A 248,214-nucleotide genomic window follows, 5' to 3' on the forward strand; every position below is an offset into this window, starting at 1 on the left:
AAAAGAAAACCAAAGCAGAAGGCATCACAATCCTGGGCTTCAAGATGTATTAAAAAGCTGTAATCATCAAGACAGTATGTAAACATCAAGACTGGCACAAAAACAGACACTTAGATCAATGGAACAGAATAGAAAACCCAGAAATGGACCAATAAACATATGACCAACTAATCTTTGACAAAGCAGGAAAGAATATCCAGTGGAATAAAGACAGTCTCTTCAGCAAATGATGTTGGGAAAACTGGACAGCAACATGCGGAAAAATGAACCTGGACCACTTTCTTACACCATACACAAAAATAAGCTCAAAATGGATGAAAGCCCTAAACGTTAAGACAGGAAGCCATCAAAATCCTAGAGGAGAAAGTAGGCAAAAACCTCTTTGACCTCGGCCACAGCAACTTCTTACTTGACATGTCTCTGGAGGCAAGGGAAACAAAAGCAAAAATGAACTATTGGGACCTCATCAACATAAAAATCTTCTGCACAGTGAAGGAAACAATCAGCAAAACTAAAAGGCAACCGGCAGAAGGGGAGAAGATATTTGCAAATGACTTATCAAATAAAGGGTTAGTATCCAAAATCTATAAAGAACTTATCAAACTGAACACCCAAAAAACAAATAACCCAGTGAAGAAATGGGCAAAAGACATGAATAGACACTTTTCCAAAGAAGACATCCAAATGGCTAAACAGACACGTGAAAAAATGTTCAACATCACTCATCATCAGGGAAATACAAATCAAAACCACAATGAGATACCACCTCACACCAGTCAGAATAGCTAAAATTAACTCAAGCAACAACAGATATTGGTGAGGATGCAGAGAAAGAGGATCTTTTTTTGCACTGCTGGTGCAAACTGGTGAATCCACTCTGGAAAACAGTATGGAGATTCCTCAAAAAATTAAAAATAGAACTACCCTACAACCCAGCAATTGCACTACTAGGTATTTATCCAAGGGATACAGATGTGCTGTTTCAAAGGGGCACATGCACCCCAATGTTTATAGCAGCGCTACCGACAGTAGCCAAAGTATGGGGAGAGCCCAAATGTCCATGGACAGATGAAGGGATAAAGAAGATGTGGTATACATATACAATGGAGTATTACTCGGCAATCAAAAAGGATGAAATCTTGCCATTTGCAACAACGTGGATGGAACTTGAGGGTATAATGCTAAGCGAAATTAGTCAGAGAAAGACAAATATATGACTTCACTCATATGAGGACTTTAAGATACAAAACAGATGAACATAAGGGAAGGGAAGCAAAAATAATATAAAAACAGGGAGGGGGACAAAACATAAGAGACTTAAAAAATTTTTTTTAATGTTTTTATTTATTTTTGAGAGACAGCAAGACAGAGTGCAAGCAGTGGAGGGACAGAGATAGAGGGAGACACAGAATCCAAAGCAGGTTCCAAGCTCTGGGCTGTCAGCACAGAGCCTGACACGGGGCTTGAACTCACAAACCATGAGATCATGACCTAAGCCAAAGTCAGATGCTTAACTGACTGAGCCACCCAGGCACCCCAAACATAAGAGACTCTTAAATATAGAGAACAAACTGAGGGTTGCTGGAGGAGTTGTGGGTGAGGTGATGGGCTAAACGGGTAAGGGGCATTAAAGAAGACCCTTGTTGGGATGAGCACTGGGTGTTATACATAAGGGATGAATCACTGGAATCTACTCCTGAAACCATTATTGTACAATATGCTAACTAACTTGGATGTAAATTTAAAAAAAGAAAAAGAAAAAAGAAAAATGCAGAATGTAGGGCCCAACCCAGACTTCCTAAATCCAAACCTGAGATTTAAGTCTCCCCAAATGATATGTATGCACATCAAAGTTTGAAAAGGACTAAGATTTCTTCAGGAAGAAGACTTGAAAGGCAGTGATGAGTATGAGGGAACAGGTAAGAAGCTTCAGGTGATCCCAGGGAATCCCTATCCCAGGACATAGGGGCAAATGAGGAAAAAGAGGCCTGGGGGTTTCTCTTGCAGCACCCTGGACTGAATGGGTTAAGGAGTAGGTTGGATGGCTCTGGCTGGGATCCCTGAACATAGGGCACGGGTGGGCCTGGGGTCTTCACCTAAAAAGATTGCTACCGCCATCAGTCACCGCTAGCTCCGTCATTCCCCCGCTCTCCCTCCTGAGCCCCAGTCTCCCATTTCAGGACTTCTCCAGACTTTTAGTCTCAATGACCTGACCAGTCGGACCTCGCTAGCTCGGTTTGATTCGGCCAGGTTCGGTTGCTAAGGCCTACAGCTTCCCGGTTGCGGCGGGGAGGGGGGGGGGGGGGCGGGGGGAATGATGTCACGTCCAAAAGGCGGGCTAACCTGGTCTCTCCCTCCGCCGGATTGGTTGACAGGAATTTGATTAGATTCGCAGCCTCGCGGGCTCAGGGTTAGCTGTTATTGTCCCCAGATGCCCCTGGCCCACGGCTGTCTTCTCCCCGTGGAGCAAGACTCTGAGGACAGTACTCAGGAAGCACTTAGCTTCGGAAGGAGAGGTGATCCGAATGGTCCGGATATTGCCACCAGGCTAGGCGTTTCGGCTGCCCAGGTACTTTTTGACTCGATCGGGTGTCCGTAGTTGGGGCGGCTACCCGAACCGCAGGGATTTGTGGAATTTATAGTTCTGCATTAGTTCTGGATTAGTTTTGGGTGGGCCGGAGGCTCTAGTCCGACAGGGATTTTTGGAGGAAGAAAAAAAAAAAAGACTGAGGACTGGGGGCCTGGGTCCCAGGACAGGGGAGGACAAAAAGGACGTCTAAGTAAGAATTCTGCCATTAGCATTGTTTTGGTGTTCTTTTTAGGTGCTGACCTGAAACTGATCCACCCCTTTCTGACCAAAACTGTTCACCCACGGTGGATTCACCCACGGTGGAAGGGACCAGGCAGCCAAATGGAGATGCCACCAGTCAATCCAGTGGGAGAGAAGGACACCTCTCAACCGCAACAACAATGGGAAAAGAACCCCCAGGAGAACCTTGATTCAACTACCCAGATCAAGCAGCAGTCCCCAGACCCTCCTACTGAAATCCTTGAGCTGAGAGTGAGCCCAAATCATACCAGCCAAATTCTAGAGAATTCTCAAGGAACTGAAAAACTGGCCGCTGGACTTCAAGGAAACTCTGCTAAGTCTCGTGGATCAACCAGTGAGATGCCAGAGCCCCTTCAAGCTTCTGATCTCTGGTACTGTCCGGATGGGAGCTTTGTTAAAAAGATCATAATCCGTGGCCATGGCTTGGACAAACCCAAGCTGGGCTCTTGCTGCCGGGTACTGGCGTTTGGGTTTCCTTTTGGGTCAGGCCTGCCAGAGGGATGGACCGAGCTAACTATGGGGTTAGGCCCATGGAGGGAGGGGACTTGGGGGGAACTCATAGAGAAATGCTTGGAGTCCATGTGTCAAGGTGAGGAGGCAGAGCTTCAGCTCTCTGAACACTCTGGACCTCCTTTCAGGCTCACACTGGCCTCCTTCACTCAGGGCAGGGACTCCTGGGAGCTGGAGGCCAGTGAGAAGGAGGCCTTGGCCAGGGAAGAACGTGCAAGGGGCACAGAATTATTTCGAGCTGGGAACCCTGAAGCGGCTGCCAGATGCTATGGACGGGCTCTTCGGCTGCTGCTGACTTTACCCCCACCCGGCCCTCCAGAACGAACTGTTCTTCATGCCAATCTGGCTGCCTGTCAGTTGCTGCTAGGGCAGCCTCAGTTGGCAGCCCAGAGCTGTGACCGAGTGCTGGAGCGGGAACCTGGCCATTTAAAGGCCTTGTACCGAAGGGGGGTTGCCCAGGCTGCTCTTGGGAACCTTGAAAAAGCAACTGCTGACCTCAGGAAGGTGCTGGCGGTAGACCCCAAAAACCGGGCAGCCCAGGAAGAGCTGGGAAAGGTGATCATTCAGGGGAAGAAACAAGATGCAGGGCTGGCTCAGGGTCTGCGCAAGATGTTTGGCTAATTAAAAGTTAAATCTTAAAAGAGACAGGAACCTGTGAATTGTGGTTTATGCCGTGAGATTTTGAGGGGACCAAGAGGGAGGGTTTCAGCCATGTCCCATTCATTCCTAGCTTTTGCTTTCTTAGGGGAGATAACAGTGGACTCAGTGCGCCTCCTTCCCTCTTTTACCATTAAAATCCATATGATCACCTGTGCTACATTTTGGGAGGGCTTATTCATATCCGAGGATAAATGGACGATACATAAACTTCTGAATTTAGGATTGGGGGAGATGGCGGGCCTTTAAATCCCGGGAACTACATCTCCCAGGCATTCTCGTTGGGTCCCGCCCGGCGCATGCGCAAACTATACAGCCCGGTTCAGCTGGAGTGCTGTCCTTCTGCCGTGCTCCCATTGGCCCGCCCTATCCAGCCATCTCAAGTATTCAGCACCCAGGTCTCTTACTGGTCGGTAGAGCTTCCGGGACACCGCCCCCTTTTTTTAAGAGTCAACTGATTAGTTGATGATGGAGAGAGGCGGGTCTTGGGGACCGTCTCATGGCTGGGGGGCGGGAGGGAAAGATGGCGGAACTGATGCTGCTCAGCGAGATTGCGGACCCGACACGTTTTTTCACCGATAACTTGCTGAGCCCGGAGGACTGGGGTCTGCGGAGTGAGGCCTGGGGGAGGGAGGAGGGCTGTGGCATACTATGCTTTTGAGGCACGCAGGGAGGAAGCGGAGGTCCATAGAGGAAGGCTGGGCAAATACGGAATCCATCACCCGAAAGAGGGAGGAGCAGGGGGGCTCGTTGTGCATTCGGGGGGATGCGGGAGTTGGGAAAGACCTCTGCTCCCTGCAGAAACATCGAGTTGTTCCGGGGTGGGGGAAGGAGGAGCTGAAGTTCTTTGGCTGTATCACGTTTCAAGTGGGCGGGCGGTAGGTCTGGCCGAGCCGAGCCAATGAGGGATGGGCCCAGGGCTGTGTGTAGATCTGTAGGCTGGGCCACCGGACGACCCCCTGATGCTCTTCGTCTCTTGCAGACAGCACCTTGTATACTGGCTTAGATGATGTCGCGGAGGAGCAGACGCAGCTCTTCCGTTGCCCAGAGCAGGATGTCCCGGTACTGCTTCTCTAGCCTTGTCTCTAACCTTTGGGGGTCGGGAGTTGCCCCGGAACAAGGACTCAGCCCCAAGCCAGAGCTCATGAAGCCGTTGCCTTCACATTCTTGCCGTCTAATGTCCTTCTTTATTCAGTTTGGCAGTAGTTCCTTGGACGTGGGGATGGATGTCAGCCCTCCTGAGCCACCCTGGGACCCATTGCCTATCTTTCCAGGTAAGATATCCCTTGTGATTCCTGCATCCTTACAAAACCCTCTCTTTCCACTGTTTTCCAGGAACTACACACTCCCCTATATCCTCACACCTCCTCTTCATAAGTGCCTGTGCACTCCTCTTTCCTTCAGCCCCTTATGTGTTCGTTCCCCTTTGCCCCAGGTGAGGGGATCCTCACCTCCAAGGCTTTGGGCACGTTTTGGACTCTTCAGGCTCTGCTTCCTGGTTATTCCCCAACCCCTTTCTTCCAGATCTTCAGGTGAAGTCTGAGCCGTCCTCCCCCTGCTCCTCTTCCTCCCTCAGCTCTGAATCATCGCGTCTTTCCACAGAGCCCTCTAGCCAGGTGAGAGAACCATCTCCTTCCTTCTGCTGTTTGTGGCAGGGATGGTGTTCCAGTCCCTTCATGCATAGGTGCTGAGAAAATGTTTTGTGTGCTATGGGTCATGGAGTAGTGGTGGTGCCTTTGGATTTCTTTAATATCCTCATTTTCCATGTCTCCTCTGTGGTTGTCTGTAAGTGAAGATGGAGTCATTTTAATAAATAGAGATATGTGGCAGCCATGGTGGGGCCAGGAAGAAGAGAGTTGTTAACTGCTGAGAATTCTGAAATTGCTCTTGCCCCAGTTGTCCATTCTAAGGCAATATTCGAAATCATGAGACTTCATCAACCCTCCCAGGAATGATATAGAGAAAACGAGGGGCCAGAGACAACTTAAGGAGATATTCAGTAAAACCAGAGTGTCAAATAATTAGTAATTAGTAAAAGCTAGTCAAAAATTAGTAAAAACTTTTGTTTTTACTCTTGCTCTCAACACCTTCCTTGTTTTATTTTTTCTGACCCCCCACCATTTCACCCAACTCTCACCCAGGTCCCTGCTGTGGGGGAGGTGCTGGTTGTGAAGACAGAGTCCTTGGCACCCCCACTCTGCCTCCTAGGAGATGATCCAACATCCCCATTTGAAATGGTCCAGATCAATGTGGGTCCCACCTCTGATGACCCCTCAGGTAATAACAGCCTGCTAGCACCCCCAGGCTTTACCAAGGCAGGGTAGATGGGAGAGGGGCTTTACCAAGGCAGCAGGAAAGAGAGAGAGAGAAAGCAAGCAGGGGAGGGGCAGAGAAAGTGGGGACAGAGGATCTGAATCAGACTCTGTGCTGATAGAGGAGAGCCAGAAGAGCCTGATGCCATGTGGGGCTCAAACTCAGGTACCCTGAGATCATGACCTGGCTGATGTCAGACGTTTAACTGACTAAGTCACCCAGGCACCTGTCCCCCCTGCCCCGGCCCCGTTGCTTTGCATTTTTAAAAAACTTATGGACAGTACTTTAGGGCATATTTATTTATTTCCCAGCCCTGAAGTTTTATTATAAAAATTTTTCAAACATACAGAAAAGTTGAAATTCCATATACTCAACTCCTAGATCCTACAGTTAACATTACTTGCACTATTTCACTAAGTGTTACTAAGTTTATTTACTCTTAGGTGTTTACACAGTAAACATTTATAGAGCACCTACTCCATGCCACATACTGGACGGGGTGCTGGGAATGCAAGATGAAGAAGATGTGAGCATCATGCTGACCCAAGAATCCTGTAGTGTGGAGGGAGGGGAAAGACAGATACCAGTTGCTGCAGGTGTGGGAACTCCAGGATAGACATCGCAAGGTGCCATGAAAACTCATAAGAGGGGCAGCTCACCCTATTGGGGCTGGATCAGTGATGTGCTCCTGGAGGAAGCATTTCCTGAACTGAGTTTGAAGGACACACAGAAATTAGGCACAAGATGAATGTGGGGACTGTGGCATGTGCGCACACGTGTGTGTGTGTGTGTGTGTGTGTGTGTGTGTGTGTGTGTGTATCTAGGGAGCTTGTATCTCCTCAGAGTGGATGTGAGGGGGGAGTGGGAAATGGCAAGAAAGTTGCAGAGGCTGCAGGCCAAGTGAGAACCGTGCTAAGGGACTCTTAGCTTTTATCCTATGGGCAGTTGGGAGACTGAAGAATCGAGCAGGAGAACAGTGTGATTAGGAAGCTGACTCTGGTGACAGAGTAGAGAGAATGGATCATGGAGAGGCAGGACTGGATACAGTTCCTCAAGAAAGATATTTGGATTCTGAAAAGAGGCAGAAAGAATGACATAGAATGGAAGAATTGCAGTGACTTCCTGTGTAGGATTTGATGCCAGAGTTTCATGCTAGGGCAGATAGGTATTGCAAGAGCACGAGCCCCCAGGCCAGGGAATGTGCTGAATTCATTGTGGATTACAAAGCGCCTTCAGGGTTTCCTGGCACTGCCTGTCTTTGGCAAGGGAGCCCAGTGATGCAGTCCATTCTGTTTTCCTCCCCAGCCTCAGGGCGGGGCAGATTAGTATAGAAAATGGATTTGGAGAGAGAAACAGATCACATTCGCCAACAAGATAAGGATATAAACCTTGACTGTTGAGGACTTTGCAAAGGAGTCGATTCTCCCCTTGTATTTAGGTTATCTTCTGAGGGCCTGTGCTTTACCCATCAGTTTGATAGACAGGAAGCATAAAACATAATCTTTGCTTTTGGAGAGTCTCATGAGTGTCATAACACGTGGTTAATAATCAAATAGTGATCATCTCTGAGGAGGGATCCAGGTGGCTGGTAGACAAGAAAGGGAAGGAGATCCACTTCACTGAATTACCTTTTGGTCCTTTGGAGTTTTGTGAGTATATTACCTATTCATAAACATAAGTTGAAATTTTTAAATAGCAATATTGGCAGTTCTATAATTAAGTACCCAAAAGAGTTGTATGGACCAAAGGTAGCGGCAGACTGTTGACCTTGGGGTTGAATCTGGCCCTCAGATGACTTTTATTTCACCCACATGGGGTGACCAGCAAGTCTTACAGATGGATTTAACAGAGGCCAGGAAGGCTCAGAGGTGACTGAGGCTTTGTGATTTGGTGCCTGGGAGCCTGACGGAGTAAAAAGGGAATTTGTGTGAAGGGACAAGCTGTGAGCCCCATTTAAGGCCAGCTTGAATTTGGGTGGGTGGTGGGGCACAAGAAAGGAATGACCAGCAGGCACCTTGGGAGTCAGGATTGGGACACAGGGGAGCAGTCAAGGGTAGAAATTCAGACTTGGCTGCTGTCAGCATAGAGACAGCTTCAGGAGCCAGTGAGGGAGAAAGGAAAGTTCTGGGCAAAGAGGTAGGAAGAGAGCCAGCAGGTCAGCAACCCCATAGTTCTCTGCCTTCTGGATTGCATGCCTAGGGCCAGAATAGTCTTAGTTTTTGGTACAAGGGGGAAGGACCATGTCTTCCATCCCCTATCTTAATTCTCTTCTCCTTCAGTGTTTATCTGATACCCAGCATTTTATATTATCCTGACACCCCACAGATGTCCAGACCAAGCTAGAGCCTGTCTCTCCATCTTCCTCCATCAACTCTGAGGCTTCCCTGCTCTCAGCAGAGTCCCCCAACCAGGTGAGCCTCAACCTTTCTTACTCTCTCCAGACATTCCAGTGAGCTCCTTCTGCCTCTCAGAGGTATGAAAGCATTCTCTTCTTCAGCTCCTTCTCCTTGATATCCCTCCTGACTCACATATCTTTTGGAATGCCCAACACAGGGTTTTATAGGAGAGGAGGTACTGGAAGTGAAGACAGAGTCACCATCCCCTCAAGGGTGTCTCCTGCGGGATGTCCTAGGCCCCCCACTTGGAGGTGTCCAGATCAGCATGGGCCCATCCTCTGATGGCTCCTTAGGTAATGGGGCAAGCTGATATGTTGGGATCCCCGGCAAGAGGCCTCTAGTCCTGACATTCCTTCCTTTCTTCCTTTTCCCTTCCTTCAGGCAAAGCCCTGCCCACCCGGAAGCCACCGCTGCAGCCCAAACCTGTGGTGATAACCACTGTCCCAATGCCACCCAGAGCTGTGCCTCCTAGCACCACCATCCTTTTGCAGCCTCTTGTCCAACCACCCCCAGGTACTAAAATAGGAGAGAAGGAGCCGGACTGGATTGACTTTCTCGGGGAGCTCACAGCCATTGAGGCTCCCAGCCCTTGGGTGCTCAGGTACGGGTATGGACACAAGAACAGCTCTCACCTCCTTCTCCTGCTCACTTGCCCCAGTGTCACCAGTTGTCCTCATCCAAGGTGCTATTCGGGTCCAGCCTGAGGGGCCGGCCCCCCCTGCTCCAAGGCCTGAGAGGAAGAGCATTGTTCCAGCTCCTATGCCTGGGAACTCCTGCCCACCTGAAGTGGATGTAAGTACTGGAGAGGAGAGGAGTAAGACTAGTAATGGGGAGGAAGTCTGCCATGGAAGAGAGAATTGTGGAATGAGGAGGGATCGAAAAGTGAGGAAGCAAAGCCATAGATGATCCTGAAGGTCAGAGTGGATCCCTGTTTATATATGAGTATCAACTCTGTAATTTTAGGATTCTTAGTTTTGCTAACACTGAAGATGAAGAAATGGCATTGGTGTCAGTAAATCTAAGGCAGGGGACCCATACTGTGTTATGGTTGTGGCAGTAGTTGGAAGAGGGAGGCTGTTTCCTAGGGGAAAACCAGGTAAAGTGTTCTTTAATTATGGCAAAGTTAAAGTGTGGGCCCTAAAAAGAATTGAGAGGAAGGAAGACCCCACCCACCAAGGAAAGGAACTGAGTTTGCACCAGGAACCAGGATGGAGGAAGTCCTTCCTACAGTCTGACTTCTCTCAGCTCTGAGGGACAGGAGCAGGGAGTGGTTGAGAGAAGGGCTCCTTCTGTGGAACGTTTTAGCAGAGAGGAATAACCCATCTCTGGCTGTGTCGGTAGAGGTCAGGAAGGGGATAGAGTGGCCAGTGTGAGCATTGGGTAATCAGTTCCTGAAGTTGGGAGGCATAGTTCCCCTCTCCCACCCCTCTGTCATTCCTTTTCTGATCCTCCCGGTACCCTAGGCAAAGCTGCTGAAGCGGCAGCAGCGAATGATCAAGAACCGGGAGTCGGCCTGCCAGTCCAGGAGGAAGAAGAAGGAGTATCTGCAGGGGCTGGAGGCTCGGCTGCAGGCGGTGCTGGCGGACAACCAGCAGCTCCGCAGGGAGAATGCTGCCCTCCGGCGGCGGCTGGAGGCCCTGCTGGCCGAAGTAAGACAGTCCGTCCCAGGAGGCTCCTGGGAATAACAGGCAGACTCCTTGGGGATGACTCACCCCCTCTCTCATCTCTCTCTCTCACCTTAGAACAGCGAGCTCAAGTTAGGGTCTGGAAACAGGAAGGTGGTCTGCATCATGGTGTTCCTTCTTTTCATTGCCTTCAACTTTGGACCTGTCAGGTGAGACCTTCCCTGCCTCCCCCAAAGCTTCTGGGTAGAGCCCACCCTCACAGCTGCCTGCCTGCCTGCCTGCCTTGGCACAGGCCCTTTCATTCCACTTACACGCAGGCAGCACAGCTGTCCTCAGCACCCATGGGGCATCCAGCCAGTCCCTTCTCCTTCCATCATTTCTCTCAAATGGTGTGTCCTGGAGCAGATGGTGGTAATAACAATGGTAAAGATAGTGACTTTTAAGTGCTTGCTGAGCTCCTCGTGCTTCCTGGCTTTATTAGGTAGCGATGGTTCTCATTCCCGTTGTACACATGAAGGGATTCGCTCTGCAGGATAGATTGGAAGCCAGGCAGGCTTTCTGCAGAGCCCATGATCTTAACCAGCCCCTGGACCAAGCTGGAATTCCTTACTCGATCCTTCCTCATCCTCAGCATCAGTGACCCTCCTCCAGCTCCCATCTCTCCTCGGATGAGTGGAGAGGAGCCTCGACCCCGGAGACACTTGCTGGAGTTCTCAGCGCAAGAGCCGGTTCATGGAGTTGAACCCCTCCAGGGTTCCTCCCTGGGCCCTGAGGAGCCCCAGCCCAGCCCCCCAGGCCGGCCAAGTTTCAGGTAAGGAGAGGGCCCTCTCTCTTTTGGGGATGCTGAGTGTATCTCCTCTCCAAAACTTACTTTTTCTTCCTAGGGGAACCAGAGTTCTCCTGCCATCCTTGCCTGTTCTGTTGGGGGAGGGGCGTAGGGTAGCCTCTAATCATTGCCTCCTCCCTGCCTCACTCCAGGAACCTGACAGCCTTCCCGGGGGGCAGTGCCAAGGAGCTGCTGCTGAGAGACCTGGACCAGCTCTTCCTCTCCTCTGATTGCCGGCACTTCAACCGAACCGAGTCCCTGAGGTGTGGGGGATCCCCAGCTGGGGCATCTTCCCTGTCCTCTGAGGCCCCCTCCACAGGCGGCCTGGCTATCCCTGTGTACTGAAGTACCAGCTCTCCCTGCCCTCTCTTCCCTCTCCTGTGCGCAGGCAAGGAAAATGGGAGCTCTGGCTCCTTACAGAGGTGTTACCCCTCTGTTTCCCTAGGCTTGCGGACGAGCTGAGCGGCTGGGTCCAGCGTCACCAGAGAGGCCGGCGGAAGATCCCCCAGAGGGCCCAGGAGAAACAGGTAGGAGGGGCTAGGGCTGGTTCAAGGAAGGCCACTGGAAGACTAAATGTCCTGGGGATTTTGAGGGAGCATCTCATTGTGGAGGTTTGAGGGATCATTTGGGGGAAGTGGAGGGGTGGGTGTGAGGTGGCATCAGCTTCCAGGGGCCGTCTGTCTCTTTCCCGTTTCCCTTCACCCTCTTCAAATCCTTAGATACTTCTCCTTCCAGAAGTCTCAGCTCTGGAAGAAGTCGCTTCCAGTTAAGGCAGTTCCCACCCAACCCCCTGGGCCCCCAGAAAGGTGAGTCTATGAGGGTGTGTCTGTTACTAAGGGAGGTTTCACTCTAAAGAGCTACACCCCCAGGAGCTATCCTGTATCTGTCATCATTGCCACCAATGGCGTTATGCCTCCCTCATCCACTGGGGTCTCGTGTCTTTTTCTCTTACCCTCTCCCATCTTCCCCGGTGGGGACTGGGCATGGGGCTTAGTTTCTCCCAAATCCTGTTTCCCCTCCTGGCTAGGGATTCTGCGGGCCAACTGCAGCTATATCGCCACCCAGACCGTTCGCAGCCAGAGTTCCTGGATGCAATTGACCGACGAGAAGACACATTTTACGTTGTGTCCTTCCGAAGGGTGAGTCCTTCCCTGCCCCATCCCTGTCACCCTGCGCTCTCCAGCAATCTGTCTTCAGGCTGAGGCTATAGAGTAGAGGTGGGGAGAGCCTGTCCACATCTTTTCCTCCAGCCCTCTGGCCCGGCCCCTTTGTTTCCCAGGACCACTTGCTGCTCCCTGCCATCAGCCACAACAAGACCTCTCGGCCCAAGATGTCCCTGGTGATGCCTGCCATGGCCCCCAATGGTAATTCTCTCCCTGCCAGATCTGGAGAGGGGTCCTGAAATCGAGGAATGGGGAGGTTCTGATAGGGAGATCCAGCATGAGGAGCTGAGGGGGAAGTGGAGAGAGGAGTGGGCCATTCCAGAGAGAGACTAGACTCCTGGATGAGAAGATGCAGGAAATGGATGGAGAGAAAAACCGAATGCAGGAGACATGGGAGGAAGACGAGGGTGCAGGCCATCCCTTGGTGACGGTGCTCAAGGAGGTATGGGCAGAGGGGGTGGGCTGGGAATGGCCAGATTCTCACCTTCTGTGTTCTCTTGCTGTCCTTTCCTCTGTGACCTCAATCATATGTGTCCTCTGTGACTCATCGATGTCATTTGCTTTTCCTGCCCCTTTCCTCTCCCTGCACCAACCCCATCCCTACCCTCTCATTCAACTCCTGCTATGGACCGTCTCCTCACCATTGCCCCTCCCTCCCTGCCCACCTCTACTTTTTTCCTCTCTGTTTGCCTGCGCTTCTCCTCTTTCTTAACTCTCTCCTTCTCACAGAGACCCTGTCAGGCCGGGGGGCTCCAGGAGACTATGAGGAGATGATGCAGATCGAGTGTGAGGTCATGGACACCCGGGTGATTCACATCAAGACCTCCACGGTGCCTCCCTCGCTCCGAAAACAGCCATCCTCGACCCCAGGCAATGCCACAGGTGGCCCCTTGCCAGCTTCTGCAGCCGGCCAGGCACGCCAGGCCTCCCACCAGCCCCTCTACCTCAATCACCCCTGACCTGTGCAACTCACACTGACTTAGAGCTGGTGGTGGGGGACGGGAGGTGGGGGGTGGCCAAGTGGGTTTTTTCTAAGTTCTCTGATCCCTGGGCTTGGGGCAATTGGTAAAGGAAAGACAGGGTGTGGGGTTAAGCCCTTATTTGGGGGTGAGGGGGTTTACCTCTCTTCTCACCCTTTTTGGAATATAGGGCTCCTCTCATTTCTCTGAACCCCTAATTCCTGCTTCTTTCGAGATTAAGTTTTGGGGTAGGTGGACTCCTGCACACTCTTTATTCTTTTGTTTCTCTGTTTAGGGGGTGGAGGTGGGAATTTGGTCCCCGGGAGGGACAAGGGACATTTTTACATTTTGGAGCTAGTTACTGGGAGTAAAGGAGGGATGGTGGTGGGAGATCAGGTTTATGTATATGTATATCTTCTTTTTTATTATTAAATAAACAACTTGGAGGGAGTTGAAGGAATGGTGACTGCCTTCCTGGCTCAGGACGGGGAATTGGGGGAAAGTGGCTTCTGTACTGACAGTATATCAGACAACCAAGCACTGAAGACATAGCTGGCTCTGGGGTGGGATGGGTGTGGGATCCCAGACCTCATGTCATTCCCTTGTCCCCGCCCCTACAACACTGGGGCATGTCTGTGTCTAGCGGTGGGGGCGGCGGGGGGCGGGGGGGATGAGGGTGGGATGTCTCCTGGCATGACAGCCCTGAGGATACAGATCCCTGGAATGTGTCTGAGTAAACAGGAAGGACAGGGGGCCCCACGCCCTTTGGGGTAAGCAGCGTCCCTGGGTCTCCTGCATTCTAGCAGGTTCTCCCTCCCCTCCCTTGATTTCCAGGACGAGCAACTTGAACAAACAGCAGAGCTGGGGCCAGAAGGCTGTGAGCCAGAAAGGAGGGGCCACAGTGGAGAAGGGGGCAGTGTTTGGAGGGAAGGGGAGATGTTCAAGAGCATCTTCTTAGCCCTAAACTTGGGGAGACTGAGACTTGTGAGTCCAGGTGAAAGAAAAGGATGAGAACTGACCTGGCAGGAAAGGCTGTGCTTCTAATTAGGAGGAAGGGGAAGAGGACAGGGTGAGGGGCCAAATCTCACTCAAGCTGGGGGGATCCCATCGGCGGCTCCTGTCCAGCAGCGCCTCAGGCCTGGCCCTGCAGGAGTGTCCTGGGTCAGCTAGAGGGTGTGGGCTGGGCCTGGGCTCAACGCCCAGATGACTGGACAGGGGCCGCCCGGGCCACAAGCCCAGGCCTGAAGGAGGAGGGGTGAACCTCACGTGTCTAGCCAGGCTCCCCCACTCCCCATTACTGTGTTTGGGGTGAAAACAGACTGAGTAACTATGGCAACCTGGAACCAGGGCTCCCAGGAACTAGGCCTCTCCTCCCTCTGGAGCACAGCCCTAGCTTCTCGGCTTCCCTGTCCCCACATCCCTCGAGGCTTATCCAGGCCCAGTGCAAGAGCAAGGATTTGGGAGACAGATCACCTGAGTTGGATTCCCTGCTTTACCTTTCATTTAGTGGATGCCCTTGATATGTAACTTAAACACTTGGGGCCTTAGTTTCCTCATCTGTAAAGCAGAATACTCCTACCTACTTCTCAGGGTTGGTGTAAGGGTAAAAGATATTCACAGTGCCTGGTCCCTGGAAGGTGCACCTGTCCCTTGTTCCTTACACCTTTCTCTTTCCATTTACACTGTCCTTTTCTCCTCTATTCCACTCTTAATCCCAACTGGGTTCATCACTGTTTCATTGTCCCATCTCTCTCTGTACTGACCCCAGCTCAGGAAAGTGCTTGAGTGTTGGCATCTCAGACTTGGGGCCCTGAGGTGGGGCCTGCAACGCATCTGGCTGAGTGGCAGGGGACAGCTGGCACCTTGATGTGAACTGGCAGTCGACACTATTGGCCCAGTGAGTGGAGTGGTGGAAAGGATCAGGAGAGGCATGGAGCAGGGGTGTGCAAGGCAGGAAGGTGAAGGCAGGTCAGTCTCTGGCTGCCGCCCACCAGGCCCATGTGGCTCTGCAGCCACAGCCTTATCCCAGGCCACCTCAGTGTATGGCCACTGTCACTCCTGCACCTCCTGTTGGCCCCTCCTGTCCCAGGCCCACTTTGTCTTTCTGTTGGGCTGCTTTCCTTCCTCAGGATCTGGCCTTTTGTTCCTCTTCTCCTCCCTGACCCATTGCCTCTGCCTCTTTGCACCAAATTCCTTTCCTTTCCCACCTCTCTTTGCCCTCTGTCCCACTGGGAGCCCTCACCTTCTCTTTTGGACTCTTCAGTCTATGTTCATCTTGTTGTTTCTTGTCCCTTTTGTGTTTTGCCCTTCCTCTCTCCTGTTCCACTCTCTCTTCCCTTTCTTTTCACTTGTTCTTCTCACCTCCTCCTGCTGCTGACCCTGTGCTCAACTCCTCCCTTTTCATGCCACCCCCTCCCCGTTCCTATTCCTCTGTCCACATTCCTTGTCCTGTGGGGCGACTTCCTCTCCTCTCCCCCGCTTCAGCCCTCTCCCCCTTCCTCCCCCTTCACCACTGCAATCCCCCGTCCTCTTCCCAGCTGTGGGGGCCAGGACTAGAGAGCCTAATGTTTGCCTCATCGTTCTGCTATGGCTTCTGGATACAGCACATCTGGATTCGGGGGCCCAGATGTGTGGTTGCCACAGCGACCTCGGTCCCTCTGGTAAATACAGGCGCCCACCCGCCCCAGAGCAGAGAACAAAACAATTGTGTGACTTTCTTTTGTCACGAGATAGAAATGTCCTCCCCCCTCCCTTCTCCCCACACCCGCGTCTCCAGGCAAAGGAAGTTTTATGGGTCCAAATCCTTCCTTCTGTGGCTCTGTGGCCCCCTTTTCAGCCCCAGCCTCGTGGTTCTCTTCCATCTCATGTCAGGCTGTCTCCTCTCTCTGAGCTCCCCTTCCTCACCATCTCCCAGTCCCACCCCTCAGTAGTGGAATGTTGAGTCCCCTATCTTAAACTTGGTGGTTTCTTACCAAATCTGCATAGCAACTGAATGCAGAAAAAAAGTTCTAGAAATCCAGATCTTCTACCCTTCCTTCTCAAACAAGTTCTTCCAGAAGCCCCTTCATTTGTTTCTGCCCTAAGCCTTGCATCTTTCCAAGGCTGTTCCTGGGGAAGGGGAGAGAATACATGCTTTGGAATCAGAAAACCTGGGTTGAGGCTCACCTTTATCACCACTAGCAAAGTCCCTTGGACAAGTCACCTAATGTCTGTGACCCTCCATTTCCTCAGCCACAAAGTGGGATTGATCAAATGCCTGCACTGTGTTGGAAAGTGTTTTGTCAACGGAAGCCCAGTACAACTGTTTTTCTCTCTTCCCCCTCTCTGGGACTGCTCCCTTGGATCACAGCCCCTGGCCTCTCTTCATTCCTTCTCTTCTCCTTCAGGTCCTTGCCCTTAATTGCCCTCATTCTTTTTCTTCCCTCCCTTCTCCTGGTCTTTCCTTTCCTTCCTGTCTGTATCTTTTCTCCCATATCCTCCTGAGGTCAGGACAGGGACATGGAGGTTCTTTCAAGGATGGGCGCCCAGAGCTGAAGACACCTGGACCTAGGATTCTGAGACCACAAGCCAGAGCATGTGGACAGTTGTCAGCAACACCGATCTTTCTACCGTCACCTGAAACACCTCAGTGAAGGCAACCGGCTCTGACCATTAGGTCTGGGGCTCCTGCCAGACTCCCTTTCCCCATCCTTCTCACCCAGTCTTTTCATAACTCAACAGTGCCAAGAATTCATTAGGCACCTGCGCGATGCAATGTCTGTGCTTTACTGATGAAATGCAAACATGTAAGACGGGAGCTCCTCCAAGAGCTGGAATCCAGGGGGTGAATCAAATTTTAGACAATGATGATCTCAGAAACTGGAATTATGTCTGTTAAGCCTACAGTGGCTTCTCCAAATGCCTTGTAACCTTGTAAATGTTTGCAATCCCATTCTGTTCTCTGAGATTCGTATCCCATCTGTTCCTAGTTGTGGACTTCCAGAACACCCCACAGCCATCCTTCGAGTTCTCCCATCTCCAGGGGCTCCTGGCCACTCTGTGGGACAAGTATACTTATGGTGGCCATACTTAGTAAATCATAAAACCAAGAATAAGACATAGGAAGAACAATGGCTATAACCATGAGACGGAATTACCAAAATCTGGGGATGTGAGAGAAAATTCGTCCTCTGTGCAGTCTGTTCTCCCCAAATAATGCTGTTTCAGACTCTCCCTCCTCACCCTTTCATGTGCTTCCCCCCAGCCCTCCCAATCAGAAGGAAGCTATTACCCACTCCAGGCTCTGGGGGCTTTGGGCCAAGGCAGAGGAAGGAAGCTGAGCCCAGTTCCGTCCAAGATGCTGACTTCATCCTCCCCATCAAAGCCAGGAAAAAAACAGCCACACACACACCCAGACACACACGGGGACACCCACGCGAGGGTCCATGCAAGCCTTTGCCCTCGGCCACAGGGAGCTAACTGGGCATGTGGCAGCCATACACTGTGCCAGTGTGCCCTGATGCAGGAACAACACACACCTGTAACCAGGGGGATCCAGTCTGGGGTGCTGACACCTGTGCCCCAACCTAAGTGGCAGATGGGCACATACAGGCTCCTCCAGGTCCCTTTCACTCATCACCTGTGACTAGGCCAAGCTACTCCCTGATGATGAGGTTGGTAGCGGGGTAGCAAGAACTCAATCCCTGTGAAACCTGGTGGGGTTGCCTCACCCTGGATACTTCTGTGACAAAAGTCTTCTTTTCAGCCCATCATAAGGGCAGGGAGCACAAAGGGATATGGAGCCAGAGAAAGAGCCATCCTTATGTGGGAGTGTCTGCTGCCCTGTCCTCTGGCATCAGTCTTCCTGTCTCTGCCTGAGGTCAAAGTGCTTTCTTTCCTGAGCCCCCAACTCTTCCTACCTCTGCTCCTGCTCCCCTGTAGCACCCAAACAACATCGGCTCCTTTCGGCTTTCTGCTGACTACACCCTCCCATTCATTACCCACCCCCCCCCAATATCTGCCTCCCGCCTCTAGCTAAGGGAGCTAAGTCTCCCTAAGCCTCTCTCCTAAATTTCCAGCTTCTCTTCCCTGTCTCTCCTGAACCCCAACTTCCTTCCCAAGTCATATATCTTGGTGCTCAGCCAAGCACTCAAGCCTCATCTGCCATTTCTCTAGAATTTGCTGAGGTAGGCGAATGAAAAGGGGGCAATGATCCCAAGCTGAGAACAGGTGGACTGACCAGAACGGATGGGAGAGGCAGTGTAAGGACAGGGCCAGCAGAAAAGATAGGAGAGGAAGAGACAGGTGCAGGTGGAAGCAAAGGGACCAGGCAGGAAAGGGTCGAGGGGGGTTTCCTTCACCCCTGCCCCTGCCCCACACTCCCAGGAAAGAATGGCAGTGGCTGGGGTGGGGAAGGGGGGGTGGGGGAGCAGAGAAAGAACCGGTGCTGGGCAACAGGCAGGAGGGACAGGATCCAAGCTGGAGCAAAGTGGGAGCAGGGCAGAGGTGGGAGAGGAGGTGCCAGGGAGGGAGGAGGAAGAGGGGCTGGCCAAGAGGAAGGGTGCTGGTAGAGAGGAGAACCCAGTGAGAGAGCAGGAGCAACAGGTGGGGAAATGGTGGGGGGGAAGGAGAAATGGCATAAAGGATTGGGGATGTCAGGTTGGGCAAAAACTAGGGTGGGGAGGAAGAGTAAAAATGGGACAAGGAAAGGGTGTGGGAGGTAGGACCAGGGATGCAGGAGGCAAGACGGTATTGTGAGACTCGGTGATCCCAGACAGGGAGGGGAGGAGGGGTGGCATTCGATGACGTTGGGAAGGCCTGGCAGGGACTGGAGGGGTGGGAGGACCTGCCCTATCTCCGCTCCCCTCCCTGACCTCATGCTGGTCCTCCCCTTCTCCTCCCCCTGCTCACTGCAGGCTCCCTCCTTCTTGCTGTCGCTGCCGAGATCGACGGTCGGGTCGCAGCTCCGTGAGCCCCTGCTGCAGGGAACAAGCAAGGGGACCTCCAGGGAGCTCAGGGCTGCCAAGACACGGTAGCTCTGCCCTGTCTTGAGAACTCCCCTCCCAGGGTCAGGGACAGAGCAGGTGCAGAGGCACTGCAGCCGCTTGTTGCCCAGGTAAGCAGCAGAGCTCTGGGGAGAACAAGGGAAGAGCTGGGAGCGGTGGGGACTCTGTCCTACCCCTACACCCCAGGCGAAGGTGTGACGGGAGAGCTCTCAGGAGACCCTCGCAGAACAGAGACTTTCTGTTGGGACAGAGGAAAAGGGACGTTGCACTGGGGACTAGACTCCCTGTGGAGGGTGTGTGTGTGTGTGTGTGTGTGTGTGTGCGCGCGCGCGCGCGCAGGGTTTGGATGGGATCAGGTGGTGGCACCAGGGTGAAGGTGGTTATCGATGAGGTAGGTAGGACTCGGAGGTGCCCTCACTAGGGGAAACAAGGGGCTGGAGGCTGAACCAGTGGCCAGCTGGATCTCAGGAGTAAAGTGCTCTGGTTGGGACCCCAAGTGCTCTGGTTGGAGCAGCGGAGGCTAGACCTCCGGGAAGGTGCCAGAGGGAGCCTCTCAGCATGTGGGTTACAGGATCTGGGAGGGAGGTCCGGGGGTCTTGAGCCTTTAAGAAACTCTGAAATGAAGCAAAGTCAGGATTCCCAGGTCTGGGAAGGGCACAGAGCTTGCGGAAAGGATCCTAAAACTTGTTCTTGGCTGAGAGCTCCGCACCCGTGACTCACGGTTCAGCGGGGCGGGCTGACTAAGAGATGCCTCCAGGGGCACAGGAGCTCCGTCTTCCTTCCGTCCCCCTTCCAGGCTCTCCTTGCTTCTGTCCGTCTAAACCTCCCCCTGCCCCCTACACGTGACACGCCCTGGGTGGGGCGGGCGGGCCCCTTATCTCGCCTGGAAAGAATTTAATGGCTTGGAAACAACTGGAAATGGAACCCGGAGGAACTACTGGGAAGCAAGTCGGAAACACCGCAGCTGCCGGCTGTCCGCTTCCAGTCCCCACCCGCTTCCCGCATCCCCGCTCCCTCCCCTCTTTCTCTCCCCTGTCTCCACTCCCTTGGAGACACGGCACCTTAGTTCTTCACACTTCCTTCCCCCTGAGTCCTGGTCACTCAGTGCAGGACCTGAACCGCCTTCCTGTCTCTCATTGCCCCCTGACTCTTTCCCACTGGGGGCCCAGAAATCCTCTTACTTTTTCCATTCCTCTGGCCCATTAGCTCCCCAGAATAAAGGGCATCTGGATTCCCCCAAATTCCCCCTCCCTGGCACCTCCTTACCTTCTGGTTTCAACCCAATATCTGGAACCATCCACCCCCCATCTCCCTCCTTCCTCTCACACTCCTGGAATCCTTCTACTTTCATCACTCAGGTGGCATGAGGGGCAGAGGGAGGCAGGGGGGTGGGGCCCAAATCGCCCAACTCTGGAACATCCCTCATGGAAGCCGGCCCTTCTTCACACCTCTTGGGACCAACAGTCCCTGATGAGCAAAGTGTCAAAGTTGGCCACAACATGAATACCAGGCAAGCTGAGTCACAGCTTGGGAGGATGCCCCCATCTCTGCCAGCCCTCCAACTGTGAGGAGGATGCCAAAAGGGGGAAGCCATGTCCCCCGTCCCCACTGCAGAAAGGCGCCCCAGACACAGCAGTAGGGGGGGATGATGAGGGGGGAAACACAAGAAACACCCAAGTTCTTTGCTTTCCTAGTGCTGAGAGAAGAGCAGAATTCTTCCCAGAGTTGGAGGTGGGGAGTGGAGAGGTGGTGACAGGGCAGGAGTGGGGGTGGGGAAGGAGGCTCCAGGCTGTGAACTGGGGAGGCTACCCCTATCCTTTCAGGCCTGCCTTGCTACCTTCCAGCTTCTCTCCTTCCTGCAGCAGGGAACCTGTCCTCCTCCCCCACCCACCACTGAGTAGGGAAAGATGCAGGATCCAGTGGTGGGGAGGGGGACCGGACAACTGACAAAGGCCCCCAGGGGTGTGGGGCACCAGGTATCTGCTGCTTCCCTTTAGAGCAGGGCCTCCCATCTGGTTCCAACTATGTTCTTTGCCTCACACAGCTGCCCCCTGAGCCAGTGAGAAATCAGCTTTCTTAGGCATCACCCAATGAATACGTGTGGAGGAGACGTGAAGAGGAGATTGTGCGCACACACACCTGTGCACACACTCACACATGCGTGCCTGCAAAGATGCAGGTTTATTTGTGTATAAGTGTGTTCATACTTGTATTTGTGGATGAGTGCACACTCCGGTATATTTGGATGTGTACATGTGTTTGTGTGTGCATGCACCCCTTGGTTTGCATGGCCTTAGACACAGAGTGACAGGATTTGAGGGTAGGTCAGAGCCCACCTTGTACCCAAGGCTACACTCCAAGCTGGCAGAAGGGCCAAGGGGCCCAGGGAAGGGCAGCTGTCTGCATACCAGGCCTCTCTGCCTGGACCTTCTCCGGCACGGTGCCTCTTAGTGTGGAAATGCTCTTTCACTGTTGTCCAGCTTTCCCTCCTTCTTTTCTGGGCTGGTGGCGGGGAGCCCTGAAAACTCCCTTTTCTCAGACTCAAGAAGTTTATGGGTAGGAAGCCAGGAAATGTGTGTGTGTTGGTCACCGTCCCTTCCCTCCTCGCCGGTCAGCGTTTCCACACTCACCCTGCCCTCCTCTCTCCAGTCTCTGGTCCAGAAGAGCTGAGCGCCTGCCTACACCTCTCCTTAACCCTTCACCTGGACTGAACCCTCCATGTCCCTTTGCCGCAGCCCCCTGCCCTGGCTCACCCTGAACACCTTTTGTCTTTCTGTGCGGCCCAATCCTTGCTTCAGTGGATTCCACAAACAGCTGGATACCAGCACCTAGATCAAGACACAGGATATTCTTGGCACCTCAGAATTTCCCCACTATGCCCTTCTGGTCGCTATTCCCCCAAGAGCACCACACCTCTGACCTGTAACACTACTGATTAACATTGTCCCTCCTCAGACTTCATATAAATACAATTTTACAGCATGTTCTCTCTTGTGTCTGGCTTCTTTTGCGCAACCCCATATTGGTGAGATCCATCCATGTTACTACATATAGTTGCAGTATGAATAAACCATGCTTTATTTAATCCATTCTACTGAGGTGAGATATTTGGGTAGTTCCTGGTTTGGGCTATTATGAGTAGTACTGCTCTGATGGGTATCTTCCTGGGGGTGGAATTGGTGGATCATAGGGTTCTCGTAGAGCTCTGGTAGATTTCATAGATTCTGCAAAATGGTTTTCTAAAGTGCTTGCACTATCCGGCCCTGCCAGAATCCACACCTGGCCTGTCTAGCCAGTTTCTGCCTGTGCTGTGGTTTCTATCCAACTTCCTGTCCCAGACACTGTCCGTGGTCCTAGCCCTGACCTTGGTCCTGTTCTTGGTTCTAGCCCTGATGCTAGTCCTCAGCTTAAACTGAACTTTTCACTCACTCATATGGTCAATATTTATCGAGCACCTAATACGTCTAGATGCAAGGATACAACAGCCAAGAAAAAAATCAGGGCCATGCCTGCCCTCATGGACCTTATAATCTAGTAGGTAAGATTGAGTGTAGACAAAAAAGTATTAAAATAATCCCACCAATAAATATATGATTATAAATTGTTATACATGGTACAAATGGGAGTTACATGGTGCTTTGATGTAAGGGGGAACCTGACCTGGGCAGGAAAGGTTCCCTGAGGAAGCAACATGAAGTTGAGACATAAGGGATAAGGAGGCCACGAGGGAAGGGAAGAGGGTTTCACATATACAAAAGTCTGGGAAGAGGGTGAGGGATGTAAGGTCAGTGGGACTGGAATGGAGAGAGGGAGGGAAGTGTTATGAGTGATGAGGTGGGAGAGGTCAACAGGGGCCAGATGAGGCAGTGCTGTTTGTCAGCCTTTGAAAGGAATTCAGAAGAGAGACACTGGAGAATTTTTAGGGGGAGTGGGACATCCTAGTTGTCTTTGTGAGATTGTATGGGGTGACAGAGGAGCAGAGGGACCAGCTAGGAGGCGAATACAGTTGTCAAGCAAAGGACAGGTGATGGCTTGAATTCTAACAATGTCAAGAGGGAGAGAAGTGAGCAAATTAAAAAGATGTTAATGAGAGGGACACCTGGGTGGCACAGTCAGTTGAGTATCTGACTCTTGATTTTGGCTGAGGTCATGATCTCACCATTCGTTTATGAGTTTGAGCCCTGCATCGGGCTCTGAACTGACAGTGTGGAATCTGCTTTAGGTTCTCTCTCTTTCTCGCTCTCTCCCTCCCCAGCTCTCTCTCTCTGTCTCTCTCTCTCTCAAAATAAACAAATAAGCATTAAAAAAAAAACAAAGGGCAAATACGTCAAAATATGGTGGTGTTGATGGGGGTTAGGTTTCTAGTTGTAAAGCTGGATGGAAGGTGGCACCGTGAGCTGTGGTGGAGAACACAGTGGAGAAGGGATGGGGCACAGGAAGGGTGACCATAGTTCAGTTTTGGACATGTTGAATATGAGGTGCTCAAGAAGCGATGCCAAGCAAGTAGGCAATTAGATATATTACTTGGAGTTAAGAGGAGAGGACTGGGCTAATTTATAAATTGGGGTATAATTTGGAAATTAAAATCATGGGTCTGGGTGAAAGTACTGGGTGAGTGACTAGAGAAGTAGATCTCCACTCTGGTTGCACATTACAATCATCTGGGGAGATTTTAAAAAATACTGAATAGGGGCACCTGGGTGGCTCAGTCGGTTGAGTGTCTGACTTTGGCTCAGGTCATGATCCCGTGGTTTGTGGGTTTGAGTCCCGCATTGGGCTCTGTGCTGACAGCTCGGAGACTGGACTCTACTTTGGGTTCTCTCTCTCTCTCTCTCTCTCTCTCTCTCTCTGCCCCATCCCCTGTTTGCACTATGTCTCTCTTTTTCAAAACTAAACATTTAAACAAATTTTAAATACTGAGTAAAATCAGTGTTTCAGTTACTCTAGGCACATTTCAAGTATTCAAGAGCCATATAGCTCTCCTGGCTACCATATTAACAGCACAGAAACAGAATGTTTTAAAATGGAAGATGTGGTGAATTATGTCCAGTGATTTTTAAGACAGGTCAAGTAAGATGAAGACAAATGTTTCTTAGATTCTGTGACATTGAGATCTTTGGGAGATCTTAGGGAGGGCTGTTTGATAGGTTGAAAGGAGGTGGGGAAGCCAGAGGGGAGTGCAGAGGGGCATTCATGGGATTTGGAGAAATGGAAACAGCAAGTACAGGTAAATCTTTTTTCTTTAATTTTAATTTAATTTTTTATTTTTTTAAAATCTACATCCAAATTAGTTAGCATATAGTGCAACAATGATTTCAGGAGTAGATTCCTTAGTGCCCCTTACCCATTTAGCCCATCCCCCTTCCCACAACCCCTCCAGTAACCCTCAGTTTGTTCTCCATATTTATGAGTCTCTTCTGTTTTGTCCCCCTTCCTGTTTTTATATTATTTTTGTTTCCCTTCCTTCCATTCATCTGTTTTGTCTCTTAAAGTCCTCATATGAGTGAAGTCATAATGATTTTTGTCTTTCTCTGACTTATTTCACTTAGCATAATACCCTCCAGTTCCATCCACGTAGTTGCAAATGGCAAGATTTCATTCTTTTTGATTGCTGAGTAATACTCCATTGTATATATATATACCACATCTTCTTTATCCGTTCATCCATCGATGGACATTTGGGCTCTTTCCATACTTTGGCTACTGTTGATACTGCTGCTATAAACATGGGGGTGCATGTGTCCCTTTGAAACAGCACACCTGTATCCCTTGGATAAATGCCTAGTAGTGCAATTGCTGGGCCATAGGGTAGTTCTATTTTTTGCTTTTTGAGGAACCTCCAAACTGTTTTCCAGAGTGGCTGCACCAGCTTGCATTTCCAGTACAGGTAAATCTTTTGACAACTGAGGCCATGAAGTTGGGGAGCGAAATATGTGCTGCCTGGAAGAAGTATGAGATTGAGGGAGATGAGATTGTTGTTGTTGTTGTTGTTGTTGCTTTAAGACATAACTTTCAGGGTCTCTTGGGTGGCTCAGTCAGTTGAATGTCTGACTCTTAATTTCTGCTCATGTCATTATCTCATGGCCATAAGTTCAAGCCCCGTGTCAGTTCCACTCTGGGTGTGGAGCCAGTTTAGGATTCTCTCTCCCTCTGCCCTTCTCCCACTCATTCTCTTTCTCTCTCTCTCTCTCTCTCTCTCTCTCTCTCTCTCTCTCAAAAAAAAAAAAAAAGATGTACCTTTCATATTGTGAAATGCACAAATCTAAAGTGTATAGCTCAATTAATCTTTGAATATGTATACATCCGTTTAACCACCACCCAGATCAAAGTACAAAATATTTTCAGTAATCCTATCCTGTCTTCTAGTAAAGATTAACTCTGTCTGTTTTGGAACCTCATGTAAACAACATCATTTACAATGTTCTCTTTTTATGTCTGGTTTCTTCTGCTAGCATTATGTGTGTGAAATTGTTTATGTTGTTACATGTAGCAGGAGGGTGTTTTCATCACTGTATAATAGTCCATTGTATGATTGTGCCACAATTTGTTTATCCATTGTACTATTAATGGACACTTAAGTTGTTTCACTTGGCTAATATGAAAAAACTTCATGAACATTCTTGTACATGTCTTTTGGAGGATACGTGCAGTCATTTCTGTTGGATATTTACCGAAGTGGAATTGCTGGGTTATAGGCTATATGTCTTAGCAAATATTGCCTAACAGTTTTCCAAAGTGGTTGCACTAATTTTGCTCCTGCTGGCAATAGATGAGAGTTCCATTTGCTTTACATTCTTGCCAATATCAAGCAACAACAAGCCCTTTAATTTAGCCATTCTGACGGCAAAATAATGGCAGCTCATTGTGGTTTTAATTTGCATTTCCCTGTTTGCTAGTTTTGTTATGTACATATATATGTTTATTTTCCATATGTTTATCGGCCCTTTGGATATATTCCTTTCTAGAGTATCTATTTAAGGCTTTTGTCAATTTGAAAGACTGGGTTGCCTGTCTTTTTGTTTGTTATTTTTTGTTTTGCAGATTTTTTTTGTATCTCAGATTTTAATCATCTCTCTCACTCTCGATCAATATCCATCTCTACCCCTCTCCCTCCCTCGCTACCTCTCTGCATTTCTCGTGTATTTTATTTCAGTCTATGGCTTGTGTTCTTATTCTCTAAATGGTGTCCCTGGATGGCCAGAAGTGATCAACTTCATGAGTCCTAATGTATCTGTCTCTTTTTTATGGTTAGGTTTTGTGGGAAATCTTTTATGGTTATATCTTGTGTGGTCAGGTTTTAAAAAATCTTTGCTTACTCTAAGCTTGTCAAAAATTTTCTCCTATTTTTCTTCTATATGATACTGTTCTGAAAGGTATTGCTTTACCTTGCATAATTAGGTCCCTGAGATTCACTTCAAATTAATTTCTGTTGGTGGACATAAGGTAGAGACAGATTTTTTTCCAGTTGGATCTTTTCTCATTTATCAGAAAGAGCATCTGTTTTTAATCACAGTGTCACCTTTGTCAGGTGACCGACCACATGCATGTGGGTCTGTATCTGGACACTATTCTGTTCTATCCTTCCTTGCACATTTCTAATTGCAAGGTTTTTGGTAATGTATGAACTGAAGAAGAAGGATTCTTTTATTTTTATTTTTTTACATGAAATTTATTGTCAGATTGGTTTCCATACAACACCCGGTGCTCATCCCAACAGGTGCCCTCCTCAATGCCCATCACCCACTTTCCCCTCCCTCCCACCCCCCATCAACCCTCAGTTTATTCTCAGTTTTTAAGAGTCTCTTATGGTTTGCCTCCCTCCCTCTCTAACTTTTTTTTTCTTCCCCTCCCCCATGGTCTTCTGTTAAGTTTCTCAGGATCCACAGAAGAGTGAAAACCTATGGTATCTGTCTTTCTCTGTATGACTTATTTCACTTAGCATAACACTCTCCAGTTCCATCCATGTTGCTACAAAAGGCCATATTTCATTCTTTCTCATTGCCAAGTAGTATTCTATTGTGTATATAAACCACAACTTATTTATCCATTCATCAATTGATGGACATTTAGGCTCTTTCCATAATTTGGCTATTGTTGAAAGTGCTGCTATAAACATTGGGGTACAAGTGCCCCTATGCATCAGCACTCCTGTATCCCTTGGGTAAATTCCTAGCAGTGCTATTCCTGGGTCATAGGGTAGGTCTATTTTTAATTTTTTGAGGAACCTCCACACTGTTTTCCAGAGTGGCTGCACCTGTTTGCATTCCCACCAACAGTGCAAGAGGGTTCCCGTTTCTCCACATCCTCGCCAGCATCTCCTGATTTGTTCATTTTAGCCACTCTGACTGGTGTGAGGTGGTATCTGAGTGTGGTTTTGATTTGTATTTCCCTGATGAGGAGCGACGTTGAGCATCTTTTCATGTGCCTGTTGGCGCTCTGGATGTCTTCTTTAGAGAAGTGTCTACTCATGTTCTCTGCCCATTTCTTCACTGGATTACTTGTTTTTCGGGTGTGGAGTTTGGTGAGTTCTTTATAGATTTTGGATACTAGCCCTTTGTTCGATATGTCATTTGCAAATATCTTTTCCCATTCCGTCGGTTGCCTTTTAGTTTTGTTGATTGTTTCCTTTGCAGTGCAGAAGCTTTTTATCTTCATGAGGTCCCAATCGTTCATTTTTGCTATTAATTCCCTTGCCTTTGGAGATGTGTCAAGTAAGAAATTGCTGCGGCTGAGGTCAGAGAGGTTTTTCCTGCTTTCTCCACTAGGATTTTGATGGTTTCCTGTCTCACATTCAGGTAGAAGGATTCTTTTAAACAATGGGAGATATTTGAGCTCCTGTGAAAGTTAAATTTTTTAAAAATATTCATTTATTTTTGAGACAGAGAGAGAGGGAAAGAGAGAGACTGGGCGTGAGGGGGGGTGGAGGGAGAGAGAGGGAGCCACAGAATCCGAAGCAGGCTCCAGACTCCGAGCTGTCAGAACAAAGGCCAATGCAGGGCTTGAACCCACAAACCGTGAGATCATGACCCGATCTGAAGTCACCCAACCAACTAAGCCACCCAGGCGCCCCAAGCTCCTATGAAAATTGATGGGAAGGATTTAGTGGAGAGTGAGGGATTGAATAAAAGGGAGAGAGAGGGTAATCTTCACCTAAGAAGACAGTGGATGCTGAGAGCCAGATGCTTGTGGAAGGATTGGCCTCACACACTTATCTGCTGATCTGTTCAACATAAATGTGTTGGGTAGCCCCTGGGTGTCAGGCACAGGTATACAGCAGTGCCAGGACAGACGAGGTCCCTGTTCCGATGGAGTTCCCACTTCAGTGGTGGGAGAAAGATAACAGGCAAGTACCTAAACGAACAGGTGATTCAGGCAGCAGTAAATGCCATGAAGAACATAGGCAGGATACTGTGATAGAGAGTAATGGAAAACATTCCTACTGGGCTGCAGGGAAGGTCTCTGGGATCAAAGACATGTGAGTTAAGATTTGAGCAAGAAGGAGCCAGTCTTGAAGAGCATCCCAGACTCAGAGAACGTACAGCTAAAAGGTCCTTGGGCTAATGTAAGCTTGTAGTATCTGTGGCACAAACAAAAGACCAGTGTGGATGGAACTATAAAAAAAAAAAAAAAAAAAAAAAGATGCCCTCTGCCCAAGGAGGGTATCCCTTAGGTTGGGTTGAATGTGGAGTTTTACATGCATGTGAGTTGGGTAGATTGGTTGTGGGTGGTGGGACTGTGGATGTGTATATTGAGGGAGGTGGGGAGCCATCTTTTCTCCTTCTCTGAGAACTGCTCACATGTGTCCTCCCTCCTCACAGCCTCCTGAGTGATGCCAGCCCAATGGTTCCTAATCTCCAGACTGGCCTTCCTGGTACTGCTGGGCACAGTCAGAGCAGGCCCTTTCTCTCCACGGTCCAATGTGACACTCCCAGCCCCACGCCCCCCTCCCCAGCCAGGAGGCCGCACAGTGGAGCCAATAGGGGGAAGCCCCTCTTCTCGGCTTTATGAGCACAATGTGGAAGGAGGGGAGAAGCAGGTGGTGTTTACCCACCGCATCAACCTGCCCCCTTCATCTGGCTGTGGTTGTCCCCCGGGCACGGAGCCCCCAGTCCCTGCTTCAGAGGTGCAGGCCCTGAAGGTCCGGTTAGAGATCCTGGAGGAGCTGGTGAAAGGCCTCAAGGAACAGTGCACTGGGACATGTTGTCCTGCCGCTGCCCAGGCTGGCACAGGTGAGCAGATGATCATGCGAGGGGGCACAAAAAAAGAGGAAGGTGGGCAAGTGGGGCATCACTAGTCCCTAAAGGACCTTGGTATGAATTAGAAAAAGGCATCCCATCTTCCCCCTTGGGGGTGATGAGTGCAGCTCAGGGCACAAGTCGGAGAGAGCAGCGACCAGGCTTGATGTCAGCACCTCCCTCTCCTGTCCCCAAGCATATGCTGGGGCCTCCAGAAGCCACATATATTGACTAGGAGTACCTGGACACAAAGATGACCTTATGAAACGAGCCTGGCCCTCCTGGCCAGGGGAGCACTGCATGGGCTCCATCTCTCTCCCCAGAGAGACTGAGGCCTGCCTCTCCCTCTTCCTCCAGGCCAGACAGACGTTCGTAGCCTCTGCAGTCTCCATGGCGTGTTTGACCTGAGCCGCTGTGCCTGCTCCTGTGAACCAGGCTGGGGTGGGCCCACCTGCTCAGACCCTACAGGCGCTGGGGTGCCCCCATCCTCCCCACCCTCAGGCTCCGGGTCCTGCCCAGATGACTGCAACGATCAGGGTCGCTGTGTCCGCGGGCGCTGCGTGTGTTTCCCTGGCTACAGCGGCCCCAGCTGCGGCTGGCCCTCCTGTCCCGGGGACTGCAACGGCCGCGGGCGCTGCGTGCAGGGCGTGTGCGTGTGCCGGGCTGGCTTCTCTGGCGACGACTGCAGCCTGCGCTCGTGCCCCCGGGGCTGCAGCCAGAGGGGGCGCTGCGAGGACGGGCGCTGCGTGTGCGACCCAGGCTACACTGGCGACGACTGTGGGAAGAGGAGCTGCCCTAGAGGTTGCAGCCAGAGGGGGCGCTGCGAGAACGGACGCTGCGTGTGCGACCACGGCTACACCGGCGAGGACTGTGCGGTGAGGAGCTGCCCCCGGGGCTGCAGCCAGAGGGGCCGCTGCGAGGACGGGCGCTGCGTGTGCGACCCCGGCTACACCGGCGACGACTGCGGCTCGCGGAGCTGCCCGTGGGACTGTGGCGAGGGCGGGCGCTGCGTGGACGGCCGCTGTGTGTGCTGGCCTGGGTACGCGGGCGAGGACTGCGGCACCCGGACGTGCCCGCGAGACTGCCGGGGCCGCGGGCGCTGCGAGGACGGCGAATGCATCTGCGACGTAGGCTACAGCGGGGACGATTGCGGAGTGCGCAGCTGCCCGAGCGACTGCAACCAAAGGGGCCGCTGCGAGGACGGCCGCTGCGTGTGCTGGCCGGGGTACACGGGGCCTGACTGTGGCTCACGCGCCTGCCCCCGCGACTGTCGGGGCCGCGGGCGCTGCGAGAACGGCGTGTGCGTGTGCAACGCAGGCTACAGCGGCGAGGACTGCGGGGTGCGCAGCTGTCCCGGGGACTGTCGCGGCCGGGGCCGTTGCGAGAGTGGCCGCTGCGTGTGTTGGCCCGGGTATACAGGTCGAGACTGCGGCACGCGCGCCTGCCCCGGCGACTGTCGTGGGCGCGGCCGCTGCGTGGACGGCCGCTGCGTGTGCAACCCGGGCTTCGCGGGCGAGGACTGCGGGAGCCGTCGGTGCCCTGGGGACTGCCGCGGTCGCGGCCGCTGTGAGGACGGCGTGTGTGTGTGCAACGCGGGCTACGAGGGAGAGGACTGTGGCGTGCGCAGCTGCCCAGGAGGTTGCCACGGTCGCGGCCAGTGCCTGGACGGGCGCTGCGTGTGCGACGATGGCTACTCAGGCGAGGACTGCAGCGTAAGGCGGTGCCCGCGCGACTGCAGCCAGCACGGCCTGTGCCAGGACGGTGTGTGCACCTGTTGGGAGGGCTACGCAGGCGAGGACTGTGGCCTTCGTACCTGCCCCTCCAACTGCCACCAGCGCGGCCGCTGTGAGGACGGGCGCTGCGTGTGCGACTCGGGCTACACTGGGCCCTCCTGTGCCACCCGCACCTGCCCGGCAGACTGCCGGGGCCGTGGGCGCTGTGTGCAGGGAGCGTGCGTGTGCCACGTGGGCTATAGCGGCGAGGACTGTGGGCAGGAGGAGCCTCCCGCCAGCGCCTGCCCTGGGGGCTGTGGGCCCCGGGAACTGTGCCGTGCGGGCCAGTGTGTATGCGTCGAGGGCTTCCGAGGACCGGACTGCGCCATTCAGACGTGCCCCGGGGACTGCCGCGGCAGGGGAGAGTGTCGTGAGGGCAGCTGCGTCTGTCAAGATGGCTATGCAGGGGAGGACTGCGGGGAAGGTGAGCAGGAAGCCTTCCCCAATAGGATGGGTCAGGAACTGGGATCCAGAGCCCGTGGGAAGACCTGAGCCTGAGGCCTAGGAACCCAGGGACTGGAGAAAGTGTGAAGGAAGTCAGTTATTGGGGTTTGGGGTGGGGGGCAGTCATAGAAGACAGAGAGCCAGTGTCCACCAGGAGCAGCAGAACCATGGGGGCAGGGGGGTCCTGCAGGCAGGACCTGCTTTCAAATCTCTAATGGGCAGGTTGGAGCTCCTTTAGTTGCTTTTAGAGAGATTCTGTGTTCCCGGAGATTGGGGGGGGGGCGGGGAGGTGAAGGAGACCCCAGGGCCTGTTGAGGCCTCTGCCAGCTTTGCCCCACCTCCAGAGAGGAGCAGGAACTGGTATCCATCTTTTGGTGTGACCCTGAGTAGGGGGGGGGTGTGATAGGGGTAGGGGGTGAGGGGCTGCCTTAGGCTAACCACCTTCCCGTATCTCATTCTCCTGGGCAGAGGTGCCAGCCATCGAGGGCATGAGGATGCACCTCTTGGAGGAGACGACGGTTCGGACAGAGTGGACCCGGGCTCCTGGCACTGTGGATGCCTATGAAATTCAGTTCATTCCCACGGTGAGAGCCCAGCTGCTGGAGGAGGTTGAGTGGGCAGGCCTCGGGGGAGGGAGTTCTCACCTCAAGCAGGAAGTTCTAGGTAGTCAGGTGGCTAGGTTCCTGAAGCCCCTATGGAAGGCCTTCTCGTCCTACCCCACACTGGGTCCAGAAGGCCTCTGCAGCATCAGTTCACTGCTGCTGGAATACCTCTGGTGACAGTGAGCTCACTACTTCCAGAGGCTGTCCAGTCCGTTGTTGGTCATCACTGGTAGTTCTTTCTGTTGTTGCTGAATCTAAATCTGCCCCATTCTGACATCCATCCATTGGCCCTGGTTGGGCCTCCACCAGCATCAGAATGTTGCCATTGCTTTCCCCACGTCCTCTACCACAGGCTTTCAGGTATTTGGAAACATCAGTGATCACCACACTCTTCATTCTCTCCAGGCCAGACCCACTGGTCTCTTCACCCCTTTTCCCTAAGGCTTTGTTTCCCGAATCCCACAATTCCTGGGTTCCCTCCTCTAGTGCCTCGTACTTTTTGCATTTGCCTCCAAAATGTGGGGGCAAGGAGGAGTCCAGTAGTTCTCCTGGCTAACTCTGGAGACACGGGCACTTTTTTTCAGAGTCGGTGTGTATTAACTTGTGGTCACAAAAACTGTCAGCTGTTTTCAATCAAAACTGTTTTTAAGTAACTTTTATTATAAAGGTCATGTAGGCTCAGTGTAGAAACTTTAGAAAATGTAGATGGAAAAAAGGAAAGAAGAAAAGAAAAAAAAGGATAAAAAGATGACATTCAACTATATACACTTTCTCAGCCTAAATATAGGCCTCTGCATGTGGCTCTGTTCAGTGTTATCTTTTCTGGTTTGGGCCAAGCTGTCTAGGCTGTTGCAATAATTTGAGTCTGTGAACTGCTTCTCCCGCCTCCGTGTCATCAGTGCACTGCAAAGCATTCTTTCTCTGTCTCCTTCCAACTCGCTCTTAAAATATTTGGGGGCACCCTAAGGTCAAAGCCTCATGGCCTCTCATTAGAGACCTCCTTTTATGCAGATTGGGCTTTTATGATATGTTTGGCCTCCCAGCTCCAAATCATTTGACATCTCTACTGTCTAGCTCATGTTTTCCTGCATCTTCCCACAAATGCCATGGGTGAGTAGGCCATTTATCCTAATCTCTGCCTGGCCAGAACTCTGGAAGAATGAAAAACTCCCAGGGCCTAAACCCTAGGAAGGGTCAAGGACAGAAGGGACAGTTCAGAGGTGCTGGCTGTCAACCCCACCCTAATTGACTTGATCATTCTTTTTTTTTTTTTTTTTTTTTGGCAAGGGAGGGGGAGAGGCTGTTCATTCTAAGTCCTTTTGTTATAGCCACAAGACCAGACCCCTGCCATGCTCTGTCTCTCCTTACTGTCTGGTAGAAACAGAGGCAGAAATCCCAGCTTTGCAGTGCAACGAGTACAGCTTAGATTTTTTCTTCTGTGAAGTGTTTTTGTTGTTGTTTTTTGTTATAAAAATAATATAATCACAAGACAAGAATTTGGCAACTAGAGGAAAAAGCAAATAATTCTTGGCTGCTTCACACTAAAACAAGCACTGTTAACATTTTTAAGTGTTGCTCCCACTCTCTTCTGTGTGCATATTATTTACATAGCTCTGATCTTGAGAGGATAGGACTTTTAAAAGGAACAACTTTCTTAAGCAACTGCAGGGAAAGAAGAATTAAACACTTGAGATAGAAGGGACTTGCAGGAAAGCTTTGTCCTCTGCTCTTAGTAAATACAAACCCATCCTCGGGTGTTTTCAAGAAGTGTTTCCAAGAAGTTTCCCAGCCAAAGCTCTAGGCTTTCTCCCTCACCATGGGGCCAGGTGAGGTCGAGCTGGCCTGGGTCCAGCTCAACTCATCTCTGGGTATGAACCTCTGTCACATTCTGGGTTCCCTTTGAGCCCGGGTGTGGAAAATGCTCCTGTAAAGTTGGTCCCCGACACCTCTCTTGGACTCCACGTTAGCCTGTGCTACTGGCCTTCAGACTGCTTTCTAAGCTTTCTGTGGCTGGCCTCTGGAATCCTGCCTCTTGCCTTGGCCAGCGCTCTCTGCCCATTTCTGTTGGCACAGAGTATTGGTAGCTGGCTGTCCTCGGGCACTGCTATCTTCTTAGAAGCCTATCTCTACCTTATCCACTCCCTTTTCCAGAAGCACTCCATCGCAAAGCCCAGCCTCTGCTGTTGCTGGCAAAGGGACACACCTAGTCACTGGAATGGTTTTCAGAACGTGGAAGAAGAAACATTTCTCCTTCTCCATGCATACGTGGCATTGCTACTCTGACTCAGTGGTTCTCAAGGCATATTCCCGGGACCTGAAGTATTAGCATCACCCAGGAGGGAGCTTGTTACACATGCCAACGGGCAGACTCCAGCTCCAGAGCTACTGAATTAGGAGCTCTGGGCCTGGAGCCCAGTAACCTGCACTGTAACAAGCCCTCCGGGGGATTCTGATACACCCCAAGCCTGAGGGAGGACCACTAACTCAAGGAATGTTGCTATTTTGCAAAAGGCTGGTTCCTCTCTGAATGTGAGAGGAAGCATGAGGAAACTCAGGAAGGTGATCCCTTGAAGAGGAGGGCCCAGCATTCTTGATTTGGCTGTATTCTGCAGCCTAGAAACTGGACTATACCACGCTTTCATTGGGACACAAGACCTCATGGCCTTAGAAAAGTTTGTGTTTGAGGTCTGGTCTGAAAGGTGGAAGATGGTGGGGGAAACTCCAGTGCCCAAGCAGGGTGGCACCCCCACCTGGAACCATGAAGTTGGTATCAGAAATAAGGTTAGAAACTCGCCAAGGACAGTGAAGCAGTAAGGGACGCCAGCATCTGGTAGAGCCTGTCTCAGACCAGGCAAATGAGAGAGGTCGATTAGACTGACAGTGGCACTTTCAGGGGACGATTCCCAAATTGATCTTAGCAGGGACTAAGAGGTGTCTAAAAGGTTCACGTAGGCAGTCTGAAGGGAGAAGGTGGTCTGAAGAACAAGATGGCTTGTCTTGCTGGAAGGACCAGACATCATCAGGGAGCACCCAAGGGCCGTGTGTGTGTGTGTGTTGTTGGGTTGGGGGAATAAGGGGAGAAAGAAAGAGAAAGAGAAAGTTCTAGGAAGGATGAGGACTTCACGGGTCTTCAGGTGAAGCCCATCCAAAGGCCTCCTAGACTGGGGTATCCTAGGGCAGGGTGAGTAGGAGAGGAGCAGGGGTCCTGTGTGCCCGGAAAAATTTTCAACCAACAAAACTCTGACAAAGCTTTCTTTCATTCTCAACCCAGAAATCTCTACGTGGCCTCTCATCTGGTTTTGTACTTTGCTATTTACTGTGTTGGTTTCCCCACAATTTTCTTGGTTTAGGAGAGTACCTTTTGAAATTTCCAATCCTACTTGGCTGGATGGAGGTGTCCTCATCATGGCCAACATAGCTAAACAGAACAGAGCGTCCTTATTAGCTGTCCTAGCTAGACAGCCCAGTGAAATTCGGGGCAGTTAGACTGCTCACAGATGTCCATTCCTCCTGTTTCCCCAGTGGCTGGCACTCCAGGAGACCCTTCTGGAGCTGGTATATTTCCTGTGGGGTCACCACAGATAATCATAATACCTTATGTGTGCACTTGGAGCAGTGGTTCACTCACAGGCATGTATGCCACAGAGATTTGGGTAGAGATCTAATCAGCTTTAACATGAGCTGAGGACAGGGGACATGTCTTTCCTCATGCCCAGCACAATGCCAGGTACAAAATTGGGAAACGTTTATAAAGAATTTAGAGCAGGTGGACTTTGTTTTTGAGTGGTTGGAGGCCAGAGAGGTGCCTAATGCGTCCTGACAAGGGTCACACCCACATTACCCAGCCAGGAGCGGGTGTCTGTGGGGAGGCTGAGGCTGGGGCAAATGTTGGGCAAGATACTTAATCCTTTTGTACCTTGGTTCTTCATCTGTCCAATGGGAGTAACATGATCTACCTCATACGGTTCTTATGAGCATTAAGTGAGTTGATATACGCAAGTTGCCTTGAATAGCACCTGGTACGGGCTAAGCATTTTATATATTATTTTATTTTATTTTATTTTATTTTATTTTATTTTATTTCATTTCATTTCATTTCATTTCATTTCATTTCATTTCATTTCATTTCATTTTTTGAGAGAGAGAGAGAGAGAAAGGGTGCAAGTGAGCGAAGATTAGACAGAAAAAGAGAGAGAGAAGCAGGGCTTGAGCTCACCCGACGCGGGGCTCCATCCCATGAACCTGAGATCATGACCTGAGCTGAAGTCAGATACTTAATGACTGAGCCACCAGGTGCCCTGGGACTAAGCATTTTAGATGTGTTTGCTGCTACCACCACGCTCCCCAGCTGCACAGGACCAAGTTCTACACAATTCCGTGTTGACAGCAACTGGAGTTTGGAGAAAGAAGAGATAAGGAAGATTGGGCAGCAGGGGTGAGACTATCAGCCTTAAACCACCTGGTGCTCTCTTTCTTGCAGACAGAGGGGGTGAGCCCCCCATTCACAGCACGAGTACCCAGCTCTGCCTCAGCCTATGACCAGAGAGGACTGGCTCCTGGCCAGGAGTACCAGGTCACTGTCCGTGCCCTTCGAGGGACTAACTGGGGCCCTCCTGCTTCCAAGACCATCACCACCAGTGAGAGCTGGGGCTGAGGGAAGGGTCCTGGTTGGAGATTTGGATTTGAGAGGGGTGGCTGGGAATCTGTCCCCCAGGAAAGCAGAAGGGAGGAACTGGATGGTGACAGAGCTCTTAGAGTGAAAGCTGGTGACTGAAGAACTACACTCCCACCTGATCCCTCTTCTCTCTAACCTGGCTAGTGATCGACGGCCCCCAGGACCTCCGAGTGGTGGCTGTGACACCAACCACACTGGAGCTCAGCTGGCTGCGACCCCAGGCTGAGGTGGACCGATTCGTGGTGTCCTATGTCAGTGCTGGCAACCAGAGGGTGCGGCTGGAGGTACCCCCTGAGGCAGATGGAACACTGCTGACCGACCTGATGCCAGGCGTGGAATATGTAGTGACTGTCACTGCAGAGCGGGGCCGGGCAGTAAGCTACCCGGCTTCTGTCAGGGCCAACACAGGTATGCCTGGCCAGGGGTTAGGGAAGGACCCAGTTTCTTTGTGGAGCAGCCCCTTCCTTGGGAGCCCATATCTAGGGTTCACAGGCTCCTCTGAATGCACCTGGGCAGGGCAGGGGTAGTCACAAATCACCTGCTGGGGACTTGCTCTGTAACTGGGGCACGGGAAGACAAAGCCCTAGGGTGCTTGGAGGCCTGTTGTAGGAAGGCTGCAGGTTGGAGTAAGGGGGGAGGAACCTGCCCCATGGAGAGAAGCAGTAAATAGAAGATGATGTCTGACTCACGCAGATGGGGTAGATTTTGCTTGAAATTTAGACGCAGGCCTGTGCTTACAGTCGGTGGTCAGACCTTGTAGGGACTGGAATTGGGCAGATCAGAGATCCGCATTCCTGTTGACTTTAGGATTGGGGCTGGGGGGAAATTTGGTCTCAGAGCAGTAATTTTCCACTAATCCTCAAGGTCTCTTAACAGATGGATATTTAATTTCTTTTCCTGTGACAGAGGGACGCCCACCTCGCTGTAGCTCACATTCTCTCCTCCCACTCCCCTTTCTCTCCTTCAGACACAGGGCCCCACCTGCTGGCTTCTCTCTTCTTTCTAGGGCAGCAACAATGGCGGGCTTGGAGGGCGAGCGGGGAGGGGCTCCTGGGACACTGACTCCTTTCTCTGGTTCTCTTTCCAGGTGGGGCTGGGGCACGAGCAAGAGGCCTCTGGCTCCGGTTGGGGGCGGGGCGGGGGGGGGGAGTGCGGGGCTGCCGTGGGGAGGAGCGCAGGGGCGGTGGGGAGGGGGGCTGCCACTGACCTGCTCTCCCCTTCCCCCTTTTTTGCCCCCGGCAGCACCCGGCCACTACAGTTACCCGGAGGTTCGCCCCCCAGCCCCGCCCCCCAAGCCCCGCCCCCGGCCTGCTCCGGCCCCGCGGGCCCCTCGGCCCTCACGTCCCGCTAGGCCCTCGCGGCCGGCGGAGGATGGGGAGGAGGAGCCTCGGCCTGGGCCTAGCCTGCCGCAGCCCCCCCGGCGGGCGTGGGGCAACCTGACCGCCGAGCTGGGCCGCTTCCGCGGCACCGTGCAAGACCTGGAGCGCCACCTGCGGGCTCATGGCTACCCACTGCGGGCCAACCAGACCTACGCGTCGGTGGCGCGCCACATCCACGAATACTTGCAGCGGCGTCGGGCGGCTGCCGCCCCCGTCGGCTCCCCGGCCCCCCCGCCCCGTCGCCCCCGCCCCACCGCCAGCCCCGACCCCGGCACCTGGAAGCGGGACTCCAACCAGGGCATCTACGGCCTCTCGCCCGAAGGCGTCGATCGGGTGGCTGCGCCCCGCCACCCCAAGCCTGAGGTCCTGGGCAGTTCCGCGGACGGCGCACTACTCGTATCCCTTGATGGGCTTCGCGGCCACTTCGAGCGCGTGGTGCTGCGCTGGCGGCCCCAGCCGCCGGCAGAGGGCCCCGGCGGGGAGCTGACCGTGCCGGGCACCACGCGCACCGTCAGCCTACCGGACCTCAGGCCCGGCACCACCTACCACGTGGAGGTCCACGGGGTGCGGGCAGGGCAGACCTCCAAGTCCTACGCCTTCATCACCACCACAGGTAGCATGGGCTGGGGCCGCGGGACCACCCATTCCCTGCCCAGCCTCACCTGCCTTTGGAGTCTGCATCCAAGAGTTCCTCCCACTGCCTCACTGCTCAGACTGCCACCCCACCCCCACCCACCACACTCCTCGGCCTTCAAGCCCTTCCCGGTTCAGGCTCCAGGGGACGCCACAACAAAGCATGCCCCTCTGTGTTCCTAGAAGCCATCTCCACCCCAGGCCCTCGGGCATACCGGGGGCCAGGGAGACCTGGTCTTTAAGGTTCCCCAGACACTTTGTCAGGATTGCCATCCTGGGCAAGGGAAGGGGCATTTAGGGGGATGGGAGGGTCTGCAAAAACTCACTGGAGCAGTTGGGGTGGGCACCGGAGTGAAACCAGCACTCCCCAACTCTGACTCACTGTAGTGAGGGTGGCAGAAGGCTGTGGTCAGCGGTTACTATTTTCCACAATTTGGCCTTGACCTCAAAGGGACACATGGGGACTGCGGCGTGGGGATGGCCTTGAAACCATCAGGCAGCTTGTGTCTGTGAGAGGTGAAACCACTGCTTCTTGAGCTGTCTTTCCAGGCCTCCTGGCTCACTTCATGCTTGTCTCTTCCACAGGAACGATGCCGGGCTCAGGGGAGGGGTGCTCTCTGGCTGCCCTGGGGAGGGTTGTGGACCCGTTCTTCCCCCCTAGGGCCCAGATGCCACCTGAGCTGGATGTACCCCCCATACACACCCTCTTTTCCCTCTCTCCTCACTACCCACTCTCTACTTGCATCCGCCTTCCCTAACACCACATCTCCTCCTTTCTTCCAGGCTTCTCACTGCAGCACTAATGGAAGCCACGACCACCACCCAGTAGGGAAGGGGATGTACTTAGGGAAGGACATGGAAATCTGTGGGGCTGGGGGTCATAGGAGCCTTGTGAGGGGAGGGATGGCCAGATTTAGTTCTTTTATTTATTGCCTGCAGGTTTGTCTGTTTAAGAATGGGGTGGACAGGGGTGTTGGGAGGATGGGGCCCACCCTTGGAAGGATGAGGTGGTCCAGCGAGTGGACTCAGAAGCAGAAGAGGGAGGGTCTATAGGCTCTGAGAGGCTAGAAGGCAGAACCTGGGGGCTGGGATTTCCCTTCTTGCTCTCATTCTTGACTCTCTTGTTTTCTCTCCCTGCCCCTTCCCAGGGTCCTCTCCCTCAGGCCTTTTGGTGGCCACGGATGAGCCTCCTCCCTCAGGCCCTTCAACCACTCAAGGGGCCCGGGCCCCTGAACTACAGCAGCGCCCCCAGGAACTAGGAGAGTTGAGGGTGCTGGGCAAAGACAAGACAGGGCACCTCCGCGTCGCTTGGACTGCTCAGCCTGACACGTTTGCCCACTTCCAGCTGCGCCTCCGGGTGCCCGAGGGGCCAGGGGCACATGAGGAACTACTGCCAGGGGACGTCCGCCAGGCTCTGGTGCCCTCACCACCTCCCGGCGTCCCCTATGAGCTGTCGCTTCGTGGGGTCCCCCCGGAGGGCGAGTCCTCTGCCCCTCTTATCTACCAAGGCATTATGGGTATATCCTAAACTCTGTTCAGATTAGTGTCCTGAGGGCGGGGGAGGGGCTGGGCCATCAGGGCTTCTGAGGTGGGAGAGGATTGAAGGGCAGCGCTGGTGTTTGGGTTGGAGTGGTAAAAGCAAACAAGAAGAGAAAAGGTTGGAGTTGAGGGTTCAGAGGAAAGAGGAATGGAGGGGGTCTTAGAACAATGACAAGGTGGGTAGGGAAGGGGAATAGCAGATGGGAGGAAGGTCAGAGGGTACGACAGGGAGTCAAGGAGAGAGGCTGTAGGCTTCTGGCTCTCCACCTGCAGCTTTCTTTGCCTGTGTCCTCCCCAATTCCTGGTCACCCCTCTGTCCCTCCCACCCCATAGATCTCTGTGGGTAGGTGTGGGAAGGCCTCTAGCCCTGAGGATACTGACCCTTAGCTCCCTCTTCCCCTTCTCTTCCCCACAGCCCCCGCCATCCCTTCACTGGGATGGTAGCCCACCACCCTGGGAGCCTGGCCTGCAGTGGACAGTGCTCCATGGTCCCATCAGCCAGTTTCTCCCGGGGACAGAAGTTCTTTAGCGTGGGGGACTCCACAGCCAGCAGGGCATCAGAGATGGGTGAGGTTTGTGAAAACAGTGAGGGATAGGGCCTGGGCTTCCCGACTCTCGTGTTCCCTCCTGGTCCCTCTTTATGGGACTAGGGTAAGTCGCTCTCCCTGCCACTCCAGATCAAGCTCAGCACTAGGAGAGAGGGTGGTGAGGGAGAGAAAAGTCCAAGTGGGTGGAGGAGTCTTCAGCTGCTCCAAAACAGCAATGAGGAGGTTCTGACTCAGGAAGACCAGGGGGGACCTGAAACTCCCTCAAAGGTCTTGGTATGGAGAGGGAGGGGCGGGGAGGCTAGCACAAGGGAAGGGCTAAAGTTCTCATTCCAGAACAGAGATGGCTGGCTACTCACAGAGGGCTGAGGGTAGGAAAATGGAAGCTTTGAGGGAGGGAGCTGTCCAGGAAGGAGGGACCTAATGGGCTGAGGAAAGGGAAGGAGACCAGGGACAAGGCAGGGGTTGAATCCACCTGCTTTACTTTTGTTCCCCACATTCCAGACAGGGATGGGGCAAAGCCTGGGAAGCCCTTGGCCCCGCCACATCTGGGCGAGCTGACAGTGACTGGCATGGCCTCCAACTCCCTGCTCCTGCAATGGACGGTCCCTGAGGGCGAGTTCGACTCCTTCGTGATCCAGTACAAGGACAGGGACGGGCCCCAGGTTGTCCCTGTGGAGGGGTCCCAGCGCTCGGCCCTCATCACCAACCTGGACCTTGGCCGCAAGTACAAATTTGTGCTATATGGGCTCCTGGGCAAGAAGAGGCATGGCCCCCTGGTGGCTGAAGCCAAGATCTGTGAGTGAGAGCCTTCACACACACTCCTATCTCTGCCCCTGTGCAAAGTCTTGAAGGAGGTCTTCCCAGTGCTTTGGGAACTCCAGGAAGGCTTCCTGGAGGCAGTGGTGCCTGAGGTGAATCCCGAAGGGAAAATAGTGGCAGGTCAGGCAGAGAGGTTGAGGAGGGCAGTGCAGACAGAGGGAGCCATGGAGAATGAGGTGGCAGTGAGTGTGGCCCTGTACAATCTGTTTCCTCTGGATGGAGAGCAGGGTACCTGGAGAGCTGAAGGGACTGGTCTTGTGTGTCTGACTGAGGAGCTTGGCACTCATTTGAGGGCCCCAGGGGGCCTCTGAAGGGTTTTAAGTGGGAGTGACATGATTTCATGCTTATCTTACAAATGACACTGAGGCCGCTGCAGAGAATAGCTGGAGAAGTGAGTTAAGAGCCAGCAGGAAATGATGCTGGCCTGGCTGGAAGGGTGGCAGTGAGGCTGGGTGTGGGAGGTGAAGGATGATGAGGAGGCCCAAGAACTGCCATGTTCTAGATCAGACAGTTCCATTCCCTGAGGCAAGGGACAGCAGAGGTGAGGAACAGCACAGCGTGAGCATTTAACTGTCAAATGTGTTTAAGATGTTCTAAGTGCGTCATCACACTTACTGCCTACAGCAGCCCCAGGAGACATGCCCATTTATGGATGAGGAGAGTCAAGGCACTGAGAGGGAGAGGGCACTCAAGCAGAAAGTGGTGGGCTGAGGGGTTATCTCTGCTGCCCTCACAGGTCTGGAGGGCAGAGAGAAGGCCTGGAGAGGGTGCTTGGGTGTCCTCAGTGCCAATGGGCAGGAGCCAGAGTGAGGTTGTAGGGGGAGAAGAGATGGGGCGGCTGGAACCCTGGAGATGGACAGCACTCAGGGCCTGAGCAGAGAAAGAGGAGTGTGCAAGGTAGCCCAAGGAGGTGATCTGGGGAGAGGGGCATGGCCAGAGAGAGTGGTGTCCTGGATGCCAAAATTAAGGGTGTGGCCAGACATGTCAGATTCCATAAGAGTGATTCAGGGCTACAGAGCGTCCGCAGGACTTAGCAATGGCGAGGCCACCACTGACCCCGGGGAGAGCTGCCAGTGGAAGGTGGAGCCGGATTGAAAGGGTGATGGAGGTGCGGACATGGCTACAACCAGTATAGATGTCTCTTTCTGGAATCTGGGCAAGGAAGAGAGAGCAAGCAGGGAGGGTGGAAGCTGGAGAGAGCTAGCAACTGAGAGGAGGAGCTCCTGTCAATGCTGAGGGCACAGTGGCAGGGAGTGAGGGGTTGGTGGTGCGGCATGAGAAAGGAGGAAGTGGGGCCCAGAGCACAGGTGTGGAAGCCTCTCCCACAGTAAAACGCTCCAAAGATCGCACTTCCCTCTCTTGGAGGAGAGAGCAGCTAGTAGTTAAGCCTGGAAGCAGTAGAGATTGTCCTGGAAGGCTTCCCTGGCTACGGAGACACAGAAAGGGATGGCTGGGCTCCCTTCTCTCTGAAGTCCGTCACTAGGCTGCGGATAGATTCAGGGCCGCACTAGTCCATAAGGTGCTTCTGTGCCATTTAGAAGAAGGCACCCCTTCTCTAGGTGAGCGTAGCCCCATGCCAGGGCACACAGCTTGGCAAGGAGAGGCTGGCTGAATTTTAGTCTCTTGGTCCTCCCTCAGCCATGCGCCTTTGTGCAGGGAACAGCCTGCACAACCTCACCCAGCATCCCAATGTGGGAGATGGATCTCCCTTCTCCTTTGACCTGTGTTCCTCCTTTTTCTCTACCCCTCCTCCCAGTGCCTCAGAGTGATCCCAGCCCAGTGACTCCACCCCGCCTGGGAAAGCTGTGGGTGACAGATCCCACCCCAGATTCACTGCACCTCTCTTGGACTGTCCCTGAGGGCCAGTTTGACTCCTTCGTAGTCCAATACAGGGACAGGAACGGACAGCCCCAGCTGGTGCCCGTGGAAGGGCCTGAGCGCTCGGTCATTGTCTCCTCCCTGGACCCTGACCACAAGTACAGGTTCACTCTGTTTGGGATTGCCAACAAGAAGCGGCACGGCCCCCTCACAGCTGATGGCACCACAGGTGAGGGGCAACTACCTAAGCTCCCCCGTGACCCCTCCCAGCCTTCCACACCCTTGCCCTCAGCCAGGAACCAGCTGGGGCCTCCCAGTGAGATGGTGGACTCTGAATCCTGGCCCCACTCCCAGGCTGAGGGATAGCCAGCCTCCCCTGTACTGCTGGGTCCCTTCCATCCCATTCAGCTGTTCCCCGAGGCCCAGAAGATGTATCATACCCTGGCTCTGCCAGACTTCCCAGGAGTTCAGCACTCATGCTGATTGATTAGTGACCCACCCGCCAGGTATGACAACCCCTCCAAACCCCAAACACCAATCTGGGGCTGCCAGTATAGCCCTCAGTGGATCCTCTTATTTACAGCCTCAGAGAAGAGAGAGGAGCTCCTCCACCCAGAGTCCCCAGAGCGGCCCCTGCTGGGGGAACTGATGGTGACTCATGCGACCCCAGACTCCCTGCGCCTGTCCTGGACAGTGACCCAGGGCTCCTTCGACTCCTTCATGGTCCAGTACAAGGACGCGCAGGGGCAGTCCCAGGCAGTGCCCGTCAGGGGTGATGAGAATGAGGTCACCATTCCTGGCCTGGAGTCGCACCGGAAGTATAAGATGAACCTCTATGGGCTTCATGGCAGGCAGCGTGTGGGGCCTGTGTCTGTGGTGGCCGTCACAGGTGAGTCAGGGCCACACAGGCCTCCCTCCACTGCCAGCCCCCGGTCCTCTGGGCAGGACCTGGCCCCGGGACTCCTTCGTACTTCTCTCCACCTTCTCTTTCTGGGCTCCAGTTCTGCCAAGCCTCTACCCTGGACCTCCCCACATCCCAGGACTTCTCACCCAGCCAGCAGCCCCTGACCTTCTACTCAGCCCTGCTTCTCCATCTCCAAGAACCGGCCTCATTTTTCCCATTCCGAATGCCTGGAATCATCCCTCCGCCCCAGGCTGTCCTCCCCACAGATATCCTCAGCCACTGTGTTCCTTCCCCTATCATGGCCTGGCTTGGGGTGCTGTCATTTCTGAGCTTCTGTTGTGGGCTCCCTGCACCTTCCCGCCATTGCTTGCCCTGTTCAGAGCTGGTGGATCCAAGGGACAAGAGTCCCATGTTTCCCATGTTTCTGGCATGAAAAGGCCTCTTCCCAGGCCCCCACATCCCTGGTTCCCAGCCACCTTGGAGCAGGGCAAAGGGCTCCCTCTCAGTCCCCCTACCTGCCCTCATTCTCCCACCTGTCCAGCCCCCCCGCCCGCCGCCCTGGGTCAGCACCATTTCTGTGGTTTTGTAGCATCATGGGTGGGAGCATGGGCTCTGGATCCAACTGCCTGGATTTTAATCCTAGCTCTACAGTTTATTCCCTATGGGACCTTGCACAAATTACTAAATCTCTCTGTACCTCAGCTTTCTCATCTGTCAAATGAGGATAATAACGGTCACTGCTGCTTCACACAGTCATTAGAATTAAATCAGTTAACGTACAAACATACATACTTAGAACAGTGCCTGGCACATCGAAACCTATAAGAATGAGCTGCTAGGGGCATGCCTGGGTGGCTCAGTCAGTTAAACATCCGACTTTGGCTTGGGTCATCATCTCATGGTGTGTGGGTTCGAGCCCTGCGTCAGGCTCTGTGCTGACAGCTCAGAGCTTGCAGCCTGCTTCAGATTCTGTCTTCCCCTCTCTCTCTGCTCCTCCCCTGCTCTCTCTCTCTCTCTCTCTCTCTCAAAATAAATAAACATTTAAAAATTAAAAAAAAAAAAGAATGAGCTGCTATTTCTCCCTGATTCTCTCCCTTCCCAGTATCCTTTTTTGTCTCCTTTATCTCCCTAACTTCCCCATTGTTGCCTCCTCCCTCTTCAATCTTCTGTCCCCTGAGTAATACCCTGTGGACCAGGGAGTGGGTTACAAAAGCCAGTCTCCCGTCTCCATGGAGCCTCAGCAGAGACCTAGTTGCCAGACAGTAGATAGGTACCCTCAGGGCTGTGATTCTAGACCCCGCCAGGGAAGAGCATGGCCTTCCCTAGCCTTCTACCCCGAATCTTTCTCCCACTCTTGTCTGAAGTAGAAGGAGGGACAGGACTGTCCAGGGAGGCCCTAGCCAAGGTATATTCTGTCTGGTGTCTTGGTAAGTGGGGTGGGGCAGCTGGAAAGCCCTAGGGGGGTGCTGGAGCTGAAAGGGAAGAAGGCAAATGTGAAGACGCCTTACTGGCCCCTCGATTTCAGCACTGTCAGAGGACATGGGAGAAAGTTCCCCAGAATTTCCTTTCTTCCCATCTCAGCTCTTTTCTCAGACTGTGGTCGGTGGGGGTGGGGGTGGGGGTGGGGGTGGGGAACACCCACCCCCACCCCCACAGAATCCACCAGTACAATTCCTGCCAGCAGTACCTATAGGGTTCAGGGGCCTGTCTCAACTATCTCCAGTGAGTTACTGAATGGCTGATACAAATGCTACCCGAACCCCAAAGCCTATGGCTTGAGGTCTTTATTTGCTGGATATACTTGATTGTCATAATTCGCCAACAAAGCAAGTTAGGCTGTAAGTCTGTATCCTCATCTCTTCTCTCAGCCCCCCAGGAGGTTGTGGAGGAGACACCCAGCCCCACCGAGGTGGAGGAGACCCCCAGCCCCACAGAGCCCAGCACAGAGGCCCCAGAGTCCCCCGAGGAGCCCCTGCTGGGGGAGCTGACAGTGACAGGATCTTCCCCAGACTCGCTGAGCCTCTCGTGGACCGTCCTCCAGGGCCACTTCGACTCCTTCACTGTCCAGTACAAGGACAGGGACGGGCGGCCCCAGGTGGTGCGTGTCGGGGGTGAGGAGAGTGAGGTCACCGTCGGGGGCCTGGAGCCGGGGCGCAAGTACAAGATGCACCTGTATGGCCTGCACGGGGGGCAGCGCTGGGGCCCCGTGTCCACCGTGGGCGTGACTGGTGAGTGAGAGCTGGGGCCTGCTTCCTTTTCCTCCCACCAGTGGCCCCCAGCCTTCCTGTGGCCATTGCTCTCCCTTGCTGCAGTGGTAGTATGACCCCTTGCCCCCACCACCTCCTCCTACCCTGCCCCTTACTGAGGGAGGACCTAAAAAGAGCAGTTCGCCAGGGATTGGGCTATAACCAGCCTTGTGACCTTTAACAATTTTAAATTTTCTGTGCCTGTTTCCTCATGTGTAAAATGAGGACAGTAACAGCCGCCCACAGAATTGTAGTGAGGATTAAATGAGTTAACAGACATGAAGCACTAAGGAAGGGCAGGCACAGAGTACACATGCTGCCAGTGTTGCCACAAAGATGATTATAATTATCCTGAGTCTGGGGTTTGCTCTGTCCTCTTTGGCTGGTTTAGCTGCTTAGGTGGTCAGATGTGCATGAGGCATTGGGCCTCTCCATCAGTAGCTGGAAACTTTCTTTACCACTCATCCAGTGAGTGACTTTGAAGCAAAGAGGGACATCCGTTCCACTCCCTGCCTCGGGCCCAGGTTGGGACCACCTGGGCACCACAGAGGAAGCAGCCTGGGGAATCCCTCCAGGGCCTCAGCAGCTGGGGACCAGAACCAAGGCAGACCTCTGGGACTTGGCTATTCTCCTGCTGACTTGCCCACCTCGGTCACAGGAAGGGGCCTCCCTTTTCCCTTTGCTCACTGAAACAGACACACCTTTTTCAAAACAACTTTTAGTATAAAGAGAAAGATTAAACACTTAAAAGCAGAAAAACAAGTTTTCAGAGCATGGTGTCTGTACTCCCACGAAGCCCAACCTTACAGTGACTTGGCTGGCTTAGTTTACAGAACCTTCTACTCCTAATTTCTTTTTGTTCTTCAGTTAGCTCCATTGTCAGAGTAGGAAAAGTGATGGGTAGCTGGAGCCTGCTGAGCTGACCAAGGGGCTGTGCCTGGCATAAAGCACATGCTGTACCACTGCCAGGAGAAAATATGTACACAGCCTATTAGAAACATTTCTAGGGGCCTCTGGGTGGCTCAGTCAGTTAAGTGTGTGACTCTTGATCTCAGCTCAGGTCTTGATCTCAGGGTCATGAATTTGAGCCTGCATTGAGCTCTGTGCTGGGCATGAGGCCTACTGAAAGGAAGGAAGGAAGGAAGGAAGGAAGGAAGGAAGGAAGGAAGGAAAGAACAAAAGAAAAAAAGAAAGAAAGAAAAAAGAAAAGAGGGAGGGAGGAAGAAAAAGAAAGGAAAGAAAGGAAGGGAGGGAGGAAGGAAGGAAGGAAGGAAGGAAAGAAGGAAGTAAGGACAGAAAGGAGAGACAGGGAGAGAGGGAAGGAGGAAGGAAGGAAGAAAAGAGAAAGAAGGAAGGAAGAAAGGAAGGAAGAAAAGAAACATTTCTAAATTAGAAAAAGATTACATCAAATGCAGCATGGTACTGCCATGCCCATGGGTAGTTGTAGTTCTACCTTTTCCAGGTAAGCCAAGCCACAACAGTAAGGCTTATTTGACAGTGAGGGATAGTTTCTCTTCCTTACAGAAAGAAGTACAGACAGGGCACAAATGAGCAGGCAACGGATGCTACAGGACCTATCAGAGCTAGAAGGAACATGAAATACAATACCAGCTCTCATACCTGGTACTGAGTAGATGCAGCCACTCCCACCCACCTTAAGCTGCCTTCAGCCCTGCCCTCCCTGCTCAGAATCATTTCTGTCTTTCTGAGGCCTCACCAACGGCCCATTTTTAAAGCAGGTTTTATCTTTCTGGAGCTTAGTCTTATCTTCCTGCAGACGCCAGAGAAAACAGCTCTTGGGAACCACACCCAGCAGCCTCCTCCACTGTTTTACTTCTTGGGACCACCTTCTAGGTTTGGTCACTATTGAGGAATGCCGCCCACACTCAGCTGATTCTGGGGCAGTGGGGACCAACAGGTTCTGAGCTCGGCCTTTCCCAGCAGAGTCGTGCAGTAATTTAGCAAGCATTTGTGGAGCACCCACAGTGTGCCAGGGCCTGGGGACACAGCCGTGAGCAAGGCTAAGCCTCTGCCCATGGAGCTCACATTCTAGCAGAGGGAAACAGACACCAAACTGCGCAAATCTGTCAGCGCTACTGAACGTGACAGTGATTAGCCCTGGAGAGAAAAGCCAAGTCCAGCAGGCGATGGTGAATGGGTAGAAAGGGGGTAGGAAATGGCCTCTCTAATGGAAGACCTGAAGGAGGGAGAGGACAAGGCACGCGGGCCTTTGGGAAGAAGATCCAGGGCAGAGGGAAAGTGCCCTGACCATTTGTGGGCAAGCCAGGAATGTTTGGAATGGGGGGAGGGGGATATGTGAGAGATGATCAATCACTTGGGACCTCAGAGGCTTTTGCCCTGAGTGAGATGGAAGTCATTTTGGGAACAGGCTCTGACTAACATTGATCGGAGGCAGGATGAGGGTGGAGGAGGGAGATGATTTAGGAGACCCTGATAGTCCAGTAAGAGCCGGTGGCACTTGGTGCTTGGGGATGGAGGCAGCAGGGCGGAGTTAGTGAGGGGGCATCAGCTGCTGAAGGGGACAATAGAACTTCCTCACAGGCTAGATGTGGGGTGTGAGAGGACTCGGACAATGCCCAGAATGAAGTTGTGGCTTTGCCAAGGTGGGGAGGCTGTGGACTGAGCAGTTGTGTGTGGGGGGGAGTCTCTGAGCCCGGTTTTGGACTTAATGAGTTTGAGACACAGACCAGGCACCCAACAAAGATGCCAGGCAAACACTGAGTCTGCGGGTCCCGGGAGAGGGGACTTGGAGCACTGACGCACAAGGGAAGTTCAGCCACTTTACCAGGGTCTCAGTGATGGTGCACACCCCTCCCCAGCCCCAGCACAGCCCTAGATCCTGGCAGGGACTGAGTGAGGGGTTGTGGCCGGACAGATGTTGCCAAATTAGTGTAGTTTTAATCAGAACCACCTCGTGGACACCACAAAAACAACAGACATAACTACTAACAAGGAAAAGAGGGGCTTTTCCTAACGGTCTCCCACCATCTCTGTCAGCTCCACAACCGGAAGAGACTCCAGCCACGGAGCCCCCCCTGGAGCCACACCTGGGAGAGCTGAGAGTGACAGATGTGACCCCCAACTCCATGGGCCTCGCATGGACAGTCCCAGAGGGCCAGTTTGACTCCTTCATGGTCCAGTACAAGGACAGGGACGGGCAGCCCCAGGTGGTGCCTGTGACCTCAGACCAGCGTGAGGTCACCATCCCCGGCCTGGAGCCTGCACGCAAATACAAGATGAACTTCTATGGGCTACATGGTGGCCAGCGTGTGGGCCCCCTCTCTGTGGTAGCTGTGACTGGTGAGTGAGCAGGGATGAGGCAGTCCCCATCCCTGGTTACCCAGAATCCTCCCCACCCCACAACCCTCTCTGAGATCCTGCCTCAGAGGCTTCCACAGGTCCTTCCTGAGGTCACAGGCACCTTACTCTGTTCCCTGGCCCCTTGGCGTCTTCCCCAGCTAGAACCTTCCCTGCCCTCCCAGTCCCCATCTCCATTCTGCCCTTTCCCCCAGGCAGGAATGTCTTGCTTCCATTTGATCTAAATCCAGTTGCAGACTGTTTGTCTCCCCTGATTGCCCACAGCTGTTCCCTTCCTTTCTCTTTACAACCCTGCTGTGACCTGGACACAGCTGCCACCTTCCCCTGATGTCCTTTTTTTCTAGTTGAGCTTAAATGGCACGCATTCCTTGAATCTCCTCTCAGAGGCCCTTAGCACCCTGGGTGCTATAGCCTGCCTTCCTCCCAGAAGTGGCCCTTGCTCTTAGCTTCCTGGGCACAGGTTGCCGCCGTTTCTTCTGCCAGTGTCTGGTGAAACCCATGGACTCCTCTCAGAGCAGTGTTCTATTATCTTTTTTAAATTAAGTTTATTTTTTTAAGTTTATTTGAGAGAGACAGAGAGAGTGAGTGGGGGGTGGGGCAGAGAGAGAGGGGGGACAGACGATCCAAAGCAGGCTCCATGTAGACAGCGGAGAGCCTGACATGAGGCTCGAACCCGTGATCTCAAGGTCATGACCTGAGCTGAAGTCAGACTCTCAACTGACTGACCCACCCAGGCACCCCTCAGAGCAGTGTTTTAAAATACATAAAATAAAGGCATAGGATTACAGAGGAAGCCAATTATATTGATATTCAATTATCAAAATATTTTAAATTCAAATTTATGATTTAGTAATACAGGAACGTCTTTATTCATTAAATAATAAGAGTTAGAGGATTGTATAATAACATACCCACGTTTAGAAGTAGTTGGTCATGAGAGTAAACGGTATTTTGAAGTTTCTGTAGTAATTCTAAGGTGATGGAAAAACATCTGTTGATTCCTAATAGAATCACAATCCAGTAGAATCACAAGTACTGCTGGTACCTCAGTGGTTTGTCACCTATATTCATCATTGAAGGAAATGCTACATTTCAGTTACACGTCAGGGAAAATATGGATGTAACTGTTTCTTATCTTAGTTTAAGGATCCCTTGAGGCCCTGGGAGGCCAGGAGTTCAAGGGGGAAGTTCTCCTGCCCAAGACCTCAGCCATGTTCTTTGTTTTCCTGGATCCTAGCTCCCCTCCCTCCAGCCCCAACCACAGAGTCCCCCCAGGAGCCACGTCTCGGGGAGCTGACAGTGACAGACCTGACCCAGGATTCTGTGAGCCTCTCGTGGACGGTCCCTGAGGGTGAATTCGACTCCTTTGTGGTCCAGTACAAGGACAGGGATGGGCAGCCCCAGGTGGTGCCTGTGGCCGCAGACCAGCGCGAGGTCACCATCCCTGGCCTGGAGCCCAGTAGGAAATACAAGTTCCTGCTCTTTGGGATTCAGGATGGGAAAAGACGCAGCCCAGTTTCCGTGGAGGCAAAGACAGGTGAGAGCCCCCCAGCCCCCCAGCGGCCTTCACACCATTTTTCACACTGCCTTATCTCTTTCCTTCTGCTGGTCTGCCCTCTGTCCATCTCTTTTGATTCATTTGAAAAGCCACAGTGGGACCCCTGGATGGTTCAGTCGGTTGAGAGTCTAACTTTGGCTCAGGTCATGATCTCAAAGTCTGTGAGTTCGAGCCCCATATCGGGCTCTGTGCTGACTGACAGCTCAGAGCCTGCAGCCTGCTTCAGATTCTGTGTCTCCCTCTCTCTCTGCTTCTCCCCTCCTCACGCTCTATCTGTCTCTCTCCAAATAATAAATAAACACTTAAAAAAGAAAAGAAAAGAAAAGAAAAGCCACACTGCCTGCCCCAGTTCAAGGAAAACGAGCCCAGTTCCTGGGTCTGCTCCGCTGGTTGATTTTTTCTCTCTTTTCATAATTTCCACTTCTGTTGAATGGGGGAAGCCCCTTCAGAACACTTCCTGGAAGGTGGGACAGACTGGGGGTGCTGGGGGAGGGGTGAAGGGAGCCAGGAGCCCTTTCTGCCTGCCTGGGTCTTGCCGCCATCAACCTTGTGCAGCCGTCACCTCCTGAGAGTTTTGCCATCACCCAGTTTTCTTATGCTACTGGCTTATGCTCATTGCATCCCCTATCTGCAGCCCCCAGAGGACCCTTTCCCTCCTGTGGCCTCTTCCTGGAGCCTCAGAAACTGGGAACCAGAGGAGCCCAGGGCTGGCTGCCCAGCCAGTCTCAGTCAATTCCAGCCCAGCTGTGCCCCTTTCCTGGGTTTCAGGCCAGGCCCTCCCCTGCCCCTGGGGGCTCCCTGATGCCAGAAAACTCTAGCAATAACAATGCTGTCAGCGTCCTCTCTGGCCAAGAAGGCAGTGGGCCAGCTCCTTCTCAGGCCTCAGGATGGCTTTGGGACAGACACCAGATCCTTTCTCCATGTGAGCTCCCCTTCTCCTCCCCCCACCCCAAGTTGGCAGCCCCCACTACTTTCCCAGGTCCTGTGAGGGCCACCTCCATCATAACATCCTGCTTTCCCACCTGCTGTCTGCACTCATTGGGGATCCTGTGCCCCCTCTGATGTCCCCAGGACCCTCAGAATTTCCCCAGGGGCCAGTCAAATCACAAAGGGTAGGCTTCTTGGTAAAAGAAAATAAGTAAACCAAGATGCACCCTACTAGGAAAATAGTCTTTAGTAGGCGGGAAGAGTCTGGAAAGTCGGAGGAATAAGATAAGCAGGAAGCTAGGGATTCTTTTTTCCCGGAGATGTCACACTGGCTAAGTGGAGGGAGGCATGAGCCAGTTGGGGACAGTAGCAGAGATGGGAGGGTGATGGAAATATTTGGGGGAAGCACTGATCATTTGGGCAGTCCTGGGTTTTTCCAGCTCTAGCGGGAAGTAGTCAAAGAGTCATCCTGGAAAAAAATAAACATAAGAATCTTTCCTCTCTTTTAGCTGCCCAAGGTGACGCCAGCTTTGGGGCCCCGCCCCGCCTTGGGGAGCTATGGGTGACAGATCCCACCCTGGACTCGCTGCGCCTCTCCTGGACAGTCCCCGAGGGCCACTTTGACTCCTTTGTCGTCCAGTTCAAGGACAGGGACGGGCCCCAAGTGGTGCCTGTGGAGGGCCATGAGCGCTCAGTCACCATCACCCCTCTGGACACTGGCCGCAAGTACAGATTCCTCCTTTATGGGCTCCTGGGCAAGAGGCGCCATGGCCCCCTCACTGCCGAAGGCACCACAGGTGAGAACATGCCCTGCGGGGCCAGGCTCTACTCCTGGGACTCCCCCAGGGAAGGCATCAGCAACCTGCCAGGCCAGGGAAGCAGGTGGCCACTTGTGGTGGCTGCCATCACAGTTGTTATTCTCCTTGCACAATCCCATAGCACTGGCCCTATAGGACTCAGCTGTGGCAAAGCCCTGTCTGCAGACCTCTCAGTCCTGCCCTTTGAGGTCACCCAGGCCACCAGAAACACGCAGCTCTTTCCTTTCTGTCTCCATCTCAGAGATCCGGAGTGCGGTGGATGATGCTAAAGCAAAGCATCCCCTAAAGCCCCGTCTTGGGGAGGAGCTACAGGTGACCAGCGTGACCCCAGACTCTGTGAGCCTCTCGTGGACAGTCCCTGAGGGCCAGTTTGACTCCTTTGTGATCCAGTACAAGGACAGAGACGGGCAGCCGCAGGTGGTGCCTGTGGAGGGCAGCCTCAGGGAGGTCCGCATCCCAGGCCTGGACCCAAACCGCAGGTATAAGCTCCTGCTGTACGGACTGCACCAGGGCAAACGTGTGGGTCCCATCTCTGCCATCGCCATGACTGGTGAGTGAGGCTGTGGCCAGAGTATGCCGTCCCTCCTTCTGGCTTCAGCTCGCCTGACCTGACCCAGTCAGGGGATTTCTGAGCTTCCCATTTCCCTTCTTTTAGGGGAAGGGATGAGGTTTATCGAGGCATAATTTACATACAATTTTGTGTGAACAATGAGTGTTGGTAAATGTCTAAGTCATGAAACCATTGCAACAACTGAGATATAAAACATTTCCATTGACCCAAGAAACCCATTTCCCCATGCCCCTTTGCAATCAGTTTTCCCAAACCCAGCCTCTGGCAGCCACTAACTGTTTTCTCTCCTTACGGTTTTGCCTTTGTAAGCATCTCTTTTAACAGAACGTACAATACATATTCTGTGCTTGGTTTCCAATCCCTTGGAAATTCATCCCCTGTATCATAGTTGGTCCTTTTTATTGCTGAATTCTTGCCGTCACGTCCTTCACTCTTTCCCTCGTTCTCTCTTCTTGGAGAGTCTTGCAATGACAGACCGGTCACCCATCTCTCCCTGTCTCTCTGAACCAGCCTCCAGAGAAGATATCGAAACCGAGGCCCTAGGTCCTCCAGGGCCTGAGCCCCGCCTAGGGGAGGTGACTGTGGAGGAAGCCACGCCAGACACCTTGCATCTCTCCTGGACAGTGATGGAGGGAGATTTTGACTCCTTTGAGGTCCAGTACACAGACAAAGATGGGCAACTCCAAGTAGTCAAAGTAGGTGGTGACCGGAATGACATCATCCTTACTGGCCTGGAATCTGACCACAGATACCCAGTGACCCTGTATGGTTTCCATGGCCAGCAGCGTGTGGGTCCTGCCCACATTGAGGCCCTCACAGGTGAGCAAGGAGAGCTGTGCTACCTTCCAAATGGCTGTGAGAGCGCAGAGGAGAGCAGTGTCCCCATGGTCATCCTGCCCCCCCCCCCCCCCGTCTCTCTCTCTCCTGTCTCTGTTCAGTCCCAAGGGAAGAGGAGGATGAACCTTCAGAACCTCCCATCAAGCCACAGCTGGGGCAGCTGGCAGTGACAGACGCCACCCCTGACTCCCTGCACCTCTCCTGGACTGTCCCCGAGGGCCAGTTTGACCACTTCCTGGTCCAGTACAAGAACGGGGATGGGCAGCCCAAGGCGGTGAGGGTGCCAGGGAATGAGGACCAGGTCACCATCTCAGGCCTGGAGCCAGACCACAAGTACAAGATGAACCTGTATGGCTTCCACGGTGGCCAGCGCATGGGCCCCGTCTCTGCCTTTGGGGTGACGGGTGAGTGGACGGTGGAAGCCCCAGGGTGGGGTCAGCCAGGGAGGGGGGTCACCTCTCTCAGGTGATGGGTGAGTGGGGTGCAGGAGGTCCCTTAGCTGGAGGCTGAACCATGGTGCCCTTTGTGCCTCCCCTTGGGGACCAAGGGGTCCTCCTGGGCAGAGAAGGGCCTCCATAAGCTGTGCTGGTGGCTCTCTAGGGTTCCCCACAGCCGATCCTGGAGACTCTCCTGCATGTTTGTGAGATGTCAGCTGAGCAAGCCCAGCCAGCCCCAAGCATGGGCTTCTCTGAACTGAATTTGGGGCCCCCAGACATGGTCACAGCTCTCCATTCTCCTAAGATCCAAGGACATCTCTTGGGGATCTTGCCTCATCCTTTCTGTGTGTCTCCTTTTCAGCTGCAGAGGAAGAGACCCCAACCTCTACTGAGGTGGAAGAGACCCCCAGCCCCACAGAGCCCAGCACGGAGGCCCCAGAGTCCCCCGAGGAGCCCCTGCTGGGGGAGCTGACAGTGACAGGATCATCCCCAGACTCGCTGAGCCTCTCGTGGACCGTCCCCCAGGGCCACTTCGACTCCTTCACTGTCCAGTACAAGGACAGGGACGGGCGGCCCCAGGTGGTGCGTGTCGGGGGTGAGGAGAGTGAGGTCACCGTCGGGGGCCTGGAGCCGGGGCGCAAGTACAAGATGCACCTGTATGGCCTGCACAGGGGGCAGCGCTGGGGCCCCGTGTCCACTGTGGGCGTGACTGGTGAGTGAGGGTGAGAGCTGGGCTGGTGGGGAAGAAGGCCCTACAACACTTTCCCATTATTACCACCTGCATGAAAACAAATACTCGACACAACACATCTTCTGCTGCACATCAGATGGCCCCAGGATCTTGGTAAAGGGCACGCTCAGATGGCGCAGGTTTGGGCTGGGGCCAGAGATTCTCATTCTAATGTGATGAGGATGCTGCTGGTCGCAGGAGCACACTTTGAGTAGCAGAACTCCTCACTCACAACAAAGCAATTGGATGCTTTCCTAGAATTTTTTGACAGAATTGTACTTGCATCCCTGATTTCTCCCAGAGGCTCGGCCTCTCTGTAGTTCACTGGAGGCTGAGGGGGAGGGGGAGACAGAGGTTGTTCAGGACACAGCATGCTGATGGAAGCACCTCCGGGCCCCATGGTTGGGGTATTACCAGACTTAGGATTCCCAAGGGCCAACAAGACTGGGTGTCCTGAGCCAAGCACTGTGGGAGTTCCCTGGGGTAAGCCTGATCATGGCAGAGAGACAAGTTCTTATGGTGATGGGGCTCCCAAGCACAGGGAGACAGGCTGTGAACCAGCAGTCAGGTAACAGGGCATATTTGTATGACAGGAAGCCCCAGGGCCAGGCCAGACTGGAGAGCATGCCTAAGCCAGCCTGCCTGCAGGTGTCCACGGGACAGCTGAGAACCGAAGTTGGGCAGAAGTTAGCTTGTTGACAGTGTTGGAGTCAGATCCACATCATAGCTGGTGCCAAGGACTGGAAACCAGTGGCCCGTGAGAGGGACCAAGAGGATTTTGTGTGAGATCTTCTGAGTTGGAAAGAGAGTCTTGAGATGGGGGTGGGCGGTAGGAGCAGCTCAGAAGCCAGGGATTTCTCCCGGGGATAGAGAGGGTTGTTGCATAGTTAAGCTAAGGCTGACACCATCAAATGTTCGCTGAAAGGCTCATCCTGGCCCCCTGTGAGGAACGGGTGGGACAGGGAGGCAGGGAGCCCAGTAGGGACGTGGAGATTCAGGTGAGAGGCAACGGTGTTGGGGGAGTGCAGGTGAGGCAAGCCAGACTGGTGGGGCTGCAGGTGTGGGGAGTGAGGAGACCCAGGAGGAACTTGAGAGTGAGTTGCACACTGTTGAGTCTGATGGCAGCTGGGAACAGGAACAGATCCAGGAAGATTCCAGGCTTCCAGTTGGGGAAGGGGGTTCTGAGCTGTTTGGGAGCACTCAACATGAGCTAAATGGAGTGAGGTGCCAAGGAGACCCCAGTGGAGGGAGGCCCAGGGCACAGTGTGCAGGGGAGGTGGGTGCAGGAAAAACTGGGAGAGGTGGCGGGGTGTGGGTAGGGGTGGGTGAGGGCAGGGCGAGATGAGGGTAAGGGGCAGAGAAGGCCAACATTGAGGGACTGGGAAGAGTAGATGAGTTAGAGCCACTGTGGCCAGCGATGCTGTGTTCCTCATTATCTTATGTTTGTAATACACCTGCTTATACTCTGACTTGCCTGCCTGTCCTCACCTGTCCCTGTGTGTCTCTGTGCAGCTCCAGAATATGAAGCCATGACCACCCAAGCCCCGTCCACCATGGCCCTTGAGCCTCCCATGAAGCCACGGCTGGGGCAGCTGGCAGTGACAGACGCCACCCCCGACTCCCTGCACCTCTCCTGGACTGTCCCCGAGGGCCAGTTTGACCACTTCCTGGTCCAGTACAAGAACGGGGATGGGCAGCCCAAGGCGGTGAGGGTGCCAGGGAATGAGGACCAGGTCACCATCTCAGGCCTGGAGCCAGACCACAAGTACAAGATGAACCTGTATGGCTTCCACGGTGGCCAGCGCATGGGCCCCGTCTCTGCCTTTGGGGTGACGGGTGAGTGGACGGTGGAAGCCCCAGGGTGGGGTCAGCCAGGGAGGGGGGTCACCTCTCTCAGGTGATGGGTGAGTGGGGTGCAGGAGGTCCCTTAGCTGGAGGCTGAGCCATGGTGCCCTTTGTGCCTCCCCTTGGGGACCAAGGGGTCCTCCTGGGCAGAGAAGGGCCTCCATGAGCTATGCTGGTGTCTGTTCAGAGTTCCCCACTGCTGACCCTGGAAGCCCCCAAGCATGTTTTTGAGATTTCAGCTGAGCAAGCCCAGCCAGCCCCAAGGATGGGCTTCTCTGAACTGAATTTGGGGCCCCCAGACATGGTCACAGCTCTCCATTCTCCTAAGATCCAAGGACATCTCTTGGGGATCCTGCCTCATCCTTTCTGTGTGTCTCCTTTTCAGCTGCAGAGGAAGAGACCCCAACCTCTACTGAGGTGGAAGAGACCCCCAGCCCCACAGAGCCCAGCACGGAGGCCCCAGAGTCCCCCGAGGAGCCCCTGCTGGGGGAGCTGACAGTGACAGGATCATCCCCAGACTCGCTGAGCCTCTCGTGGACCGTCCCCCAGGGCCACTTCGACTCCTTCACTGTCCAGTACAAGGACAGGGACGGGCGGCCCCAGGTGGTGCGTGTCAGGGGTGAGGAGAGTGAGGTCACCGTCGGGGGCCTGGAGCCGGGGCGCAAGTACAAGATGCACCTGTATGGCCTGCACAGGGGGCAGCGCTGGGGCCCCGTGTCCACTGTGGGCGTGACTGGTGAGTGAGGGTGAGAGCTGGGCTGGTGGGGAAGAAGGCCCTACAACACTTTCCCATTATTACCACCTGCATGAAAACAAATACTCGACACAACACATCTTCTGCTGCACATCAGATGGCCCCAGGATCTTGGTAAAGGGCACGCTCAGATGGCGCAGGTTTGGGCTGGGGCCAGAGATTCTTATTCTAATGTGATGAGGATGCTGCTGGTCGCAGGAGCACACTTTGAGTAGCAGAACTCCTCACTCACAACAAAGCAATTGGATGCTTTCCTAGAATTTTTTGACAGAATTGTACTTGCATCCCTGATTTCTCCCAGAGGCTCGGCCTCTCTGTAGTTCACTGGAGGCTGAGGGGGAGGGGGAGACAGAGGTTGTTCAGGACACAGCATGCTGATGGAAGCACCTCCGGGCCCCATGGTTGGGGTATTACCAGACTTAGGATTCCCAAGGGCCAACAAGACTGGGTGTCCTGAGCCAAGCACTGTGGGAGTTCCCTGGGGTAAGCCTGATCATGGCAGAGAGACAAGTTCTTATGGTGATGGGGCTCCCAAGCACAGGGAGACAGGCTGTGAACCAGCAGTCAGGTAACAGGGCATATTTGTATGACAGGAAGCCCCAGGGCCAGGCCAGACTGGAGAGCATGCCTAAGCCAGCCTGCCTGCAGGTGTCCACGGGACAGCTGAGAACCGAAGTTGGGCAGAAGTTAGCTTGTTGACAGTGTTGGAGTCAGATCCACATCATAGCTGGTGCCAAGGACTGGAAACCAGTGGCCCGTGAGAGGGACCAAGAGGATTTTGTGTGAGATCTTCTGAGTTGGAAAGAGAGTCTTGAGATGGGGGTGGGCGGTAGGAGCAGCTCAGAAGCCAGGGATTTCTCCCGGGGATAGAGAGGGTTGTTGCATAGTTAAGCTAAGGCTGACACCATCAAATGTTCGCTGAAAGGCTCATCCTGGCCCCCTGTGAGGAACGGGTGGGACAGGGAGGCAGGGAGCCCAGTAGGGACGTGGAGATTCAGGTGAGAGGCAACGGTGTTGGGGGAGTGCAGGTGAGGCAAGCCAGGCTGGTGGGGCTGCAGGTGTGGGGAGTGAGGAGACCCAGGAGGAACTTGAGAGTGAGTTGCACACTGTTGAGTCTGATGGCAGCTGGGAACAGGAACAGATCCAGGAAGATTCCAGGCTTCCAGTTGGGGAAGGGGGTTCTGAGCTGTTTGGGAGCACTCAACATGAGCTAAATGGAGTGAGGTGCCAAGGAGACCCCAGTGGAGGGAGGCCCAGGGCACAGTGTGCAGGGGAGGTGGGTGCAGGAAAAACTGGGAGAGGTGGCGGGGTGTGGGTAGGGGTGGGTGAGGGCAGGGCGAGATGAGGGTAAGGGGCAGAGAAGGCCAACATTGAGGGACTGGGAAGAGTAGATGAGTTAGAGCCACTGTGGCCAGCGATGCTGTGTTCCTCATTATCTTATGTTTGTAATACACCTGCTTATACTCTGACTTGCCTGCCTGTCCTCACCTGTCCCTGTGTGTCTCTGTGCAGCTCCAGAATATGAAGCCATGACCACCCAAGCCCCGTCCACCATGGCCCTTGAGCCTCCCATGAAGCCACGGCTGGGGCAGCTGGCAGTGACAGACGCCACCCCTGACTCCCTGCACCTCTCCTGGACTGTCCCCGAGGGCCAGTTTGACCACTTCCTGGTCCAGTACAAGAACGGGGATGGGCAGCCCAAGGCGGTGAGGGTGCCAGGGAATGAGGACCAGGTCACCATCTCAGGCCTGGAGCCAGACCACAAGTACAAGATGAACCTGTATGGCTTCCACGGTGGCCAGCGCATGGGCCCCGTCTCTGCCTTTGGGGTGACGGGTGAGTGGACGGTGGAAGCCCCAGGGTGGGGTCAGCCAGGGAGGGGGGTCACCTCTCTCAGGTGATGGGTGAGTGGGGTGCAGGAGGTCCCTTAGCTGGAGGCTGAACCATGGTGCCCTTTGTGCCTCCCCTTGGGGACCAAGGGGTCCTCCTGGGCAGAGAAGGGCCTCCATAAGCTGTGCTGGTGGCTCTCTAGGGTTCCCCACAGCCGATCCTGGAGACTCTCCTGCATGTTTGTGAGATGTCAGCTGAGCAAGCCCAGCCAGCCCCAAGCATGGGCTTCTCTGAACTGAATTTGGGGCCCCCAGACATGGTCACAGCTCTCCATTCTCCTAAGATCCAAGGACATCTCTTGGGGATCTTGCCTCATCCTTTCTGTGTGTCTCCTTTTCAGCTGCAGAGGAAGAGACCCCAACCTCTACTGAGGTGGAAGAGACCCCCAGCCCCACAGAGCCCAGCACGGAGGCCCCAGAGTCCCCCGAGGAGCCCCTGCTGGGGGAGCTGACAGTGACAGGATCATCCCCAGACTCGCTGAGCCTCTCGTGGACCGTCCCCCAGGGCCACTTCGACTCCTTCACTGTCCAGTACAAGGACAGGGACGGGCGGCCCCAGGTGGTGCGTGTCGGGGGTGAGGAGAGTGAGGTCACCGTCGGGGGCCTGGAGCCGGGGCGCAAGTACAAGATGCACCTGTATGGCCTGCACAGGGGGCAGCGCTGGGGCCCCGTGTCCACTGTGGGCGTGACTGGTGAGTGAGGGTGAGAGCTGGGCTGGTGGGGAAGAAGGCCCTACAACACTTTCCCATTATTACCACCTGCATGAAAACAAATACTCGACACAACACATCTTCTGCTGCACATCAGATGGCCCCAGGATCTTGGTAAAGGGCACGCTCAGATGGCGCAGGTTTGGGCTGGGGCCAGAGATTCTCATTCTAATGTGATGAGGATGCTGCTGGTCGCAGGAGCACACTTTGAGTAGCAGAACTCCTCACTCACAACAAAGCAATTGGATGCTTTCCTAGAATTTTTTGACAGAATTGTACTTGCATCCCTGATTTCTCCCAGAGGCTCGGCCTCTCTGTAGTTCACTGGAGGCTGAGGGGGAGGGGGAGACAGAGGTTGTTCAGGACACAGCATGCTGATGGAAGCACCTCCGGGCCCCATGGTTGGGGTATTACCAGACTTAGGATTCCCAAGGGCCAACAAGACTGGGTGTCCTGAGCCAAGCACTGTGGGAGTTCCCTGGGGTAAGCCTGATCATGGCAGAGAGACAAGTTCTTATGGTGATGGGGCTCCCAAGCACAGGGAGACAGGCTGTGAACCAGCAGTCAGGTAACAGGGCATATTTGTATGACAGGAAGCCCCAGGGCCAGGCCAGACTGGAGAGCATGCCTAAGCCAGCCTGCCTGCAGGTGTCCACGGGACAGCTGAGAACCGAAGTTGGGCAGAAGTTAGCTTGTTGACAGTGTTGGAGTCAGATCCACATCATAGCTGGTGCCAAGGACTGGAAACCAGTGGCCCGTGAGAGGGACCAAGAGGATTTTGTGTGAGATCTTCTGAGTTGGAAAGAGAGTCTTGAGATGGGGGTGGGCGGTAGGAGCAGCTCAGAAGCCAGGGATTTCTCCCGGGGATAGAGAGGGTTGTTGCATAGTTAAGCTAAGGCTGACACCATCAAATGTTCGCTGAAAGGCTCATCCTGGCCCCCTGTGAGGAACGGGTGGGACAGGGAGGCAGGGAGCCCAGTAGGGACGTGGAGATTCAGGTGAGAGGCAACGGTGTTGGGGGAGTGCAGGTGAGGCAAGCCAGGCTGGTGGGGCTGCAGGTGTGGGGAGTGAGGAGACCCAGGAGGAACTTGAGAGTGAGTTGCACACTGTTGAGTCTGATGGCAGCTGGGAACAGGAACAGATCCAGGAAGATTCCAGGCTTCCAGTTGGGGAAGGGGGTTCTGAGCTGTTTGGGAGCACTCAACATGAGCTAAATGGAGTGAGGTGCCAAGGAGACCCCAGTGGAGGGAGGCCCAGGGCACAGTGTGCAGGGGAGGTGGGTGCAGGAAAAACTGGGAGAGGTGGCGGGGTGTGGGTAGGGGTGGGTGAGGGCAGGGCGAGATGAGGGTAAGGGGCAGAGAAGGCCAACATTGAGGGACTGGGAAGAGTAGATGAGTTAGAGCCACTGTGGCCAGCGATGCTGTGTTCCTCATTATCTTATGTTTGTAATACACCTGCTTATACTCTGACTTGCCTGCCTGTCCTCACCTGTCCCTGTGTGTCTCTGTGCAGCTCCAGAATATGAAGCCATGACCACCCAAGCCCCGTCCACCATGGCCCTTGAGCCTCCCATGAAGCCACGGCTGGGGCAGCTGGCAGTGACAGACGCCACCCCCGACTCCCTGCACCTCTCCTGGACTGTCCCCGAGGGCCAGTTTGACCACTTCCTGGTCCAGTACAAGAACGGGGATGGGCAGCCCAAGGCGGTGAGGGTGCCAGGGAATGAGGACCAGGTCACCATCTCAGGCCTGGAGCCAGACCACAAGTACAAGATGAACCTGTATGGCTTCCACGGTGGCCAGCGCATGGGCCCCGTCTCTGCCTTTGGGGTGACGGGTGAGTGGACGGTGGAAGCCCCAGGGTGGGGTCAGCCAGGGAGGGGGGTCACCTCTCTCAGGTGATGGGTGAGTGGGGTGCAGGAGGTCCCTTAGCTGGAGGCTGAGCCATGGTGCCCTTTGTGCCTCCCCTTGGGGACCAAGGGGTCCTCCTGGGCAGAGAAGGGCCTCCATGAGCTATGCTGGTGTCTGTTCAGAGTTCCCCACTGCTGACCCTGGAAGCCCCCAAGCATGTTTTTGAGATTTCAGCTGAGCAAGCCCAGCCAGCCCCAAGGATGGGCTTCTCTGAACTGAATTTGGGGCCCCCAGACATGGTCACAGCTCTCCATTCTCCTAAGATCCAAGGACATCTCTTGGGGATCCTGCCTCATCCTTTCTGTGTGTCTCCTTTTCAGCTGCAGAGGAAGAGACCCCAACCTCTACTGAGGTGGAAGAGACCCCCAGCCCCACAGAGCCCAGCACGGAGGCCCCAGAGTCCCCCGAGGAGCCCCTGCTGGGGGAGCTGACAGTGACAGGATCATCCCCAGACTCGCTGAGCCTCTCGTGGACCGTCCCCCAGGGCCACTTCGACTCCTTCACTGTCCAGTACAAGGACAGGGACGGGCGGCCCCAGGTGGTGCGTGTCAGGGGTGAGGAGAGTGAGGTCACCGTCGGGGGCCTGGAGCCGGGGCGCAAGTACAAGATGCACCTGTATGGCCTGCACAGGGGGCAGCGCTGGGGCCCCGTGTCCACTGTGGGCGTGACTGGTGAGTGAGGGTTAAAGAGCCTCCTGGGTTTCGTCAGGTAAGGTTCCATTGGTAGAGCTCTGGGGTGTCCTACACTGGAGAGCCAGGATCCTCAAACCCCACCTAACCCACCCTTTGTCCAGTAACATCTCAGGAAAGTGTGATGTGGTGTCTGGAGTGGAAGCCTTTGAGGCAGTGATACCTTGACCCATTTGTGGCTTTCTGCTTTGCCTGGGTACTCTGGAAAGATCTTTTTTGTGTGTGGGGGTGAAACAAATGCCATGAAATACTAATTCATTCAGCAAATATTTACTATACACGACCCGAATTTACACACAAAAGAGAAAAAAATAGCAAATGAAATCCTATGTGTCCATTGCCATCCTAATGTTACCTCCTGGCCAGCCTGGCTCATCCCACTCTCTTTCTGCCCTCCTCCCACCAGAATATGTTCTTTATTAACAGCTTAATTGAGATATAATTTACATGCCATAAAATTCGCCTGTTTTAAGTATACAGTTTCATGATTTCTAGTATATTTACAGAGTTGTGCAACCATCAGCCCTATCTAATTTTAGAACTTTCCTTCGGCCCAAGAAGAAAACTGGTGTGCAGATGTGCAGATCCAGGCCACCACTAATTTACTTTCTATATCTGTAGATTTGCCTTTTCTGAACATAGAAACGTGGTATCACCCAATATGTGTTCTTCTGTGTCCGGCCTCTTTCACCGAACGTGTTTTTGAGGTTCCATGTTGTAACCTGTAGGTGTACATCATTCCTTTTGTCCAAATAGTATTCCAGTGTATGGATATACTGTTGTAAGCTCATCCCAGACACTCTATACTTCATTGCTTCATATTTAAGTGTATTACTCTTTTCAAAAAGACTAAAAATAGAGGCACCTGGGTGGTTCAGTTGGTTGAGCCTCCAACCTCGGCTGAGGTCATGATCTCGCAGTCTGTGGGTTTGAGCCCCGTGTCAGGCTCTATGCTGACATCTCAGAGCCTGGAGCCTGCTTTGGATTCTGTGTTTCCCTCTCTCTCTGCCCCTCCCCTGCTCATGCTCTATCTCTCTCTCTCAAAAATAAATAAACATTAAAATTTTTTTTAAAGACTAAAATTTAAAAAAATGTTTAAAGACTAAATATAGCCACACTATTATTTTTTCTTTAAAAATGAACATTCGTTAATATCATTACGTATGTAGGTAGTGTTAGTTTCCTGATTGTCTCATAAGTGTTGTTTTGCAATTTGTTGCTGGGATGAGGTCCAAAAACGGGAGGATACATTGCAATTGGGAGAATTGGAATTTTATATAGGGTGATCAGGATTGTCCCTGAAGAGGTGACATTTGAACAAAGAGTTAAAGGAAGTGTGGACATGAACCACGCAGGCATCTGGGGTCAGAACATTCATGCAAAGGGGATAGTCACTACAAAGGCCCTGAACTAAGAGGCTGCCTACCAAGTTTGACAGACCATAAGGAGACCACAAGAAGTTTGATGATAAGCAGAAATGGGTCTCAAGTTAGGCTTACAGAGCTGGCCCACCTTCTGGTCTGAATCCAGGAGAGCCGGGGCCTCAACTACTTCTTCTAACAATAGGAAAGCTTCTGTTTGCATCTATTCCCAGATCCTGAAGGGGAGCCCCCTGCCAGTACCCTTCTGAAGCCACACTTGGGAGAGCTAGCAGTGACGGACGCCACCCCCGACTCCCTGCACCTCTCCTGGACTGTCCCCGAGGGCCAGTTTGACCACTTCCTGGTCCAGTACAAGAACGGGGATGGGCAGCCCAAGGCGGTGAGGGTGCCAGGGAATGAGGACCAGGTCACCATCTCAGGCCTGGAGCCAGACCACAAGTACAAGATGAACCTGTATGGCTTCCACGGTGGCCAGCGTGTGGGCCCCGTCTCCACTGTTGGCTTAACTGGTGAGTGTGCAACAGGACACTGGGCCCTGCCCTAGCTGGACTCAGTTTCTCTTTCACTGTTAGTATTCAGGTATTTTTGTCCCACTGTCCCTGAGACTGAGCCTCCCAAGCTCCTGAGAGTGGTTCTGCTAGTGTCTCTACTCCAAGTCTTTGGTGTTACCCAGACACCTCAGCCTTTACACACAGGCTTTTTTTTTTTTTTTTTTTTTTAAGTGAACTCTATACTCAACATGTGACTCAAACTCACAACCCCACAATCACAAGCTGCTCACTCTACTGACTGAGCCAGCCAGGTGCCCCTACGTACAGGCTTTTTGGTCCTTGAAGAGGCAGGACATCAGGGAAATAACATAGACTCAGGCAGACCTGGGTTTGAAGCCTCAGCCTATTTGAGCTGTGTGACCCCAGGAGAGTCACTGAATGTCTCAGTGCCTCCTTTTCTTCATCTGTAATGAAAGAAGAGGAAGAAAATTAGTCTCTGAAAATTCTTAGAATGAACTCTCATAATTATGAGAATCCTGCCAGCATGGATGCTATTACTTCAATGGTGAGTATTAGTCAAATGTGCAACTTCACAAGGCACTTCGCCTCCTTCATTACTCACTAACAGGGCTGTTCGTTGCTTTTGTTAAGGTCCTTTGGAGCTATTACCCTTCAATGCTTAAGACCCAGTTTCCAAACAGAACAGATAGGAAACAAGATGCTTTTGTAATTCAACGATTAAGGAAGAATGAAGGGGCGCCTGGGTGGCTCAGTCGGTTGAGCATCCAGCTTTGGCTCAGGTCATGATCTCACAGTTTTTGAGTTCAAGCTCTGTGTCGGGCTCTGTGCTGATAGCTCAGAGCCTGGAGCCTGTTTCAGATTCTGTGTCGCCCTCTCTGCTCCTCCCCTGCTCGTGCTCTGTCTCTGTCTCTGTCTCTCTCTCTCTCAAAAATAAATAAACATTAAAAAAAATTTTTTTTAAAAAGAGGAAGAATGAAACCCTATGCAGAACAGAAAAGATGAAAAATCTAAAGGCGTGATGGGTCATCTGTACCATAAATTACTGAGAGAGCCAATACAAGGTCCAAAACAACCCAATTGCAAAGATGATCACATGTGGTCTCATCTCTTTGGCCTCAACTGTGAAATCTAAATTCATCTCTAAAAATGCTCAGTAGGGGCACCTGGGTGGCTCAGTCAATTAAGCATCCGGCTTCAGTTCAGGTCATGATCTCTCGGTCCATGGGTTCAAGCCCCGTGTCAGGCTCTGTGCTGACAGCTCAGAGCCTGGAGCCTGCTTCGGATTCTGTGTCTCCCTCTCTCTCTCTGCCCCTCCCCCACTCATGCTCTGTCCCTCTCTCTCTCTCAAAAATGAATAATTGTTAAAAAAAATTAAAATGCTCAGAAGCCTTCTAAATCAAAGGAGGTATTAAAGGAAAATACTCACAAAGTAGAATTTCCAAACCTGAGTAGATGTACCTTCTGATGTGACTTATCTGCTATGCTTGGTGGTATTATAAAGCCTTAGTTCTGTCCCTATGCACAGATTTGCTCTGCAGCTCCCAAGGGTTCAATGCATGCATGTGTTGAGTATCATGGCAGTCCCAGCCTACCACCATGGTGTCACCACAAGAGTATGCTCTGCTCTGTCTGTTGGTTACTGAACATTCAAACCAGGGAAATGATGTCTTAACCCTGGGGAGATGCCTTGGTGTGCCTGGGAGAAATCCAATACCTTTTATGAGAAGGGAACCCACAAGGTATTTCCACACAGTCTCTTTATCTCCTGATCCAGCCCCAGGAAAGGACCAAGAAATGCCAGCGCCAACAGACTCACCCACCATGACTCCCAAGCCTCCCATCAAGCCACGGCTGGGGCAGTTGGCAGTGACAGACGCCACCCCCGACTCCCTGCACCTCTCCTGGACTGTCCCCGAGGGCCAGTTTGACCACTTCCTGGTCCAGTACAAGAACGGGGATGGGCAGCCCAAGGCGGTGAGGGTGCCAGGGAATGAGGACCAGGTCACCATCTCAGGCCTGGAGCCAGACCACAAGTACAAGATGAACCTGTATGGCTTCCACGGTGGCCAGCGCATGGGCCCCGTCTCTGCCTTTGGGGTGACGGGTGAGTGGACGGTGGAAGCCCCAGGGTGGGGTCAGCCAGGGAAGGGGGTCACCTCTCTCAGGTGATGGGTGAGTGGGGTGCAGGAGGTCCCTTAGCTGGAGGCTGAGCCATGGTGCCCTTTGTGCCTCCCCTTGGGGACCAAGGGGTCTTCCTGGGCAGAGAAGGGCCTCCATGAGCTGTGCTGGTGGCTCTCCAGGGTTCCCCACAGCTGATCCTGGAGACTCTCCTGCATGTTTGTGAGATGTCAGCTGAGCAAGCCCAGCCAGCCCCAAGGATGGGCTTCTCTGAACTGAATTTGGGGCCCCCAGACATGGTCACAGCTCTCCATTCTCCTAAGATCCAAGGACATCTCTTGGGGATCCTGCCTCATCCTTTCTGTGTGTCTCCTTTTCAGCTGCAGAGGAAGAGACCCCAACCTCTACTGAGGTGGAGGAGACCCCCAGCCCCACAGAGCCCAGCACGGAGGCCCCAGAGTCCCCCGAGGAGCCCCTGCTGGGGGAGCTGACAGTGACAGGATCGTCCCCAGACACGCTGAGCCTCTCGTGGACCGTCCCCCAGGGCCACTTCGACTCCTTCACTGTCCAGTACAAGGACAGGGACGGGCGGCCCCAGGTGGTGCGTGTCGGGGGTGAGGAGAGTGAGGTCACCGTCGGGGGCCTGGAGCCGGGGCGCAAGTACAAGATGCACCTGTATGGCCTGCACAGGGGGCAGCGCTGGGGCCCTGTGTCCACTGTGGGCCTGACTGGTGAGTGATGGGGCAGGGATCAGAGGTTTTCAGGGAGAGCTACCTTTTGTCATCAGTAACCTGGATGAGCCTTCTGCTCTTTTGCTAGTCCTTGAGGATCCAGACCTTGGCCCCCATTCATGCCTTTCCTCTATGGTCTGTGGCCTGTGGTTAGTAGTGTGGCATTTGCTGACATGAAGCTTCATCGTACACACCAGCATGACCTCCTTCTGATGGTCAGCCCCTGGGCTGCTAAGAAGTGTGTCAGGCACAGGCCAAGCACGCGTACACACATGCGTGTACAGGTGCATTTGCACATGCACACACGCAAGCATGCACACACACACAAGAAAGAAAGAAACACGACAACATCCAATCACATTGGGACGATTAAGTAATTAGGCATCATCTAGAAGATGAGCTTTTATGCCATCACTGAAATGTTTTGACATAAGACAGTTACTTGATAATATTACATTGAAAAAGGAGCCCCCAGGTTTTGTAAGGATGCTAATCACAGCCACTGGAAAATAACATGGCATGGCAAGAAAACTGGAAAGAAACACGTCTCACAAGATGCATGTTTTGTGGGGCAGGATAGAATGTTCCAGCCCTTTTCTTGCTTTATTCTATTCTGTGTTGCCCAAATTTTGTTAAATAATGAGTACTTCTTTTATAGTCAGGGAATATTTCCTTTAAACATAGTATCTTCTCCTTCCTTGTGCTCTTTTCGTCTCTTCCCCATCACTCTCACACTTCTTTCATTCCTAATTTTGAAAAAGTTATTTCTAATGTAAGAAATTAGGGGGGCAAATCACAAGGTGAATTAAATTCTAAAAGGACAGTCAGGGTGGCTTTTCTAAATCAGTGTGAGCCCAATGCTGATGCCTGGTGAGAGCCCTTCACAGAGATCATCTGCCTGCTCCAAAGGCCGTCGTGTGAAGGCCTCTCCGTGGGCGTGGGGCTCACCACCTTTATGACACCCAGTGAGCGGCTCTGGGAGGTTCACTATCCTCTCCTGAACATACTCCAGACAAAGGAGCGATTTCACACAGCCTCTCTGACTCCTGGGGGATGGGCCTCTTTCTCTATGTGCCTTCTTAGGAGTGTAGCAGGATGGGGAGAACGGGAATGATCAGAAAGTGGACATGATAACAGCTCCCGCCCTGAAGGAACGTGTTACTTTTGATCCACTGGTCAATTTTGTTGCCCTCTGTCACAGCAAATCACAAGCATACACAAAGTAAGGAGGACAGTGTAAGGGACCCACGGCCTACCCCCCACACCCACTATCCAATGATGAATTTTTATAGTCCAGGGTTTCTTTCTAAGTCTACATTATTCTGGTGAAATAATATCAACATTATAGAATATGTTGGTATGGAATAGGGAAAAATAGGGGAAAAAGTCTCTCATGAGAACACCTTTTGACCCAATAATTGCCATTAATAACAATATCAATAACACATCCTCTCTCTGCATTTCCCATACAGCACATGTTTTCACATTACAGAGTGGTCATATGATTCTTGGCTCATCCTTTGTTTTTGTACGTCGGTTATATTGTGAGCATTTATTTTGCGGCTGCACAACCTGAATTAATCATCATTTTAATGGTTATTTGATGCTTCATGGTAAAAGCGCCACAACAAAGCTAATCATCTTCTGTGGGCCATTTGGGTCCCTGACACATCTTGTTGTTATGAGTAATCCCGTAATGGACCCCCATGACACAACTTTTTCCTGCTTTTTCATAATTTTCTTAGGATTGCTGCCCAGAAATGGGATTATTGGGTCAAAGTAAATGAGAATTATTTTGGCTCCTGGCACATGTCTGAATGACCTTCTGAATGTTTATGTTGCCTGCCAGTCCGTGCATGACGGGAATTGGGAGCCCTTCTCAGCACTCTCCATCAACGAGTTACTAGCTGGCTAATCCAAAGGCTCTCCAGCCTCTACTCCACGGCTGGAGGAGTTATCACTGCATGCATTTTGTTGTCCTAATTGGCATCAGCAGCAGAGAAGCTGACAACTAAGCCCCCATTCCCCTGTCTTCTCTCAGCCCCCCAGGAGGTTGTGGAGGAGACCCCCAGCCCCACAGAGCCCAGCACGGAGGCCCCAGAGTCCCCCGAGGAGCCCCTGCTGGGGGAGCTGACAGTGACAGGATCATCCCCAGACTCGCTGAGCCTCTCGTGGACCGTCCCCCAGGGCCACTTCGACTCCTTCACTGTCCAGTACAAGGACAGGGACGGGCGGCCCCAGGTGGTGCGTGTCGGGGGTGAGGAGAGTGAGGTCACCGTCGGGGGCCTGGAGCCGGGGCGCAAGTACAAGATGCACCTGTATGGCCTGCACAGGGGGCAGCGCTGGGGCCCCGTGTCCACTGTGGGCGTGACTGGTGAGTGAGGGTGAGAGCTGGGCTGGTGGGGAAGAAGGCCCTACAACACTTTCCCATTATTACCACCTGCATGAAAACAAATACTCGACACAACACATCTTCTGCTGCACATCAGATGGCCCCAGGATCTTGGTAAAGGGCACGCTCAGATGGCGCAGGTTTGGGCTGGGGCCAGAGATTCTCATTCTAATGTGATGAGGATGCTGCTGGTCGCAGGAGCACACTTTGAGTAGCAGAACTCCTCACTCACAACAAAGCAATTGGATGCTTTCCTAGAATTTTTTGACAGAATTGTACTTGCATCCCTGATTTCTCCCAGAGGCTCGGCCTCTCTGTAGTTCACTGGAGGCTGAGGGGGAGGGGGAGACAGAGGGTGTTCAGGACACAGCATGCTGATGGAAGCACCTCCGGGCCCCATGGTTGGGGTATTACCAGACTTAGGATTCCCAAGGGCCAACAAGACTGGGTGTCCTGAGCCAAGCACTGTGGGAGTTCCCTGGGGTAAGCCTGATCATGGCAGAGAGACAAGTTCTTATGGTGATGGGGCTCCCAAGCACAGGGAGACAGGCTGTGAACCAGCAGTCAGGTAACAGGGCATATTTGTATGACAGGAAGCCCCAGGGCCAGGCCAGACTGGAGAGCATGCCTAAGCCAGCCTGCCTGCAGGTGTCCACGGGACAGCTGAGAACCGAAGTTGGGCAGAAGTTAGCTTGTTGACAGTGTTGGAGTCAGATCCACATCATAGCTGGTGCCAAGGACTGGAAACCAGTGGCCCGTGAGAGGGACCAAGAGGATTTTGTGTGAGATCTTCTGAGTTGGAAAGAGAGTCTTGAGATGGGGGTGGGCGGTAGGAGCAGCTCAGAAGCCAGGGATTTCTCCCGGGGATAGAGAGGGTTGTTGCATAGTTAAGCTAAGGCTGACACCATCAAATGTTCGCTGAAAGGCTCATCCTGGCCCCCTGTGAGGAACGGGTGGGACAGGGAGGCAGGGAGCCCAGTAGGGACGTGGAGATTCAGGTGAGAGGCAACGGTGTTGGGGGAGTGCAGGTGAGGCAAGCCAGGCTGGTGGGGCTGCAGGTGTGGGGAGTGAGGAGACCCAGGAGGAACTTGAGAGTGAGTTGCACACTGTTGAGTCTGATGGCAGCTGGGAACAGGAACAGATCCAGGAAGATTCCAGGCTTCCAGTTGGGGAAGGGGGTTCTGAGCTGTTTGGGAGCACTCAACATGAGCTAAATGGAGTGAGGTGCCAAGGAGACCCCAGTGGAGGGAGGCCCAGGGCACAGTGTGCAGGGGAGGTGGGTGCAGGAAAAACTGGGAGAGGTGGCGGGGTGTGGGTAGGGGTGGGTGAGGGCAGGGCGAGATGAGGGTAAGGGGCAGAGAAGGCCAACATTGAGGGACTGGGAAGAGTAGATGAGTTAGAGCCACTGTGGCCAGCGATGCTGTGTTCCTCATTATCTTATGTTTGTAATACACCTGCTTATACTCTGACTTGCCTGCCTGTCCTCACCTGTCCCTGTGTGTCTCTGTGCAGCTCCAGAATATGAAGCCATGACCACCCAAGCCCCGTCCACCATGGCCCTTGAGCCTCCCATGAAGCCACGGCTGGGGCAGCTGGCAGTGACAGACGCCACCCCCGACTCCCTGCACCTCTCCTGGACTGTCCCCGAGGGCCAGTTTGACCACTTCCTGGTCCAGTACAAGAACGGGGATGGGCAGCCCAAGGCGGTGAGGGTGCCAGGGAATGAGGACCAGGTCACCATCTCAGGCCTGGAGCCAGACCACAAGTACAAGATGAACCTGTATGGCTTCCACGGTGGCCAGCGCATGGGCCCCGTCTCTGCCTTTGGGGTGACGGGTGAGTGGACGGTGGAAGCCCCAGGGTGGGGTCAGCCAGGGAAGGGGGTCACCTCTCTCAGGTGATGGGTGAGTGGGGTGCAGGAGGTCCCTTAGCTGGAGGCTGAGCCATGGTGCCCTTTGTGCCTCCCCTTGGGGACCAAGGGGTCTTCCTGGGCAGAGAAGGGCCTCCATGAGCTGTGCTGGTGGCTCTCCAGGGTTCCCCACAGCTGATCCTGGAGACTCTCCTGCATGTTTGTGAGATGTCAGCTGAGCAAGCCCAGCCAGCCCCAAGGATGGGCTTCTCTGAACTGAATTTGGGGCCCCCAGACATGGTCACAGCTCTCCATTCTCCTTGGATCCAAGAACATCTCTTGGGGATCCTGCCTCATCCTTTCTGTGTGTCTCCTTTTCAGCTGCAGAGGAAGAGACCCCAACCTCTACTGAGGTGGAGGAGACCCCCAGCCCCACAGAGCCCAGCACGGAGGCCCCAGAGTCCCCCGAGGAGCCCCTGCTGGGGGAGCTGACAGTGACAGGATCGTCCCCAGACACGCTGAGCCTCTCGTGGACCGTCCCCCAGGGCCACTTCGACTCCTTCACTGTCCAGTACAAGGACAGGGACGGGCGGCCCCAGGTGGTGCGTGTCGGGGGTGAGGAGAGTGAGGTCACCGTCGGGGGCCTGGAGCCGGGGCGCAAGTACAAGATGCACCTGTATGGCCTGCACAGGGGGCAGCGCTGGGGCCCCGTGTCCACCGTGGGTGTGACTGGTGAGTGAGAGCTGGGGCCTTTCTTTGCTCTCTTGATTTCTCCCTTTAGAGATCAGCACTCCTCACAAATGGTCCTTTAGGCCCCTCTCTTTCCTCATATGGTGCTGGTGATCCTGCCTCATGCTTTCATTGAATGAGGATGATAGAGACTGTGTTTAGGGTCAGTAAGCATGTACCCTGTGCTTATAAGTTTTACCTCATAAGTTCCCTGATATGGAACCTCAGACTTGCTTAGCTTTTCCTATATGGCTTCCTCAAGCTCCCTGGCTGGGTGTTTTAGTGACTCAGAATGTGGCTGCACAACCAGGGTCTCTGGGTTTGAATCCTGCTCTGAACGTATTAATTGTGTGAATTCACAAACATTTCTTAACTTCTCTGTGCTGCAGAGCCACACAAAATTGGCATGATAATGATAATGGCACCCACGTTGTTGTGTGAGGCTACTCTGTGAGCTGCTAATAGCAATGCCTGGGACACATTAAGCACTCTAGAAGTACCCGCTAGAAAACATTCATTTCATAGCCTGAGCAAGGCAGTCCCTCTCTCTCTTTTGAAGGGTCCTGCCAGTGACCCCTCGGCCTCCTCTGCTCTGTTCCAGCCTCCCAGCCCACAGAGCCCCCTGTGGCACCCCGCCTAGGGGAGCTGGCTGTGGTAGCCGTGACCTCTGACACAGTGCACCTCTCATGGACCGTGGCCCAGGGCGTCTTCGACTCCTTCCTGGTCCAGTACAAGGATGTGCAGGGGCGGCCCCAGGCAGTGCCTGTGGGTGGACACCTGCGTGAGATCACCATTCCGGGTCTGGCCCCCGGCCGGAAGTACAAGTTCCTACTCTTTGGACTCCAGGATGAGAAGCGGCATGGCCCTATAGCTGCAGATGCAAAGACCCGTAAGTGAAGGCTGGAGGCCACCTTCAGCACTGGAGCCTTCCCAGTGTCCTTCGCCCCCTTGTGGTGACCGTTAGAGTTCCTTGTTTCCGTGCTCCACGCTCCAGACCTATTTATTTACTGAGTCCAGTGAAATCCAGGTCTAGGGCTCTCCGCTTAGCCTTCATTCTCATCCTTCTCCCTACTTTTCCTACATCCCGAGGGACACTGCTTTCTTCCTCGGCTCATCTTTTATCCCTACTCCTCTGCCGCCCCACTTCCTAACATGTGGCCTAGCCATTCCCTCTAGCTCCCGGAACCAGCTCCCACAGCCCTAGCACCCTGAGGAAGCTCTGTCTGCCTCTGTCACCATTTCTGTCACTCTCCCATACACCTCTCTCTCTTTTCCAGCCCCAGACACAAAACCTCCCCGCCTGGGGGAGCTGACAGTGACAGACCTGACCCCGGACTCTGTGAGCCTCTCATGGACAGTCCCTGAGGGTGAATTTGACTCCTTCGTGGTCCAGTACAAGGACAGAGATGGGCAGCCCCAGGTGGTGCCTGTGGCCTCAGACCAGCGCGAGGTCACCATCTCGGGCCTGGAGCCCAGTAGGAAATACAAGTTCCTGCTCTATGGGCTGGCCGGTAGGAAGCGGCTGGGCCCCATCTCTGCTGATGGCACCACAGGTGAGTCCCAGCCCTGTACCCCCCCTTTTCTAGAGTTGCCTCCTATCCAAGCCCCCAGAGCTGCCCCGAACCCCTGCCTATCCATGCAGTTTAATTCTCCTGCCTTCAGCCTTTATAACACCAAAAGCAAACATTTACTGAGTCCCTGTCACATGCTAGACACTATTCTGAGTATTTTACATGCATTATTTCCTTCATTCACCGACCGCTGATGTAATAAAGAAAATCCAGTCTTTGGAGCCAAGCAGACCTGTGTTCAAATTCCAACTGCCAGTTTTGTGGCCATTGGCAAGCCACTTCTTTCCCTTGAACCTGAGTTTCTGCACCTGCATAATACTTATGAATAATAATACCTATTGGCACTTAATAAATGATCACATCCTCCTCCCTGTGTCCCAACGGAGGCAAGAAGTGGAAAATATGGAAGGATTTGGCTGCAAAAAGACTATGGAAAAAATCTGCTGTCATTGTGCCCATTACTCAGCCCCCTGAGGAAGGGTGGAGGTGGGTCACTGACCCTTACTCCACTCCCAGGACCATGAGTCACCCTGGCCAGACAGGGATGGGGCACATGGTCACTTGGGGCCTGGGACAATCAGACTGCATAATTCTCTGCCCCAAACCCTCACTATGGGGAGTGACTACAGTCTTCTCTTCTGACCCCGTCATCCAATACCCATCCCCACCTGGGCAGGTCTCTTCTGTGTTCTGCTCTGCCCTTTGTTCTCCCAGTGTTGCCCCACCCGGCTGCCCTGGTCCAGTGGTGTTAGTGCAGGGCTGGGGAAGTGGGTAGAAGGACGGCCCAGGCTGCTTGCAAGAGAGGGGGATGTCCTGGCCAAGTGCTGGCTGCCCAGCCCAGCCCTTAGTATTTAGGGGTGTCTCCCTGACAACCCAGATACCCTCTGGGAGCCTTTTTCAGCTCCAGCCACATCCCTGCTGAAGGGGTTAGGAGCCAGGGGGAAACTGAGGCCCTTCTCTACACCCCCAGGCACCCTACCTCACAAGGTGATCTTTTATGCATTTACAGCACCCTGATCACGCCGAGGAGGGAGTGGGAGCAGGAAGGAGTTTGTTCAGTGGCCTCCAGAGGAGAGATCAAGCTGCTCGCTCTCCTTCCTTTGGGCAGACTGCAGCCACACTGCAGGGACCCTTTCCTAGACCCTCATGCCTCCCCGAAGTTGCCAGGGCTGGGGTAAAGGCAGCTCTTGACCAAGAGTTTCTCCTCCCACTCTCCACAGCTCCCCTGCAGAAGGAGCAGCAGCGCCCGCCCCGCCTGGGGGAGCTGACAGTGACAGATGAGACCCCAGACTCCCTGCGCCTCTCATGGACAGTGGCCCAGGGCCTCTTTGATTCCTTTGTGGTCCAGTACAGGGACACAGCTGGGCAGCCCCGGGCAGTGCCTGTGGCCGAAGACCAGCGGGAAGTCACCATAGAGGGCCTGGAGCCTGGCAGGAAATACAAGTTTCTGCTCTATGGGATCCACGGAGGACAGCGCCTGGGCCCCATCTCCGTCCTGGGAGTGACAGGTGAGCAGGAGGACCTGAGGCGTAAGGAGGCCTGCCGAGGGCTCTGGAGGAACGGAAATGCAGTGGGGCCAGCTCTGATGGTAACCAAGGAGCCCATCAAAAGCTGGAACCAGGGCAGGCGTGAGGAAAGGCCCTGGCAGCGGTCCCCAGCGTCCCGGCCCCCACCCTGCTCAGCGCCGCCAGCTGTGCCCCATCACTCTATTGAGGCAGCTCTTTCCTCCCCGCAGGGTGGCCTTGCCAGATAGGGGCAGACCCCTCCTGTGGGTGAGTCAGGAGCACTTTTTGTCAAATGGAAAATAACTGGAACAGAAAGTAGGCAAGGGGCATAGCAACCCGTAGAAGTGGCTGCCATGATGGAGCAGGCTCCTCCTCGGGAGTTACTAACACCCAGCTCAGGTCAGCGGGACGGGGCACTTGGGCCCAACATGGCGGGCATGATTTGCCTTTCTGGCTCACCAGCCAGTTCCTTCCTCAGCTTTTCTCAGGAGGACCACGTGCCCCGAGCTCGGGGAGTGAGCAGCTATTCCCACCGCAGACCATCAGCCTAGGCACCCAGGGAGGGTGGGGAGGGAGCAGGCTGTGCAGACATCTTGAGGCGTAAGAAGACACACAGGTAGAAAAGGGGAAGCAAGCCCCTGATTCAGACACAGAAAGGGAGCCAACAGAGGGTAATGGGACCACAGTGCTGACTCAGAGAGGCCCAGGGGTGGCAGGGAAATGACAGAGTCAAGAGAAGGAAGATGCCAGAAGAGCCTCAGTCACCCCTGCTCAGCATCTCCCCTGGGCTTCTTCCATACAGCCCCAGAAGAGGACACGCCAGCCCCCTGGCGCCCAGCCACAGAGGCCCCCGAGCACCCTGAAGGGCCCCAGCTAAGGACACTGGCAGTGAGCAACATAACCCCAGACTCCCTGCACCTCTCGTGGAGTGTGGCTCAGGGCCCCTTTGACTCCTTCGTGGTCCAGTATCAGGACACGGATGGGCAGCCTCAGGCCTTGCTCGTGGATGGCAACCAGAACAAGGTCCTAGTGTCGGGCCTGGAGCCCAGCACCTCCTACAGGTTCTTCCTCTATGGCCTCCATGAAGGGAAGCGCCTGGGGCCCATCTCAGCTGAGGGCACCACAGGTACTGCCGGTTGAGGGCCCTGTATCTAGGCCTCCCCACCTCTAGTCTGGGACTGAAAGGGCTAAAGGGGGTGCCCAGAGGTGGTGACACATAAGCAGGGTACTATAGAGGGAGGAAGGCGTGCACTAGCAGTCCTTGGCTCTACACACGCGTGCTCACTGTGGGTCCCACCTGTCAGTGCCAGCCCCACATTAGCTCCATTTCGCAGATGGGAAATGGGAGGCCGTGGTGGGGTGGTAGAAGAGACTGCCCCAGGCCACAGAGGTGGTGTGCTTCTGTCTCCCACCCACTCTGTGCAGGGCCTGCTCCTGCCGGTCAGACCCCAGGGGAGCCAGGGCCCCGCCTGTCCCAGCTGTCGGTGACTGATGTGACCACCAGTTCGCTGCGGCTCAACTGGGAGGCCCCATCTGGGGCCTTTGACTCCTTCCTGCTCCGCTTTGGGGTCCCATCACCAAGCACTCTGGAGCCCCACCTGCGTCCCCTGCTGCAGAGGGAGCTGATGGTACCAGGGACACGGCGCTCAGCGGTGCTACGGGACCTGCGTCCGGGAACCCTATACACCCTTACGTTGTATGGGCTGCGTGGGCCCCACAAGGCCGACAGCATGCAGGGCACGGCCCGCACCCTTAGCCCAGGTAAGGCCCCCACATTGGGCATGTTCGCGTGCTGCCCCAAAGTGTGGGGTGGGGGGTCTTTGTACTTTGTAGGGTGGGACCTAGTGCCTCAGCCAGAGGGAAGGTCAGTGAGTGGTGGAAGGCTTGGAGGAATCTACAGGGACTTCCTCTTCTAGATCTAGAGGAAAGGGGTGGTGGTGAGCAAGTCTGGAGCCACTGGGGCCTTGGAAGAAGGGGTGCGGATCCTGGGGCCAGAGGCCCCCTGCCCCGTGCCCTCACTGCCACTCCTTGGCACCCACCCCCCTCAGTTCTGGAAAGCCCCCGTGACCTTCAATTCAGCGAAATCAGGGAAACTTCGGCCCTGGTCAGCTGGACGCCTCCACCATCCAGAGTGGACAGTTTCAAAGTTTCCTACCAGCTGGCAGACGGAGGTGACACCCTTTTGCCATGTCCTCACCTGCCCTCATTTCTCCTGCTCCCTGCACTCTAACAACCCTGCAGCCCTTCCTTGATTCCCTGGGCAAACTCCCAAGCCTGACATGTTTGCAGGGGAGCCACAGAGCGTGCAGGTGGATGGCCGAGCCCGGACCCAGAAACTCAAGGGGCTGATCCCAGGCTCTCACTACGAGGTGACGGTGGTCTCCGTCCGTGGCTTTGAGGAGAGCGAGCCACTCACAGGCTTCCTCACCACAGGTAGAATGGACTGAGACCCGGGTGGGAGGTAGGGGGAGAATGAAGGGGGGGGGGGGAAAAGGGGGTGAGGCCAGCAGGGCTTGGGAAGGTGAGGGGTGGGGAGAGGAGCAGGGGACAGCTCTGAGCCCCCTCCCTTCTCCCAGTTCCTGACGGCCCCACCCAGCTTCGTGCGCTGAACTTGACGGAGGGATCCGCTCTGCTGCACTGGCAGCCCCCCCAGACCCCTGTGGACACATATGACGTCCGTGTCACAGCCCCAGGGGGTGAGCGAGGCTGAGTCCTCTGGAGAAGACTCGCTGAGGGTGGGGAGAGGGGCTCTGGCAGGGCACGAAGGGGACAGATGCTGATGCTCACCCCCACTCCCAGCCCCCCCACTGCAGGGCTCAACCCCTGGCAGTGCTGTGGACTACCCTCTGGGTGGCCTTGTGCTCCACACCAACTACACGGCGACGGTACGGGGTCTTCGGGGCCCCAACTTCACCTCCCCGGCCAGCATCACCTTCACCACAGGTACGGCCTGTGAGGTGTGCGTGACAGGGGGAGGGAAGGTCCAGGGGAGCTAGGATGGGCCTCGTCTCCATCTTCTGTTCCCACCTTCCCCTCCCAGGGTTGGAGGCCCCCCAAGACTTGGAGGCCAAGGAAGTGACCCCCCGCACGGCCCTGCTCACTTGGACTGAGCCCCAAGTCCCGCCGACTAGCTACCTGCTCAGTTTCAACACCCCTGGTGGACAGACCCAGGTGCCCCCACCCCTCCCTCACTGGCCGACTCCCCTCCCAGGCCCCCCTCCAGGAGGTACTGCCCCCTCCTCTGCTTCTCCCAGTGGGGCTCCACCTCCCTCTCCCCTGACCTGCTCCCTGTGTGTCCCACAGGAGATCCTGCTCCCAGGAGGGGTCACCTCTCACCAGCTCCTGGGCCTCTTTCCCTCCACCCCGTACAGCGTGTGGCTCCGAGCTATGTGGGGCGAGAGCCTCACACCGCCCGTGTCCACCTCCTTCACCACCGGTATTTGGGCACTGGGACCTAAGGTCAGGGGCTGAGCAGGCAGCAGGGGTCTAGGGTTTGGGAAGAGGACTCGGCCCCTCATTCTCCTCTTCTCAGGTGGACTCCGGATTCCCTTCCCTCGGGACTGTGGGGAAGAGATGCAGAACGGAGCCAGCACCTCAAGGGCCACCACCATCTTCCTCAATGGCAACCGCGAGCGGCCCCTGAATGTGTTTTGTGACATGGAGACCGACGGGGGCGGCTGGCTGGTGGGTGGCAGACGGGCCCCCAAGGCTCTGCACGGGGCGGGGGCTGCTGAGTCAGGAGCCGTAGGCTGACGGTGCCTCCACCTGCTTCCCTGCTTCCCAGGTGTTCCAGCGCCGCATGGACGGACAGACTGACTTCTGGAGGGACTGGGAGGACTATGCCCATGGCTTTGGGAACATCTCTGGGGAGTTCTGGCTGGGTCAGTGCCTCACAGGGATTGGGGACCGGGGAAGGGGTGGAGGCCCTGTGGGCACCAGAACCCTGATGAGAGCACTCTCCCTTACCCCAGGCAACGAGGCCCTGCACAGCTTGACAAAAGCTGGCGACTACTCCATGCGCGTGGACCTGCGGGCTGGGGACGAGGCCGTGTTTGCGCAGTACGACTCTTTCCGAGTAGACTCTGCTCCCGAGTACTACCGCCTCCATCTGGAGGGCTACCATGGCACAGCAGGTGAGGGGTGGGCCTGGGGGCCTCGGAAGGTGGGGCAGGGGGAGGGGAGGCCCTCACGGCTCCTTCTACACCTGTGCAGGGGACTCCATGAGCTACCACAGCGGCAGTGTCTTTTCTGCCCGTGATCGAGACCCCAACAACTTGCTCATCTCCTGCGCCGTCTCGTACCGTGGCGCCTGGTGGTACAGGAACTGCCACTATGCCAACCTCAACGGGCTCTATGGGAGCACAGTGGACCACCAGGTGAGGGGCCTGGGAGGCAGCCCAGAGCGGGGAGTGGGTTGGGGCCCAACCTGCTGGGGTGTGGCAGGACAAGTTACCGAGCCGCTTGGCGCCTCAGGGCCCTCATCTGTGAAATGGAAGAATGATGCCAATCTCACCAAGTTATCTGAAGGGGGAAATGAGCACGCTTTATTGGGTGTGAAGGGCCAGCCCAGATTAAGCCTCAGTCTTTGCGGTTGAGGATCATTGAAGCGGGTGGGGGAGAGGAAGGGCGATTGACTTCTGGGAACCATCTCCCCGGAGGGGCGGGGGGGGGGGGGGGGGGCGGAGAAGGGGGTGGTGGCAGCCAATGGGATGTCTGCCTTTGACTCTGTCTCAACAACTCCTTGCCCAGGGGGTGAGCTGGTACTACTGGAAAGGCTTCGAGTTCTCTGTACCCTTCACGGAAATGAAGCTGAGACCAAGAAGCTACCGGCCCCCAGCGGCCCGGGAAGGCTGACCACTGCTCACCTCTCCGGCGCCCCAGTATGACTGCCGAGCACTGAGGGGTCGCGCTGAGAGAAGAGCCAGGGGCCACCTTCACTCTCCAGCCACCGGAGGGAGCCTTCTCCGTCAGCGATCTCACAGCACCATGTTTACAGGGGGGGAGGGAAGGGGTTTGTACGGGAGTAATAAAAGGAGAAACTGAGGCATGTGTCCGGCGTGCATCCTGCCCTGTCACTGGTGCTGGCTTGGCCCCGGGGCCACTGCTCCCCGGGGCTGCAGCCGCACCTGGAAAGGCTGCATTGTGAGGTTGATGCCACGGTGGGACCTGGGTCGCAGAGAGGGCAGCGGGCCCGTGGGGGGCAGCAGCGTGAAGGCGTGGAGCAGCCGCGCCAGCACCACAAAGAGCTCAAGGCGTGCCAGCGGCTCACCCAGGCACACTCGCGCTCCGCAGCCAAAGGCCAGCACTCTCGGGCTGGCGCCTGGGACCAGGAAACGATCTGTGGGCAAAAGGACAGACCCAGGGTTCGGTAGCCGCCGGGACTAGCCTCTGCCACCCCCACGCCACGGGCGACCTCCCCGCCACACACCCGGCCGGAACTCATGTGGCTGCTCCCAGACTGTGTCGTCCAAGTGGGCGCCTTGCAGGTTGGGGATGACAACCGTGCCCTCGGGGATGTCGTAGCCTAAGATGCTGAGGAGAGGGTGGAGTTAGAGACCCGCCACGATTCCCCCTTTCCATCCCATGCATCCTCAGCTCTCGGAAGTCACCTGCTATGCCGCGTGGTGCGGTGAGGCAGGGCCAGGGGCACAACAGGCCGCAGGCGCAGCACTTCAGCGATGGTGGCGGTGAGCAAGGGCAGCCGTGAAGGGTCTTTGAGTGGGACTCGGGAGCCTGAATCCCCAGGGCCCAGTTCACAGTCCAGCTCCTCCTGCAGTCGCTGCTGAATCTGGGAAATGGGAGCAAGCCTGGTGTCTGGGGTCAGAACCTTGTGCTAGCTGACCCACAGCCGCCCGGCCTCCCAGGCTCCGGCCGCTCCCTGAAGCAACCCAGCGGAACCTTCCTGCCAGCTAGGAGAAACCGCCCCCTGGGTGAACAGAGTCTGCGTGGGCGCCCCGGGGGCTGAGTTCCTGTGGCCCCGGCCAGGCTGCCCCCAGGGTGCACCTCAGGGTGGTGAAGCAAGAACGCCACAGCCCAGGAGAGGGTGGTCGCTGTGGTCTCAGTGCCACCAATGAAAAGGTCCACCACAGACATATGCACGTGTCCTTCAAGGAGCCGTCCATGGCCCTTTTCCGCTCTTGGCTTCCCCATCCCTTGGAGCATGTAGTCGGTCATGTCCCTCCACTGGCCTGCCACCATGCTGTCCTGTGGGGGGGAAGGCAAACCAGCCTGAGTGCCTGGCTTGGGGAGAGGAGTCTCAGGGGGGCAACGGGTCCAGGACTGGTGGGACGCCTCGCTCTGGGGCAGTGGTATCCCTGGCTGCGGGCTAGGGGGCAGCCAGGTCCACACAGCGTTCCCACCTTGTGCTGCTTCAGCTGCTTCTCTACAATGCGGTCCCTGTTCTCCAAGGCCTGCTTCAGCCTCCGGAGGCCTGGGTTGGGGAAGAACTGGGGCAGGGAGCAAGAGAGTGGAGCTGCTGGCAAGGAAGCCTGCTCTCCCAGCCCTTCCTCCCAGGACCCAGGGAGTCTGGGCTCCACCTCCTCACCCTGAGAAAGGGAACTATGTCCAAAACTTGGATGGACCAGTGCTCCCAGCTTTTCATCAAATCTTGGACACAGTCATGAAAGGCATGTACTAAGGTGTCCTCCTGCCAAAAAAAAAAAGGGGGGCGGGGGCAATCCTTTCAGTTCAGGACCAGAGAGGACCAGGGAGGGGCTAAGGAAGGGCCCAGGCACATAGGTGAGAGCAAGAGAGCCTTTACCTTGTCTCCAAAGGTGAGGCAACAGATGACACTGCAGGTGAGGAAAGAGAACTCCTTCTGGATGGCCACAGGGGTGCCGGCCTGGGCTCTCATGCGCTGTGGAGAAGGAGCGGGAACTAAACGGGCCACGGAGCTCCAGGGAGAAGTGAAGCCGACCCGGGGTGCCTGTGGGAGTCCAGCCTCACCTCACAGAACTCCTGGGTCAGCTTCTCCACCAGTGGCTCCATGGAGTTGCGGATGCCCAGCAGCAGGGCTGAGCGGGTGAGTTTCTTGTGAGCCTTCCAGAGCAGGGAATAGTCCCCTAGTGAGAGGTCCTGGTAGGGCTGAGATACCAGCTTATCTGCGAGTAGGGGAGGGGTCGAACTGACCAAGGAAGCCACAGGCCTGACCTTTCCTGCCTCCCCCAGCCTGGTACTTCCCTCAAGAAATGCCCCGATGCTTACAGGAGGGCATCTGGGGTCTGCCAGCAAAGTCCACCCATCTCCTGATCATGGCCTCCTCAATGGTCCTCTTAGAGTTCAGCACCACCACATCTGGGGGACAGCCAAAGCAAGATGTCAGCAGGGAGAGGCCCCTACCTCCCCACCGTGGTGGGGCCAGGGAGGAAGCAGACTCACCTTGCAGCCCGAGGCGGAGCCTATAGACAGGGCCCAGTTTCTGAGTCAGACCAAGCAGATAGATGGGAAGGTTGGGCTGCAGCAGGTGTAGGAAGCCTGGGGCAAGAGGTGGGAGGTGGAGGCTTCTGTACTTCCACTTGTTCCACAGCAGGCGGGCGCCGGCCAGCGCGGTCAGCAGCAGCAGCCCAAGGAGTAGCATGGCCAGAGACCCAGGCACAGGCCCTGGCGCGGCCACTTATAGCTTTTGAGGCCCTTCATCCACCTCGCTGCTCGGGCTCTTCTGGGGCCTCCTTGGTCTCCTTCCCCCGGGTCCCTGCCCACTGTCCCACCCACACAGTCTTGGCAAGACACCAGTCGACCTGGCCTTGGAGAGTCCACATTTTAAAGAGCAAGCTTCTCATCCATCAAGGATGGGAAGAAAGGAAGGGAAATGCAACCCTGACCTTTTCTCCCACAGCTGGAATCAGTTTTCTGGCTGCAGGTCAACCAGGCAGAAACATGTAGTCACTCTCTGGCCTGAGCCCTCTCGTCTGGCCTGAGCCCACCACCACCCCACCCTGGACCACGTTACTGCCACGGACTTTGTCTCGGGGAGACAATGGCCGTCCCTCCCTATATGCTGTCCAGGATCGCCTGAGGAACAAAATGAGTTGAAAGTGGTCTGCGTGTTTTTAACTTACAGATGGGGTGGCCACGCGGCCTGCTTTGCCTGGGTCGTCCCAGTGTAATTATTCACTGTGCCGTGTTTCAGCCTCAAAAGTTGAAGAAGATGAAGAATTATGTGGTCCCCCAATTTGGAGCTCTTGCTATGTACTTGATATACTCTTTGGTCGCAAGGAAAAGAGACCAACTAGAGCTGGCTTGAGCCAAAAATAAGAATTATTCTCCAAACACAGTGGTATCTCAGAGAACTGAATGAAGAGCAGGAGAGGGGACCTCACTGGCCTTGGAAGGACAGGGACAGGGGAAGGAAAAGCTGAAGAGAGGGGCCAGCTCCTCACTTGTCGCTCCTCCCTCCTCCTTGTCTGCCGCCCACCCTCTGGTCTCTCTCTGTGGTCCAGCTGTGTGTGACCCCAGGTACAGGCAGAATGGGGCTGCCTTCAGGGTCAGAGGCCACAGGTTATAGGTCCAGCCCCAGGGCGAGGGAGGGTTCCTGGTATGACTGAACGTGCCCCCCATAGATGCCAAAGTCCCCAGGAAGGAACCAGATAGCCACAGCTGGGATCATGGGTCCAGCCCTCTCCTGGAAGCTGTTGCCATAGGGGGTGGGGACCTGGCAGAGCAATCAGGAACACCTTCTTTGAGTGAGGAGGCAGTTGAGGAGCTCAAAGGAGGGGCTTGGGGGAGAGAGCATATCGAAGGGGTGACAGTGCTGAGACGTCAGGGCTGCCTGGGGGGGGGGGGGTGGGAGGTGACCTAAGGCCCAGACCATCCCCCAACTCCCCATCCCTGGCTCTGTAAACTGATCCCAGCACCCAGGACTCATTAGACCTTCTCCCCTCGAGCTTTACTCAGAGCACAGGCTATGTGGCTGGAGACCCTGAGTCGAGACACTGGCTGTGCCACCCGCCAGCTTAAAGAGGTAACTGCAGGAAGTCCTGGTGGAAGAGGCTCAGGCTCAGCCTGGACCCATGCCCAGGACTGGGAGGCAGAAGGCAGGGGTGGGATTCCTAGGGTTGGGCAGGCAGTAATAGCTGCTCCCTTCCTCCTAGTCGACCTCCTGGACCCAGGCTGCATTTTGCCACAACTGCAGCTGAATCCCTGGCTCCCATAAGTGGGTTTATGCCACCCATGCTGACTAGTTTGGGAAGAGAGATCTGATGGGCAACTACAGGGCCATGGGGACAAGAGCCCTAGGAAGCCTCTGAAATCCCAAAGAAGGCCAGAACGTCTCAAAGTTGCATGGAATAGGAGGGGACTCCATTCAAAAGAACAGTGACCTGGAAAGCTGGCATGATTGTGAACAAACCTTCACAAACTGACTTGAGATCTGGTATCTTGAAAGCCTGTTGATGCTTGATCTTGTTCAATGGCATTGTTGCCAGCCCCATCCCTCCACCAGCCCCCACCTCCAAATCCAAGCTTCAGACATAACGGATTACATGCAGTGCCCCCAGTTGTGCCTAGTCCTGCCCCTGGCCTCTGGGCCTTTTATATTCTCTTCCGTCTGCCTCAAATGCCCCTCGTGCAACCCCAGTCTCTTTGCCTGACTCCTCAGCCTTCGGAACCCAACTTACATGTCACTTCCTCCGGGAAGCCTGTCCCTCTTCACTTCTCCCAGATCGGGTCAGATGCCCCAACTGTGTGCCACTTGGGACCATTCAGCTCCCGGGCATCACACACTTCACAGGGGATGGGGACCTGGCACAAGGAAGGTGTGGCAGGGAGTGAGAGGCCCACAAATTGTTGTTGGACGATTGAATGGCAGGCTGCTGAACAGACTCAGCTTCCATCAAAACTGATCTCGGCAGATTTCTCTAGAAGGATTTCTAGGTCGGCCCTGAAGACCCAAGGGGTGCCCCCACACAGGGGGCAGCTAGGCAGGCAGGTGAGAAGGGTTCATCCAGTAAAAGAGCAGTCTCATTAGTGTACTGACATGCATAACACTGGGAAAGTTACCTAATGCCACTGGTAACAAGACCAAACATCAACAGGCTTTCAAGAGACCAGATGTCAGCCAAAAGCGGGAAACCCCAGAACTCCCAACTGCACAAGGGCAGAGTGGGAAACATGTGGCCAGACAGCCATTCATAAGGCAGAAGAGCTGAGGTGTTAAGCTGAGCACAAGCCCTGCGTGAGGCCACAGTGACTGGCTACAGCGGGACAGTGGAGCGCCCCACAGGCACAGCAGAAGAGAGGCCTCGGTGTGGTGCTGGATCCTGTGCAGGCTGATGGGTCACAAGTCTACTCGGGGTGGTCCTATGATGGATTGAGCTCTCAGGGTGTCATCTGGGAGTGTTCAGGGAGAGCTGGATACCCCAAGGGTCATCCAGGCTCTGACAGCCTAAGACCATGCAAATCCTGGCCTGGGCCCCCCTGGAGGGGGGCACTGCAGTCAGTCCTGGAGACACACATTGACACTTTGCCGCCAAAGACCTTTATTGAGTCCCTGGTCCTTCCCAGGGACCACGTCCAGGGGTCCGGGCACAGCAACAATCCAGGCATCACCTTTCCCTGGCTCAGGCTCCTCCTGGGGGAGATGGGAGGGCAGCCCTTACACCTGGCACCCCTGAGAGCCATACACCTCAAGGAAGTCATTGAGCTGGGCGCAGGCTTCCCGATGGCGGGTGCTCCGGCACAGGCGTTCAGAGGGCATCTCCTCAACCCAGCTATTCGAGTCCAGCAGGTACTGGGGGCTGTAGGGGCAAAGGGACGGTCAGCAGGGGTGGGGAGGATAAGCTGGTGGGAGAGGAGAGCATGAAGCGCCTGGCTTCTGTGGGGGCAGGGTCTGGGTGCTGGGGATCTGTTCCCTCATGAGGTGTGAGGAGAGCAAGAGACAGAGGGGCCCGGAGAACTCACTCTCCCTTGAGGTCATAGGTAGCCCCGTCCAGACCCAGGATCAAATATTCTTTCCCAGGTTCCAAGCGAAGGCGGCAGGAGGCTCGAACCAGGAAGTTTCGGGTCTGACCAGCAGTGGCCTTGGTGTCCTTGGCTGAGAGGATAATGTGCATGAGGCTTGTCAGAGGAGAAGAGAAGGTACAGGACAAGCAGGGACCAGGGGCTATGCACGGACCCGTTCATTTTGCCCTCACTGTGCCTAATGGGGAGATACAACTGCTTTCCTATTTATGGACAAGCCCAGAGCTTCTAAGATGCTGAGGGGCTTTGAGCTCAGACTCTGAACTTGAGCTATTCCAAGCAGCCAGGCCGCAAACCCTGACCTCAGCTCCCTAGATCCCCCCAGCCCCACCCGCCCAACTATTCCCTTCATACTGAAGTGCAGGACTTGGCTGATTCTGGTCTCGAAGAGGCGAAAGGCAGCTCTGCCATCTTCTCGGAGGACCTTAACCTGGAAGCCTACAAGGGAGTTCAAGAGACAGGAGCACAGGTTTGTCCCACCTGAGGCCAAGAGGAACAGGCCCAGGCAGAGAGGCCTTGGGTGCGAGGGAAGACTGACCGTACTGCACTCGGGGGTAGTAGCAGGCAAACTTCATTCTGTACCCGGCCTCTTCCTGCAGGCCCCGCTCCAGGGCACGACGCTGTCGAGGACACTTCCCTGGTGTCAAGGGGCCCAGATGAGACAGTGTAGGCCCCAGCCTCGCTGTCTTCCCACCCCCTGCCCCAGGCCCTGGCTCTCACCCTCAGCACACTGGCAGACGTCAGCAGAGCACAATGTGGACAAGAGTTTGCTCTTAGTGGGTGCCCCATAGAAGATAGAACATTTGTGCTCTGGAGAAGAGAGAGGGCAGTTAGAATGTAGGTCCCCCTCACTGCTTCCCCAGTCCCAAGGAGCCACAGGACACCCCTGCCACCCTGCATTGCCCCAGGTCCCAATGTCCCATATGGGGACACCTACTGCAAACCTCCCAAGTGTCTCCCAAGTCCTCACCGGGGTTGTAGTAATCATACAGGGTTGCACTGGCCGGCTGTACTAGCCCCACGGCCACCTCCTGCACAGCTCCAAAGCCCACGCACTCCCGGGAGGTGGGGACCTGGCACAGTGGGGAGGAGCGGTCAGGGGCGCACACGCTGGACCCTGAAGGCCACTGTGCTGCATATCCTTGACCTGTCTCTGGTACTCGTTGGTCTTATCTCCAGTGTCCATCACATTCTATTACCTTCCGGCTGCCAGAACTCTAAGAACTGCTCCCCAAGGTCTCTGCTGACCTCACTGCCAAACAGTGACCTCATTCCAGTCTCCAGTGCCCCTGGCCCCTTGGCAGAGTCCCACATAATGGACATATTCTGCACGAAACTCTCCAAGCTTAAGGTTAGTTTTTAAGGTTTTTAAGGTCATCCCTGGTTCTGACCTCGCCATTCCTGACCATCCCCCTTCTTCCTTCCCAGAGGTGCATTCCCTGGCCCTGGCTCCCCCTGTCCCCTGCACTTCCCTGAGGAGGTCTCAGCCACTCCCTGGCTTTCACCAAACCCTTCCGGGCTGATGATTCCCACACTAAACATTCAGCCTCATTCTTGCATTAGGATTTTTGTGGGACGTATAAGTTCTTCAAATTCACTCTGCCTGCCCCCGAAGCCTACCCACCCTCCTGACAGCCTTGCTTCCTCACCGATGCAACTGGGCCCTCCTTTATCTGTCACCCTAACGGCAGCTGCTGTCACTCTCCCATGCTCCATGACGCTGCAGCTCACAGCTTAGACCCAGACTCCTCTCCTCACGCACACACTGGTCCAGTTCAGCCCCTACCCTGCCCCTTTCCCTCTTGCGCTGGGCTGCCTAGGTCAACTCCTTGCCTAGAAATCTTCCTGGCTCCTCATCTTCGATGGTGTTCAACCAAACTCCTCTGCCTGGCTTCCCAGGCTAACAAGGTCTGTCTTCCCTGACCCACACACACCTGGCTAATGGTGTTACAGTATTGACACAGCTTTTTCACATTTTCCCCAAGAGATTACAGTTGATGTTCAAAAAACACTTGAGGGCACTCAAAGGGTTAATAATTCTTTGTTTTAGCCAAATAATGGCACGAAAAGACAAAAACTCATCCAAGACCAGTATCACTTTACAAAAGAAAATACATTTTAATATCAAAAACAAACCCCAGGGGCGCTGGGGTAGCTCAGTCGGTTGCTTAACCGATTTTGGCTCAGGTCATGGTCTCACTAGGGCTTGGAGATGACAGTGCGGAGCCTGCTTGGGATCCTCTCCTTTCTCTCTGCCCCTCCCTGGCTCTCGTGTGCACATGTGCATTCTCTCTCTCTCTCTCTCTCTCCCTCTCTCTCTCTGTCTCCCTCAAAAATAAATAAACTTTAGGGGCGCCAGGGTGGCTCAGTCAGTTAAGCATCCAACTTTGGTTCAGGTCATGATCTCGCAGTTCATGAGTTTGAGCCCCGCATCGGGCTCTGTGATGACAGCTTGGAGCCTGGAGCCTGCTTTGGATTCTGTGTCTCCCTCTCTCTCTCTCTCTGTTCCTCCCCTGCTTGCACTCTGTCTCTCTCTCAAAAATAAATAAAGGTTTAAAAAAATTAAAATAAATAAACAAACTTTAAAAAACAAAAACAAAACCAGAAAAAACTAGGAAGGTCAACAACAAAAAACAAAGGCAGCCCTCAAGTTGAACCAATTCAGCTTTATGAGCAGCTGACTCTCAAGTCCTTTCCTGCTGACTGGCACTGGCCCCCACGCCGCATTAGGGGCTCAGCCCCATCGCCTACAGGCAACGCAGACTCCCAGGCCTGCCCCTGACTCTGCTCTGGCACACTTTTGTCCTGTCTCCCTGCTCACATCCCAAGTTCTCTCTAAGAGCACTGGCTGCTCATACAGCTGTCTCCTGGGAAACTTCGTAACACATGCTCAGTAAATCTAGTGTGGTCTATTCCCTGTGTCACCTCTCCCTGCTCACCGAGTCAAAGTACAGCAGGACGTGGGGCCCCTCAGTCTCGAAATGACTCACGTATTGGTCAGAGAGGGAGGTCAGCTGTGGGGAAGGAGAGATGGTCACAGGGAGGTGGCCCCGGGCCCTGTACAAGACAGGGCTCAGCAGCTGGAATGGCTTCAGGGATGGAGCAGGGCTCCAGAGGGCACAAGGGGTCCCTCTGGGCAGGTGACCGCACCTTCTCCAGGTCAGCACGCAGGGCACTGAATCCACTCAGCAGGGTGATATCAGCAATGGCCATGCCCGAGAGCCCCACCTTGTCTTTCCGCCTGCAGAGACATGTCCAGGTCCCACTTGCACTGGGTTGCAGATGCCCAGCCCCAGCCTCAGTCCTGCTTCCATCTCTCAGCCCAGCAGTTCCCCCATGTCGGGTGCAGCCCCCAGCACCCACCAGATGCACACGGTGTACTGTACTCTGGACTCCTGTTCATCAGCCACCTTGGGTGCCTCCCGCCGCCGGCGGCTCCGCCGTCTCTCAAACAGCTGCAGGGGTGTCACGGTCTGGGAACCGGTGTATGGCTCATCCTTAGCTGGGAGCTCCTCATACACATAGTCCTCATAGTCCTCATTTGCTTCCACTGCACAGGGATGGCATTGTGGCTTGACCCCTGTCACCAGCCCCCTGAGGGCCCCACAGCCTCCAACCCCAACACTCACTTGTGTATTCGACATGGCCCATGACTGTAACTTCAATCTGAAGATCCTCACAGGTTGTGTTCTTCATGTCCAGGACATTGTAGGTACGAAGGATCTGGCTCGACAAGGAGTGAGAACAGAGGACATTTGGGGCCCAGGCCTTTCTCCAGAGCCACAGCTGGGGCATCTCCTGGGCTGAAGGATTCCAGGCCTTCAGCCCCTCTCACCCCTCCTGACCAGTCCATAAACATGGGAGGCCCGGGAATTGGGTTAGCTGGTGGGTCATGGGGAGCAGGGACCAGTACTCAGGGGCAAGCACTCTACACGGTGCACAGAGGAGGCTGGGATGGAAAGCTCAGGAAAGTCTTCTGGCCAAAGCTTGAAGGAGAAGAATGAATGTGTCACTTGGGGAAAAAGCAGTGTAAGGACACCGAAAGCGAGGAGAACTATGTAGATGAGTGGTTTTGTCTGACCGGGGAGGTGGGCAGGGGTTCGATCGTGTATGTGGAAGAGTCTGACTTTTCTCCAGGGCTAATCTGACTAGTGTTGTCAGGAGGTTGATCTCATGGCAGTGTGGACAATGGATCAGAGGGGTAAGATATGGGGGTAGGGAGAAGTTCCCAAATCATCTTAGCAGAGTCCAGGAAACAAGTGACAAGAGCCCAGGGTGGCAGGGGAGCAGAGGAGGAATTACTGGGACCATAAGGAAGTGCTGGGGCGGGGACACTTAAGATGGCCTCCAGAGTGGCGGCTGGGCTCTTGTGGGGAAGGGGCTCTGTCAGCCAGATGAGGGGCACAGAAGGAAGAAGGGGTTTGGGACGTGCCATGTCTGAGGTGCTGTGGGACACATGGGCCTGTGACTCAGGGGAGCAGCCTGGGTTGAGGTGCTGCGTGTGTGCACCGTCAACACTAAAGGGTAAAAGGAAATAGCAGGTGCCCAGAGAAGGTAGAGACCAGAGTGAGGGAAAATGCCCAGGAAAGAGCAGGGGGGCCACCAACCCTGTGGTGTCTCCCTCTTTCCCCAACCATGATCTCTGCCCTCAGGCCTCCCACTCAAGACCACAGCCCCTCCCTGTTGGGCCCTAGGCATCCAGTGCTGCTGGCTCTCACCTTCAAGGTCCCTTTGCTGTTTCCTCCTATCTTCACGTTAATCTTGCTGCCCAAGGAAAACTTGCAGGAACAGAAAAGGGAAAGGATGTCAGAAAGGCACAAGAGGGCACAACGTTGCTCCAATTTACTTCCTCCCTGAAAACCACCTCTTCTCTTCCACCTCACACTCTCACACATCTTCATGTACAGTCTCACCTCAGCCTCCTAAAAACACTGTTTGGTACCCTCTGCATTTATTAATTTTGAGGTGGGAAAAATGAAGCTCGGAGGTTATGTGACTTTCTCCAGGTCACACTGCAAGTCTTACCACGAGGATATCAGCAAGAGAGGCCATGGGGATTCCACAAGGGGGGAGGTGGGCTGGGGATGGCTTCTGGCCTGGCCGCAGTAGGCCCAGGTGTCATGGCAAGCCAGGTGAGGGAGTGGCTCACCTCCAGCTCCTCCTCTAGGCCCTGAACTTGGTGGTTGTTCAGCTGCAGCTCATGGGACTTGAACCCATTGCGGCCTATGGAGCTGAGAGTCACATTGAGCCCCCTCTCTTCCATGGTGTGGGAAGCAATCCAGTATGCAGACAGAGCATCCAAGGCCATCACCGTGTCCTGGGGAGGTGAACCAGGACTCAGGTACTTGGTCTCAGGGCCACCTACCCCAGAGCCCCAGGGCAGCCCCTACCTGGGTGCTGCGGAATCCCCCTTGGAAGCTGCCCTGGTGAGTAAGCCAGGCTGCAGCATGGTCGGCCGTCTCTGACTTGCCCTCCTGTAGCAGCAGGTGGAGCAGGCTGTAGGCTGTGGTTTCAATCCACAGGGCTGGGGCCTGGGGCAGGGGGTCTGCCGGGCTGTGAGGAGCCAGGGTGGGTGGGACGACATTGCTCTGAGAACCAGTGACTGAGCCCCAGTACACATTATCTGGAAGTGAAGGGAGATCCACAGGTGAATGGGGGCCAGGTCCTTGTTGCCTGGCCCTGTGACGCTCTCTGTGTCGGGCTCTCCGGACTCTACCCCAATTATCTTGCTTATGCTTTCATTCCCTCTTGAGGTGTTCATTCAATTTCTCCCTTTGGGCACACTCAGGGGTCCCTGGCTCATTGCCAAAACTTGACTCACCTCCAGTCTTCTGGGCCATGGCCATGAGATTGTTGTGGGCAACACGCCGCAAGTCCTCGGGAGCCTTGGTGAGAGTCAGGGCGTAGGCAGTGATGGCAGCTGCATGGGCCCCCAGGATCCCAGCACTTGCTCTCTCTCCCAAGAAAGTATTTGCTTTTGAGATGGAGGTTTGCTAGGAGAAAGTGGGAAGGCAGGTCACAGAGCTGGACACCTGGGTTCCTGAAGAGAAAGGGAGAGAGCTGGGGAACAGGAAAGGGCAGACCCCTAGGTGCTCTTACCACTTTCTGCTTCAGCTGCTCTGCGTTGTCGTCCTGGAAGACGGCCAGCCCATGCTGAAGGGCGATGACCACAAAGGCCGTGAGTGCTACAGTCTCATCATCTCCCACCAAGCCCCCCTAGTTGAAAGGGGTAGAAAAGGAGATGTCAACTAGGAGCAGGGAGGGGCAAGGAGAGTCCTCCCACCTAGGCTCCTCTGTCCAAACTCCCAGCCCCGAACCTGCATGGCCCTGTGTATGACCGGGTGGGGGTCCTGGAATGAACCGTCAGCCTGCTGCTGGGACAGCAGCCACCTGGCCGTCTCCTGCAGCTTTTCAGGTGAGCCACCCACCTGCTCCTGAGCCAAACTCAGTACCTTCAGCACAAAAGCCGTGAGCCTAGAGGGGAGGAAGGGATAGTGGGGAATAGTGACTGGTCCCTGTAGGGGACACATCCCCATTCCCTCAGACACCTGGTTATTCACCCTCCCAGGGTACCTGGCTCTGCCCCCACCAGCCCCAGCCCCTCTCTGAGACCCAGAAACACTCTCCCAACCTCACCAGGTGCTGCTGTCCCGTTGTATCCAAGCCCCATAGGAGCCATCTGTCTTCCGAAACTGTTGGATCCGCATGTAGCCTTGGAGAGGAGAGGCAGCTGCTGAGGCGACACTCACTCTCCCACTGTATGTGCCTGAGGCCACACTCCCCATTCCCACCAGGTGCCTCCCTTCTTCTCCCCTCTAGCCACTTGGGTTGCCCCTCTTCCTTTAACTGCCTTCTCTCAGCCCCATGCCTGCTTGCCCCTGTGCCCAGAACCTTTCTGGATCAGATCCACAGCATGGTCCTTGGTCTCGGGGGGCAGTGTGCTCCACTGCTCTGTCTTGTCCAGGTAGCGGGAAGCGGCCAGTGTTGGAGCCAAGAGGATCATGGTTTGTTCCCCACAGCCGGTGGGAACTCTCAGGAGGGAGGCAAGGCCTCCTGGCGACAAGGCCCCTTTAGAGCCCAAAGTGTCCAATGGATCTGAGGCTATAGGGGAGGTGGAGGGTTAAGGATCAGAGAGCAGGTCTGGGAACCCATTGGGATCATGGGATCAAACAGGGGTCTGTGGGTTTCACATGAATCTGAGGGTGCTCCCGGGAAGAGACTGGAGGACAGCTCCCACCTGTAACCCTGACAAAGCTGCTGAAATCTCCATCAGGAATGATATTGGGATCAGAGTTGCCAGGAATCTCCAAGGTCCGGCCTCGGTGGTCTGTGGAGATGGGGGAAGTTGGCAGTCTGTTTTGCTGCCCATACCGCCCCCCACCCCGCCCCCACCACCTACAACCCCATTAAGACACTAATGGCTGGAGGCAGGGGGCTGCTCACCCAGGGGATTGAGTTCATAGACCATCTCCTCCGTGTGGATGGCCCCTTCCTTCTGTCTCAGGGAAAACATAGCTGTGAGAGGTCACATAGTACCACAGCCTGCCCTTCCCAGGGCATACTCCCCAGGACTTAGAGTTTGAACTTCAGGGACAGAGTTGAATCAGAATCGTAGAAGATGTAAACAGACCAAGGCATTGGGTTTGGGTGTTGGGTCTCTGGCCTAGCCAGCAGAGAGGGCGCAGGGGTGTGGGGGTATAAATCTGGGAGCCTGGGGACCTGGATTCAGGTGCTCCACTCACCTGAATTTGTAGAACCTTAGACACTGCATCCCCCACAGGGAACTCCAAGGACCCTCGAGCCACCACCTTCAGGGACACAGCAGCAGCTGCCATGGGCACCACAGAGAAGCCAACAGGCCGGGCAGAGCTCGCAGGTACCAGTACACTCTGGGCCAGCCCTCCCCCTCCAGCCAGGCACAGCCCCTCCACTGGGGTCACATGGACGCTCACCTGGGTGCAGGAAGACAGGGATGGCCAGAGCCTCAGCCCAGTTAGGCTCCTCACCCTTCACCTACCCCAGCTCCCACCCACTCCCCTGTGTGCTCAGGCTCCTGCAAGGCCTCACGGTCAGATTTTTATCCAGGTAGTTGTAGAGGACAGGTCGCAGCTCAAGCTGCTCAAAGCGGCGGACAGAGAGGGGCAGGCGGAGGTGCAGGTGGAATTCACGGAACACTCGGAGCTGGGCCGGTGTAGCCACACACAGGCCTGAAGGACAAGGCAGGGAGGGATGGAAGAGGGGGCAGAGACCAGAGGCAGGGGGCACCATGGCTGCAGGGCCCCAGGCAGGAGGGGCAGGGGATGACCCAGATCTGCCCCCCACCTGCCGCCACACTCTAGCCTCCCAGCCCCAGTGCACGCCAACACAGACTTCTCCAGCATTCTGCCCCGAGTCCTATACTAAGAGCAAAGGGCTGAGTGGGGAGCCTAGGCTGGAGGGAGACAGAAGCAGGAGGCCTGAGGTCCAGGCAGGGCAATCTCACCTGTGCTTGCAGACAAGCTCACACCATGGATCTCCCATGTGGTCAGAGAGTCAGGAAGCACCTGTGACAATCTGTGGTGGGAAAGGAGAGAAGCCCTGTCACACCCTAGGCTGGCTGCAAACACAGCGCAGAGATAAGGCCAGGCCCACCGCACCCCCTCACTGGTAGAAGCGGTCCACTGTTTCCACTCTCCAGAGCCAGTTCTCTGGGAAGAAGCTACGCACAGCAATGTCATCTTCATCGATCAGGTCCTCCTCCTGCAGGGCCTCTAGGGCTAGGGAACCACAGTGGAGGGGAATGAGGAGGGGACCATTCTGCCCTTCCAGGTGCTCCTTGCTGTCCCCCAGCCCCACCCAGAGCCTCACCTCGGGCAAGGCCCCCCTGGCTCCTGGACTGGGACTTCTTGCGCAGGCTCTCCGCAAACTGGCAGCAGGACAGGAAGGGCTCCTGGCAGCCTGGCTGCCGCACACGAGCCGCCCGCTGCTCACAGGAGCGTATCATGGGCAACCGTGTCAGCCCATCCTGGCAGCAGCGCCTGGCTTCCTGGGAAGCATACTCGCCCACTGCAGGGCCAGGTGAGGGTAAACATGGGGGAACCGGAAGGAGATACATCCCATTCCCCACCCTGACCTCCAGATACACAAGGACTCACCCTGAGAGATCAGGAACTCAAACGAGGCCAGTGGAGAGGGCCTCCATCCACATTCAACCCCAGAACTCAGGTCTCTGGACCCAAATACCATATACAGGCTCACTCAGTAGCAGAGCAGCCAAGAGGCAGTACCCCCTCACCCTGACCCTTGGGCCCAAGTGGAGAGCTACATAGGCACCCACAACTCACGCTTCTCATGAATCGCCTTTTGGAAGTTCACGTTTCTCTTTTTCCGGGTTTTCTTCTCCTTGGGACAGCTCATACCTGGTAGAAAGCAGAAGTGCAGCCAAGAGTAGGGTGTATGGCCTCTCACCTCCCCTCCCTGCCCCCTTTCACTGGCCCAGCCCATCCTGCCAATCCTCTTCCCATTTTACACCCTCAGACCCCTCCTCCTTCCTGATTTCCCTACCACCCAACTCCCCCTTCCTCCTCTGTTCTCACTCTTTCTGACTGAGGTCAATACGTCTCCATCAGAAAAGGCCAGACCAGCTGCCTCAAACACCTGACGGGCATTGTCCCCACCTCCAGGACCACAGCCAAGGTCATAGCTGTTCATAACTTCGAAGACCTGGCAAGAAAAGGCCAGGATGTTGCAGACAAGTTGAGGGGCCAGATTGGCGCTCGGCTTCAGGTGAGAAGGCAGGGTATGAGCAACCGTGAAAGACATACAGAGAGTAGGGAAATAGAGACCACAAGGGGCTGGGCTTGAGGGAAGACTGGGGGTAGTCCGTGGGGAGCTTGAGTGAGATCTAGGGGCTGGGACCAGGGCTCAGGGCTCAGGACAGCAGGAGAATGAGCCACAGAGAGGAGGGAAGGCTGGGGAGAACAGAGGGTCTTGACAAACCTTGCCCATGTTGAGGGGTTTGTGGGACCTCCCACCCACAGCATACAAAGCCATGTCCACAGCTCCCAGTGCCACCAGGGCTGGAGAATCTGTTTGCAACTGGAGCTTTACAGGCTCCCCAGGATGATATGTCTTGCTGCTGTCCACATTCAGCTCCAGCTGGCAGAGGCAGGAGGTAGGGGGCAGTCAGAGTGGGGAGAGCTTCTTCATTCCCTCTTCTTTCTCTCTTAACCCCCTAACACACAGACACACCACCTCTCCCAATGCCAGTTACCTTGCCCTCACAGGCCCCGGCCTGGACGTCCACTCGAAGGGAGTTGGCCACTGGGATGCCCCCATGATAGTAGAAGGCCACAAGGTAGAAGGAGGGTACCAAGTGACGGTCCACAAACACAGAGACTGAGGTCAGTTCCCCTCTGGGCTCTCGATTCACAGACACGATCCGGCCCCGGGATAGGATCTGGGTCAAGAATTGTTTCCTCTTCACTGCACATCCCCAACCCTGAAACCATTCCCTCCAACCCCAAGGGTTCTTTCTTGCCTAAGATCCTCCCTGCACCACCCCCCCTCTCGACAACCCAGCTTATGCACACCATGTAGTAGTAATGAGAGAAGCTGTCCCCACTGATGCCCACAGCTTGCAGATTCAGGTTGACAGTGTCCCCGACACGAGGGGGTCGAGGATCTGGCCGCACAATGGACAGGAATGGGGAGCCTGAGTGTGGGGCTCTCACAGCAAACCTGCCTATGGCTGGATGAGGGGAGCCTGCAGACACCTGGAAAGAAGAGCAGGGCAGGCATAGGGTCAGTGGCAAGGACCCGGTACCCAGCTCCTTCCCCCAGCCTGGGACATGGATTCTTAGAAAGCCAGCCAGCCAGCCAGCCTTTATTTCCTTCTGCTACCCTGTCTCACGAGTGGGAGTCCTACCAAGAGCTGCACTCCTGAGATGGTCGGAGAGGTAGCAATGGGAATAATGACTTGGCCGCTCCCATCTGTGTTTCGTTCAAAGTCCTGGAGTCTAGAAGCAGATCCAGAAGACAACGTGGCAGAAACTTTGACAGGAACACCAGAAGCTGGGGAGCCAGACATGTCTCGGACCAGGGCCTAGGTGAGTGAGGGTGGGACAGGCAAAGGAGAGTGGCCAGTGAGGCCGTGTGCCCTCCTGGCAACATCCCCTCCCCCGACTCATCCTCCCCTTCCAGATGAAACCTGCAGCAGAAAGGGGGCCCCAGGCACGAGGTGTCGCTTAGTCTTGCTAAGATCCAAGGAGAAGGGAGATGACACAAAACGCCAAGATGTGAGCTCTGCTTCCTCCATCTCTCCCCCTGCAAGACAGAGGTGGAAGACAGAAAGCCATAGCCAAGGAGAGAGAAACAGGAGAGCAAGGGGGAACACAGCTCAAGTGTTTCCTGCCCACCAGACGGTGAACCCCTTAGGGCACAGGTCATCTTATATTCATCTCTGTTTGCAGAAGCCAACACAGGACCCAGCACACAGATAGTGTTACTATATGTCTGCTGGCTGGCTGGAGGGATGGATGGAGGGAGGGAGGGAAGGAAGGAAGTATGGAAGGATGAGTGAAAAAAGGGGGGGGGAAGACATCTTCTCCCAAAACCACCCAGAAACACAGCTGGGGAAAGACAGTCTCCTGGATCTTCCCTGGCTTTGGGTATAAGACAAGGGTAAGAGGAACAGAGGATGGTGTCGATGCTGGAGAACAGAGGGTCAGCTCAGAGGTCAGAGGCAAGGGTCTGGGATCATAATCAGGGAAACCTCTCACCTGGAGACTCAATGATGGCAGCTGCAACATAGAGGCGCAGCCCCGGGAGGTCAGCAACATTAACCTTAAGCTTCTCAAGGGCACCCTGAACCTCAGCCTTTGAGAGGGAAATATGGCACTGGCCATCTACCAGCTGAGGCAAAGAAGAAAACAGGGTATGGGTGCGATTTGTCTCCCACTTCACCTCCCCCACACCCTCCTCACCTTCCCCACACCCCCACCCTCCTTCCTACCTTGGTCTGACTCTCCAGCCCCCGAAGGAAAGTCTTATCACCATCCTCACCCAGGAGCCCGAAGCGCACATATGCCACCCCTTGCACTGGCTTCCCATAGATGTACCTGCCACCACAGAGAGATCAAGAAGTTAGGTCTAAGAAATAAGGGCAATGTCTGCGGTGGGGAGGGGGGCACGCTGAGGCAAGGGGGAGGCAGGGCTTCACAGTTCCTTCATATTGAGTGGCGAGCCGTGGGTGCCCCACGTGGGGGATGGGAGAGTTACCTGGCCTGGACGTCTAATTGGATTTCATCAAGAAAGCCAGGCGTTGTCAGGATGTAGGGCTTTCCGGGAACAATCTTCACCTCAAAGTTGGGAAGGACTGACCCGGGGTGAAGGGGTGGCAGGTCAGACTCTAGCAAAAGGACCCTTCAAAGACGTCCCTCCCCTCAGGGCTGTGGTACCCATACCTCCCTGCTCCTGCCCTGCCCCCACCACCTCTCCTTCTATCCATATCTCCTTTAGGAAAAGAGCTGCCCGTCCCTCGTGTCTCCAGCTCTTACCATACTTCTTCACCTCAAACTGGGTGCTGCTGTTAGATTCTCGGCTGTCTGAGAACCGGGCTGAGATCTTCCATGTCCCTGGCCTACAAGTGGGAGAGGGACTCAGCCCACTTGTGCAAGAGGCACACAGACAGCCAGAGGCCTGGCTCCCGGGAGGAGGACTGACTGGCAGGGGGTGGGGGGGAACCCGAACTGGGGGATGTGGGGGAGAACTCGAGGTCTGACTGGGCACTGGAGGGGGACAGCCAAGGGAAATAGGAATGGGAGGGGCCATCTCCAGGTCGGGGGAGCTCACTCTGAGATATCGGGAATCACAAAGTCATCCTGGAAGAGGGAGGAGGGAGTGTACACTTCCTTCTTCCGCACAAGGAGGCCATGAGAGTTCTGCAATGGGAGAAGTGGTTATGAGAGGGAGGTCAGATTAGCAGCCCTGCTGAACAGAAGGTCAGAGGTCAGGGTCTCACCTCTACTGTAACCGTAAGAGTGTCAGTGGATGGGCGCATGTTCTGATCCAGAGCAAAGACTCGGTACCGAACTAGGAGATGAAGGCAAGAGGTGAGCAGGAATCCATTTGCAAAGGGTGGGTCCGGCCCCCATTGCTTCCAGGGATTGAGGGGAAGGACAACAAATATTTGCTAAGCAGCCTTCCTGTGCGGCATGATCAGGCTATCTCACTTACAGGGTGTCAAACGTGTCTTGAGCAGACTGGGTGACAAAGGTAGAGGCCCTGGAGCTCAGACTCACCCCGCTGGCCAGGGTTATAAACGGGCTGGTCAGTCTGCAGAAAGAGATGCCCTCGGCGAGAGGAGAAACGCAGGTTGACACCCTGAATGTCTGTATTTCTGGACAGATAATTCTTCAGCCACGGTGACTTGGCCACTAGCTGGACCTCAGGGCCACCAAGGAGGAGGTGGAGGCCACAGCTTTCTGCATCTTTCAGGGAGACCTGTCAGGAGACAGAGAGGGAGCAGATCACAGAGCAGAAGGAAAAAGCCAGAGTCCGAGATAGAAACAGGAAAGGCAACAGTGTGGAGATGGGGGGAGAAGAGGAGGGGAGGGAGGCTAGTGAGAAGGCAAAAGCACTTATAAGACAGAGGCGGGGACATCTGGGTGGCTCAGTGGGTTAAGCCTCAGACTTCGGCTCAGGTCATGATCTTGAGGTTCGTGGGCTTGAGCCCCAAGTCAGGCTCTGTGCTTACAGCTCAGAACCAGGAGCCTGCTTTGGATTCTGTGTCTCCCTCTCTCTCTCTGCTCCTCCCCCACTTGTGCGCGCGCTCTCTCTCTCTCTCTTCTCTCTCCCCCTCTCTCTCTCTCTCTCTCAAAAATAAATAAGTAAATGTTAAAAAAAGAAGAAGAAGAAGACAGAAGGGAACAGGGTGACAGGGTGGGAAGTGCTAAGAAGCAGTAGAAGGGAGTGGAGTCCAGTTACCTGGAGGCTAAGGAGCACAAAGTCTTTTTCTGAGCTGAGGGTGAAGTCCACCTGTGGGGAGCAGAGTGCTTTCAAGCCGGATGGGTTTCTCAGGAACACTGATCCTGTCACTACCTGTCCCCGGGGAGCATCCTGGAGCTGTAGCCCCACTGATAGAGGAACCCCCAGGTGAACCACAGAAGGAGAAAACAGGAGCAACCTAGGGAGAACAGGAAGGGGTCAGCATTCAGTGACACTCGGGCCCCTCCACCCCTCACTCCACAATTAGGTCCCCCACGCCTGCTCTCCCATCACCAGCCCTGTCCCACTCAAGCACTACAGTGTTCTTCCTCCAGGACCTGGGCTTCTGCAGAGACAAGGCGAAGAAGTTGGACATCCAGATCAGCCCCCAGAGGAGCCTCATGGCTGGAAGATCCAAGAGAGATGAGACCCGTCTGTCTGCCTGCTCCTTTCTAGTCAGCCCAGAGCTTGGAGCAGATTTGACTCTGGACCTTGCTGCTCCCCTGGCCAAACTAAGCTGGGAAACCATGTGACAGGCAAGAAATGCAACTGGCCCTAGGCCCAGTATTTGGAGCGGGTAGGGCACACACCCCGGGCACCTGGGTCTCTGAGAGAATCTGAGGAAATCCTGGCTTGGAGTTACATATTGTCCTTCCCTGTTAACCCCTCTCACCCCAGAGCCCTGGGCAGCCCCCCTACTGCATGTATCTGTGTACATGTATATATAGAGATGGTCCAGTAGGCATGGGTAGAGTAGAGACCAATGCGGCTCAGCACGAGGGGGCACAAGACACTTCTCTCATACCACAACCCCCACAAAACCTGAATGACACCAGGCCTTTGCTTTGTGTAGGCCTTAACAGAAATTCTGTGGTTTAGGAGATCGGGCATACCTTCACCATCCTACAGGGAGAACCGACCTTAATGTACTTATTTCTCTGAACAATGAGGCAAAGCTCAGGCCCAAATTTGGCTTGAACTCTACCCCCAAACAAGGCGCCCAAATATACATCACATTAAACAAAAGACATCCAAGAAATAGCACAGGCAGAGTAGTACTTTATTTGCAGTGTTAACCCAACATGTAAGAAAAGAGAACTCTGCCCTCCCTTATCAGGCTCCCCAGAAATTCCATTTTCCTATCCCAAGAGAGTAACAGCAATACTTTGCTGCATAAAAGGCAACAGCCATGGCCTTGGCATGGTTTCTGGCTCCACTTCCACAGAAGGGCAGAGAACCATTGCCCAAACCCCACCACTGGGTCAGAGCCCAGGTAAATAGCAGCAGTCACATCTGACCCTTTGTGCAGATGCAAACTCAACACCCATCCTGGCTCCCAAGGTGACCCTGTCTCAGGCACCACTGGACAGTACTCCTGGATCCCTCTCATCCCACTCCAGGGAGGTATGCAATGATGAGCAGAATCCTCACGTCTCTGGCAGGCGGAGGAGAGTTCCAGAAGTGGTGGAGACACTGTAAAAGAAAAGACAGGGCTGGAACCAGATACTCAGGCCAACAGTCTGGGGAAAACTCAGAACTTGGTCTGGGCTGGTCCCAGAAGGGAATCCGACCTTGGGCCATTGCTCTGTCATCTACCGGAAGCTGGGGGTAGACTCACCAGTCCACCAGCTGGGCCCCAATGAGATCATGCACGTGGTAGGTGAGGCCAAGTCGCACCGCTGCAGGCGCCCGCCGGCCCAAGAGCTCTGATAGGAGTAGCTCTTTGTACTTGGCCTTCCGGACCATGCCGAGGACAGCCTGGCGCCCTGGAGAAGTGGCAGAGGAGAGGGGAAAGGTGAGTAAGGCTTGGGCCCTGAGGAGCCACTGAAAGCTGTTCTTGAGGGACTGAGGGCTTGAGCTGCGAATGGAATACCTTTAACAAAATATTTGATGAATCTCCCAGCTCCAGGCACAGCTAGCCACCAACTCCCAGCATCTCGGACAGTGAGGACTCCAGCATTCACCAGCTGCCTAAGAAGGGTGGGAAGCCAGGAGGAGGCCTCAGCTATGAAAACCATCTCCCTGCCCACTGATGTTTGGACACTAAGTCTCCACAAAAACGTGGGCAACCCTGCAAGGGGACTAGATAACAGAAGCCCACTCTGGAGTGCTCCTCTGCCCACACCCTGCCGTTCAGTGCCCTGTGCCCTTGCCTCCACTCCCCTTACCTGGATTGCCACCCCCCCCCGCCCCGACTTTCTTCTTCTGTATTACTTGTTCACTAACGCAGCTTCTCCTCGCAGAAGCCCTCCTTGACCACATGCCCTGACACACTCTCAGTCCAACCCCCAGGGAGAAATGAGGGCCTTTCTTCTGTGCTCCTGCCCCTGCCTACACATGCCTCAACATGGCTCCATCTTACTAAAATGTTTATAAAATGCTTTCACATGTATCATGGGTTACAAAATAGGGAGCCTGAGCCAGATAAGGCCCCCTGAAATGGTATTTTTACTTCACCCTTGCCCGGTCATTGTTTTTTAATGTGAAAGCTTTAGGGGCATCTAAGCTCCTACCATTTCTTCATTCTCTTAGTTTCAGCAAGATCCACAATAGGCATTTATGGTGCCTGCCAGGCCTCTAAATTCATTGGATTAGCCACCCAGATCGCCTGAATTTTAGTTCAAGGCCCCAAGTAGGATAGGCCTCCTCTCTTGGGGGAGTACAAATTTAGGGCATTATACTAAAAATAAGAGTCCTTTTTTTGGTAGGTGCACCAGAAGGAAAAGGATGGGATCAGAGGGAGGCAGAGAAATGTCAGATGCCTGATTCTGTTGATGCCCCAAGTCTCACGTGATCTCTGGGTCCCTGAAGCCGAAGGTCTGTGTCATTTGGTCCTGCTGGAAGCTAAGATCCCCACAGGCTGGAAGCACTGAAGCCAGAAACTTCTGCACTGCCCCAGCATATGGTCGGCCATCACAGGCCTTGAGGACCTGGAACCAGAGATGGGAGATGTGGTGTGGCTCCACCCTCGGCCACGGACCTCCACCTCCAGGACGTTACTCTTCCTGTTTTCTCTTTCGCTCATCTTTCTACTTCTCATACTTTTCCTCCTTTTCCTCTCCTTCATATTACCAGAACTCTGTGCCCTCTCTGTGAGATGTGGAGTAGAATTGTCTCTTTTTCTTTTTATTTCCACTCTCCAATTACCCTGCCTACCCCCCACACCCATCTCTCTCTCTCTCTCTCTCTCTCTCTCTCTCTCACACACACACACACACACACACACACACACACACACAAAACAGTTACACGCACTCTGGTCCTGTAGTCCTCAGTGAAGATAATTCCATGAGCGTCCAAGTCAAAGCCTAGCTGGATGATCCTGATCTCCCCCTGCTCTTGAAGCTCCTTCTGTCTCCAGAGAGATAGGAGTAAAAAGAAGGGTATCAGGGTAAGATACTCTGCTATACTCTGGGCACTTTTGGGTGGGGAGATTTTATTGCCAATACTGGGGAGTTTTTCTCTAAGCAAAGGACAAAGTGTGGGGAGAGAATCAGGTAGATTATTAAATAGTCTTTTCAAATCAGTTACCCACCTTCCCATCTACCCACCTCATCCGTTGCCTATCAAACAATCAATACATATTTTCTAAGACCAATCATATCCCAGACACTAAAATAAAATAGTGATTAAGACATAGGCCCTGTCTTCAAGGAATTAACAGTCTAGATGTAGGGTGAGGGAAGGTGGGAAAGTAGGGAAAATATTTGAAGAGATAATAGCAAACCCATAATCGCATAAGTATATTAATCTACCTTTCATAAACTCATAAACAGACAAAATAATCAGTACAGAAATAACTTTCATTACTACCTTCAGTTACTAAGAAATTGATAATTAAAGAAAACATATTCTCTTCAAATATACATAGAATATTTAGCAAAACTGACCACATAGCACAAGGCAAGTCTCAATAAAATTCAAATGACTGAAATCATATTGTGTATGTTCTCTGGCCACAATACCATTTGTGTCAGAAATCAGTAACAACGAGGTAATATGAAAATGCTTCAAATTAAGACATACATTTATAATTAACTCTTGGTCAAAGAAAAAAATCACAAAAGAAGTTAAAACATATTTTAAGCTGAATAATAACTAAAATATGTGCCCAAACTATGTACATCTGCATGTACTTAAGACAAACTACAACCTGACAAGCATATACTAGAAAGGAGGAGATGATGAAACTAATGGGGGAAAAAAAGTAAAATAAACCAACAGTAGAGGGGACACATTCATAAAATAGAATGCATATGAGAGAGCAACAAAGCTAAACATTAATTCATTGAAAGATTATTAAAACTGGTAAGCCACGGGTGAGACTGATCAAGAAAATGGGGGAAGGAACTAGAAAAAGCACAGATAGTCAATAAAAAGAATGAGAAAACGGTAATCACTACACATCCAATAGTCAATAAAATGAACTTTACACCAATAAATCTGAAAATTCAGATCATAAATTAAATTCCTATAAACATAAAACTTTTTTTCCCTAGAACAGAAAAAAACAGGACATATTTATAAAATAGAAATCTATGAAATTAACTGTAGCTATGTGAAACTGAGAAGAATCTCAAAAGTATTCATCTAATAAGATATAAATACATACATACAATAGGATTTTGTTTAGATCAAGATCCAAAATGAATAAAACTGAGCTATGTTGTTTACAGGTAAACACATAGGTGGTATATAGAAAATCCAAGGAACAATTATCACATCAGTCAGGATCACAGTTACCTCCCAGGGACAAAAGTCATGTTGACTGGAGAGTGATGTATGTGGATATTGGCTGTAGTCTATATTGTAGAATATGTAGACTATATTCTGTAGTCTGCCCTGGGTGGTGGTTAAATGGGTATCTGCTTTATAAACATTCTGTAAAGCGTGTGTGTGTGTTTATATTTTCCTTTGTGCAACTTTTAAAGCTTTTCTAAAATTTAGGCTAACGTCAGTAAATTAAAAAGAACAAATACTCTATAAGGAGTGGTTCCATCTAACTCACTTCCTCATGAAACTGGAGCTAGTCTCCATCTTCCTTTTCTTTCCTCTTTTCCTCCTGACAGGTTGCCATTAATCTTCCGCCTGCTAAATCCAATGGACAGACTTTGGATATTATTTTACTTGATCTCTTTACCAACCATTGCCTTAAACCACAGGTTCTAACACTGCCAACTACTCCACCTCCTTGAAAAATCTATTTGTTTTCTCAATAGGCCTATTCCGGGGTTCCTCCTACCTCTAGCAATTCCTTCTCAGCCTCTTCCACCGACTCCTCTTCCTCTGCTTTCCCCTTACATCTCTAAGAATCACATGGGACAGTAATTCAAAAATGTAGGTTCCCAGGTCCTACCTCAAGAGATTTTAATCGGTTAGCCTTAGGTGAGTCCCAATAACTTGTATTTTTGAATAAGCAGCCCAGTTAAATTTTTTTTTTTTTTTTAATAGTAGGTGATTCTGATACAGGTAAAACTCAGGACGTACTTTGAGAAACACTGCCTTAAATGTGGGTATCTCTCAGCTTTATAGATTTGGCCCTTTCACTCTACACTTGAGGTCCTTAACCTTGGACTCCAGAGGATCTGTGAAACAACCCCCCTGCCCCGACAAAAACCGCACATACACCTTGTATGTATGGGGCATATATGCATTTTTCTAGACAGAAAGAGCCATAGCTTTCACTATCTTTTAAAGTTTATAAAAAGGTTAAAAGTTACCCCTCTACTCACTCTTCCTACCCAATCTCACCCACATCCACAGACTGAACCACTGTTCACATCTCAATGACTTCAATTCTACAGCACTGGCCCAGAATTCCCTCCAGTCCCTCATATCCAACACACTTGCCTTTGGATGTACCCCATGCACCTCCAACTCCTACAAAATCACACATGTCATCTGCCCCAACAACTCAGCGTCCTCCTACTCTGTTCACTCACCACTCATGTCTGTCATCGAGAAAACCTGAGTTCTCCCTGACTCCTCTTCCCACTGTCCACATCCCTCACCTCCACCCATCCTCGCCCTCCCTACTACACTTCCCTAATATAGAACTTCACCAGTTCTCTGTCGCATTGTCTTCCGAGCCCATCTCCCTGCCTCATCTCACTTCCCCCAATCCACACAACACCCGTTCCTTCTGCTGGTTAACATTCTCTCCTAGCTCCTCGCCTTCGGTGTAAGGCAGAAACAACACTGATGCAAAAGGTCTGCCGCAATCTGACGTCTGCCTGCATTCCCAGCGCTGTAAAGCTCCAACTATGCCCGGTGACTCAGTTTCCCCAAGAGATTAGTTCTTCCACTTCCACGATGTGGCATGCTCTCTACTGCCGGCGGGTCTTTTAACAGGGTCTGTGACATTTTCCTAGGCCCCGTAGTGCCCGGCCTGGAGAGACCTGACGCCTGCAGAACCGCAGAGCGGCTGGCTGAAGGCCCAGGTGTCTGAGTGTTGGGGGCCCTCGGGAGCGCGCTCGAGGCAGGGAAGCGACTTCCGTCCGTCGCTCCGACGCCCCTCACCAGCTGCCGGTCGGCCGCCGTCCGGTCGGGCACGAGGCTGTACACCTGGCTCCTCAGCGCGATGGGCGGCAGCGCGTCCTCGAACAGGCCGCGCGGGAACAGCTGCACCAGCTCGGCGACGGCCGCGCGCGCGGACCCTAGGCGGAGAGAGCCGGTCACCGAGACGGGAAGGGGGGCGGGGGGCGCGGCGCTCCCGTCAAGCGAGCCGGCGGGCGAGGCGGCTCCCAGCGGGGCCCTTCCGCCTCGGCAACAGGGTTGCCACGCCTACCTGACTCGCCCCTGAGGGGGTCCGCCTCAGCCTGCCCCTGTTCCCGCCGCCTCTTCAGCCCAAAGGAGTCCGGGACCAGGCGATGTCTCTTCCGGCTCATATCCCTGGGTCTCAGGTTGCCAGGGAAGAGATCGGTGTTGAGGGAAGAGGACGCGAAGACGGCGTCTTCCGGCGCAGAGCAGTGACGTCGGACTCCCTGGAGACCGGCCGGCCGGGTGGAAGGACTACGTGGGACGAGGAAGGTGTCAACTCGCCGTCTCGGCCCAGCCAGGAGGAGGGCCGCCGCACGCCTGCTCGGATTGGCTTCCTCCGCTGGCACTCCGGGACGGGAACGCGTGGGCGGCGCGGCTGGCTGCGGGCGGCCGGGTCGTGGTCCGCCTCCCCGGGTAAAGCGCACCCCCTGCCCGCCCCGGAGGGGTCTGCCCGTCCCTGTCGCCGAATGATTGCGTCTAGGAGTGCAGAAACCACCCTTGCATACCTCCCCGACTTCTGGACACACCTGCTGTGACGTCTTAGCTCCACAGAGGTAGAGGTCCAGGTTGGCGGGCTCTGAGGTAACCAGATCCTCGATCTGAAGCCCAGGCAGCCTTCCTCAGCTGAGTTTGGAGCATCTGGAGGTGGGGGTGTAAGTCAAGGGAAAAGGTGGGATGTGCACCTAGCCTTGGTTCTGTTTCAGGACCAGAGCCTGGCCATCCGGAGGCCAGCTTAGTCCTGAACCAGAGTCCCCCTTTTCCGGGCCTCCTTTGTAAAAGGGTAACTTCCCAACCCCCCAGTTCTCAGGACCTCATGGATCGCAGAGGGACCAAGAGAAGAGGGGAAAACATAGAGGTAGCTGAGCCTCGGAACAAACTCCCCGGTCCAGCACCCTCAATGCCCACAGACCCCGCCCTGTACTCTGGGCCCTTCCCTTTCTACCGGCGCCCTTCTGAACTGGGCTGCTTCTCCCTGGATGCACAACGCCAGTACCATGGAGATGCCCAAGCCTTGCGCTACTACAGCCCACCCCCTACCAATGGTCAAGGCCCCAACTTTGACCTCAGAGACGGATACCCTGATCGATACCAGCCCAGGGACGAGGAGATCCGAGAGGGGCTGGATCACCTGCTACGTTGGCTCCTGGATCACCGAGGCCAGCTGGAGGGGTGAGCAAAGCACAGCACACAAGTAGATCTAGAGACCTGCACCTACCCTCTAAAATTAGGAGAGTGAAAACTGGAGTTCAGTCTTTGGAAAGAATTTAGGATATTCTTTGGGGAAGTCATCTGAGTTAATCCTTGTGTCAGACCTTCGGCTTCTAACTCCTCCCTCTCAGGGGTCCAGGCTGGCTGGCAGGGGCCATAGTGACATGGCGAGGGCACCTGACAAAATTGCTGACGACACCGTATGAGCGGCAGGAGGGCTGGCAGCTGGCGGCCTCCCGCTTCCAGGGGACACTATACCTGAGTGAGGTAGAGACGCCGGCAGCTCGGGCCCAGAGGCTTGCCCGGCCACCCCTCCTCCGAGAGCTTATGTACATGGGGTACAAGTTTGAGCAATACATGTGCGCAGGTGAGAGTTGCCCCTGCTCTGTAGCCCCCTCCCCCTTCCCCAGAGACTGAAAGCCCCACCCCTGTTGCTGCTTTTCTCCTTGTGCAGACAAACCTGGAAGCTCCCCGGACCCCTCTGGGGAGGTTAACACCAATGTGGCCTTCTGCTCTGTGCTACGCAGCCGCCTGGGAAACCACCCTCTGCTCTTCTCAGGGGAGGTAGACTGTATAGACCCTCAGGCCCCATCCACACAGCCCCCCACCTGCTATGTGGAGCTCAAGACCTCCAAAGAGATGCACAGCCCTGGCCAATGGAGGAGCTTCTACAGGTTCAGGATGGGGGTGGGCAGGGTGAGAACCTAGAACAGACAGCTGGAAATTGGACTTGGGGGAAGAGGCTGGACGGTGGAGGAAGGGTCCTACTGACCCCTTGCCTTTCCTGACAGACACAAGCTTCTGAAATGGTGGGCTCAGTCATTCCTTCTGGGCATCCCAAATGTTGTTGCTGGCTTCCGTAACCCAGAGGGTTTCATCTGTTCCCTCAAGACCTTTCCTACTATGGAGATGTTCGAGTATGTCAGGGTAAGGCAGTGGTGTTACAGCTCCCACCTATACCCCCACACCAAGACCACAGGTCCAGTGTCCCGGGTGACAGTCCACCTTGCCCCTTCTCTGGCCTCACCTTCACTGCCTGTGTTCTGCCTCCTCCTCGGCCCTCTGCAGAATGACCGTGATGGCTGGAATCCCTCCGTGTGCATGAACTTCTGTGCCGCCTTCCTTAGCTTTGCCCAGAACACAGTTGTCCAGGACGACCCCAGGTGAGGCATTCATCTGTCCCTGCCCTCCGGGTCCTAGAAGTTTGCCTCCAGTCCTCAACTTGTGACTCCATGTGCCCCCTAGGCTCGTCTATCTCTTCTCCTGGGAGCCTGGCAGCCCAGTCACAGTGTCGAAACATCAAGATGCACCCTATGCCTTCCTGCCCACGTGGTATGTGGAAGCCGTGACACAAGACCTCCCATCACCCCCCAAGACGCCTTCCCCCAAGAACTGAGACTTCAAAGGGGCTGGTCCTGTCTTCCATGTGCACAGATAAAAGCCTATTTCTAGGTGGTTCTTCCTGCTGTGTTTTTTGCGCCGAGTTGTCCCTGCCCAACAGTTGAAGTACACACAGGTGGTTTGCTGTTTTATTACTACATTTTTACACAGGCCACTCACTGAGTGTATAGGCTGGCCGCAAAGACGATGTCCCTCCGCAGCAAAGTAGCTGCCGTCTCCATCTTGGCACCTAGCACAGGTTCTCCTACCAGGCGGGCCGCCCCTCTCAGCGAGCGACACATCTCGGCCAAGCGCTGGATGCAACGGACCACCAGGCCCTCAGGAGTCCCCGACAGCCCTGCCAACTCAGAGAAGGGCTGTGGGGGAAGCAGGGTGAGGACTGAGTGTGTTAGACCTGGGTAGCCTCTCCCCTAGCCAGCCATCCACAAAGCCCCAGTTACTCACCATGCCCCGGGCCCACTCGTACACCACCTCTACCAGCCCAAAATTCAGCTCCCCGACAAATTCCTCCACAGTCTGGTTCAGGCCACAGGCCACCTGGACCTCACCAATCCGCTTGGCCACAGCCCGGACACGTTCCACTCCCTGCAGATGGCCAAGGAGAAGCTCAGACCCTGCCTTCCTTCTTTAGGAGTGCAGAGCCCCAGATCAAGGAAGAAGCCATTCCAGCTCTTTGAGGCACTTAACAGGGCTGGAGGGTTCACCTGGGGAATACTTGGGGGTGGGGATTGGGAATGCCACAGCCAAGGGAGAGAAAGTGGGGTGGGTGTCCCATACCTGTTTGAGGGTGCTTGGGAGCTGCTCCCCAGGGTCCCCAGGGCTCTGGCAGACCAGGCCAGAGAGCAGGGCTGCAATCTCTTCTGGCCGCAGGGCACTCAGAGCATTGTCAAACATGAGCTCAGTGAGAAGCAGCTCGTGACTGCTCATGGCACAAGCCACCCGCCCCGCCAGCTTCACGGTGCCTGCCTCGTCTACATAACCTAGGGTTCGGAGCACCTGAAGAAAGATGGTAGGTGTTGGGAGCCTGTTCTCTGTCACTAGCCCCCTACCCCCACCCCTGCCCCTCCCACCTCTACTCGCTGGTGATACTCTGGGAGCAGCAACAGTGACTGATCTGACAGCAGGAAACGTAGTCGCTCCATCTCCTTCTGTATCTGCATTCGCTCCTGCAGCTTCAGGTACTGCAGAAAGCCAGCAGCAGAAGCATGTTAGCCTTCCCCTTGCCCCAAGGCAGGAAGGCTCTGAGGACAAGGGCAGAGATGGGGTGGCTGGTCTAGAGGAGAACAGAAGGGAAAATTCCCCCTCTGAGCTTGGGAGCTGGCATGCAGGACCCTACCTGGGCAGAGAAACGGGGACTGTGCACACACTGAGCCCCCCAGATCAGCTCCTCCAGCTTCCGGGCCCGGAGCCCTCCCTCAACCACTGACACATCCTTGAGCTGCAGGTCATTGACAGGGTCAAGGGTAGGGGGTCCCGCTGGGTAGGCCTGAGCCAAACGCAGCAGTTCCTGGACAGCAGTGGTCACAGCCGCAATGGGAGGATCCTTCCTGAGGAAGGAGCAAGGTCTTAAGACCTAGGGCAAAGTGTTCCTTTCCAGAGAAGCCTTCTCTGGCTGGGGAGACACCCCAACCACCCCTCCCTACACTCCATTACACGGTCCCCTCCCCAGGAAAAGGATCTCCCCAGCCATCTCTGACTTGAATTTTGGTTGCTGCCTCTTGCTGAAGTCCTCCAAGATCTTCTCCCCATTCACCCGGAGCACCTTGGTGGTGATGGCAGCTATGTCTCCTGGCTGGAGCTTGGCCACTGTGTGGTCACAGGGCCCTGTGAAAAGGGAAGAGCAGGGTCAACCCTTGCCGTGGACCCAAACATCCTGCCTACACTGCTGTCAGGAACCCGGACATCTGCCCCATGCTCACCTTCAGGCAGGAACAGCTTGAATCCCACAAGGTCATCTGGGTAGGGCACATCTGGGGTGGCTGGTGCCCTCTCCTGTGGGTTCTCAGACACAGGCTTATCACACAAGATCAGGGTTGTAAACACCCTGCTGGTGGAATTTGAGGAGACCTAGGGTAGGTGGGGAGGCCAGGCCAGGGCAATGTGAGGAGTGGACATCAAAGATAGAGACCAGGTCCCCACCCTCAGGCAGGGACCACAGAGCAACTGCAGAGCCCATCTCTGGGTTGGACTGGTAGCCAAGTCAATCTGAACAGTCTTCAGGGGTGGGAGGGAGGAGGGTAGTGGGGGCAGGGAGGACAAGGAGGTAGGCATGAAGTGGGGGCAATGGAGAGAAAGGAGGGCAGGAGGGGAAAATGAGTGCACTGCTGTGACTACAATTGCCCCCACCAAGTAAGGAAGATGGGAGATGTGGCTCCCTCCCTCTGGGGTCTAAATTTCCATTGCCCTCACCTGCAGGATAACACCCAATGTGTTATGATACTCCTGATTCTTCACAACCACCACCCTTCCTGCTGAGAGAGATTTCAGCCCATTCACAGACTCCATGATGCGTCGCTGAAGAGTGGGGACATGCACAAAAGGGATAATGAAGGAAGCATCACAGGGACACTGAGAATAGGTTGGGACTAGGTTCAGGAGCACCCAGTGTGTGGCATTCTCTTCCTCCCTTCCTCCATCACTCCCACAACACTCATTCACCTGGATCAGGCTCCGGGTCTCTGTCAGTTCCTCCCCCCAGCTGTAATACTCAGGCAGGTCAACCAGTTGGCCAGTTGTATCAGGTTCCTCTAAGGTCCCTAGTCTCTTGGTCAGTTCAGCTAGAGCCTGTTCATGGGCCTGGGTGGAAGTGTGGCAAGGTATGAAAGGAGAGTCTCCAGGCCCAGGACGCCACGCTCCCCACCTTCATCCCACCTTCTAGGTGGTCTCTAGATATCCACCTCTCAGCCTGGCTTCCCTTGTCCCAACATGCTGCCGGGTATACTGGTCATCCCAACCTCCTCACCTTGCTGTCCTTGCGGGATGGAAACTCGGAGAAGCTCCTCTTCATCATGTCTTCCACCCTGAGGGCGTCCACCCGCAGCAGGTTCAGGATCATGGTGTATGTGAGGCGGAACTGAGATTGCAGCTGCGATGGCTTTCCCTGAGCCACATCAGAGAAGCAGTGAGATTGGCGTGGGACCTGCTGCCCCCCAGCCAGCCCTCTGGGGATCGGCTCTGCTCGTAGCAGATCTAGTCCCCATGCTGTGACCATGGGACCCTAGACAAACTGCTTACTCACCTCCTCTGCGAAATAAGGGAACAAAACTAAATAAATAGACCCTCAAAGGTTTTACCTAGTTCTGTCTTCACAATGACAAAAGACCACAAGGGGTGAGATTCAGTCTAATCCTTGGATTTGCTTGCTCTGACCTTGGTTTCTCCCAGGCAAAAGAAAAAAGTACAGTTGACCCTTGAACAATAGGGGTCTACCTACACGTGTATTTTTTTCAATAAATACTGTCCAGTTCTGTTAAGTATTTTCTCTCTCCTATAATTTTCTTCACAACGTTTTCTTATCGCTAGCTTTATTATAAGAATGCAGCAAATAACACATATACGAATAGGTGTTCATCATCTGTCTGTTATTGGTAAGGCTTCCAGCCAACAGTATAGGCTATTAGCAGTAAAGTTTTTTGGGAGCCAAAAGTTGTATGTGGATATCTGACTGTGCAGGAGGTCAGTACCCTAACCCTACACTGTTCAAGGATCAACCGTAGAAAGAAGAGAGAGGGGAAGAGGGTTGGAAGAGAGAATCCAGCAGGTCCCCAGAGCTGGGGCCCTCCCAGCTCAGCCTCATACTGCCCTGACTCACCATCATCATGCGGTGCAGGTCTGCCATCTCAGGCACACGGCCCTTGCAGAGCAGGATGACAGTGCCGGTGGGGTCCAGGCCCCTCCGGCCTGCCCGACCTGCCATCTGCACATACTCTCCAGGTAGCAGATCCCGGAAGGTGGAGCCATCGTGTTTCCGCATAGAGTCAAACACCACTGTTCGAGCAGGCATATTAACACCCATGGCAAAGGTCTCCGTGGCAAACAAGACCTGGGATGGGAGAAGATCAGTAAAGGGGCTACACCCAGACACCCAGCCCTGGCCAAGTGTACCATACTCTGTAGCCAAGGCTGAGTAGGCACCAGGCATGGTCCCAGTTAACTCACAGGATCTCATTTAATAACTCTCAGAGCAAAACTATAGAGCAAGTACTATCATTTTCACTTTGTCTATCTGACTACCTACTTCTTTGCTTATAACCCCCATATCCAATTCCCATCTCCCCACCATCAATCATCCCAGTGTATTTAGAGTATCTTTTTGTGTGAATGTATTCTTCCAGATTGTATCTTGTTTTGGGTGCATATAATTCATGACTTGTGTTAAAGGCCATTATACCCTAATTCAAAAAGATATACATACCCCTATGTTTATTTCAGCATTATTTACAATAGCTAAGATATGAAAGCAACCCAAGTATTCATCAATACGTGAATGGATAAGGAAGATGCAGTGTGTATTTTAGAGTATTATGTAACCATAAAAAAGGATGAGATCTTGCCATGTGTGACAACATGGACAGACAAATAGGGCAGAATGTATGCTAAGTGAAATAAGTCAGAGTGAAGAAGACAAATACCATATGATCTCACTCATGTGGAATCTAAAAAACAAAACAAATGAATAAAGAAACAAACAGCAGAATCAGACCTATAAATACAGAGAACAAATTGATGATTGCCAGAAGAAATGGACAAAATGGGTGAAGGAAAGTGGGAGATACAGGCTTCTAGTCAAGGAATGAGTAAGTCACAGGCATAAAACGCACAGCATAAGGAATACAGTCAATGATATCCTGGTAGCGGTGTATGGTGACAGACGGCAGCTACAACTGTGGTGAATACAGCATAAAACATAAACTTATGTTTATTTTATAAACAGACAATGAATTACCATGTTGTACACCTGAAACTAATGAAACATTGTGTGTCAACTACACTCTAAACAAAAATAATTAATTAATTAATTAATTAGCTAATTTCTCCACATAGTGTTTTCAATGCCCATCCCCATTCCTGTGGTTATACCTAATCCATTGTTTCCAGCTCCTGCAGAGCACCGTGGCATGCATCCCATACAGTGACCTCCCTGCTCTCCCAGTGAAGGGTACCTTGGTACCGCCAGCACCCTACCACAAGATTACAGCCAACAAAGGAGAGAGGACATGTTCCCTCAGAGACTAGGGTGAGAACTTCTTCGCAGTATATATCCAGACATGGCATTTAGGATCAAAGAGTACATCGTACATATTTTTGCCTCATGAATGCCAGGGTGCACTCCAGACAGGCTACACCTATATAAGAGTTCCCATAATCCTCTAGTCTCCTACATCTTTGGCAACACTTGGCCTTAGCCAGTTTCCTAAATTTTACCAGTCTAGTAGCTATAACGTCATCTCTCGTGACTATTTTAATTTGCATTTTTCTGATGACTAGTAACTTTTTGTATGCTTGCTAACTTTTTGGGTTTCCCTTCTGAATACCACCTGTGCCTATTCTGTGCATCTCCATTTTAAGATAGCAAAGCTAAAGTTCGGGACGGTTAAGTAATCTGCCTGGGGTCACACGGTAAGTAGAGAAGCCGGGATGCACACCCAGGCAATCTGGACCTAGAGCCCAAGCTCTTAACCACCGCACGGTCCTATCTGAGCCCTGCCCCTCCACCCTCTGGGCAACCCGTAAGGGAGCAACGAGTGCTCTGAAGAGTCCCTCTTCTACCAGTGTGTGTACCTTGACCAGGCCTCGACTGAAAAGCATCTCCACGATCTCCTTAAGAATGGGCAGGATGCCACTGTGGTGCACACCCAGGCCACGGTGCAGGAGCTCAGACATGTGCAGGACCTGCAGGGAGCCAAGGTCCATGATCAGGGATAGGGTGGTGGAGAATCCTATCCCCATCAGTCTTCAAGACCCCCATCCACACCTGGGGCAGCTGGCGGTCAGAGCCACGGAGGCGAGCAAGGCAGCGCTGCAGGAAGAGGTGAATTTCACTCTTCTCTGAACTTGTGGTGAGGTCCAGGGAGGTGAGGCCCGAGGCTTGCTCATCACAGCGACCCCGCGAGAAGGTGAACACGACCACAGGCAGCTGCGCACGGGTGCGGAGGGAGGCCAGGAGGGATAGGTACACACCGCGGTCCTGGGGAAGGGGGCAGAAAGCGGCAAAGGTTGAGTCCCTGAACCAGTCGGGGCCAAAGTGAGGGGAGGGGAGGTAAAGCAGTATCAAGTTAGATGGTACTCAAAGCTCAAATCCAAACCTCTGGGGAACGAGGGAAGAATGGAGAAACAGGGGGCAGCAGGCACAAAGCCTACCGGTTCTCACCTGTGCAGGCCCCCCCTGATGCGTGGGCTGTTTGGCCCCAAAGGTCTGGGCATGTTTGCTCATCCGCTCCTTCTTGGCCTCCACAGCTGCATAGTACCTGGCGCACAGGGAGGGTCACTGATCACAGTCACACCCGGCGGACTCAGCCCTGACTCTGCCCCATCACCAGCTTACCCCTTTGTGTGGAAGGCACCTCGGGAGTCTAGCAACAGAAAGAGCTCCCCCTGGGTCTTGGGGCTGTTCCCCGTGAAGAGATAATGCTCCAGGGGTACGGGACGGGCAACAGTGCTGATCACATAGATCTGGCGCCGTTTCAGTCGCCTGAATGGGTAGAAATGAGCAGATCAGTGGCAAGAGTGCGAGAAGTAACCCACATCCCCACCACCTTCCCCCTCCAGCTTCACCCAGTCTTTTTTTTTTTTTTAGTTTTTTTTTAATGTTTGTTTATTTTTGAAAGAGAGAGTGAGACAGAGCATGAGCAAGGGAGGGCCAGAGACAGAGGGAGACACAGAATCTGAAGCAGGCTCCAGGCTCTGAGCTATCAGCACAGAGCCCGACATGGGGATCAATCCACAAACCATGAGATTATGACCTGAGCCAAAGTCAGACGCTTAACCGACTGAACCACCCAGGCACCCCAAGCTTCACCCAGTTTTTTCTGAGAGCCAGACTGGAAGGTGGCCCCATCATCCCATCTCCCAAGACACAAAATGATCTGGGTCCAAGTGGGGTCCTGAAGTTGCCTGAGTCAGACACGTGCCCCAGCCTCAACCCTCCCTCCTCTCCACCCCCAAGACACTCTCCTTGCTGTGGCAGTCTTCACCCCCACCCCTAACCAAGGAATGCTGCAGCCCCCTTCATCCAAGCATCCCAGGGCACGCATCTCACCCGATCCAGTCAGCGAACTCAAGGGCATTGGGGACGGTAGCACTCAGAAGGATGATGGAGACATGGTCAGGGAGCATGATAAGCACTTCCTCCCACACAACCCCACGCTGGGCAGAGAGAGAAGACCGGTCACTGTCAGCTCAGAGGGGACTGCCCTTCTGCCCCTGGGGAAGCTCCCAGGGTTACATTTGAGGGCAAAGAAGGCAGTTAAGGTCCACAAAGGTGTATGCACCAGGATGTGCGATCTAGACCCACAGGAGAGGACTACTGGGGTGTGGGGCCCCCAGGCCTCTTACCTCAGCATCGTTGATGTAGTGAACCTCATCAAAGATGACCCACTCTAGGTCCCGGATGACATCTGAACCGCTGTACAGCATGGAGCTGGGGAGAAGAGGCCAAAGGCTGATTCCCCAGTGACTCCTGTCTCCACCCTGTTCTCAGTCAACGTGCTGTCCAGAGCAGCCTAACCTTCCTGACCAAAAATCCACCTGTGTTAAGTGCCTATCTCTCACCGAAGGATCTCTGTCGTCATAATGAGGCAGGAGGCCTCCGGGTGCAGCTGTACGTCCCCAGTGAGCAGCCCCACATCTCCGAAAGTGTTTCGAAAGTCTCGGAACTTCTGGTTGCTCAGGGCCTTGATGGGCGAAGTGTAGATGGTGCTGGGAAGAGGGCATGAAGTCAGCACCACCTCCTGGTCAGCAGTGCCCTTCCACCCCAAGCCCCCACAGAAGCATGCCAGAACCCAGGTGCCCCCCTTCCCCCCCTGAACTGGCCTCACATTCTCCTTCATGACACGACCCCACAAAAACTCTTCCTAAGCTGACCCAGGTCTCCTTTTTTTTTTTTTATTTTAAACATTTATTTATTTATCTTTGAGAGAGACAGAGTGCAAACAGGGGAGGGACAGAGAGAGAGAGGGAGACAGAGAATCCCAAACAGGCTCTGCACTGTCAGCCCGATGTGGGGCTCAAACCCACGAACCATGAGATCATGACCTGAGCCCAAGTTGGATGCTTACCCAACTGAGCTATCCAGGCACCCCACGCAGGTCTTCTAACTGCTCTCCCCGCCACACCTTCCCACTCCACTCCTGGCCCTATCTCAGTCTTTCCCCAAACCTCCCATCTGAAGGATGAGGTAGCGGTGGGGAAGAGATGACACTTAGAAAGGGTGCAGGAGAACACAGGGCCAGCTGGTGAAGGAAGAGGCTGGGGAGGGGACCTATACCGTGTCATGTGTTTCTGGGCAAGGGCAATGGCATATTCAGCCACAACCGTCTTCCCCGCAGATGTGTGAGCTGCTACAAAGACAGAGTCATGCCGCTCCAAGTGCAAGATGGCCTGTTTCTGAAACACATCCGGCTCAAATGCCCACTGTGGGAGAGAGAAATAGATGGGGGCCAGGCCGGAAAAAGGAAAGGGGCCCTCCTGCCTCCAGTTCTAGGGGCATGCAAAGTGGCTCTGGCATGCCAGAGCGAAGCAAGGCTGGGAGTGAGGCCCAAGACTAAGCTAGAAGGCATCTGGCCTCTGCGGGGAGAGGAGATGAAGGGAGCAGCGGGGAGGAGGTAGGGGAGCATGTGAGGACTGGGCCACACTACCTGGAAAGCAGGCTGGGGAATGAGGCGGTAGAAATCACCAACAGGGGAGGTGACATCCACGGGAATAGCCCACTGCTCCTGAGGCAGGGGTTTGGGGGGCTCTGGGGGGGATTCAGCTGTGGATGCTTCCTGGAAAAGCCAGGGGTAGAGGTGATAAAGATACAGTCAGAGAGCCCTCTGTTACCACTCCTCCCCAAAGATGCTCCGGTTTTCCTCTTAGACCCAACCAAGCCAGCCGCCCCACCCCCACCCCCAGCCCCCCAGTAAGGCCTCTTCTTTCCTGCCTCAACTGCCCAAAAACACCAACCTTCAACACTAGGTCCTCCAAGCTGCTTGCTCGGGCCAGGGAAGCACTGCAGGGGGGTGCTGAAACAGTGTCTCCTCTGGGAATTCCTGGCTGGCCCACTGTCTCACTCTCATCCTCATCGCCCCCCCCCAGATCCAGAGGTTCCAGCAAACGGCTGAGGCTGAGCAAGCCGGGAGCTGGAGCCGGGTGATCTGAGGAGCAAAGGCAAAAAGTGAAACCTGGTCATGTCCATCTCTGTTCCACTGGAGAAGGCCACCACTCCTACACTCCACCTCAAAACTAAAACTCACCCTTTGGTGCAAAGTCCACACCTTTCTTGAAGCCAGGTGGGACAGTAAGAAGATCTGAAAAACAAGGACAAAGAGAATCAGCATTAGTGCACAGAGTCATATAAGTCATATGATACCTAATGCTACAGGATGCCATTCACAGCAGAGACATTGAAAATGGGGTTCTTTGCCATCTTTCCAACAGATGACAGTAAAGACTGTTATGACAAGGGTGCCTTTCCCTAATTTTCTCAAAGGCACAGAGGACTAACAGTGGCCCACTGATAGGCTTGGGCCCCTCTTCCTCAGGGCTGACTCACAGCCCTACTCCCAAGGGTCCATCCTGGCACCGCCTCACCTTTCTCAAAGTCTATCTCTTCCTCAGCCTCCTCCCGAGTGCTCAGATCTGTTATGGTAGGCTCATCCATTCCACCTGGGGAGAGGGTAGACAAACAGGGATTCATGGGGTGGGGGTGATACGAGATGGGTGGGGAACCCTTTCCTGGAGACTGAGGGCACCCTCTCCTACCATCCCATTTTCCACAAGTCACCTGGCCAGAAAGGGTATTGTGTTGGATTCCCCCACAGGGACTGGGAGACGGGCCCTGGGGGCCGGCGAAGAGACAAGGAGGTGGTGGCCGATAGGTTTGTATTCTCCAGCAGGACCTGAGGCAAGAGACCACAGCCCCAGTGAGGCTGAGCTTGCCTCGGACCCTTTCCCAACTCTGCTTCTTACGGCCCCTGACCTCTTACCTCTTTGTAGCCCAGTATCTGGCCTGTGGTTGGGTGTCTTTGGGCCTGAAGGTCTGAGGGGACAGGGGCCCCCAGTGTGGCCAGGAGGGACCAGGGATCCATCTTCCTCTGCCATTTTCTGCAATGAAAACACTTTTCAGGTCTTCTTTCTCTCCTCTCCCAGTTTCCTTCAGGGGCCTATCTCCCTAGTCCAGGCCCCTCCAGACCCCTCACCGGGCTGAGTGCTCCACACCATGCAGAGGCAACCAGGCTGGAGATGATAAAAACAACTGCTCTGTTTCCTGCTGCAGATCGGGGGCACAGGGAGGGAGGCCGTGGGGAAGCTGGTAAAGGACAAGACGAAAGGCATTAGGTAAGGAGAGAACAGAAGACATAACAAAAAAGATAGTGATGTGATTTGTGTTGAAACCAGAAATGGTAGACATTCTAGACCAACTAGGACTGTCAAGCTGAAGCAATGTTTTCCAAAGATTATCTTGCTTTACAGGGCAAACTACCTGCTACTGATTTAACTGGAGCAGTGGTTACTAAAACAGTACGATACAACATGAAATACAATCATTCCACAATCTCTGGGGCTGCGCTTAAGAATTTGTATTTTTAAAAATCCCCCATCCCCACTAATTATGATGTACACTTAAATTTGAGAACCACTAGTTTTAGGAAAAGGCGGCCCAGGACTAAGGATGAGAGTCAGGGCCTCAAAGCCTAGCCACCAACAAAGTGCCCTGGTGCTTGGAGACAGGTGACTCCAAAAAGAAAAAACACATTTGGAAGCACAATCCACTGGGCTGGGGTCTGTCCAGCACAAGGCAGGCCCAGATGACAGGAATCCAGAGACAGGAGAATGAGGTTATGCTAGGGTCCAACAGTAAGGATGGTGGAGGAGGTTTTAAGCTCAAAGTGGGTCAAAGGTTAGGGTCAAAAGTCACTCACTGTGCTCTCTGGAGCCCCAGGCACATTCAGCAGCTCCCAATGCCCTGTGCATCCCAGCTCCACAGGCCGAAGGGGCAGATCCAAGGGATCTGGAGGAGGCAGCACTACAGAGGGAAGGTCAGAGGTCAAATGTCAAGGGCCACCCCCCCTTAACACTCGTTCTTTCCACCCCCTCCCCCTCACCAAGTCGCTCCGTCTCCATCATCTTGGAGCCCAAGCAGCTGCAGGGCAGACCGGAAGTGCAACGAGAATCCTAGGGGTAAGCCCCGCCCCAAAGCGGGCGGAAGTGGAGGCGACTTCCGTCACACACCCCCGCCGGGGTGGGGATGAGCGCTACCGAGAGGCTGACCTGAGCCGGGGAAGTGCCGGGCGGAAGTGTGTAGCCTTGAGCCGTCTTGGTTACCGCGTTCTCCACCCCTCGTGACGTCATCGCTCTGAGCCAGCTCTCCGTTGCCCGCGCGGGCGCCGCCCGAGACCGTGGGACCCCGGTTACCGCCCCCTCAGGTAAGGTGTTCTCCTTCTCACCCTTCGCCCCTTTTTAACGAGCTCCTTCTCTCTTCTTCCCCTTTTCGTTGCTCTGAGAGCGCTGCGGGGGTTCCACTGCCTCCTGTACCGTTTGGAACCCGCGGTTGCCATACTAACCCCAGCGGGGGTAGGGGGTGTCTGATGCCATCGTCTTGGCGACGGAAGGGGTGCTTCTCCCTTCCCGGGCCACTTGGTCCCTCAAGGCGCTGGTGGCCGTGATTCCTGGAGAGAAGAGGGAATGCTGGTTGAATCCGACGAGCGGGGGCTTGGATGGCAGCCTGGTTTAAGCAAGGGGTAGGGAGAGGCAAAAGACAGGAGTAGGTAGGCCTGGAAGGGTGTGGTTGGGTGCAGTGTGGACGGCGTGTGAACCCTGGGCGGTGACAGTGGAGAAAGATGTCTTGGGCCCTGCCCCTGAACCAGGAGCCACCATGTTGGTGATACCCCCCGGACTGAGCGAGGAGGAGGAGGCTCTGCAGAAGAAATTCAACAAACTCAAGAAAAAGGTGAGGGAGTGTGTGGGGGCGTGGCCCAACCTTTCACAGACTCTACACTCTTGAGAACACCTGGGGTGAGTGTGAGGGATGGGGGGTTCTTCCAGCTCATACCTGGAGACATACCTCCTCTCCGCGAAGCCTCACAAGGGGGCTCTTCCCAAGTCTTGATGTATGCCTTCTCTCTTTTCTGTGTATTCTGCCATCGAGTTGTCTAACTTTTCCATGGCTTTTAGTACCACCACAGGGGTGGTAATCTCCAGGTTTGTTTTTTCAATTCTATCCGAGCTCTTGCTGATAGCCTGCAGATTCCCAGTGTTGCAGCTAGCTATCATCTTTCTATCTATTCTAACTTAGTTCCTTTTCTTGATCTTCCATATAGGACTGACTATATTCAGTTTTCCCATGTGTTTGGAATCAAAATCTCCTCTCTGACATCTCACTATTTGCATGGCCAAACGTTTGCCAAGTCTTCTTGATTCTTACTCTGAAGTAATGTCTTTTGTTTATTTTTTCCCGCGTATTCCGTAGATCAGGTTTTTGCTGACGCTCACGTAGTCTGTTGTAATGGTTTCTCAAGAAGCTGCTCAGTATGTTTTTGGACAGACTTCCTTCACTCTTATTAAAGTGAACCACGGAAATCAAAAAAACTCTGTCTCTCTTTTTCTCAAAACCTGTCAGTGGTTTCCCATTGTCTATACAATACAGCCTTACCTTGGCATCTCTTTCTAGTCAGGTAGAACTATTCACTAGTCCCAAAACATACATTCCCAAAGCCTTCTTATTTCCACATCTTTTCCAGTCTGTGTTCTTTGTCTAAAATGCCCTTTTCTTTCAATCTGTTTTGCATAGTTTCTACCCAGGGTCCAGTTTAATAGTCATTTGGCATCAGATAATCTTATTTGCTCTCAGCTACAAGCAATTTGCGCCTCTTACGATCGCTCTTGATAATTGTGTCTAATGGTCTTATTTCTCAGACTGTAAACTTCTTAAGGGGAGGAACAATGTCTCGTACTCTTGCATACCCCTGTTACAAAGTAATGGCGTGTCCTTGTTAAATATGCAGGGAATGAATGGATGAAGCCCCCTGAGAAAGGCATGTAGGCTTATGCTTACTTATAGCTCATATCTTAGGGTTCTGGTCCATGGTCAAATTCCTTTTCTTCCACTTCAAAAACTGAGGCTTGGGAAAGCCTCTGGATACAATGGTTTGGCTAGATTACGTATCGCTGGTATTGTAGATGATCCAGTGAATCATGTGTGAGTGGTAGGGCTGCCTCAGTGCACCACTCCAGGGACACCATTTGCATTGTTTTCTGAGAAAGGCATCCCCTGGAGTGAAGTGTCCAGGGACCTTGGGAGAGGACCTAGCCAGGGACTGGTCCTCACCAACCCCTCTCTTCTCGCTCTCGTTCCCAGAAAAAGGCATTGTTGGCTCTGAAGAAGCAAAGTAGTAGCAGCACAGCCAGCCAAGGCGGTGTGAAACGCTGTGAGTGACGGGGGGAACTGGGGATAGACTGGAAATGGGCAACATGGCGCTGACCTCTCTCAGAGCGTGGCCAAAATAATGCCTCCTTCCCTCACCACTCCAGCACTGTCAGAGCAGCCTGTGGTGGACACAGCCACGGCAACAGAGCAGGCAAAGCAGCTGGTGAAGTCAGGAGCCATCAGTGCCATCAAGGCCGAGACCAAGAACTCGGGCTTCAAACGTTCTCGAACCCTAGAGGGGAAGTTAAAGGTGAGCACATGCAGGATTGTTCAGGGGACCCTTGACTTCAGAGGGGTCCTTCCAAGTTGGAGTGGAGGTAACATTTAGGGGGAAAGTAATGCCTATTCAGTTCTGGGAAAATTGTCGTACCAGTCCGAGTTTCAGGTTTCTTATCTGTAAAATGTGAAGACACTGACTGACTTCCAAATTCCGTATCTCATACATTCTGTGGCACATATTCGAGCTCCTGGGTCTTGTTGTTCTGAGAAGTTGAACAGGTTGAAGATGTCAGCAGGTCCAAGAAATGTACAGATAAGCTAAATACTCTCTATATATATATATATTAGGTCGCTTATGAAAAACACCACATAATCAAATAATAAATGCGCAAAGGAATTAAAAGGGAGGATAAAAGGCCAGAGGAAAGCCAAGAAGAGGGTGAGGGAAGAGGAATCCCTTCTGTCCCATGGTTAGGCAGCCTTCTGCTCTCACATTGAAGTAGACCTCTACGACCTTCCCAGGACCCTGAGAAGGGGCCAGTCCCCACTTTCCAGCCGTTCCAGAGAAGCATATCTGCTGACGACGATCTGCAGGAGGTATGGTTCTCAACTCTCTGTCCCTGAGAGGTTGGGGAATGAGGAAAATGAGAGACCCACATATTTGGGGTCACATGCCATCAACTAGGACTCATCTTAACTGTCCTTGGTTTCTTTTGCAGTCATCCAGACGGCCCCAGAGGAAATCTCTGTATGAGAGGTTAGAGAGCTAGAGAGAGGACTGAGTCCCAATTGGGGGAGTAGGGGAGGTCAATTGCCTGGATCCTTGGGAGGTTTAGGGCTGGAGTGGAAGGATCTGGGGCTGCAGAGGGAGTGTTGAGTCTCCACAGGGTCTGGGAAGATGAAGTAAAGGGCCCCTTTGATCCTCACTGTCTGCCTCTCCCCAGTTTTGTGTCTTCCAGTGATCGGCTTCGGGAACTAGGGCCAGATGGGGAAGAGGCAGAGGGCCCAGGGGCTGGTGACGGTCCTCCTCGAAGTTTTGACTGGGGCTATGAAGAACGTGGTGGTGCCCGCTCCTCAGCCTCCCCTCCCCGAAGCCGCAGCCGGGACCACAGTCGTGAGCGGAACCGAGACAGAGACCGAGACCGAGATCGGGAACGGGATCGAGACCGAGACAGAGACCGAGATCGGGAACGGGATCGAGACCGAGATCGGGAACGGGACCGCGATCGGGACAGGGACCGCGATCGGGACAGGGACCGCGATCGAGAACGAGAGGGCCCTTTCCGCAGTGAGTGATCTGGGCTGGTAGGAAAAGTGAAAGGATTTAGGCAGGTCCCACTAAAGTGGCCTCTTAAAGTGGAGCCTGAGATGGGTTGCACGTTGTGACTGTGACTCCTGACCCCACAGGGTCGGACTCGTTCCCTGAACGCAGGGCCCCTCGGAAGGGGAATACTCTCTATGTGTATGGAGAGGACATGACACCCACCCTCCTCCGTGGGGCCTTCTCTCCCTTTGGAAACATCATTGACCTCTCCATGGACCCACCCAGAAAGTAAGGATGGTAGTGGGACAAGATGATAAGTCCTGGGAGGACCTGGGTTTGAGGGAGAACACCAGCCTATCTCCGGTGGCCTATGAGCACTGGGTTTGGTTGGGTCCACAAGAGCCCATAGGCCCTCTACTGATCCTGTTTTCTCTCATCCTAGCTGTGCCTTCGTCACCTATGAAAAGATGGAATCAGCAGATCAGGCCGTTGCTGAGGTTGGGACTTCCCAGACCTATTCTTCCCATCCCTACTGCCATCCTCATGTTTTCTCTTTAAAACACTGGGAGCCAGGAGGAAATCATTTCCTCTTGATAGAGGAAGTCTTTTTCTATCCACACAAGAAATGTATTCTTAGATCCTTAGTCTGTTCCTAGGATGGCAACTCTTGAAAATTCTCCTTTTCTTTGTCTGTAATGTTCCCCCCTCCCCCCCATCCTTTACCTCCACCCCTCTTCTTCCCCAGCTCAATGGGACCCAGGTGGAGTCCGTACAGCTCAAAGTCAGCATTGCCCGCAAACAGCCCATGCTGGACGCTGCCACTGGCAAGTCTGTCTGGGGCTCCCTTGGTAAGAATGGATTCTTCCTCTTTCATCCTGTTTCCCACAGCTCGCCTCCTCTCTTTGCTCCCCTGCATGTCCCAGGATTCCCTAGAGTTGATAGATGTCTGGATCTGTGTGGAGGCCATGGGAATGAGAATTGTCAGACTCTCTGTCAGTTAGAGATGGAGGAAGATTTCTTAGTGTGAAGGAGAGAGAAGGATTGAGAACAACTCCCGAAGCAGTAATAACTGGAACAGGGAAGAAAGTGGAAGTGAGTGAGGTTAGTGAGTGAGGTTAGTGAACATGACCGTGTTTATTTTGAGATGGAGTATAGTTGGCTTTATAAAATAAGCATCTGAAATTAGAGATCTGGAACTTGTGTGTGAAGTGAGGACTGAAAACATGGATCACAGTCCTCTGTATCACAGAGTGGCTGCGAAATGGTAGTAATCTCAGGGAAGATTGAATTTGAAGAAAAAAATTACGCAGGCCTGGGCCTGGGGGATATTCAGGGAGCAGCATCAGAGGCCATTAAAACCAAAGAACACAAACTATGGAACCTGGGTAGTGATAGAAGTGTCAAGGTACAAAGATCCAAGAGAATGGAAGCTGGTGTGGGGTGAGTGACTGTAGTCCCAGAATGGCAGGGATAGAATCCTCCGAGATGAGATGCAAGAGGGACATGTCGATGTAGGGAGGAAAAAAAGGGGAAGGAACAACCTGAGGCTCGAAGAATGTTTTAGGCCAAAGCCACACCCAGAATGAGCTCCCCTATTGAGGCTAGTAGCATTTCTTAGTGTGAATAGCCCACTATACCTGTTGGCTTTCCTGGCAAAGGAGTTAGGCAGAAAGGGGCGTTCAGAGCAAGAGTGGCCCTCCAAACTAAAAGAAGGAACAAGAAATGACTAACATGTCAACAAAGGGCTACAGAGATCTTCTAATTTTTAATATTTTGATGTAGTGGGTTAACATCATTCAGTTATCACAACGATTACCTTTGGGAGCTGTTCTAAGAACAAAACATTCCTTGGAGTATCTGCACGTGCCACAATAACAGCATGTGCTCCTTGCCATGGGGATGGGTTGGCCTAAGGGAGCCAAAGGGGACAGGCCAGCCTGGCCACCAGAGGGCAGCATTGAAATTGGGCTTCCAAGGGCCAAAGGCAAGGAGTGAGCTGGTCAGACTCTGAGCCTCTGGCCTCACCAGTGCTCAGATGCAATGCTTCAGACCTTAACCAATCCTTTCCTCCCTCCCTAGCTGTCCAGAACAGCCCTAAGGGTTGCCACCGGGACAAGAGGACCCAGATTGTCTACAGTGATGATGTCTACAAGGAGAACCTTGTGGATGGCTTCTAGGGAATGGAGCTGGATTCCGTGTGCCTCATCTGCGCCAACACTGGTCTCAGTAAAACACTGAGGTGGAAGCTCACACATCTCCCTCAGCCTCTGGTTTTTCAGCACTTGGGATTGGGGTTGAGCCTTTAAAAACGGCTGTTAGATTTTATCTCAGTTGTAACACATGGCCAGTGCACGTTCCCCTCCCCCTTACCCCAAAAGGATCTTGAACACAGGTATTGTCGCAGCTGTTTTAATTTGATCTCATCCCCCTTTCCAGCAGGAAATCCCTTATAGAAAATCCAAATCCTCTTCTTTGAGTTTCTCCCTGAGCCAGGGCAGCACTTGGAAGAGGTTGATGTGAAAGTCTCGGGCATGAGCAGGTACCTGCCGCCACCGCCTCTGGTCTTTGCAGACATCCACTACACCCCAGCTGATCACACCAACCTGGAGAGGGCAAGGGGACGCCACCAATCATCTGGTAGAATTCCTTCCTAATCCCAGGAAGCTCAACTACTCCCAAGTGCATCTGAGTTGACCTAGAATTAGACTGGGGACCCAGCTCAGTCCTGCGCTCTAGCACACAGGCCAGACATTGCCCCAACCCAGCCATTTCAAGAAGTAGATGTAAGGAGGCAGGCTCTGTCCTTCCCTTTCCAGCCACATGTGTTGAACTTTCCTGCTTTAGGGCCCATGCTGACCACTTGGCATCTCCCCACAGACAGGAGAGGGGAAACTCACTTGAATGAAGCGACTCCTCTTATGAATAATCAGGGGACCACCAGAATCACCTACAGGAGAGGAGAGGCTGTAGGGAAAACGATTCTTGGGCTTTAGGAACATGTAGCACAACCAAAGAGCCTTCTCTTACCTTTGCAAGTGTTGGGGTCAGTATAGGGATCCACCCCTCCAGTGCAAAGGAACCTGGGGGTGACCACTTTAGAGATGTCCTTGACTTTGTCATAGCCTGGGGCATATTGAGCATCTCTCTCACAGCTGGATTTCTGTAGGTGAGGTATAAAGCACGGAGGAGAAAGGGGTGATAAACAGAGCATGCTTAGGAAGAATTGGGGCCTAGAGGACCTGCTTAGGATCCCATATTCCTCACCTTTTCCCCGTTCTTGATGTAGACCTCCTTCCGAATCATTGACTTCTTCCTATCTTTGGACAACTCTGACACAAACAGAGCTTTGACATCCTTTGCAGGGAGCAGCTCTTCCACTGGACAAATGGACAGTAGGGGTCATTTTAGCACTCTCTCTGCCCCCCCACCATCTCTCTATTGCCTTTGTCACTCAGCAAATGTCCTTCAACCCTTTTCTGTGGGCTGGAGACCAGGCTGGCTCCTGCAGCACCCTGTCATGCCCCACTTGTCTCTTGGCATCATTCCCTTGTGCTACTTTCCCTGAATGTCTTACTCTGTTGCTGGCAGGTGGTTGACAGTGGAAGCCTCAAAGCTTGATTTGTTCCCTGGGTGCAGGGGAGACAAATAGGCCTGTTAAGGGAGATGGGGAAACTCAGGGACAGCAGACTTGACCTGCCCCAGGCCTGTAGCCCCAATTTGCCCAGACTTTTCTCCTCAGGGATTCAGAGGGCTCACCTGAGAGTCTGGCCATACTTGAGCTTCTCCTTGAGTCTGATAAGGGCCACATCGTAGTCATAAAATTCAGGAATGCCTTCTGCTTTTTTCCCATTGATGTCGTAGTTAGGGTGAAATAGGACTTTATCTATTTCCAAGTCCTGCTTCATCCCTCCTAAGGTAGGAGAGCGGGTATGTCAGGACATCCTACTTCTCTGGGCAGCCTCCTGCTTCTGGCTCCACATTCTTCCTAACTCCCAAGTCTTCTGCCCTGCCCTCAAGCAGCCCAGTGTGCAAGGGAGGGGGCTGCTTTGAGGACCAGGGGAGGGGGGGGGGTCGGAAGAGTGGGCTCCTGAGGAAGTAGAAGGTGTTGCCCAGGGAGCACAGCTGAAGCTCAGGATTGATTCACTGCATCCTTACCCACGCTGACCTTGATTGAATGATTCCGATCATCCACCGTGAAACAGTGTGCTGCTGTCAGCACGTAGTACTCAGACACCACGGCCCCCATACAGGTCTCATGTCCTTTCAAAGGGCGCTGGGAACAGAATGGCAGGGGGGAAAGCTTAACTTCTACAAACACCACATTTTGCCCTTCCCCTACCCCCATTCCACCTGACCTCACCTCCCACAGGTCCCCACCACCAGGAAGCTGTGCTTACAGTGACTGAGATCTTGGCCTGCCACGGTTGCTTGTGGTAATCACTACCTTTCTTGTGCTCCCAAACCATTCCACAGAGTCCCAGAGTCCGGGTTTCATCTAACAAGAAAGGAGAATGTGCTGAAACCTGGGATGCTCGGCCTTTCGGGGAGGCCCACCTACACAGCTATGAGGAGCAGAAGCCCATAAGGAAAAGAAAGGGGCATTTGTTTTCTTACATTGGGGGCAAGGAACTGTGGCAGTATAGTGAAAAAAAGTTGGAACTAAGAGTTGGGAGACCTGGCTGTTTTCAGGCCCAACGCTTGCTTGCTGTGCCTGGGCTGCTCTTGGCCTCACTTTGCACATCTGTGAAATGAGAGACTTGACAAGATCTCCAAAGTTGTTCAGAACTCGGTGATTCTAAGATCAGGAAGTGGATAGTGCCAGGAGACCAGAGTGTGACTGAGGTAGAGAAGGAGCAATGAGAAAGCCATCCCAGACTGCCAAGGCTTCAGGAGGAGAGGAAGTATGAGTGACCTTGGGATACCTGGGGGACTTCCTGACCTCTTTATACCCTCCTGGTATCTTCCTACCAAGCATTTGTTTGAAAACATCTTCCAGGTCTTCCATGTCCTTGACTTTGAACACATGTTGTTCTTTATCCTTCTTGGAAGCCAAAGCATTGATGTTCTCTTGGTTCACCAGAGGCCCAACCCCAAACACATAGACATCTGAGGGAGAAAAAGGGAGGGTGAGTGTCCAAGCCCTGGGGGCAGGAGCTGAGAAAGCAAGGTGCTGGGTCCAAGGCCAAAAACTCACCCAGATAATCCTCCCTTAGGTTTTTGCGATCCCTCCCAATGTCCAGCAAGCTCCGGATCTCATGAATGACAGAGACTGGGTCCCCACCCATGTTGTGCAAGCCTGCAGAAGAGACAGGGACCGTGAAGGTGAGAGGCAAGTAAAGAAGAGGGTCAAGGAAGATAAATTGGCTAGTAGTGACACATGGCTGGGTAAGCAGGTTGTTTTTTGTTTTTAATGGCTGAAGGTAAAATTTCAGCTTTTTAATTTAAAATTTTTTTTAATGTTTATTCATTTTTGAGAGAGAGTGGGGGAGGGGCAGAGAGAGGGAGACACAGAATCTGAAGCAGGCTATAGGCTCTGAGATATCAGCACCAAGCCTGACAACCAGGCTCCAACTCACGAACTGCATGACCTGAGCAGGATCATGACCTGAGCCGAATTCAGCCCAACCAACCACACCACCCAGGTACCCCTGGGTAAGCAGGTTAAGGGGATGGAAGTGACAGAGAGACTTAAGAAGGGTGTCTCCTTGTAAAGGGTCACAGGAAAGATCAACATGGTTGGGGCCCTCAGTGCTGCTCAGAGCCCCAACCATGAGTCTAGTGTTACATGTGGACCAAACAGCCATACACTGGTATGAAAGGGTGGGAAGCCTGGGGCAGGAAAAGGTCCCTTCTGACCATCAGTCATGAGAATGATGACGTGGCGGGTGCGGTTCCAGCCTTCAGGGGGTTGGTTCCCCGGCCAGCTCATCATGTTGTAAATTGCCTGGAGGGCCTTCTTGGTGTTAGTGCCTGCCTTCAACTTGTGATCTGTGAAAAAGGAAGATCTCACCTTGCCTGGTCTTCCAAGTCATCTATGAACATTCAAGGCCTATCACAACTGAGATACCACATTTTTCAGTTTTTTGAGTTGTCACCCCGCTGACTTCCCTTTGACCACAAAGTGACCTTCTCAGCCCCCAAGTTCCCAGTAATCCATATTCCTCAATGAGCCTGCTGTCCAACCATAGACTGCAAAGTGGTCCACCCTGCTTCCCACTTGGTCTCACTACCTCCTCCTCACAACAACCCTGAACCTTTTGACTTCTCTGACCCCAAAGTGAACTCCCCACCAGTCCCTTCCCTAACCTCTGACCTTCATAGTTGATATTGTCGATTGCCCTTGTAACCCAGTCTGCATCGCTGCTGTTTTCATCGGACACTCTGATCAAAATTTTGGGGACTGTAGCATAGGTCACTAGACCATATTTTGGCTTCACCCCATAACTTGCCACCTGTGGGTTAGGGGAGCAACGGGTCATGGCATTGAAAGAATACTATGGTTGGGAGAGGTCAGCAGCTTTTCTGGGACAGGGAAAGTTACAGTCAGAGACTCAAGGGCTGACTGATCACCCTGAGGCTGATGGATGATTGGGTTAAAAGTCAAGAAACTGCTTCCAGTAAAAGGAAGGGAAGGAGGACAGAATAGGACCAGAGGTTTTCTGGGACCTTGTGTCTCAGAGGGTCTGGAAACATCAGGGAACTAGTCCTGGCTGGGCAGTGAGTTCACATTCAGGGGGGAAGGGGGCCCACCTTCTCAATGAAGTCTTTGAGACAGTTCTTGGCCCTTGTGAAGTTGCCGATCCCAATGCTGTCTGATGCATCCAACACCAGATAGATGTTCATGGAGCCCGAGGGGTCCAGGATAATCTTCCTCTTCTGTTGTTCCCCTGGGTGCCACCAGAGAAATTCAGGCTCCAGCATGCATGGTTCTCCTGGCCCTTCATCCTCCCCCAATTTCCTGCCTCCCTCCCCTCTCTGCCTCCAAACCTGGGCTATGCCCATCCTCAGCATCTACTCCTTCAATGGTCTCCGTCAGGGAAGACAGGAAGGCTTCGGCTACCTCTTCGGGGATGTCATACATAAAGGAGTCTGGGAGAGGTCAGAAATCAGGTAAAATGTCTGGGGGTGTTGGCAAGGGTGTGAGGGTCAGAGACACAGTGGCCAGTGAGGTGGGATGGTGGGTTTCCAGGATGGGAAGGGCTCAGTAGTGGAGGAAGTTCTACAGGCAGGTTTAGAAGTGAGGAAGGAGTTGGGTTGCATTAGGGGGAACTGGTGTAGGGATATGAAGATAAAAGAGCAGGATTTGACCCCGGGCATGGGTCAAGAGTCACCTTGGCAGGAAGGTTCTGTTCCACTCCAAGAGCCACCTTCCTGGCATGTTCGCTGCTGGGATCCACGAAGGGTGAGACCCCGGTTGCAGTAGTAGGTGACTCTGTCTTCAAGGCGATAGTGGTTGCCCACCTTCCTTGTGCCAAGGGGGATGCCTGGGTTAGGGCAGTACCCCGCTGCAGAAGCATGAAACATGGAGGTGAGGGCCAAATCCTGAGGCCCAGATGGCACGGTAGAGCACAAGAGTTGTGGTGCTTGTTCCTCAGGCTGGAACATGGTCAGGGAGAAGACACCATCACCAGGGGAGGGGACGCTTCTCACCTCCATCATCGCAGATGGCTGTTTGTCCATCCCACCGACCAGTTGCTTGGCAGGTGCGATTGGCAGAGCCCCGGAGAGTGTAGCCATCATAGCAGCGGAAAGAGATCTCATCGCTCAAATTGTAGTAGGGGGTCCGGGGCCAGTATTCCCCATTCTCAAATCCCTGTGGTCTTGGGCAGCGAATTGCTTTGGGGGAGGGAGACAAGTAGAAGTTACTGAGAAGGAAGGGCTTCACTTGAGAGTTTCCCTCCTGGTCTCAGAGACCCTGTCACAGAGAAACAGTGCCTTCTTGGTCCCACAGACAGCATCAACGCTCAACCTATGATGGCTCCTGCTTCTCCTCGCTTCCAATTTCTGAGTGTTCTTTTTACTGCCAGGGTTGCCTGACACAGGGTAGATGCTCAGTGAAGATTCACTCCCTTCCTCCTCCCTCTCTCCCTCCTTCAGCCCTAGACAGCTCCTGTGTTTGCTCAGCTCCCCCTGCTAACCTGCCTGGCCTCAATGCAACTCTAATAGTATGCTAGTCTGGCCCCTGGTCACCACCTGTTCCACCCCTCCATTGACCCGTACCCACCCTCACTGCCCTCCAACCTCTGCATTCTGCCGTCTTGACAATCTTTTGGTCTTGGGTCCGCAGGGTGCTCCAGGACCCTGTGGATCTGCAGGTACGAATCTGCACAGGGTATGGGTAGAAGCCAGAGGGACACACATACTCCAGTGCCTGGCCCTCCTTGAGAAGCCTGAAGGAGCCACCTTTGATCTCTACTCCTTCCAGAGAGCAGGAGCCTTGGGGCCCAACCACAGTCAATGGTGGTATGCTCCCACCTAAAGAAAAAGGCTGATGAAGCCCAGCCTCCCAAGGCCAAGGAGGAATACTGGGGGCAGCAGGAAGTGGGGGGGGGGGGAGTGGTGACCCTCTCTCTTACCTCCAGACAAGAGGCCCAGCACCAAGAATACCAGGCAGAGTTGGGGGCTGAGACTGCTCCCCATAGCGATGGAAGGCAGGAGAGAAACCAGGTATGGGGACAAGATGGTCTATCCCGGCTTGTGCTGCCTGTCTGCTGGCTTGATGTCCAAACAAACTTCAGACCTGGGCCTGGTCGCACACCCTTCCCCTGCCCCCCACAACCTCCAGCCTTTTATGCAATCTGTGTTCTGGCACCTGTGGCTAACCCCACCTACCCACATCACTTTCCGGAATGTCCAGGTGGGAGGGCCCCCACCGAGGTGCCAGTCAAGGAAATAGGAACTGCATAAGCCCTACCCTTTCAATACCTCTCAGCTCCAGTTCCTCCCCAGTAATCCCAGACCACCCCCTTAGGGACCAGAAATAAGGCTGGCTCACTCCCTGTTGACTCTGTTATGGAGCAGAGTCCACCCACTGTTTGTCCAGCAGGGTCTCTGACCTGCCTCCCTGTTGTTCCTGGAATCATTCTGGAATCCTCTGCCCCCTGGCCAGCCCCCAGGCAGAGACACAGACAGATGAGGAAATCATCAATTTTTATTAATTTCAAAACTGGGAAATTCCACATGAAAATGAAAGGAGAGTGAGCCAAGCACAGCAGAGGGTGGGGCCCTGGGGTTTCCGCAGCTTGGATGTGCTGCACGGAGTCCTAGAACTGGGAGCATAGATAGGTCATGGGGTCTGATAGAAGTTCAAGAGTGGGAGACTGACAGATGCTGGCAAGACAACAGAGGAGTCAGTAACCACAATTAGAGGGGCAAAAAGTTCAAGATACCCTCCAGGTGCTGCCTCAGCCAGGGCTGTAGGCGAAAGAGATTGATGTGAAAATCTCGTGGTGGTGGGATCTTGCCCCTGGGGGCCTTTTGGCGGTAGTTTTTATTGCTGTTGCCACAGGGGTTGTAGAGACCCCAACTCACCAGGCCCACCTGGAAGAAGGAGAGAATGGGGTGGGAGGCTGTCACAGCCCCAGCTCCAAGCTTCAACCTCCCTGGCTCATCCAAAGGCCTCCCTCAGCCTCCTTCAAGGTCAAGATTCTGTAGCCCGAGTCCCATGAGCTTCCTTCCCCCTTCTCTCCTCACCTGAAAAAATCTGTATCTCCGCTCAAGGAAAACTGCTCCCCCAGATTCTCCTGTCAGAAAGGAGGGGCAAGAAACTGTCATCCTGACTCACCCTGCTCCCTTGTTATCAGGGCAGTGCACCAGTGCCCTGGCATGCATGCTGGTCACAGGGACATTGGTGGACTTTCCCTCAGGAATCCAGGCTCGTGGGTGGGGGTAGGAGGGGCTCACCCCTGCAGGGATTGTCATCATTCTCGGTTCCACTGCATAGGAACTGGTCTGTCACCACCTCTCTGACATCCGTCAAGTCAGGGAACGTGGTTCTGTCTTGGGAGACGACCTGGATGCAGCTTGTCCACTGTGGCAGGGGTGGAACAGAGAGGAGAGAATGAGCAGTCCCAGGGGACACCGAGAAGTTCAACTAGGCCTGGAGGAGGGGTAACACAGGGTCAGATGGAGAAAGCGGCCAGAGCTGGAGGAGGAAGGGACAAAGAGAGACTTTTGAGGAGCTGCCACAGAGGAGTCCCATTCCCCCGCAGCATCCCAGACTTGAGATCCTCACCTCTGTCCCCGTCTTGAGGTTAATGTTCAGTTTGCTCCCATTCAAGGCCACAAAATGAGCAGGAACACTCAGTTTGTTCAGAAGTTCACTTTCTGTGGTCAAGGAGAAAGGGGTGTGGTGCTGGTCCCTTTACCCAGCATCCAGGCTCCAGATTGGGGGCTGTTGCACAGCCCATGTCATCACTCCTAAGCCCTGGTCCTAGCTCCTCATGCACCCTAAGCCCCAGCACTCACCATGGTCTCGGCAGGTGCTGCCTGGAGGTCTCCGCAGAGCCAGATTTGCCTCCACTGTGCAGGGAAGGCAAATGGGCCTGGGGAGAAGGACAAGGGTCACACAGGCGCATTCTCTATGTCCCCTCCTCTGGGTATCCCCAGAGCACTCTCCCCCAGAGGATGCCCTCTCATCCCAGACTCCAGCACCTGGCATGGGTGGACATCTTCACTTTCTGGGCCAGCTTCAACAGGGCAATGTCATCACCATAGAACTCCAAGATTCCCTGATTCTTTTTGGCAAAGACATCAAACCCCGAGGAGATCACGGCCTTCTCAATACTGAACTCTTTGCCCCACTGGGAGTTAGGATCCCCTGTGAATAATATGGCAGATTAGGCTGGCCCAGGGCCCCTGAAGGGGCCAGGGACTAGGAACAAAGGGTGACAGCCCTGGCCATGGGCTCAGGAACCTGGTGTGGGCCTTGCCTTACCCACATTGACCCTCCACAGAGAGCTGTTCTCAGCATGGCGGAAGCAGTGAGCAGCTGTCAGGACCCATTGGTCTGAGATGAGGGCCCCCCGGCAGGTCTCCTGGCTCTTAGGCTGCAGGGAAACAGGTGATCTTCAGGAACTGCTATGTCTCTGGCCCATGGCTTCTTCCACCTCTGGGACCCAAGCCCCATCCCTCCTTCCTGGTACCTTAATAGTGACATGCCAGGGTGTCCTCTCCTGGGCAGAGGCATTGGCTGACATGTTCCCCACCCCACAGATGGTGTCTGTGAGCTTGGAGACATCTGTGGGTATTGGGAGCAAAGGGGGAAAGAGGTATGTGAGGGGCACTGTGAGCACGTTCCCCACCTGGAGCTCTTGCTGGCTCCTCACCACCCACCCCACTCTGAAGAGGGCAAAGCGCACTCACCCAGCATGTGCTCAAAGACCTGGTACAGAGCATTTGTGTCCTGTAGAATGAAGGCATGGCGCTCACCATCCTTCTTGGACCCCAGTTCATTCAGCTCTTTCCAGTCCACATCCAGCTTGCCCACCCCAATGGCATAGATGTCTGATGAGAAGAAGGAAATCACCAGAATCTAGTGGCTGAAGGGCTACCCTGTGAGACAGGAAACTATCATTTGGAATTTACTGGGTCCTACAAAGCCCTAAATGAGCTGGACCCTCACCCCCTACTACCTATCTGAACTCACTTCCTACCACTCCTCACCCTTCACTCCCTTCCATAGAGCCTCCTCAAAGTTCCACAAATTTGCAAGCACACTCCCACCCCAGGCCTTTTGTATAAGCTATGCGTCTGCCTGGTTCACTCCTTCTCAGGCTGTCCCCATGGCTCACTTTCTTACCTTTTCAAGTCTTGACTCAAATGTCACCATCTCAGCAAGGCCTTCCCTGGGATCCTTGTCTAAAACTGCAATGCCTCAGACAATTCCATTCCCTCTCTGCTCCATTTTATACCTTGACATGTGTCACTATCTACCATGCCATATAGTTTCCTTATTTGTCTTGTTTAATGCCTACAGTGGGTAGAATTGTGTCCTTCAAAGAGATATATTCAAGTCCTAACCCCTAGTACCTGTCAATGTGACCTTATTTGGAAATAGTCTTTGCCTAAAGCCTCCAGAGGGAGCAGGGCCCTTCTGATAACCTTGATTTTGGACTTCTAGGATTCTGAATGTGAGAGAATAAGTTTCTGTTATTTTAAGCCACGCCAAGCTTGTGGTTGCAGCGGGCCTAGAAGACTAATACATGGCCCCTCCAGGATGACAACCCCAGCAAGATATTTTTGTCTGTTTTGTTCACAGCTGCATCCTTAGAATGGTGTCCAGGAGAGACTTTCAGTAAGCACATTTATATGACTGAATAAGGAGCTCATGAGCATGCATGGAGGCAAAACTTCAGATCTGGTTCCTCTGTAAAGTGTAGGCTCTGAGAGAGGGGCCTGGAGCCATCTCTTCCCACTGGAGAATTTGGACCCACACAATCATCCGTGCCCTCCCTCCCAGCCAGCATGGGTGCCAGTCAGAGCTGCCTTGGGGTGGTGGCCCACAGACTCCAGTCTTCCCCCATGCTTTGCTGTGGGACATAAGCTTAGGAATCCCCTGGGCTTACACCAATGGGTTGACAAGGCATAAAGAAATACAAAGTCATAAAGTGCTCACACCCGAGTTTGGGTAAACCAGATTGACACCCCAAGAATAGGGGGGTGCAAAGGCACCTTGAGAATAAGGAGGTGCAAAGGTGCCAGAAATAGGGTGGTGCGAAGGTACCACAAAATAGGGGTGCAAAGCCCCCAAAATAGAGGCAAAGGCCTGAAATAGAAACGGCACAAAGGTGCCCAATACATAGGAATACGAAATGAACAAGATTAGATATTCAGGGTGAAAGCACCCCAAATTTAGTACTATAGCAGAAAGCTGCTTTCACAGAAGGATAGGGCCGGGTTAGGTAAACTGGTGAATTGGACTATGGACCACTGCACTGCAGGCAAAGCAGCCCAGAGCAGAGATGGCTAACAAAAGAAAAGGTGCCTTGTCAACCCTGAGGTTATTTGTCCTACCTGTCTCATTCCCTAGGCTAGCTAAGATAAACAGAGGTGCTGCCTCACATCGGCTGTAAACAACCCTCCTCCCGACTGTCTGGCACCCGGATTTTGTTTTGTATTAACCCAAACCCCCAACCACTAATATCCTCAAGACCCCCTTTCCCTCACGTCCACAAGTTAATGTTCACAGATTCATTGTCTCTTTGTGCACATCCATTGCCATGTTTGTAAGCCTTCTGATCCTAATAAAAATGGGGCAAGGACCTTATTCAGGGCTCTGGTCTTTTCCCGGACATTAACCATCTCTCACTTTCAATCCTGCGTCCCATTCTTTTGCTAGACAAGAGAGAACTTTAGACCCAGAGTCTACGACACTTTGCACCCCTTTTGGCCATTTTTGACTCCCAGAGGATCCTGGATGGCATGCAAAGAGTGAGATGCTCAGATAGACTGGGGGATAAGGCTTTTCTCAGGAAGCAATCTATCCTCAGGCAGGCCAGAAGTGGTCACTGTGAGGGTTGGACAATTATGTCCATGTGTTTTCTGTGACTACGTCCCTTCAATTCCTGCTTCTTTTCAATAAGGTGTTTTGAGCATTTAGCTCTAGCCCAGTGACGCTAAGGAGTTTGGGAGGAGAGTTTGGGCTTTGCCTTCCCGAAGCTAGAGTTTTAAAAAGGAATCCGCTTGCCCCTACTGGGCAGGCAGGGTTGGTGGCATGAACAAGAAAGAGAGGACCCAAGGGGAAAGTGAAACTTGGAGGCTCAAAAGATAATCCTCACTTATCCAGAGCACTTCTGTCTGAAATTCTTTTCTGGTCAAATATCAGTGCAATTTGTGTTTAGTCTGAACCTGAGGAATTATTCCTTTCAAACCTACAACTGCCAAAGCATGAGTTATCTGTACCCCTGAAAGAGGAAATGCCAGGGACAGTCCCTACAAGGAATCCAGGCCTTTTTCCTCTCTGGAGAGGTTCATGGCCACAATGGTGGCAGTGGCCACTCACATACACTGTTCCCCTGTACCAGGTAAGAGCTGAGCATTCGCCCCTATTTGCCTCTGAGGTAGGTGCTAGTAGGTCCTAGCACCCTCCCCCTCTAGTTTCTGCAAATGCAGAAACTGCCCACAGCCACGGCCAACCCAAGATGAAACCAAGGCTCAAAGGCTAAAACTTCGGGGCCATTTGACTCCAGATTGTCCGGTATGACTCTAAGCTGCCTTCACACAGAACGACACAGCCTGGGGTCTCACTGGAAACAAAGCCAAGGTGTGGATCAGACTGCTGGCTGCCCAACTTGTGCCCTGCAGGGGCAGCACAGCTAGGGGCAGGGTAGAGGCTCACCCAGGTAGTCGTTCCTCTGCTGGTTGATGTTCAAGATCTCTTTGATATTGTCAACAGCCAGCTTGGGGGAGCCACCCATGTTAGACTTTCCTAGAACGGAGGGAAAAGAATTGTCCATCTGGGGTGTATGTCCGGACTCCCCATAGTCTCGGAGGAGTGGGCATTCAGCCTGGGAATCTCAACCTTTACCACTTCCCGCGTGTGTTTCAAGATATGTTATTTACTGAAATTCTCTACATTCCAGGCACTGGGCCAGGAGCTTCATAAACTGTATCTCATTTGATTCTCCTGAAACCTCAGGTAGTGTAGGTATCCTAATTATACAGGCAAGAAAACCAAGTTCTATGGACACGATCAAGAGATAAATGGCATAGCCCAGAGCCACTACACAGTCTGTCCTATCTGTGCGCCTTGACATTCCTGCCCCAAAGCCAACCCCCTCCCCCACCAGCTGACTCAAGGCAACCTCCCAGGTAGTAACAATAATTGATATTTGTAATCACAAAGCACTTTTACACAAAGTACTTCAATTGCTGTCCATAAACATTGTGTAAGGGAAGGAGGGCAGCTATGACTATCATCATCATCATTGTCATTCCATTGTCACCATCAACACTATTTCTACTACACAAACAAGAAACTTAGTCCCAAAGTGGCAGAGGGAGAGCCAGAATGCAGGTGTCCTGACACTACATTGGTGCTCCTTCCACTGTGCCAGACTCACTCGCAGAGATGACCATACTCACCATCTGTCAGGAGGATGATGGCATGTCGGATTTCCTGCCAGGCCGCCGTGCTCATTCCAAGGCGTTGCATCTGGTTATTCATCATGATATGGACACTATCTAAAGCTGCATAGGTGTTTGTCCCAGTTCCATTTTCATGGTCTGGATTATGTGAAGAGGAAGGACTGTCTTAAACACTTCCCACCTGGGAGAAGGGAATCACTCTCTTCTCCCAACCATTGGAAATGCATTTATCAACTGGCTTGATAAACTCGGACCTTAGCTAGCCAAAGGTTTGGCATCATTGCCTGTTCAAACATTAAAAACCTTTCCCCTTAGATAGACTGCATAACCCAGTGGCCACTCTATACTCTCAAGATTCAAAGATGGAGTTTCCAAGGAACCTGGGTGGTTGTAGCCATCTGGTCTCTACCACCCGGGTAGTTTCATAATGACATGGGGGAGACTCCAGTGGTGAGCCAAGAAAGCCAGCCCATGTAGTTCTGGCATGAGGAAGGAGCCAAAGACCTGTGTGAAGGATTTGGACATGTAGCACATTAGAGTAAGCCATGAGCTGGTGGGAGCTGGGAGTCGGCCACCACGAACCTGACTTGGAAGCTATCCCCACCTGAGGAACCTGAGCCCCAGAGCCCTGAGACTTGAATGTCACCAAAAGGCCTCGCTCTCTAATTTGTCCCGAATCTCTTTGCAGGCGCAGACAGCTTATCCTCCCCCCTGCCTCATCGCCTTCATTTGATGACACCTGTACCTTTATAGTTGACATTGTCCAGACTGTTGATCACTTCAGTCGCATCCCTCGAGTTGTCGTGCAGAACAGACATGATGATTTTGGGCTTTGATGCAAAGGTGATTATGGCGACACTCACATTGATCTCAAAGCTGAAAATCTGTGGAGGGCAAGTGAGAGGCCAAAGAAGAGAGGGTTAGAGAGCAAGCCAAGGTTCCAGAGGAGGCAGAGAGCCTGGACCAAGGCTGACAGAGGCAAGGGCCACAAGTAGTCACTTACTAAGAGACTGCTGATTGCAGGGAGCCAGGAAACTGACATTTGTGGACCATCTACTGTCTTTGATAGGCTCACTCACTCCTCATGCATCCTTACATCAATTCTGGGAGGGGGTGAGAAGGCCCTATTTTACAGATGAGGACATTGAAGCTTATTGCCTTGCCCCAGATCACACCACTGGTGCGAAGTGGAGGTCGAATTTGCACCTGTCCACATGAATCTGAGGCACTTCTCTAACTGGCAGATTTTGCTGCCCCACAGCTTAGTGAGATACTACAGATCTTAAGAGACTCTAAGGAGCATAAAAACTGCCTTGTTTACTGTAGGTAAACTGCCTTGTTTACTGTAGGTGGGAAGGAAAACATATATCTACATAAACTATTGTGAAAAGTTACCAGGCAAAGTGCTGGCAAAGAATCTATACTAAGTGGCTTCCAAACTCTCCTGTTCATGGATCTCATCATTAAAAACATTTTGAGCACATATCTAAATATAGGTATATATATTTATAAAAAGTGACTCATATTTATAAAGCATGCCACTCAAATATATTATACACATTTTAAATATTTAAAAATTTGGTATTTTTAAAGGAAAATCTTAAATATTAAGTTATCGGTTTAATTTAAATTGAAATTATTCAACAAGGATACCAGTACTTGTGTACCATACCGCACTGGATTATTTTGTATACCCTTCTGTGGAGACCACCATTCTAGATGATGCATTCCTGGGAAGTAGGACCTCAGCCTTGTTCATCTTTGATGTCCCCCAGCACCCAGCACCCAGCACAGTGCCTGACACATAGTAAGTATCCCAGGAGTGTTTGTGCGATCCTATAAATTGAATCCACCCCATACTCTAGGAGGGCTTTTTGGAGGAAGTGGGCTGTAAGTGGGACTCTGAGGAAGGGAAGGAACCAGAGAGAGACAGTGGCATAGGAAGGCCTCCTCTGTAAACAGACTCCGATTTCCTGACCCTGTCCACCATGAGACTGGCGCTCTCCTTGAAGATGTGAAAGTCATCTTCGGCCACACTCTGAGAGGCATCCAGGAGCAGGTAGAGGTTCAGGTGACCAGAGCGCTGGATTTGGATTTTACGGCCCACGCTTTCTGTGAGAAACATGGAAGGGGTTGATTCACATCGTCACCTCCCACCAGCCCTCTTGCTAAGGGATAGGGCCTCCCTGCCTCCCCTCCAGTCAGTTCAGCCGCCACTGAGCTTTCTGGAAGCTCTGAGCATCTTCTGGGAAGACTGCTCCTCCAATCCCAGGCCCAGCACCCTACTGTCCCCACCCCAAACACTCACTTTTTCTCTTCTGAGTGGGATTGGTGGCTCCAAGTAGGTGGGACAAGGAGGCACCCAGGGCAGGGGCCACATCCTCAGGAAAGTCATAAGAGTAGGGCTCTGTGGGAAGAGCCCCTGGGGTCACTCAGAGTCAGGGGTAGGATGCCCAGGGAATCTCTGGAGGGTCAGGGCAGCTGGCTACTCACGGCGGCATATGGGTTCCGTCCCACTCCAGACCCCATTACTCTGGCACTCCCGCTCCGCAGACCCGGTCAGCACCAGATTTGAGGAGCAGCGGTAGGTGACTTTGTCTCCAAGGCCGAAACGAGACCCTGTCCGCACGGCGCCCACCGAGATGCCCGGGTTGGGGCAGTAGCCAGCTGTGAGTGAACAAAGGAAGATGGCAGTGAGCAGGGGCACCCCTCCTCAGCTTTTTGGCCCCGCTCACCCACTTTCTCCCTCGGGGCTCTTCCTCCTCTCCAGACCTGTGGAGGCTCTGTGGGTCATTTGGCCTCATCCTTGGGAGACACCACAACTGTGCTTCCCAAGGGTATGTGTGGAAAATCTTAATAGGGCAAAATGTTTAGAACTCAGTGGCCTCAGATGCCAGCTAAAGCATCCCAGTCCCAACCCAGGGACTCAGCCTGCATCCGTCCCAGAGCCCCAGGGAAGATGCTAGCTGACAAGCCCTACACCACCACAGATACTATTTGCACTTCATAAACCACAGTGAGGCATCACTACACACCCACCAAGATGGCTAAAACTTAGATAATTCCAAGTGTCAGAGAGGATGTCAGGCAACCAGCACTCAGATACATTGCTGGAGCCTCTACCAAAACTAAACAAATGCCAATCTGCGAGTGGACAATTCCACTCCTAGACAACATGCTCAAGAGAAGAAAGTTCATATGTGCACCAGCAGTATAAGGACGCTCATAGAGCTTTACTTATAATAGCCCCAAACTGGAAAGATCCCCAATGCCCATCAACAAGAGAATGCGTAAATAAATTATAATCTATTTGTATAAGGAAACTACACAGCAATAAAAAATAACAAACGGATAAATCTCACGGGCAGAATGTTGAGTAAAGGAAGCCAGATGCCAAAAGAACATATTCTATATGATTCCACTTGTATGAAATGTAAGAATGAACTAAAATAAATTATGGGGACAGAAGTCAGAGTGGTGACCCTGCTGTCAGCAGTGGACAGGAGGAGCCTCCTACTTTGCTGGACGTGTTCTCTACCTTGAATGGTGATTATACTGGTGGGTACATGTGCAAAAGCTCACAGAGCTGAATACTTAAGATTTGTACACTTTAGGTAGATTGCACCTCAATTTTCAAATCGATTCTATTTATGTTTGAATCAATGGCTATTTGGCAGAGTCATGAATATAAGTAGAGAGCCAATGGCTGGCCCACTGGGTCACGGTATGGTCCTACCATCTCGTGGACTCCGTGTCTTCTGTATTATGTGCTCAGAACTATCATCCAGGAAGCTCCCAAAACCCACAGGCAATGTGGCTCCAGAGACTCCTGGGAGCCCCACTTCTATCAAGCAGAGCCTCCCCACCATTGACAGGGCCAGTAATAACCATGACAAAAGTATATGTGTCACTTACCAGACCCCAGGGACTCTTCTAGACACTTACTAACATCAACTCACTTAATCCACATGGCAACCTCATCTGGTGGCCACTCTTACTATCTCCATTTTAGATGTGAAAATTGGGGCACTGAGAGGTTAAATAACCTGGCCAAAGGCTGCCCAAGTCAGAGCCAGGCTTGGGCCCAAACTGGCAGCAGGGGCAGGCACTAAGCACAGCACTAGTCTTGCTTTGAGGTATTTGGAAAAGCTGGACAGAGTGTGTGAAGCCTTCATGTCGGATCCGAGGCTTAGCACCACCTGCCTCAGCCAGGCTCCCTGCAGGCTGGTGATGTGTGACCTGTAGACCTCAATTTACCAAAATTCAGGAAATATTATTTTGGCATCGGAAACACGAGGCCCCTGTCCCCACAGAGGCCCCCCGGGCACACATCTTACTCCAAGTTTCCCAGGAGACCCCAGCCGCCATACAGCCATCAGTCAGGGCACTCACCACCATTGTCACACACAGCTGTCTCCCCATCCCACATGCCATTGGGGCGACACTGGCGCACAGGCGAGCCCCGCAGTGTGAAGCCGTCCTCACACTCGAAGCTCAGGTTGCCACCCACAGGGTAAGACCCGAGCCGTGGGGTGAACATGCCATTCTCAAAGGAAACAGGACCTGGACAGCGAACAGCTGGAGGGAAAGAAGGGAATGAGAATATAGGCATGGATGGATAACACCTGGGCTGAGGGATGCTCATTTTGGGTGCATGGGAATAGCCAACTGGTTGTCAAAATATTGGGTTGTTGTATGTGAAATCGCTGCTTGTGGCAATTGGTTGAATTTTGGCAATTTCACACAGTTCAACCTAATAGATTGATAAATAACCACTTCTCTCAGCCCTCTGAGGGCATGGTCACCCCAGCCTCTCCCCTGAGGTCCTCAGATGTCCCACAAGTGGACAATCAAAGGCGTAACACCTGGCATGACAAGGGACTCCGGCACATATTCTGAATGATTGGGACTATGCAGTCAATTGTTAAATATTAAAAAAAAAAAAATCATCCCAAGTGTTTAAAAAAATCCGGCTTTAGTACCCCACAATCTCCATCAAAGTCTTCCTCTAACACCTTGCTATGGACAATGGGCATTTTCCCACTATGTTGAAAAGCCCCATGGAAAAGCATCTCGGCCATCCCTGCACATCACCTAGTCAGGGTAAGCCCCACCCTGAGCAACTCCTAAATGGAAGATCTGGAGAAGCCACTGGTGGGCACCCTAAGCAAGGCCCACAGAGAGCCTCACGTTTGCAGACCGCCTTTGTCAGCTGGGTGGATCTCAGGGTCTGCCACCGTCCGTTGCTCTTGCACAGCCGCGATGCTGGGACTGGGTAGCGGCCCACGGGACAGGAGTAGGTGAGGACACTCCCAGGGGCCCAGCCATGGCTGAGGGTGAAAGTGCCACCGGAGATATTCACGTTCTGAGGGCAGGAGGGGGTGGCTGCAGCCAAGCCTGTGAGTGTGGGACACAACACAGAAATGGAGAAAAGATGAGAAAAGGAAAGCAAGAGAGATTGTCCATTTACAAGTGGGAACTCAACCTGGGCAGCACAGGGACCCCAGCATTCCCCTCCCCTGCTCCTACCTGGGTACAGGGACAACAGGCAAAGGAAAGCCATCAGTGGGTCCATGGTGTCCACCTTGAGGCAGAGAGAGGCAGAGAGCACGCAGAGGGAAAAGGTCATCTGACTTCCCGAAACCCAGAGCTGGCTCAGCAGCTGCTTTATTTGCTGCCAGAGAAGGACAACTAGGGAGTGGCAAGGGGGATGTGCTCTTAGCATGGAAAAAAATCAGGGATTGGAGACTGAGCTGAGAGGGTGAAGCCCTTACCCATCTCCCTAATCCCCATATATCCTAGTCAGTTGATCTGCACTATAAGCTTTTCCTACCGCTCTCAGCCTGCACACCCCTCACACACACACACGCACACACGCATGCTCTTGCATGCGTCGTCTCAAGCACGCAAACCCACAAACCATCCAAGATATTGCAAAATTGTTTATTTAAGTCAAGTTTCAGTTTTCTCTTGGGTGTCCAAGTGGACTTTATTTCCTGAGAGCCTGGGACAGCACTGTGTTCTTGAACATAAATCTCCAAGGAATGGAGGCTAATTTTCTCAGACAGTCTTGATAAATTGGAAGAATCACAATCTTGTTCTTCCTTGCAACCTCTAGAGTGAAATCTGGAGGTAAAAATGAAATCAATGCTTAGTTTTGGAGACTGCAAGATGTGTAAAACACTTCTACGGGAAATCCAGTAGAAAAAAATTCCCACTCATAAAATAAATAAGTCTGGGATTGGTTACCCAAAGGAACAAAAGTATTTGGGGATTTTGGATATGTCTTTAAATTACACCCTGTAGTTGTGTGAAATGCCGGAAGGAAAGAAACTCTAAGCTAACATGTTACCCCCCCATCCACAGAAGCCTCTTTAATACTTTGTCAAACAATGTGGGATATGAATAAATAAGATCAATTAAAAATAAAGATGAGGGGCGCCTGCGTGGCTCAGTTGGTTAAGCATCTGACTTCGGCTCAGGTCATGATCTCACAGTTCATGAGTTCAAGCCCTGTATTGGGCTCTCTGCTGTTAACACAGAGACTGCTTCAAATCCTCTCTCTCCTTCTCTCTCTGCCCCTCCCCTACTCATTCACATGGGCTCTCTCTCTCTCTCAAAAAATAAACATTAAAAAAATAATAATAATAAATAAATAAGTAAAAATTTTAAATAAAAAAATTAGGATGAAATGGAGCACCTGAGTGGCTCAGTTGTTGAGTGTCTGACTCTTGATTTCAGCTCAGGTCATGATCTGAGTCATGGGATCAAGCCCAAGTAGGGCTCTGCACTGAGCATGAAGCCTGTTTGGTATTCTCTCTCTTTCTCTCTCCCACCCCCTGCCCCTCCCTCACTCACACGTATGCAACCACATGCTCACTCTCTCTTAAAATAAATAAATAAACAGATAGATGTGAAACATCTCTGAAGTAATCATTTAAGTTTGTGAAAATTCTTTTGATTTACAAATAACTTCTTAAATAAAAATAGAACTACCCTATAACCCAGCAATTGCTCTACTAAATATTTACCGAAAGGATCCAAAAATGCTGATTCGAAGGGGCACATGCACCCCAATGTCTATAGCAGTGCTATCGACAATAGCCAAAGTATGGAAAGAGCCCAAATGTCCATCGATGGACGAATGGCTAAAGAAGATGTGTTATATATACACAATGGAGTATTACTCGGCAATCAAAAAGAATAAAATCTTGCCATTTGCAACTATGTGGATGGAACTGGAGGGTATTATGCAAAGCGAAATAAGTCAGTCAGAGAAAGACAAATACTATATGATTTCACTCATATGTGGAATTTAAGAAACAAAACAGACGAACATAGGGGAAGGGAAGCAAATATAATATAAAAACAGAGAGGGAGGCAAACCATAAGAGACTCTCACAGAGGACAAACTGAGGGTTGCTGGAGGGGTGTTGGGTGGGTGGATGGGCTAATAGGGTAATGGGCATTAAGGAAGGACACTTGTTGGGATGAGTACTGGGTGTTACATGCGAGTGACGAATCACTAAATTTTATTTATTCTATTTCCTGAACTCATTATTACACTGTATGTTAACTAGAATTTAAAATTATATATATATATCCATATATACATACATACACACAAATAACTTCTTCTAAACACATATGCAAAATAGGGCTCACACTTGGACAAAACTGACTGAATGCAGGAAGACCATGATACCCTCGGTGTTGGGGGTCCCAAAGCTGCTGCTGTGGCACAGCTGCTGGTGCTTCCCTGGCACCCAGTATCTGTTCTCTTTCCCTCATTCTACAGTAAGATGTTTAGCAGGACACATAGTCACTTAGCCAAAGACTACATTTCCCAGCTACCCCGGCAGCTAGGTAACTGGTGACCTGGTTCTGGCCAATAGGAATTGAGCAGAACTGATACATGTAACTTCCCAGTTATGCCCCTAAAATAAAAGGGGAGTATCCTCCCCTTTCCGTAGGCTAAAATATACACCTGATGGTAGGAGCGCTGGGTGGTTCAGTCTGTTGAGTGCCTGACTCTTGATCTCGGCTCAAGTCATCATCCTGTAGTTCATGGGATTGAGCCCCGCATCAGTCTCTGTGCTGACAATGCAAAGCCTGCTTGGGATCCCCTCCCCCACTCTCAAAATAAATAAATGAACTTTAAAAGAAAACAAAAATAAAATAAAATATCTATCTGATGGTGATTCAAGCACAACATCCAGAGGATGGCAGAGCAAGCAGACAGAGAAGCCTGGGTCCCTGACGCTGTGTTGATGTCATACCAGCCCTGCCCTACTACTCATATTGTTAACAGAGAAATAAACTCTCTTAAGGGAGATGTTCACAAAGATTCTGGCTTTGTCTCCCTTCAGTCACATAGCAGGATTGAAATTCCCTATCCACTTGCATTGGCCAATGAAATATGAATGTAAGTGACATGTATCATTTCTAGATGGTAGCTTTATGAGCCAGTGCAGTCCTCACTGTGCTCTTTTCCCCCTGTATGGCAACATTCGAGATGGTGGCTGCTCCACCAGCTCACGTTCCTGAGTTGACACCAAAAGCACTCCTCTGCTGACCCTCATAGGATATGTACATAATATGAGCAAAAAGCAAATCTTTGTTTTAATCTATTACATTACCACTGCTGTTGGAAAAAAAACAGATATCACCCAAAGTTTAGGCACTTAAAAACATGATTTCTTCTTTCTCATGATTCTGTGGGTTGGCCCGGTGATTCTGCTGCTGCTCTTGCCTGGACTCACATCATGCAGTGGCGGCTGAGTTCAGCAAGAACAGTCGGACACCCAGAGTTCTCTCTCTCCCATGGTCTTTCATCCTTAGCCTTGCAGAGCATAAGCAGTCTCAGGAAAGCATTCCAAGAGATCCAAAGCGAAAGCTGTACAGTCTCTTGAGGCCTATCTTCAGAAGTCACACAACGTCACTTTCACCATGTTCTGCTGGTGACAGCAAATCACAGGGCCAGTAAGGGTGGGGGAAACTTTACCTCATGATGAGAAGAATAGCAAAGTCATATTGCAAAGAGGTATACACACTAGAATAGGAGAGATTTATGGCCACATTTTGCAAACCACTATGGCAAGTGAAATTTGGGAGCTGTTAGTTATCAGAACATAATGAACCCTCACCTTGACTGAATACTTAGTCCCTGAATTTGGGGTACCTTCCTTAGGCCACTGCTATGAACTGAATCACGTCACCCAAAATTCATATCCTGAAGCCCTAGCCCCAATATGACTATATTTAAAGATGATAGGGTCTATAAAGAGAATTAAGGTTATAAGACCATATGGAGCATTGATCCAATAGGATAAATGTCTTTATTTAAAATTTTTTAAATGTTTATTCATTTTTTGAGAGAGAGGGAGACAGAGCACGAGCAGGGCAAAGACAGAGGGAAACGCAGAATCCAAAGCAGGCTCCAGGCTCCGAGCTGTCAGCACAGAGCCCGATGTGAGGCTCAAACTCACAAACCACGAGATCATGACCTTAGCTGAAGTCAGACACTTAACCGACTGAGCCACCCAGGTGCCCTGGGACAAGTGTCTTTATAAGAAGAGACACCAGAGTGCTCTTTCTCTCTCTCCCTCTCTCTCCCTCCCTCACTCTTTCCCTCTTCCTCCTCCCCCTCTTTCTCTCTCTCTCTCCCTCTCTCTCTCTCTCTCTATCTTAGACACTTCCTTCCCATCCCCATGTGTCACAGAAGAAAGGCCACATGAAGATGACTGTCTGTAAGCCAGGAAGAGAGTCCTCGCCAGAAACCAACTATGCTGACACCCTGGTCTCAGGTTTCCAGTCTCCAGAACTGTGAGAAAATATATTTCTGTTTAAGCCACTCAGTCTAGAGTATTTTGTTATGGAACCCGAGCAGACTAACACATCCACCCAGCTCATATGTAATAGCTGCCTTTAAGTAACAGGGTGTCTTTCTTTTGTGACTTTTTCTCAGCATTTGTTAAGTTAAATAAACTTAGCAGTGTGTCAGAACCCATTATCCCTTCTTCCTTAAGTATTAAAACTTGCAAGTTTTCCACTGGACCCCTGGAGTATGCTCTTAAAGAAAGGGGTGTGTGGGCACACTGGATGGCTCAGTCAGTTGAGCATCCAACTTCAGTTCGGGTCATGATCTCATGGTTTGTGAGTGTGAGCCCCACGTCAGGCTCTCTGCTGTCAGCACAGAGCTGGCTTTGGATCCTCTGTCGCCCTCTCTCTCTGCACTTCCCCCCTCCTTGGTCTTTCTCTCAAAAATAAATAAACATTTTTTTTTCTTACAGGATGTGCTCCTCCATTTTTTCTTCTCCCCTTCCTCCTGGCTGGAATGCAGACAGATGGGTAGAAGCCAAAACAGCCACCTTAGACCACAAGATGGAAGTCACATGTTGATGATGAGAAAGAAACAGAATTAAAGAAGTTCTGCTCCCCAATCCTGCAGGCCTACCATGACTCCCCTGGACCACTTATGCTCAGCCCATGTAAGCCACTGTTGTTCTAGCCTTTGTTTTAGCAGCCAAACATGTTTCTAACTAATACACTTAGCCAGAAACCAATGTGAGGGCCAAAGGCACCACCCACAGACATGTGCTTATCAAGGTCTAATCTAAACTGCTGTACATAAAGACAGCCCAAAATGCAGTGATTTAAATAAGGTAGAAGTTTACATCTCTCCCAAATAAGAGCCTCAGTGTAAGCAGACAGGGCTGATATGGCAAGGGTGGCCTTGGCTGGCAGGGCACTGTTGCTCATCAGTATCACTCAGGATCTCAGGCTCCTTCCATCGGGTAGCTCTGCCATACCATTGAGAATTGTCCTTGTCTGCATGGTCAAAGTCTTCCAGTCCCAAGTAAGTGGAATGAAATAAAAAATGGGGGGCGGGGGGGACACCGAGGTGGCTCAGTCAGTTAAGCGTCCGACTTTGGCTCAGGTCATTATCTCGTGGTTCGAGAGTTCGAGCCCCACATTGGACTCCATGCTGACAGTGAGGAGTCTGTTTGGGATTCTCTCTCTCTCTCTCTCTCCATCTGTCTCTCTGTCCCTCCCCCATTTGAACTCTCTCTCTCTCCAAATAAATAAATAAAGTAAAAAAATACTCCTAAAAAAAAAAAAAGAAAAAAATAGAGGACAAGTAAGGTCATGGAAATTCACCCAACTCTTCCACTTATATTCTGTGGGCAAAAACTTGGTTATATGACAGGCTGGGAAATGTGGCCTCTAGTTTGCTTACCATGTGCACAGTTGGAACTCTACTACTATATTGGAAGAGAATGGATTTCAGGAGACAACAACATGCAAAACAGAGGAGGTCAACTATGATGGGAAACTGTTCGTGGAAACACCACATAGCCTAGTGGCAAATCAAGGCGAACAAAAAAGTGGGTCACTGGAGTTGGGTCCCTGTTCCAGTTCTCCATGAGGCCCAGTCTAGTGTGGGAGGACCATTACCTGAGAGGCTCTGGACCTGAAGACATCAGATCTTTATTCCCTTCTTTAGACTCCCAAGTAGATTTTCAGTAGATCCCCATTTGGTGAAGGTGATCCTGGCTAGTCTATTTTTTGCATCATTAAAAAGCCTGGCAAGTGCACTTGTTTTCACCCCAGATAGAAGGAAGGAGGTAACTAATGCTTAAAATGACAGCCCCTCCACTCCTGCCAGCGTCTTCCTCTTGTCCAAATTTCTTCTCATCAATTCAAGGCTTCTAATACTTACTTCCAGGGAACCAATTCTAAAGGGAGGAAGCAACACACCATTCTCTGTGACTTATCTCCTATCACAGGTTAAATAAAAAGAAATGACAGGGGCACCTGGATGGCTCAGTCAATTAAGTGTCAGACTTTTGATTTAGTCTCAGGTTGTGACATCAAGCCCCCAGGTGGGCTCTGCCCTGAGCGCAGAGTCTGCTTAAGATTCAATCTCTCCCTCTCTCCCTCTCTTTCTCTCTCTCCCCCCTCACCCACACATGCATGCTCTAAATAAATAAATAAATAAATAAATAAATAAATAAATAAATAAGAAATGATGATGTGATGTCCTTTCAAGATGCCTTACTACTCCCATGGAGAGCTCAGCTCCTTGAAAATTTCCTATAAAGAGTAAACAGGCTGGCAAACCAGGCAGGGCCCCTGTTGTGTCTTCTCTTGGCCACAGTCTATTCCTTGTCCAGTCTGGGCACTTAAACATGGATCTAACTGACATCTTAGGATCTGCCACCCTCAACCTTCCATGGTGACTGTAGTGCCAATTCTCATTTCCAGATCACCCCCTAGTTTTGGAAACTAGGCTGATTTGGCCTGATTCATAGCTACCAGGTGATTTTAGCTGTGGAGTCAATATTACTCAACATGCCTCTTTATATTTGTAGGGGATCTGTCCTTACCTCACTCACATCCTTTGGGCCCCACCATTGGGGAGGGACAATGACTTCCAATAGCAGCTCTTTGCCTGAAGGTTTCTCTGGTGTCCTGCTTCACCTGTGTATAGAAAGCTGGGAATGCCAGAGAACTAAGGCCCCCTGAAAGCCACCCTCAACCTGTGACTACAAGAAATGGGCATATAAATATCCCAGCTGGCTCGCTGCCCCCATGGGACAATTATGCTGTTCTACACAACTCCAGGGTTCCTCAGTGGGGCTAATCTCCACTCATCTGCAATGGTAAATTTGCTTATCTTTTATTGACTCCTTTCCTTCCCTATCCCACTGCCCCACTCCCCTACCCATGGTTCCTGGCACCGCCTCTCAAATGCACTACTTGCCCTTGAATCCTTGTTTTGGGGGCTGCTTCTGGAGAAGACTTCATATTAACAGGACCCATTATATGCCAGACACTATTCTAAACCCTTTATATGTAGAAGCTCACTAAACCCTCACAAAAAAGCCTATGACCCAGATTCTGTTGTCATCCCCACTTTACAGATGAGGAAGCTGAGGCACAGAAATGGTTAAATGACTGGCCCCAGATTCACACAGGTGCTAAGTGGCAGAGCCAGGGTTCAAACCCAGGCAGCATGGCTCCTGAGTCCACACTCATAGCCAATGCTTCGGTGCCTCTTCCTAATACTTTCTCTGAAGTGGCTCTTCTGAGATTCCTCAATCCCCCTCCAGGGCCGTGCCCCACCCACCCCCTCGCACTGTACCTCCCCAAGTCCTCTATCTCCTGAACGCTTGCCTCTTTCTATCCTATCTCCTGGGACACCTTCTCTCTTCTCCTCCAATCCTTCATCCTTCAGGAAGCTCTCTCAGTCCTACAGATTCTTATAGGGCCCACACAGGGCGTATGCCTTTTAGCTCTTTGTGTGCTCACCTCAGCCTCCCCAGAGAAAGGACACAAGGGGGTCTAATGAAACAACGAGCTCCATGAGTAACATCAAGGCTCATGGTTACACCCCAGCCTCAAGATTATACCTCAGCAGAACCTCCTCCCAGTCCTATTCTCTTTCCAACATATGCTCCTTACATGTATACAATTTCTCTGGAAAGGTACACAAAAAACTGAATGGAAGATTTGTCTTTGGGGAGAACTGGGGGCTGGAAAATAGGGTGTGGGGCAAGGAGAGAGATTTACTCATCAGGGAATCCCCTTCATTTCTCTTTGCACTTTTTATTGGGTACATGTGGTACATATTCAAACAGATGAAGGGAAACATAGGGAGCCATGGAAGAAAGTTCTGGAACCAGGCAGGAAGATTCTTGAAGAGGGTCTCTGGGGAGTCTCAGCACCTCTTTGCATCCTCAGTCTTGTTCCCAGTATAAAAAAAAAAAAAAGTCATTTTACAGGAAAAAGTGATTTGAATATCTACCTAAATGTTCCAATACACCAAAAGAGCCACCTTGCTGTATTACTAACAGGAGACCCTTATGCACCCTCTCTGCAGACTGAAGTTTTACAAAATAAAAGAGAAAGAAAAAGGAAAGAGAATAATATGATGAACCTCCATGTACCTATCACCCAGCTTCAACAATCAGCAATATATGGACAATCTGTAGACCCACCCACTCCTTCTGGGATTACTTTTAAACAAACCCAAGACATTATATTACATTTCACCTGTTACTATACATAGGTATGCATCTCTACAAGATAAGTACTCCTTTTTTTGAGAATGCAACAATAATACAATTATCCCACTTTTTATTTATTTATTTTTAAATTTACATCAGTTAGTTAGCATATAGTGAATTAGTTAGTATATAGTGAAACAATGATTTCAGGAGTAGATTCCTTAATGCCTCTTACATATTTAGCCCATCACCCATCCCACAATCCCTCCAGCAACCCTCAGTTTCTTCTCCATATTTATGAGTCTCTTCTGTTTTGTCCCCCTCCCTGTTTTTATATATTTTTGTTTCCCTTCCCTTATGTTCATCTTTTCTGTGTCTTAAAGTCCTCATATGAGTGAAGTTATATGATTTTTGTCTTTCTCTGACTGACTAATTTCACTTCGCATAATACCCTCCAGTTCCACCCGCGTAGTTGCAAATGGCAAGATTTCATTCTTTTTGATTGCCGAGTAATACTCCATTGTATGTATATACCACATCTTCTTTATCCATTCATCCATTGATGGACATGTGGGCTCTTTCCATACTTTGGCTATTGTTGATAGTGCTGCTATAAACATGGGGGTGCATGTGTCCCTTCAAAACAGCACAACTGTATCCCGTGGATAAATGCCTAGTAGTGCAATTGCTGGGTCGTAGGGTAGTTCTATTTTTAGTTTTTTGAGGAACCTCCATACTGTTTTCCCGAGTGGATGCAACAGCTTGCATTGTCACCAAAAATGCAAAAGATATCCTCTTTCTCCACATCCTCGCCAACATCTGTTGTTGCTTGAGTTGTTAATGTTAGCCATTCTGACAGGTGTCAGGTGGTATCTCATTGTGGTTTTGATTTGTATTTCTTGATGATGAGTGATGTTGAGCATGTTTTCATGTGTCGGTTGGCCATCTGGATGTCTTCCTTGGAGAAGTGTCTATTCATGTCTTCACCCATTTCTTCACTGGATTATTTGTTTTTTGGGTGTTGAGTTTGATAAGTTCTTTATCGATTTTGGATACTAACCCTTTATCTGATATGTCATTTGCAAATATCTTCTCCCATTCTGTCGGCTGTCTTTTAGTTTTGCTGATTGTTTCCTTTGCTATGCAGAAGCTTTTTATTTTGATGAATATTTATTTTGATGAAATATGAATATTTTGATGAATATTTATTTTGATGGGGTCCCAGCAGTTCATTTTTGCTTTTGTTTTCCTTGCCTCCGGAGATGTGTTGAGTAACAAGTTGCTGTAGGCAAGATCAAAGAGGTTTTTGCCTGCTTTCTCCTCAAGGATTTTGATGGCTTCCTGTCTTACATTGAGGTCTTTCATCCTTTTTGAGTTTATTTTTGTGTATGGTGTAAGAAAGTGGTCCAGGTTCATTCTTCTGCATGTCGCTGTCCAGTTTTCCCAGCACCACTTGCTGAAGAGACTGTCTTTATTCCATTGGATGTTCTTTCCTGCTTTGTCAAAGATGAGTTGGCCATACGTTTGTGGGTCCATTTCTGGATTCTCTATTCTGTTACATTGATCTGAGTGTCTGTTCTTGTGCCAGTACCATACTGTCTTGATGATTACAGCTTTGTAGTATAGCTTGAAGTCTGGGATTGTGATGCCTCCAATTATCCCACTTTTTAAAAAATTAGCAATATCTATTTTTAAAAATTTTTACTGTGGTAAAATGTACATAACAAAATTTACCATCTTAATCATCTTTAAGTTACAGTTCAGTGGTAATAAATACATCCATATAGTATTTTGACATCACCAACCAAAAGGAGTTGGAACAGAGTCATAAGGGAGCAGTCTGTATGTTATTGAAATTAAGCTGGTATAAATTCAAATTAGTGTTATAACTTTAGGGTATTAAAAGTATCCCCATGCTGGGGTGCCTGGGAGGCTCAGTCAGTTGGGCATCCAACTTCAGCTCAGTTTATGATCTTGTGGTTTATGAGTTTGAGCCCTGCGTCAGGCTCTGTGCTGACAGCTCAGAGCCTGGAGCCTGCTTCAGATTCTGTGTCTCATTCTCTCTCAGCCCCTCCCCACTTGTGCTCTGTCTCTCAAAAATAAGTAAATGTAAAAAAAAATTTTTTTAAGTAATCCCATGGTAACCACAAAGAAAATAACTCTAAAATATACATAAGAGGAAATAAAGTAATTTAAAATGTTTCACTATGAAAACATCAACTAAACACAAAAGAAGACAGTAATGCAAGAAATGAAGGACAAATAAAGTTATAAGGCATACAGATAAGAAAAAGCAAGGGATACCTGGGTGGGTCAGTGAGTGAAGAGGTCAATTCTCGGTTTTGGCTGAGGTCATGATCTCATGGTTCGTGAGTTCAAGCACCACATCCAGATCCATGTTGACAGTGTGGAGCCTGCTTGGGATTCTCTCTCCCTCGCTCTCTTCCCCTTCCTGCTTGTGCTCTCTCTCTCAAAATAAATAAATAAACTTTTTTTAAAAACTTAAAAAAAAAAAGAAAAATAGCAAAATGACAGAAGTCCCTCCTTATCAGTAATTACTTTAAATGTAAATGGATTAAACTCACCAATCAAAATACAGAGACTGGCAGACCGGATTTAAAAAAATACAGGGGCACCTGGGTGGCTCAACTGGTTAAGCGTCTGACCCTTGATTTCGGCTCAGGTCATGACCTCACAGTGGTTTGTGAGTTCAAGCCCCACATCAAGCCCCACATCGGGCTCTGAGCTGACAGTTGCAGTCTGCTTGGGATTCTCTCTCTCTCCCTCTCTCTCTGACCCTCCCCCACTTGCTCTCTCTCTCAAAATAAGTAAGTAAACCTTAAAAAAATGTTTGGCCGCCTTGGTGGCTCAGTCAGTTGAGGGTCCAACTTCAGCTCAAGTCATGATCTCACAGTTCGTGGGTTTAAGCCCCATGTCAGGCTTTGCACTGACAGCATGGAGCCTGCTTTGGATTCTCTGTCTCCCCCCTCTCTGCTCCTCCCCTGCTTGTGCTCGCTCTCATAAATAAATAAATAAATAAATAAATAAATAAACATTAAAAAAACTTTAAGATTATTTTAAAAATCAAAAGATAAATTTAAAAAGTTTACAAGAGACAAAGAAGGACATTACACATAAATACAAGGTTCGATACAGCAAGGACATATAACAATCAGAACATTTACACACCTAATTACAGACCAACAAAATATATGAAGCAAAAAGGGTCAAAATTGAAGGGAGAAAGGCAGGTCTACAGTCACAGCAGGAGATGTCAACAACCAATTCTTAATAATAAACAGAACAACCAGACAAAAAGTAAGTGAGAACATAAAGGACTTAAACAACACAACAAGCCAACTAGATCTAACAGACACGATGTACAGAACACTACCCAACAGCAACAGCACACACACCCTTCTCCAGTGCACATGGGACATTTTCCAGGATACACCATGTGTTAGGCCATAAATTATATCTCAATAGATTCCAAAGGTAGATACCACACACAGTATCTTCTCCAATCACAATAGGATGAAGTTAGCAACCAACAACAAAAGTAAAACTGGAAAACTCATAACTTTGTGGAAACTGAACAACACACTTTTAAACAACCAAAGGATCAAAGAAGAAATCACAAGGGAAATTAGAAAATACTTAAAGATGGATGAAAATGAAGACACAACATACCAAAACTTATGGGATGCAGCAAAAGCAGTAGTAAGAGGGAAATGTATAAACACTTACATTTAAAAAACAAGTTCTCAAATCAACAACCTGCATTTACAGCTAAAGGAACTAGAAAAAGGACAAACTAAACCCAAAGCTAGCAGAAGGAAGGAAGTAATAAAGATCAGAGCAGAGATAAATAAAATAGAAACTAGAAAAACAATAGAGAAAATCGATGAAACCAAAAGTTGTTCTTTTGAAAAGATCAACAAAATTGACAGCCTTTAGCTAGCCAGACTAAGAAAAAAAGGGAAGACAAAAATTACTAGAATCATAAATGAAATTGGGGACGTTATTCCTGATTCTACAGAAATAAAAAGGATTGTAAGTAAGTACTGTGAGCAACCATGTTAGCAAATTGGAAAACCTACATGAAATGATCAAATCTATTTTTAATAACATGTGACTCTTCACCTTTGACACACTACTTGCATTATCTTTTCTTTATTGAGATATAACACACATAAAGTGCACAGTCTTATGTGTACAACTTATTGACTTTTTACACGGATTGTCACTCGAGTAACCACAACTCATATCAAGATATGGAACTGAGGCACCTGAGTGGCTCAGTCAGTTGAGTGTCCAACTTTGGCTCAGGTCATGATCTTGCAGTTCCTGAATTTGAGCCCCCATCAGGCTCGCTGCTGTCAGCACAGAGCCCAACTTTGGATTCTCTGCCCCTCTCCTGCTTGTGCTCTCTCTCACTCTCTCTCAAAAATAAATAAATATTAAGGAAAAAAAGATATGGAACATTTCCCACCCCACAAGTTTCTCTTATGCCCTTTCCAGCCATTTCCCACCCTCCCCCCAAAATTTAATTTTAAAACATAATTTCATTATAAATTTTTTATGTAAAAGCTCAAGTCTTTTAGTTCCCTTAAAACATTTCTTTCTACTTTTCGGCCTCTCCCAAATGAAATGCCTCTTTTGAACATTTTTTATAAAATGTTTAATTGTTCTCTGAATTAGAGTTTTATTCCACATTTTAGAGTATATGGAATAACAGAACAAAGGATCTGGATTCTTTACAAATAACTGTCATGAAAAGATGGAAGAGGACTGTTACAGACTGAAAGAATTAAGGGTCATATCACCCAAATGCAATGTGTGACCCTTGCTTAGATCCTGATTCTAACAAATCAACTGTAAAAGGACATTTCTGAGACTCAGGAAAATTTGAACATAGAGAGGCCATAGCAGATGATATTATGGATTATGGTTCATTTTGTTAGGTATGATCATTGGGGTGATGTTGTCTTAAAATTCTTTTGATGTTAAGTATACAAACAGTGGTATATACAGATGAACTGATATGAAGTCTGGCATTTGCTTTAAAATCCTCCAGTGGAAGGGGAAGGCCAGATGAAGCAAGGCTGGAAAACTGTCAAAAATGATTAAAGCTGAGTTATCTCCAGGTTATTCTACCTGCTTTTGTGTATGTTTGAAAGTTTCCATAATACAAAGTTAAAATATAAAAAAATTTAACCCCCTTTGACCACTCAGATCAAACAAATAAAAAGACTAGATAAGATACAAAGACCCTGCCACAATAAGCACTGTCAAAAATATCAAAAATAAATAAATAATAAAGCTCGGGGAACGTATTGAATCATCTTTCAAGTTACACCTACCACTGAAATTAATAAATGAGCCATTCATACATTAGTCTTTCATGAGTGTTATTAGCATGAGTCAGTTCTTTGGAGCCCAGTCATATCTGCATTTTTAAAATCCCATTTCTGAGATAGACCTTTTTGAAATGACCAAATGAAGGTAGAGCCACCCTGTCAGAGCACCTATTATACTTGCTCAGATGACATGCTACCATCTTTCTATACATTATCACAAAACCTACCTCATAAGGTTGCTGTATTAAATGAGGGTAAGTTACATAAATTAGCACCTAGCATAGCAACTGACAGGAAGCACTAATTTAATAAACATTAGGCCACTTCCTGGGTAGCAGCCACTTCCTGGGTCCTGTATCTTCTCTGCCCCTCTCTAATTTCAGCTATGGCTGATGTGGACAGATCTTTGGAGCTCAGACTCACCTTGTGCTAAATCATCCCAACCTGGGCCCTTTCCAGGGCCTCAGTGCCCAGTGGGCAAGCACAAATGGGAAAGGCAGGGAAAGTAATGCCCCAGAGCCAACCTGCAATCAATCAGAGAATGGAACTGGTGGCTAAATGCTCCTGTCTCCTGTCCTTCCAGTGGGCAATTTCCAGAGACATTCTGTTTCTCTCTTCAGAAAGTTCCAGTGGAATCAAATTTCCATCTCACACAACAGTAACTTCGCTATTATCCCCTAAATTGGCTTTTCCTTCTTCATGATATCACACTGCCTCACTTCTGCTTTCTGGAATCACCTAAATTAACTGCCTACACCTACATCTCAGCCTCTGCTTTCAGGGTCACAAAAATTGTCCCTTTCCCCGTTCACCTCTCCCATAATCCATCGCTCTCCTTTCACTGGCTTTCCTCAACCAACACACCAGGTCAAACCTGGACTGTAACATTAACACAGAGAATTACAATCCATTGGTTTACTGGTCTCTCCCCATTACTGGAACACCAACTGGTCAAGGGCAGGGACCCTGTGATACGCTTGGGATCCCCAGTGTCCAGTAGGAGAGAAGGAAGCAGGTAAGCACTGCACCAAGCTGTGGTGGTCATTAAGGCTGTTCACCAATTTTCCTATTTTCTGCCTTCTTCCAGGCACATGGTAGGATTGAATTTCTCAGCACTCTTGAAGTTAAGCATAGCCAAATAGCTTGCTCTCCCCAGTGAAATGTGAGCATAAGCCTTGTGTGTTGTTCTTTCCAGACAGGAGTGCTAATTGCCAATGCAACCGGAGATACTGAAGCACCTTCTTTGGGTGGAGCCTTCTTTAGCCTGGATCCCCAAGTGATTACAGTGATCAGAGGCCCCCTAACCCCACCCCACTGGCCCAAAAGGTAACATGAATGAGTAACAAAACTGTTGTGTTAAGCTACTGAGATTGTGGTGGTCTTTGTTACTGCAGCATTATTTAGCCATTCTGACTGATACAAGCTGAGATAAGAGTGCATCTGAAGTTCACAGACAGGCAAAGAGGAAGGTATCAGATCTCTCAGAGGTTCAGAAAAGTTTCTTAGAGAAACTGGAGATAAGCTTTAAAAGATGAATATATTCAGGGGGGCCTGGATGGCTCAGTCAGTTGAACGTCCAACTTTGGCTCAGGTCATGATCTCACAGTTTGTGGGTTCGAGCCTCGTGTTGGGCTCTGTGCTGACAGCTCAGAGCCTGGAGCCTGCTTCGGATTCTGTGTCTCCTTCTCTCTCTGTCCCTCCCCCACTTGTGCTCTGTCTCTCAAAAATAAATAAATATTTAAAAAAATTTTTTAGGGGCGCCTGGGTGGCGCAGTCGGTTAAACGTCCGACTTCAGCCAGGTCACGATCTCACGGTCCGTGAGTTCGAGCCCCGCGTCAGGCTCTGGGCTGATGGCTCAGAGCCTGGAGCCTGTTTCCGATTCTGTGCCTCCCTCTCTCTCTGCCCCTCCCCCGTTCATGCTCTGTCTCTCTCTGTCCCAAAAATAAATAAAAACGCTGAAAAAAAAATTAAAAAAAAAATTTTTTTTAAGATGAATATATTCAACTACCCAACAAGGAAGAGAGAGGGCAGTCCAGGCAAAGCGATCTGCGTGAGTAACCGGTTGGCGTCTGGAACCCCAGAGTACAGTTAGGGAACTGCAGGACCTTTAGGAAGTTTTAGGGTGAGAGAGGGAAGGGGAGGCCACAGTAAGATGAGACCGTGGAGGAGAGCATGCCCTATGCAGAAGCCAGGTTGGTACCCTGTAAGGCAATTAGTTCTATGGCATTTTAGATAAAGGAAGTGATAGGATTTCATCTGCATTTCAAAAATATTATTCTGGAAACAGTATAGATGGTGAATTGGAAGGCCAGTTAGGAGACATTTATAATCCTTGCAAGAGACAAGGGCCTAAACAGAAGCAGAGAAGTGGGGAAGGAGAGCCAGGACAAGTGAGGAAAAGACCCCGGAGGCCCCTCTGCGCTCTCTGCTGAGCTCCGTGGACACCCAGCTGCCTGCATCTCTGCACTTACCCCAGCATACTCTGACTTAACCGTAGTCTTTTTGAGGGTAGGAAATGTCTTTTTGGTTTTTTACAAATTAACATTTTATTATTCAATTTAAAGGGCAGTGAAATATTAGAGAGGTTTTAGCTTCCTGGGAAACCAACAAGAGAAGCAAAATGTGTCCTATAAACAGATACAGGTTTTTAGCTACTAAAGAGATAGGTTTCTTTTTCAAGAATTATTATTTGACAGGACAATTTTCTGTATTAAAATGATTATTCACTACTAAATCAATTTATTTCTCATTTCTTTAGAAGTTTTTTTAAGCAGTAAAATACACATAACATTTACCATCTTAACCATTTTCAAGTGTACAATTCAGTGGCATTAAATACATTTATAATGTCATGCATCATCACCACCATCCATCTCCATAATTCATTTCATCTTGTAAAACTGAAACTCTATACCCATTAAACACTAACTCCTTGTTCCCTGCCCCCACCCCAGCCCTGGTATCTGGTATCCCCCTGGTACCCTGCTTTTTCTGTCTCTATAATTTTTACTGCTCTAAGTATCTCATATAAATGGAATCATACAGTATTTGTCCTTCTGCGTCTGGCTAATTTCCCTTAGCACAGGGTCCTTAAGTTCATCCATGTTGTAGCCTGTGTCAGAATTTCCATCTTTTTTAAGACTAATAGTCTATTGTATGTGTACCCACATTTTGCTTATCCAGTCATCTGGTGATGGGCATTTGGGTTGTTTTTAGCTACTGTGAGTACTGTTGCTGTGAATATGGATGTACTACTATCTCTCTGCTTTCAATTCTTTTGGCTGTATACCCAGAAGTGGAGTTTCTGAATCATATGGTAATTTTATTTTTATTTTTATTTTATTTTTGAGAGAGAGAGAGAAAGAGAGAGCAAGGGAGGGGCAAAGAAAGAGGAGAGAGAATCCCAAGCAGGCTCTGCCACTGTAAGTGCAGAGCCCATTGCAGGGTTCAAACTCACAAACTGCGTGATCATGACCTGAGCTGAAATTCAAGAGTCAGCCACTTAATCAATTGAGCCACCCAGGTGCCCCAGTAATTCTATTTTTCATTTTTTTGAGGAAACACTGTACCGTTTTCATAGTGGCTGTCCCATTTTATATTCCCATTAACAAGGGTTTCAGCAAATGTGTCTTACTCTCCTTTGAACCACCAGCACTAGCTCACCATTGGGACATTGTAGAAACTTATATACTTATTAAATGGATGGGGAAAGGATTTGGTGGCTAGCTATATATGAGGGATGAAGTGCAAAGAGAAGTCCATATTGAATCCCAGGTTTTAGCTTGGCTGATAAGATGGATGGTGACACCTATAGGAGAAGAAATGGGTTTGGGGAGAAAGAGAACAGATTCTATCCAGGACACACCGTGCTTTAAGTACCTTTATAACACTCAGGAGGAAACAGATGTTCTAGACTGGAAACAGGAGGCAGGTCTGGTGGGAGACAGAAACATGAGAATCTGTATCAGTCCAGGTTCTCCAGAGCAGCAGAAACATAAATACATAGAGACTTATTTTAAGGAAATGGTTCATGCAATTATGGGGACTGCTGAGTCCAAAATCCATAAGGCAGGCCAGCAGGCTGGAAACTCAGGGAAGAATTGATGTTGTGGTCTTGAGTTGGAATTTGTAGACCAGGCTGGCAGGCTGGAAACTGAAGCAGGATTTTTATGTTATAGTCTCGAAGCAGAATTCCTTCTCTGGGAAACCTTGGTTTTTTTGCTCCTAAGGCCTTCAACTGATTAGTTGACGTCCACCCACATTATCAAGGATAATCTCCTTTACTCAGAGTCAACTGAGTGTAGATGTTAATCATATTTACAAAATATCTTCACAGAAATATCCAGATTAGTGTTTGACTAAACAATTGGATACTGTGGCCCACCCAAGTTGACGCATACAACTAACCATCACTGAGTCATCAAGGTGGTAACCGACCTCTTAAAAGCACAAGGTATCACCCAGGGAGAACAAGATAAAGGCCAAGGACCCCAATAGTAAAAAGATGGACAAAGGAAGAAGAGCGAGGAGTTGCAGAGGAGGCTGAGGTTGTAGAAGGAAGGGAACCCAAAGAAAGAGGTGTCAGAAACCGAAGGAAGGCAATGTATCAAACAAGCATGGTCAAATGTGCCACTGGCTGCAGAAGGCTTAAGTGAGGAGAGCACTGAAAATCAGGAAGCCTTTAGTGACCTTTGCACAAGCAGCAGCAGTGCCAGTGCTGTTTGGGAGTGTAAATTGGTACAATTGCTTCAGAACCTATTCAGCATCAGGCAGGGGGGTTGAATATGTGAAGAGCCCATCCCTTGTGGACGCATAGCAGTACCCCCCTTACTGCAGCGGCACTCACCCACAGTCAACCTCCGTCTGAAACCAGATGATCCTCCTTCTGATAGATCAACAGGACCTAATGCCTGTCATTCACCTCCCTTTATCTCATCACAGGCAATTTATCATCTCACATCACCATAAGAAGAGTTTGAATACGGGCGGCTCAGTCAGTTGAGTGTCCGACTTCGGCTTGGGTCATGTTCTCACAGCTCATGGGTTCAAGCCTTGCGTCAGGCTCTGTGCTGACAGCTCAGAGCCTGGAGCCTGCTTCGGATTCTGTGTCTCCCTCTCTCTCTCTCTGTCCCTCCCCCACTGGCTCACGCGCGCGCGTGCTCTCTCTCTCTCTCAAGAATAAATAAACATTAAAAATAATAATAAAGAAGAGTTTGAGTACAATACAATAAGACATTTTGGGAGAGATCACATTCATACAACTTTTATTACAGTATATTGTTATAATTTTTCTGTTTTATTTGGTTATTCTTTTTCATCTCTTCCTGTACCTAATTTATAAATTCAACTTTATCGTAGGTACGTAAGTATTGAAAACAATAGTATGGGGCATGTGGGTGGCTCAGTCAGTTAAGCGACTCTTGGTTTTGGCTCAGGTCATGATCTCACGGTTTCGTGAGTTCAAGCCCCACATGGGCTCTGTGCTGGCAGCACAGAGGCTGTTTGGGATTCTCTCTCTCCCTCTCTCTCTGCCCCTCCCCCACTTTTCCTGTCTCTGTTTCTCTCCAAAACAAAACAAAACAAAACAAAACAAAACTTAAAAAAACAAAAAACAAGGGGCGGCTGGGTGGCTCAGTCAGTTAAGCATATAGCTCTTGATTTCGGCCCAGGTCATGATTTCACAGTTTGTAAGTTCGAGCCCCACATCAGATTTAGCACTGACAGTGTGGAGCCTGCTTGGGATTCTCTCCCTCTCTCTCTGCCACTCTCTCTCTCTTTCTCTCCGTCTCTAAATAAATAAATAAACTTTAAAAAAAGAATGAAAAAAAAAAACACAATAGTATGTGTGGGGTTCAGTACCTTCACAGTGTCAGGCACCCACTGAAGGTCTTGGAATGTGTCTCCCCATGGCTAAGTGGGGGCCTACCGTGTATTGATTCTTGCTACTCAAAGTGTGATCCACCGGCAGCATTGGCATCACCAGAAGCTTGTAGAAATGCAGAATCTCAGGTGCCATCTAGACCTACTGACTCAGAATCTGCATTTGAACAAATCTCCAGATGATTCATGTGCACAGTGAATTGTGAGTGTGAGAAACACTTCATCTTCAAACTTTTTTGCTTGTGTTTAAAAAAGTTTGCAAACTATGCATGACCCCTTGCACATTTTTATGCTATTATCTAAAATTTTCCTCAAATGTTTAAATAGTTGCAAAAAGGTGCAATGTCCAGTGTGTTGTGAACATTGACCTTTTAAAAAAATGTTATTGGGGCACCTGGGTGGCTCAGTGGGTTAAGCATCAGACTTCAGCTCAGGTCATGATCTCACAATTCTTGAGTTTGAGCCCATCATTGGACTCTCTGCTGTCAGCACAGAGCCTGCTTCAGATCCTCCGTTCCCCATTCTCTCTACCCCTCCCCCACTCGCTCGCTCTTTCTCAAAAATAAATATTTTAAAAAGGAGAAAAAAAAGCACATGACCACTCTCTTATTTAACAGTCAGAAATTTCACATTGTTCCATTGCTTCTGAATTCACGTTTCTATTTCAACCTATCAAAACATTATCTTTGTTTAATATAAATAAGATAGAAGCCTCTGTCTTAATTTTTTTAATTTTAGAGAGAGAGAGAATCTTAAGCAGAATCCATGCTCAGCGTGGACCCTGACACCAGGCTCAATCTCACAACCCTGGGATCATGACCTGAGCCTAAATGAAGAGTCAGACACTTAACTAAGTCATCCACGTGCCCCTCAAAACATTAGCTTAAAAAATGTACCTTATGCCTGAAAGTATTCTATACTCTGCAACAAAAATATATATGTAGATTAAAACTGAATTTTTAGGGGTGCCTGCCTGGCACCTATTTTATTTACTCAAAATAAATACATAAATATTTTTTTAATTGAATTTTTAAAATTTCTTGTGGCCTTACAGCTCTAAATTTTAAACTTTTTCTTCTGGATTAAGTAATTATTATGATTATCATTAATAATTAATTTGTCAAAACAACATGAATATATACAAATTAAGCATAAAAAATAGGGGTACCTGGGTGGCTCAGTTGGTTAAGCATTGGACTTCAGCTGAGGTCACGATCTCACAGTTTATGAGTTTGAGCCCCGCATTGGACTCTCCGCTGACAGATCGGAGCCTGGAGCCTGGAGCCTGCTTTGGATTCTGTGTCTCCCTCTCTCTGTGCCCCTCCCCTGCTCACCCTCTGTTTCTCTCACTCTCAACAATAAATATTTTTTAAAAATAAAATAAAATGATATTAGATTAGAAGTACAATTCTAGGGGCGCCTGGGTGGCTCAGTCAGTTGAGTGTCCGACTTCGGCTCAGGTCATGATCTCACGGTTCGTGAGTTCGAGCCCGCATCGGGCTGTGTGTGACAGCTTGGGGCCTGAAGCCTACTTCAAATTCTGTGTCTGCCTCTCTTTCTGCTCCTCCCCTGCTCATGCTCTGTCTCTCTCTCAAAAATAAATAAAGATTAAAAAAAAAATTTTTTTTAAGTCCAATTCTAGGGGTGTCTAGGTGGCTCAGTGGGTTGAGCATCCAACTCTTGATTTTGGCTCAAGTCAAAATCTCACAATTCATGGGATAGAGCCCCACATGGGACCCTGCACTGATAGCTCAGAGCTGCTTGGGATTCTCTCTATCTGTCTCCCTCTGCCTTTCCCCTCCCCCTCAAAATAAATAAATAAACATTAAAACAATTTGTGTAATTAAAAAAAAAAAAGTGCAATCCTAGGAGTGCCTGGCTGGCTCAATCAGTACAGTGTGCAACTCTGGATCTCAGTGTGTTGAGTTTAAGCCCCATGTTGGGTGTAGAGCTCACATACGTACATACATAAATGTTAAAAAAATAAGTTAATAATATGTAGTATTTTTTAAAAAGAAGTGAAAGTCTAAGATGGTTGGGGCACCTTCTTTTTAATTAATTCATGTATTTATGGGTCAACATTACTTATTTGCTAGAATTAGGCAGGATTCAGCATGAATTATATTCCTAGTTTAATAATTTTTGTAGACGTAAGAACTGAACATTTTATTTCATATGCAGATGGAAATGGAAAGAGTTTTGTCATAGCAATCTCACTAATTTCTTTGAAGTTCTTTGAAATCACACGAAGTTATGTACCAAAACATGGTGACTTATAATAAAAAATCAGCTGGTCTCTTCAACAAATGGTGCTGGAAAAACTGGATATTCCCATGCAAAAGAATGAAGTTAAACCCCTACCTCACATTGGATACAAAAATTAATTCAAAGTGGATCAACAACATAAATATATAAAAGCTTAAGCCGTAAAACTGATAGAAGAAAACCTAAATTTTCATGACCTTTGATTTGGTGATTTTTTTTTAAGTTTATCTATTTTTTTTAGTAATCTCTGATGGGGTTCTTGAGCAAACGGCCAAGAAAGAATTCTTGAGACGTCTTTGGTGCAAAAAGATGATTTTATTAAAGCACGAGGACAGGACCCAGGGATAGAAAGAGTTGCACTGGAGTTGTGAGGAGTGACTGACATACACTTTTCAGTTAGTGGGGGTGACGGATAGAGTAAGTCTCTAAGAAATTTGAAAGAAAGGCTTTCAGGACCTTAAGGGGCTAGCTACTGTGAAGATAAGGTTACTTTTAGTGTTTAATGAAACAAAAACATCAAGGAAGTAAGGCAGCCATGAGCTCCTTGAGCAAGGTCACACTCTGCGTGTTCCAGGTGTCTATCAGTGGGCTACACTGTAAGGAGATTTAATTTATCTTACATTTCTCTTGTCTTTGTTTCCCTCATCAGTCTCTATACCCAATGTGGGCCTCAAACTCACAACCCTGAGATCAAGAGTGGCCTGCTCCTGGGGCACCTGGGTGGCTCAGTTGGTTAAGCATTTGACTTCGACTCAGGTCATGATCTCGTGGTTTGTGAGTTTGAGCCCAGCATCAGGCTCTATATTGATAGCTCAGAGCCTGGAGCCTGCTTTGGATTCTGTGTCCTCCTCTCCCTCTGCCCTTCCCCCATTCACGTGTCTCTCTCCCTCTCAAAAATAAATTAAAAAAAGAGCGGCACGCTCTTCCAACTGAGCCAGCCAGGTGCCCCTTCGTGATGGTTTCTTAGATATGGACACCAGAAGCACAAGCAACAAAAGAAAAAACAGATAAATTGGGCTTCATCCAAGTTAAAAATATGTGTGCATCTTCAGGGCACCTGGGTGGCTTGGTCGGTTAAGCGTCCAACTTCGGCTCAGGTCATGATCTCACCGTCCGTGAGTTCGAGCCCCGTGTTGGGCTCTGTGCTGACCGCTCAGAACCTGCAGCCTGTTTCAGATTCTGTGTCTCCCTCTCTCTGCCCCTCCCCTGTTCATGCTCTGTCTCTCTCTGTCTCAAAAATAAATAAACGTTAAAAAAATATACATATGTGTGCATCTAAAGGCTTTTTTTTAGTAAGCTCTACACCCAACATACAGCCTGAAGAGTCGCACACTCTACCGAATGAGCCAGCCAGGTGCCCCAATCTGAAGACATTTTATCAAGAAAGTAAAAAAGACAACCTACAGAATGGGAGAAAATATTTGTAAATCATATATCCTGTAAGGATCTAGTATGCAGAATATATAAAGAACCCTTACAACTCCACAACAAAAAGGCAAACAACTCAATTTAAAAATGGTAAAAGGACTTGAACAGATATTTCCCAGAGAAGATATACAAGTGGCACCAACAACCACATGAAAAGATACTCAATATCGTTAGTCATTAGGGAAATGCAAATCAAAACCACAATGAGATACCACTTCACCCACTAGGAAGTGACACCTAGGATGTGGAGAGAATGGAACCGTCATACAATGTGCTGGTGGGAATATAAAATGATTCAACAGCTGTGGAAAACTGTTTGATGGTTCCTCAAAAGCTATACATAGAATTACCATATTACCTAGAAATTCAACTCCTAGGTACATACCCCAAAAAATTAAAAACAGGCACTCAACAAATACATGTGCATAACAGCACTATCCATGATCACCAAAAGGTGGAAACAGCCCAAACGTCCATCAACAGAGGAATGAACAAATTGTGGTCTATACATATACTGGAGTATCAGTCAGCCGTAAAAAGGAATGAAGTACTGGGGCGCCTGAGTGGCTCAGTTGGTTAAGCGTCCAACTTCAGCTCAGGTCATGATCTCACAGTTTGTGAGTTCAAGCCCCGCATCGGGCTCTGTGCTGACAGCTCGGAGCCTGAAGCCTGCTTCTGGTTCTGTGTCTCCCTCTCTCTCTGCCCCTCTCCTGCTCATGCTCTGTCTCTCTCTGTCTAAAAAATAAATAAACATAAAAAAAAAAAAAAGGAATGAAGTACTGATACATGCTACAACATGGATGAACTCAAAAGGCATTATGCCAGGGGCGCCTGGGTGCCTCAGTTGGTTAAGCGTCTGACTCTTGATTTTAGCTCAGGTCATGATCTCATGGCTCATGAGTTCAAGCCCCACATCAGGCTCTGCACTGACAGTGTGGAATCTCCTTGGGATTTTCTCTCTCACTTTCTCTCTTCCCATTCCCAGCTCACATGCGCGTGCGCTCTCTCTCTCTCTCTCAAAATAAACTTTTAAAAAACCAAATTATACCAAAAAAAAAAAAAAGGTATTATGCATGTGAGAGAAGCCAGACATAGGGCCACATACTGTAGGATTCCACTTATACAAAATATCCAGAATAGATCATTCCACAGAAACAGAACACATATTGGTGGTTTCTGGAAGCTGGAGGAAGGAGGGAAGCAACTGTTTAATGGGTACAAGGTTTCTTTTGGGGTGATAAAAATGTTTTGGAATGAGACAAAAGTGGATAGAAGTTGGGGTTGCACAACACTGTGAATGTACTAAATGCCACTGAATTTTTCACCTCAAAATGGTTAATTGTATGTTATGTAGATTTCACCTCAATAATAAAAAGGATAAAATAATAATGTAACTTTGTTGAAATACAGAGAAAGTAGCTGACTTGTAGAATGATGTCACTAGGTCACTCACTTTCTCAGAACCAACATAGATTTTGGAATTGTCCCTTTTGGTGCCCTGGTGTTTTCACCCTCCTGATTCCCCCTGGGGCCTAGTTTCTGTGGTAAGGGAGAGTTGGGCAAGGGGATAGGGACACGTGTTTCTCCTTCACAGGGGCCTCTTCAGGTCCATCAGCACCCCTATCCCTTTTGGGAGAGTCCGATCTGAGAAGGGTTCCCTTACATCTATCCAGGTCCACCTACCCCCTGGACAGTCCTCTTGCAGTACAGGGATACACGTTCCTAGTTTGAAGCCTGCTGCCCTGGAGAAGCTTACATGTCATACCCAGAAAAGACTAAAAGAGGGCTCACAGCAGCATTGTAGTAATAACCACCAATTTAAATAACACAAATGCTCATCAACAGGACAAAGGATTAACTAGGTGTAAGCACCCAATAGAAAGAAGATTACAACTCAGGGCACCTGGGTGGCACAGTCGGTTAAGCGTCCGACTTCAGCCAGGTCACGATCTCGTGGTCCGTGAGTGAGTTCGAGCCCCGCGTCAGGCTCTGGGCTGATGGCTCGGAGCCTGGAGCCTGTTTCCGATTCTGTATCTCCCTCTCTCTCTGCCCCTCCCCCGTTCATGCTCTGTCTCTCTCTGTCCCAAAAATAAATAAAAACGTTGAAAAAAATCTTTTTAATAAAAAAAAATTAAAAAAAAAGAAAGAAGATTACAACTCAACAAAGTCAGAACGAGTTAAAAAACACATAAACTACGATTCCATCTATGTGAAGATCTAACACACAAAGCTAAACAGCATGCTATTTAGGAACACCTACAACGTGCACAAAGGAAATTTCAAGACAAGAAATGGATCTATATTTGAGAAATTCAGAGTAGTGGTCACCCTGCAGGAAGGGAGAGGGATGCAGTCAGTGTGGAACCCAAGAGACATCTAAGGTCCTGGGAATTTCTTTCTGTTTGTTTGTTTGTTTGTTTGTTTGTTTGTTTTGAGAGAGAGAGAAAGAACAAGAGCAGGGAAGGGGGGAGAGAAAGAGACAGAGAGACAGAGAGAGAGACAGAGAGAGAGAGAGAGAGAATCCCAAGCAGGCTCCGCCTCACCAGCGCAGAGCCAGACTCCAGGCTGGAACCCATGAACCTGGAGATCATGACCTGAGCCAAAATCAGGAGTCAAACGCTTAACCAACTGACCCACCCAGGTGCCCCCTGGGAATTTATTTCTTAAGCTACGGTCAGATACCCAAATATTTTTTTCATTTGTCTTTATATGTGCTCATTTTATACGCTCTTCAATGTGTATAATGTCTTCACAATACAGGTTCTTAGGAGAGAGGATGAGCATGAAGCGAGTCAAGGAGAGTAAACAATCGCAATGCTGGCTGCGCTGGGAAGGGGAGGGTGGACTGTGGTGGCAGCCAAGAGAGGGATCAAGCTGAAGAAAGATTTTTTTCTCTTAAGACAGCAAAGATTTGTCTGGGTTTAAAGTAAAGGGGCAAGTATAAAGCCCAGGAGGGCAAGAAACAGAAGGCAAGATTAAGAGTGGGATATAGGAGGGAAGGGAGGGCTTTCAACAGGCTCTGACATTAAGGAAAGGGGAATAAGGATGAATGAAGAAAGGGATGTTTGGGGTGTGAAGGAGAGCACTCCAGTCTGCTGAGAGAAGGGGACTGATCAGGAGAGGGGTAGGGGACTCAGGAGAGTGGGCAGGTAGGAAGGGCATCGTGGTGGGGGAAGGGGCTCTTCCAGGTACATAAAGCATCCCCCCCCCCAGAACCTAACTGAAGGGTGCCGCTAAAGTCAGAGCAGCTGAGTGCTGCATGTGAGAAAGGGAAGGAGGGGACGTAACAGAAAGGGGGAGATGCTCAAGATGCCCAGAGGCCTCGTGGGGAGTGGGGCAGTCTGTACCCTTTTACACTTTTTGAATTTGTGGTCTTTGGGGTGTTTTATTTGTTTAGTTGGTTGGTTGTTTTGTTGGGGGAGTTGGCTTGGGTTGGTTTGGTTTGGGTTTTGGCTTTGTTTTTGGAAGGAAGAAAAATCGGCTATTTATTGGTGTGGTGCACCCAGGAGAATGGGGAGCTAGTGCTTAACGTCCTAAATTCCCCGTTGGCTTACAAGCAGGGGTTCTTAAAGGGTAAAAGTTCAGGGTAAGGGTCTTAGGGTCTTGGATCATGCCAATTGATCGACTGTAATATTTCCTTTCTTGACCATCTTCTCCCTCTCGGCATCTCCTTGTCAGGTTTTGGTGTGAGTGCAGTGAGGTGGTCGCTCTGCTGCAGGGGCTTGGCTGTTCCTCTTTAGGGGCCTGGAACTGCAAGACCTTCTCAGCAGATTGTGCTCAGTGATATCATCTCTAGAGTACAAAGGCAGAAGTTGTACATCCCATGACTATTCCTAAGCTGCAAACTATTATTATTTCTTTTCTTGTACACGTGGCACGTTATGTTTGACATCTCAGGCAGAACAGCACCCCACAGACTTCTCAGCAGGCAACATGATGTTACTTCCTAAGGCAAGTTTACAGGTTTCTTTAATAGTAACCAAGAGCTCCGTGACTGGTCAGAGACAGCTATGTCTAAATTGAGGGAGCTTTGAGGGATAGGGACAATGACTGCTCTAGCTACTTCCTGCTGAGGAGGGGTGGAGGTCAGGATCATAGGGAATGAAAGTGTTTTGCTCCTGGGGCATCTGAATGGCTTAGTTGGTTAAGCAACCGACTTCGGCTCAGGTCATGATCTCGAGGTCCGTGATTTTGAGCCCCGCATCAGGCTCTGTGCTGACAGCTCACAGCCTAGAACCTGCTTCAGATTGTGTCTTCCTCTCTCTCTGCCCCTCCCCTGCTCACGCTGTCTCTCTCTGTCTCTCAAAAATAAATAAACATTTAAAAATTTAATAAAAAAAAGAAAGTGTTTTGCTCCTAACTGTAAGTACTCTGGTGCCTGGCCTAACTTCAAAGCTTTGGACAACCATTAATTAGTTTCTGCTTTTGCTGCCTTGAGCAGCATCTCATGCCACATTTATGAGTAGATAAATCATTAAAAGAATAGCCAAGATAGATAATCCCGCTTGGGTTAATGCCCAGGGTATTGATCGAATTCCTTAAGGAATCCAGAAAAACAGACCAGAATACCAATCCCATTTTGTTCCTGGGACTTCGGTAGGAATCTGTTGCAGCCAAATATCTTGTCCTCTAATCTCGTCAAGGTGGGTTTCTACTTTTTGTTGAGCTATTACTTGAACCGTTTCACTGGCCAAAATTCCCAAGGTGATAGAAAGATTTTTGATCATGTGCTCTGAGCCCTTATTCCCCACCAAGGTAAAAATGCTCTCCCAAAGGAATATCAAATGTATTATCTTGATAATCAAGCAAGGAATCCCCATTTCGTATTGATTCCCTTTCTTGTTCAATAAATACACTTTTTGAATTCTGAACCATGCAAGTAATTCTAAGAAAACATAAAATACACTGGACCATTTTTGTTTTTTAATTGGGGTATGGATTGGGTCATTTGCATGGACACCGGCAGGCCTGAGGCAGGTACCACAGGCCTGGAAGTAGCTCAGACAACAGGAGAGGTAGGTAGCAGCCGAGCAGGACTCAGGGTTCCTACAGCGAGGGCAAGAGCTGAGTGTGGGTCAAAGAAAGAAAAAGAAGTTGGAGGTTTTATTGTTATACAGGAAAAGTTGTACAAGCCTATGGATTAAAAGTCCAGACTAACTTCCCTCCTCCTTTCCTACTGGTAGCTCAAGGAATATAAATTTTTCCAGTCTAGGCTACGCAGAATGCAAAAGTACATCCACTGCCAAAGCTACTTGGAATGTCTCAGAGAAATGTGTAACTCTTCCTGTTTGGGATTATCTAGACCACTGTTTGCCTCCATCAGTAACCAAGAATGGTGCTGTAAGCCATGAGCTAGCTAGTCCTAGACCACTTTCCCCAGATGTACACAAAAAATACACATACCTCGGGGCGCCTGAATGGCTCAGTTGGTTGAGCATGTGACTCTTGATCTTAGCTCAGGTCATGATCCCAGGGTCATGGGATTGAGCCCTGCATCAGGCTCTGCACTGACAGCGTGGAGCCTGCTTGGGATTCTCCCTCCCTCCCTCCCTCCCTCTCTCTCTCTCAATAAATAAACTTAAAAAAAAAAAAAGGAGTGGAATATAGCTTTGAGCCTAGGTGTGTCTGACACAAAAGCCAAAGTTCTTTCTCAGATTCATATGGCCTGACTACAAAGGAGAGTTCTACAAACAGGGCATTTTAGAATAAAGAGAACTGAGTGCAGGCATAAAAGGCAGAGAATTTAAAAGGGAAAGGCAGAGTCAAGCACCACCTAAACACTGCCCCCACTCTCCCACTCAAGGGTGTCCCTTTGAGTTCAGGAATTCAGTTTAAGTCAGGAACAAACTTTTTATGGGTGGATGCTGGCTGAACTGAAGAGGAATGACTTCAGCAGTCAGTCATTTATTGCATACCTTTTATTTGCAAAATATAACCCATGACATAATTCCTGCAATCAAGAAGTTTACGATCTATGAAGGAAGCCAGAGGTCGAACCCATTATATAACAGGCAGTTTCATCAGAATTGATGCTAAGAAAAATGCTCTAGTCTCCTGGAGTATGTGATAAACCAATCCAATCAGTGGGAAGCAGAGGCTTTTTCACCTGGACTTCAATGGGTAGGGAAGTGAGTGTGCAAGAAAGAGGGGGGCAGTCCTTGAGGTGCTAATAAATGCTGTTGGTAAATCTGTGGAGACTGCAGGTTAGTTTGCGAGTGACACAGAAAGAGAAGAGAGAGGTGCAGAGTTGATGGGAGGTTTTGTTTAAGGCGGTGGAGCTCTAACCTTGCCAGTCCCTTGGAGGAGCAGGGAAGGGATTGGAAGGACGGCTGCAGTTGGAAAGATTAAAGACGGTAAAATCACACTGACATAAATAATCGCATAATTAGAAAAATTAATACTTGAGCTAATTACACAGTAGGGGTGAAATGGGCGAGGTCATCGACAATACATAAAAGTGGAAGACGTTTGCCTTGGCAAGAAGTGGGATCAATTCTGAGAATGGAGGGGAAGGTCCGGTGGGTGTGATGTTACACGACTGTGAGACGAAGGAAAGTTGAGAACACTGCATTGTTTCAGTAGGAAGTTAAATAATCTTTTGGGCCAGGAGGGCTAGAGTGGTCACTAACTTCAGAAGAGTTGAAAAAGTCTTGAAGTGTGGCTGGAGAAACTATGAACATACCAAACAGAGGATGCACGCGTGGGCAACAGCGACCAACAGCTCCGATAGCCGCGGCGCGGTCTGGGTTCCCGGGAAGGGCTGCGGTTGCAACCCTGTCCTGCTCGGCACAGCTGGGCCAGAGCAGCGCTACCACAGGGAGCAGGTGGCAGCACTGTCTGCTGGAGCTGGGCTGGCGGGGAGCGCGGGCGGGGGCGCGCTCTGCGGGGCGCAGAGCGGACGGCGCCCCAGGCAGCCGGGAACGGGGGGCGGGCCCGAGCAAGCGGGCCTCCGCGCGGCTCTTGGCACGCACGCGCAGACGTGCCGCGGGGCCCGGAGGCACAGAGGAGGGGGAGCGAGAAAGGGGGGGTGTGGAACGTATTTCCGCTCTGGCGGACAAATAATACCGGCCAAAGGGGAGGCCAGGCCATCCGGCCCTTTAACCGCGTGGGGGGGGGCTGGTGAAGAAAGGGGGGTCTGGAAGGGGCGAATCCTGCTCCTTTAATTCCCTCCCCTCTTCCTCCTCCCCGAGTTCTCGCCGACGCCGAGGCGCGCGGGGCCTGGAACACACTGCACGAGCCGCCCCCGCCCCTCCCTCCTTACGCCCACGCGGAGCTGGCCCCGCGCGCGCGCCTCGTGCACCCCCGCGCCTGCGCGCTGCCCAGGCTCTGCCCGTGTTTGGGGGCGCTGCCGACCCTGGGGGGGTGGGGGAGATAGGGGGGGAAAAAACAGCGCGCGGAACCGGGCCAGGTGAGAGGCGCGTGCACTCAGGGTCGTGGGGCTGGGGGGGCGTGCCACGGAGCTCTGAACGTGGGGGGGGCGTGCACGAAGCGTGCAGGCGGCGGGGGGAGGACGTGAAAGGCGCGTGCAAACGTGCAAAGGGGGGGCGGAGGAATGAAGCAGCGGGGAAAGGGGGCGGGGTGAGAAAAGGCTGCAGCCCGGGCCACCCCGGAGCCCAGAGCCCCAGGCCTCTGCTCCAGGTTTCTCCAGCCTTACCCTTGGGCGCGCGGGCTCGCCCCATCCTCGCGGGCGGTCCGGCGTGGGGGGGGGGGGGTGTGGACGCCGCTGCCCCGCCCCCGGGAACCACGCCTCCGTTCTCTCGGAGGGAGAGCGCTTCCCCAGGGACTGGGGAAACTGAGGAAGGGGCCTGAAGACTGGGAGATCTGAAGCTGGGATGCTGGGCAAGAATGGGAGCGAGGGGCCTGGAGCCTTGGCTTAGGCGAACCAGAGACCTTTGTCTCTGACCGGTTTCCTTCCCAACCAGGGTTGCCCACCCCCGCCACAATGGCCTCTGGGGTGGAAGTCCTGCGCTTCCAGCTGCCGGGCCACGAGGCCGCTACCCTGCGGAACATGAACCAGCTCCGCGCAGAGGAGCGGTTTTGCGACGTGACAATTGTGGCCGACAGCCTCAAGTTTCGTGGCCACAAGGTCATCCTGGCCGCCTGCTCGCCTTTCCTGCGGGACCAGTTCCTACTGAACCCCAGTTCTGAGCTGCAGGTCTCACTGATGCACAGTGCACGCATCGTGGCCGACCTGCTCCTGTCCTGCTACACCGGCGCTCTGGAATTCGCCGTCAGGGACATCGTCAACTACCTGACGGCTGCCTCTTACCTGCAGATGGAGCACGTGGTGGAGAAATGCAGGAACGCCCTCAGCCAGTTCATTGAGCCCAAAATAGGCCTCAAAGAGGATGGGGTCAGCGATGCCAGCCTTGTGAGCAGTGTCAGTGCCACCAAATCCCTGCTCCCTCCTGCTAGGACCCCAAAGCCAGCCCCCAAGCCCCCACCCCCACCCCCTTTGCCCCCTCCACTCCTACGGCCTGTGAAATTGGAGTTCCCTCTGGATGAGGATCTGGAGCTGAAGGCCGAGGAAGAAGATGAGGACGAGGACGAGGACGTGTCTGACATCTGCATCGTCAAAGTGGAGTCGGCCCTGGAGGTGGCACACCGGCTCAAACCTCCCGGAGGTTTGGGAGGAGGCCTGAGCATCGGAGGCTCGGTGGGCAGCCACCTTGGGGAGCTGGCCCAGAGCAGCGTGCCCCCCAGCACTGTGGCCCCACCACAGGGTGTAGTGAAAGCCTGCTATAGCCTGTCTGAGGACGCAGAAGGGGAGGGTTTGCTGTTGATCCCTGGAGGCAGAGCCAGCGTGGGGGCCACCTCGGGCCTGGTGGAGGCAGCAGCGGTGGCCATGGCTGCCCGGGGGGCGGGGGGCAGCCTGGGGGCAGGGAGCAGCCGGGGACCCCTGCCCGGGGGCTTTTCCAGTGGAAACCCCCTAAAGAACATCAAGTGCACCAAGTGCCCGGAAGTGTTCCAGGGCGTGGAGAAGCTGGTCTTCCACATGCGGGCGCAGCACTTCATCTTCATGTGCCCACGCTGCGGCAAGCAGTTCAACCACAGCAGCAACCTCAACCGCCACATGAACGTGCACCGCGGCGTCAAGTCGCACTCGTGTGGCATCTGCGGCAAGTGCTTCACACAGAAGTCCACGCTGCACGACCACCTCAACCTACACTCTGGAGCGAGGCCCTATCGCTGCTCCTACTGCGACGTGCGCTTCGCTCACAAGCCTGCCATTAGGCGGCACCTCAAGGAGCAGCATGGCAAGACAACGGCAGAGAACGTGTTGGAGGCCAGTGTGGCAGAGATCAACGTCCTCATCCGCTAGTGGGGCAGGCTCGGGGGCCAGGAGGCGGGGGTCCCTGGGCTGAAGGGAGCTCCCTGGCCCAGGAGAATAGGTAGGAGGGTGGGAGGGTCGGCAACAGGCAGGTACGTGGGGAACCTGAGCGGATATATCCTGAGGGAGGGGCTGAAGATTTCTTGGAGAGAGGACCCCTGCCTTTTCAGAAAAAAAAGAATGGAGAGGGAGAGGGTTCTTTGAGAAGACCAAGAGAATATGGGCTCCCAGAGAAAGATTTTCTTCTCTTAGACGTGCATGGATATGTGGAGGGAGGGAAAGGGTCTTATGGAATGAGGAAAAAAAAAAAAAGACAAAAATGCTTTATTCCTGGTTAAGGCTGCCCAGGGAGAGGTTCTGATATATCTTGAGATGGGGGGTGGGGGGGTGGGAATTGGGAGGGAATTTGGCAGGAGGCAGTTTATGTGCTCCTGCATAGAATAGATCCTTGGGAGAGGGAGTGGTAGGGGGAAAGGATTATTGAATTCCAGAAAAGGAAGTAGGGAGACAGTTCTTGCATGCTGGGGGAATGGGATTATGGGTAAAGACTCACCAAAACTAGGGAGAACCATGTCAGGTGCCAGGTAAGAGAACATGGGGATAAGGGTCCTGGGTAGATATGAAGTGGGGGACAATAGCAAGAAGGATGAACAGTGGTGGGGGTGGGGGGTAGGGCACTTAGATGAAAGGATACATGGAGGTCTGTTTGGGGAGGGAGGGAGAGGAGTAGAGACTTATACAGTATTTTTTAAGAAAACAAAACGTATTTTTTAGGATTTTTTCTGGAGTTTGGGGTTTTAGTTTTTCTGCTTTTGTTTTCCACAAAATAAAAAATAATAAAAAAAAAAACACTTTATTTTTTCTTTATACTCTGTCTGGCAACTGCATGTGTATGACTATCCCACCCTAGACAGCTTCTCTCTGATGCCATTTGCTCTACACTCCGCACAACTCCTGTAGGCCTCATGTGTGAAGGAGACTTGAGAAGAGAAGGGGATTGTGCAAGTGGGCTTCTCTGGCTGGGGACCCTCCAAATTCTACAACCTCAGCATCTGGCAGATAGCTCACACTTATGTTTCATAATTAGCAGTGGTGATAACACACTATCTCCCCCTCTATTGGAAGAGTTTCGTATCTGCACTACGGAAGAGCTATATGTGTGATCATTGTGTCCACCAAAACTTTAAGCAGGAGCCAATGTTTGGGCATTTATGATCTGAGGAAGGGTTCATGTCCTTGGGAAAGCTAAATAAAACAAACAAAACAAAAAACAGTTCAGATTAGGGTATGGGGAAGACTACAATTCCCACAAAGCTCTGGAATAGTTCTTAAGCAAAGAGAACTACAGTTCCCAGAAGGCCTTGAATTGGCCTCAGGTGCCCAATACCCCAACCACCTGCTTCTATCAAATACTGCGTGTGAAATCACACAGTTTTTCCAGACTTTGACCAGAATGTAATACGTCAAGGGATGGTACCCTAAATAATGCTACCAAGGTTATATATTGGTGTAACATCATTCATACTGTTAGTTGGGCTGTGACCCACGCAGTGCCTATGTATATAAGGTGTTTGGCAAAAAAAGAAAAAAGTTACTCAGTAGTATCACCAGGCAGTAATGACTCTCGGGCCTCTAGGGTCTTACCCAGATCGCTAGTGCACATGGTGGAGTAACATGTATGGCATAAACAGAACAGACGTTTAGCCCCAGGTTTTCAAAAGTGGACGCTGCTCCAGGAGACATGAAGCAGTTGAAAGTAAAGGTGTCCGCGCGTCCCCACTGCCCCCTCCTTGCTCGTTAGGGAAGCAAGGCCAAAACTGAGCCCGACCCTTCTATCTGGTGACCCACAAACTAGAAAGCACCCAGAGGCGGGAGAAGCATACGCGGGCCAGATTGGAAAGACAGCCGCAGCCGAAAGCTGGGAGGGTCAGACATTCCTTTCGTTACCTAAAACCAGGCGGGGGGTGGAGAAGCCACACCTGGACCCAGGCGTGCCTCACCTTCGGCTCCCCGCTGAGCTGACACCAGGAATGGCAGGAATTCTCCCCTGCAGTCCCAGCTTAGGACAGCCACTGCCATTTCCGAGGCTGCTCTCGGGGGAAAATGGCCAGAAGGCGCGTAGTGGCTCCTTTAAGGCTCCTCCTAGTCCTCCCTCCCCCGCCCACGTGACCCGGGGCGGCCGCGCGCCGGCTCAGCCCCCCGCGCAAGCGGCGATGGCGGCGGCGGCGGGAGCTGCAGCGGCGGCGGCCGCCGAGGTGCGGAAGGGGAGGGGGAGAGGCGGGTGCATGCCCGCGCGCGCGCCCGGGGGAAGCGCGCGCCCGTGCAATGCTCCGGGGGTGCAACGGGGCCGGGGGGCCCGGACGGGACCTACAGCAATCCGGAGGGCCAGCACCGGGGGCGGATGAGGGGACCAGGGGGTGGGAGGTGGGGGGAGTGGGCACGGAGGCGCGCGTGCAGCCGCCGGCTGCCCCCGAGTGGGCGGCGGGCGCCGGGGCCCCAGGAGCACGCGCGAGGGGCACGAGGGGCCGTCCACCGGGCTGGGGGGCAGCGGGCGCTGGAGGGGTTGGTGCCCGGGGTCCCCGCGGCCTGGGGGACAAAGGGGGAGCGGCGCGTGCAGCCGGGAGGAGGGGGCGGGGCCGGGGCGCGGAGGCCCCGCCCCCTCCCCCTCCTCTCTTCTCGGCCCCAGAGATGCGGGGTCTACCGAGAGGGAGGGGGTTGATGCGGGCCCGGGGGAGGGGTCGTGCGGCCCCCCCGGGTAGCCGAGGCCGCGGAAGGGGGGGGCCCCATAGAGGAAGAGGTAGGCCCCGGAGCCTACTCTCTCTTCCCAGAGCCCAGGCGTCCTGGGCTCCCCAACTTCCTACAGGGCTGACTAGCCCTCCTCTACCTTGTGTCCCCTGCCAGGGGGAGGCCCCTGCTGAGATGGGGGTGCTGGTGCTGGAGAAGGAGCCTAGAGGAGCCACTGAAAGAGGTGAGTACAGCAGAAAAACGGGCCCAGTTGGACCTTCACCTCCCCCAACACAGGATTCCCTGAGAGCTTAGCCCCAAACTTTTTCTTTTCCCTTACAGTTCATGGCTCTTTGGGGGACACCCCTCGTAGTGAGGAGACCCTACCCAAGGCCAGTCCCGACTCCCTGGAGCCTGCTGGCCCCTCATCCCCAGCCTCTGTCACGGTCACCGTGGGTGATGAGGGGGCTGACACCCCTGTAGGAGCCACACCACTCATTGGGGATGAACCTGAGAATCTCGAGGGAGATGGGGACCTCCATGGGGGCCGCATCCTGCTGGGTGAGAGGCTGGGGAGTCTTGGGGTGGGGGGTGAAGTGGGGTATCCTCTGACTACTTTTCCTCTTATCTTGCCTTTGCTTGCCTGTCTGTTTTCCAGGCCATGCCACAAAGTCATTCCCCTCTTCCCCCAGCAAGGGGGGTGCCTGTCCCAGCCGGGCCAAGATGTCAATGACAGGGGCTGGAAAATCACCCCCATCGGTCCAGAGTTTAGCTATGAGGCTGCTGAGTATGCCGGGCGCCCAGGGGGCAGCAGCAGCAGGGCCTGAACCCCCTCCGGCCACACCCAGCCCAGAGGGGCAGCCCAAGGTCCACCGAGCCAGAAAAACTATGTCCAAACCAGGAAATGGGCAGGTGAGGATTGAGGGAGAGGGTTGGAGTGGGGAGACAGGAGTAATCCACAGTAAACCCCTTGTGGACTTTCTTTACACTTTTTTTTTTTTTTTTTACACTTTATTCAGACCTTTTCTAATCTATTCCCAGTTTCACATATTTACCTAGGGGCTACAGTGTGTCAAATTCTGGGCTGGGGGTTAATCTGAACAAACAGACAAATTTCTGTCTTCCTGGAGTTTACATTCTTGGGGAGAGGGAAGTAGATAAGACAAAGGTTAGAGAGTTAATTGTGTAGCTACTTTTATAATTATTCTTATGATAATGACTAAAGAAACTTCAGACCACTCTTTCTTTCTACCTCAAAGCAAGCCCCAAGGGAACTTTTTCCTCCCTTTGACACTGTCCCTGCTCCCTTTTTTAAAGGTTCTAAGGGTTTTACTATAAATCCCTAAGGGGTAGGAGGTGAGGGAAAGGACCAAAGCCCCAGAATTTCAGAAGCTTTATGACAATATTTTTAGGGCTCTTGGTATGATTTTGTTTTGGGTATGGTTTTTTAGGTAGCTTTGGGCAAAACATGAACCTTTGTTTTCTCATCTGTAAAATGGGTAAAAAAGGGCCTGCTTCTGCGATCTTGAAGAGATAAGTGTTAGGTGTGGGATGTGCTTAACATACTACTTCTGGGGATATAGCAGTTCTTGTGATTGCCACATTCTGGTTCACTGGAGCTTCAAATGGCATTTTTGAGGGTGTGGCTCACCTACCCTCCACCTCACCCAGGGCTGCAGGCTAATCCAGGCCCCCGGGCCCAACCAGAGATACTCCCGACCCTAAGTGTGCTCCCTCTCGGCCCCCAGCCCCCAGTCCCTGAGAAGCGGCCCCCTGAAGTGCAGCATTTCCGCATGAGTGATGACGTGCACTCCTTGGGGAAGATGACCTCAGGTCAGTCCCACCTCCCACCCAACCTGCTGCTGGATGAGACCTCAGGGTCCTGAGGGTTAAGGACAGGCCTTACTCCTTTCTCTCTCTCCTTCTAGATGTGGCCAAAAGGAGGAAGCTGAACTCCGGTGGTGGCCTGGTGAGCCTGGAGAGGCAGAAAACAAGGCCTCTCCACCTAGGGGGCCTCATCCTGCCCTCAAGGGAAATGGGCTGGGGGGGAAGTACCAGCAGCTTCCATTTTTCTGATCTTTTCCTAGTCGGAGGAGTTGGGTTCTGCCCGGGGTTCAGGAGAAGTGACCATGGAGAAAGGGGACCCAGGGTCCCTAGAGGAGTGGGAGACAGTGGTGGGGGACGACTTCAGCCTCTACTACGACTCCTACTCTGTGGATGAGCGTGTGGACTCTGACAGCAAGGTGAGAAGGAGCTAGCCTACCTCCCTGTCAGCACGTACCTTGTTCAAGGTTCAATCGCCAGTCTTTCATTCCCTGCCTTGTCTCTTTCCTTTTTACCTTGTGAACACCCCCTAATTCAGGGCCCCATATGGTCCGTAACTTCCAGTGCATGCTCCACCCCAGTCCCTCCCCTTGCTCCTCTCCATGGTGGCAACCACCATCCTGGACTTGGGGTTTAGCATTCCATTTTGTTGTTTGCTTGCTTGTTTATTCTTTTGCTCTTGGTTTGGTTTTATCTCCTACAAGTTTGCCTGTGCAGTATAATGCTGTCTTACCTGTTGTGCTTTTTTTTTTTTTTTTTAACATTTTTTCACGGAAAACTTCAAATAACATACAAAAGAGCAAAGGGTGAGCCCTCATGAAGCCTCACCTGGCTCCAGCAATTTTCAGTACACAGCCACTCTTGACTCCTCTCTTCTGCCCCCAGCACACCCACCTCCCTGACTGCTTTAAAGTAGCCATCACATCGTTTTATCTGGAAATGTCTTCGTATGTATCTCTAAACATCAGGCTCCTTCCTGTTTTTTATTTTTATTTTTTAGTGTTTTTATTTATTTTTGAGAGAGAGAAAGAAACAGAGTGTGAGCCGAGAAGGGGCAGAGAGAGAAGCAGGGTCCAGGCTTTGAGCTGTCAGCACAGAGCCCGTCACAGAGCTCAAACTCATGAACTGCAAGACCCTGGCCTGAGCTGAAGTCAGATACTTAACTGACTGAGCCACCCAGGCGCCCTCTTCCTGTTTTTTAATATCACTGCTTAATTGTTTTCACAACCTAGAAAATGTAGCCATCACCTTGCTATGAGTGTTCATGTGTTCTCAGTTGTTTCATAGGTGGGTTTTTGTTTGTCCAGATTCAAATGAGCTCCATACATTGGTTTGATTGACATTTGCCTTAGGCCTCTCTTGATTTAAAGGTAGGTTTACCTGTCTTTGAAAAAGAAGGGTTTTTTTTTCACCATTTATTTGTTGAAGAAGCCAGGGTGATTGTCCTACAGAATTTCTCACGTTTAAAATCAGTTGACTGGGTGGCGACTGACATGTTCTTTTTTCTTTTTTTTTAATGTTTATTTATTTTAGAGAGAGGGAGACAGAGGTTCCAGAGCAGGCTCTGCACTGACAGCAGATAGCCCAATGCAGGGCTTGAACTCATGAACTGTGAGATCTTGAGACAAAGTAGGATGCTTAACCGACTAAGTCATTCAGGTGCCCCCTCAATATTTTTTATAAACTAGATCTAGAAGCATAATCAGCTTTGGGTGTTTTTTTGTTTTTGTTTTTAATGGTGAGAAGATTTGATAGCTGGTATGCATGCTTCCTCTTGCATCGCATAAGCGGGCATGGGACGTCTTGTCTTTTTGTTAGTGGTATTTAAGATTGATAGTAGATTTCTGTGACGTCAACCTTCTCCTTATTACAAAGTTCTTCATTAGCTTTTCATCTGGTATTTTTAGCAACCACTGGTAGTCCTATCTACATATGAACTTCATAAAAAGCATAAAACTTGTGCTTGTTTTCTGGAACTTTTTTTTTTTTTGCTTAATATGTCATCAAGATTCACACTCATCATTGTGAGTGAGGTGCCTTCCTTTTCACAGCTAACATCCCACACCCTTTGTTTCCTCTCCTGTCCATTCACCTCCTCCAGGGAGCCATCCTGGGACAGAAGTAATAGTTCTTTAAAAAAAATTTTTTTTTAATGTTTATTTTTGAGAGAGAGACAGACAGAGTACGAGCCGGGGAGGGGCAGAGAGAGAGGGAGACACAGAATCCGAAGCAGGCTCCAGGCTCTGAGCCGTCAGCACAGGGCCCGACGCAGGGCTCAAACTCAAGAACTGTGAGATCACGACCTAAGCCAAAGTTGGACGCTTAACTGACTGACTCACCCGGGCACCCCAGTAGTAATAGTTCTTTATTTATCCTGCTTCATTGAGTCTTGGGGGTTGGATGTGTCCTGCCCTGCTTGTTTCCCAAGAGAGGGCTATGGACTGAGGGTTGCTGTTTCCCCAGCCCTGCCTTGCTTCTCTCCCAGTCTGAGGTTGAAGCTCTGGCTGAACAACTAAGTGAGGAGGAGGAGGAAGAGGAGGAGGAGGAAGAAGAGGAAGAGGAGGAAGAAGAAGAAGAGGAAGAAGAAGAGGAAGATGAGGAGTCTGGCAATCAGTCTGACAGGGTAAGAGCTGGAGACTGGCATCCTGAGAAGTGGGGGCTGAGGGGCTGGAGGTCTGAGTCCCCAGAGCAGGGGTAGTGGGCTGGGGGCTAGGCTCTCTAATTCTTCCTCCATCCCAGAGTGGTTCCAGTGGCCGGCGCAAAGCCAAGAAGAAGTGGCGGAAGGACAGCCCATGGGTGAAGCCATCCCGCAAACGGCGGAAGCGCGAACCTCCACGGGCCAAGGAGCCACGAGGTGAGGAGGCTCCTCTGCTCTTGGGTCCCCTCCTCCAGCCCCCCTGCCAGCCCCCAGAGAGCGTGCATGAACACACGCTCATGCATGTGCTCATGCACGTACACCCGCATGTACCCACGCGTCCAGGCACCTGTGAGCTCGCACTCTCACTCTCTCTGTCTCTGTGTCAGGAGTGAATGGTGTGGGCTCCTCAGGCCCCAGTGAGTACATGGAGGTCCCTCTGGGGTCCCTGGAGCTGCCCAGCGAGGGGACCCTCTCCCCCAACCACGCTGGTAATTGCCAATTGCTGGGATGGCGAGCCACTAGGGGGCACCCTCTGGGCTGGAGGGAACGGGGAGGAGGGGGACCCCACCGGAGCTGAGGTGTCTGTCCATGGCCAGGCTTTGGGAGTTCTAGAGCTTGGAGGGAAAGGCAGGGCGGGGGTGCGAGGCCCTACCAGTGGTCCCTGTGGGTGATGGGTATGGCCTCCCTCAGCTCCCTTTTCCCTCCGTCCAAGGGGTATCCAATGACACGTCTTCACTGGAGACAGAGCGGGGGTTTGAGGAGCTGCCCCTCTGCAGCTGCCGCATGGAGGCCCCCAAGATTGACCGCATCAGCGAGAGAGCTGGGCACAAGTGCATGGCCACAGAGAGTGTGGATGGAGAGGTGGGCCCTGTGAGCTGGGAAGAGAGGTGCCGGTGGGTCGGGGGGGATCCAGCCCCGGGCCCTAGCCTCACCCTCTTCCTACCCGTTCACGCTGTCACAGCTGTCAGGCTGCAATGCCGCAATCCTCAAGCGGGAGACCATGAGGCCGTCAAGCCGCGTGGCACTAATGGTGCTCTGTGAGACCCACCGTGCCCGCATGGTCAAACACCACTGCTGCCCAGGCTGTGGCTACTTCTGTACGGCGGTGAGTGACCGGTGGGGCAGACAGGCAGCGTGCCCCACTGGGGAGGGGTCTTCTAGATCCTGACCACATTATTTCCCAGGGCACCTTCCTGGAGTGCCACCCCGACTTCCGTGTGGCCCACCGCTTCCACAAGGCCTGTGTGTCCCAGCTGAACGGCATGGTCTTCTGTCCTCACTGTGGGGAGGATGCATCTGAGGCCCAGGAGGTGACCATCCCCCGGGGGGATGGGGTGACCCCACCAGCTGGCACCGCAGCCCCTGCCCCCCCACCCCTGGCTCAGGATGCCCCCGGGAGAGCAGACACTTCCCAGCCCAGGTACTGGCCTCCCCCTTCCCGACTGTCTGTTCCCTGCCCTGGCCCCGTTGCTTGTAGACATCAGCACCTTCTCCCACAGTGCCCGGATGCGAGGGCATGGGGAGCCCCGGCGGCCACCCTGTGACCCTCTGGCTGACACCATCGACAGCTCAGGGCCCTCCCTGACTCTTCCCAATGGGGGCTGCCTCTCAGCCGTGGGGCTGCCACCTGGGCCAGGCCGAGAGGCCCTGGAGAAGGCCCTGGTCATCCAGGAATCGGAGAGGTGAATGAGGGGTTGCTCTCGGGCTGGGCGGCCAGGGCTGGGGCTGAAAGGTGGATCTGCAGGTTTTGAGGTTGATGCTCCTCCTGAGGAGCCTACACCTCTCCCTCGCCATGACAGGAGGAAGAAACTCCGCTTCCACCCCCGGCAGTTGTACCTGTCGGTGAAGCAAGGGGAGCTGCAGAAGGTGATCCTGATGCTGTGTGAGTATTCCACTTACTCGTTTGTTATGCAGACCTTGAGTGAACACTGGTTATGTACCAGACACTGGGCTCAGGGCCAGGAGCGCAGCAACGGAGGCCATTGTCCTTGCCCTGAAATACTTAGTGTGGTAGGGGAGACAGACACACAGCTAACCCATCAGTTGTGCCTTCCCAGTGGATGTTCAGAGGAGTTAATGACATTGCTCAGGAGGAGCCCCTGACATGGGTTAGGGCCCTAAGAAGCCTTCCTGGAGGAGGTCCCACCTGCCCCCTAGCTCGCTCACCACTTGTCCCTCCCTCTTCCGGTGTGGCGGGCTCTCCCCACAGTGGACAACCTGGACCCCAACTTCCAGAGCGATCAGCAGAGCAAGCGCACGCCCCTGCACGCGGCCGCCCAGAAGGGCTCTGTGGAGATCTGCCACGTGCTGCTGCAGGTCAGCATGGGCCCAGCCCTCTGCCTCATTGACCAGGCCCCCAGACGCCCTCCTTTCCCCAGCCCTTCTGAGGTGCCAGCCCCCATGCCCCCTCCTTGCAGGCAGGAGCCAACATCAATGCAGTGGACAAGCAGCAGCGCACCCCGCTAATGGAGGCTGTGGTGAACAACCACCTGGAGGTAGCACGCTACATGGTGCAGCGTGGCGGCTGTGTCTACAGCAAGGTGTGGTGACCGGGCCAGCCGGGGCCTAGGTTTGAGATGGGTTTGAGATGCCAGCGGGGGACTCATCTGCCCACGTCTTCCTCAGGAGGAGGATGGCTCCACCTGCCTCCACCATGCAGCCAAAATTGGGAACTTGGAGATGGTCAGCCTGCTGCTCAGCACAGGACAGGTGGACGTCAACGCCCAGGTCAGCGGCCTGGCTGCCTGCCCCGCCCACTTCGTCTGGGTCCTTGGCTCAGCTTCGGGCTTTGGGCCCCCTTTCGACCTCAGCTGACCTCCGACCCTTTCCGTGATCTTGCCTTGCTCTAGTGTGTCCCTCTTTTCTCCCTCCTCATTTGTGTTTTTTTCTTTACCTTTCTCCTTTTTGCTTTTTCTGTCAGTTTTCAGAATAATGAGTTGCTGCCTTAATCTCTGGAAGTGTGCGATGATACTCTTTATCACCTCTCACTTTGTCATATGTTGGGTGTGTTTTAGCCTATTGATCTTTGAATTGTTCCATTCTTTGTCCAGGAGGAGCCCCTTGAACTAGGCTTCTGTGATTTTTGTTAGGACCCAACCGCTTTTGAGTGCATCTTTTAGTACAAAGAGATTTTTTTAGAGACTGCAGTCTGTGTCCTTAGCAGCAGTTATTGCTGTTGGGCCACTGTGTTCTAGGACTTTTGAGTGGAAAGACCTAGAAAGTATGTGTCTTTTAGAATGAGAAAAATTATTCCACAACTCTGAGCAATAGACACTATTAGTCCCATTTTACAGATCGGGAACCTGAGACCCCAGAGACTTATCTGGAGTCTCAAAGCATGTGAGTGATGGAGCTGAGACTCACACTCAGAGTCTAGCCCCAGAGCCTGTGCTCTTGACCACATGCTCCATTGGGAAGCAGGGCCAGCTGCTGGGCGTGCCCGGGGCAGGGGAAGGGGGACCCCTCACCCTCCTCCCTCTCTCCCCACCCACAGGACAGTGGGGGATGGACGCCCATTATCTGGGCTGCAGAGCACAAGCACATTGAGGTGATCCGCATGCTGCTGACACGGGGCGCCGATGTCACCCTCACAGACAACGTGAGAGTTGGTTGGGGGTAGTGGAGGTGGGGACTGTCCTGGCCCCCTGAGCAAGGACGAGGCTGGGTTCAAGGGCTCACCGCTTGGACCCACCCTTACCCTCCCACGTCCACAGGAGGAAAACATCTGCCTGCACTGGGCCTCCTTCACTGGCAGTGCTGCCATCGCTGAGGTCCTCCTCAACGCACGCTGTGACCTCCACGCTGTCAACTACCACGGTGACACACCCCTGCACATCGCAGCGCGGGAGAGCTACCACGACTGTGTGCTGTGAGCCCCAGCCCACCCCACGCCCTGACGCCCCAGCGCCTTCACGCAGCCCCAGACCCCACAGGCTTCCTGTCCCCTCCCAGGCTGTTCCTGTCACGCGGGGCGAACCCTGAGCTGCGGAACAAGGAGGGGGACACAGCATGGGACCTGACTCCTGAGCGCTCCGACGTGTGGTTTGCGCTGCAGCTCAACCGCAAGCTTCGTCTTGGAGTGGGGAATCGGGCCATCCGCACTGAGAAGATCATCTGCCGGTGAGCCCGGGCCTTCTGCACCCAGGACAGCCTTCTGCCTTCTCCCGCAGCCCTGCTGAACCTCCAGAACATCCCTCAGACCCTCCCCAGGCTCCACTGAATCACCAGAACCAACCCCCAGCTAGGATACCAGATACAGTAAACAGAAATAGAGTTAAATTGGAATTTCAGTCGAGCAGCACGTACTTTTTTAGCGTTAAGAGCGTCATACACAGTATTTGGAACGTATCCATAGTAAAAAATTACGTCTTACTTATCCAAAATCCAATTTTCATTGGGTGTCCTGCAGTTTATTTGACGACCTTACCTCCCATGCCCCAGTGAACCCCCAGAATCATGCCCTTCCCTCCCACAGCCCCAGGAACCTCCTAGGCTTCTCCTTGTACCTAGTGGACCCCCTGACCCCATCCTGTAGCACCCCCAGCCCCGTCTCCCTTCCATCAGGGATGTGGCTCGGGGCTATGAGAACGTGCCTATTCCCTGCGTCAACGGCGTGGACGGGGAGCCCTGCCCGGAGGATTACAAGTACATCTCAGAGAACTGTGAGACGTCCACCATGAACATCGACCGCAACATCACCCACCTGCAAGTGAGCGGGGGCCCGGGACCTCCTGGAGGAACACACAAGCTGTGGGCCGACAAGGCACCTGGCCAGTGGAGTGGGGCTGAAAGGGACCTCTGGCGTGGGCTTGCATGCATCTGGGAAAGGGGTCCTTTTTCTGGGACACGTGAAGGTATCATATGGGCCCCTGGTAGCCCTGGGGACACCCCAATCAGCAATACCTTGATTGTCCCTCGCCCCGGGAGCATCACCACCCGCCATACTAATATGGGAAAGGACAGCAGTTGGGGGGCAGAGAGCGCCGGTTGCTGAGGGGACAAGGCCACTTCTGAGGGCCGAGCTGATCCCCTGCCTCCTGCCCCAGCACTGCACGTGTGTGGACGACTGTTCCAGTTCCAACTGCCTATGTGGCCAGCTCAGCATTCGCTGCTGGTATGACAAGGTATGTGCCCTCACCCTGGGCTTCCAGGGGCGTGCCAGGATAGAGGTGAGCCTGTACCCAACTACATGCAAATCAAGGGCATGGTGGAGTGGTTCCTGTTCTCTGCACCCAGCATGTGGCCTCCCTTAGCCCGTTCTCCCTGTTTGTGGCATTGGGATCCATGGTGGGTTTTTCTGTGGAGTCCTGGGGGTCGTCCTTAGCAGCCGAGGTGGGCGCCACACAGACACCACTTGTCCTTCCCTCCTTCGACCCCAGGATGGACGGCTGCTCCAGGAATTTAACAAGATCGAGCCCCCACTGATTTTCGAGTGTAACCAGGCGTGTTCCTGCTGGAGAAACTGCAAGAACCGGGTGGTGCAGAGTGGTATCAAGTGAGGCCCACCCCTGCAGCCCACCCTCACCCCCACCTCACCACCATGTCCCCTCCGGTGGGGGTTTCTGGGTTCCTCCACCTAATGTCACCCCCTTTCCTGCCCCCAGAGTGCGACTGCAGCTCTACCGAACAGCCAAGATGGGCTGGGGGGTCCGAGCCCTGCAGACCATCCCCCAGGGAACCTTCATCTGCGAGTGAGTAGGGGTGGAAGGGTGCACAGCCGTAGCTGACTCCCAAGCCTCCATCTCCTTTCCTCCCTGATGGGTCCCACCCCTTCCCACTGCCCGTCTCTGGCCAGATTGTACCTGCTCCCAGCCTGCTCAGACCTCAGAACCTTCTGTCACCACTACCACATCTTCCCTCCCCTGCCTTTCCAAGCTGGGAGACAGACAGACATGGATTGAGCCTCTGTCACTGGGTATCCTGGGCCAAGTTCTTAACCTCCTGGAGCCTCATTTTGCTCATCTGCAAAATGGAGGTGATAAAGTTACCTTTCTGTCCAAGTCACCAGGGCCTCACTTCTCTCCAGCAATTCTTTCTTTTCTCAGCATCTGTAACCCTCCTGCCCCCTGGCTCCTACTCCATGGCCTGCAGACTTAATCTAGGCCTCCTTTGGCCCCACTTGCCTCTTTACAGGACCATCCATTTTCTCCTTATTGGGTCATCTCTCAACTTTGTTCAAATGGCCCCTTCCTCCTGAGCCTCAGTTTCCCCACCATCCACTCACTGCTCATCCCTGCCGGAATCTGCCTTTGCCCTTGCCCTTCTGCTGATACCACCTCTCGACAACCCGCCCGTCACCCCGTATCTTGATCCTCCTTCTCCCAGCGTCTGCTACTCTCCCTTGCTGTGGCTCCCATGACGCTGTCCTACCTCTGACCCATCCATCCTCCCTTTTCACCAACTTCTCTTCCTCCACTTTCTAAATGTGGGTGTCCTTGTGTCCAGCTCCTTCCTAGAGTTCCTCACAGCCCCTGTGGCTCTGTCCCTTCCTGCAGCCCCAACCTCTCCTGTCCTACTGCCTGGCATCACCACCACCTGCTGTGTGATTCCTAGTCCAGAAACCTCCTAGTGACTAAACCTGCGTGGATTTCCCCGCCCAAACCACCTGCCTATAGATACTGATCCCTGTAACCACAGGGGCTTGGTGTCTCCCTACTCGCTGATTCTTCCTCTGGTGCAGCTCAGGCCCTTCCCTTTACCTTCCCCACCACTGCATCTCCAGCTCGTCCCCAGCCCACCAGCCCCAACTTCCCCCACATTTGCTGGTCCTGCCCATTGTTCCAGCTGTCCGGTGGAGACCCCAGCTGGCAAGAGTATGCCCAGTGTTGTTCCCTCTGTTGTGTTCTCTGTTCCTCCTTTTCATTCTCATTCCAGAGGGGAGCCACCCACCTCTTCCCCCACTCCCAAGATGTCTGCTGTCCTCCATGTCCACTCTGCCTTGGCTGCCTACCTCAGCCATCTAGGTCTGTGGGATTCATAGACAGACGGGGCAGCTGACAAATTGTGAAAGAGGGTTCCATGGGGTTCTGAGGAGAGACAGGGCCTGGAGCGAGCTCCCGATAACCCCTGTTCACCTTCAGAACCACCACTTCCTGCCCAACAGGTACGTTGGGGAGCTGATCTCCGATGCTGAGGCTGATGTAAGAGAGGATGATTCTTATCTCTTCGACCTAGACAACAAGGTAAGCAGGAGACCCCTCTGTACCTTGCTCCCAGCCAGCTGATGGAAAGCTGGGGAGGAGGGACTAGATGGTCCATGGGTGGGGAAGTTGGCCAGGCAAGCGGGGTAGTAGTAGATGTGAAGAGTGACACCTTCCCCTCAGGACGGAGAGGTGTACTGCATTGATGCCCGTTACTATGGCAACATCAGCCGCTTCATCAACCACCTGTGTGACCCCAACATCATCCCTGTCCGTGTCTTCATGCTGCACCAGGACCTCCGGTTTCCACGCATTGCCTTCTTCAGTTCCCGAGACATCCGGACTGGGGAGGAGCTGGGGTGAGGTGTCTCTGGTGTGTGCCAGGGGTGTGGGAGATGCGGTAAGCTTAGGACCAGAAGCTGAAGACTGGAGAGTGCCTGGTTTCCAGGCATGGAGTAGAGCAGAGCCTCTCTGATGTCCGTGTAGATGGAGTCCTGAGCCTCCCAGATTCTGATTCAGTAGATTTGGGATGGGGCCCAAGATTCTTCTGCATGTCTAATGAGTCACAGGCAGTGCCAGTGCTGCAGGTCCGTGAAACAGCAAAGGGCTTGGAGTCCGTCCAGAGAAGATGGGGGTGGGTGCTTTGGGGTAGGCCTGGGCAGCTGGCTTTGGATCCCATCGCCTCCTTCTGCTCCTCTGACAGGTTTGACTATGGTGACCGCTTCTGGGACATCAAAAGCAAATACTTCACCTGTCAGTGTGGCTCTGAGAAGTGCAAGCACTCAGCCGAGGCCATTGCCCTGGAACAGAGCCGCCTGGCCCGCCTGGACCCCCACCCCGAGCTGTTGCCTGAGCTCGGCTCCCTGCCCCCAGTCAATCCCTGAACGTGGACCACACACGTCCCCCACCCCTGGATGGCCACCAGCTCAGCAGCCCCCTCTGCCACTTGCTGCTCACAGCCCACACCTGGGGGTGCTGCCTTCTTCTGTCCCTTAGCCCTTCACACATTCCTCAGCCAGAGACCCCCAGCCGGGCCCTGGAGGTCTGACAGCCCCTCTCTCCCAGAGCTGGTTCTTCCCTGGGAGGGTGACTTCAGGGCTGGCCGCTCCCTGTTCCCCATCCTCAGCTGAAGTTTGATGAATTGAAATTGGGCCTCTATGCCAGCTGGTTTCCTTTGTTCTCAATAAATACTGGGTTTGGTAATAAACTGTCTTGGTGATTGTTTGAGGGGCCAGAGCGGGTTGGTCAGGGAGGAAGCACACATAGCCAGAGGGAATGTGGGCCCAAGGGACTGAGCAGGATGGACTGGTGTGGACAGCCACCCAAGGGGAGGGGAGGCTTGTGAGAGACCACTGTGGACAGAGTCCAGTCATGGGTGTGAGTGTACCACAAAATAATTTGCAAAAACATGAAGCTTTTTCTTAAAGCGTGCCAGCTCCTTCAAGCCATGGTCCGTGGAGCCCGCGGCAGGCAGCCCCGAGCCCCTGTCGCAGGCTTGGCTTTCCAGCCCTCCAGCAGGGCACTGCCCAGGCACGGAGTTGGAAGGAGGAACTAGAATGTGTCAGGACCACAGGCGGAGGTGGGGCTGTGACGTGTGGGAGGGCGGGGCGGGCGGCAGGTGAGCTGCTAGGTCTCCCTGGCTCCAATCACTCTGGAGACTGAGCCATGGGGGGAAAACAGGACAGGGATGAGGCCTATGGTGAGTCTGAGGGCAAGGCTAGGGTAGAGGCCCGGGACCCTCAGAGGGAGGGGAGGCCAGCATGGGCCTGCTCTAGGGGAATGATGGCTGGGGCTGGCCCCAAGGAGAGGAGCTGAGTGGAGTTCTGGGTCCCTGAAGGGAGGGCCCAGAAAAGAGCTGAATGGGAGGAAGTAGAACCAGAGTCCTGCGAAGAGGATTGGGTTTAGGGGCCGGGGGGGCCTTTGCTGAGGAGACTTTGGGGAGTGAAGCTGGGTTCACCATGAGAAGTTAGATGTGGCATCTGGGTCCCACAGGGCAGGGCCCTGGGAAGCAAAGCCTGAAGGGAAGGAGGCAGGGTCAGGGGCCTGAGCAGAAGGATGGGGCTCAGGGACTGGGAGGGTCTATGTGCTGCAGAGCTTGTGGTGAGGCCGGGGTCTGGCCATCAGGAGGAATGGGGTCCCTGTGAGGAGGAGGAGTTCCAGCCTGGACTCTGGGGTCTCTGAGGGGAAAAGGTGCTAGAGGTCTGCCTGCCAGGGTCTCTGTGAGCAGTGACAGCAGGACTGGGGTGTGTTTGGGGGTCCCTATGAAGAGTTAGGGCTGTGGACCTCTGCGGAGAAGGGGCCGCGGCCTGCCCCTGAGGTCTCTGTTAGGAGGGGGAGCCTTCTCAGGGTACCATGAGAGATCCAGGCAGGGGGGTTGAGAGGTTCCTGAGAATGGTAGGGTCCGAGGGGAGAGGAAGTAGAGAGCCTATCTGCAGAATCTCCATGAGGAACAGGGGCTAGGAGCCTGTCCCAGAGACCCCTAAGATTAGGGGTGGGGGGCAGTCTGAGAGGAAACTGGGACACAGCCTCTGGGACCCCTGTGAGCAGTAAGGGCTCGGAGCCTGCCTGCAGGGGTCCCTTGGGGTTTGGGGGTCTGAGCTCCTGGTCTGGAGGGGAGGGAACCCCAAGGGAGGGGCCTCCCAGAGGCATAGCTTGACCTCCTAAGCACGCTAGGGGAAGGAGCAGTAAGGACTCCCCAGTCAACTTCCTGGAGCAGCTTTGGGTCAATCATTGATCTCATATCCGAGAGCCATGGAGGGACAGAGTCCAGAGCACCTGGGGAAAACAGATCCCACCCCTTCCCACACTCTTGCCCAACCCTTCCCTCCTCTGTGCCCACACAGGACCCTAAGCTGCCTGGCCCCAGCTCCTCCCTGTGTGTACTCAGGGAGGACCAGGAACAGGACATGGCCACAATCTCAAACGGCCACAATCTCAACTGCCAGGCTCAGGTGTCACCCTGACCGCTCGTCCAGAGACTGGCAGGAGACTGGGGTTCCTTGGGATCAGGGTTTACAGGGGCCGTCCATGCCCCGGCCCTGCAGGAGTTAATGCCTTTGGCTCCAGTTTCTTTCCCTATGGCCTTGGGCCAGAGGGTGGAGGTAGGGCCTGGGGCAGCTGTGGGGAGGGGCTGTGACCTTCCTGAGGTGCTCTAGACCTGTGCCCACCCTGGACTGGGTACAAGGAGGGCAAAGGGATAAGGATTGGGGCGTGAGAGCCACTGAGATGGCTTAACTCAGAGTCCCACATTCCAGCCATAGGGAGACACAAGAGAAAAGGGCCAGGATGGGGACAGAAAGCAAAGGCTATTTCCCTGGCTGCCAGCCTTGAGGTATGAGCTGGAAAGAACCTGTTAAGGCCCCTTTTTCCCCTCCCTCCAAGGCCACCTTGGTAGAGTTCATGGTAAGCAGTCAGGCTGCTGACCAGGCCTTGATCCTACCTCTCCTGCTCTCCAGTTTCCCCTCCAGTCAGCCCTGCCCCTGTCCGTCTCCCCGCAAACTCCTGAGGCCCAGGAAGGATCCTGGGCCAGGGTAGGATAATGCTGTAAGGGAGGATGTGGGAGGGACAGGAGATGGGAAAAGACATTCACTCAGGGTCTCACTCTGCACTCCTCCCTGTGCCCCTCAGGGAAACCAGCCAAGTATGACCCCTCCTTTCGAGGTCCCATCAAGAACAGGTGAGTTCTGGGCACTGCCCCAACTGGTGGGGGGAGGGGGGGGAGGTTGGTTTTGCTTTGTATTTGCTGAAATATTGGTAAAAAGCTTATAAAAAAAAAAAAAGAAGAAGAAGAAAGAAAGAAGGAAATAAAACTCCTGCCCCAAGAGAATGGGGCCCTTGGGGGGATTCTTATGTCTGGAGGGGGCACACGGGGGCTTCTGGGGTGCTAGTGATAGTCTTCGCCTGGTTTCTTGACCTGGGAGCTGGCTACACAGGCCTTTGCTTTTTGGGAAAATTCATCCAGCTGAGCACTTACAAGTTGTGTACTTTTCTGTGTCATACTTCAGAAGAAAGTTTACTCACCGAGAAAAATGGTATTTTGTTCTTCTGTGGCCCCTGCCCCGACAAATGGAAACAAGTGCTTCTTATTTATTTCCTGGTGCCTTGTGAGAGGTTTCCTTAAAGAAATCAAATAAAAAGTACCCACCCTCCAACATCCCCCCACTCTCCAGCCCGTGACTCCTCCAGACCATACTCCCCACATCCCCTCTCCAAAAACTTCCCCCACTTCTCTCCCAGGAGCTGTACAGATATCGTCTGCTGTATCCTCTTCCTTCTCTTCATTCTGGGTTACATCGTGGTGGGGATCGTGGGTGAGTTTCCAGCTGCGCTGTGCTGGGGCCATGGCTGGGGCAATAACCTGGGGAGGGACCAATCCGCATGGCTCCTCCCCGCCCCCGAAAGTCCCTCCCTCCAGTGATTCATCTCTGCATCTGCTTCCAGCTTGGGTGTACGGAGACCCCCGGCAGGTCCTCTACCCCAGGAACTCTACTGGGGCCTACTGCGGGGTGGGGGCCAACAAGTGAGTATGAAGGAAGGAAAAGGGGACACACAGGAGGAGGTGAGGTGGGTGGTGGGCAGAGAACCCCAACACTCAAGCTCCAGAGCCTTCCTCTGCTGCCCACCCCCCACCACCCTTCCTGAATCTCACCACACTAGACCATGTTGAGCAGCCTCCAATCCTGGGCACCTGGCTTCTGATTTCCGGCCCCCAAAGTAGGAGGCGGAGTCATGGTTAAGTGCATGGATTTTCAAGTTCAGAGTTTGGTATTTGAATCCCCAACCAGGCTAATAAGTTCTGGTTGTATGGCCTTGGGCAAGGTACTCAACTTCTCTGAGCTTTGATTTCCTCATCTGAAACACAAGGGTGATCCCCCAAGCGATGCCATCAGTTCCTCATGCAGGAAACTTTCAGTAAATAATAAACCCTTAGCAGTTACAGTGTGTGCTATGTTCCAGGCAGCGTACTTTGCACACACAAACTCATTTAATCCCTATGAAGTAGGTACTATTATCTTACACCTGATGGAATTGAGGCAGTGGGCAGTTAAATGACTTGCTCAAGGTCATAAACCTCTTAATCATTTGTTAGCAATTTCGATGTTCAATTAACTCTGGGAAATCTTCTGGGTGGCCCCTGTATCTCCCTAGCCTGAGCTTCCTAAGGGCAGGAGCTCCGTGGTGTGTCTCATGGTATGGACCCGCCCCACCCCCACCCCCCGGCTGGGCCCACTGTACTCTTGAGACAGAGTCCTGGCAGTCCTCCCCTCTCCGCACACCTGACCAGGCCCTGATGCCCACACTTCCTTCCCTCCTGCAGAGATAAACCGTATCTTCTCTACTTCAACATCTTCAGCTGCGTCCTGGCCACCAACATCATCACGGTGGCTGAGAACGGCCTGCAGTGTCCCACACCCCAGGTCAGAGCCTGGGACCTGCCTCTGCCCAGATCTCCCCCAGGGTCTGGGTACCAGCCCCTCAGCATGCTCTCTGCCCCCAGGTGTGCGTGTCCTCCTGCCCAGAGGTCGCATGGACCGTGGAAGTAAACCAGTTCTCACAGAAGGTTGGGGAGGTCTTCTACACTGCAAACAGGAACTTTTGTCTGCCAGGGGTGCCCTGGGACATGGTGAGAGCTGCCTCCAATGTCATTGCTGTGGTCAAGGGGGAGCACATGGGTGGGGGTGAGGAGGAGTTGGGTAGGTGATTACGGTGGTGGTGGTGATGAGGAAGCTCACTCCTTCATGCTGCTCTGTGTGTGTCTGTATGTCCTCCCCCCACCCCCAGCCAGTGATCCAAAGCCTGCAACAAGAGCTCTGCCCCAGTTTCCTCCTCCCTTCCGCTCCAGGTGAGAAGCTGTGCTCCTTCCTCAGGCATCCTCTAGTCCTATGATTTTATTGCTCAGGTGAGGAGGGCAGACCCAGAGAGAGCCAAGTCATACAGCTTACGTGACAGAATTGGAATCGGCACCAGGTCTTGATCTTCCTGTGCAGCAGGACCCTACAGACAGACCCTGTGTCTGTTGTGCACCAGGCACCCAGATAGACACAGGGCAGATGAAACTGCTCCCGGCTTGAGCTACGTTTTAGGTACAGAGATCAGAGGTGTTCACAAAGACACTGCCCGAGAATCAGAAATAGACCGGATGTCCATTCGAACGTACAAGCAAACGTGGCCGGGTGGTGGGATCACAGTCAACTTTTTCATTCTTCCTATATGTTCTTTTTTCCAATAGTACATGTTATTTTTTAAGAGAAAAAACTTTAATTATAGCATGAGAAAAGATATCCGATTCTCAATATAGATGCTATAAAAAGTATCTCAAATGAATGCTCCAAATCAGATCTGGATTCCAGCACTTTCCAGCTGTATGGTCTTGGGCCAATTACGTATCCTCTCTGAGCTTTGTTTCCTCATCTTAAGAATGTAAATGTCAAAGCCAGCCTGCCGGGCAAAGTCATTGTGAGGATGGAGATACATGCCTCTGTAGGCACATGATACATGCATCAGGAGATGGGGAAGGGGTGAGAAGGTTTCCTGGAAGAGGTGAGATGGATGGGATTTCTGGAGGGAGAACATTCAGAGAGAGGAGCAGGGAGAGCAGAAGCACAGAGGTGAGGGGAAACTGGGCTGAGCTCAGCCGGCAGGGGCCTTGAAGCCTGGCCAGGGAGCATGGGCACTCCTGGGCAGAGCTCCTAGAAGTGTCTGAGCAGCAGAATGACCTAGAGCCCTGTGATGATGAGGCATGATCTCCCTAGCACCCGCGTAGAGGGTGGGTGGAAGGGTGGCAAGGTTGGGGTGGAGTGTAAGAGTTAGGCCAGAGGAAATTAGGGTCTGAACCCAGCAGTGGCAAGGAGGTGGGGGAAGGGGGTATTCAGAGACAGAGAAGGAAGCCTGGACTGGGCTCCCCGGGGCATGAGCTCTCTTTTGGCTGGGGAGTCAAGAGCAGCTGGAGGGAGGGTGAGAGTGGGGAGCAGCAAAGCCCACCTCTCCTCCCTTCCCTAAGCCCACTAGGGGGCTGGGTGGAGGCCAGAGGCTTTCAAAGGCAAAGCTCTGGGCCCTCCCACCCAGGAGCCCTGGCTCTCTCCCTCCAGCTCTGGGGCGTTGCCTTCCACTGTTGAACAGTACTCCACCTGAACTCCCAGGGATTTCCAGTAACACCTCCATCTCCCAGGGAATCAGGTGGGCATCCTCCTGCCCCCACATCTCTGTTCTGCACCCTTCCCGCACACAACCCCTCTGAGTCTGTCTCTCCCCAACAGTGGTCTTCTTGACAGCCTCAATGCCCGTGACATCAGTGTTAAGATCTTTGAAGATTTTGCCCAATCCTGGTATTGGATTCTTGTGTGAGTCACCAATTCCGCTGCTCACTCCTTCCCTTCTGCCCTCCCCGATCCTCTGTCCCCCACCCTAATGTCTGACACAGAAACTTTGGACAGGGGCGAAGGAGCCAGGGCCTCTGTCCCCAAACCCACCAAGATTTATAAGAGATAGGGGGACTAACCTCTGGGGACATTGGGCATGTGAGGCATTTGGGGGCCTCTGAAGGGGAGAAGATTTGAGGTCTGACCCTCAACTACCTCACCCTGCCTCCAGTGCCCTAGGTGTGGCTCTGGTCCTGAGCCTGCTGTTTATCCTGCTTCTGCGCCTGGTGGCCGGGCCCCTGGTGCTGGTGCTGATCCTCGGGGTGCTGGGCGTGCTGGCATATGGCATCTACCACTGCTGGATGGAGTACCGAGTGCTGCGGGACAAGGGCGCCTCCATCACTCAGCAGGGCATCACCACCAACCTCAGCGCCTACCGCAATGTCCAGGAGACCTGGCTGGTGGCCTGTGAGTGCCCTGCCCACCTCTGGACTTCCAGCCACCTGAGGGCTGCCCCGGGCCATGCTGAGCCCTGGACCTGACGGAGGCCCCTCTGCTCCCTCTCCGCCCTCAGTGATCGTGCTGGCTGTGCTTGAAGGCATCCTGCTGCTAATGCTCATCTTCCTGCGGCAGCGGATTCGCATCGCCATCGCCCTCCTGAAGGAGGCCAGCAAGTCAGGGCCTGTCTGGGAGGGAGATGGGGTAGAGGACGGGGGGGTGCAGGCATGGAACGGCAATGCTGGGAAGGTGGCAGGGAGCCCTGGAGGGGAAGGGCAGAATTATGCAGTGGTAAACACTGCCGTTTGACTCCGTTTTTCTGAGACTCGGTTTGCCCATCTATAAAATGGGGGTAATAATAGTTCTTACTTTGTAGGGTTATCATGAGGATTAAGTGAGTTAGTGTCTTGTCAGGTTCCCAGAACGTGAAGCAGACCCTCCATTAGGAGGAGTGAGTGTTAGCTGCGGTGGTGGTGGTTGTGGTTGATGGGCGTTACAGCAGGAGCCCAGACACACCGAGGAGAAGTAGCAGCTTTTTCCCAACTAGGACCATCAAGAGACCATACTTTGAGGACCCTGTTCCCTTACTCTCCCAGAAGCTGCCCAGATGGCTTCTCTGTGATTCTAATTTCCTCCAAGGGTCCCTAGCGCCTGATTTATTCAATTCAGTTTGTTCAATGAGCACCTCCTATGTGCCCAGCCTGGGGGGACAGAGCAGACCCTGGCAAGGACAGAGGTGGGGACCTTGCCAGGGTCAGCCCCATGAGAAGCTGGGTGGGGGCTGGAGACCGGGGCCATGCTGGTAGACTATTCTTACCTTCCTACAGGGCTGTGGGGCACATGATGTCTACCATGTTCTACCCGCTGGTCACCTTTGTCCTCCTGCTCATCTGCATTGTCTACTGGGCCATGACCGCCCTGTATCCTTTGTTCACATGGCCAGGTCCTCCTGGGGGGAGGGGAGGGGCAATACTCACCTATAAAATGCCTTAGTGCAATTGGAAGAAGGTGCCCCTTCCCCTGGGCAGACACAGGCCTGCCCCTGGACCGAGTTGAAGGAGTGAGCCCAGGCTGAATTCCAATCCTTTGTGCAGTGAACGACCTGCACAAGTACCTGGGAATGGGTCTCTGAGGAGGAGACCTGTAGAGACCGCCATGTGACTATGCTTTCCTTGACTCCCCTCTGGGTACCTGGCCACATCGGGGCAACCCCAATATGTCCTCTGGGCACCCAACGCCAGCTTGCCCAGCTGCGAGAAAGTGCAAATGAATACATCATGCAACCCCATGGTGAGGGGACTTAGGGTGGACATGGAGGTATCCATGGGGGTGAAGTGACCTTAGGGGCCAACTGCTCCAAATCGCTCATTGTGCAGCAGAGACTGAGGACCAGAGAGAAAAAGGAGTTCACTCAAGGTCACACAACAGGCCCCCAGCAGAGCCAGAAAGGGAGCCAGCACTGGACTCCAGATCCAGTACTCCTCCTGCCGAGCTACCTCCTTATTCAGAGAAGGAAACTGAGGCTGGAAGAGAAGGCATACTGGCCCTGGGAAAGCTGGCTACCAGCACTTCCCACTCCTCCCCTGGACTTGCCTCTGCCAGGAGGACATTAGCTACTCAGTCTCCAGTCTCAGTCCATTCATCTGTAAAATGGAGATAATCCTAATATCTGTCCTCAGGGGAGCTGAGAAGATTAAACAACATTGGGCACATAAAGTGCTTTGAACAACGTCTGGCACCTGATAAGAGCTGACAGTTGTAGATGCGTTTTGTTTAGTTTTTGTTTTAGATAGGGTTCAAGCCCAGCACGGGGCCCAGTGCAACACTTGAACTCCTGACCCTGAGATCAAGAGCGTGACACTTAACCGACAGAGCCACCCAGGTGCTCCAGTTTTGCTTAGTGGTTTGAAGTCTTTCTCCCTGGGAACATGGCGGCACCCTAGGCAAGAGGCGGGTGGGACTCGGCCTTCCCCACACTCCCTGCAGGCTCTCAGAAAGTGGCACTGAACTGCCCGCAATCTGCTGTCCTCAGAGCTTTCATGTGGCCACCTCATCTGAGCTGGGACGCGCAGGCATCAGCTCACTCTATAAAAGGGGAGGGAGGCTGGTTTACATTAGGGAGGACCCACCATGTGCCAGGCACTAGGTATGCAAAGCTGCAAATGACCTGGTTCTCGCTTTCAACTTGCTCAGGATCTAGCAGCAGAGACTGACACAAAGCCACACGAAGGACAAAGTAGTTTATTGTCTTATAAAATTTCAAACACACGCTGAGCAATTTCAGCAATTATCAAGATTTTTGTCACATTTGCTGGACAGGGTGGTTTCTAAATTTCAGTTTCTTACTTTTTATTATGGAAATTTTCAAACACACACAAACCCTCAACTTCCCACTGTCCTGTTTCATCCATTCCTCCCCACCTCTGCAATTCTTTTTTTCTGGAGTTTTTAAAGGCAAATTCTGGACATGAGCGCCAATTCACTTGTAGACACATCAGGATGGATCTCCACAGATAAGGACTTTTTTTTTTTAATGTTTTTATTTTTGACACAGAGAGAGAGACAGACAGAGCATGAGTGGGGGAGGGGCAGAGAGGGAGAGGGAGACACAGAATTTGAAGCAGGCTCCAGGCTCCAAGCTGTCAGCACAGAGCCTGATGCGCTGCTTGAACTCACGGACCGCAAGATCATGACCTGAGCAGAAGTTGGACGCTCAACGGACTGAGCCACCCAGGCACCCCGGGGTTTTCTTGTTTTTTTTTTTTTAAGTAATCGCTATCCCCCAATGTGAGGCTTGACCCTAAGATCAAAAGTCACATGCTCTACTGACAGCCCACCAGGTGCCGCAACAGATAAGGATTTTTAAAAAGCATAACGACTATACCATTATCACACCCAACAAGGTTAACAATGATTCCTTAATACCAGCTAATACCCAGTCTGTTCATTTTTGCTAGAAAGCATTTCAGTGGAAGTTGCAGAGGCTATTTTAGAGGGGATTGCTGATTGGGTGCCAAGGTGCTGGTCACACTGCCTTCACGCCATTAAGGCTCAGCCCACGAGGCCTGGATGCTCTTGTGTCCATATGGAGACTGAGGGACAACTAATTACTCTCACATGATAGGCAATCTGAACCCAACTTGAACCTGGAGAAGAATCTTCTGGAAGGAAATGGCTTCCCCAATTCAGGGAGGCTGCTACTCTGGGAGTGGCAGGAGTTGGCTGGGAATAACCCTACTCTGTCACCCCCAGGCCCAACCCGTGAACTCCTCATGCCCAGGACTGATGTGCATCTTCCAGAGCTACTCATCCACGGGTCTGGTCCAGCGTTCTCTCTTCAACTTGCAAATCTATGGGGTCCTTGGGCTATTCTGGACCCTCAACTGGGTACTGGCCCTGGGCCAGTGTGTCCTGGCTGGGGCCTTTGCCTCCTTCTACTGGGCCTTGGACAAGCGTCGGGACATCCCCACCTTCCCCCTGATCTCTGCCTTCATCCGCACACTCCGGTAAGCCTGGGGCAGGGAGCTGGGAATTGTGAGCATGGGAGTCCAGGGGTCCTGGAGCTGCCTCTGACTACCTAACCCCTCTGCAGATATCACACAGGGTCGCTAGCCTTTGGAGCCCTCATCCTGACCCTTGTGCAGATAGCCCGGGTCGTTTTGGAGTACACTGACAACAAACTGAGAGGTGAGCAGCTAGCCCCTTGGGGAGCGGCTGTCAGGGGCCAGTGACCAAACATAAGTCGTCCCCCCCTGCCCCTTTACTCCCAGGAGCCCAGAACCCTGTGGCCCGCTGCATCATGTGCTGCTTTAAGTGCTGCCTCTGGTGCCTGGAGAAGTTTATCAAGTTCCTAAACCGCAATGCCTACATCATGGTAAGCCCTCCTACACAAGCAGCCCCTTGCTGTGGGGTCCCTTGGCCCAGGCCCCTGCCCTGGCCCAGGTAAGCTGTGCACAGGTAACTCTGATCTTTCGACCTCACTCAGATTGCCATCTACGGGAAGAATTTCTGTGTCTCAGCCAAAAATGCCTTCATGCTGCTCATGCGGAACATTGTCAGGTCAGGCTGTCCCCCACCCCCATGATCTCCCACCCAAGGCCGGGTTCCTGGGCATGCTGTGCTCAGAGGGCCTCGAGCTTGGTTTAATGTTCTGCTGCCTCCATCCATCTTCAAATGTGACCAATTTTCGTTTTACATCTGACACAGCAACTTATATAGCCAGTCCTGTTTCTAGCTCTGCCAGTCCCCTCATGCCCGACCCACCCCAACTTCCCATACAGGGTGGTCGTTCTGGACAAAGTTACAGACTTGCTGCTGTTCTTTGGGAAGCTGCTGGTGGTTGGAGGTGTTGGTAAGAGCCAGGGCTGGGAGTTACAGGCACAAAGGGCAGGGACACAGGGCAGCCAAACAGGTGACCTCAGAGGAGGGATGACACTGACCTCCAGACCTCTCCCACAGGGGTCCTGTCCTTCTTTTTTTTCACCGGTCGCATCCAGGGGCTGGGCACAGTTTTTGAGAGCCCCTCCCTCAACTATTACTGGCTGCCCATCATGGTGAGTGATTCCCTGGCTCTGCCTTGCAGTCCAGCAACCCCCCAAAGAAGTCTAACACGTCCTGTATCTTCCAGGTCTCCATCCTGGGAGCCTACGTCATCGCCAATGGCTTCTTCAGTGTTTTTGGCATGTGTGTGGACACACTCTTTCTCTGTTTCTGTAAGTAGACACCCTCTACCAGTTCCCCCAAATTTCAAGGTGCCAGATTGTTTAGGGTTTTTTGGAGATCTGGTGCTTTTAGAAACAGCAATTTTGCTAGTTAACAACAACTTTGCTAGTTTGCTAATTGGCAGGGTCCCCCAAGAAAGAACATTTCAAGGGAGAGGACTCTGATACCCTTCCCTAACTAGAAGTTAGTCACAAAAGACTTCCCAGCAGATGGCTGTAGTGAGTGGGGATTTTCTTACCCTCCTACATACAGTTGACCAATGAGCAACACAGGTTTGGACTCCACAGATCAACTTAAGTGTGGATTCTTTTTGATAAATACCATACAATACTGTAAATGTATTTTCTCTTTCTTAGGATTTTCTTAACATTTTTTCCCTAGGTTATTTTATTGCAAGAATACAATATACAGTATATATAACATACAACATATGTCTTGTCTGTTTATATTATCAGTCCAACTTTGGATCAACAGTAGGCTATTAAATTTGGGGAATCAAAAGTCATAGGTGGATTGTTGACTGCACTGAGGTCAGCGCCCCTTAGCCCATGTGTCGCTCAAGGGTCAACTCTACATTCAAGATTTAGTACCTACTCCAATCTGCAATTCGCGATTGACATGCATTTTGTTGTTGTTGTTAGCGTTACCACGCTATGAAATATTATTGATCACACTTTACCGATGAGAAACAAATTATATAACCTACCCAGTAGGTTACAAAACCTGACCCTAAAAGAACAGCCCGTGGCGTTGCAGCCTAAAACCAGGCAGCTTGTCTCGTCTTCCCTGATTTTCCCGGGGGAGTGGGGTGGCCCCCGAGGGTCCGCTCTAACGGTCTGTGTTGTGGCTCAGTGGAAGACCTGGAGAGGAACGACGGCTCCCTGGACAGGCCGTACTACATGCCCACAGCCCTTCTGAAGATTCTAGGCAAGAAGAACGAAGCGCTCCCGGGGGACAAGAAGAGGAAGAAATGAAAGATGCGGCCCTGATTCAGGGCTGCACCCCTCCTGTACAGCCTCCCAGCCTCACCCCTCCTTCCAGATCTCGATTTTGTAGTTTAAAAAAATTTATTAAAGGTTGATATTTTGTTTTCTCAAAAAGTCTGAGACTTTCATTCCCTCCATGACATCAGTCCTTTTTTTTTTGTCGCTTTTTTTTCGCCACTAGCTCTTTAAAATAGGCTCCGCCCCCATGACGCGCCCCGGTGCCACGGCCAATCAAAAGGTTCCTGCGGAATGATGCCAGCCTCTTCTTCATCCCAGCCAATAAGCTGGGATGAAGTCCGGGTCACAGGCTCTGGGGCTTCAAAAAGAGCCAATTGGAGGGTCCAGCTCCAAGGCGCTAAAAGGTCATGTGAGGAGTCAGAGTGAGGAGTCAGCCAATTAGAGTCGCGGAAGTGCGACAGGTGGCTCGACTCGGGACGGGTGGGGGTGGTGGAGAGGGAATAGCTAGCATTTAAAGGGCCCGGTCAGCTGACAGACGCCAGCCCGCGTCTAACCCAGGGGGCCTGGGTCTGGCTGCCCCGGGAGAGATGATGGCGGATCGAGCAGGACAAGTGCTCCTGGGCAGACCCGGGGACCCGCGGATGCCGGGGTTCTGGGGAGGCTGTAGAGTTCAGGTATTGGCCACGATCATCTTCCTGCTGCTTTTGTCTCTGGCAGAATCTGGCGCCAGGGCAAAGAATGACTTCAGCCTGGTGAGTCTCCCCTCGTATATCCCCATCCCCGACCCACGCGGGTGGTCTGTATCCAGCGTCCCCCGGGACGCGGGCTGCTGAGATCCCTCTCCTCCGAGGGACTCTCCCGCCGCTCTCGGACCCCGTTCCCTCCATCCATTCCCAACCCCTCTTCCTCAACGGGTCCTTGTCCTCTTGCCCTCTGAGTCTCCTCTTCATTCCAGCTCCTTCTCCAGCTCCAGCCTCCCAGAAGGTTCCTTCTCCCCTCAGAGCCCTTCCCCCGCTCCGAGCCCCCAGCTTGTTCCAAACTGTCCTCGGGTTCCCCTTCCTTATTCTAGGACACACACCCCCTCCCACTCTGATTCCCAGCACCCTGTCTTTCCCAGGGACACTAGACTCCGAGCCACTATTCAACCGTCCTAAAACCTGAAGTCAAATTTGTATCGATCCTTCCTCCTCCCTTCGCAGGTTCAGCCGCTGGTGACCATGGAGCAGCTGCTGTGGGTAAGCGGGAGGCAGATCGGTTCTGTGCACACCTTCCGAATTCCGCTCATCACAACCACTCCTCAGGGCACTCTCCTTGCCTTCGCTGAGGCCAGAAAAATGTCCACATCGGATGAGGGGGCCAAGTTCATTGCTCTTCGTAGGTCCTTGGACCAAGGTATAAAGATTCCTGAGTGGCAAGTGCTGGTGTTAGGCTGGATGGGTGGGGAGACTGACCTGCCCAAGGGCTCTTGACATAGGACCTCTGGGAAGGCTGGAGGCCTGAGTCCCTGAGGGGACTTAAGGAGGGAAGCAGTACAGACCAGTGATCTGGAAATTGTAATCACCTAGGGTTGAACATTCAAAATTTATTGAGCACCTGCTATATACAGGCACTGTTCTAGGTTGTGTGAATATGGCTGTGAACAAAGTAGACCAAAAATCCCTGTCCTCATGGGGCTTATTGTCTGTGGGGAGACCGACAATAAGCATAATAAATAGGCGAGTTTATTTTTTGTATTGGAAAGGGATAAATATAATGGAGAGAAATAAAACAAGATGTTGCAGATTGGTTGCAATTTTAAGTAGGTGACTTTTGAGTAAAGAAGGTGAGAGTAACCCTGAGGAAGAATGTACCAGGCAGATGTCACAAGCCTGTGACTTTTCTCCAGGAGAAAACTATTTGAGGAATGAGAAGGAGCTTGTGGGATAGGATGGAGTGAGCAAGGGTAGAATAGATAAGGTCAGACACGTAAGGCGGGGGGCGGGGGAGGCAGGTTTTTTAGGGCTCTGGGGCCATTCTAAGGCCTTGGGGCCCTAGCAAGAGGTGGAAATTAACAGGGAGAGGTAGAAAAGGCTTCGAGTGCTCACCCTGGATTTCTTCTCTTTTTTCTTTAGGCAGCACATGGTCTCCTACAGCCTTCATTGTAGATGATGGGGACACCCCGGATGGGCTGAACCTGGGGGCAGTGGTGAATGATATGGAGACAGGAGTGGTGTTTCTTTTCTATTCCCTCTGTGCTCATAAGGCTGGCTGCCAGGTGGCCTCCACTATGTTGGTGTGGAGCAAAGATGATGGTGTTTCCTGGAGCCCTCCCCGGAACCTCTCCTTGGATATTGGCACCGAGATGTTTGCCCCTGGACCAGGCTCAGGCATTCAGGTCTCTATCCTGAGATGGGTAGAGGGGGCTGCCCTTTGGAGAGTCTGGAAGATGCCCCCAGTTAGACTTTTTCCCAGGGAGAAGGACTTATGAAGTCAGATTTTCTCTTAGATGGGATTCCTTGGAAGAAAGGGGCATCCTGGGAGGAACCCCCTCCTGAGGAAAGATAGAATTTTGCCATTGTCTTCCCATGTGGGGGTTGTACACAGCTTGGTGAGTGAGCACACCAAGCATGGGTTTAAGCTCCCATACACCTCTGTGGCTGGACCCCCTTGTTTGATGCACAACCTATCCGGTGTATACCCTAGATGTCCTAAAGGAGCTTATTCTGCAAGAGTTTTTTAATTCAGGCAGTGGATACTTATGGGATCCTCCCGGGACCCTCAGTACCAAGGACAGAATTGAAGAGGACCAGATGTATTCTCACACTTAGGAGGTGATGGGTTCTCCTTCTCTACCTGTGAGCTTCTACAGTGTCTCCCTCAGTGACATCCAGCTTCCTTTCCCACAGAAACAGCGGGAGCCGCGGAAGGGCCGCCTCATCGTGTGTGGCCATGGGACACTGGAGCGGGATGGGGTCTTCTGCCTCCTGAGTGATGATCACGGTGCCACCTGGCGCTATGGCAGTGGGGTCAGCGGCATCCCCTATGGCCAGCCCAAGCGGGAAAACGATTTCAACCCTGATGAGTGCCAGGTCAGGAGTCCACGGGCTATTCCCCACCCACTCCACCGGCCCTGCCCTCCAGAGCACCATTTCACTCACAGACCCAGGATTTGCCCTGCCCCCTCCCTGGGTCTTCCTGAAGCCATTTTCCCTCTCTTCAGCCCTATGAGCTCCCAGACGGCTCAGTCGTCATCAACGCCCGGAACCAAAACAACTACCACTGCCATTGCCGAATTGTCCTCCGCAGCTATGACGCCTGTGATACCATACGGCCTCGTGATGTGACCTTCGACCCTGAGCTTGTGGACCCTGTGGTAGCTGCAGGAGCTGTAGCCACCAGCTCCGGCATTGTCTTCTTCTCCAATCCAGCCCATCCAGAGTTCCGTGAGTGTCTGTTGGGGGGGGGGGGGTCATCAGGGGAGCCCCTTTTATCTAGAGAAGGTGTGGCCACAGACCCTCCTTTTTCTGACACTGCTGCCCTCCCCAGGAGTGAACCTGACCCTGCGCTGGAGTTTCAGCAATGGTACATCATGGCGGAAAGAGACAGTCCAGCTGTGGCCAGGCCCCAGTGGCTACTCCTCACTGGCAGCCCTGGAGGGCAATGTGGGCGGGAAGGACCAGGCCCCCCAGCTCTACGTCCTGTATGAGAAAGGCCGGAATCAGTACACCGAGAGCATCTCCCTGGCCAAAGTCAGCGTGTATGGGACACTCTGAGCTGCACACCTGACACCAGAGTAGAAGGCCCTGGACTCAGCCTTCAGAACCATGGGCCCGTAGCGGGTCTGCTAGAGGTGCCTAAAAGACAGTTCCACCTGCCTGTAGACTGTAGCCTTTTGCAAAATCGATTTCTCTTTGACAGGGAAGTCACTCTTTTAGGACTACAAGCCTGGCTTCTTCCACACAGGGTGTCCTGCCCTCACTTGGGAGCACGTCCCTTCCACATCATTGCTGGCTCTGGCCCCCTACCCCCTTCTGCCTTCCTAGGGCAGTGATTGGTCCTTTTTTTAGGTGGGGTTAGGTAGGCCTGTGGAATTGGATATATTTGGACTCAGGGAATTGGGGAAGGCTGAGCTTCCTCTTTAGGGTAAGATACTGGCTATGGAGCAGGTTGGTGAAAGTACTGTAAGGGCAATATTTGGATTCAGGGTAAAGAACTAGGTGCGCCACCCACCTAGACTATTTATAAATTGAACTATTTGTAACTTAACGTTTTTAATGAAGGAGAGTGAGCACTTGTAATGTCTCTGTGGTTCTGTCCATGCAGATGCGTGTTCTTCACGTACACTTGTAAGAGGCTGGGAATGAGCTCTGTGGAAGAAGCTGCTGTTGCCCATGAAAGTCGCAGCACTTTGGCAGTTAAATCTTCTTTTCCCTTTCACATCTTCCTCATCACAGAAAAACAGATTCATCTTCCTAGGTGTCATGAGGAGTAGCAGGGGGAGCCCCATGAGATATTAAGCAATCTGCTCTGTTTTATATCTGAGATGGAGTGGGATACTGTCTTCCATCAAGCCAGGGGGCAGGTGTGTGAAATGCAGATGGAAAGCCTTTCCCAGGCCAGCCCAGCCCAGCAGAGAAATAAGCATTGTGACAATTTACCTGAGAAAATAGCACCATCCTAAGGCAGATGCTATTAAAAGAACAGATGAGTGGAAGAGCCATGCCTTTACTCCATGTGGAAAGAAAATACAATGCCTACATAAGCTTTGGTGGTCCGAATCTCAAAGACTCAGGGGGCGCTGGGTGGGTCAATTGGTTAAGCATCCTGACTCTTGGTTTCAGCTCAGGTCATGATCTCATGGTTCATGAGTTCAAACCCCACATTGGGCTCTGTGCTGACAATGTGGAGCCTGACTGGGATTCTTCTCTCCTCTCTCTGTTTCCTTTCCTTTCCTGCTCATGTTCTCTCTCTCTCTCTCTCTCTCTCTCAAAAAAAAAAAAAAAAAAAAAAAAAAATCTCCCTTTTCCTCTACCCCTCCCCCCTCTCCCTCAATAAAAATTTTAAAAAATGAAAGAATGTCAAAGACTGAGGAATAAGGGTCACATTGACATACAGTTGCAGTTTATTTTACTTTCAACTTCCTTCTCTAAGAAATGTTAGGATAATTCATTCCATCAGAAAAAGTGAAAAAATGGAATAATCTCACTGTATATGAGGATATGGTGTAATTTAATTTTGTTATATTTTATCCAGAATTTGTGGTCAATAATGTAATACTTTAATTTTTTGACTTACAGACATTTGTGAAAACAAAGGTAGAGAAAATGGGTTAATGAACCCCGTGTACACCCTATGTATCCAACGTTTGCTTCTTATTTTTTCTTTTTCACTTTGATTTTTTTTTTTTGAGAGAGAGAGAGAGAGAGGTAGAGAGAAAAATCCCAAGCTAGCTTTGCACTGTTAACACCAAGCCTGACGCAGAGCTTGATTCCACAAACTGTGAGATCATGACCTGAGCCAAAACCAAGAGTTAAATGCTTAACCAATTGAGCCACCCAGGCACCCCTCTTTGTTGAAATACTTTGAAGCAAATATCAGACCTTGTGACATTCATCCCTACCTTTTTTCCTTTTTTTTTTTTTTTTCTTTTTAAGAGCGAAAGTGCACACACAAGAGCAGGGGAGAGGGGCAGAGGGAGAGACAGAATCTTAAGCAGGCTCCACATTCAGCAAGGAGCCCAACAAGGATCCCACGACCTTGAAATATAAGCGGAGCTGAAATCGAGTCAAACAATAAACTGAGCCACCCAGGTGCCTCCACCCTTACATTCTTGAGTGTGCATCTCACCCTTTAAAATGGAACATTTTATTATGTAACCATAATGCCATTGCACACCCGTAACATTAACTCTGGTATCATCTAATACCCAGTCAATGTGCAAATTTCATCAAATGTCTCAATGTCTTATTTATAGTTGATTTGTTCAAATCAGGATCCAGGGGTGCCTGGGTGGCTCAGTCGGTTGAGCAGCTGATTTCAGCTCAGGTCATGATCTCACAGTTTGTGAGTTCCAGTCCTGCATAGGGCTCTATGCTGACAGTTTGGAGCCTGGAGCCTGCTTTGGGTTCTGTGTCTCCCTCTGTCTCTCTCTGCCCCTCACCTGCTTGTTCTCTCTCAAAAAATAAAATAAATAAAATAAAATAAAATAAATCAGGATCCAAAAAACCTACGTATTTCCTTTTTTTTTTTTTTTTTTAATTTTATTTATTTATGTTTAGGAGCGAGAGAGGCTCTGCACTGCCAGTGCAGAGTCGGATGCAGGGCTGAACCCACAAACCATGAGATCATGAGCTGAAATCAAGAATTGGATGCTTAACCGACTGAGCCACTCAAGCACCCTGAAACCCTGTACATTTTATTTTGATGTGTCTTAAACCTAGGTTGATCAATAGTCCCACCTCTCCTCTTTGTTTTTCTTGATAACACCTATGCAGAAATAAAGGCATTCATCCTATAGAACGTTCCACTCTGATGTGTCAGCTTCCTCAGAGTGTCATTTAACTCCTTCGTCTATCTTTCACATTTCCAATGATCAAACCTGAAGATTTGGCTTCCCATTCCATCTGGGGAGGGGGGGTGGTCAGTGGGACAAGATCCTTCACAGGTGCTGTGTGCTTCCTGTTGCGAGTCCTGGGGGTGGGGGGCAAGTACTGTCTGCCCCTCCCTCTCAGAGTAAAGCTGAGATTGAGCAGTGGGTTCAGATGGCCACAGCCTGACCCCTCCTTTGTAAGTTTCCCCCAACAACCTTCCAACTGTCAATTTCATTCACAGGTGGGTTTTGCCTGAATCAATTATTTTGAGGGGTTGTGAAATGTTGATTTTTAAATTCTATTATTTCTACCCCATTTGTTACCTGGAATTCTTCGGTAAAAAAAAGAGCTGTCCCTCATCAAGGCTGTTGGATTACCCTGAAGCATGGTTTGTAGGGAAAGGCAGGGTAAATGCTTAATTTCCCCCTTTTCCTTGCCAGTTGTGAGTAAACTGATGTAATACTTTGACTTGGCCAGTAAATCACACTATTAGCAACCACACAGGAGACAGAGAGGAAGAATCTCTGGCTGGCACGCGGAAGCAGGGGGATATATGAGGGGAAAAAAGAAAAGAGAACCCTGGGCAGCTTGGTTGTAGGGCTCTGCTTTTCTTTTCTTTCTTTTTTTTTTTTTTTTAAGTTTATTTTTATTTTTGAGGGAGAGGGAAACAGAGTGTGAGCAAGGGAGGGGCAGTGAGAGAGGGAGACACAGAATCCGAAGCAGGCTTCAGTCTCTGAGCTGTCAGCACAGAGCCCGACATGGGGCTCCAACTCACATTCCTCAAGATCATGACCTGAACCGAAGTCAGCCACTTAACGTAATGAGCCACCCAGGTGCCCCCAGGCTCTGCTTCTCTAATGCAGATCACGAAATAGGTATGGCATTGGAAGAATTAAGGGGGTGGCATCTGCAGCAGTTGGGACATCTGCTAATACCACTAAAAATTGCACATCTGACAAAGTCTTGCTAAACAACTTTATTAGAAATACTGGAAGAAAGAGAGGAAATGATGCCATGAATGTCTGACCCATGAGCTATTGTGTCATGAAGTAGACATGGCAGAAGGCTTGTGAAGAGTGACCATGTTCCTTCTTAGCCACCAACCCTCAGCTGAGAGAGGATTCTCCCCAGGAGTGGGTGGGGCAGAGCCCTGGGCCCCACCCCAGACCTTCAGGTTCAGTATTCTAGTAAGGGTCTGGGACCTCGCATTTAAAAAAAAAAAAAAATTTAATCTTTATTTATTTTTGAGAGAGAGAGAGACAGTGTGAGCAGGGGAGGAGCAGAGAGAGAGGGAGACACAGAATCCGAAGCAGGCTCCAGGCTCTGAGCTGCCAGCACAGAGCCCGACGCAGGGCTCGAACTCATGAACTGTGAGATCATGACCTGAGCCGAAGTTGGACGCTCAGCTGACTGAGCCACCCAGGCGCCCCTGGGACCTCGCATTTTAACAGGAACTGCAGGAGAGGCTGATGCTGGGGTCTTTAGACTGCACTTTCGGAAACTTTCTCTTAGACATTTAGCCTAGACTCAGAAAGAATAAACTTCAAAACACTGTAGAAAAGATCTCAAAAGAGAAACTAAGTAGGAAGAATTTATGTCTAAAGAAACCAATAACCCTTAAAGCTAGCAGGGTTAACCTGCTGTTTTGAAACCTACCTGTTTACCCAAGCATCTTTTTTTTTTAAGTTTTATTTACTTAATTAATCTCTACAGCCAATATGGAGCTCGAACTCACAACCCCGAGATTAAGATTCTATTGACTGAGCCAGCCAGGCACCCCATCTTGAATACCCGCCACAACAGATGGCACATGGTGGGTGCCTCATACAGGAGGAAAGACAAATCTAGGTGGGTAAGGAGCTAGTGTCGTCCCAGATGGAACGTGTTGTCCCAGATGGAACATGTTGGGAACATGTTAGAAATGCTTGACTGCCCCCCTGTCCAGAACCCCAAAGCCACCCCTACACCAAGACCTACAGAGCCAGAAGCTCTGGGGGTGGGGCCCAGCAATCAGTGTATTAACTCTCCAGGGGACTTATGCACATTCAAGTTTGAAAACCAGGATGAGAACAAATGTCAAGTGTGCAGAAAGGGTAGAAGAACTTTTTGTTGGCTTTTTTTTTTTTCTTTTAATGTAAAAGGGGAATTGGAAGGAATGTCAGGAAGCTAGAAGAGGAAGCTATAGTGCTTATCTGTACAAATGGGATGGAGCTGACTCGAGACTGAAGCCTGGTGGAGTGCCTCCTAGGTAAGCAGCCATATTCTAGCATGGAGCCCACCCCTAGCACAGCTGCCTCCCCTCACACACTCTCAGCCCTCCCCAGCGTCTTGGCTCAGAATTGAACCAACTCTGGGCTCTCTCTCCCAGTCCTCAGGCTGCCCTTAAAACAGTGGGAAAAGGTCAGGTGTGCCTGGGTTGCTCAGTTGGTTAAGTGTCTGACTCTTGGTTTAGGCTCAGGTCATGATCTTGTGGTTCCTGAGTTTGAGCCCTGCATGGGGCTCCATGTAGCCTGCTTGGTATTCTCTCTATATATATCTCTGTCCCTCCCCCATTCACACACACTCTCTCTCAAAATAAATAAACTTTAAAAAAAAAACCCACATTTTTACTGTAAGGCTTAGCCAACACAAAAGTAAGGGATCTTCACAAACCATAAATAATAGAAAGCAAGAATCCAGAAAATCAAGTGGACTTGGAGGCTCCATTTGCCCTGGGGACATCAGCCAATGCTCAGTGCCAAAATCGGGGTTTCAGTGGACCTCAGATTTGCAGTCCAAAGATAAAGCCAGGGGCCTGAGGAGGACTAGAAATTAAACAAGAACGTTCTTCCTGCCCCCTCCTTTACCCCCAACAAAGCAGGACTGTACTTTGGGTGCGTAACTTAAGGGAACACCAAAAAACTCTGGAATCAAGATAAATAATATTTGAAGGCAATATTTCTAAAAACCAAATTGGCAAACTACAGCTCACAAGCTGGCTGCCTCTTTTTGTAAACCAAGTATCTTCAGTGGGTGAACTGGCCTCCATCTTTGTTCTGGATTCAGGTGGGGGAGGCGTGTCTGGAAAACTCCTAAGAGAAGTTCATACTCCTGTGGGATTGGGACCAGAAATCACATTCTCTGTGGCCTCCAAATTTGCAAGCCACAAGTTTAGCGGCACCAGATCTTAAGTTCAGTGATAATACATGTTATTAGTCTTCTTTAAACTGTACATAATTAGGGGTGCCTGGCTGCCTGGGTCATGAGTTGAAGCCCCTCCTTGGGCCTAGAGCTTACTTTTAAAAAGTAATAGTAGGGGCACCTGAGTGGCTCAGTCGGTTAAGCGTCTGACTTCGGCTCAGGTCATGATCTTGCGGTCTGTGAGTTCGAGCCCCGCGTTGGGCTCTGTGCTGACCACTCAGAGCCTGGAGCCTGTTTCAGATTCTGTGTCTCCCTCTCTCTCTGACCCTCCCCTGTTCATGCTCTGTCTCTCTCTGTCTCAAAAATAAATAAACGTTAAAAAATTAAAAATAAAATAAAAAGTAATAGTAATAAACTATACATAATTATTATATACACTGTATATATAATATATAGATAATTGGCTTTTTGCCTCAGTATCTTAAGCCCATCTAATATTGTTATGTTCCTATCAATTAACCAATTTAAGGGACATGTATTGTTTGCCATCTATAGATCTTGATTTTGTTATTTGTTATTATTACTTTTTTTAATAATATTTTTTTAAGTTTATTTATGTATTTTGAGAGATACAGAGTGAGAGCACGAGTTGGGGAGGGGCAGAGGAAGAGGGAGAGAGAGAATCCGAAGCAAACTCCCTACTGTAAGCCCAGAGCCTGATGTGGGGCTCAATCTCTCAAAACATGAGCTCATGACCTGAGTTGAAATCAAGAGTTGGACACTTAATCAACTGAGCCACCCAGGCGCCCCAGGTTCTTTTATTTTTAAGTCCCTGGATGGGGCACGTGGGTGGCTGAGTCGGTTAAACGTCCAATTTTGGCTCAGGTCATGATCTCACGGTCCATGAGTTCGAACCCTGTGTTGACTCTGTGCTGACAGCTCAGAGCCTGGAGCCTGTTTCAGATTCTGTGTCTCCCTCTCTCTCTGACCCTACCCCGTTCATGCTCTGTCTCTCTGTCTCAAAAATAAATAAATGTTAAAAAAAAAAATTAACCCCCTGGAGATGTTGAGATGCCCTTACTACTATTGGAGGCAGGAGCCCAAGCAATATCCAGGAACTATCATGGGTTTGCTGAGGTTGTCATGCCAACCCCAACAGCATTTCACTGGCCACAATATTTTTTTAAGTTTATTTATTTATTTTGAGAGAGAGAGAGGGAGAGGCAGAGAGAGAGAGAGAGGGAGGGAGGGAGGGAGGGAGGGAGGGAGGGAGGGAGGGAGGAAGAGAGAGAATCTCAAGCAGGCTCTGTATTGTCAACCCAGAGCCTGACATGGAGCTAGAACTCATAAACTGTGAGATCATGACCCGAGCTGAGATCAAGAGGCAGGCAGATGCTTAACTGACTGAGTGAGCCAGGCTCCCCTCACTGGCCACAATTTTAAAAGCGGAGATTAGGGGAGGACAGTGTCTTAGCATGTCTGGGTATCAGCAAGGCATTTGATAAGGGCAAAGGGGACCACAGGGCAATTTCACTGGAGTCATGTATACAAAAAAGAGAGGGAATTCATTTACCACCATTGGAAGAGACTTTTATACCAACTCCTTACACATATAATACTATAAATAAAAGAAAAGAATGAATCATTTATCCTGCCTTTTCAGCAGGAACAAGTAATTCAAGTTAGACAAAATATCAGTTGATGAGATAAGTTATTTATTACTTATTTTACAGCACAATATCATCTAATAAGTGTAGGAATAATAATCAAATTAGATCATCATTTTGCAAACGAATGAAATAACTCAGGTGAAGGAGTTCAGAGCACATCACCCCAAAACATGCTGCCTTGGCATGTTGATTATTTTGTATTAAGAGCACTTGAGAAACGACAACTGCAAAAAGAGCCCTCTGGCCTTCCTTTTTCTTCCTGAAAGCAGGAGATAAACCTCCCATGTGAGAGTTGCCCTCCCTTTAGCCAGGGGAAGGAAGACATTCTCATTTTCAAGGACAAGAGGCTGAGACTCAGTGAATGCTACACTGAGACCTTGTTAAAATTATTCTGATTTCCTGTCATCTCCCCACAGTTTGGTCATTTTCCCACAACTGCCTCTTTGTTCAGTCCCACAGAAAAGCAAGTAGGTTTCACCATGTCCCTGGGTCTTCATTTCCATGTGAAGGCTCCAGTGTCATGTAAAGCTTATATTAAGTACATTTGTATGCTTCTTTCCTGCTAATTTGTCTTAATTTTCAGACCCAGCCAGGGACCCTACAAGGGTCAAGGAACACTTCCCCCCTCAAGATCCTCAGTGGTTGCTAAAATCATTAGGCTAAAGGTTGATAGAGAACTGAATATTCGTTCATATGGATTTTCATTTTTTGGCACCAATCACAAGCAGGGAGAGTACCTCAATAATGAAGGCATCTAGGGGTCACCACTTTAACTGGGCAACCAAGCTGAGATCAAGAATGGGACACATGAGGTCACAGGGTGGCTCAGTCAGTTGAGTGTCTGACTCTTGATTTCAGCTCAGGTCATGATCTCATGGTTCGTGGGATCAAGCCCTGCTTAAGGGCTCTGCACTGACAGCATGGAGCCTGCTTGGGATTCTCTCTCCCTTTCTCTGCCCTTCCCCAGCATGCACACATGCATGCTCTCTCTCTCTCTCTCTCTCTCTCAAAATAAATAAATAAACTTAAAAAGGAAAAAAAAAAAAAAAAGAAGAAGAAGAATGGGACACATAGAGGGTGCCTGGCTGGCTCAGTCAGTGGAGCATATGACTCTTGATCTCAGGGTTGTAAGTTCAATCCCCACATCGGGCATGGAGCCTACTTTAAAAACAAAACAAACAAACAAACAAACAAACAAACAAAAACCAGAATGGGACATGTAGGTATGATCCCCCTGATACTAGGCCCTGTGAAGTACATAGCATGTGGTAAACTGAAAATGACCCCCTAAAAGAATATCCACATCCTAGCCCCTGGAACCTGGGAATGCTGCCTTTCTAGGGAAAAAGAGAATCTTTGCAGGTGTAATCTAATCAAGGATTTTGAGGGGCACCTGGGTGGCTTAGTTGGTTAAGCATCCGACTCTTGGTTTCAGCTCAGGTCATGATCCCGTGGCTTCGTGGATTGGAGCCCCACATTGGGCTCTGTGCTGACAGTGTGGAGCCTGCTTGGGATTTTCTCTCTCTCCCTCTCTCTGCCCCTCCCCCACCTGCGCTGTTTCTGTCTCTCTCAAAATAAATAAATAAACTTAAAAAAAAATCAAGGATTTTGACATGGGGAGATTATCCTGGATTATCTGGTGGGTCCTAAATGCAACCATATATATGGAAAGCTGAGGAAGATTCAATGAACACAGAGTGAAGAGAAGGCAGTGTGACACAGAGGCAGATTAGAGTGATGTGACCACAAGTCACAAGAAATGCCAACAGCTACCAGGAGCTGGAAGAGACAAGCAATGGCTTCTCTCCTAGTGTCTCTGGAGGGCACAAGTCCCTGTGGACAACTTGATTTTGGCCCAATGAAACTGTTGTAGACTTCTGGCCTCCAGAACTGTGAGGGAATAAATATCTGTGGTTGTATACAGCCAAGTGAAGTGTTCTTGGCCAGACTATGTAACCACATTCTAAGTAGGCCTTTAGGGGCAACCTCCAGTTTAAAGAAAATACAGAGGAGATCCAGGAACAAGTTAAAGACACCCAGGGGGCACAATTAGACAAAGCCAATACGTGGAATACTCTACAAGATGACTGGATGACTGGCCTAGTCCCTTCGAAAGATCAATGCCCCCAGAAAGGAGAAAAGAGAAGGGTATTCTAGAATCAAAAGATGTAACATAAAATAAAGTGTTTGATCCTTGACTGGATACTGGCTCTTTAAAAAACAACAACTGGGAGCATCTGCGTGGGTCAGTTGGTTAAGCATCTGACTTGGGCTCAGGTCATGATCTCGTGGTTCTTGAGTTCAAACTCCGAGTCGGGCTCTGTGCTAATGGTGCAGAACCTGGAGCCTCCTTCGGATTCTGTGTCTCCCTCTCTTTTGCCCCTCACCTGTTCATGCTCTATCTCTCTCAAAAACAAATAAGCATTAGGGGCGCCTGGGTGGCTCAGTAGCTTAAGCGTCCGACTTTGGTTCAGGTCATGATTTCGCATGAGTTTGTGAGTTCAAGCCCCGTGTCAGGCTCTGTGCTGACAGCTTGGAGCCTGGAGCCTGCTTTGGATTCTGTGTCTCCCTCTCTCTCTGCTCTTCCCCCGCTCGTGCTCTGTCTCTGTCAATCAAAAATAAATAAATCTAAAAAAAAAAAAAAAATAGTAAGCATTAAAAAAAAAAAAACCTGCCATAAAAGACATTTGGGGAACAGTTGGAAAACTCTGAATATCAAGTATAAGTAAAAGGATGAATTATTGCCAATTTCCTTAGGTATGATAACAGTATAGTGGATATGCCTTACATTGTGGACATGCATGTTGAGGTAGAGATAAAATGTCATGATAATTCACTTTGAAATGAACCTGCTAAATGTGTATATATACACACATGTGCACACATATACACATATAATTTAATGTATATATTAATTTTCTTTTTTTTAAATTTTTTTAATGTTTATTTTTGAGACAGAGACAGAGACAGAGCAGGAGCAGGGGAGGGGCAGAGAGAGAGGGAGACACAGAATCTGAAGCAGGCTGCACAAAGCCTGTTGCGGGGCTCGAACTCAAGAACTGTGAGATCATGACCTAGGCTGAAGTTGGACACTTAACCGACTGAGCCACCCAGGTGCCCCTCTTTGGGTTTTTTTTAAGTAACCTCTAGGCCCAGGGCACCTGGGTGGCTCAGTCGGTTAAGCAACCCACTCTCGATTTCGGCTCAGATCATGATTTCACTGCATCTGGCTCTGGGCTGACAGCATGCAGCCTGCTTGGGATTCTCTCTCTGTCCCTCTCCACCTCTCAAAACAAATAAACATTTAAAAAAAAAAAAAAAAGTAAGCTCTAGGCCTAACATGGGGTTTGAACTCAGTGAACCCAAGATCAAGATTGCATGCTCTATTGGCCAAGCCAGCTATGCATCCCTAATTTTATATATAAAGACATATTTTTTTGAATATGGAAAAATGCTGACAATTGTTGGATTTAGATGTGGGTGTATTGGTGTTCTTTGTACTATTCTTCCTTCTGTTTTGTTTGTTTTTAAAAAATTTTTTTAATGTTTTTAATTTATTTTTGAAGGAGAGAGAGAGAGAGAGAGAGAGAGACAGTATGAGCGGGGGAGGGGCAGGGAGAGGAGACAGAATTCCAAGCAGGCTCCAGGCTCTTAGCTGGCAGCACAGAGCCCGATGCGGGGCTCAAACCTACAAACTGTGAGATCACCTGAGCTGAACCCCGACGCTCACCCGACTGAGCCACTGAGGTGCCCTTGTTTGTTTTTAATTTGCATCCAAGTTAGCTAGCATACCATGCGATAATGATTGTAGGGGTAGTTTCCAGTGATACATCTCCTATGTATAACACCCAGTGCTCATCCCAACAAGTGTCTTCCTTAATGCCTCCTTACCCATTTAGCCCATCCCCCACCCACAATCCCCCCCCAGCAATTCTGTTTCTTCTCTGTATTTAAGAGTCTCCTTGGCTAAAATGAACAAATCAGGAGACTATAGATGCTGGAGAGGATGTGGAGAGACAGGAACCCTCTTGCACTGTTGGTGGGAATGCAAACTGGTGCAGCTGCTCTGGAAAACAGTGTGGAGGTTCCTCAGAAAATTAAAAATAGACCTACCCTATGACCCAGGAATAGCACTGCTAGGAATTTACCCAAGGGATACAGGAGTGCTGATGCATAGGGGCACTTGTACCCCAATGTTTATAGCAGTACTTTCAACGATACCCAAATTATGGAAAGAGCCTAAGTGTCCGTCAACTGATGAATGGATAAAGAAATTGTGGTTTATATACACAATGGAGTACTACGTGGCAATGAAAGAATGAAATATGGCCTTTTGTAGCAACATGGATGGAACTGGAAAGTGCTATGCTAAGTGGAGTAAGTCATACAGAGAAAGACAGATATCATATGTTTTCACTCTTATGTGGATCCTGAGAAACTTAACAGAAGACCATGGGGGACGGGAAGGGGAAAAAAAATTTAGAGAGGGAGGGAGGCAAACCATAAGAGACTCTTAAAAACTGAGAATAAACTGAGGATTGATGGGGGGTGGGAGGGAGGGGAAAGTGGGTGATGCGCAATGAGGAGGGCACCTGTTGGGATGAGCACTGGGTGGTGTATGGAAACCAATTTGACAATAAATTTCATATTTAAAAAAAAGAAAAATACAGAAAGAACCTGTTAAACATTAAGCTGTTAATTATAAAAAGAAGTCCCTTATGTTTTGTCCCCCTCCCTGTTTTTATATTATTTTTGCTTCCCTTCCCTTAATGTTCATCTGTTTTGTATCTTAAAGTTCTCATATAGTGAAGTCATATGATATTTGTCTTTCTCTAATTTTGCTTAGTATAATACCCTCTAGTTCTATCCATGTAGTTGCAAATGGCAAAATTTCATTCTTTTTGATTGCTGAGTAATACTCCATTGTACATATATACCACATCTTCTTTATCCATTCATCCGTGGTTGGACATTTGGGCTCTTTCCATACTTTGGCTATTGTCGGTAGCGCTGCTATAAACATTGGGGTGCATGTGCCCCTTTGAAACAGCACACCTGTGTCCCTTGGATAAATACCTAGTAGTGCAATTCCTGAGTCATAGGGTAGTTCTATTTTTAACTTTTTGAGGAACCACCATACTGTTTTCCAGGGTGACTGCACCAGTTTGCACTCCCACCAGCAATGCAAAAGAGATCCTCTTTCTCTGCATCCTACCAACATTTGTTGTTGCCTGAGTTGTTAACGTTAGCCATTCTGACAGGTGTGAGGTGGTATCTCATTGTGGTTTAAAAACTTCAGGGGCACCTGGCTGGCTCAGTCAGTAGAGCGTGCGACTCTTGATCTCGGGGTAGTAGGTTTGAGCCCAACATTGGGCATAGAACTTACTTTTAAAAAAAGTTTAATGGGCACCTGGGTGGCTTAATCAGTTAAACTCCCAACTCTTGGTTTCAGCTCAGGTCATGATCTCGAGGTTCGTGGGTTCAAACCCCACACTGGGCTCTGTCCTGACAGCGTGGAGCCTGCTTGGGATTCTCTCTCCCTCTCTCTGTCCCTCCCCTTCTCACACTCTCTCTCAAAATAAACTTAAAAAAGACTTTCATAATAAAAGGTTTAAACACTAGTTTTTGTAACAATTGCTTGGTCTCCTTTAGAAGAAAACAATCTGGCGTGGAGCACAGCCACTCTGTAAGCTGCTAGAAAATAGGAGGCTCCCTGATCCAGAGTCACAAGACCCTTTAGAAACAGCTCCCACACCCCCAGCCCCAGTTTATTACCTGATGTCAGCAAATAACTGGGGTTTATTGGTCACATCTCTATCTTTGCGACATTCTTTAGAATTCAATGGGTTAATGCCAGGCAATAGTTAGCCTAGCGTGTGACATACTTCCACCTGATTCACCTGACTGCCAGCAATAACATTTAGCAGTCAGCAAGTACTTTAAAGGGACAGCCTGTTTCCTTCCTCTTTGGGAAATAACACAGCAACCACAAGATAATCATGGAAAAGTGGGACAGGATTAACGGACAAGAAATATTACAATAAACTAACAGATGGCCCTGAGCTGCTCAAATCCACATGCCCCCATGTGCCACTGGGCAGAGCTGTTCTGGCTGTGGCATTTGTAACAAGCCAACAAGGTGACGGCAGCTCTAAACAAACAATGCCAAAGGTTGGAGCATCTCATTACATTCTTCATGTTAACTTCCTTTTCAAATTATTCACTCATTTTTTCTGCTCCACATTATGGATTTCTCCTTCCACTTACTAATTTGCTGTTCAGTTGTTGTTTATTATGCTTAGGTACTTGCTTATTTCAATTTTAGAATTTCTATTTGTCTCATTTGTTTTTTTATTTAAAAAAATATATAAAGATTTTATTTTCAAGTAATCTCTGTACCTAGCATGGGACCCCAACTTACAACCCCGAGATCAAGAGTCACATGCTTCTTCTGAATGAGCCAGCCAGGCGCCCCTCGTTTGTTTCTAATTTAAATCCACTTGCTCTTTCTTTGTAATACCCTGTTTGGCACAGCAGATTAAATTCTTTCCTTTATCTCTTCGATAAAGGATAAATACCTGGTAGTGCAATTGCTGAGTCATAGGGTAGTTCTATTTTAACTTTTTGAAGGACCTCCATACTGTTGTCCAGAGTGGCCGTACCAGTTTGCACTCCCACCAGCAATACAACTTCAGCCTTCACACATGCTGTTCTTTGAGTTGCTTAGCTATAAAGTCCTGTTACTGAGCCTGCTGATTTGTTCCTGTTGGTGCGGATGCCAGTGTTTTTGACTAGCTCATTTTGATGTTTTCCAAGGGAGCTCCATGTGTGAGCTTCAGAATCTGCAGGTGTCCCTGGAGAGTGACTTAGCTATTGCCCTTGCTCAGCCCTTCAGGAGTCATAGGTCCCAAACTGTGTTTTTATTAATAATTCAGACATACAAAAATATGAAAAACTATACAATGAGCTCCCATGTACACTGCTCTGACTACATCACACTCTCTACTCCCCCCCTTGTCACAGCCCAGGTAACTACTAGGTGGAATTTAGTATTTAGCAATCCTATGCATTTCTTTTACTATACTTTAAGCAATAGTTTAGCTGTAAACTTGTTTGTGTTTTAATTTTTTAATGTTTATTTATTTTTGAGAGAGACACAGCTTGAGTAGCAAAGGGGCAGAGAGAGGGAGACCCAGAATTCCAAGCAGTCTCAAGGCTCTGAGCTGTCAGCACAGAGCCTGACATGGGGCTTGAACTCACAGCCCTGAGATCAAGACCTGAGCTGAGATGAAGAGCCGGACGCTTCACTCGCTGAGGCACCCAGGTGCCCCTAGCTGTAAATGTCTTTAAACATTACATACAAATGTATTCTTTTGTGACTTGCCTTTTTTCCCTTCACATTAGTTTGTGAGAATAATCCACCCTACTACGTTAGTCATACCACTACTGCATGTAACACATCACGCTCTGTTATATTGTATAAAAATACCACAATTATGTCCATTTTCCTGTTGGAGAACATTTAGGTTGTTTCCTCCCCCCACCCTGACAAACAATCACCCATTACCACCAAGGACTTTTGTGTACATAATCTTTCTATATGCATGTATGTTTTAGGGTGTATTACCAGAAGTGGAAACACTGGGTTGAAGTGAATGTGCATCATACTCAGTATGTATTGCCAAATTGTTTTCCAAATAGACTATATAAAGTCACGGTGCCACAATGTCCAAAACCGTTTTTAAGTTTCTTTCTCCGCTCTAGGATTTCCTCACAACCCAAATTATATCCACGAGCTCGTATGGCACAAGTTTCAGTCTACCCCACAGACCAAGGGATGTGGTTGTTGACCCCAGCCAGCAAGCAAAATCTTTTCTCCCTGAACATTGACAGGAGAGTGCCCGCCAGCTCCTGGCTTAATGCTATATGGCTAGAGCAGAGTGGAGAGTAGGAAATGAGGTTAGAGACAACAGAGCTAGACTTGGGAAGACCTTGTTGGATGGTCCTTGCAAAGACTTTGGCTTTCACTCTCAGTGAAATGGGAGCCACTGCAGGATTCTGAGCAGCGGAGAGACGAGTCCCAAGTTATGGTTTGGAGGGAAACTTCTGGCTGCTGTGTGGATATAAGACTGTAATAGGAAAAAATAAAATAAATAAAATTTAAAAAGACTGTAACAGGGTAAAGGTGGAAGCCAGGAGACCAGTGAGGAGGCTGTGGCAATCATGTAGGCGAGCTGATGATAGCTCCTACCAGAGTGGAATGGTAATGGAGGTATGAGATGCAGTCAGATTTGGGTGTTATTTTTAAAGTAGTGCCAGCATGAGGTGCTGACAAATTGGATACAGCATGTAAGGATGGGAGACTATTCAAACTAACATGCATATATAAGATTAATGACACAAGTCGGTGGTGGGGGGAGCTTGGTTGGCTCTGTCAGTAGCAACAGTGGTGTAACTAACATGCCAACATGGGTTAATCTCTCAAAGATAATGTGAAGAGAAAAGGCAAGTCACAGAATACATACACAGTATGTAATGTTTAAGACCATTTACAGCTAAACAACGTATCGTTTAGAATTACACGTAACATAAAGAAGTCAAGAGGACTCCCAAGTGTTCTGGCCTGAGCAACTGGTAGGGAAGAGGTGTCACCTGGGGAGGCTAGCAGAATGGCCAGTGGCTGAGGACTCCAGAGATCAGAGGCCTGGAGAGGCTAGGCTCTGGAGGCTCACCGTCTGCAGTGGCCGAGAGAGGCCAGTCTCTGCTTAGAGTAACTGTAGAAAGCTGTGAGATCTTGCCAGTGGGTTAGGTGGAAGGACGGTTTACTTCTGAAGTTGCTTCTCTTGTCGAGTAGGGGGAGGGCGAGATGAAGAAAAGAGTGTTTTGGGACAGAAGTCTTAACCAATCACCATCACTCCTGGAGGAACGCTGTGGGGCTCAAGGATATAGAAGGCTGAAACATGATTTCCATGCCTGAAATAAAGCCGTATAACCATCTTCACCATGGCTATAGCTCCATCTTATACCCCAAACCTGGGGCTGGCACAGGAAGGAGGGTCCCAACACCCAGGGGAAAACTTGGATCACACAAATAAGGGCAAGAGGGCACTGGGTGGCTCAATCAGTTGAGCATTCGCCTCTTGATTTCAGCTCAGGTCATCTCATGCTTCATGAGATTCAGCCCCTTGTTGGGCTTTGGGCTGACAACATGGAGCCTGCTTGGGATGCTCTCCCCCCCTCTCTCAAAACAAACTTAAAAAAAAAGATTGTTTCTCTCTGTCCCTCCCCTCCCCACCCCCTGGTTTTTAAGTTTTATAAACTTAAAAACAAATAAGGGCAAGAGAATGTATTAGAGACCCTAGGGACAAGAAAGGAAGTTGACCATCTACTTACTAGTGCCATCAGGGACTAAGGATGAGTGTGTGAGGTACCAACTAGGCTATGCACATTAATGATTAAGCTATTTCAAATAAGATTGTAGGTAATACCTAAATAAGGTTTAACATGTTTGTGCCAGGCATGGTTTAAGTTCGTTTGCATATATTTAAACCTAAAAATTCTTGGGGCGACTGGGTGGCTCAGTCCGTTAAGTGCCAACTTCGGCTTAGGTTATGATCTCGTGGTTTGTGGGTTTGAGCCCCCACCCCGTGCTGACAGCTCAGAGCCTACAGCCTGTTTTAGATTCCACGTCTCCCTCTCTCTCTGCCCCTACCTCACTTCCACTCTCTCAGAAACAGACATTTAAAAATTTTTAAATAAACCTAGTAATTCTTTGTAAGGGTAGGTACTCCACTGACAAATGAGAAAATTGTGAGTGGATAAGTAACTCAGCCAAAGTTAATCAGTCTTGCTCCAGAATCTTAACCAGTCCCCTATACATTGTGATACTATTAACCTAAAAAATGCACCTGGGTGGTTCAGGCGGTTAAGCGGCCGACTTCGGCTCAGGTCATGATCTCGTGGTCGGTTGAGTTCGAGCCCCGAGTCGGGCTCTATGCTGACAGCTCAGAGCCTGGAGCCCGTTTCAGATTCTGTGTCTCCCTCTGTCCCTCCCCCACTCATGCTGTCTGTCTCAAAAATAAATGTTAAAAAAAAAAAATTTTTTTTTAAATGCACTTACAAACAGATGTCCTCATAGACTACCAAAAACACCTGTCAACATAGTTTTTAGGACTTTTTTTCCAAAAAATGGACAGAAATGTGTATGGGAGGGTGGAATCGAACAAAAAAATCAAGTTGCAGTAAAACTACATGAACAATTATCCCATATTTATTAAGTTCAAAAAGATACAAAACCCAGTATGTCGTTTAGAGATACATTCAATGTAAAACTCTACGTCAGGGAAGGGAATGATACAGGCACAATTCAGCTGGGTAGTTTCCTGAGTGGCAGGGATTAGAAGCAAATTGAATCAAAGGCAGGTTTGCTTCAGTTACTGGTAATGTTCTAAAGCTGGGTGACCAGTGTAACAAACAAAGGAATTTGAATCCAGACCGATACTCTCTGGCCTTAGGCAAATTATCTAACATCCTGAGCCTTTCCTTGCCTGTGAAGTGGGGTAGATAACATCAAAGTTGCAAGGTTGAGTTTTAAGAATTCAATGAAGTGAAGCACATGAAAAGCTTAGCACACATCCAAACACTAAATATTTGCTGGCTGCGAAGATAAAACACAATGATGCCTGAGAGCCAAATACAATTATGTGCTTGGGACTGATCATAAAGCAGTGTATTCCTAGAGGTAATTATTCAGAAATCTGTAGAGAAAAAAGCCAAAGTCTCCTCGTACCCTCACCCCCCATCCCAGTCCCAATCCCCTCCACAAAAGTAACATTATCTGCTAGCAGGCTAGTTTGTTCTTGTCCTAAAAACAAAAGAGCCCAAGTGAAGGATTTTAAAAAACTTTAATCAAATATTCCCTACTTTAACCCAAGTTTTAGATAACAAGTCGCTGTTAAACAGGTCTAATCCTCAAATTCTGGGCCAAGCACCAAGGCCAAGGAACCCTTTACCAGAGAATAGCAATGGGAGCTGCAGACTAAACTGTCCTCCAGAGAGTATCAACCAGGGCAATTTGGGGAAGAAAAAAAATAAAACTAGTAAAGGTGATCAAGGAATATAAAGGTTGGGAAAAATCTTTGCTAATTTCCAGGGGTGGAGGCCAAGCTGGAAACGTTCAGTAGGAAAATACAGAAGAAATGTAATTTTTAAAAGATGGTTAATAGGTAGGGGCACCTAATACAGCATAAAACTCTTGATCTTGGGGTTGTGAATTCAAGCCCCACACTGGAGGTAGAGATTACTTAAAATAGTAAAAGTTAAAGTAGCAAATGTTTTAAAATTTTTTAATTTTTTTTTTTAACATTTATTTTTGAGACAGAGACAGAGGATAAACGGGGGAGGGGCAGAGAGAGAGGGAGACACAGAATCTGAAGCAGGCTCCAGGCTCTGAGCCATCAGCCCAGAGCCCGACGCAGGGCTCAAACTCATGGACCGCGAGATCGTGACCTGAGCTGGTCAGACGCTTAATCGACTGAGCCACCCAGGCGCCCCAGTAGCAAATGTTTTAAAGAGGAGTTGGGGACTCCTAGGTGGCTCAGTTGGTTAAGTGTCCGACTTTGGTACAAGTCATGATCTCGCAGTTTGCGTTTGAGCCCCACATGGGGCTCTGTGCTGACTGCTTAGAACCTGGAGCCTGCTTCAGATTCTGTCTCCCTCTCTCTGTCCCTCACCTGCTCCCGTTCTCTCTCAAAAATAAACATTAAACAAGAAAGAGATGCCCCTCCCTTACTCACACTCTCTCAAAATTAAAAAACAAAACAAAGAATGAGTTAATAGATAGAACCAAACCCGTGCTAAAACTGTTACAACTGGGAGTAGTGATGATAGGTATAGGGTAGACAGGCAATCTTATGGACACAGGCCACGAGCATAAACTGGTATGAAATATACCATGCATTGTTTTGCCTATTAAACCCTTTCAAATTTTACTTTTGAAATGTATTATTCTACAACACAACTTCAAATGGGTACAAACAACAGGGTATATAGCATGACTAGAAATCTAAATGCCCTCCTCCTAGAAACTGGGTAATTTATAATATAATCTTAAAACAACACAAATCTGTACACGCTGGTGGGTAGGAAACCATCTTTGAAATAGTCCAAGTATGGATCTTTTTTCCCCAATTTTTACTGTGGTTGGCTACACATAAAACTTACCATCTTAACCATTTTTAAGCACACATTTCACTAATACTAAGCAACCAACACCACCATCTATCTCCAGAATTCTTTATCTTGTAAACTGAAATTCTATATCCATTAAACTCCATTTACCCCTTTCCCCAGCCCCTGGCAACTAGCACAGGCATGGGTTTTTTTTTAAATATTTATTTTGGAGATAGTGCAAGCAGGGGAGGGACAAAGAGAAGGGTCCAGAGGATCCAAAGTGGGCACCATGCTGACACCAGTGAGCCTGAACCCACGAACTATGAGATCATAACGCAAGGCAAAGTCAGGCACTAAACCCACTGAGCCACAGTGGTGACGTTTTGTTGTTTTTAACTTTAATACTTATTCTTGAAAGAGACAAAGTGGGGGGGAGGGGAGAGAGACACAGAATCTGAAGCAGGCTCCAGGTGTGCAGCAAAAAGCCAGACGAAGGGCTCAAACTCACAAACCGGTGATCATGACCTGAGCTGAACGCAAGCTAAGTGCCTGTGTTAACATTTCGACATCCTAAAAATCTTCACTACTTGTTAAGTACATCCAACCCATTAGAATCCTATGGCAGACCACCTAGAAATGCTTAATGTTAGCGTCAACCTAGTTTTTTATCCTGTATATAGCTGCGAAGAGACATAGCTAGATGTCAACTGTGATGCTCATTCACAGTTACCTTTCACTTCCCTAAATCTTTTTGTACGACTTTGCTTATACAAAAACCAAACTTTTACTTTGCTCTAAAGCATTTTATTAGAATCCTTTTGACAAGACCAAGTATTTGATTACAATGAAGCAAAGTGGTCTGAATGATATTTAAATATCTCAAAATTTCTATGCAATTTTTTTTCTCAAGTTCAAAGCTGCTCACAGGTTAATGCAGGACAGCTAGATGGAAGTTCCTAGGATTTGCTCAACACCAAATAAGACACATCCTCTCGTTAGCAAAATCCTGAAATTCATAAAAGAACATCTATTAGAAACACGCACACAACTGGAATTAAAACATGAACTTGGGTGGGTAGAGAAAGCAGGAGTGATTCGTGGTTTCAAATATCCTCAGAGAAATGTTAATGGTCCAAGAAAGTTACCATTACCATTCTGGGGCTGAAGAGAAACTGGTACTCACCATAGGAGCCAGGGAGAAAGGACATGGCTCTTCACTCCTCATTGCAGCCCAAAGATTCAAGTGGCAGGAGCCACTATCTAGGCGACCCAGAAGTCTCACCAGCACTTCTCCAAGAGGCTAAGTTCCCAACTTCAGCCATTCAGTCACCAGATTAGACACTGATCTGTAAAAGGGCACTGCTCCAAGTAGGCTTCTAGAATAATCAGGCTAGAAAAGTAAAAAGACAACCATCGAGAAGCACAAGCAAATTTAAAGGCCCTCCTGTTGGCCCCTTCTCAGACCCAAGCCTCCAGTTCTCCAAATGAGTCAGAACTTAATTTTTGACATCAAGCCCAGCATCAGAGACTCTAGTCTGAGACAATCATCATTCCCAATTTAGGGAGACCTGGATGAAGGCAGGTGATTCTGAGAAGCGATGTAATACACTGAAAGACAATGGTCTTTCATCCAATATAAATAAGGATGCAGCAAAATAAGAGTGCAGAGATGGCAAACTCAAGACTTAAATTACAGTGAAAAAAAATCCAAAATTGTGCGTGTGCACACACACAGAACCAAAAAACCTCCACTGGGGAATACAGAATGTACAGTAAGGAGGCAGGTTTAACCACAATTAGGCAAATGTATAAAAAGTTACCAAAATTTTTTAAAAAGTTCAAGAGGGGCATCTGGGTGGCATATCAGACTTTGGCTCAGGTCATGATCTCAGGGTTCGTGGGCTCAAGCCCCACATCAGATTCTGTGCTGGCAGCTCAGAGCCAGGAGCTTGTTTCAGATTCTGGGTCTCCCTCTCTTTGCCATCACACTCGCGCTCTCTTAAAAATTAATAAAACATTGGGATGCCTGGGTGGCTCAGTCGGTTAAGCGCGGGACTTCGGCTCTGGTCGTGATCTCACAGCTTATGGGTTCGAGCTGGCCATCAATCAGGTTCTGCACCCCTTCATGCTGTCTCCCTCTCTCAGAAATAAACGTTAAAAAAAAAAAGACTTCACAGTGACCCCATGAAAAGAGTGTTCTGGGATCAAAACAGTCTGAGAAGCACGGAGAAGAATCTCACACTTAATACTCACCTTTATTCAAAGGTAACACACGGCGAGCACCTTAAAACACCTAGTGGAAAAATGAAACACAGGGATAGGCCACACTTGTGTTTTCTGGCCACGAGCTTCTCCCCAGCACAGGTACCAGGAAGACCCAGCCCGGGGGAGGGAGATGGTCAGCGCGCTGCGGTGACGGCGTCAGCGAGACACTCAGAATCACCTGGGTTCATCATCACCCCCGTCTTCCCCAAGGCCACCGCCAGCCATTCCATCTCGCACAATCCACTCACCCTCGTGGCGCTGCGAACCAGCCTACGAAGACCAGGGCCCTGGGAAGAAACCCATAAGTCAGCAGGGGCCAGGGGCGACCCCAGCCGAGTACCCCCCCTGCCCTGGGCTGGGTCAGTTCCAAACGATGGCGTCACGTACACATCAGAAACTCTAGTCTGTAATGGCAATTCATCCTGCTCAGCCCGAGACTGCGGTCCCCTCACCCAACAGGAACCCGAGATACCTACACGAAGGAAGCTTGGCAGAGACAGCGCAGGTCGCCGGGGCCGCCGCCTCCCCCTGGCGTAGGGGATGGCGCCACAGCAGCCCCCCGGCGCAACACAGCTCGCGGACATTCTCCAGAGGCAAGTGCATGCACAAAGAGAACTATAATGGCGGAGTCCCGGCTATTTATGGCGACGTGGGGTCGGGGGCCTGACGGGTATGGCTGTCTTCGTCGATGCCTGTTCGACCCACGGCATTTTCCCCTTCGTTCAAACAAGAATAAAGCAAGTGAAAGAGAGGCCAGGAGTGAATGTTTCACACTCTTCCGGGCAAATAATTCAGACCTATTTTGTTAATTTTGAAAAACAAAAGATAGATGACCGTCTCTCCATCGGCCGGGCCGGAGACAGTCCCTGGCGCGGCAGGAAGCCTGCGCAGCTGAAAGCCTGCGCAGCTGAGTGCTTTTCCTTATTGGCCTCCCGGGCTGACAAGTCCCCGCTGGAGTAACTCCTCCCTCGTCCTCACCAGTTCGGGGTCCTGGTCACGCTCAGAGACTGTCACCTGTTCTGTCTAGCCAGCGAAATCTGAATTCACCGCCCACTCCAGCCCGCAGACCTATCAGTCACATTAACCTTAGTGTCTTTTTTTTTTAACAGCTTTATTAAGATATAAATAACATGCAATAAACAGTTTTTTAACATAGACCATTTGATAACTTAAAAAACAAATCTAACCTTTTAAGTGTACAGTTCACTAATGTTGAATGTATCACGTTGTTGTGCAACCTATCTGCAGAACTTTATCCTACTATACCCATGAAACTACTCCCAGTTTCGTTTCCTGTCCTCTTTATGAGCAGTTCATGGACTGGGAGTTGGCCAGAAACGGTGGACGTGTTCAGTACACTCTAAATAGAACCATATATCTCAGGAGGGTTAGAAGCAAAACAAATAGGGGTGCTGTAGCAACAGCCAGACCCTGTTCTCCCTTTGCTAGTTTTTCTCCCCCAGAAATCTGGTCATTTGCTCTTGGCCTCTATTAAGAGGCCGTCAACTCATAAATTATCCCAAATCCCACCTTCCTGGATGGACCCTTCTATACCTCCTCATTTATAAATGTAGTTAGTGTTTGGTGATGTATGTTGGCCTCTTAATCTTTTATGAGAAAGGAATATATGAGTCAGGGGTTCCACATCATACAAAATCATTTTTTTTAGTAATCTCTATACCGAAGGTGGGGCTCAAACTCATGACCCCAAGATCAAGAGTCACATGCTCTACCCAGCCAGCCAAGCACTCCCAAAATCAGTCTTATTTTATTTTATTTTTATTTATTTTTGAGAGAGAGAGTGTGTCAGGGAGTAAGCAGGGAAGGGGCCTAGAGAGAGGGAAACACAGAATCGGAAGCAGGTTCCAGGCTCTGAGCTGCCGGCACAGAGTCCTACATGGGACTTGAACCCATGAACTGGGAGATCATGACCTGGCCAAAGCCAGAGGCTTAACCGACTGAGCCACCCGGGCGCCCCTTATCATTTTTTTTTTTTTTAATGTTTATTTATTTTGAGAGAGAGAGCGAGCAGGGAAGGATCAGAGACTGAGGGAGAGTGAGAATCCCAAGCAGGCTCTGCACTACCAGCATAGAATCTGCCATGCAGGGCTCAAACCCAGCAACTGTGAAATCACTACCTGAACTGAAAGCAAGAGCCAGATGTTTAACTGAGCCACCCAGGTGCCCCAGTCTTCTTCTTAAGTCCCATAATTAGGCACAGTGGACACAGATTAAAATGCAGAAGAAGGCCATTGTGGGTGCAGAAAATATATCCTCTTACTTCTGCAATAATCTTTCCATCTTGCCCCAAGGTTTCAGACTTCCAGCAAAAAAATGTCATCCCAGGAGCACCTGAGTGGCTCAGTCAGTTGAGCACTTCTGAGCTTTGATTTTGGCTCAGGCAGTGATCCTGGGGTCGTGGTATTGAGTCCCGCATCTGGTTCCATGCTGAACGCTGAGCATGGGGTGTGCTTGAGAGTGTCTCTCTTCCTCCTTCTGTCTTTCTCCCCTGCTCACGGAAGCTCTCTCTCTCTCCTCTAACATAAAAAATACAACTGCTAAAAAAAAAAAGTCTCTTCCAAGGGGCACCTGGCTGGCTCAGCTGGGAGAGCATGAGACTCTTGATCTTGGGGTCTTGAGTTTGATCTCCACGTTGGCTGTAAAGGGGCACCTGGGTGGCTCAGTCGGTTCAGCATCCGACTTCAACTCAGGTCATGATCTTACAGTCTGTGAGTTCAAGTCCTGTGTTCAACTCTGTGCTGACAGCCTGGAGCCTGCTTTGGATTCTGTGTCTCCCTCTCCCTCTGCTCCTCCCCCTCTCATGCTCTGTCTCTCTCTCTCAAAAATAAACATTTAAAAATTTTTTTAAATAATAAAAATAAAAAAGAAACAAAAAACCTCTTCCAAGAATCCTGCAGTATTCACTTGTTCACTTGATACATTTCTCAACTCTTAGGGGCTGAGTTTTGCCCACAGTTGATGTTGCAAAGTAGACTTTGCTTTAAGTTCCAAAATGTGTATGTGTACCGGTAGCTAATGAATTCTCATATTTAAAAAAAAAAAAAAAACATTTGGGAGGCTTTTTCTTTTCTTTTCTTTTTTTTAACATTTGTTTTTTAGGGGCACCTGGGTGGCTCAGTCGGTTAAGCGTCTGACTTCAGCTCAGGTCATGATCTCACACTTCGTGGGTTCAAGCCCCACATCGGGCTCTGTGCTGACAGCTCAGAGCCTGGAGCCTGTTTCAGATTCTGTGTCTCCCTGTCTGTCTGCCCCTCCCCTGTTCACGCTCTGTCTCTGTCTCAAGAATAAATAAACATTAAAAAATCTGTTTTTTATTTTATTTTAGTAATTTCTACATCCAACATGGGGTTCAAACTTAGGACCCTGAGATCAAGAGTTAAATGTTCATCTTTTTATTTTTATTAAAAAAAAGTTTTTTTAATGTTCATTTATTTTTGAGAGAGAGAAAGAGTGCAAGTGGGGGAGGTACAGAGAGAGGGGAAAACACAGACTCTGAACAGGCTCCAGGCTCTGAGCTGTCAGTACAGAGCAGAGCCTGACCTCACGAACTGCGAGATCAGATGCTCAACCAACTGAGCCACCCAGCCACCCCAAGCATTACAAGCTCTATGGACTGAGCCAGCCAGGTGCCCCTGAATTACCATATTCTGATGTTGCTTCCTAAAGAACCACTTGCCAGCCTCAGGGATTCTCTTTTTTGACCCATCAAACTGTCCTTGGAGATTTCCCTAACCTCTATCACTGCTGCTGCCAGTGAATCAACGCTTCTAGGCCTTTCAAGCCTCAGGCTCCCATTCACTGTAGAAAGCCCATTACCGCCAAGGGCTGTTCCCACTAGCAGACACCTTCCTCCCTCTTCCATGCCCCAGCCCTCTAAAAATGTAATCAGCAATAGCCTCTGATGTGATCATTTTTCTCCAGTATTGGCTGCACATTAGAAACACTCAGACAGCTTTACTTCCATACAATGCCTTAGCCCACTCCCAAAGATTCTGACTTCTGGTGGAGGCCTGGCAGCAGTATTTTTTTAACTTCCCCCACTGATTTTAGTATACCACTAAGTCGGAGAAACATGTTTCCAATAGTTTGCAGCTACTTATTCCCTATCTTACCTGCCAGGTTACAGGAAAACAAAAAACAAACAAAAAAACCCTAACAAACCCAATTTCTGCTGCTGCTGCTGCTGCTGCAGTTAAAACTACATTTACCATATTCTATGATAGGAAGCTACAGTGTTATAGTTCATCTATTTTTCTGAGTAAAGCAAGCCTTTGAGAATTGGCCCAGGAACCAAAATAACTTACTATATTCCATTTCCTTTACAAACTTTCAAGGAGAGCTTCCTATATTTTGTAATTCCTAAAATGTTTGATTTTCCCAGAGGGTGCAGATTTATTGAAAAACAGAACTTGAGCTTCAATTTGTTTTTATTTTGGAGTAGTTGAGGTTGAGATTCTATCAGGCTAAAGAAAATGTTAAGGACATCTAACTACTCTGGCAGGAAGAACCCCCTGGGGAAGAGCTTGTAATGGGAAGAAAGCCCATTTCCTTGATCTTCCCAGTTGTATCCTGTACCCAGCTTTCAGCTCCTTCTCCTTCTTAATTAAATTTGATCTTACTTTAAATTCCTCTGGTTTTGAGATTGTCCATAAAAAGGACAAAGAGGTTACTGATTGTTAAAACTGGGGTAAAACCATCACTTAGAACCGGACAGGAACCCAATGCCAATGGTGTTCAGGCAGTGTGGAAAAAAACCGGCATTTGTTGCTAATTTTGCCCTGGATGTAGTTGAGGTGACCACTCCCACATGCTAATCTATGAAAAAACTTTAGGACACCTGATTTAGAAGATGGGGAGATAGAAATTACTGAAGATTACTGGGGGGAAGCACAGAACTTGCCTCATTATAGATGAAGTTATTTAGGGTGACCGTGGGGTGGTCTTGAGCCGACAACCAAGAAAGAATTCTTGAAGAGGACTTTGGTGCAAAAAAGGTGATTTTATTAAACCATGGGGACAGGACCTATGGGCAGGAAGAGCTGCACTGGTGCCCTGACTGGTAACATTTTATATCCTCAGGTTGGGTGGGGGTCAGGGATAGAGTAAGTCTCTAAGAATTTTGGAAGCAAGGTTTCCAGTACCTTGAGGGACTAGCTGTTGCTAGGGAAATGCCATTTATTACCGCTTAATAAAACCCCAGTCAAGAGACCATTCAGATGTATATGGGGGGGTGGGGGGCATAAGCTTGGAATATGATTCCCAGCATATATCTTGGGGCAGTTAAGATAAAGGAAGTAGATTTACAGGATCCTTGAGGTTGGGATAATGTTAAGCTAGAGTTCTCTTTCGCCCCCAGCAAAGTGTTATCATTGAGGCAACGTAGTTCCTAGAGACATGTGACTCTGCAAGTTTCAAGGACTTGTTAGTTTCCCACATTACCATGGCAAGCACTTTCCTTTGTTCTCAGGTAGCCAGGAGTGTCTGAGGGGTATCACACATATTCCACCTGGGGATGGAGTGTTGTGTGCCAGCCTGTATTTTGCCCTCAGTTTGCCCCAAGCTTCCTCATCAATTGTCATGCCTCCCAAATCCTCAGAATCTTGGTCTTCATGCGCTTGATAACTGCAGCAAGGGTGACCATGGCAAAAAATGTTACTGGTCTATGCCACGTTTCTGCTCAAAATGATTTAGATCTTTAAAAGCGAAGTTGTACTGGGGGTGCCTGAGTAGATCAGTCGGTTAAGTGACCGACTGCAGCTCAGGTTATGATCTCGAGGTCTGTAGGCTGGAGCCTCTCATCAGGCTCTGCACTGATGGCTCAGAGCCAGGATCCTGCTTCAGATTCTGTGTCTCCCTTTCTCTCTTTCCCTCCCCTGTTCGCACTCCATCGCTCTCTCAAAAACATTTAAGAAAAAATTTTAATTTAAAAAAAGGGAGGTTACATTAAGGAATCTACTGAAGTCATTGCTTCGCTATATACTAATTTGGATGTAAATTAAAAAAAAATAAAAAATAAAGTTAAAAAAAAGGGAGGTCATTCTGACAAAATATTTTAAAATGAGACAACCCAAATCGAGGTTAAATAATTTACATTTGGTCACCCAGCTGGCATTTACAGCCCTAGAGTGTGAATCTGCATCTCATTTTTGCTGTTTTGCACACCTCTAAAATAATTTATAACTTAAATAAAAGACTAAGACTCACAGTTCAGAAGTGACAAATTAAGGGCTCTGCACACGTTAAGTGTGAGAGTAAAGAACCGTGAACATCTCTCAACACTGCCTTTAACCCAGAAGTTCTCCCCAAAACCATTTTTGCAGCTCCCATCCCCTTTTCCCCTAAAAAAAAGTGTCACCCACAAAAATGGGCAGCTGAAATTTTGTTTTCTAGCACAGATATAATTTAAAACCTACAATTAAGTCTTAAAATAAATAGCCAAAGTCACAGCTCCTCATACTGTACCTCTCTTCAGAAGTACTGTATTTTTCAGCCTATGAAATTCAGACATTCCAAGAAAGGTCCGCTATCCCCCCTCAAATAAAAATAGACTTGTATTTGTAACATTTTATTTTTCATCATGAAGTATACAAATTGTTAAAAAAAAAAAAAAGCCATTCCATGACTTCCGGTGTTTACAAAGCAAAATTGGACAGAGGGTGGCAGTGTTTGCTCATTTTACAGAGGAGGGAAAAAAAAGCACCAACTTACTTTCAAGGCAAAAACTCTACTAAAAACACTAGTATATCACAAGGAAATAATAAAGACAAACATTATCAGGTTACAACCTAACTTTAGAACAAATTGAAATAACAGAAAACTGGAAGTAGGAAAAAATACAGTGTGATAGCAAGGTCCTCAGGTCACCTCGACTTGGAAAGAAATACGAGTCAGGAAGGTAAGGATCCTAATCCACCTCCTCAATGGTGGGGCCTGCCCCAGAGCCCCCTCTGGGGGCCTGAGCCCCAAAGCCACCAGCCCCAGGGCCACCCGCCCCCTGGTACAGTCCGCTGATGATGGGGTTACACACCTGCTCCAGCTCCTTCCTCTTGTGCTCAAACTCGTCCTTCTCCGCCAAGGTGTTGGCGTCCAGCCAGGAAATGACCTCCTGGCACTTGTCCAGCACCTTCTTCTTGTCGGCCTCGCTGATCTTCCCCTTGAGACCCTCATCCTCCACGGCACTCTTCATGTTGAAGGCGTACGACTCCAGCGCGTTCTTGGCAGACACCCTCTCGCGCTGCACCTCGTCCTCGGCTTTGTACTTCTCCGCCTCCTGCACCATGCGCTCGATCTCCTCCTTGCTCAGCCGGCCCTTGTCGTTGGTGATGGTGATCTTGTTGGCTTTGCCCGTGCTCTTGTCCGTGGCCGTGACGTTCAGGATGCCATTGGCATCGATGTCGAAGGTCACCTCGATCTGGGGCACTCCCCGTGGGGCCGGGGGGATGCCGCTCAGCTCGAAGCGCCCCAGCAGGTTATTGTCCCGCGTCATGGCCCTCTCGCCCTCGTACACCTGGATCAGCACTCCGGGCTGGTTGTCCGAGTAGGTGGTGAAGATCTGCGTCTGCTTGGTGGGGATGGTGGAGTTGCGCTTGATCAGGGCAGTCATCACGCCGCCGGCCGTCTCCAGCCCCAGCGACAGGGGCGCCACGTCCAGCAGCAACAGGTCCTGCACGTTCTCAGACTTGTCCCCCATCAGGATGGCCGCCTGCACCGCCGCCCCGTAGGCCACTGCCTCGTCGGGGTTGATGCTCTTGTTGAGATCGCGCCCGTTGAAGAAGTCTTGCAGCAGCTTCTGCACCTTGGGGATGCGGGTGGAGCCCCCCACCAGGACCAGGTCGTGGATCTGGGCCTTGTCCAGCTTGGCGTCGCGCAGAGCCTTCTCCACCGGCTCCAGGGTGCTCCGGAACAGGTCCGAGCACAGCTCCTCGAACCGCGCCCTCGTGATGGACGTGTAGAAGTCGATGCCCTCGAACAGGGAGTCGATCTCCAGGCTGGCCTGGGTGCTGGACGACAGGGTCCTCTTGGCCCGCTCGCAGGCGGTGCGCAGCCGCCTCACGGCTCGCTTGTTCTGGCTGATGTCCTTCTTGTGCTTCCTCTTGAACTCCTCCACGAAGTGGTTCACCAGCCTGTTGTCAAAGTCCTCCCCACCCAGGTGGGTGTCCCCCGCCGTGGCCTTCACCTCGAAGATGCCGTCGTCGATCGTCAGGATGGACACGTCGAAGGTGCCCCCGCCCAGGTCAAAGATGAGCACGTTGCGCTCCCCCTTGCCCGTCCTGTCCAGGCCGTAGGCGATGGCGGCGGCCGTGGGCTCGTTGATGATCCGCAGCACGTTCAGCCCCGCGATCACCCCCGCGTCCTTGGTGGCCTGCCGCTGCGAGTCGTTGAAGTAGGCCGGCACGGTGATCACCGCGTTGGTCACCGGGTAGCCCAGGTACGCCTCGGCGATCTCCTTCATCTTGGTCAGCACCATGGACGAGATCTCCTCGGGGTAGAACGCCTTGGTCTCCCCCTTGTAGCTCACCTGCACCTTGGGCTTATCTCCGTCGTTGATCACCCGGAAAGGCCAGTGCTTCATATCCGACTGCACCACCGGGTCGCCGAACTTGCGGCCGATCAGCCGCTTCGCGTCGAACACGGTGTTCTGCGGGTTCAGCGCCACCTGGTTCTTGGCCGCATCCCCGATGAGCCGCTCGGTGTCCGTGAAGGCCACGTAGCTGGGGGTGGTGCGGTTGCCCTGGTCGTTGGCGATGATCTCTACCTTGCCGTGCTGGAACACCCCCACGCATGAGTAGGTGGTGCCCAGGTCGATGCCGATGGCTGCGGTTTTAGCCATGTCGGTGTCCTGCTCCCTTGCCCGGCGCTGAGGTTCAGCCTTTGTGAACGTCGGTCGGGATACGCGACGCGGAACTCGGTCTGTTCCGAAGCTGCAAACTCGAACTTGCTGGGAGCCCGACTCAGCCGGTCTGCGGAAATTGCGCTAGCGGTCACCGCCTGAATCCCGAAGGTTTCTCTGCAGGCTTGCTGTTTTTCGGGACGGGGCGGCTCTGTGTTTATAACGCCTCATCGAGCCCCACCTTTTCTGTCCTCAGCCAATCACGGAGCTCTGCGGGGCTGCCAGGCCGGGAATATTCCAGCGGTTTCGCATCGCGTCCTGCCTCCAGGCTTTCTGGGACCAATCAGCGTTCTGGGTGCCGCCCCTCCCAGAACTCTCCAGACTCTTCTCGGATTCTTGGGAAGGCACTCGAGTCCTAAGGGGAGGGAGGAGAGGAGCTGGGAAGGGCGGTTGTTGGCTCCGCCCACCCAGTCTCGGTACCTCCCAGCGATGCTGTCCACGGACTTTGAAATTGACTAGAAAGACTGGCATTTATAATCGCAGGCCAGTGAGAGCCGCCTGGGGTTCAAACTAGTTTTGCGGTTTAAGATTAAGGTTAAGGAATACACGACTCCCAGGGATACCCCAAATACGTAAAGGTCCCAAGTTTCTCGAAGTGGGTGGGGTATCGGCGGGTCAAAGAGACTCTGATTGGACTGTGGCGCTGACGGATAGGGTCGCGTTTAGGCCCGCTGGTGCATTGGTCCAAAGGCCTGAGCTGCCTGAGGATTGCCTTAGCCAGCCGTGGCGTATTTCCCACTTTCGATTTAAAGTAGAAATGAGAAGGAAAGAGATAATGCAATATAGTTTTGACATCGTCTCTAACCTACACGGTTGAAATACCTGGGGATGGGAGAATTTGAATTTTTAAAAGAAAAACACTTAAGTAAACAATTGGTTCTTAAACTGGAGAACGTCCCCAGTGCCCCAGAAGGAACGTGCTGGGTCAAGGGCGGGGGGAGGGGGAAGGGGTGGGGCAGGGGAAGGGGTAGGCTAGGGCTGGGATCCGCTGCTCCCCTTCGCTTTGGGCGGGGCTCGGGCCAGAGGAAGAAAAAACTTTCCGTAGGACTAAAGCTGTCTTTAAGACCTTGGGGCTTCGCCATTTCCCTCCTCTATCAAGCTGGGGGGTCTGGGCCACCCCATTCCCAGAGGGTTTGCCTGTTAATTCCCGGTTCATACTCAGACCCCAGAATTCGATCTTCTGCCCTCTGTCGCCCGTAGGCTGGCCCTCCTTTTTAAATGAAATGCAGAGGGAGGTGAGTCGGCAAGGGAGAGGTGAGGATGTTTAGTCTTTAATAGTATAAGCCACAGCTGGTTGCAGGTGGTCCCTGTTAAGCACACTGGTTGGGATGATGCTGGAAGGTGGGAGGGGTTGGCCGGACCCAGGTTCTACTTACAGCTCCTTTAAAATTTAAGATTATTTGTCATGCATTTAATCCACCCACTTAGTTTTCTATCCTAGATTCCAACTTTCTGCATGTTTTCCTCTCTCCTTTAAATACAAACACATTTGATCATTTTGGCCTTTTTTTTAATTTTTTTTTTAACATTTATTTATTTTTGAGACAGAGAGACAGAGCATGAACGGGGGAGGGGCAGAGAGAGAGGGAGACACAGAATCGTAAGCAGGCTCCAGGTTCTGAGCCATCAGCCCAGAGCCTGACGCGGGGCTCGAACTCACGGACCGCGAGATCGTGACCTGAGCTGAAGTCGGACGCTCAACCGACTGAGCCACCCAGGCGCCCCCATTTTGGCCTTTTAAAAAAAGTTCTTGGGCACCTGGCTGGCTCAGTTGGTTAAACTTTGGACTTCAGTTCATGTCATGATCTCGTGGTCCTGATTTCCAGCCCCGAGTCAGCATCTGAGCTGTCAGCACAGAACCCGGACCCTGCTTCAGATTCTGTGCCTTTCTGTCTCTACCCCTCTCCTGCTCACGCGCTCTCTCTCTCAAAAAATGAATAAATCTTAAAAAAATAAAAATAAAAAATTCTTTGTGGATATGTAAGACCAGTTGTTGGGCGCGTGAACTGGAAGTGACATTAAATAGTACCAGGTTCACAACCCACCAAAAATAGACACATTGCTGTACCCACATAGTTGAACACAGAAAACCTAACACAATGAGAGAAAACAGTGTTTTTGTTTATTTGTTTTTATATGAGAAGACAGTTTTTGATGAAGTGAAGGAATCTTGCTTTTGAACATTTTTGCTCAATTGGAATTGCTTTCACAATCCTGTGTGTGTTTGTGCAGGCAAGTGATAACTTTTTTTTACATTCAGTGTGGCTCCCTAATGAGTCACCTCCTAATCTGGTCAAACTGGTCAAACTTACGGAATTTTCCATTTCTTTATGCGATCTCTGGCAACTCCCCAAGCTTCCATTATAGCTGCCCAATGTGTCAACACTTCTAGGGGCCCTTAATCTCACCTCCTCCCTCTGGAAGCTTCCCTGCCATTACCTGCTTCTAGCGGCAGTTCTGGATTTATTCCTTCCTTCTTTCCAGATCTGCAGTTTAAACTTTATTGGCTGGAAGCAAAGGACATCACTGTACCCACCGCCTGGCAGGTAGACATGGTGATAGGGGTTCAAATCTTGCTGCTGTTGGCATAGCAGAAAAAGATCCATTACAAATGCTGTTTTCCATGAATCAGAAATCTACACTCTATAGTTGACCTACCTTTTGAGTTAACTCTCTCTCTGTGGACTGGTCTGGAAACCGAAACATCTATATTCCTTTTCATTTCCTGGCAAGGAGAGTGTCTCCTGGATTTTGTCTTTTACACTGGATGCCTTCCAAGGGAAAAACCCAGTCACAGGTTTAACTGGTGTCTAAAGTGACTGTAAGAACCCCAAGAAATTTTCTAGAATTTTACTTTGACTAAGTTTGCAATTAGGTTTTATCGGGTTTAGCATTTGAAAGGGTAGAGTATCAGGTTTCCTCAAGCTGGTGGAACTGTCAGGTACTTAACTAAGCGGGGGGTGGGGAGACGGGAGAGGGAGAGCCGAGAACGTTGACTGCTGGCGGCAGGAAGTATGGAGGAGGGGAGCCTTTATCACCCTGAAGCTGCTGCGGGTTCTTTTTTCTTCTCCTTTTTCCCTGCAGTTTCTCAAACTTTACTGTTTTCTCCTCAGTTCTTTCAGTTTTAAAAGATGGTATAATTCTAAGGTTAGCTAGAAAAAAGTAAAAGAGGTAACTGATAGGAAACCTAGAACCAGGCATTTTAACAACTCGGTGGCAAAAGCTGCAGTGACCTGGGAAAGCTGCAGATTTCCAGCAGCTTGGAAAAAACTGAGAAATACCCAGGTTTGTATCTGACTCTATTTCCTTGTTCAGGCTGTTTTGTTTTTTGGTTTTTGTTTGTTTGTTTGCTTCTTCCTCTTCTTCCTCCTTCTTCACAAGGAAATGCTTGTAAGTTACCTAAATTACAAAAGTCTCTATCTCTAAAATGGAATCAACAGAATCTATTTTATAGGATGGTAGGCATCAGTGATTAATAAGATAATGCTTCTAAGGCCTTAGTTCTGTGCCTGTGACAGAGTAGTGCTCTAAAATTTGCTCCCTTCTCGCTTCTTAGCTGGGATTCCATACTCAGGTCTGACATCTCAAGTCTTTCCTGTTGAGTTGCCTACAAGGTTGGGGACAACTGCCAGGACAATGGCATTACTTTCAGTTTCCTGGAGAAACTATCTTAAGATTTTCAGGCAGAGGCCATTCAGGCAAACCTTTTCATTTTCAGAGAGGAACACAAAGGATCAGTGGTTCAGTGGCTTGGTCTGGTCACTCAGCTAATTATAGAACAGGGGATTGAACCTACAGGTCCTCATATTTCCCGTTTTGAACTTCTCTCAGGGCTGGAACAGGCATCCTATCCCTTTCATTCTCTGAAGAGGAAAACAAATGGCCACAAAAGGGAGTGAAGTGAATGTCAGGGCTCTGACAGAGCACATTAGGGACACCACGGGGCTATGTGACCAGCCAGGGACTCCTCTCTCTGGGCTGCCACTTCTGACTCCTGACCATCCCAACCCCACCGCCCACTCCTACCTTTCCCACCCTTCCAGCTCTCCCAGCCCTGCCTCCCCTTCCCTTCATAACAGAAGGTTCCCTCGAAAAGGGGAAAGCAGGGAGCCCTGTTACTATGGTTAGGCTGGGACAGAGTTCACAGAATTTTCTGGAAATTAAATATAGAGAGATGACTAAGCTTGATTTTCTAGGGCGGGAGTTAGCGGAGTTGAGGGTGTGGAGAGACTTGGATGAGGCAGTTTGTTGATGAGTTTTCCTACGAGTCAGTCTCCGCCCTGGAACCCAGAAAACTCCAGAAAGTTCGGGACAGCGGTGAAAGGGAGCGTAGAGCGCCAGCCGGAGAGGGCGGGGGCGCCAGCCGGCGGGGGCGGGGCCGCAGAGCGCGGAGGCCGCCGCTGGGGACTAAATGGCGGGGCTGGCCGCAGAATTGCCTGGCCGGTACCGGGGTTTTGTGATTGTTTTTTTCCAAAACGGGGTTAAAGGAGAAAAAAGGCGAGAGCTTCAGAGTATTTCTCACACTAGCTAATTTATGCGACGAAAACACTGGAAAGTCGCGTAACTCCTACAATTAGGCCGGACGAATTGGGTGGCCAGACGCCAGAAGAGAAGGTCCCCACACAGCCCGAGGCGAGCGCACCCGGGGCCTGGCGAGGACGTGCGGCGGAGACGCACCCGGTGGCCTTGCCCTGTCGCCGCCTCGCCTTCACCTCCTGGCTCTAGTTCCCCATTTAAAGGCCCTCGGAAGTGATTCTCGTCTTCTGGACACCTTCTTCCCCCTGCCTCAATGCTTCCCGGTTGTGCCCGATCTTCCGATCCTTGACTGGGCCCGACAGGGATGGTGGGGCGGGTTGGGTTCACCCCGATGTCCGGAATTCCCTGTGCGGCCCGATCCCTTAGGCTTTCTGTGAGCGGCTCCAGGAAAGGGGCGGGACTGGTGGTATTGATCTGTCCCAGTGCAGCGGATTCCCAAGAGGTGATCCAAGGGGACGTATTTAGGATTTCAATTAGACTGAAAGTTGTTGTCAGTTACTGTTTCTTATCTCTACTATAAGGATCATCCTCTCACCTAAAATAACCCCATTTCTACCGAAAGCCCATGTTCCTGCCCGCTTCTCTCATGTAAAAAAGGATTTTTTGTTGTTTTGGTATCTTTTTCATTTTTGATGACAGAATCCTGTTAAATACGAGAAATGACAGTATGTATGTTGCTAATAAAGCAGTCTTAGGCCCAAAGGTGTATTAGGGAAAGTACTAGATTTTTAAAATTCTTTCCTCACCCACAGTTCTTTTTCCTCAATGTACCTCCCCTACTCCCAAGTTTCTTCTGTTACCCAAAACACAAATTTCTTCAGCGATGACACTGCATTCTCTTTTTTTTTTTTTTTTTAGTTTTGAGAGAGCGAGAAAATTCCAATCACACTCCCCTCTGTCAGCCTGTCAGCACAGAGCCTGACTCTGGGCTCGAACCCAACAAACTGTGAGATCATGACCCAAGCTGAAATCAAGAGCCAGACGCTCAACCCACTAAGCCACCCAGGTGCTCTGACATTCTCTTTACTTTATTTAAATCTACAATTTCATCAGCCTTAACTCCTTGCCTTTACAAAGTGATTATTTCAGTCTGTGCAAAGGTATGCAGGCAACAACGTCTTATATTGATTTCTTAATAAAGCACCTACTTAGTAACTTGACTAGCCATAGGAACTTACTTTGTCCAGGGTTATTTCTAGAGATTTCCCTAAACTCTTATCAAAGTTGTTTGGTAGTTCCTTCCCAATCTCCACCCGTTTCCAATCTGCCCTGCCTATCCCCTGCACCTCTCCGCTAAATAGTGGTAGTGGCTGCTGAAGAGTCACTGTATTATTTGCAAATGACAGTCACTGCAGCTCTAAGGGGCAGATGAGGTCCTGTAGCAAATGCGTATCCTCATCAGAATTGATTTACACTATGGCTAGAGTCCACAGCCCTACAGCTCAACTCTCCTGAAGGTTAAAAGTGCCTTTATAATATGGTCTAGAAGCCTAAGCATCTTGTAGATTTCCATTTCCATACTTCCAGGGCAAGGTCTACCATGTATGTGTCATTCTCATAACACTGATTTTCTTCAAAGGCTATTATTTACTAAAAGGTTTGATGGGCTTTGGAGAACACAGAAAATGCTTTTATGGGGTCACCTAGGTGGCTCAGTCTGTTAAGCATTAGACTGGATTTCGGC

General features: G+C 51.2%; 16 protein-coding genes, 1 long non-coding RNA gene and 2 other non-coding genes across 48 annotated transcripts; 9 read left to right on the top strand and 10 right to left on the bottom strand.

Annotated features, from left to right (window-relative positions):
• Positions 1 to 2,360: 2,360 nt before the first annotated feature.
• On the top strand, positions 2,361 to 3,985 carry FKBPL (FKBP prolyl isomerase like). The gene is made up of 2 exons (XM_015081705.3): positions 2,361 to 2,569; positions 2,823 to 3,985. The coding sequence occupies exon 2, from the start codon at positions 2,912 to 2,914 to the stop codon at positions 3,959 to 3,961; it is 1,050 nt and encodes a 349-aa protein (XP_014937191.1). The 5' UTR covers positions 2,361 to 2,569; positions 2,823 to 2,911; the 3' UTR covers positions 3,962 to 3,985.
• A 462-nt stretch (positions 3,986 to 4,447) lies between these two features.
• On the top strand, positions 4,448 to 13,735 carry ATF6B (activating transcription factor 6 beta). 6 transcript variants are annotated; one of them, XM_053223016.1, is made up of 19 exons: positions 4,448 to 4,602; positions 4,980 to 5,059; positions 5,193 to 5,271; positions 5,522 to 5,613; positions 6,139 to 6,274; positions 7,867 to 7,959; positions 8,636 to 8,721; positions 8,864 to 8,999; positions 9,088 to 9,219; positions 9,365 to 9,498; positions 10,170 to 10,355; positions 10,449 to 10,540; positions 10,963 to 11,142; positions 11,310 to 11,420; positions 11,603 to 11,684; positions 11,893 to 11,963; positions 12,185 to 12,296; positions 12,437 to 12,521; positions 13,050 to 13,735. In XM_053223016.1, the coding sequence occupies exons 1-19, from the start codon at positions 4,497 to 4,499 to the stop codon at positions 13,277 to 13,279; spliced, it is 2,223 nt and encodes a 740-aa protein (XP_053078991.1). In that variant the 5' UTR covers positions 4,448 to 4,496; the 3' UTR covers positions 13,280 to 13,735. The 6 variants fall into 6 exon arrangements, with proteins under 6 accessions (XP_053078991.1, XP_053078992.1, XP_053078989.1 ...); XM_053223014.1 differs by having other exon boundaries at positions 4,456 to 4,611; XM_053223015.1 differs by having other exon boundaries at positions 4,456 to 4,611; positions 11,896 to 11,963.
• Positions 13,736 to 19,165: 5,430 nt separating this feature from the next.
• TNXB (tenascin XB) lies at positions 19,166 to 81,572 on the top strand. Of its 10 annotated transcripts, none has more exons than XM_053223000.1 (47): positions 19,168 to 19,373; positions 29,082 to 29,492; positions 29,856 to 31,694; positions 32,183 to 32,298; positions 36,797 to 36,953; positions 37,136 to 37,399; positions 38,234 to 38,983; positions 40,152 to 40,520; positions 41,592 to 41,885; positions 43,666 to 43,956; positions 44,311 to 44,616; positions 46,500 to 46,859; positions 49,896 to 50,198; positions 51,454 to 51,753; positions 53,211 to 53,498; positions 53,761 to 54,069; positions 54,601 to 54,909; positions 55,029 to 55,331; positions 55,726 to 56,076; positions 57,607 to 57,930; positions 58,325 to 58,675; positions 60,206 to 60,529; positions 60,924 to 61,274; positions 62,805 to 63,128; positions 63,523 to 63,873; positions 65,486 to 65,782; positions 67,539 to 67,889; positions 68,284 to 68,634; positions 70,676 to 71,008; positions 72,539 to 72,862; positions 73,257 to 73,607; positions 74,206 to 74,493; positions 74,882 to 75,157; positions 76,396 to 76,683; positions 77,483 to 77,806; positions 78,106 to 78,441; positions 78,729 to 78,851; positions 78,970 to 79,113; positions 79,257 to 79,376; positions 79,480 to 79,623; positions 79,721 to 79,851; positions 79,984 to 80,116; positions 80,213 to 80,364; positions 80,465 to 80,561; positions 80,652 to 80,813; positions 80,893 to 81,056; positions 81,430 to 81,572. In XM_053223000.1, exons 2-47 carry the CDS (start codon positions 29,093 to 29,095, stop codon positions 81,532 to 81,534), a joined length of 14,328 nt encoding a protein of 4,775 aa, XP_053078975.1. In that variant the 5' UTR covers positions 19,168 to 19,373; positions 29,082 to 29,092; the 3' UTR covers positions 81,535 to 81,572. The 10 variants fall into 10 exon arrangements, with proteins under 10 accessions (XP_053078977.1, XP_053078980.1, XP_053078982.1 ...); XM_053223001.1 differs by having other exon boundaries at positions 67,560 to 67,889; XM_053223002.1 differs by lacking the exon at positions 79,257 to 79,376 and having other exon boundaries at positions 19,166 to 19,373.
• Positions 81,198 to 86,981, bottom strand: LOC106983476 (steroid 21-hydroxylase). Of its 2 annotated transcripts, none has more exons than XM_027058082.2 (10): positions 84,058 to 86,981; positions 83,884 to 83,973; positions 83,626 to 83,780; positions 83,441 to 83,536; positions 83,225 to 83,326; positions 83,040 to 83,126; positions 82,684 to 82,884; positions 82,290 to 82,468; positions 82,109 to 82,212; positions 81,198 to 82,018 (listed from the first exon to the last, which is right to left on the bottom strand). In XM_027058082.2, exons 1-10 carry the CDS (start codon positions 84,254 to 84,256, stop codon positions 81,753 to 81,755), a joined length of 1,479 nt encoding a protein of 492 aa, XP_026913883.1. In that variant the 5' UTR covers positions 84,257 to 86,981; the 3' UTR covers positions 81,198 to 81,752. The 2 variants fall into 2 exon arrangements, with proteins under 2 accessions (XP_026913883.1, XP_026913884.1); XM_027058083.2 differs by having other exon boundaries at positions 83,626 to 83,803; positions 84,058 to 84,198.
• A 150-nt stretch (positions 86,982 to 87,131) lies between these two features.
• LOC106983498 (complement C4-A-like) lies at positions 87,132 to 102,097 on the bottom strand. Its single transcript, XM_027058084.2, has 41 exons — positions 101,940 to 102,097; positions 101,602 to 101,800; positions 100,917 to 101,118; positions 100,637 to 100,707; positions 100,468 to 100,556; positions 100,173 to 100,255; positions 99,895 to 99,991; positions 99,629 to 99,734; positions 99,396 to 99,528; positions 98,825 to 98,940; positions 98,543 to 98,719; positions 98,208 to 98,390; positions 97,889 to 98,074; positions 97,615 to 97,773; positions 97,212 to 97,338; positions 96,960 to 97,034; positions 96,484 to 96,681; positions 96,281 to 96,392; positions 96,119 to 96,189; positions 95,704 to 95,843; positions 95,379 to 95,588; positions 95,080 to 95,131; positions 94,874 to 94,963; positions 94,528 to 94,737; positions 94,273 to 94,348; positions 93,954 to 94,110; positions 93,736 to 93,852; positions 93,458 to 93,629; positions 93,027 to 93,259; positions 92,786 to 92,953; positions 92,355 to 92,414; positions 91,266 to 91,359; positions 91,000 to 91,186; positions 90,787 to 90,877; positions 90,576 to 90,650; positions 88,607 to 88,709; positions 88,357 to 88,446; positions 88,175 to 88,273; positions 87,991 to 88,074; positions 87,577 to 87,709; positions 87,132 to 87,413 (listed from the first exon to the last, which is right to left on the bottom strand). The coding sequence occupies exons 1-41, from the start codon at positions 102,002 to 102,004 to the stop codon at positions 87,272 to 87,274; spliced, it is 5,232 nt and encodes a 1,743-aa protein (XP_026913885.2). The 5' UTR covers positions 102,005 to 102,097; the 3' UTR covers positions 87,132 to 87,271.
• Positions 102,098 to 102,640: 543 nt separating this feature from the next.
• Positions 102,641 to 108,524, bottom strand: STK19 (serine/threonine kinase 19). 2 transcript variants are annotated; one of them, XM_027056402.2, is made up of 7 exons: positions 108,389 to 108,524; positions 108,121 to 108,257; positions 104,857 to 104,952; positions 104,392 to 104,531; positions 103,475 to 103,572; positions 103,220 to 103,367; positions 102,641 to 103,074 (listed from the first exon to the last, which is right to left on the bottom strand). In XM_027056402.2, the coding sequence occupies exons 1-7, from the start codon at positions 108,486 to 108,488 to the stop codon at positions 103,029 to 103,031; spliced, it is 765 nt and encodes a 254-aa protein (XP_026912203.2). In that variant the 5' UTR covers positions 108,489 to 108,524; the 3' UTR covers positions 102,641 to 103,028. The 2 variants fall into 2 exon arrangements, with proteins under 2 accessions (XP_026912203.2, XP_053078996.1); XM_053223021.1 differs by lacking the exon at positions 104,857 to 104,952.
• A 249-nt stretch (positions 108,525 to 108,773) lies between these two features.
• On the top strand, positions 108,774 to 111,027 carry DXO (decapping exoribonuclease). Of its 3 annotated transcripts, none has more exons than XM_015081688.3 (7): positions 108,774 to 108,914; positions 109,162 to 109,530; positions 109,701 to 109,936; positions 110,024 to 110,243; positions 110,361 to 110,496; positions 110,638 to 110,732; positions 110,815 to 111,027. In XM_015081688.3, exons 2-7 carry the CDS (start codon positions 109,175 to 109,177, stop codon positions 110,963 to 110,965), a joined length of 1,194 nt encoding a protein of 397 aa, XP_014937174.1. In that variant the 5' UTR covers positions 108,774 to 108,914; positions 109,162 to 109,174; the 3' UTR covers positions 110,966 to 111,027. The 3 variants fall into 3 exon arrangements, with proteins under 3 accessions (XP_014937174.1, XP_014937173.1, XP_014937172.1); XM_015081687.3 differs by having other exon boundaries at positions 108,802 to 108,942; XM_015081686.3 differs by having other exon boundaries at positions 108,873 to 109,013.
• A 43-nt stretch (positions 111,028 to 111,070) lies between these two features.
• SKIC2 (SKI2 subunit of superkiller complex) lies at positions 111,071 to 122,409 on the bottom strand. Its single transcript, XM_015081678.3, has 28 exons — positions 122,274 to 122,409; positions 122,091 to 122,194; positions 121,368 to 121,477; positions 121,155 to 121,272; positions 120,953 to 121,067; positions 120,760 to 120,834; positions 120,423 to 120,476; positions 120,133 to 120,323; positions 119,826 to 119,954; positions 119,456 to 119,601; positions 118,741 to 118,887; positions 118,525 to 118,609; positions 118,229 to 118,335; positions 117,515 to 117,661; positions 117,341 to 117,437; positions 116,945 to 117,157; positions 116,752 to 116,862; positions 114,782 to 115,012; positions 113,933 to 114,070; positions 113,629 to 113,766; positions 113,380 to 113,484; positions 112,890 to 113,037; positions 112,668 to 112,794; positions 112,307 to 112,517; positions 112,041 to 112,151; positions 111,748 to 111,966; positions 111,415 to 111,555; positions 111,071 to 111,326 (listed from the first exon to the last, which is right to left on the bottom strand). Exons 1-28 carry the CDS (start codon positions 122,293 to 122,295, stop codon positions 111,126 to 111,128), a joined length of 3,741 nt encoding a protein of 1,246 aa, XP_014937164.2. The 5' UTR covers positions 122,296 to 122,409; the 3' UTR covers positions 111,071 to 111,125.
• A 12-nt stretch (positions 122,410 to 122,421) lies between these two features.
• NELFE (negative elongation factor complex member E) lies at positions 122,422 to 128,468 on the top strand. 2 transcript variants are annotated; one of them, XM_015081689.3, is made up of 11 exons: positions 122,422 to 122,594; positions 123,036 to 123,118; positions 124,526 to 124,595; positions 124,699 to 124,844; positions 125,336 to 125,410; positions 125,533 to 125,570; positions 125,758 to 126,101; positions 126,221 to 126,365; positions 126,520 to 126,574; positions 126,823 to 126,925; positions 128,157 to 128,468. In XM_015081689.3, the coding sequence occupies exons 2-11, from the start codon at positions 123,044 to 123,046 to the stop codon at positions 128,252 to 128,254; spliced, it is 1,149 nt and encodes a 382-aa protein (XP_014937175.1). In that variant the 5' UTR covers positions 122,422 to 122,594; positions 123,036 to 123,043; the 3' UTR covers positions 128,255 to 128,468. The 2 variants fall into 2 exon arrangements, with proteins under 2 accessions (XP_014937175.1, XP_053078995.1); XM_053223020.1 differs by lacking the exon at positions 122,422 to 122,594 and adding an exon at positions 122,627 to 122,936.
• A 2-nt stretch (positions 128,469 to 128,470) lies between these two features.
• Positions 128,471 to 134,898, bottom strand: CFB (complement factor B). Its single transcript, XM_015081683.3, has 18 exons — positions 134,654 to 134,898; positions 134,319 to 134,552; positions 133,728 to 133,913; positions 133,409 to 133,582; positions 133,065 to 133,166; positions 132,828 to 132,964; positions 132,391 to 132,529; positions 131,934 to 132,065; positions 131,272 to 131,373; positions 131,046 to 131,183; positions 130,475 to 130,572; positions 130,233 to 130,350; positions 129,834 to 129,987; positions 129,652 to 129,728; positions 129,342 to 129,454; positions 129,105 to 129,237; positions 128,975 to 129,024; positions 128,471 to 128,680 (listed from the first exon to the last, which is right to left on the bottom strand). Exons 1-18 carry the CDS (start codon positions 134,715 to 134,717, stop codon positions 128,525 to 128,527), a joined length of 2,307 nt encoding a protein of 768 aa, XP_014937169.2. The 5' UTR covers positions 134,718 to 134,898; the 3' UTR covers positions 128,471 to 128,524.
• A 312-nt stretch (positions 134,899 to 135,210) lies between these two features.
• Positions 135,211 to 177,214, bottom strand: C2 (complement C2). Its single transcript, XM_027058091.2, is given in 19 exon segments — positions 135,211 to 135,617; positions 135,771 to 135,820; positions 135,981 to 136,107; positions 136,312 to 136,403; positions 136,545 to 136,621; positions 136,731 to 136,896; positions 137,014 to 137,125; positions 137,222 to 137,316; positions 137,442 to 137,582; positions 140,416 to 140,505; positions 141,162 to 141,302; positions 141,910 to 142,048; positions 143,143 to 143,276; positions 143,473 to 143,571; positions 143,658 to 143,831; positions 145,557 to 145,742; positions 146,355 to 146,561; positions 176,793 to 177,135; positions 177,137 to 177,214. Coding segments are annotated over 19 exon segments (2,613 nt in total). The 5' UTR covers positions 177,200 to 177,214; the 3' UTR covers positions 135,211 to 135,440.
• Positions 176,329 to 180,308, top strand: ZBTB12 (zinc finger and BTB domain containing 12). 2 transcript variants are annotated; one of them, XM_053223019.1, is made up of 2 exons: positions 176,329 to 176,463; positions 178,033 to 180,308. In XM_053223019.1, the coding sequence occupies exon 2, from the start codon at positions 178,053 to 178,055 to the stop codon at positions 179,430 to 179,432; it is 1,380 nt and encodes a 459-aa protein (XP_053078994.1). In that variant the 5' UTR covers positions 176,329 to 176,463; positions 178,033 to 178,052; the 3' UTR covers positions 179,433 to 180,308. The 2 variants fall into 2 exon arrangements, with proteins under 2 accessions (XP_053078994.1, XP_026913893.1); XM_027058092.2 differs by lacking the exon at positions 176,329 to 176,463 and adding an exon at positions 177,204 to 177,518.
• Positions 180,309 to 181,605: 1,297 nt separating this feature from the next.
• On the top strand, positions 181,606 to 194,973 carry EHMT2 (euchromatic histone lysine methyltransferase 2). Of its 9 annotated transcripts, XM_027058089.2 has the most exons (28): positions 181,607 to 181,696; positions 182,343 to 182,409; positions 182,508 to 182,726; positions 182,824 to 183,077; positions 183,914 to 183,998; positions 184,094 to 184,134; positions 184,253 to 184,408; positions 186,475 to 186,612; positions 186,729 to 186,843; positions 187,014 to 187,115; positions 187,340 to 187,488; positions 187,589 to 187,732; positions 187,812 to 188,047; positions 188,127 to 188,309; positions 188,427 to 188,509; positions 188,837 to 188,943; positions 189,045 to 189,167; positions 189,253 to 189,354; positions 190,121 to 190,225; positions 190,341 to 190,495; positions 190,579 to 190,746; positions 191,191 to 191,335; positions 191,673 to 191,750; positions 192,006 to 192,121; positions 192,231 to 192,317; positions 193,730 to 193,808; positions 193,950 to 194,125; positions 194,470 to 194,973. In XM_027058089.2, the coding sequence occupies exons 1-28, from the start codon at positions 181,655 to 181,657 to the stop codon at positions 194,648 to 194,650; spliced, it is 3,636 nt and encodes a 1,211-aa protein (XP_026913890.1). In that variant the 5' UTR covers positions 181,607 to 181,654; the 3' UTR covers positions 194,651 to 194,973. The 9 variants fall into 9 exon arrangements, with proteins under 9 accessions (XP_026913891.1, XP_026913890.1, XP_053078988.1 ...); XM_027058090.2 differs by lacking the exon at positions 187,014 to 187,115 and having other exon boundaries at positions 181,606 to 181,696; XM_053223012.1 differs by lacking the exon at positions 182,508 to 182,726 and having other exon boundaries at positions 181,640 to 181,696.
• Positions 194,974 to 195,364: 391 nt separating this feature from the next.
• SLC44A4 (solute carrier family 44 member 4) lies at positions 195,365 to 207,444 on the top strand. Of its 2 annotated transcripts, XM_015081684.3 has the most exons (21): positions 195,365 to 195,465; positions 197,394 to 197,442; positions 198,003 to 198,076; positions 198,207 to 198,285; positions 199,084 to 199,183; positions 199,264 to 199,389; positions 199,548 to 199,608; positions 200,855 to 200,942; positions 201,023 to 201,106; positions 201,357 to 201,592; positions 201,699 to 201,798; positions 202,450 to 202,542; positions 202,810 to 202,912; positions 204,875 to 205,128; positions 205,215 to 205,309; positions 205,393 to 205,496; positions 205,608 to 205,681; positions 205,903 to 205,973; positions 206,081 to 206,175; positions 206,250 to 206,334; positions 207,197 to 207,444. In XM_015081684.3, the coding sequence occupies exons 1-21, from the start codon at positions 195,432 to 195,434 to the stop codon at positions 207,316 to 207,318; spliced, it is 2,127 nt and encodes a 708-aa protein (XP_014937170.3). In that variant the 5' UTR covers positions 195,365 to 195,431; the 3' UTR covers positions 207,319 to 207,444. The 2 variants fall into 2 exon arrangements, with proteins under 2 accessions (XP_014937170.3, XP_053078997.1); XM_053223022.1 differs by lacking the exons at positions 201,357 to 201,592; positions 201,699 to 201,798.
• Positions 207,445 to 207,787: 343 nt separating this feature from the next.
• On the top strand, positions 207,788 to 212,243 carry NEU1 (neuraminidase 1). The gene is made up of 6 exons (XM_015081685.3): positions 207,788 to 208,040; positions 208,488 to 208,680; positions 209,400 to 209,662; positions 210,174 to 210,356; positions 210,488 to 210,710; positions 210,814 to 212,243. The coding sequence occupies exons 1-6, from the start codon at positions 207,876 to 207,878 to the stop codon at positions 211,038 to 211,040; spliced, it is 1,254 nt and encodes a 417-aa protein (XP_014937171.3). The 5' UTR covers positions 207,788 to 207,875; the 3' UTR covers positions 211,041 to 212,243.
• Positions 212,244 to 231,600: 19,357 nt separating this feature from the next.
• On the bottom strand, positions 231,601 to 233,853 carry LOC106983503 (uncharacterized). The gene is made up of 5 exons (XR_001431526.3): positions 233,560 to 233,853; positions 233,332 to 233,370; positions 233,072 to 233,111; positions 232,002 to 232,208; positions 231,601 to 231,824 (listed from the first exon to the last, which is right to left on the bottom strand). It is a non-coding gene; the product is annotated as an uncharacterized LOC106983503 (long non-coding RNA).
• LOC113598985 (small nucleolar RNA SNORD52) lies at positions 232,305 to 232,373 on the bottom strand. Its single transcript, XR_003419740.1, has one exon. It is a non-coding gene; the product is annotated as a small nucleolar RNA SNORD52 (small nucleolar RNA).
• LOC113598988 (small nucleolar RNA SNORD48) lies at positions 233,216 to 233,278 on the bottom strand. The gene has a single exon (XR_003419743.1). It is a non-coding gene; the product is annotated as a small nucleolar RNA SNORD48 (small nucleolar RNA).
• A 5,800-nt stretch (positions 233,854 to 239,653) lies between the features above and the next one.
• On the bottom strand, positions 239,654 to 242,140 carry LOC106983502 (heat shock 70 kDa protein 1). The gene has a single exon (XM_015081706.3). The coding sequence runs from the start codon at positions 241,932 to 241,934 to the stop codon at positions 240,009 to 240,011; it is 1,926 nt and encodes a 641-aa protein (XP_014937192.1). The 5' UTR covers positions 241,935 to 242,140; the 3' UTR covers positions 239,654 to 240,008.
• Between the last annotated feature and the right edge of the window lie 6,074 nt (positions 242,141 to 248,214).

The sequence above is a fragment of the Acinonyx jubatus genome, chromosome B2 (genome assembly GCF_027475565.1).
Source record: "Acinonyx jubatus isolate Ajub_Pintada_27869175 chromosome B2, VMU_Ajub_asm_v1.0, whole genome shotgun sequence".
Classification (NCBI taxonomy): Eukaryota; Metazoa; Chordata; class Mammalia; order Carnivora; family Felidae; genus Acinonyx; species Acinonyx jubatus.

Coding starts and splice junctions, on each gene's coding strand:
- FKBPL (XM_015081705.3), top strand. CDS start 2,912: ATGGAGATGCCACCAGTCAATCCAGTGGGAGAGAAGGACACCTCTCAA.
- ATF6B (XM_053223014.1), top strand. CDS start 4,497: ATGGCTGGGGGGCGGGAGGGAAAGATGGCGGAACTGATGCTGCTCAGC. Junction 5,060..5,192: donor GCCCAGAGCAGGATGTCCCG/GTACTGCTTCTC, acceptor TTCTTTATTCAG/TTTGGCAGTAGTTCCTTGGA. Junction 9,000..9,087: donor ATCCTCTGATGGCTCCTTAG/GTAATGGGGCAA, acceptor CCCTTCCTTCAG/GCAAAGCCCTGCCCACCCGG.
- TNXB (XM_053223000.1), top strand. CDS start 29,093: ATGCCAGCCCAATGGTTCCTAATCTCCAGACTGGCCTTCCTGGTACTG. Junction 68,635..70,675: donor GTCCACTGTGGGCCTGACTG/GTGAGTGATGGG, acceptor GTCTTCTCTCAG/CCCCCCAGGAGGTTGTGGAG. Junction 75,158..76,395: donor CTCTGCTGATGGCACCACAG/GTGAGTCCCAGC, acceptor CACTCTCCACAG/CTCCCCTGCAGAAGGAGCAG.
- LOC106983476 (XM_027058082.2), bottom strand. CDS start 84,256: ATGCTACTCCTTGGGCTGCTGCTGCTGACCGCGCTGGCCGGCGCCCGC. Junction 83,537..83,625: donor TGACCCAGGAGTTCTGTGAG/GTGAGGCTGGAC, acceptor CCTTCTCCACAG/CGCATGAGAGCCCAGGCCGG. Junction 83,127..83,224: donor ACATAGTTCCCTTTCTCAGG/GTGAGGAGGTGG, acceptor TCCCTGCCCCAG/TTCTTCCCCAACCCAGGCCT.
- LOC106983498 (XM_027058084.2), bottom strand. CDS start 102,004: ATGAGGCTCCTCTGGGGGCTGATCTGGATGTCCAACTTCTTCGCCTTG. Junction 92,954..93,026: donor GGGGATTCCGCAGCACCCAG/GTAGGGGCTGCC, acceptor TCACCTCCCCAG/GACACGGTGATGGCCTTGGA. Junction 88,075..88,174: donor CTACCCCCGAGTGCAGTACG/GTCAGTCTTCCC, acceptor ACTCCCTTGTAG/GCTTCCAGGTTAAGGTCCTC.
- STK19 (XM_027056402.2), bottom strand. CDS start 108,488: ATGAGCCGGAAGAGACATCGCCTGGTCCCGGACTCCTTTGGGCTGAAG. Junction 108,258..108,388: donor CCCCCTCAGGGGCGAGTCAG/GTAGGCGTGGCA, acceptor CTCTCCGCCTAG/GGTCCGCGCGCGCGGCCGTC. Junction 103,368..103,474: donor CATCAAATATTTTGTTAAAG/GTATTCCATTCG, acceptor CCACTTCTCCAG/GGCGCCAGGCTGTCCTCGGC.
- DXO (XM_015081688.3), top strand. CDS start 109,175: ATGGATCGCAGAGGGACCAAGAGAAGAGGGGAAAACATAGAGGTAGCT. Junction 110,497..110,637: donor AGATGTTCGAGTATGTCAGG/GTAAGGCAGTGG, acceptor GGCCCTCTGCAG/AATGACCGTGATGGCTGGAA. Junction 110,733..110,814: donor GTTGTCCAGGACGACCCCAG/GTGAGGCATTCA, acceptor TGTGCCCCCTAG/GCTCGTCTATCTCTTCTCCT.
- SKIC2 (XM_015081678.3), bottom strand. CDS start 122,295: ATGATGGAGACGGAGCGACTTG. Junction 120,835..120,952: donor ACAATACCCTTTCTGGCCAG/GTGACTTGTGGA, acceptor CCCTCTCCCCAG/GTGGAATGGATGAGCCTACC. Junction 116,863..116,944: donor CTGACCGCCAGCTGCCCCAG/GTGTGGATGGGG, acceptor GGCTCCCTGCAG/GTCCTGCACATGTCTGAGCT.
- NELFE (XM_015081689.3), top strand. CDS start 123,044: ATGTTGGTGATACCCCCCGGACTGAGCGAGGAGGAGGAGGCTCTGCAG. Junction 123,119..124,525: donor TCAACAAACTCAAGAAAAAG/GTGAGGGAGTGT, acceptor TCTCGTTCCCAG/AAAAAGGCATTGTTGGCTCT. Junction 126,102..126,220: donor ACGAGAGGGCCCTTTCCGCA/GTGAGTGATCTG, acceptor CTGACCCCACAG/GGTCGGACTCGTTCCCTGAA.
- CFB (XM_015081683.3), bottom strand. CDS start 134,717: ATGGGGAGCAGTCTCAGCCCCCAACTCTGCCTGGTATTCTTGGTGCTG. Junction 132,066..132,390: donor CGACAATATCAACTATGAAG/GTCAGAGGTTAG, acceptor CCTTTTTCACAG/ATCACAAGTTGAAGGCAGGC. Junction 128,681..128,974: donor AGAGGAGTCGCTTCATTCAA/GTGAGTTTCCCC, acceptor TGCCCTCTCCAG/GTTGGTGTGATCAGCTGGGG.
- ZBTB12 (XM_053223019.1), top strand. CDS start 178,053: ATGGCCTCTGGGGTGGAAGTCCTGCGCTTCCAGCTGCCGGGCCACGAG.
- EHMT2 (XM_027058086.1), top strand. CDS start 182,130: ATGCGGGGTCTACCGAGAGGGAGGGGGTTGATGCGGGCCCGGGGGAGG. Junction 187,116..187,339: donor CCTCTCCCCCAACCACGCTG/GTAATTGCCAAT, acceptor CCTCCGTCCAAG/GGGTATCCAATGACACGTCT. Junction 194,126..194,469: donor CGGACTGGGGAGGAGCTGGG/GTGAGGTGTCTC, acceptor CTCCTCTGACAG/GTTTGACTATGGTGACCGCT.
- SLC44A4 (XM_015081684.3), top strand. CDS start 195,432: ATGGGGGGAAAACAGGACAGGGATGAGGCCTATG. Junction 199,390..199,547: donor CAGGGGTGCCCTGGGACATG/GTGAGAGCTGCC, acceptor CCCCACCCCCAG/CCAGTGATCCAAAGCCTGCA. Junction 199,609..200,854: donor CCTCCTCCCTTCCGCTCCAG/GTGAGAAGCTGT, acceptor CTCTCCCTCCAG/CTCTGGGGCGTTGCCTTCCA.
- NEU1 (XM_015081685.3), top strand. CDS start 207,876: ATGATGGCGGATCGAGCAGGACAAGTGCTCCTGGGCAGACCCGGGGAC. Junction 209,663..210,173: donor GACCAGGCTCAGGCATTCAG/GTCTCTATCCTG, acceptor CCTTTCCCACAG/AAACAGCGGGAGCCGCGGAA. Junction 210,357..210,487: donor TCAACCCTGATGAGTGCCAG/GTCAGGAGTCCA, acceptor CCCTCTCTTCAG/CCCTATGAGCTCCCAGACGG.
- LOC106983502 (XM_015081706.3), bottom strand. CDS start 241,934: ATGGCTAAAACCGCAGCCATCGGCATCGACCTGGGCACCACCTACTCA.